Source organism: Pezoporus flaviventris, unplaced genomic scaffold (genome assembly GCF_033815535.1).
Source record: "Pezoporus flaviventris isolate CSIRO_AGI_PZ_B2104156 unplaced genomic scaffold, CSIRO_AGI_Pfla_v1 ptg000002l, whole genome shotgun sequence".
Lineage (NCBI taxonomy): Eukaryota > Metazoa > Chordata > Aves > Psittaciformes > Psittacidae > Pezoporus > Pezoporus flaviventris.
Window position 1 is genome coordinate 57,321,624 of NW_026892550.1, and position 222,273 is coordinate 57,543,896.

General features: G+C 40.5%; 1 protein-coding gene across 10 annotated transcripts; it reads left to right on the forward strand.

The window, feature by feature from the left end:
• Positions 1-5,966: 5,966 nt before the first annotated feature.
• On the forward strand, positions 5,967-186,383 carry ARHGAP24 (Rho GTPase activating protein 24). 10 transcript variants are annotated; one of them, XM_061479780.1, is made up of 10 exons: positions 5,967-5,983; positions 15,186-15,385; positions 55,519-55,606; positions 153,277-153,399; positions 165,815-166,022; positions 175,915-176,047; positions 178,328-178,401; positions 179,178-179,299; positions 183,076-184,144; positions 185,651-186,383. In XM_061479780.1, the coding sequence occupies exons 2-10, from the start codon at positions 15,206-15,208 to the stop codon at positions 185,892-185,894; spliced, it is 2,241 nt and encodes a 746-aa protein (XP_061335764.1). In that variant the 5' UTR covers positions 5,967-5,983; positions 15,186-15,205; the 3' UTR covers positions 185,895-186,383. The 10 variants fall into 10 exon arrangements, with proteins under 10 accessions (XP_061335764.1, XP_061335774.1, XP_061335801.1 ...); XM_061479790.1 differs by lacking the exons at positions 5,967-5,983; positions 15,186-15,385 and adding an exon at positions 31,976-32,134; XM_061479817.1 differs by lacking the exons at positions 5,967-5,983; positions 15,186-15,385; positions 55,519-55,606 and adding an exon at positions 108,250-108,630.
• The last annotated feature ends 35,890 nt before the right edge of the window (positions 186,384-222,273 follow it).

The following is a 222,273-nucleotide window of genomic DNA, read 5'->3' on the forward strand; positions in this document are numbered from 1 at the left end:
AAGGTTTATAAACCGGTCGCTGAGATTGAAGACTGGAAAAGCTTGTGCTTTCAATTTCTCTCTCAGTTAAATATCTTGTAGGCTTTGGTCTGTCTTGAGGGCGTTGGGAAAGTGATGGATTTAGTCCTTTGGTCTTGGGTTTCCTGGGGCTGACAGTACTGAGAGGTGTACATTCTTTCTCCTTTTGTCTAATTTCCTCCCTTTGAAGTGGAGATCAGGCTTCCATTGAAAGCAGAGGTTGTCCAGATACATGAGACTTGAACATCTGACTTTATTTGAGGGTACATGAAAGGCTTTTATTACTTTCTTTTAACATTTCTGTCTCGTAATATCATCCTAAATCACACTATGAAGTGAAATCATAGTAGTTACTCCCTCCCTTGATTCCCTGTGTGTTGTAGAAAGCTTAATGCTTTATGTACAGGATCTTTCAAGGCCTAGCTGAGATTTCAGCTGCATTGTCTACCATATGTTTGGAAAAAACCTTCATCATCTGCATCTAATTTAGCAGAAAGCTGGAATGCCGGAAACATAATTTTGTTCTTGTTGAACTGTAACTGCAAGTACTTTGTGAGCAAAAGCATCAAATTGGAGTTGTTCCTGTATTTATGTAAAGCGGAGATGATTTCCAAATTCTAGCTGCTTTTATCTATTTATAGGTTAGGGTCCATACCTCTTTGGTGTGGCCTGAGCTTAAAGGGCTGCAATGAGCCAGTGCTGAACTCATTAGGTTGGCTGTGGTTTGACACTAACTCTTGGTGTATGGTAGAGGAACCCTGCCACTGCTCAGGTCTTGTTGCATGAGTTTGTGTGATGACCTAAAGTCCTTAATGAGACAGCTAGTCCTGTAGGTTTCTTGCATATCCTAACAAAGTACAGTTGGTGATGTTTGACATCTTAGTATCTTACGCTTAAACTCTTCAGCTGGTCTTGATGCGGAAGGTAAGTAGATGATATCACTCCGTTACAATGCCTAGTCACAAATAGCAACCAAATGAACAATTTCATTTTTTATTTCACTGAAGCACATGGCAAATTTGTCATCTCAAGAGGCAATGTGCATTGGTGCTTCTAAGCATTGGTGTGTTTTGTATGTGTTTCATCCAGATTCCTGATTCCTTTACCAGCTTATTGTCAGGGAAGCTGAATGCCTTCCACAAAACCCGCAGGTTTGACAGCTGTTAGCTGTGCTCGATTCTTCTTCTCTCTGTTAATTCTGAAAATTTGATGTAGAAAGCTATTTTTTAGCTCTTTCAGGACATTTGACTGTTTTGTTAGAAAATACAAAGTCACGGAATTGTTTGAGTCTTAATATTTAACTGTTCTGAAACGGCACCAGCAGTCTCTGTCTTCTAAAAGACAAAGGCCTTAAGAATAATTGAAAGCAAACAAACAAAAAAAAAAGTGAAAAATTGGAAAAGCTTTTTCAGATCTACTGTAAAGAAAGAACTGGAGTCACAAGACAATAATCAGAGCATCTGTCCTGCAGACAGACTACAAAGTTCTCTGGGTTTTCTAGAAAACCCAGTTGCTGCTGCAATGTCATTCATTATTTACACTGGCTAACCTTTTATTTTTTTAAAAAGATTAACTGTATTTTCCATTTGTAAATGTTGAAATGGTCTTGAGAACCATCATATCTATTAGAAGATAATTTGAAAAATCTCACTCTGTCTGCATCTGTTCTAGTTAAACCTAAATTTAGGTAAGTGATGAATCAAGCTGATGTAAAACAGTCAATTTTGAGCAAAAATGACTTCCTATGGGGCTGATACCTAGAAATTTTACCTTCCAACTTAGAACAGGCGTAACAATCAAATCATTATCTTATCAAGAGTAGATAAAAAACATACAATTGTAGTTAGTGTTGTAGGTGCAAAGAGAAGTCAAGTGTAAAGTTACTAGAAGAGTAGATTAATTGCCTTATAGTGTCTTTTCTGCAGTGTTTGTTTTAGAGGTTTGTAATTCCTGATGAAAAATTATACGTAGCTGATAGTTTTAAAATAATAAAAGTTACAGTTACAACTTTTCCTGAGTACTTCTGCACTGGCTTGCATATGGAATAAACTCTGGTGCTGATTACTGTATTTCTATTAGCAGTCACCTTATGTAATTTATGCTTTCCAGAATGCACCTTATTCTGCAAAAATAAATCTTTGAACAGTCTGTGCTTAGGCAAGTAAGGAGCTGCTTGAATTTATGAGGCACTGATTTAAACTTCTGTTGTTGTCCTGCCCTGAAAAAACATGTTGCTTTTGAAATGCATGACGGTGTTGGCAGAGGTTATAGATAACCTGAAGGTTACAAGTGAGGAAAAAAAGGTGTCCTTAATTATAAAAATAAATACTTTTGAAATTACTATTCAAACGTGACAAAGACAGAGGGAAAAATTCTTATTCTATGAAAGGAATTTGATTTTTTTTGGTCCTGTTTTCCATAACCTGTAGCCACCAGAAAGAAGGGGAAGATAAGACTTACATATGCATTACTTAAGGCTCCTGAAACTTCTAGAAAAGCAAAACTGCAGGAACATGAGGATGAATTGGACCTTGAACAGAGCTTGAAACTGGATACGGTCACTACCATGTACAAGTTGTACAAGAAAGGAAATCAACAGTTCAACTAATAATAAGAGATTAATAATATGGGTAGGAATTTTTGTAAAATGTCACTTGAGAGTCTTGACATCTCTCTTCATGAGTGCAATAGTGTCTTGAAGATATACTTGATATGGAAGTGCAAGGGGCTACATTGCACTGTATTTCTGTTCTCCTTTTTGTCTATTCACGTTCTAGATTGGAGTATGAATTAGATCAGTGCAGTTCTATTTTTTTGTCCTTTTAAGGTAAAAATCCTTGTTCATACCATTTGATTGGGGATCAAGCTTCCTTGATTTTTATTGTTATGGGCATTGCTTAGGAAGTATGTCTCTCCCAGCTTTATATGGTGAATCTATTATGCTGGGAAGACCCTGTTCATTCTGATACTCTACATGTAGGAAGGCCCTTCTGTTTTATTTCCTTCTTTACTTTGTTGTTCTGTGTTGTTAACTGATGAACGCTGGTTGACTGATAGTATGTATCACAGAGGAGTTGTGATTTTTCTTCTCATGAGGATGATTTTTAAAAGACTGGTGTCAGCAAAGGGTTGAAGCTTAAAGAGCTAAAAGGATAGGTACTGAGAGAGGAATGACTGTTACTTTGCATGAAGCTGCTTTTCCTTTTGAAGTGCAAAAGGAAGAGCAGTCTGCATTGAGACCACGAATGTACATTTCTGCTGGTCAAGAACAAGCTAACTCCATGCTCCCACAGAATCAAGGACCTCAGCCAACAGCATTGCTAGAGACATGATAGCATTGCATGAGCACAGCAAAATGAGTAGATCAGCCTGTGGTCCTAGTCCTCAAACCATGCTTGCTTGGCAAGTCGGTGACTGTTGTCTGCTGTTAACTTGTATCTGTCACAGCCACATGCACACGGTTACTTTTTCTGTCCTGTGATTTATTGCTTCTGATGATGTGCTGCAAATGGGAATAAGTTTTATTCAGTCCTAATTGTGGATGTAGTTTGGAGGGAGGCAGAGGGTAGGGATGGGGATGAAACAGTGTTATTAGCTAGCTGAGCAAACTAATAGGTAACTTCCGGACACTGCCACGAAATTAAGAGTGCAATATTATCTAACTGGGTCTCCAAGCATCTTGATGTGTTAGCATGGTTTGTGGCTTTTGGCAACTCCCTAAGAAACTGGTATTGTTCAAGAGTTATCCTTATGTGTTTATTTCCCTGTTGATTTGTTACAGTCAGCAAATTTTTTGAGGTGGGAAGAAGAAAAGCTGAAGTGTGGTGAGTAACTTATATCATCACAAAATGCAAATGTGTGTCATGGAGATAAGCTGGCATTGTTTTCAAAGGTAGCGCTGACCCTACTTCAGAATTAAGCACAAGTGTTGTAAGTGTGATGAAAAGGGAGGGCACTGTTGGTGCAGAAGAAACATCCTTTGTTTAATATAGCGCTGTATCTTTCTGGTAGTGCTACGTATGACCTAGATCCAGGTCCATGTGTACTTTCAACTTTATGCTGTAAGGGATGAGCTTAGTTAAAATTAGTGGTAACATGGGTAACGCTGAAGTAAGTTCTGCACATCTGGGTTTCTAAAAAGAGAAGCCCAAACAATGAGTTGTTTTTTTAACCCTTTCACTCACAAATTAGAGGAAGCTGTTCATGGGATTCATTTTTCAAGGAGTAATTGTCCAAGGCAGTAGTTGCAGGCTTGTGAAATTACAGCTGTTTGTCGGGATAAATGGGGAGAGAAAGAAAAATCAAGAAAGCAACAGTGCAGTGCAATGATGTCCATACAGAAATGGACTGTTTTTGTGGGGAGGGCTGCAAGGCTTTTCTGTTGCTTTGACTACAGTAACGTGAAATAGGAAGGTCCTCTGAATGTAGGTGATAACTTCCTTTCCCTTGGGCATGCTGATATGCTGCTCTACAGATAGTGACTTAGGTAAGACACAGACTTTTCTTACTGTAAAGGGAGTTAACAAGAGAAGGTAGATCTTGCTGGTTTGTTCTTAACATTATTTTATGCTGTTGATGAGCACTGTCATTCATAGCAGAAGGCATTTATATTCTCAGGATACTTTGCCTCTCTTAAAGTAGACACTGAATAAACTGAACTATGTAAACACGAACATGCTTAGCACAGTTTCAAAGTGGCTGCAGCGTCAGGACCTGCCATCTTTGGGTTGTTTCTCTTCTGCTTTTGTGGCTGTTTCTCTGAAGTGTTAGTCCTAGTTAATGCATCTGCGTCTCTGGCCTACTGAAAACCTGGGGAGTGCCTGATGTTGCTTTTCTACTAGCTGGTGCTTTTTTAAAGTAAACAAACCAAGAAATCTTAAGTTTTGTGTAGGTAAGTAACATGTCCATATCTTCTGTTCCTGAATCATTTACTAAGTGAATAACTTAATTTGGTCTTCACTTTTGGATGGGGGAGAGCAATGCCAGAAAAAGATGTTTATATGGTTTTAGCTAACTTCCAGGTTGCTGAAGACGACTTGCTAACATGCTTTTGATTTTGAATTCTGCTTCTCATTCAATTCACATAGCAGACAAATATGAGGAGGAAGGCTACTCACTGTGGTAGCATGCAGTTATGTTCTATGTTGTGCAGATTTCACATGCATTTTATGCGTTGAACAAAAAGACATGAGTGAACACAGAATGCTATTACCTTTTAACTGTGGGATATAGTAATAAAATGAAGACTGTGGGTGCAATACGGTAGAGTTGCATCTTTGTCTTTAATGGTTCCTCCAGTACAAGCTGGAAAAGTAGCTGTTAGCATCCATGCACAAATTGACATTTTAAAGGATAAGGATCACATGTATTATACCATTCCTCCATATGAATTACTTTTACAGTCAAGGGGCAGTGTCTTGGTCCTAGCTTAGGAATTTGGGGGCAGAATTCACTTAGAGCTTCACTGGAAAGAGCAGTGCCAGGGTGGTTTTATTAGTGTAGTATAGTATAATTTTTCATTTACTAGAACAATTTAGATGGCATAACATACTCATTGCTGCTTTCTAAAATATATAGGAAGGATTGTGGACACTGTTTTCCTGATGCTAATTTTGCTTTTAAAAAGTAAAATGTTGATTCCATAAGCACAAAGGAATGCTTTTCCTGGGCAAAAGATTGGAGTGTCAATGACAAAGTAATGGTGCTTATTTTGAGCTGGCTTTTTCCATGTAAAGATACATATCTGCTTTTAAAAATGGTGACTATATTGTCTTCAGTAGTATAACATAGAAATTTATGTCAGCATGGTTAATGTTTTTAAGTAACAGAGGCAATTACCATTAATATAAAACATGTCTGAACAGCACTGAGACTATATTGATTTCAGTTTAAAAGTAGGTCTGTTTTAAATTTAGGTCCTGCTGGGGTTGGCATGCAGAGAGGAACACCTGTCTTGGCTCTGGTGGTGAGTTTAGTAGGAATGGAAGTGGATGCCCCATTGAGTATGCCGAGTTTAAGCTTTTGGTTCTGATGTGCCTGTGTTTATTTAATTTGGAAAGGTGCCAAGATGCTCTCTGAAGCTGAGTGGGTGCTCACTACCTGTGTACAGTATGTGCCTAGCTGTTTGCTATCCATATACTCTTTTTGGATGCATGCAATACATGTGTAACATGGACAAACATGCCATTACGGTTGCCCCTCGGTACTGCACTGTCTACGAGCCTCTGGAGTGGGTGAGAAATGAGCATGGTAATTCTGAATTTCAGTGCATGCAGATGCTGTAATTCTGTCAGTTCCTCTGAGACACTGGGGCAGGATGCTCCCAAGTGCACGTTCCAGTGATGCCATGGTACTTCAGGGGAACACATTTCCAAGTGTCAGATGTCTGCTTCAGAGGATCTCTCAGCCAGATACCAAATGCTGCTGCTGTTACTTGAACTTCTTTGATCTGAAAGGGAAACACATTACATTGTTCTTCACAAAGCAGAAGGAAGTAATTTTGCATGAAATGGTAATAGTAAATATGTCAAAAATAAGTCCACAGACTTCTGTTTATCAAATGTGAACTAATGCTTAGACTTAAAAGGTAATTATGGGGTGGGATGAATCTTCCTTTGTTTCCACTGAAGTTTCTATGAAGGCACCCAGAAATAAGGCTCCTCATGCTCTAAACATCTGTGGATCAGGGGAGATGTCATTAGCCAGTATTTGGTGTGCTAACTTCTTGTTGCCAGAATGAGGGCTTTGCTGGGGACTGTGTTTGCTCTGAGAAAGATGAATTTGAAGTGCAGGCCAGGCAGCAAATGTTCCTCTTCCTTCCTCCCACTTTCCAGAAACCACAAACCCTTTTTGCAGAACCTGTGTGTTCCTTTGATTAATAATTGCAGCAGGTTTGGGAGGAGACTTTTGCTGCTGTCAGCAAACCGGAATATATTTTGCCTGCCTACCAGCATACTTAGGGAATAGCTTGTAATATCTTAATTCTGTTGGTCAATTTTACAAGGAATGTGGAAGGCCTGAACTGCAGTAAATGCAGTGAACACAACATGGAAGGTCCTGTTGTGTTGGATAGAGCATGCAGCCTTATTGCATTCTCTGTGATTCACTGAGAGAGCTGCTGACATCCATACTCCCACTGCATTTTGCCATCAATCTTTGAAAACAAAGCATAGTGCCAGAGATTATTTTTATGCTTTGAGAGATCATCTTCTGAGATCATGTTTGGACATAACCCTTAATCAAGTCTTTTGTAAGTGAACCCAGTGAATACTGAAGTGTTCATCCACTCACATGTGGGAAATAAGTTACTGTTAAGCTGTCTTTACGATCACTTTCTCCATGTAAAGTATGAAGCTATAAACAGGGTTTGAGGGTTTTTAGTGTTTAGCTATTCAGATTCAGTATAACCCATTGGCTGTGAGAGACATGTGGGAGTTGGAGTATCTTTTTGCTGTTCCAGATGCTGCTTTTGACATGCTCCCTGACCTTTTTGCTGCTCAGTATTTCAGCTTGCAAGACTTGCCAACTGCTCTGCATTTCTTTGTCCATCTTTCATCACTTGACCCTTCAGCTACCAGAGGTTCTTTTCTGTCTTGTCTGTAGTTTTGTATGCTTCTCCAGATAGCTACAGCTGGTTTTCTTCTGTATGCAATTTGCCTCTAGCATTGCCAGTTTTACAGATTAAGACACCTGAAGTGGAAGCCAGGGCAGAAACCTGGAAGACGAGGGACTACTCCAATCTATCACACTTTCACTTTTCTGGTCACTTTGGTAGTTGTGTTGCAGCTGTGTGCTACCATGTGAGGAAACAGCTGGGGACATATGTGCATAATGGGTAACATACAAAAGTGTAACAGACAGTATTAACCTTGTAAGTTGCTCCTTAAGGCTTCGAAACTTTTTTTGTGGTGTGACATTTCATAATCACTGCTAAATCAGACATGGTGTATCTGCACTTCAGGAAAGACAGCCAGGCACATTGTACACATTTTATGTAAATGTGTGTCAGTTACACAAGTCTCCTACAGTGGGAGTCCGTCTTGACTCAGAAAAGGCAGTGGGATTAGGAAGCGATGAAGAGAACAAAGTGTCATTTCTGGTTGTCAGAAGACAGTCTGTAATGGGGAAAATGCTCTTAGCTGTGCAAATTCATTATGCTTCCTGCTTACACCAACAGTAATAGAAAGACAAGAAAGGGTTTGTCTAAATGTTGCTGCTGACAGATACAGGGGAAGCTTTGAAATACTCAGTTACCTAGCTATTTCTCCCAAAGCAGCCAATATGATTTTATTGCTCTATGAAAAGGAGTAGAGAAATTATGTGTTTAAAACTAACTTTGAGCTCCATTCAGTGCTGACTACAGAAGGGTCAAAGCAGAGGGAAGTGGTTCTGACTCTGTAGTCCCCCCATCTGTCAGCATTTTGTACCAAAGCCACTCTGAATATGGAGGCACTACTATTGATTATTGCTATTTCAAGAGCAACTGCAAAGCATCTGGCACACTTCAGCTTCCTGTCCACCAGCTTGGGTAAAGTGTTGTCCTGAACATAATAGGGCAGAAGTTTTTGGGGAGACTAGTCTGTTACGGGATTCCTAAAAGGTAGGTCTAATGCCTATCAGTTATCCTAGACAGTGGGCAGATTCACACTGTGACTAATGTAGCTGGTGCTGTGGGATTATGATATGGGGAAGTATCCAGACCTCATCTATAGGGTTTAAACTGTGCACAGTCATAACCACAGAAGAGAAATGCACATGCATAAAAGCTGATGTTTTCAAAGGTGTCTGACATAATTTGCTAACTAATTCCCATTGTAATTCACAAGAATTTGAATACATTCTTACGTTCTTCATAAATTCTTTGGTCCCATTTAATTTATAGCGGTGCTTGAATTCCTGTAAGCAAACAGTAGGCTTGCAAAAGTTTGGCTATTGTAGGATTATCTGTAGGATGGTTTTGGCGTTGAAATGCAGATCATGTACTAGAGAGTTATAATTGACCCACACCTCAGTTTTCTGGCAAAATTATTGGATCTTGGGTTTGCATCTGATTCCAAAATGCATTGAAAAGTAATGGCAGTTTTTCCCTTAGCTTCATTGGGCAGTGGATCAGGCCTTCTACAATCTGACTGCTGATAGTACCTCTCCCAATTTTTTATTGCCTAAGTAGTAATTATTTAGGCTTTGGAAGAGAAATTCTTTCAAACAAAATACCTTCAAGCTATCCCTGATAGGACCAAAATGAGACTGAGGAATGCAGAAGAGCCACCTGTATCTGTGATTAGGAGTGTTAACTGCCAGACGTGCAAAAGGTTTCTCAGATGTCTTGGAAAACCTTCGATATAGAAGTATAACGTCTCTTCTAAAGGCCTGTGAAGGAAAGCTACTGGCAAGTGCACTGCCACAGCTTTTGAAAAAGAGCAAGACAGGAATGCTTTAAAATCTTGCAGAGACAGAACTTGAGACATGCCTTGCAGTGTGCATCTTGTAAAATGGCTGCTAAGCACTAGCAGAAAGTCTACTCTCTTTTAAAGTACTTTTTTACATCTTTTACATGTTTTCTCCTTCCATGTGCAAAATCCTGTTGACACAATGGATGAGTAGCAACTTATTGGAAACATCCTGATGGTGACAAATAGGCCACTCTTTTGCTTCCTGCAGCAGTTTCTCACACACGCATGCCTGGTGTAGCAGAGATTCAGGTGTCTTGGAACATACTTCAAGTAAGATAAATGCAGACAATAATTTAACATATTAAATGGTTTTATGAATTTCTTACCTAGCCAGACTACACCAAGAAAAATCAAAAGGAAACTCATTGGTCAGAGACAGCACTCCATGCCAGAAAGATGCTAATAACCTTAAACTTAGGCATTTATATAGCTCATGGGAAATAAGTAGAAATGAACTCAGAATTAGACATCACTCGAAAAGTGAGTTCTATCTCTTCATGTAAGTGGTGCAGTACTGAAGTAATCTCATTTTATACAGACCCATTGTGTCACAGATTTTTATAAATTTCATATGTGTATATGTGGCTGCATATGTATTTGGCAGATACTCGGAATATTATAATCAGAATAGTTTGGGTTGGAAGGGACCTTAAAGCTAATTTAGTTCTAACCCCCCTGCCATGGTCAGGGACAGCTTCCACTAGACCAGGTTGCTCAAAGCCCTGCCCTTCCTGTCCTTGAACACTGCCAGGAATGGGGCAGCCGTAACTTCTCTGGGCAACCTGTGCGAGTGTTTCACCACTCTCACAGTAAAGAATTTCTTCCTTGTATCTAATGTAAACCTTCTGTTTCTCAGTTTAAATCCATTCCCACTTGTCCTGTCTCTTCATACCTTTGTAGAAAGTCCCTCCCCACATTTCTTGTTGTCCCCTTCAGGTACTGGAAAGTTGCTTGAATGTCTCCCCGGAGCCTTCTCTTCTGCAGGCTGAATAAGTCCAACTCTCTCAGCCTGTCTTCACAGGAGAGGTGCTCCAGCCTCTGGTCAACTTTGTGGTCTCCTCTGGACTTGCTCCAAAAGCTCCAGGTCCCTTTTGTGTTGGGTGCCCCAGAGCTGGGTGCAGTACTGCAGGTGGGGTCCCATGAGAGGAGAGTAGAGGGGCAGGATCACCTCCCTCATTTGGCCAACTGTTGCTGCAAAACTGCAGACCTTTACTGGCTATCTGTTGCGTTGATTACCCTTTTGGGGCTTGACCGTGCAACAGGCTCGAGGAGTATGGTGCTTAGATGCTTCTCATCTGTATTGTTTTTGTGCCAGGCTGACATTGGGCTGCAAAGGATCTGATAAGGCATCTGAGCAATGGCAAAGATGAAGAAAGGTTGCTGGAAGTGAACTCAGATGATGTTCTGCATGCTTAAAATGTGCTATCTTGGCCATGGGAAATTTCAGCGGGAATAAAAACATACTGCAAACCATCATAATTTCTTGCCAAATGGGTCATCGTGGTGCAATCCTGTGACTATTCATTGTAACTGGATTTGCTGTGCCTTAATGACTTTCTCTGACTATTTCCTGCCAAAGTGCTGGGATCTGGGGGTGCTGCCCAGTTCCATATTTCAGGTACTGAGTGGGTTGTAGTTGAGGAGAAACACATCCCTGCTTTTTGTGCGTGGCACCTTCCACATTGGCAAGGAGAACATACATGCAGTTATTTGCCTTCTAGACAGACTTATTGTGAGAGGCAGATGCCCTTATGGGAGCAGAAGGTGGTTGGATTGGGACCAGCAGCAGTAGATGGTGATGGGCTCTGTGGATTTTAAGATGTTGATGCACGGCCAGTGTGTCAGGGAACATTTCTCATTTTGTTTACTTTGCACTCCCAATGTCCAGACAAGCCCAGGAGAGTTAGCCCACAGCCAGCCCCAAACAAATAGACCGTGTAGCATTTGTTCAGTTCTGGTCATTACCAAAACTGGAGGTTGGCCAAGTCAGTAGAGTTGACTCTGGCAGCAAATACACATTATGTTTCCCGTTCAGAAGATGGGTTTGAGGAGTGCGCTCATTTAGTGCTTGAAAATGCATGGCTTTCTGCCTTGTTTTATGAGAGGACTTGCAGTATGTTGATGTAATTCCACACTTTGTCATGTGTTATTTACATAGTGTTTGCACCTCACTGTTCTCTGCATCAGTGCCAGCGCCCTGATATTTCTGCAATTTATTTTTATGATCTTGGTGTTGAAACAGCTGTAAAAACAACTAGTGAAAATGAGCCAGCTGCTGGAATTTCTGATTCTGAGTCTGGTTTGTAGTAGGCATTTTCTGAAAGGCAAAGAGGGATGCAAAATAACAAATAAACTTAATCTCATGACTAAATACAATTCCTTTTAGCAAAAACAAGTTAGGTGGCTAAATTTTGGCTGCTGAAGAGATTTAAATCACTAATAAATGAAATAATGCAACTGTTTTGCATAGAAAGTGTCCAAAGACGTACTACCGCTTCAAAGGAGATCTTATACTTGCCCGTGAGGACTTGGGAGCAGTTGAATGCCATCTTTCTTACACCTAATTTGTTTTAGTATTGCAGAAATACTTTAAGATACAAATTTTACCAGACAAAGAGATGTACATCAAGCCATTTCCCTGGCCAGCTAAAATCCACACGCTTAGTTTGTACACTGGTGTCAACCTCAGTGAAACAGGACTTTGAGGAATTAAATTAAAAATAGCCTTTCATCCAAGCAGTTAATTGCTTTTGACTTTGGTATTTAGATTCTTGTTTGTGGTCCAAGTGTAATGGGGACCTGGTGTCCTTAACACTGGAGTGATACAAGTAATTATTGTATTTGAACTCTTCCTTTGTTCCTGCCTTGAGTCTGGCCTATGTAGCAGAGATAAACTGATCAGGTTAGATGAGGCTGAGAGCTGTGATTGTGCAGCAAGGAGCAGGGGGTAGCCTAAGGGTAATGATTTTGTTCTTCACTTTTTTTTCAATTGCTATAACTTACCCGCTGTTTACAATGTATTTGCTCATTCACTTCCTAAGGATGTGAGTTGGAGGGCTGCTCCTTGGCATTTACTTTGGACTAGCCAAAACACAGCAGCATCCAAGAAATTTCTGCTCATATTAAAAAAAGTACTAATTATGAGTTGGGTGCATTTCCTTTTGGAGAGAATGATCTCACATAGCACAGATAAGTCTGTCCTCATTGGAAATGGTGCCACATTTTCACCATACATGGTGATGAGCAGAGGTAGGGTGCAAGTCAATTTCATAAAACCTGTTGTGTATGGATGAAGTAGATTCTTAGAGATTGTCTGACCATTGCTTACTGTAAGTTACTTTGCTTAACTTGTCTTCCTCCTCCTAAAGAGCTAAGGTAACAAATGAGAGAGCTTGTGCATCCAGGGATAAAGCTTTACAGTTTTCAGAGGCTGCTTGGCCACTGCTTTGTTGCATTCATAATTAATTATTACAGAGCAAAGTGAATTAAAAATATTATAAGAGTCCAGAAGTGTGGGCAGACATTTATGAAAAGGCACTGAGAAAGCAAGCTATTAATTTTTCTAGTGCTAGTAAAATCTCTGTTTGCAGCTCCAGATTGGAAGGAGGCAAGTTTCAGTTCAGAAACCTCACTGTAATATCTAACATACTCTGCAGCCCTAGAGCTGCAGTTTTCAGAGTTTGTACTCTGAAGATACATAACCCTCATAGAAACCTTCTGTCAGCGTGGTCTGAGGGTTTATCAGCTGGTGTGTTCTTGTTCAAATGAAATAGCAATCCTAGGCACAAAACTCCCAGTCTTTGCTCTCTTGAGAGCCAGACACATTTGTACGTTTTGCAAGGACACTCTGCTCAGGTAAATGCAACAGTGCAAGTGTTCTGGGTGACTCTAGGTAAATCCTAAAGGGGCAGGAGGAAGATGTTATTTTCTTTTTTTCTGAGAGGAGTATCACCAAGTGATTTAAGGTTTGATCCCACAACAGGTACTTGGCTGTGAAAACTCTGTGCTCATGTTGAGGCACGTTACCATCAGTGTGCACAGGGCAGTCAAGTTTTAATCACGGAGATCAGATTCCAGGATCCAGCCCAAAGCAGGGACACAACAACAGGCTGTGTGTGGGTGTTAAAAGCAAAAGGTATAAACGCATATCAGATATGGTAGGTGGAGAAGTTGTTCCAAAGGGAGCATAAGTGTGAATAGTAGGAAGAAAGAAGGCAAAGGAAAAAATGGGCTGAAACCTACTCCTGACTGGAGTCTATTGATCTATTTATTTCTTCTTGCTTGATTATTTTGCAGTTTATTTTGCAGTGATGCAGTACTATCCAAAGTGCCGTATTAATTGTCAGAGGGATGGCCTTGTCTCCTGAATGAATGTGTGTTTCTGTTTCTGGTCTACCTTAGAAGCTGAGCACATATCCTTGAAATGCTGATGTGTTTTACTATGATCAGGAACATACTGCTGTACAGGGGATCAGAGCTGGAGTGCCAGGCTTGGACTTGTCTCCCGCCTGCAGTGTTTAGAACGCTTTATTCTTTTCCCATCCTGATGTTTGGAACCAATAGATCATTGCTGATGAAGCTGTTTTTCTCAGGCTGTAACAGCTGTGCAAGTTCCTGACTAGGCAAGAAAGGCTTCCAGTGGTAGTCTACGAAGAAGAGAAACATGTTCTTCAAGCACTTAAGCACAGTGAAATTTCACTGTTAATTTTGCACACTGGTGTGTTTGTGGTTATAGTCATATTTTATTCTGTTTAGGTAAACACTGGTTGGCACATATATGTCTCAGTTTGATTTGTGTTTCAACTGAAAATATCAGAACTTGAAACTCAAAATCATGAGCTTGTTGAGCTTAACAGACTTATTAGTGGACTTTAATAGGGAAGCATGAAGAGCCTTTTGACCATGAAGGTTAAGCATGACTCATGATTGTGTGTACAAAATCCACCAGGAAGATCCATCTCTGTCCAGAGATAGTTAGAAAGTTTAGTTTTAACAAGGCTGAGCAGCCACATAAAACTTTGTCAAGTTTAATTCCACACTTCAGCTCTGATTTTGACACACTTCTTGCGCCTTGAGTTGACACACCAAAATTCTGCATGATTTGCAAAATGTCTGTAAAAAGAGTGGATTCACACTCACTTTGGTCAAGTGGTACTTGCATGAGGGAATATGCAGCTATTCTTGTATTTACTGCTACCATTCCATTAAATGGGCTTTAGTAAAACAAAACAAAAAAAGCCTGCTTGTCTGGTGGGGTATATTAAGCCCTGGAGAAGCAGAGGCTTCTTTAATATTTGCTTAAAACAGCAAACCTGTCAGGGAATACTAAATGGGGAGGTACGGTAGTGAGAAGCACACTGCTTTCCTTAGTCCAAAGGTGTTTTGTAAATTCATTCCTTGTTACTGCCTATAATCCAGGAGAGCTCATCTCAAGAAACAGCTGATGTCTTCCTCAGTGCTAGTTGAAATATCTTACACTGTACTTGAACAAATCTTTTGCTTCTTTCCTGCTTTTTAACAACTGAGTTTGTTATTGTTACTGTCTCAGCCGATGGGGTGCTTAAGAATAAGCAGACAGATGCTAAATGCTTTTCTAGCACACCTTTGTATCTGGGGCATATTTCTTTTCCAGCTGAGTTGAAAAGAGCAAGTTACTGCCTGGATAATAATCTAATTATTTACCTTTTCCTCTTTTGTTTTTTTTTTTGTCAGCAGGAGACTTGCCCAGTTCCAGCATGGAAGAACACAATGGCTCTGCAGAGACTCCCACACCGAGCCAAGGGCGGCACAGTGCCATTAAGTGCGGGTGGCTGCGGAAGCAAGGAGGCTTTGTCAAGACCTGGCACACACGTTGGTTTGTTCTCAAGGGTGACCAGCTTTACTATTTCAAAGATGAAGATGAAACCAAGCCCTTGGTGAGTGATGGGAGGTGAGAGAGGGAAATAAGTTAATGAAAACAGAGTTGTCTGGTGTTTAAAGAAACAAACCTTTTCATTTCTGTGACTGACTCAGTACGACTTGGGATTTTGATAACAGTGAATACAAAACTGAATCAGGCCTTGGCAGTTAGTGTGGTTTCCCCATTAGGCTTGTTTCTACAGCTTCCTTTTCCAGGTCAGGTTTATGATTGCATAATTTTAAATGGAGTGGAGTGTACATGAAGTTAAAGTAGCAAAAGAAAGTCAGACGGACTTGACTGAGGCAGATGAATAAGCTGTATTTGAAAAGGTACTGCTTATTTTTCTGCTTTTTAAAATGTGGAGTATCCCTACTTTGTATCTACCTAAATAGGAAATCCTGTAAGACTGCAGCCTGAATACTTTGCCATCTGTAATGTGGGACACCCTGCTTTCTGCTGTCTCTTTCTGTTGTGGTGATTTACTGCTTCTTAATGCTCATGTGTTTTCCTATTTATTTAGCTTTTTCACCAGCATGCCTTAGGCCGTTTATCTTGAGAGTGCCATAAGTGTAGAGTAAATAATGCTGCCCCTCAAGGTAGGGCAGGCCTGAGCCTCTGTGATAATAAATTAAGAGAGATCTTCTACTAGTACCTACAGGAGTATTATAATTCTATGTATTAATCACTTCCTAGATGCTTGTGACTTCAGAAAAAGCCCTGACATGTGTTACTTCTGTACAGATATTAAAATATAACCACGCTCGTATTTGTTATGCCTACTAAAGTTTTGATGGTGAACCTTTATGTGCAATTTAACAAGTTGTTCTCAGACATGTAAAGCCCATCTAATCTGTCTTCCTGTATGGAACAGGTCATGGCGTTTTGTCAAGCTTTACAGCTTGTATTGTGGTGCACATGTCAAGAAAACTATTCAGTCTTGAGGTATTGTTCCCAAAGAAGGTTCTTGTACTAGTTAATTTCTGAGTATCAATTTCACAGCCTTGGTAGCAGTTTGTCCTTAAAATTATCACAGATCATATAGGTTAATAACACACTGCATATTAACAATTAACATGTTTTTATGACTACTTTGAATATTAAACAGCTAATAATTTCTGGGAAATCAAATGTATCTTTCACTGTATCTATTGTGTTTATGAAGAAGGTAAAAGCAGCCATCAAAACAAAAATGTCTATGGGCCAGAGGCTGGGTTTCCAGAATACAGCTCTGCTTCCTAGAACTTGACATCTGCTAGTATGTTTGCATGCAAGGACTTCATTGCTTTTTGAGAGATGACACAATGCTGTATTGTGTGGAACTTTGTACAGCGCTATGGAGCCCAAATTACCATCTTGTCTGCCTACCACTGACCTGTAGGATGACTTCAGAAGATTCTATTGACTTCACTACTTACCTTTTGCAAAACAGAGGTTGTGAATTTGGTCTTCTCATACTTTTGATAGATAAGGTATAACTTGATTAAATAACTGAAAGTTTGTTTGAGTTTTCTGTTGAGAGATGCTGCAGGAAGAGGGGAGAAGTGCCAGCAGAAGTGTAACTTAAAATAAGCCAATAGGTTTGGAAAAGGAATGGCCTTTCCAGATTAGGATCAGTCAGTTTCTCATGTTGGTGTAGCTTTGAAATGTTTCTGAAACAAGCTGCACAACTGTCAGTTCCTAAAATACATCCTAGGTTCAATGCCATATACAGAAGTGTTTTTTTTTTTCCATTTAACTACACTGAAGGGTTTGCTGCATTAACTTAGATAAGAAAATCACTATGACCTTCTTGGAACCCTGTTGTTATTACTGTGGAGAGCTAAAGCAAAGAACTCCCCTGATACCATAAATTTTCAGTGCATAGGGATATCCTTAGGAAATAGTAAGCAGTACTTATTATTAGATTAGCCATGTAATATTTGGTCTGTATTTAGGATAAATACTGTTTATTCACTACTGGATTATACAGCGTGTATAATGTACAATTGTACAATGATTCTTTTAGACAATAATATAATTGAAGAGAGTTAATGAGGTTTGTTTTTTTTTCCCCAAATGGATTGTAGTTTTTATTCTGCTTACCAACTGGTTGTATTTGGAAAGAGGCAGAGAGTGGCGATTACTTGTCCTGAGGAATGCTCTAATTGCGCATTTTTTCTATGTACATTTACAGAAGGTGGAAGAAAGACAGCAGGAGGGGACACACAAGCCAGTGAGTTTGTGTTCACAGCCTTAATGCAAATTAGAGGAAAGCAAAATCCAGTTTCTGGTATGAAATCAGTAGGTGTCCTGCGCACCAATCCGCTTAACATTTGGGCTTGGATTCTGTCCAGTCTGCACCAGGAATTATGCCATGATATTTTTGTTTTTGGAAGTGATGGAGATGTGAATCAGATTGAATTACAGAAAAATTCTATTATCTGTCAGACTGTTCTGCAGGTGACTGTGTATGGTGGGATTAAAGAAAAGAATAACATTTGTGTCTAAACCATCAGTAAATGTTTGGAATTCCTGAAACATGCTCGTTTCCTGCTAGTAATACAGGTAGCTATCACATGCACTTTAGTCAATATGTATACTTCTTCTTGATGTTAGACTATTAAATTTAAAGGTCATTAACTATCAGTGTGAGTATGGGAAAATGTCTCTGCCAGCCTGTTTCAGATGCTTATAGGCATCCTGAGCTAGTGAAGAACAGCAGCAGAAAAATCAGCACACAGATGTTCATCTTATAGTCAAGGTCAGTGAATTGCCATTGATTCTTTAACATCATCAAACACAAGAATCTTTCCCTTGTAGTTTTACCAGTAAGAATAGCAGATACCTTTTGCTCTGATATCCTTGAAATGGCTTTGGGGACCTGGCAAAGATGGCATTTCTGTTTACTGAAGATGTGGGTATGGATAGCAAAACTCTAGTTAATTCCAGAAGACAGGAAACCTAACAAATAAATCAGCAAGGCATGTGAAGAAATAAATTATGATGTCTGATAATTCTGCGTAATTTTGACTATTTGGAAGTTATACTGGATATTGCCTTGTCAATCTTTTTACTGTCTTTGTAAGTCACCTTACTCCTGACAGCCGCATTGTGCTTTAGAAAGCTAGTATTATGCTAGATCTGAAGGTCAGCTATCCAAACTTGAAATGTGGGCAGCTGAAAGAAATTGGCATTTAACATTCCCCCTTTCACAGTACAGCTGTTGTTTAAAAGCAGACCACGAAAATGTATTTCTTGTTTTTTTCTCTGTCTGTGGTTGACTTCTCTATCTGTTTTTGGGTTGGCATGGTCTTAACTGAAGATGGGCAGAGGAAGTCAGCACCTTCTCAGTAAGACAGTATAATCTTTGTGTAGTTTCATAAGCAACAGGAGAGAGCTTCCAAGCATCATCTCCTTGCAGCTTTGCTGTTACACTCTCCTGGTGTTACTGAGGAAGTGTGTTTACGGAAGCAAAACCAGGTAACCTGTAGTGATGGAGCACCATCAGTATGAGGTTGTAAATGGGCAAGTTTATCCAGTCAAAGTAGTGTTTTAGTCTTAGGCACTTACTTTATGTCATTGCCACTCAACTTGGTTCATGGTCTTGAATTTGAGGTGTTTACAGTAGAGAGATCTTAAAGAACTATGAACTAGCTTTCAAGAAATACTTGATGTAGGCCTGAAAGCAGATGATGATCTGCTATTTCAGTTTATATCCCATTCTGAACATTTGCTGCACAGTTTTTATCCTCTAGATTCTAGTTCTTAACTGTTTGGTGTACGTAATGCTAAGCAGTATTCAGTGGCTCACAGCATCTTAGACAAACCCTGGGAAGGGACAGCAGATTTGAATGCTAAGGTGTGAATCTTAAATGTGGAATTTTAATTGGTCTTTGATTGAAACTGTAAGTAAGTGGCAGCTGGAATTGTAAATACAGCTGCAAACAGAATATTCTGAAGTATTGCTTTCTGGCAAAATATGCCTGCCTCTTTTAACTCAATTTATGTAAAAAATTCATTGACAGAAAAATCCATTTAATGGCATTAAAAGGAACATTACAGATTTCAGTTTCATTTTAAAATTAATATAAAGCTTCTAATGAATATGTTATATAGAAATTAATGTAACAATTACATAATTTGAAACTTAGCCTGTCGGTAGGGGAAATCTTCAGTATTAATATTGGACATGATAAGGATTGAGCATCATGCTTTTTTTACAAGTTAAAAGGGAATGGATAACATTTCTGGCTAGAGGAAAAAAACCTAACTGTATATGCACTTCAGAACTGCATCACAAGAAATCAACACCTCTCCTTCTTGCCTAGAGGATTTTTAGTAAGGGAGAGCAGAGTACTATTTGCTCTGGTCCTTGTCTTTGGAAAGCTACAAGAACCAGCTTTAGTGTGAGTACTGAAGAGCAGCATAGCAAGCAGAACAACTTCTCAATAGATACTGCCATGATGTGTAAGAGCAGGTCCCTTGCTCCTGTGTAGGAGAGGATGTGAAGCACCAAGTCACTGCATGCTTGCCTTTGTGGGCCAGGCTCAAAACTCTATGGAGCAAAGTAGGGGATTTGATGTGAAAACAGCAAGTGTCCAGAACACTAGTAATGTTTTTTTGATTTTTTGATTTTTTTTTTTATTTTTTTATTTTTAGGTACAACACTTGCTATTAGTCTAAGAAATAGAAATGGTCTTGGGATGGATGTGTGCTATGGGATGAATCCTTACCAGTGTAGGAGCAGCGAGCTTGGCGCACTTGTGGCTTGGTTGTTCTTGTTAACCCATGGTAATTCAGCAGTCTGGAGTGTGAGCTCTCCTTTATTTTCTTTCCCTTCATGGCTTATGACTTTGCATAAGCTCACTAAAGTAGGGTACTGCTTCTTCCAGTTTTGTACTTGTGCAAACTAGAAGCAGATTTTGGGTTAGCTGTATGTTCCTGGTGTAATGATATATCCTGTTTCTTGAAACACTTAGTTGAAGGAAGAGAAGCCTCTGTGTAACATACCTTGCTATTTATGACAAGGGCATTTTTTTCTTTTCTGATCTTTCTTGATCTACATCCACTGAACATAAGGTCTCTCAAGTTTTAAACTAAAAATTGACTTCTTAACTCTGTCACTGATTGACTTTCAGATGAGGCAGGAAGAGTTGTTTCCTGCCTAATGTGAATAGCAGAATCTCATGGTTTTTACTGTGTGAGACAGAAACAGATATGACCTGGCATGGCAACAGGCAGTCATCTAAAGCTTGGTCTCTCTCACGTGGTGAGCTGCTACCCGCACTGAGCAGTAGCTATTCAGTGTGAAGAGTGAAGTGGAAGCCCCAGACTGCTTTGGATCTTTTTTTGTGGATTTCACGGAATGTCTCCTCAAGTACATGAATATAAGCAGGCTTTTGTAACTGAAGCACTGAAACTTCTGGAGTATAGGGATGGTTATTGAAAGATAGGTATTAGCTTTTATGTACAGTAGAAGGTTCTGCTGTTTCTAATACCTGTATGCCTTTGTAAGTTTTTAAGTAATTTACTGCAGTAGGTTTCAGCAACTTATTCATAGTGACTTTTTTTTTTTTTTCCTGCAGTGATTTATGTGTTTTTAAAGGTGTAATACAGTTTTGTGGATAGATACCCATGGGAATTTTGTACTAAAAGGATTACTGTGGTAATGCTAAGTTTAATTGAAAATAGGGTGTTTCTTACAGCATTATTCTGTTGCTTGCAAAAGGTTTCTCAAATTCACAGGACTGAATTTCTGTCCTCAGCCTGAGATGAATAGCCACAAGATCAGTTACTGAGGTACTCAAGTTGGAGGCTTGAATTCCAACTTTAATCCCCTTTTTTTTTTGCATCTTTCAGACCAAAAATATGGCCTTGAATTTTCAGTGATTATTCTTTTGAAAAACTTAGGAGGCCTTGGGCTTAGCCCAGTAGAAGTCTTGAAAATTGTCACAGGAAGAAAAAAGGTTTCTCCTCCAGCATTAACTGCATGTTAATTACAGGAATGTCACCAAACACTGTGCAAGGTTATGGATTCTGTGCTAAAATCAGGCAATTCCCAGTGCTTTGCCCCAGATTATGCAGTTGGAAATTCAGTTTCCCCAAGAAGATGGTTTTTAAGTTTCAGTTCAATGCAAGGAGCAGTGTAGCAGTTGTGTCATTGTCTGTGACTGTACTGGTACCATCTACAAACTACTATCCTGCTTTTGTACTAATTAGTTTAGAATCTGTGCATACTTCATTCCTGAGGGCTTGTAGCTTTTACTTCTCTCTGAACTTCAGTGAATTTTCAAAACAGCTCTCAGGTGCAGTCTTTGTCCTTGCATTGCTGCTGTTCTCCCTGTTCTGATTGAGATCTGACCCCAGCTTCCACTGGGTTTTCTTTTGCTTCCAAACACATTGGCTGGCAAAATAACTTGCTCCCCTACCTCTCCCAGTATCTATACTATTCAGAAATGGCCAGATGTAAGGCTGTTGCTCTCTGACATGGTTCAGTGTGCCCAATCCCATTTCATGGCTTGAAAAATAGCAGATTAAATGGTTACCTCCTATTCCCCATGCCCTCAGCAGTTCCACTGGCTGCCTGAGTAGATCTTCAGTTTAAACTAAAACTAAAAGTTTGCATGTATTTTCCACAGCCTCTTCAATGCATTTTGACATCCACCTGCCCCAAAATATAAAACAGTGGGCCTAGATGCTGTGTAAATCTGAGAATGTGTCCATCTTATCTTAGGCTTCAGAAAACTAGTCCAGTGACTGAAGTTCAAAATTGCTTGAGTTGAGACAGTTTTGTAGGTGGGAAATATGAACCTTTCAAGGTATTTGGACTTGCATAGTCCACTGGGACTTTCTATTGTTATAACCATACTAGGAAAGTCAAGATGGTAAAGAAAAGATGATACCACCTGATTCTGCCTGCTTATGTGGCAGGCAGTACAGCCCTAGGACCTCTTGCAAAGCCATTTGGGAAAAACAAATGCATCTTTCCGTACTTCTCTGTCTTTCATTAATCCAAAATTGGAAATAAGTTCTAGTAAATATTTTTATAATAGAACAAAGCAAAAATACCTCATGGCATTGATCGAAAATGCTAGCACCACTGACCATGTGTGCATTCAGAGCTAAAGCTCTCAAGTGTGCTACTGTGAGTTGTATAAACTGTGTGTATAATTAGACTCAGACAACAGCTGCTGTTTGATGGGAAAAGATAGTTGTCCTAGTGAGATGTAAGCTAGCCAACAGCTTAATTTCAGTTCCTGGTGGCCAGTGCATCTGCTTAGTCCAAATGTTCAGAGAACTGCCCCCACCTTTTGCTTTGTGGGACTAGGAAACCAGCTTGTTTGTAATAGCTCACTAACTCTGAAGTAAAGTTAAACCCTTAGTATGCTTCACTGCATTTCATGGATGAGCAATACTCCCAGATGTTAAGAAGCCACTGCATGATACAAAACTGCTTTTCCATCGTGGTGGGGCTGCCAAGGCTGTATGTAACTGTCTTGAGTCTTGCATTTCTTTTGTATGCTTGCACCATCTTTCCTTCCCTTCTTCCTTCTCCATTTCTGGATCATGCCAGTTGACAGGATTTGGGGCATAGAGGAGAGAGGAGATACTCCCTGCTTTTCTCTGTTGCCTGCCAGACAAAAAGTTAGTTTCTGGTGAATGCTAGTGAATGTATATTTAACAGGCTAGTGAAGTTGTGTAGAGGAGTAAGGAGAGTGTCAGGCTGCTGTTGGTTACATTGTGGTGGTTATCATTGCTTGTTTCATTGTTACTACCTTCTTGTCTGAAAGCTGCTAAACTATAAATTCTTAGTCATGTGGGTGGTTTTGTATTATCAACTCTAGTGCAGTGCAGTGCCTTGTGTTATATTCAGTCAGGCAGCAGTGGTCCGCTCTACATGTTTCTGTCTAGCTTTCCTTGCTTAATAGCTGTTGTACCAGTAGCGTAAAGCAACTAATGTGAATTCTGCTATGCAGCACTTGTGAGGGTATGAGGTGAAATTCCGTGGAAATCAATCTCTAAATTCATCTTTAAGTAAACTGAATGCTTTCATTTTCAAGCATATGTGGAGCCTTAACCATTTTAAGGGTAAATGTTGTAGTTTATACCCAACTGGTAACTAAGTATCACGCAGCCGCTCACTCACCACCACCAGCACTCCCCACAGTGGGATGGGAAGGAGAACTGGAAAGTGAGTAAAAACCATGGCTTGAGATAAGAACAGTTTAATAATTGACATAAAGTACAACATAATATTGATATTAAAAATGGAAATAATAAAAGCAGAGAGATGAAACTAAAAACCCACCAACAAACAGTAGTGATGCACAATACAGTTGCTCACCCCCCCGTGGCTGATACCCAGGCTGACCCAAGCAGCGACCTGGCCTTCTGGGTAACTCCCCCCAGTTTATACACTGGGCATGACATGCTGTGGTATGGAATACCGCTTTGGGTAGTTTGGGTCAAGTGTCCTGCCATTGCTTCCTCCCAGCTTCTTGTGCCCCTCCTCACTGGCAGAGCTTGAGAGACTGAAAAGTCCTTGAGCGCTACCAAGCAACAACTAAAACATCAGTGTGTTATCAGCTTTGTTCTCAGACTGAAGCCAAAACACAGCTACTAGGAAGAAAATTTATTCTATCCTAACTGAAACCAGGACATTAAAGTTTTTCTTTTGCACTCCAATAATTTGCGTAGCAGAAGCTATGTGACAAGTTTGTCTTGTCTAAGGGCTAACAATTGAGATAATAGACATGGCTGTTGTAGTTTGGAACCTAACTGATCAAATTCAGTGACGTTTGATCAATTCATAAGCTGGCACTCCTGCGGGTACCACTATCTTAGTGTATGCTATGAAAAGAATGTTTGAAATGTTGAAAAGTTCAATTGGTGCTGTGTTGTCTTGTGTAGGCCATAGTTAACATCCCTATTTAAAGGAATCCTAGGTGTGCTTGATTATTTTCTTGCATATTGCTGAAGGACTTATTTAATGTTGCAGCTGTAGTAACTGAGGACTGAATCTAGCAACAATTTTTTTAGCAGCATTTGTCCAAGTCCACTGTTTTCAGCTTCATTCAGCGGGACTGCATAAATGCTCTTCTCTGTGAGCTCAGGTTCATCACATTAAATCCTGTGCAAGTTCAAATGCATCAAAATGTTGACAACAAGCTATGTAACATAGACACTGTGGGCGAAAAAAGCCTCTTGCTTGATGTCTTGGTTATTAGAGCTTTTGGGTTGACACGTCTCCCTGATCAAGCTGAGCCAGACATTTCAGATCCCTTCATACAGAACAAGTTTATGAGAATGGCCATCACAGGTTGTATTTGTGCTGGCAGCCTCAGAACAGAGGCCAAGGGTTGAATGGTAGCAGAAGCAGCTAAATTAACTTCTAATACTGGAGGGACATCCTTTTCAGCAGACTTGCAGCACAAACGTTGAGTTAACAAAAGCTTTCTCTGTTACTGCTTTGGCTGCAGAATAAACCCCATTAAAAGCATATGCAGCTGCACACAAAGAGCTCCTGCTCTGGGTGAGTAATCGCAGCATCTCCAAGAAAAAGCAAATGCTTTTAACTCTTGAATAATGACAAGGAGCAATTGAAGAGTTCCACAGACACAGAGATGTGTTTTGGAAACCTGTTGACATGAAATTAGTGTAATGATTTGGTAATGCAGGTGATAGAAAACAGACATGAGGCTGTGGTTTAAGTAATGAGCTGATACTTTAGTAAGCTCCTGTATGTGGATTTGCCAGAATACAGTGGGGATCTCACAAGAATCTTCTTGTATGATGGCCTTGCAGTATAGGCTTTCTTCACCTAATCCATAGGTGTCAGCTCTGTTTTAGGATTCCTTACCTGCTCCTTTTCCCTTTGTGTTTTCGTTATGTCTGTTGCTTCAAACTTAAGTTTTCATTTCTTCCCATAAGCAAAGGAAAAATGGGAGGTCTCCTTTACTTTGGAGGGATGACTGTTTCAACCTTGAAATAGTGGTGGATGTGTGAAGGATGGGGAGCAATGAAAAGCCTGCATGCCATGGTCCTGTATCTATTAGTAAATAGTGTGTTTCTATGCTTATGCTGAGAAGAGCATAGAGGCCACCCACCAGGCTGCCCATTTGGTCTTTGGTGGGGATCAGCTCCTTTTTTTGCTTTTTAATCATATCTTTAGTACCTTAAAAATACATTCTAAAAAGCACAAATACTCTAGCAAGATGCAAAAAGAAAAAGTAAAGGAACAGCTTGAAAAAGACATGGAAGTATTTAGATGTCTTGGAGTGAGAATGAGACACATTTGCAATTTTCGCTTGTTCCTTCTTTGCTTTTTCCTCACTTGGAAGCAAAAAAATGATATTCCATACCTGAAGAAGAGGTTTAGTATTTGTGGGGAGAAAGGATATTGTTAAAAACTTCTGTCTGTAATTCTTATGAAAGTTACTATTTGCCACATACTGCCTATTGTTAAGGTGCCAGATTTCCTCCCTGGGCTGAAAAGTGATACCTATCCCATTGTGTACCAGCAATTACTGAAACTCTTTAGCTTTTGCAAGCTGAAAGTATATTTAGCAAATTACTTATGTGCTGTGTTTCTTCTGATACTTTTTCTGCAAACAAAGTTGCTGCTCAGTACATTTTATATTAGAGTACATATTATAAATTATATATAAATAATACTTGTGTAATGATGTATTTAATTGTATATTTTTATATGTTTATAGATATAATTATATATAAATATCTAATATATATGATAAAATATATTATAAACCCTTTTATTTCTAATATGTAATTACTAACCATAAAGTGATTTATGGTTAAATAAAGCTGACAACGAGTCTCAGCTTTTCTTGCTATCTTTTGTTGAATGCAGTATTACCTTTTCATCTTCATACTTTTAAATTCAGTGTAATGATCTAGTTTCCCATGAGTGAAACAGACTTTGTGCTATATAAACATTGTGTTACAGAAATAATTCCTTTCAACAGGGAAAAGATTGCCTAGAGGAACTTATTGAGAAAACACCTCATGAGAAATGCTATAATGATTTGTATTAGTTACAACTCCTGTTAGCGCTTCCCAGAAAAGGAAAAAGACAGACTGAGACGAATCTGTTTGCACAGTTCCTTACATAAATGTTTAAGAGCAGAGAGGATGGCCAGGGATAGAGCTGGGATGAGATGTACAGTAGTGCTGGGAAAGAAAACGAGATGTAGCACTGTGAAGTTTACTGTGCTGTAACCTTCTTTGTGCTTCTTGAGAATGCCAGATCAGTCTCATGAACATCAAAACTACTTTGTTCCCTTTAAATGAAGGTGTGAAGTTCCATACAGTATTAAAACTCTTCTGTCCCCAAGTATCTTGCTATGATGGGCGTGAGGCTCAGCAAGACGTGCATAACAATGGACTCCTGGAGGTATGTTGTTTAGTATGAGAATTCACAGATTTGTCTGGAAGTCTAATATTAGACTTCATTCATAGTCCAGGCTGTAAAACATATATGTTGCATTTAACTAACTTCAAATCAACAGAAGATCTTTTTCCTTTTGTTTCCTTGGTTTGAGTGTTATTCCAGGTGTGTTTCTTAATTTTCTTTCTGTATTTATATAATGTCATTGATTTAGCCAACACGATCTGGGAAAAATAAGTACGATTCACAGCTGAAAAATAAAGCTTACAGAGCCTCTGTGTCAGCCTTTTTGATATACTGAAGTATTTGGCTTTCAATTTTCTGGCTAATTGCTTCATTTTTGAATAGGTTAACCTGAGCTGAAGTAGAGGGTACAGAGTAAAATGAATCTTCAGTATTTTATAATGTGACGGTAAGAAGAAATGCATAAAATAAATTTCTACCCTCTAGCTCTTACCAAGGTGAATAGGTGAATTGCCATTGGTGAATACCAGTCTAGCATTTTATGAGTAACCAAGCTGTTCTCAGCAGTTGCAGACAAGGATTCACATCTTATGTCAAAGAGGAAATGGTAAGCTTTTTTTTTTTTCTTAAAATAGTCTCCAACTTCTAACAAAGTACTTGTGCCAATATAATTAGTAAGTCTAGCAAACATCAGTGCTATCCCTGGTTCTTGTCAGCTGTGGAGCAGTCTTCACTGGAAAGAGCACTGGAAAGAGAAGGCCTGGTCGTTTTCCCTTCTGCTCTGCAAGCAGGAGCTTTACATTTTCCAAGGCATTTGTGACTTTGGAGCGTGAAAGCTCAGCCTTCACTCATGTGTGAAACTAGGATTTTAAGACCAATGCAGTGTGACTGTTGGTATTAGGTAATGTTTCCCACTAGACCTGTGGATGTGTTTGTGATTGCAAGAAACAGGTTATATTCACTTTTATAACCAAACAAGGGCATTTGTTTTAACCTCTGTAGTGTAATAGCTGGTCTAGCAAACAGGGTGATTATTTCAGTGTCCCTTTGCTACACTGGAAAGAAGTATCCAATTAACTGAGTGAAGAAAACATACCTACTGCTCTGAATGCACAAAAGGCTGATTAAATGTCTAAATGTGAGAGTATTTAACATTGTGAGTAAAGTTAATTAAGTTACTAAGACGCCATGAAAAAACACAAAGTAAAATCAGCATACCCACTCTTGGCTTGCATTCCAACACAGCTGTATTCTTGCACTTTTTTGATATGATGACTCACATATAAGCACAGTAGTATTTCTAATTAAATGTTTAATTAGAAGGAAGGTCTGCTAGGTTAAAATGCTACTTTTCTTGGTACCTCAGAAGATGACAGCACTGGGACTTCCATGGTTATTTATGGCCTGTCGAAAATCCTGATGTTCAGACACTGATGATACTGTTCATAATAGCTTATATGTGAGCTGTTCTTCGAATTATTGGAGAAATTTTATCCTAACAAAATGGAGTGTTGTGTGTGGAGCTGTACTACAACTGTGTCTCTCAATGTCTTTTCCATTGCTGGGGGTCCTGCTCAGTTTGCTGTCCCATTATCTTTCTGGGTAACACGGGGTCTCTGTTACAAAACCAGCAGTACTGCTGTTTAAATGCACCAGATTTCAGAAGTTGAAAGGGTTTAAATAGTCAAATAATGCATATTCATTGTATTTACAACAAAATTATTTTCTCTGAATGTTCCAATATTTCTCAAATACTTTCCTTCCTGAATATGTTTAAGTATCAGACATTTAGTGCAGCTCTCAAAAGCAGTGCATGGTAATTCAGTTGTTCTCTGTAATGGCAGACACGTGACTTGCATCCAGTGCAGTGATCAACAGTTGTATGTCTCCAGTATGCTACAGGACCTTAGAAATGCAGGATGCTTTCCAGACATTTTTTACTTCAAAAAACTTGAGTTCATATGGGTACCTAAGCAGATATTCCTTCATAAGCTTTCAGGTTACCCTGTTACCCAAAATAAAGTGTTTCCATTGAAGAAAAGAGCAAGCTTGCATATTTGACTTCGGTGGAGTCTGCCAGAAAGTGTCCTTTCTTTAGTTTGGTTTTAATTTATATTGTTTTCTCCACTGTAAATATCCACAGTGTTCTGCTCCTCTTCCTTGCTGTCCCACTGTGCTTTGGAGGAGAGGCAGAGTTGGGGAAGTAGGAGGAGAAAGGCAGGGGTGAAAGGCCCTTAAGTACTAATTACACTTGGTTTCCTCTAGCAGCATCCACGTATCAGGACTGAGACCATCTGCAGGGCATGGATGATGGATTTCCATCACCCCTGTCCTGCCATCTCTTTGCTGCTGGAATGGGTGTACTGGTGGAAAGACAACATGAGATGGACACTGCCCAGTAGTGGGATCCCAGTGAGAAAGTGCTTTGCGGATCTAGTTCAAATGTGAACTGGTCCAGCTGACTAGGTGGAGAGTGTGAATTTGATCTGGCAGCTTCAAGAGGGTGCAAGCAGGGGGAAATTCAGAGAGGGGTTAAATATATGCATGCAGAGCTGTATGGGGCTTGCACATGGTGCTGTGGGAGTTTGGATGCGAATGTAAGCATTTGACCTTGGGATGGGGAATGAAGTGTCAGCAGGGCCTGCATGAGAAAATTTAGCCGTGTTGTGTAGGCTCAAAGAATGTAATCTGAGATTGAGGGAAGAGCACATTAAATGAGTGGCTAGAGAACAGGACCAGGATTTCACTGCAGGTGTGGGGAGGAAGAGCAGGACTTCCAGAGCTGGTAAGACTTTCATTAATCTGTTAACCACCATTCTTTGCATTCTCAGTTTTCTTCAGAGGATAAGTATTTGCCTGCGTTATGCTGCTTGGCTCAACTTGTGAGACACAGTGTGCATCTGCAAATGGCATTAGCTTCAGTATTTGGCTTTTAGTGCTTTCTCATAAAAGACTTCAGCCACTATTGTTTTTAAAACCTTAGGCAGCTCACAGTAGAGCTCATGAAGGTATGCTGTGTGGATGATACAGGGACAAAGGGGCTTTTCTACAGAATGCCCTCTTAAGTTTCAGTGTGCAGACTCTTTTAAATTAACATTTGGCAATAGAATAATAATGTTAAACAAGCCAGACGGTAAAATGCCAAGGCATTTCTGAGATGCTAGAACAATACATAGGCTTCTCTCAAATTGGTGGTAATGTCAGCAATGGGACAAATGGCTGCTGAAGAATGAAACCAGCTAAAGGCATTCCCCCCCCACCTTCCTTATGCTGTGAACTGTGTCCAGCAGGTCCCCAGTGTGTTGTAAACTTTCAGGAACAGCATAAAAGCTTTTTATGTAGGGTGGCTGTGAATAATAGATATTTTCCAGAAAAGAATTCCTGCACATTGTGGAGTCTATTAATGCGTGTGTAATCAGTGAGAAGGTTGAATGACAGATTTTTCTATTAGCTGCTCGCACAGACAGCCAACAGTTTGGCTGCTGTGTGCCCAGCAGGAGTGAGGTGGTAGCAGGAAGGGTTGCTGAGCTCAGACTCGCCGTGGGTCAGGCTGGATTTGAGGGAGTGGTGGAGTTTTGCTGGGGAAGAGGCAAGAAGCTGTGCTTCTCTAAGAAAAGAACTAACAGAAGACTGTCTGAAAGGAAAATGCTAAAGGTAGTATTTGAATGGTAGAGTGTTGGAGATGAGTCTTTTGACTTCCTCTCTGAAGTGTAAGTGATCCTGCTTTGAAGCTCCAAGCTCATGTTACTTTCAAATAAATCCAGTGTCCTTCTTTGAGCTCTTTCTAAGAAAACCAGAATTTCTTGGACAAGGTAGGAATAGAAAATGTTTTAGGTTTTGTATCCAGCTTGTCTAACAAAGCATTTAAGTACTCTGAAAAGCATTGTCTGCACACAATACAAAGAAAATGCAGGTGCTGACAAAGGTGCTGAACCTGAAGTCCAGCATGTGAAAGCAGCCTCTATGTTTGCTATTAAAGTGACATGGTAGCTGTGTGTTTCTGAGTGGAGGTGTCACTTGGGGGCTTATGAATATGGTAGCAGTTCAGGAGTTAAATTTACTTCCACCCCACCCCCCGATACATAACATATTCTATCACTTTAATGACTCTTGGTTCAGTTTAATTGACTTAAACTTTGTTGCACAAATTTTCCAAAGGTATATAAATATTTTTATATTTATTTCATATCTGCTAAAACTGTTGTTTTTTTTTTTTTTTTTTCTTTGGGGTGGTGACATTTTTTCTTTTGCTGTCTTTTTTTGTTTAAGGCTTATTTAGGTTGTAACAGTGGAAGCAGTGTTAGTGGGCATGCTCTAAATCCTGCAATAAGAGCAGATCCTGGCTTTCTACTGTATTTATACATATATTAAAAAAAAACCATCCAAACCACCAAACAAAAAACAAGCCAACAAAGCCCCCCAAAACCAACAAAACAAACAAAACAACCATGCAAGCCAATAAACCCACTAAGGTTAGTAATAGATTAATAAACAATAACTGCTCTATGGACTCCTGACTGGCCTAAATGATTCAGAATAGACCTTGATGTTACCTGCCAGGAATGTCACACATGGGACTCCAAAATTTAGAAGGTGGCACTGAAATGGGTGCCTGGGCAAGTTTTCATTGGCATGAAAATGGAATAGAATCTTAAAAGAATCTTCCTTTATTTTTTCTTCTTCTTTTATTATTATGCTAGACAATAGCAGTTACAGCTGGAGGGATGAAAAAACAGATTGTGTAATGGTTGAGAGATGTTCCTGAGAGCAGTGTATGCCAGGCAGAGAGTCAATTATAGCTGGTTTTCTCTGGATTTCTGCAAATGCTTGTTTGAAAAACACAGTCATAGGAAGGCATGATTTTTGTCTAAATGATGTGGAGACACAAGTAAGAATAAGGAGAACGTCAAAACACATCATTACAGCTTTTTCTGCATATCAGAAAAGGGGCAGGGAGACAATTTGCTGGCATCTCAGAGAAGCAGCTTTGGGTGCAGGAGACATGACTGGGAATCTGCAATGTCAGGTGTGAGTTTATTGGCTTGCCAGGGATAATTATTTAGACAGTTAACTTTCTTCATCTGTGTGCTAGCAAGCTCCTTGTCCTGCATTGGATGAGAAATGCAGCACAGCCATTGTGCAATTTCTCTTAATGATTGGGTTATCAGACAGCATCTGTGTCTCCTAGGGCTGCTTAAGAGCATACTGTGGGCTATCCTTTGCTTAACTGCTGGTGGTACAGGTTTTACACGGGCTTTGATGTGCTCAAAAAGTCTGTAGTGACCAGTGTTCAGGCCTGGTCATTTCTCCCTTCAAAGAGAGAAACAGATTTGTTGTTACTCGTGTGTATATACCTCTTTCTGAATTAGCTTGGTAATGAAGGAGGAATACCCACTGAAAAAATGTATGCTTCAGGTGAGTGTGAAGAGAGTTGTGCTCCGTGTATGCCTGTGTTTCTCCTGAGTGGCAGAAACTTTAATGCCTTTGTCACTTACCTCTGGTGACAAGTCCCATTTTGCATCAGAAACTCTGATGCAAAGAATGCTTAGGATGCTGTTGTATTTTGACACAATAGTAGTGTTTGACACCTTAGTATTATTCCAGGTAACACCGTCCTTTCATATTCTTTACCCTTTGCATTGGTGGAGTGGAAGGATGAAATGTCAAAAAGACCTTGGGGGTGGGAGGGTGTTGGGAATGTTTGGAAATAACAAAGCTGAGGTTGGGGTCTTGGGGGAAGAGAAGGTTGTAGAGCTGTAAATTATAATCTGCCATACCTAGTGTGGCAGGTACCCAAATGAACAGTTTCTGAACTGTGATTTCAGAGAGTGTTACCTGTTCAGTGGCTTGTGAAATATATGAAGGCTTGTGCAGTCTTCTGTGGGCAGAAATTTAGTAGCCCAAAAGGAAAAGCCTAGGTTTATGGTTTTCATATATTTTCAATTATATTTTTATATATATATATATATATTTATATATATTATATATATAATATATATTATATATATTTATATATATATTTTTATATATATATTTATATAATTTATATATATTTTCAATATTTTCAATTATCCACTGTTAGTTTTAGTGTATGAATAATTTAATAAACACTTTTTAAGTTAAAAACATTGTGAAATGTGAGTGAAAGCATGTAGAGATAATATTTTAATAGGATTTGGAAAGAAAAAAACAATTGCATTTAATATTTTGAGAGTATACAGACCTTATTTTGTGGGGGGCTTTTAGCGTATTGAAAAAGGATCGACTTGATGGTCATTAGTTTAATCTGTGGATTAAGTCTACAATAGGGTGCACATTTTTGTGTGTGTCAATTTTTTGCCTAAGATGAAGCCATTGACTCTTCCTGAAGTGGCATGCAAGGATAATCTTAATTAAGGTAAGACCTTTTCAAAACTGTCAGCTGCATATATGGGAAGAGAAAACCCCAGGTAAATTATGTAATCGGTGTTATAATACTTGAGTCACTGATTTTTAACCTGGGTTGAGATTGTCATGGCAGGAGTAATTGCAAATGCTAGGCTCTGTCATTAGCAAGATGGACAAATAAATATCCTCTTTTCCTGGAATTACTTTTTTGTGTTGCTGTCTGCATCAGGCCTTCCTTTTAGTGGGAAACAGAGAAACATTCGTCCAGAAGAAGGACTGAAAAGTTTAATGCACTCAGCATTTGCATGCATGAGCAACCCAAGCAATCCTGTGAAAATGAGCAGAGGAATGAGATTTTCTGTTCACCTTGGTGAAACTACAAAGTTGTTTTCTAAAAGAAGAATGTTCTTTTAAACCCAGGGAGTATGTTTTGTAAGGGATAAAAAGGGTTGAGCTCCCTGTGGCTGCAGAGAATGGAGGCAGCGTGTGGTATAAAGACTTCATGAAAATGGCAACTATTCATTGAAGCCTGGCTCTTATTATTTAGGATCACAATGGTGGAAATGGCCTTTATAAACTTGCTTAAGAACACATGGATCCGAGTGTGTTTAGAGCTTGGATGCGCTTGGTTGAATTGCATAAATGCCTTGATGTTGCCCCTCAGTGTATTCTTAATGGGTTGAGGAAAGTGTGCCAAAGATAGGGAACACAAGTCGTGTGAGCTGGTGATTCAGGATAATACCCTTTTGTAATGCGTGGTGTCTGAAGGCTGTGGCATGGCTGCTGGTGTTGACAGTTCTGTGCCAGGCACCTGTGAGAAAAGTTGTAACTATTTTAAGGATTAATAAAATGCCTTTTGTATTTTCTCTAAATTATCAGCAAATTGAATGTAAGTGCAGCTGGCAGGAATCTGCATTTGAAATTTTGTAGTTCTTCTCTAGAAAATTTTCCTGTAAGATGGTCATTTCTTTGATCTGCATTGTGCGCTTCACTTAGCTGCAGGAGGGAGCCATAAGCTTTGTTTGGGGTAAACTGGAAACAAAACTTACTGTAATGCAGTAATTTTTAATTTCTCACAAGAGACAGTAGATGCCCTGTCTTGAAAAAATGAGTGAGGGCCCTGTACCCTCAACTATGAGGAAGTAAAAATGGCAGATCTTTTTATACCTTTCTACAAGTCTGTAAGTGTAATAGTAAAATACCATTACTGCAGAGTGTAATAGTAAAATACACTGGACCTTGCACACTGTATGGAGCTGGTGACAGAGGGAACTAGTCTCTATCAAGTGTTTACAAATGGGCAATTATCTTAAGTGTTCTCCTAAGAGATGACATCTGTAGGAATTGCATAGTAATACTGGGATTGATGCAGGCAGGCCTGGGTAGCTCCTTTCCACCTGCTCTGGTTTTGACTGATATTATCAGTGGGTGAGTGACTGACTAGTCCTAGCTTAGGCCATAAATGAAAAAGCATCTCTTCTCATGTGCATACTTTTATAGATATTAGCACTGTGATGTTAGGCGCTGGTTTGTGTTTATTTCCTATAGATATTCCCACGTAGGCAAGTACAGAGAATAATTAGCATTGCGCAAAGATGTCTTTCATGTTATTCTGAAGTAAAAGGGACATGGCTGTGGAATGTTAAGATGCTTCATGTAGGAACCTCCCCACTTCCTGTTTTCTTGAGTATTCTATTGAAATATAAATCGTGTAAAGATACTTTGTATCTTAACCAAGTAATTTTCCTGCTTTTTCTGGTGATGAGTCTTATTACTTGTTAATTATTTAATGTAAATAGGAGGCATAAGAAGGACCACCATGCTCTTTTGCTCTAATTGCTACCATTGTAAAACAGACCACATGAATGTTTGTTTTATATGATCTTGTAGGATGTTAGTGTCTACTTCTTTTTAAGGAGCAATTTTAAAGTCAAGCACTGTTAAGAGCCTAATATATATTTTTTTTGTTTGGTTTGTTTGTTTGGTTTTTTTTCCTTGCTACTAGATTTTTGATAGATTTTTAAGATATCTACAAGGGATTTTTAAACAATACTGTGTTGCACTTAGCACTTTTCATCACAGGACTGTCAGCTCTTGTATAGGCAATCACTGCTACTATGTTTTTTTATCAGATTGTGAAACCAAGGGACAGTTTCTGTTTAAAGAGGGGAACAAATGAGATTAACATTCAAATTTATTAACTGTTAATTCCAAACTTAAAATTCTTCATAACCTTTATGGAAATGTGTGTCACTTAAAATGAAAGAGTGGAACAGAAATATTATTGTTTTATACTTGAGATTTCTCTGAAATACTGAAAAGTTTAATGACCTTGAAACATTTCTCTAAGGAATATATCATCCCCTTTTGAATTCTACAGAATCATTTCATCAAACCATAGAGTGCTAACTCCCGCACGAACTTTCCAGAAAGCGTCTCCCCTGTCCCATGTCATTAAAACACAGAAGGTGAATGAGCACGGGTGACAGCTCCCAACAGTTTTGGATCAAGAGAGTAACAGTCCCAATAAATTAGAGATCATTGTCACCATCTATCAACTGTAGTAAAAAATAGAGCTTGTTGGAGTAGAATGCATGTCCTTGATTGTGGTGATGAGGCTTATGGCAGAATGCTTATGATAACATAGCTACAATGAGAAGGAAGTCTTAAAAGTGAGGGAAGCATTATGCTGTGCAGCCAGCTGCCCTGTGTGGAGGCAGTGTGGGTGGTTTTTCGGGTCAGATAACTTTTGATGAAATAGCCTAAGATAAGACCATGCTTTTCAGCCATTACAATCTGAGGAGTGACTGCTAGTGTTGCCAGATAAATTTCAGCAGGTAACTGCTGTGTTTTGTGAGGCAATTTTGATATAGCTTCTATTTCTACTGCACACCAGGAGTCAAGGTTTTCTCATTTCTAAAGATGTTTACTCTGACTTGTGAAAGAGCGACTCAGTAGCCTGGGCGTTTAGACTGGGAGTCAGACTGCCTTTTGCTAACTTAAAATTACTTACCTGAATGTGCAAATAAAACCCGAGATAAACTTGTGGAAGTGGAAGTGATGAATTCTCAGTGCTCAATTGGATACACTGACTCTATGAAAAATGAAGCTCCTTTCAGGGATGAGTTGAATGCACAAAACTGCAGTTTGCTGCTTTGTCATCTGATGCTGCTGCTGATAACACTGATGATACAGTGGATAATTAAAATAACACAAGAAAGCATTAATGAAGAAAAAATTAAAAATCAATATATTGGCTTAAAGAAAGCACATGACCATATGGCAATTATTCTATATTTTATCAAGGTTCTGTGAAACTGAACTATAAAATATTAAGTGTTTGCTGAGCTGCCTCACATGCTGGCTAGTGGACAGAAGAACTTGAGTTTTCAGCAATGGCTTGCATTTGGAGGAGAGCCTTTCAGATACTTAAATTTGCTTTTTATTTTTTTTCTTAATAAAATGCACATTTTTTGAAATGGTCAAAGTGTAGTAGTAATTTTAGCAATTGAGACCTAAGGACAGGCAGTGAATAGAATGTGGTCTCTTTTTTATTCCCCAGCTCCAGTAAGGGTAGCAAGCTTGACTGTGTGCAACATTTCCTAGGGAATTCACTTGTCTTTGCTTCTGGTTATCAACTCCTTCAGCTGGTCATTAATCTCCAGGAAATGTTCTGGAACATGAGCTTTATTACTTAAACAGAGAGTTCATCTTGTGGTTAGCTTTTCGTGCTTAAGATGTTGCTATTGAATGCTGAGTTTCTTAGTAAAGCTTCTTTGAGGGTGATTATTGTGAGGTACACTCTGAACGTAAAGAGTTCACATCTTCTGTTGAATGCATAGCTACAATGCTGTAATAGTCGTTTATTTTCAATACATGTTGCTCTACATATATGTGATAATACCTGCTTCATGAGTTGTGAATATCTAGTGAGAAGTTTGATTATGGGTATGTCTGTTTAATTAGAAGGAATGAGACAAAGCCTGACCCATGTCCAATGTTTATTATTCATTGGCATGTTCCCGATGTTAAATGGCAAAGAGGAAATGAGTAGAAAATAACAGCTACTTCAATCAAAAATATTGTGTTACAGGTAGCACGAGGAAGGGAACTTTGCTTTCAAACACCAGAAATAATTTTTTGTCCTGCAATGGTTAGCAGCCCCCTTATACATTTTAAGGCTTTTAAGGTGTGATTAGAAGCTTGTCCAGGCAGTTTTGGTTTGCCATAGAGGAAGATTAAGTGGGTAGCTTTCACAAGGACTCTTTCCCCAAAGTGAAGATGACAAGCTGATAATAGCGGTCCTCTTTCTTGTAATCTTACGTAATCTCTTAATCTTGTCAGAAGGCAGCTCTTGTGCATTAGACTAATCATGGTGGCCTGAGGAAACCAGCATTACAGGGTTTTCCATCCCATCCTCAGTCTAAATGCTACTGTAAAAATTTCCAAACAATTAGGGATGATAAGCAGTTACATGGTAATATTTTTTGTCTACAGCTTGACCCTTACGTGCTGCTCTATGTACTGTAATGGACTTTTTGAAGATCTTTCTCTTTTCCTGGTTAAAGAGAAGTTCTGCACCATAGGAGGTCTGTGTCTGTGCCTATTTTTTGTTTCCCTCCCTTCCTTTTATTTACTTAGATGTGGTACAAGTGCCACATGGTTCCTGAAGTAACAAGTGAATAGCTCACAAGAGACCCTCGTTAGTCTTTAAATGAAAATAATTGAGTTCTTTTAGCCTATTAGTGCTTAAGAATAGCCTTCTCTAAGTCTATTACCTCTGGGATAAAAGCCTTGAATAAGCAGTGTGTACAACATGACTTGTTGCTAGGGAAAGAGGCTTTCTTCCTTCTCTGCCAAGTGGAGTGGCTTGTGTAGCGAATAAAAACTGAATGACCTCAAACTGCAGTCTGGAAATCCTCTTTACTCTTCAGTTGGCAGTCTGGAAATATTTCCGTTGAGTGACTCTGGCTTTCTGGAGCTGTTCTTACTCCCTTTCAGGAAGTCAGCAACGTGGGAAAAGAAGCCTCTCCAGCCTGTCAGGGTCAGATCTATGAGGGCAGCACTCACTGCCGGTGCTGGTTTCATCCAAGTAAATGCCCGGAGGCTGGCCGCACACGGCTCCATCAAAGCCTGTGAGGTGTGGGCAGAATAGGCTGTGAAATTGGCTGTGAATTTTCTCATTGTCATCACTGAAGCAAAGGGACAACTTCTTTGTAATGCTGAAGGGGAAGGCAAAATGTTGGTAGCAAAACATGTAACGGTTGACTGCAGGAAGTAACATAATTTGGAGCACCTTTGTGAGTGCTTGGGTGTAGCCTTATATTAGACTTCGCAGTTGCTGGAGTCCTGAGCTACAGCTGGGAAGTATGCCTGTGGTGATGGTCCTAGATTTGAAGACTAACCCAGCAGTCTTGGGTTGTGATGGATTTTTATCGTTTTTAATTGTTGAATGCTGGTTTTGGTGGAGTCACTGATACTAGCCTCCATCAAAAATGGTCAGAGGGATGGAACACCTCTCCTATGAGGAAAGGCTGAGAGAGATGGGATTGTTCAGCCTGGAGAAGACTCCAGGGAGACCTTATTGCAGCCTTTCAGTAGTTAAAAGGAGCCTATATGAAAGATGGGAAGAGACTTTTTAGCAGGGCCTGTTGCGATAGGACAAGGGGTAACGGTGTTAAACTGAAAGAGGGGAGATTCGGCCTGGATGTGAAGAAGAAATGTTTTACAGTGAGGGTGGTGCAATATTAGAAGAGATTTCCCAGAGAGGTGGTGGATGCACCATCCCTGGGGACATCTAGGGCCAGGCTGGATGGAGTTCTGGGCAACCTGATCTAGTTGAAGATGCCCTTGCTCATTGCAGAGGGTTTGGACAAGATGAGCTTTGAGGGTCCCTTCCAACCCAAACTGTTCTATAGTTTTATGATTTTATGAGAATCATTCCAAGGTTGTTAAAATAGATCAGGCAGTGTAAAAGTGTGTTGAGAGGAGTCTTGCCAGAGTACAGGACATTTAAGTCTTTATTAGCAACAATGCACATAAAAATACTTTTTGCTCTTTAGCAGCTGATGCTTAAAACAACTGCACAGAACACAGTAGAGAAGAAGCTGAGACGGTACCATACTGATTAGCACAAGAGACTTCAATACAGCAGGTCTGCGGCAGTGTCTTTATTCAGCTTGGGTTAATCAAATGGATCCTTTCCCCCCTCTGCAAATGAGGGAAGTTCAGTTTTAGAACTCATACTTTTCCTTTAAGAATAGCAAGTTCCGGAGTTGATACCAAATTGGTAGCAAAAGGGTAATTAATAGTTTTTTAAATGTTTAAATGCCAAAAAAGGACTTGGTGCTTATTGCTCTGACATCCTCTGTCTTACTTTCAAATGTCTTTCTGCTGCAAGTCTTTGCACAGGACAACAGAGACCAGGACAGACTGCAATTTTCTTGATACTAGCATGATATATATAATAATGAGTGGCAGAAGCCCAAAATCCTGGCAATGTCTAAAATCTGAGGCTGCATCCTACTCACCCTTTGGATAGATGCTGTAGCTGTCTCAGTTTAATAATAGACACAAGAATCCCACGAGGCTGATTGTGGCTGTCATTTATTTGTCTGGCATGAATATTTAAAAGGCCTCTTTGCAAGAGCTATCTTAAGTCTTGAATATATGGTGTGAAACATCCATGTATCAGTTAAAATGCTCTGAAACTCAGTGATGAGGACTGTGCACTAAATATCACACAGGAGCATTTGCAATCTTCAGTACTTGCATTGGTTTTCCTAGATGATAAAGCCATTTGTATTAGAAAATGTTTTTCTTTATCCTAAAGTCTTCTGATCAAACTTTTGTCTAGTCCTTGTATAAATGGGAACAGAGGCCTTGATCTTATGCTCAGGAGGGGGGTCATTAAAGGGCTGTACAAATCTGTGATTCAAAATAAAAATCTATCTGTTGGAGTGGAATAATATCTCATCTGTTGATCTCTACTTTAAGGGGGGGGAGGGGGGTGCAGAGAAGACGGAGAAGTTGCCCTGGAGTGATCATTGATACAAACTCTTCTTAGGAGAAGGGAAGGAGGTAGTTTAGAGGTGGGGGGGTTTAATTCAGAATTGCGAAAAGTAGCCTTTTGTTCCCTAAGGCAAACACTGCTAAAAATAGTTGGATACTGTTGCTTCAAATGAACATGTTACTCTTTGTGTTTGCTTATCATCTTGCAATTCAAGGGAGCTCTCAGCCTGGAGAGCTTTTTTTGTTCTGTTTTGCTAAGCGTATTCCAGGGAGTCTCATTTCTTGATTGAGGCTCCAACAATGGATTGTAACAGTAGAAATGATGGTAACTTGCTTCATTCTGCATAGCTCCAAGCCTCTCTTTGGATGTCTCAGCTGACACAGGCAGAAAACGAGTTTGAACCCAAGTCTGTCTTTTAGATTTAGGCCATTAATCAGTGGCTCTTTCAGTTGGACTGTTTTTTGTTTTTTTTTTTTTTGTAGTATACATAATGAAGTGTTTTTCAGGCTAAATAGCAAGCATTTGTGAAAGGGTCCTACCTAGATGGATGGCATTCTGAGGCCCTGGTGTCTGCCTCTGCAGTGGAAAAGTTTAACCCCTTTGTTGATCCTGGGAGTTACGTGCACCAGTCTCACCTGACCTGTCCACAGGATGGACCTCTTTTTTGCGTGCTTGTTGGAAAAAGTGGGAACTGTGTCTGGCTTTTGTGCGTCTGGGTGCATATATGAATAACTGAGTTTCTGAGTAAATTGGGAAATCATAACAGTGTAATCCCTTTTCCTTTAGACAGGTGTTTCCCAGGACAGCTGTTCAGTTAAAAGCTTTGGAATGGCTGAAATCTTGCTTTTCCATAAAAGCAACATTTAATATCAACTCCTCATCCAACTCCAAAATGTGCCTTTGAGTCTAGATGTCTCTTCTTGGATTGCTATGGAGCCCGTGCAGGAGCAGTTCACCTACAACTCTCTGCTTCACTCGGGGTATCTGTCCAACTACATTTAATGAGTTAATGAGTTTGTGTTCAGTATTTCCTCGACAATTGTCTATTTAAAATGCAAAAAATACCAGAACTGGAATAGGAAACTAAAGAAGAGAGCTTTTTAATAATAAATGAGATATATAAGTCATAAATCAATATAAGGTGCTGTTTGTCAAAATCAATGCTAACATTTGTACAACACTATTTGATTCACGTAATGGTTAAAACGGCAGCCTTGACCAGGATGCTTTATTGGACAAGATAATTTATCTCGGCAAATGTGTTCACAGAAATATTTTAAAATGAAAACCATGATAAATCTGTCTAGAGCCTACACACAGCATGCCACCTGGTAAAGATTTTAATTAACTGTTCTTTATTTAACAGAAAAAGTTAAATTAGTGCTGTCACTTGCTGAGACTTCTCTTATCTCAATCACTCTGAGATGTCGTTGAGCAAATGCTTCTAAGTGGAGCAACTCCAATGTTTTAATTAGAATTACAGCAAATTGGTGAGGAATGCCATTAAATCTTAAATGCAGCTTTCATGCAACTCTGCGATGAGGATGGGCTTTTTATCAAAGCCACTTAGTGTTTTCTTAGGAGCCAAAGGACACCCAGTCTCATACCATGAGATTATCGGGAAATTATTTCCTCTGGATTTTCTAAATGGAACAGGATCTATTTCTCTGAGTAAACAAAAAATGTACTAGGATGTTATACATCTGTGTGTGAAAGAGCGAAAGCCTTTGAGTGAGCTAAGCCATGTAAGACAGGGCTTAGTGGAGGGTTTTTTTGCAGCAGTGAGAGAAGGGTTCAGCCATGTCTCCTTTCTGCAGCCTGTCTTTAGAGGGGAATTAAGAGATGTGGAGTATGTCAGACTTGAACCATCTGCATAAGGACAAATGCCATCCTCTGAGAGTCTGCAGGAAATTTATGTGCTGCTCTTTTTTTTTTTATTACCGATGAGTTAAGTGTGTTCCTTAAGGATTTTAGATTGGGCAATGGTTTAGGAGATTACAGTTTTGTAGGATCCTTCTTCCTATGTTTTTCAATGAATTACCACTCTCCCATCCAGGAGCATAGTGGATGCTTGTTATGTAGTTCCTTGATTGTCTTTCACCTACTGTGGATGTGGAAAACGTTTCTGGCTGAGTAAACAATACTCGGCTTCTGTTTAAGCTATGCAATGACCATACTGAAGCCCTCTGTTGTATAAGGGATGTAGAAGGAGGAAAGGTGCTAGAAAAAGTAAAAGCAGTAGGTAAGGAGGTAGAATAGCAAGGGAGAAAGCTGTGAGGAGATTTATGAGGTACACAGGCAAAGCAATGAGCATGATCAATAATAGTCATTGGTAGCAGCACAGCAGTTGTAAAACTAAAGCCTTAAAAAATAGTAAGAAAACCTCATTAATTACCTTCATTGTCTATCCTAACTTCAACAGGCTTTGAAGCAGCCTGTTGAAGTGGCCTTGAGCCAATGGCTCAAGTGTGAGATTAGAATTCAGAAGCTTTTCTGTTTTCCTTTTGGCTGAACTATGTTTTGTCCCACAAGACAAAATAATGTGACAAGCAACTCTAAATTTGAGGCACCCCCTTCCCTTTTTTGCAGTGTCCTAATCAGTACCTTGGTTTCCCATGATGATCCCAGCCTCCCAGCTGTAATCGGTATGCTCTGTAGCTGTGAGCATGCCAGAAAATGGGGCCACATCTGGTTAGGCTCCAAAGTAAACATTTTCAGTTGCAGATTGGTGGACTAACAGATTTGACATCTTTGCTCTGTGTTTTCACTTTGAAGAAAATAAATGTGCAACAGAAATAGATGTGCATCTAAAAATGCTTAAAACTTCAGAGCTCTCTTTCAAAAAAGCAGATTCCAGAGTATTGACAGCAGATGACTGGTATGAACTATTCTTTCTCGTTAGCTGGAGGAGAGGCCCCTTTTCAACAATAACTCCAGGCAGGGAGCAGTCTGCTGGCCAGAGTATTACTGTGTTTGCCAGAAAACCTGGAGTTCTGTTTGTGTTCACCTGCTGTGTGAACTTTGTCTTGGTTTCTCCTCTTGCATAAACTGCAGTTTGTCCTTTGCTTTTGTAGGGCTACTGCGGTCTCTCCTGCAGACCGTGAAGACCTTCATGGTCATTTATATTTTTGTAATTTATTAAAATAGCAGCATGGAATCTAAACTATTTATATTAATACAGTGTGGGACAGAGCAGCTGCTGCAGTGCAGTTAATAATGTTGGTCTCCAGTCACCCTGAATCCATTTTTACCCTAGACAGTCTGGCACTGTGCAAGTTACCCCACCCCTCCAAAGAGGTCTGCAGAAGGCATGTCATGCTGTCTTATGGAAAAGTGTATAAATGATGGTTTGGTACTTAGCTATGAAACCCCACAAAAACCTGTAAGGAAACCGAGAACACTCAGTTATTCTTGATATACCTTTACAGAATGTTGTAAAATACCTTCAGTATTATTAGAAGTGAGCAAAAAATCCAGATTAGAAAAGTCTTGTTTATTCTCACTGAAGTAAATCCTATTTTAAGACAACATAATCTTGCAAAATATTGGCTATTTTTAAAATGCATCTTTAATTCAAAAGGTCAGCCTCCCTGTGGTCCTTGGTAAGGTCCAAGAGCGAGTCCTTCTGGGGCCTTTTGGATATGGAGGGAGCAGCTGTATGGCTCAGCTTCATCAAGACTTTGGCTATGGTCTCCCATAGTGTACTTACAGCCAAACTGCTGGGATAAAGGTGAGAGAAGTGGATTTTTTTTGCATGGATACCTTTTAAGTATAGACTCTTCCAGTCTGTGTTATCCTATGACTGTGATTTTCATCATGCACCTTGTAAATTCCTCTTGGAGTAGCAAGCTGGCCTTCCTGTCCTGGCTGTCAAAGGTGGAATATAGGAAAGGAATACCCAAGGGAAAACAATAGATTCTTTCCCTTTTTCCCAGCACATAGGAAAGCATTAAAGCAAATTCAGCTATAGAACCATGCAGTAACTTCTGGGTAAAAATAACAAGTGTTTGATATATGTTTTCTCTCCAAAATTCTATCTGAAGTTGTGAAAGTATGTTTTAATTTATAGAATCATATGATATTTCACCCCCCCTGCCATGGGCAGGGACGCGACATCATAGACTGTGTTGCCCAAGGCTCTGTCCAACCTGGCTTTGAACACTGCCAGGGATGCCAAGCGTTCACCACTTCCTTGGGCAACCCATTCCAGTGCCTCACCACCCTCACAGTAAAGAACTTATTTCTTATATCTAACCTGAACTTCTCCTGTCAAAGTTTAAACCCATTACCCCTTTTCCTATCACAATATTTATGTAGGTGTTTATTTTGCCCAAAGGTCTAGTTTTTAGAACACCTTCATCTTGCCAAAAGCATCAGCTTTCCATGGCAAACTCGGTGTGTTTATAACCTGTATCAGTGTTTTGTGTATTTATATCTATCAGGTATCAAACAGTTCGGTTCCTAAGGCAGCTTTTAAACGGCTAGAATTCTCTGCTCAATATTTAGGTTGCATTATAAGAACATTTAAGGATACTTTTTTACACATTACTAATACTTTGATTAAAAACCAGCTAGTTCTCTTGCAAAAGCTATAAAAGTCTGTAATTCAGATCAGTTATAAAGATGAGAAACTACCCGATCTAAAATTAGAAACAGTATCCCAGGATGGAAGAAGCAGACTAATAAGCTGAATTGAAAGTAAAACCTGGAAAAAAATCTACTGTACACAAATAGTATTGCTTGAGAAGTCATTTGTAATCAGCGAATCAGTTTTCCAGGTGTTTTAATTGTTCAGATAGCACAGAAGATACAACCTCAGTCTCCCTAAAATCACTGCTTAATTAATATAATCCCTTAGTCAAAGACCAGTAGAGTATCTTACATTAGATGCCAGAAAGCTAAAGGAGCTATTTAGTTTGTATCAATGTGGTATTTGTAGCACAGTAGCATTTCTAAGCCATGCTCATATAACATTTACTATATGGAAAAAAGCTAAGCAGTGTTTAAAAGTTAAAGCAACAAGCAATATAGGCATTAAAAAAACTTGCAAAAGAAAGATAGCCCTTTCTTGATAAGCTCTATTTTTTTTTTCCATGTGAAACTAGACATTTTTTTCCTTCAATAAATAAATTGCAAGATTATAACTTGCATAGGACAGGCAAACTCTACTGTAATATTCTTGCTAGCTGAAAGCCAGCAAGAATATTTGCACAGGAAAAGGAAAACTGATTTCAGTGGAATTGTATGCCCCTTTCCATGTCTTTGTCACATTTCTTTATTTATGTTGTGAAAGTTGCACTTTATATGTAATTCTTAGGAAATCTGTAGCAACTTCAACTTTTACGATGTACTGTCCCGGAAATGAATTGTCCTCTGGTAGGATGCTTGGCCATGTATAGCTTTCCTGGAAAAAGTTGTATGTGTTTGGGTTGGAAAGGACTTTACATCTTAAAAGCAACACATCTGAAAAGCAATATGCAAGGCATAAACAAGAAAACAAAACCATGCAAACTGATTTGAATCATCTTTTTTCTCAGGTCAAACACAATGGTAATCATTCCTTATAAACATCCACCTTTACCTGTATTTGAAGTGCTTCAGAGCTGAAGAATTCAGTCTCTCAAGACTGTGATCTGTGCCTGTCTACTTGTTTGTTCTCCTGTTCACACTGGACCTAGTGAACAAACGTGGTTTTTGTATACTTAAAAATTGTTTCTCTTGATTGAATTTTTTTTTTTTTTCAGTCAGTTTAAGAAGCCTTTGTTCTTTTAGGAGGCTTTATAAGAACAGAAACAGGTTATTATAACGGACACTGTCACCATAAGCTGAGCCTATAAAAAATACTGAAGAAAACAGTTTGGGAAAGGAGGAAGGATGATGATCCTGTATGAGAAACTTTGAAAGATGTCTGCTATTTCTGATGGTCAGAAACAGTCTGATCTCCACCTGGGGTTTAGCTGACCATGATTTTAGCTACTGCTGGATTTTTTTTGACTGTGGGTGCTAGGGTAACTTTATTTAACTGATAGTAAAAGGATGATTTTCCTGGTGCTGTAGTGGAATAAGTGCAGGGTTCCTGCTGGTGTGTGTAGCAGGGTCTCCTGTGAACCTGCCTTAGATATCTGAGTAAGCTCCCTCCCCTCTAAAGGCCCCTCTGAGTATTTCCTGGGACTTAGAAATGGATAAATCTTATTTTTTAAATTATTTATTTATTTTGATTATTATTTGCATGGCATTATTCTTTTTTCTTTTAGTCCTTGTTGATGATCTTCAGAAAATTGTGGCAAGCCATGCACTGAAACACATGGTTATTCTGGAGCTAATTGCTTCAGCTCTTTTTAGCCCACTGACTAGCTTTTAGAGAGTTTGCATGTTATAGTGCTCTGATCACTTGTGTTGGTTTTCTTTTCCTTCTCTGTGCAGGGTCTGCATTCACCTTCCAGCACAGGGTTCCAGGCTGAGCCCACTGTTCTGGCCGAGGCTTTCAGTGTTTCAGTTTGGAGACAAACAGACAAGTTATTTGCTGCTCCATCATCTGTGCTCCAGGGAGATGTTTGCTTCTTTGTGTTGTGCTATCTATCACTTATTCATCTGTTAGCTGTTACAGTGGTCAGGTCTTGACAGTCTGCTCTGAAAGCCAGTCACCCAGCTGTATTTTTTTTTTCAGCAAGTATGCAGTGTTCATGTTTCCACAGACTGTTTTCCTGCTAAATTAATCCTCCTGCAATGTAAAAGCATAATTCAGAATGAGACCTACCAAAGCGCATCATTATCTATTCTGGTCACTCAAATGTTTTTCTTTCCACCATGGACTGGATCCTAATCCTTTTCCTCAGCAGTGGGAATTAGACCACAAATTGAGCATATAAATGATACCCACTTGATTCTTGGAGGTAAGGCAGCTGTGTGCAGTGAGCACTGGTTGCCACCTTTTCAAAATAAGAAACCCAGCTGGACTGGAAAGCTTTGTTTCAGGGCCTTTTTTCCTCTCTCTGAATCTTATCTTGAAAAATATTTAATTCGGTATTTAATGATTGACTTGATTTAACCTTCTCAATAATACATGCTGCATTCTTTCACAGTGTCACCTCTGTCACTCAAGACTGTCACTGGAGAGCTCTCTATCTAAATGAGAGGCCATACTTGGAATTTTGTACTGCCAGCTGTCATCCTTTTGGGGAATAATTGCATTGCTTTGGCTTAGACATTCCATGACTGAGAGTTGTAAATTTCCTTTTCAAAAGAGGTCTGTAAAGCAAGAGTTGGTACTCTGTGTTCTGGTGCCTTGTGCTTTATTTTTTTTTTTTCCCTTGGGAAAATAGTTTCATTTAATAATAAGCTAAATTTCTTATTTACCAGAGTTTTCATAGCTGCCTTTTTCCTGTAGTAATTCAGTAATGCCCAGTCCAATTATTATCTATTGATCATAATGTAATGATCATTACAAAGCCTAATTTTATCAAAACTTCCATGCATGCATCTAATAACGATCTTAGCTTGTGCGCATGAGTCCTTAAACTCAATGCAGTCCCAAAATTTATTTGTACATGTCTCCTTTGTCTTCAGAAAATACCAAGGGTCCTTTCTGTAAGCAGCATGGCAATTGCAGAATGAATTCCCCAGGAAGGCACCTTGTATTATATAGCTCCTGCAATTTCTTTTGGCCACTGAACCCTGTAACCTATTCTGTTAACTGAGCTCAGTCCCATTATATCTGTCTCCCTTCTCCCAAATCGCGTCCCAGTTACTCCTGCTGGAAGTGCTTGTGTGGGAGCAGAGGCACACCATGCCTTCATGTCTGAGATAACTCTCATGAGTGTTACTCATGAATTAGCTCACTCCCTGTAATGATATCCCAGCTCCTTATACCTGCTGTGCCAAACTTGGGGAAGAAAAGCAAAACCTCTGGAGGAAAAGCAGTGTTTCTCACAGAGGCTGGTGCCATATAATTGAATAAGCTCATTCATTAGGGAGGAGGCAGGAGAGGCTGGATAAAATAGGTGTTAAAGCTTCTCTAGATACCACAGAAAATCAGCTTTAGAAAGAAAAGCTGCTTCATACTAATCCAGGATCTGTCTGAAACTCTTTAAAATAGCAGGCAGAATTTAGAGGTAGGAAAAGAATGTGTTAAGTTTTACTTTCAGCTGTAAGGTAGAGGTTGGTGCTGGGAAACTGATTCAGAAAGTGAAAGAGCTTTTAATAATTTCAGACATTGTCTGAGACGTGGTTAGGAAATGGTCACTCTTCTCTCTTGTCCCTGCTATTGGAATGAAAACTAGAGGCATGCACTATGCCTGTGTCTAGCTACTGGTTTTAAGCAAACTTAGTTTTTTGTGGTGTTACAGCTTAAATTGGTATGAGCTTGCTTTCTCTTGTGGAACAAAAAAGGGAGTTTTTTTTTCTAGTGGCTGCTCAAGCCAAGATTGATTCATTCTTGAGGGGAAAAAAGTTTCTCTGGAGCACAAAAGGCACTCAACCATTAAGTGAGATGTGTGGTGGGAGAGAAAGATAGAAAAATCTTTAAAGAGGCTAATCACATCCTAGTAAAACTGCCAGCTCCTTCTCTCATGTTAGATTAATGTTTTGGTGCTCATTGCCAGGCAAACAGTACATGTAGTGGCAAGCACCACAGAGAGTTGAATTTACTTCTTGTTTGGAAAACTAACCTAAGGGGTAGTCTCGAACCTTTCCTTAGGTAAGGAAAGAATCTCCTTTATACTCCTGTTTGTGGAATTGCTGAGAACTAAATGACAGTACTTGTTCTTTAATGGAAACAAATTGGAGTAATGTGTTGACAAAGTGGGATGAGAAAATGTCAAATGCAATAGAATTTTTGCTAGAAAAATGTATGCTGTGCACTGACTGCATTTTACCTAATCAACCCTATTTCTTGTGTAATTTCTCTGTCTTTGTTCCTGGCATGTTACGTAACTTCCAAAATCTGAATAACCTCCTGTCACCCCCCAGATGCCTCAAATAGCACTTGTTCTTGCCCTGTGCATGCTGCAGTAACTGCAAGACAGACTACATCACCTCCTGCAGTAACTGTACTTCTTCTAGAGCTTTGGTTGCTTAAGTGGTATAAAAGTCCACTTTTATAATAACAATTTAAAAATCTCACTCTCTTAAAATAAAAAATATAACAGAACAGCTGTTTCCTTCATTCTCTTATAATAAGAGCTTGTATTAACTTCGTTGCCCCGCTACTGTAATGTCAGGTTTTCTAGCACATGTGATGGATATATAACAGTGACAATTCAGTAAAATCACTAAAATTTGTTTTCTTTATGCAGTGTTTACCAACAAGATTTAAAACCCATAACGAACATGAGAGTAAGATCTCTGGACAAAAATACTTCCTGCTTCAATTGTAGAACAGCAATTCTAGTCAGAGCATTACCCTGCTGTAGTCACAGTTGCAACCTTTTAGGCTTGCTTATGGTAACCCCTCTATAGATGTGTTGTGAAATAATCACACCAAATAACTTGATAGATCATAACTGTAGGGCAGCAACGGGAATGACACTGAAATGTATGAAATTGATCATTGTTACTTAACTGGGTAGAGAGGCCAGGGAATTTGAAGCAAAGAGCTGGCTTCTGGCAGAGGATGCTTCTTTTGCAGACTAAGGCTAAGCTTGCTTTCACAGTCATAGAATCACAGAATGGTTTGGGTTGGAACAGACTTTAAAGCTCATTCAGTTCCAACCCCCTGCCATGGGCAGGGTCACCTTCCACTAGACTAGGTTGCTCAAAGCTCCATCCAGCTTGGCATTGTGCAAGGGTGAGGGCAAAACAGGTGTTGCACTGGACAGGGCAAGCCAAGTCCCTTTCAGGCAGTGTGCTGTGAAGAGTGCTGGGTAATGCTGTACTGCGTGGCCCAGTGTGCTGGGATATGCTGCTGAGGCAGTTCTGTGCATCTGTTACAGCACTGGTCCGGTACTTGGAACCAGCTTGTTAACTCACCCTGGTCCCAGCTTGAAACACAGATACCTCTGTGCAGGTAGTCAAATTAAAGCGCTAGTTTCAGGATTGTTGTGCCTTTTGCAGCAAGTGATTTTACTGGCATCTTGAAAATACATTGTAATGGTGGAAATAAAATGGGATTTTTATGGTTACTGCAGTCAAATTGTGATTTTTTTTTTTTTTAATTTATTTTTTTTTAGTGAGCACAGTGCAGGTTTTGTTATTGACCTCAGTACAAGTGGATTTCTGCCTGTGCTATAAATTTGCCTCCTTGCCTCATGTCTGTAGGTTCCTGAAAGCACAAGGGGCTCGCTCAGACTTGAGATAATCTATTTTTGTGATAGTTTAGAGGCCAAACCAGTAGTTACGTAAGGAATGAGGATTTATAGATTTATAGTTAACTGATACCAGTCTTGCGTGTCCACTTTATCCTTCTTTGCTATGCATCACTTGTTTATGAATTCACAGTACATGTACATGTAGAAATATCAATATATGTATACATGTGCATGTGCATGCATATGCATATCAGGGATATTATTTACTCTGGATTCATTACAGGCTTTACTGTGAAATACAGTGGGCGCCTTTCAGGCTGTGACTTTGTAAATACTAGTGACATTAAAAGTATTATCCACCAAATGTAGTATTTTTAAGATACCATCCAAGTTGAAGTACATGGTTGTTCTTAATATGACACTCAAGAATTTCCAGATACAGCAACAAAAGAAACCATCCGAGCAGCACTTTTTTGCACGTGGCTGTGAATCATATAACCAACACATGGACCCAGAGTTCCTTTATGACTCTTAATCCTCCTATCAGTTGCCTCCTTCCTGGCTGATTACCTCCTTGCCTTTCTGAGAGCTGATTCTTTTTTAGCCCTTTCTATGGAGATGCTAGACTTCAGTATGGGGAATAGCAGTTGATTGCACACCACCTCAGCACTATTTCTGTGGACTTTTTGTCCTGAGAGATGCAGTTCAGCTTGCAGAGAAGCATGAGTCTGCATTTGTTCAGGAACTGCACTCTGGCAGAGATAAAGCCCTGGAAACTTTTGCTGCCAAACCAATGTGGCCACTTCTGCATTATTGTCGTTAACTGGTTAACCAACCTCTAGAAACAAAGAGGAAGAGACTATGTGAAGATCCTCAAAGTTAACTGAAACTGTACAAAAGTGCCAGGAAAAAATTCCTGGGAAGAGTTTCCCATGAAACAAGAAAAACAGATATGCAAATGCAGCACTTATCTTCAAAGCTGAAGTAAAATTCAGTGATCCTGATAAATCATCAAAGCTAGAAGGACAAGAAGAACATCTGATGTAACTGCTGATGTTGTAGATTTCTGAAGTGATGTTTTTAAGGGGTGACAGGACAAACTATGAGCAAGCAAATAAACCAGTTAAACTTTGGGGAACTGTATTTGAATAAATACAGATGACAATATTTTGGCAAGAAAGTAGTTAATTTCCTCACATGTCTATGTGCTTTTGGAGTAAAATCCACCCAGAGGCATTGAAAATAATCTATTTCCCTTTGTAGTTTCCAGTCAATGTCTTAAAGGCATGGGAATTCTTTGTATCATAAAGTTTCTTGGGGAAAGCCTGATATCTCTTGAACGTAAGTGGCAAGTCTGCTTTAGAAAATGAAGTCCAAACAAAGCTGGGGAAAGTGTACCTAGAGAAGAGTAATGAGAAGACAAAGAGGCACAGGGTTGCTTCAGTGTTCGTTACACAGAGTGTTTGAAACAGAAAAAAACTAGCTGTCAGCTGGTTGCCATGAATCACTTGTGTGATCGCCATCCTGTCTCCTCTTCCATTTTCCTCATGAAGTTCATCTGCCTAACAGTGCTGAAAGTGATGCAGGGGACCAGTGTGGGGTAAAACATCTCTTTGGGCAAGACTGTAATGCTGTGACTCTAATCCAAAGTAGGTTTATGTCAGTCTTGTTGCACTACAGTATTTTATCAGGCACTTTGTTAACTGATTAGTAATTTTTCTTCATTAAAGATTTTATATATGCACATTTTTAATGACAATATTTTTTTTCTGTTTCTGTGATCTTTGGTTTGAAGCAACAGTGTACAGTAGTAAAATCCATGTGTGTGGATTTTACTCCTTTGAAAGTGGGCTTGAGACTTGGTTAGGGAAAAGGCCAATGCTTCTTGAGCAACTCAGACTTCTGCATCCTGTAAGTCACCCTGAGCACTCTGTTAGAGAAGCAGAACTGCCCTGGTAAGGACACAAATATTGGAAATTGGAAAACAGCATGGGCTTACTCTCTGAAATGCTGCTGACCTGGTGGAGGCATAGCCTACAAACAAAATGGCAATGGGACCCAGAAGAGAATTGTGTCAGGGCCGCATTTGTCTCTCAGTCCCCCTTTTTTCTACATTTCTGTAGACTGTATGTCTTGTTCCCTGCTGGTACCATGGAATTGTCTTTCTTTTTTGAAAAAATATTGTCTAATCTGAAGTCTCAAGTTGAGGGTTTGTTTTAAACAGCTCTGAATGATTTGTTGAGTTTGATATGAAGCAATGTGAAGTTTTCTAATTATGGAACACTTACATGTGCTGATACCCATGGCAAAACATGTACTTCCTTCCTCTGGAAATCACCTTCATCTTTTATGTGCAAATTACTATCTTGTTAGGTGTCTTAAGACAGTGCAGTTGCATTTCCCCCTGAAGTTAGATAAATCAAGGGGAAAAAACAGAGCTTTAATTTGTTGAACCTCTCTGGTAGTCTGTACTCCTAGGATTATCCAAGCTGTAAGGATGGGACAGATGTAAGGAAGGGCACAGGCAGGCAACTGAGCAAGAGGACTGAGAGTTATGGGAGTACTGGGGTACCCCTGCTCATATCAAAAACTCAGCAGCCATATGGCTGTGCCACATGAGGGGCCACATGGGTTTTGTTACAGTACAGTGTGTTCCCTGGGTGTCAGTGTGCTGGTGTAAAATATATCACTAGCTGCTGAGATCTAAGCAAAGGGACAAAGACCAGATAGCCTTGGTACAGTTGTGTAGATAGCTACAAAACTCACTGAAGGGGAAGTGTTCCTATGTGGTGAGGCAGAAGATGGGTGTGAAAGCAGACAGAACGGGAAGTGAAAGAGCTGCAGTTACTCTCTTAGGCTTTCCCCACTAGTCTGAGGTGTGCAGGTGCATGTTGCACAAACAAAGCTATTTTCTTATTTAAAAAAAAACCTCCATAGGTATATTTTTTAATATTTCACGTGCACTGATATTTCCAATAATAGCCCTGAAAATAGACAGTAAAATAGAGTTAACTGCTTGAGAACATGTTTTCTTTTTCAGCCACCGCAGTGTTCTCTATGGTATTGCTCTCTGAATTCCCTTCATATTAACTTAGCTGTTATGTATGGCTTTAGGCTTCACGTTTTAGTAGATGAAATAGGCTTCATCTATGAAATGAAGATGCTGAGGTTATAAATAGTATGACTGTTTTGTTTTTATGTTCTCAAAGTTCTGTCATTAAGACAGCTCACTGTAAAGTAAATACTACAAGGGTTTTACATCACGGAATCAGAAAGTATCACATCATAATGAGACTGTAGCATGTCTGTGAGTTGCTAATGAGTTGACAGCAAAGCTGAATGCAGTTTTCATTTGCTGCCTTGTTTACAGAAGGCATATGTACTTTGGCTGCCTACACTGACACAAGGTCCTGAGCCAGTGAAATTTACTCCAGATGAGGACTGATCTGCCCATCCTGTGTGCTTGGCAGAGCTTTCCTTAGGTAAAGCTAGCTCAAGCTGAAAGATAAACTGGTCAAGAGAATTAGACTTGTCTTAATGGTCTATTGCATGTGACATAAAATACATGTAGTTGAAAATGTTTTTTAGATTCTTATTCCTGTTTTCCCATGATTCTCAGGCAAAATATATTCATAGAATCACAGAATGCTTTGTGTTGAAAGGGACCTTAAAGATCATCTGGTTCCAGCCCCCTGCCGTGGGCAGGGACACCTTCCACTAGAGCAGGTTGCTCAAATCCCGTCCAGCCTTATATGCTGTTTTTCTCTAGCACTTATATGAGAAGTTGAGCTATTTTGTGACTTATCTTTTACCATTCATATAATCATCTTTGCTTATGATACTATTCTTGTCTAATAAGGTATTTTACGAAGGTTTTGGAGTGTGACAGCTATTAACAGTTGCTGCTTATAGCAGGAACGAAGGGAAACAGTTTCACTAGAGCTGTTGGCCCAAGGGACTTAATGCTTATAATACATCTGTATATGCAGTGAGTAGGGAAAACACCTACAACTGCTAATTTGTGCTGCTACTACTGCCTCAGCAGAATACTGTCTATTTTATCTGTTTTCACTAGAAAGTAGCCTAGTATTTAATGGAGGTGATTTTTTTTTATGATCTGACAAAATATCTGTGCACCCTGTCTTTGGCTTCTCATGAGATACTGTACGTGCTGGTGAACAGCAGCCTTGTTATGCAGTAACTGGAGAGTATTGATGAGTAGGTTTTCTCTCCCATTAACAGTGATAGAGAGCTTGTACCTAATACAATTTCTAGGATGCAGCTCTGAAAATTTTGGGGCAGCCATCCCAAAATAATTTCATTAAGGAGTGCCTGCTGACTGAGGAGGAAATAATACTAGGAGAGCCTATAATATCTGAAAATGAAAAAGTTCTCAGAGGAAAGGGGTAGTATATTGAGTCTATCTGACAGCAGGGGCAAAGGGACATATGCAGAGCTAAAATTCCCCATCTGCCTTCTCAGGGTAGTGAAGTTGTGATAAAGGTGTTCGGAGCCCATCGTGGCTATTATCTGACATATCTGCCCGTAGCAAATGCATCTTTAAGCAGGGCTCTTGCTGTGCCTTTGAGAGATGCCTGTCTGCTGCTGTGAGATGCACTGGTGCTGCCAGTGGGTGGAAGTGAGATGTTTTTCATTGTATTTCTTCTCCAGGATGGTGTGGCAAAAAAGCACAGAGCAGGATCTGGGTATGCGCTCCCCAACTTGAGGTTACTCTTCTGTGCACATACTGTTTGGCTTTAGCCAGGAAACCTAGCTGGTAAATTAATCTGCCTCACACATGTAACTTAATAGCTTTTAACCAACAGGGTCAAACTAATCCTTTCTTTTAGTCCCAGATTTTTCCCTGCAGCACCGTGGAATTAGTACATGTGATAGGTACCAATATCTGCATGGTATCAAAAACCCAAGAGATGAAAAAAACCCTAAACCAGTTATTGAATGCTTCAGTTTTAATTAAGGAGACCTATGATGTTGGCTTTTGGTGTAATCTGTCCTCAGTCTCCCTTTGGGATTCAGTAGCCCAGGCGCAACACCAAAAATTCATATACACCCCAGTCCAAAAAGAAGGAGCGTTAATCTATCAGAAGCGTGGTAGCAGTTTTAATCCCATGTTTGTTGTTTTTTTTTTTCTTTAGGGCACCATTCTTCTGCCTGGCAACAGAGTAATTGAGCATCCCTGCAATGAAGAAAGCCCAGGAAAATTCCTTTTTGAAATTGTTCCAGGTAGGGTATTCTACTCCATGTAGAAAGTCGTAGCAGTTTTGTTCTTAGTGACAAATGACCGTGTCTGTTCTGCCAAAACAGAAGCTGAAAGTGATTAATGATTCCATTTAAGGGGAAAAAAGCCCTGGTTAGTTTGTTAATACTTTCAGATTTTTTTTTCATTCACCTCCAGGTAGCATAGGGAAAGGATGTGTTTTTTAATTGTCAGTTTAAAGCACAATTGTTCCCAGCAAGGGGTTGCACCACTGAGTGGCATAGCAACAATACAAGTGTATTTGGTAATTATTTTAGATTATACTAGGCGCTATGCAGTAGTGTCCCTGGTGGTAACAAAGGGATCCACAACCTAGCAGCAACAGCTTCCCAGTGTGGCATGTTGACTTGATAACATCAGTACTGTCACTGAAGAATGCTTCCTGGTCACTGTGGTTTGATAAACAGATTTTAACAACAGCAAGCAGTGCTGCCTTGAAACCCTGAACTTGGTTTTAGTTGGGTATTTTTCCCTTGGAGTAGATTTGTCTAAAGGATATTACACTGTCAACAGAGTGGTACTCCTGACTGTCAATTGCTTAAATGATTTGCTGACCTTTACTGCCGTGGACTTATGGTGGGCAGACTTTGTTTAGGAGACTGGTTGACAGAGACACTTGAGAGGCAAAGAAGTTCAGGAAGGCTGGACATCCTTCAAGAAGGAAATCTTATAGGCACAGGAGCAGTCTGTCCTTGAGTGCCGAAAAACAAGGTGGTGGGAAGACTACTGGCGTGGCTGCACAGAGAGCTCTGGCTGGAACTTGAGATGAAAAAAAGATTTTAAGTCTTTTGGCCTCTGTTTTTAATAGTAACACAAATTGTTCTCAAGGTACATAGCCCACTGAGCTGTAAGAGAGAGCAGATTGAAGCCCCCATGATCCGAGGAGAAGTGATTAGTGCCTTACTACACCACTTAGACACACACAAGTCTATGGGGCTGGATGGGATCCATCCAAGACTACCAGAGGGAGTCTGGGGCAACAACCTCAAGTTGCACCAGGGAGGGTTTAGGTTGGAAAAATTTCCACACCAAAAGGATTATCAAGCACTAGGACAGACTGCTCAGGGAAGTGGTCAAGTCACCATCCCTGGATGTATCTAAAAGACATAGACATAGTGCTTAGGGGACATTGTTTAGTGGCAGTTGTGAGGTTAATGGTTGGACTCTAAGGTCTTTTCCAACTTAATGGTTCACTGTTTCAGCATCTGGTTAGCCCACTGTTTATTCAATATATTCTTTTAATCCCTGTATTACTTTTCAATTTACTCCCACAATGGCTATTTATAAAGGGTAAATAGAGGATGTTTGTTAAAACTCATCACCTTGTTCTTACTTTTAAACCTTCTCTATGTCAAGGCATAAATGTAGTTGTCTTGACTGATATGCAGAGATTGTGGTATGTTGTACGTGTAAGAAATATGAAGTAGATTTCAAAGCTAAGGAGGATGGTCACTCACTGGAATTTGCAGATGCAGCTCAGTACAGTGCAGCTTAATTTTTTCTTTTTATACATGGCAAAGAATTTAATTATGAAAGCTGTGTGTAGTAAGGGATTAGTACGCAAAGAAAGCCAACATGGTGTCTGTGAGGTTTGCTCAACATTCACCCCAGCTTGAATCAATCACATTTTAAAAAGTTTCTCAATGTGGTCTGTATCTTTTTCATATGTTCTAAATATTGAAAGAAACCTATTATTAACATTGGAAGTCTGGGGTTGACTAAAATCTTGTTTTCATTCTTTTCATTTGAAGAAGTGCCTTCCTCTTACCCCTCCCCCCCCCCCCCCCAAACATGTGGAATGCTTTCTGACCTAAAATTTCCAGAAAAAATGAGGCTTCTGATCGGTCATTTCATAAATTAATCCTGTATTTCTTCTGGATGTTGTAGATGGCAAAGAAAGAAGCTGACCTTCTGTAGTTGTAGCAGTAGGGTCCATGCCCTATGGCAGGGGGTGTGGAGGGGCTAAGATCAGCAGAAAGGTACGCTGGCACTGATTTCAGGGATGGTGGTCTCCTTCTCACAGACATGACCATGGGAAAAGCAGCTTTAGTTTCTGCTGCGGGTTAAACTAGGAGGTGCTGCTGAGGAAGTGCGCAAAACAAGGGGGTTCTTATCTCAAAAGGGCTGGGATGCTGCCACATCACATGTGAAGACATTGATATAATAAATTTTGCCGAAGCTGGTGCTCTGTATGTGCTGATTCATGAAACACCTTAGTATGTCTGATAATGCTCACCCTGAGTGTGCTTATTATACTTCTGGTCTATGTGAATTTGGCATTGAGTGTGGCGTATTTAACCATAGGCCTGGGATTCGTGTGCGGTGCAGACATGAAAACCTTCCTATGCAAGCATGCAGGTGGCTATATGGCACCAGAGGGTCACTGCCTGCATAGGACCTGCCACAACTGAGCTGCAGAAAGCTCCCTCGGGTACTGCTTGTAATCTTCCCTAATTCTGACTGATAACAGGACAGTAGGAAATGGTGGTGGAATAAGGCTTGAATAGTCAAACGTTTATGTTACGAAGGCAGGACCTTCTGTCCGTGTCCAAGCACCTTCCTCAAAGATCATTCATTTTCTGTGTATGATGCTATGCCAAACATCACTGATGCCTGTAGGATGTGTACAGCACATTTGGAGAGATCAGACCACACTTGGCTGCAGAAACAGTACCTGGGTGTTGCCTAAATTTTGGAAAGCCTCCAGACAATGCAGTGTTTCACCTTGGTTTTGAGTTACCAGTGGACTGTCAAGTCTCAAACACCATCTGTGTTGCTTCTGCTCCCATATTTGGATTGCGTATTGCTGGTTTTCAAAGTGTCAGCACCTCTGACTCCATTTGCTTCTAGCCTGAGCCTTTATGTGCCAAGCCTGACTGGGGTCATCCTTCATGTCCAGGTTGAAAAGCCTAGGGTGGCATAGCTGGGAGTACCAGCTGGTGAACTGATGGGCAATGCTGATGGAAGAGCACGATCACTCTTGTGATTTCCAAAAATATTTGTGATGCTATCTTTCTGTACGCTCGAATTAAAAAAGTAGTTTGCAATTAGTGTTTGGGCTGCCTTCAGTGTTTATCTGGAGCCTTCCTGAGAATCAGGAAGGGTGCATTGTTTAGCTTATTCATGAATTCTGAGTATGGGGTTTTGAATGTGTGTAGGATAGCACTGGTGCATGCAGCTATAGTGACTTCATACTGGAATAATTTTCCTTTTGAGATGATTTGCTAAGGCTTCATGACAAAAAGAAGTTTTTGGGAAATCGGATAGGATGTTTCATGCCACAGCACTGGTCTTTGAGGGATGAAATTAAAACTGAGTCTCAGGCTGACAGGAGGTATGAGAGTACCTATAGAAGTGTTGTCAGCTGTATGTTAAGCAAAGATGAAGTGAGCTTTGCCAGCATCATGTTACTGTTGCTTCTCAAGACAAGTATTGTCAGCCTTTTTTAATGGAGCTGTTTGTCATCTGTATCCTCTTAGTGACTCAGTATAAAAGTTTTATAGGCTGACAGCCACAAAACTGAGCTCACTGAGTGCAATAGAGAAAAATTTATGCTTTGGGTGGGAAGGGACCTTTAAAGATAGTCTAGTAATTGTATATTGTGGCCAAGGTTCTGTTTAGCCTTTGTTAGCTTGCATATGAGAAAATAGCTATATAGCAAAGGATCTATTTGCAGGGGTTGTTTTTCATTTTGTCATTTTGAATGAACATTGTGTTAAATATATGGTACTGAAGCTCGTCCTGCTCTTTGATTCTGCTTTCCATGTATTAAAAATTGAAGTAACTTTAGTTATAATCAAAAAGGCAGTAGTGACAAGTCCTCTTTTTGTCTGTCAGGTCTGTAGGCGGCATGAAAGCTTGTGTGCGTTTGTTTATTGGTAATACATGCAAATTATTTTGGGAATGTACGTGGGAGTAGGTTTATACTATGAAACTAATTCTCTGTACGCAGCCATCTCTGAAGATGAATGAAAGAAATGTGTGGGGAGACAAGTATCTTGCAACTTTAATGTTGTAATTAAAATACAGATGCCTTTAATTTGCATTTTGAAAACATTCTGTTCATTCCTTAACTTGTGGCATGGTTTAATACTTAAAATTGTTCCTTTTCTCTTTTGCTGTGCTGACGAAGTTAAGTTACAGGAGTGAAACTGTCTTCTGTACACCGTGAGGCCCATGTCACACTTCTGTGCGGGAGTCTTTCTGTAGTGGAGTCAGTGTGACCATGAGGTGATGTCTATGGTTATTAACAGCTTCTCTTGCGCTCAGAGGCATTTTTTTGTACTCAACAGAAACCAAAAGAGAGTTTAAATAAATATCTTTTTTAATGAGGAATATGCACATACAGCAAAGTTTGTCAGTAGGTTTGTTCAAGTGACTGTTTTATTTGCTGACTGTTAACTAGTTTTATTTAGAAGATAAAATCTCATTCTATGAATTTGTTCTGTTCTAAAGGAAACATGATATTTTTATATTGATATGCAGGTGTAATGGAGGAGGATGCTTGTGTTCACACTGAACTAATGGGGTGACCTAGTTGTGTTTTTGTGACCTAAACATCACCTGTAGGAATAGAGGTGCAGAACAGAGGCATGTGAAAGCATTGTACTTTGCATGTGTGGTGGTTTGTAGATAGGGGACTTGATTCTTGCTTCAGTTGAGTTTCTTCATCTCATTTGCACCAGGAGGAGCTGAGCACAAAGATGGGGAAGCTCAGACTCATCCATTATTTTACACACAAGTCTTAAATGCCTTTTTGGAGTCCCTTGGACTTTCCAGGGATTGCTACATGAAGGTATTTTGGACAAAGGCAGTGTTGGAAGGAGAAGGCTGCAGCTTTCCCAAGGATGTCAGGATGCTTGTAGGGGCTCCCAGAATTTGAAACCTCATCTCCTGGTGCACTCAGGAAACACCATCAGATCAGAATAATCTGGGATTATGTAGGTAATTGCCTAGAAGAGATCATGGTTATTGAATGGGCAAGGGAATATTCTTCATAGTTGACTGGACTTTGATACTCGAAACTAAACTGTTCATACTGCTACCTCCCCATCTGCTGTTATTTGAGATTCTTATACAGTGCCTGATTTCCTGCTCTGTGAGAGTGATAAGTAATTTTATAGTTTGGCCTCATAGGTAAGAAGCCAGATCGCCACTCCAGTGGTGATCACATTCAGCACCTCAATGTTATTGAATCCTATATTATTTAGCCCTTGTGCTGTATTACATGCAGATTTCATAAGAAAATAGCACTGAAGGTGAGTTTACTTACAAGACCATGTTTGCGCAAATGATCTCTTTGCATGCTGTGTTCTAAGGCATGAGTTGTCCTAGAGATGGTGATGAAGATTACTCCTCCCCCCCCCGGTTTCTTGGAGTTGGTCGGTTGCATGAGTGTTCATATTTAGTTAATACTGTTTAAAATAAAACACACTTTTCCAAACGTTGATCTTTGACATTCCTTGTGGAATCTTTTGCTTGGAAGCGTTGTATATCTGTGCTGTACTTTTCACCGCCGGCAAAGTATCATAGCCTGGCATGTATATATGTCTGTGTGGGTGAATTTGTACTTCGGTAATACTGAGTTACCAGAGTCTGTTCTTCCCTCTAAAAGCATTCTTGGTGCAGCCTCATGTTATGTGTCTGCAGCTTAAGGCATGGTTTCATTCTTAGGGTTTATTCAGACCATTAAGAAGTAACGGTAATATTTCAGGGAAGTTACTTGTAGTCCCTGCTGCTGCTTTTCTCTGCACTTGTGTGTCTGATGATTTCTTGTGTTTATGGCTCCTGGGCTATCTCCCTTCCCATCAAGGAACATGAGATTGTTCTTGAGTAATGGATGGTGGATACTGCAGACAGCAGGAATTACCTTCAGCACTGTACACTTCCATTTGTTTAAGGTCCGTTTGTCAGGCCTGAGAGCTGAAGTCAGGAGAACAAAACCAAACATACTTCTGAGGAAAATCCCACCATTTTTGTTCTGGTTTAATGAGTGCTCTCTGTGCACGCTTGTTTTCTGTAAGTATATCTTTTCAGACAGCAGTTTCTCAGTGATGCTACTCAATGGAACTGTTGGTTCTTATTGTGGTACTAACTGAAATCAGGCCAAACGAATTGCTGCAGTGAGACAGCTTGCTTCTGCTTCTTCAAGTAGAAGTACAGGATATAAGTCAAAACATGACAGGTACTTAAAATACCTGAGCTAATTCTCAAATGCTTCAGCTGCAAAGGATATGAAACAAAAGCAGTTTCACTCGACTGCTGTGTACAAGCCTGTCTCAGGACTTAGTTTTGATACTCCAGCAGTCTTCTATGATACTGTTTGAACATTTGGCTGCCTTTGCATCACAGCTTTTCCTGTAATAATTATTTTCAGGGAATTTAGAAGCCTGCAGTAGGTTTTACAAATTGACATTAGAAAAATGATGCCCAGGGCTGTTGTGGAGTGTGCCCTGTGAAGTATTTTTATATTATATTGAAGGACTTGAGTTGTTGCTCTTCACAGCATGTTTGAATCTCATTTTTCTGGCATGAAATTCTGATGCTCTGCTCTCTCAGAGCAGTGGGCAATATTTCATCAGGTTTCTAGGTTGGCTTTTTGGACTTGTGAAGCCTTTGACTACACAACATTTCCCAACAGCCCATGGCTTTATTAGGGAATCTCTGCAATGCAGTGAAACATTAGTTCCCAGAACTTTGAAAATGTTAGAATTTTTTTTTTTTCATTTGGCAGGGAAAAAAAAAAGAAAAAGGTGTCCACTGGCTTTTTTTATTTCTTTGTGTCTTCATTTGCCGTACCATATGGCAAATAAAGTTTCCTACATATTAACTGAAATGAAAAATTTCCTATATATTAACTTCTGGTAGGAAGCAAGAGGCGGGTTTGAGGAAGGATAATAAAACTATTTTGTTTCTCCTGCTGCAATAGGCTTTCACTCCTCAAAGCTAAATTATATTTTTAGTTCCAAAGGTCAGTGTTATTTCATTTCTGCAGGATAGCTGTCTTATGTTTGAGTCAGCCTGGATTTGTTTATGTCTGTGTGCCTATGGCTGAGAGTCAGGAGGGATCTTTTTTGCATATATGTATGTCACACTGATTTCATTGTCAGTTAACAGGTTCTTTAGACTCCAAGCATGTAGTGAAGATATATGTCTGCTAGTGTGTTGTAAAGTTATTAAAAACTCTTCAGTTCCCTGTTGATACACAGTGCTTTAGCAGATTAAGCCCTTTGAGACTTCCACCGTCAGTTCTCAAATATCTGAAATAGGAAGGCCGCACTAGGTGATAATTCTTGTCACCTTCTCATTGGCAGTGATTTTAATTGAGGGTCCGTGAAAGCAAGGAAATGTGGATTTGGCAAGTTCACTTGCGTTTTTTCCCTAAGTGACACAAGTAAGACAAAACAGGAATTAGAGGTAAATCTTTTCTTTTGCGCAACAATTTTCTTTGTAGTGCTCCCATGTAGCTTAACAGGTTGGAGACTGGATACTTACTGTAACTTCTATTTCAATATTCTGCTGATAACAATACTTTGAGGTCCTAGAAGTCACATGACAGCAGGGCTTCTGTGGGATGGGGAAAGTTGGACTCTGCAGAGAGGCACCAAATGGGGCAGATGATTATGTGACATGTTTGTCTGTGACTGATGTAACTCAACACGATGTTTTGAGAATGGAAATGTTTCAGAAGGCTTTGAGCCCTGTTGTTTTGAAGTAGAACTGCTTGTTTTCTGTAAGGATGTAGCCTTATGAGAAATAAGGGCAAGAGTTCCCTGCTTTATCTTTTCAGGAGTAATTGCCGCGTCCAAGGTGAGGATACACCCACATGTACAGCAAGTAGCTTTCCCTGAAGTCTTAGCAGCATGTCAGGGACACAGTGCGCTAAACAAATTCACTTCTCGTGACTTCTGGAGAAAATTGTTTGTGTATTAAGAGGTTTCCTACCCTGCTGCAAAAAATGCCTTTCCATAGGGCACGTGCACACACGCCCAAGCATTGAGGTACTCTCTCCACCTTTGCTGTCATGCAGATGCTTGATGTTCCCTTCACTATGAGCATGGCTAGCACAAAATTGATTCCCTTTTCCCCCATGATCCAAACCCCAAAAACGAAGCATTAAAGCAGTCAGCTGCTTTGACTTGTTTCCTGTGCTGAATTCCTATCTCATCCTGGTGTGACCCTGGTGGATTTAATTGGTGCTGCCACAAAGATGAATGCCTCACCCTGTATGTGCTGACAGCCAGCAGTGCCTCTTCATTAGTTGTTAGGCGTACAGGACCTCAAGGGCGTTGCTGATACTGCCGACTGAACTAATTGTCCCTCTGATATCTTCTGGAGGGAGCAGGCAGGCTGTTTAATCAAACGGGCCCCAGCATTACTGTGCATAGGTATTGTATCTCTGTGTGATGGTGCATTGTGCTAATACAGCTTTGAGCGCTGTTCATTTCCTATTGAAGTTCTCCTGAACACACTGCCATCCTTATTAACAGAGTGATTTCTCAAAAATGTATTTGGTGGGGAGCCTTCTCTCTGCATGTAGACATATTGGCACACTTTGTCTTACTGTTGTCCTTCAAAGAAACTTGTAACAACTCTAAACTGCTTTCTTTTTAAGTGACCCTTGAAAATGCATGGACTCAGTGAGCCAGAGAAATGAAGCTGGCTGAAGCTGTGTTGCTTGTTTCTCACAAGGTTAATGGTGAGGGCTCAGTGGGAATGAAGTCTTTTCCATCTCGAGCAGCAGTTCTCATGATGCACAAATATTTGACATGCTCATAATAGGTTTGCCCCCTTCATAGATTTTAGAAAAACAAAACCCAAATCATTCCCAGTCTTAGATCCTGGTGCAATAAGATGGCAGGTCATGCCACCAAGCTGTTGTGCTGGCACCGTAACATTTGCTAATTTCAAGCTCAGTTCCTTTCAGGTCAGTGCATGCAATATCCCTCTTAAGCATGCCTTTTTTTTTTTTTTTTTCTTTCTGTGCCTTTGTTGTCTTGGCTACTGAGCAACACCTGGGAAAGGCACCAAGCTCAAGATACCTGCTTTGTGTTCCAGTTCCAGCAGCGTCTCCTTCCATGACATTGTACCAGATACTACCTCTCTGTGCCTTCATGTCCACATGTTTAATTGAGACAGCATCTGCATCCTTGTGAGAAGTACAAGCCTTGCATATTAATGATGCTAAGGAAATGTCAATCTTAACTAGTGATAGTCAGCAAGAAGTTTTTAAAACCTTTATACTGAGGGAATACACTGGAATTGTGACACACACCTGCAGTGATATGAGTAGTTTTGCCTCCTCTCTTTCATATGGAAGATACCCTCGTTATATCACATCTCTTTAAAGAGCAAGATTGGTATGACTCAGTCTTGGGCTACTAAAGAACTACCAGAAAATGTCCTGTGTATCCTGCAAGGGGAGATGGGCACCATTTCCCTTTCAGAAGATGCAGTCTCTTTTCTAGTAGAAGTCCAGCACTTCTATTTAACATACAAGAGCCTGTAATAGCTGTTTTAAACATAATTTCTTTATCTATGAATGTTTATATATTTTTTTTTATTATTAATCTGGTAGAAATTGCATCAGTTTAGGCCATCTGCTTTTAAAGATGGAGGAATTAAATCTAGATGCAAGCACTATTTAAAAGAAAAATTAAAAAAAGCCATTTCTAAGTATGTTCTCTGGGGTATGCAGCATGTGCTGGTAACTGAAGTCCTTTCTATCTTTGTGAAGGAGTGCAGATTACAGACCAGAAGTGAGTGTGTTTATATTAGATGTAATAGTGCTTGCTTTTTTGAACGCTATTTCCCAGTTATGATCTGTTTTGAAGAGAGGTGACAGATTAAGAACATCTGAAAACTCCTAAACCCATTTGTTTTCTGTAAAGGATGTAGCTTGTATAATGAAAAAGTTGGGGCATGGATTGTTCCCACCCTATTTTAAATGCCACCAGCTGTAATCATAACAGTGATGATTTTTTTTTCTTCACCTCAGCACTGGAGCTTGACTGTGTTGGCAAATGGCTTTAGTAGTGACAGACATGCAGAGATAGTTTCCACAAAGCCAGGTTACTGGAACAAGAGCTTGTTGCTCTGACAATTTTTGATAGTCATTTGGGGACTAAATGGTGTGGGAGGAGAAGCAATATTGGCTTTTTCCATTGGTCTGTTAAGCTGTGAGGAATTTTCTGACCTTTGATAGTGCAGACTGTGCTGAAAATAAATCGCACCAGCTACAGTAAGGTCTTCATGCATGTTTGTGTTTTACGCTTTAACTATGTGCTATGGACACACCATTTTGTTTGTCACTACGGAATCAGGCAGTTGATACGCTTGGCATTGTCTGGTGTATAAATACAAACTGTGTCTCAAAAAAGTAAAGTGCCTTTTATCTTCCTAACTACAATAGCACTTTGAATGGCATCCCTGACAATTACTGACTTCATGTGTGTCCCTCTAGTGGCGACATCAAGAAGTCCAATCAGGGCTTCAGTTCTTCATTTCACGCCAGCAGTATCCTTGGCATATCATGAAGCGCAGCTTGAAACTTCGATTCCCAAACGAGTTCTGTGAGGTGGGGAGACAGTACGAGGAAAAATCGGAAGCAGTGGTAATTCAAGCTTTTTGAGAAAAGATTTTCCTAAAAATCCATATTCATGGAATCATAAAATGGTTTGGGCTCAAAAGGACTTTAAGATCATCTAGTTCCAACCCCCCTGCCATGGGGTTGCTGTCATTATTTTGATGAATTGTGATAATGATTACTTTGCTGTCTGCCTCTGCTCACAAATTGGTGATCCATCATCTTTAGTCAACATGCAAAGTTTTACGATGTTTTCATTACAGTTTCCTGTGTGCACTTTGTGTATGTCAGTTGTTAAATGGTTATCTGTACTTGATTACAAGAAATAATGAAAATAGCATTGTAGGAAGAAGCGAGACAGAAATATTATGGAGGGATGCTGTGAAGTGTAGACATTCAAGATACTGTTATCCTTGGGGTGTTCTGTGGTACAGATGTCTGCCAGTCTTCTGCGATAATGAAATTTTAATTGTCAGCAGTAACCTCTGCAGGTGAGAAAAGTAAATCAATTAAAACACCTACTTCCTCTGTCAAATAACTGGTAGTATCCTACTTAAAATGGCAGGAAAGACAGAGAGTAGGCGACTTGCCTGAAGCTGTCTGGGAAGCTGGTGTCTGAGTCTGAAGGCAGATCTCACCTGCTTGGTGCACCAAAAAGCTGTGCCTTCAGTGTGGGAGGCCAAAATATGCAGCCCTGTGAAGCCCTCTCATCTCTGAAATAATGGGGAAATGTAAGGCCTATTTGGGTTGAAGGGTGGTTTAGCCAAGCATTCTCAAAATATGGTACTTCCTAGTTCCTAGGTCATCTGACTACAAATTGGATTGTTTTCCTAAGGTTTACAGATCTGAAGGCAGGATGTGCTTTGTTTTTTCTCATGTGCTTGGGTGTTGCTGCCTGACCTAATCGTGCACCCTGTGACTGTGGCAGTAAGAGGCTCAAAAGGCCTTTGCTCTTCACCCAGTCCTTCTGCAGGATCTTTCACCTTCTCTCTTTTCTGTTACTGGTGCTAGTAGGGGAACGTTGATTGTTATTTAAATAAAGTATCATCTTTCTCCTTTATTTTTTTTCAGCCATGCATTAGAGGAATGGGACAAAACATTTTAAGTTCATTGTGAGTGTAAGGACCTCGCTTGTCTTTGTTTCTTCAGCACAGGCAGGGGTCAAATTTAAGGCTGAAAAGCAGAATTTCTACCTCATTTCTGCCGGTTTCACAGTTATACCATGTACATGGTATTGATTCTATGATTCAACATGGTAAAAGCTGGGTTAGCCTGACTCCTTCCCTTTGACAGGAAAGGAAAACCTTTCTGTGTGATGTGAATGTCTTTGCCCAGGGAGACGTATCTCATCTCACGGAATTGTAGCTTTATTGCTGCCTCTGGAGATGGAAACCTCTGCTAATTGAATTGCATATCTTTTATAAAGCTAATGGGCATAACTGGTTATGAAATGTTGATCTTCTGTGCTGTGTTTCAGATGCCTGCTATATTCATAAATTTAGTGGCTATATTTATAATGTAGTGGCTAGTTGTTACTTTCTGGAAAAAATAACAGGGTAGCACGTGTGATTGATGTATGTTTGTGAAGAGATGGCTTCAAACTGCAAGTGCAAGGTTGACTGTCAGATATTAATGGAGCTGGTCTACAATTTCAGTGGTGATTAGTGAAGGAAAAATACCAAGGAGCAGTGCTTGATGTTCTGTTGGCTTCTGCTGCAGACCAAACAGTCTCCTCTGTGGCAGGAGAAGGGCTGCTGCTCTGGGTGGAAACAAGTTGCAAATCTGGCTCCATGGTGTGTGTTTCAGGTGGCACATAAATCCCAGAATCATAGAATAGTTAGGGTTGTGAAAGGACCTTAAGATCATCTAGTTCCAACCCCCCTGCCATCGGCAGGGGTGTCTCACACTAGACCGTGTCACACAAGGCCCCGTCTAGCCTAGCCTTGAACACTGCCAGGGATGGATCATTCACTCCTTTGGGAAACCCATTCCAGTGCCTCACCACTCTCACAGTAAAGAACTTCTTCCTTTATATCTAACCTGAACTTCGCCTGTTTAAGTTCACACCAATTCCCCCTTGTCCTGTTGCTACAATCCCTGATGAAGAGTCCCTCTTGAGCATCCCTATAGGCCCCCTTCAGATACTGGAAGGCTGCAATGAGGTCTTCACGCAGCCTTTTCTTCTCCAGGCTGAACAGCCCCAACTTTCTCAGCCTGTCTTCATACGGGAGGTGCTCCAGTCCCCTGATCATCCTTGTGGCCTCCTCTGGATTTGCTCCAATGGCTCCATGTCAACAGTTCCATGTCTGGGGGCAGCCTGCCCTTTTGTCCACGCATGGCTGTGTGCAGCCAAGGCTGGCAGGGGGATCCTCTCTGCAAAGGGCTTCTTGCAGGGCAACTATGGAAAATGTGACAGCCTTGTCAGCCAGTTTGCTGTATGCCAGTATGGAGGAGGGAGAAGGAATACACCCAGGAAAGGGTGATCTTTGCGGCTTGCCAACTGTAGTGTTGCAGCTATGGGGTCTGGGGGAAAGACGCCATCTGCTACCATTTGGCATGACTTGGCCGTGAGAGCACAAGAGGGCATCATTGTTCTCAGCCCTAGTGGAATGAGCTGGCAGCATGCCAGCTGGGCTGCTGTCTTCTGCAAGAGATGGGAGTGGGAGGGATGTGATGGTAAAACAGCAACTGTGTCTCTGCCTTGCATGTTGCAGTGGTGTGAATGCTGGGGGAGAGGGTCAAGGGCACCTTGGACACTGCATGCCTCTCTGCTTCTGTGTGGTGAAAGGGCATACTTCACCAGGGTGAGTGGGTCTAGCAAGGGGCTCCCGGACTGTGATGGAATAACGTGCCTGTCAAGGACAATAGCACTGTTAAAGTTCTTAGTAATGTTAGAGGGGTAATAACAGGGGGTTTACATAGGCTGATGAGAGAATGAGCTGGCTCAGTGGAGACCTCGCTGAGCTTGGATAAGCATCCCCAAACAAGATTAGCTATACTAGGGGCTGGTTTCCTTAAGAAGGGCAGGACACCTGCAGCTTTATGCCTTTCAGTTTGTATTGTGGCTTACTGTTACCTCTAAGTGTAGACCTCACTTTCTAGGGACAAAGATAGCAGGAGCTTCAGGAAAAACTTCAGATAAACTGCCTAAAGCACCATGTACAGAGAACAAAATACTAGCATTCAGCTATGGCAATAAAATAGCACAGAGGTGGGAGAGCACGCTTTTAGCAGCAGGCAAGACAAACAGTAAATCTGTAATTCTGTCATTAAGGTATGACAGGCAATAATAGTTGGAGCTAAGGAGAACGAATAATGGAATTAAACAGTGGGTTACCAAAAATTTATATAAAGGGGAGTGGTTTTGTGTCAGGGGAACATGAAATAATTTGGGTCAAGACCTTGTTATTCCCTTGTCAATAGAAAGTCAATTTAAGCTATGGTAAAGGCAAAAGAACAGTTGTACTATAACACTTGTTCATGCAAGGCACACATGCATGTGCATGCTGTCTGTCCATTTGCAGTATTGCAGAGGAGCACTTCCGAAATGGTGTAAGAGAATCCAAGCAGGGAGACCAGCCGGCCGTATGTAACGTGCCTGTGATGAATAAAAGCATGTTTAGCTTCCATCTGTTCTGTTTTGGATGATGCCGATAGAAGGGTCATGGTTTTGGCAGTGATGGATATTTGAAACCATTGCCATTTTTAGCTGTTCCCAAATTTTTCTCATTCTGTTTATTGGATCCCTATTTTCCTTTTTGACATGTATGGCCAGATACACTGCAGGTGGTGATTTGCTGCAAGTGTTTAGATAAAGTGAGTCCTTGCTGTGTCTCCTTCTACCACTGCTGCACTCAATACAAAAATCATAGGGAATGGGTATCATTAAGAATATGTTTTGGCATGTTCCAGATAACTATAATTTTGCTTTTCTGGACATATATGCATGATTGCTTTATAGTTTATGAAATATTACTAGGGTGTGAGTGTAGCTTAAAACTAATAACAAACTTAGATGTGCAACTACAGTGCAAGAAATGGATTACTTGCCAAGCACAGTATTTTATATGATTACTGAAATGTAAACTTTCTTTTTTCTAATTTTTTTTTTAATACACAATTAAAAAAAGGCATTGAGGAGTGTTTTTACATAATTCGGCTTTCATTAAAAATAGAAATGTGTTGTGGACTTGCAAAACGGTGCACCACACACAATTATAGCACTCAGTAGTTCTTCCGGGAAGATGGCAAGAGATCAGCAGCACAGACATAGGAGAGCCTGAGATGCTACTTTTGCAAGTTGTCATTATGGTGGGAGCTGGGCCCGTGGTCAGACATGCCCCTCCAGAGGTTTGTTCTGTCTCTAGAGGAGATCCATGTGGATTGAAGAGCAGTATTTTGCCATAAATGATTGCAAATCCATTTATTGTAGTTCCATATTATTAATCTTTGTGAATTTTTGTAATACCTAACCAGCCTTTATTTAAAATGCTGTAATTGCTTTGTTAGACTTCAGTGCACTAAAATCCATTTAAAGAATCCGCAAAGGCTTTTTACATGTCAGTCTTTTTAAAGCCACACAGATTTGCAGAGAAGTGGCCTTTCTTAATGGTGCTGTAGTAGGTCTGTGTTGATTTGTAGTGTTTCGAGTATAGCTTTGTCCATATATGCAGATGATGAGAGAAGAAAAATGTGAAAGTCATTTTCCACTTTAAAGTGCTTTTGTTCTCTTGGGACTCCTACACACCCCAGTGATAAATCCACAGTTCAGGTTATATTTAGCAGAGAGTGTTGACACTGGAGCTGGGATAACTGAAATTTATGTTTTTGGAGTACCATTATGTACTGCTGGATCTGCAGCTGTGTTTTTAATGCATCAGCTCGCTTTTAATTCCTCTTCTGTTTTAACAGCATAAGCTATGTATCCACATGTTATTTAAAATAAATAGACAGTGGTCCCCTAGAAATGCCCTGAAGATTCAGTCATGTTCGTAAGTTGCCCTGTGCCAGCAAAAGCTGGGGAAAAGTTTTAATAATGCTTTTATTCCATATTAATTAAATGTCTGACTGGTGGCACTGTTACTCAATAGATTCAATTACTGTGAAAAGATCTGTCATCCAGAGATGCCCATCAGTAATTACTAGTGCCAGATGGCACATGTGATGCCCCTTCAGTGTTAGCCATTGGTTGAATCCCTGTGTCTGAAATAGGCAGTAATGCATAATGTTTTTCCAAAGGTGTTTTGTGCATCTTGTTCTATATGTGAAATCGAGACAAGTCTAATGTTACCAAGTTACATGGATTTGAACTTAAAACTCATTTTAATTGCTTACCACCCTCATTCCTTGATGGTTTTTTGATTATTGTTTCAACATTAACATTGTTATTATTTTCTGAAACAGGTAATTCATGCAGTTCAGAGCCCAACTAAAATCTCTACCAAATCATTTTGACAATTTCAGCCTTGATGTAGCTGAGACCATCCTTGGAGGTTGGTTGTACTTAACCTGTTTCTGAAGAGAATAAGTAAAGGTTAAATACTGTGCTTAGCTCTTTATCTTACCCTTTCCTCCTTCAGTGGCATAACTTGCAGCAAAGAAATATAATCAAGGCCTTGTACAGCCCTGCTGCTCAGTTCAATTCATGTTCTCTCTATCAGTAATGTGAAAATTGCTTTTTGTGAATTGATGGTGAGATCAGTGTTACATGGAGTGTGTGGCAGTTCTTTTAGTGCTCTCTTTGCCAATTTATGTACTTAAGTGATGAATCTTGGCCAGCTCTTAAACAAAATGAGGTTTAAATCTAAGCTGGATTTTTGTGCGTCTGAGGCAGTGGTGCCTGACCTCTGACTGTGCTCCGCAGTGATATTTTGTTCTGCAGTATGACAAATAATCCCTCTCCTAATTTCTGATAATAAACAGGCATACTGAGTAGTTCGTCTATGCTTAAACTCACTCTAAATACAGATCAGCTTCTCCAAATCCATTTACTCCTCCTGCTGAGTTGGGTGATGAAGTAGTAAATGGAGACCTTTCAAACGTAAAGACCTTGTAAACAAGGTGAACTCTGCCCTGATACAGTGCCAGGCAATTAGCTGAGAGCACCACTTGTTTGCTGCTGCTTCCAATTTACTTTAGATTTTGTATCCTGTGGCAGCAAGCAGTGATATTGTAGCCAGGCCCTTGGCTGTTCCTGTACTCGGTGACTTTTTCTAGCTCTTTCTTTGTCCAGCTAAGGGAAAGAATTGCAATGCCCTTTTCATCCCTGATGAGCCTTTACTTCCTCTCTCCTACATCTTCCTGCCTTGGAGCTAGCTATGGTCCCTGAGAGCTGGCAGTGCCTGTCCTGTTCTTGTCACTCTATGTCCCTGTTACCCTTTGCAAACAACTCTGTTCTTACTGACCAAAGACGTCATGCAGACTCACAAAAAAAGCTTGATTCTGAAAGTCTCTTGCAATGGGGGCACATGGCAGAACTTTCATTGCCAGGGCCAGTTATAGTGTCAGCATGTGCAAAGCCTGATACCCTTAAGAGTCCATTAGTTTTCAGGGAGACCTTAATATCAAGGAAATTTTATGAGCCGTGCAACTATAAGGTTAATAAAGTTAATGTTTCATTGTTACTGCCTGTGATGTAGTGTACTGGGTAATGCAAGCAAAGTGTATGGCAGTGCTGCCCTCTGCAGCCTCCCGTTTATGGTGACCACAGCAGTCGTGGGGAGTTTTAAGGCAGCCCTCCCCAGGTAAGGTTGGAAAGCTACCTATGCCCTGCAAAGGCATATTAATGCTCCTTCTGCCCTCACCCTGCTAAAGTGCTTTTTGCCTGCAGGCTATTGCACACCCCCGTCAGCCATTGTTGCTAAGCAAGCCAGACTTTTCAAGTTTTCATGGGATGCTCTAAGCCTTAGCCTATGTTGATCATGCTCCCCAACATCAGTGTAGACATATGCAGCAGAGCTTGTGGGCTTGTGGAGTGACTTTGTGTGTGGTGGGTATGGTGAGTTGGTACTCTCACACACAGGCACAGCTGTGTTTTACTCCCTATTCATCTCCATCCAATTTGCACGTTTTGTGCCTGTTACCAGCTTTGGCATGTAAGAGAAGATCTATTGCCTTATAGATGGCATTTTTTGAAGAGTGGAGTTCTTTGCTTGGAAAAAAAAAGTATTTTGGGAAAATTAGAATGATATCCTTAGTAAAATTTGTTAATTTGTTTGGACTGTGCATTTGGATGATGTTTTGAAGAAGAGGTTGGATTTCTGTATGTTTTTCACAGCAGTAATTTTTAGTGGGCTGAAGATGAGTGGTTGGATCTGTTGAGATGTCTTCTGGATCTTTTCAAAGTTATTTTCCTGCTCTAGCTTTGTTTCTGGATTGCATAATCCAGTCTATTTAATTAATTCAATGTCTCGCATGAGCAAAGAACATGGTATTCTATTACCATATACTCTTGGTCACCTCGATTGTATTTGCTGGTGTGCATAGTTACAGTGCATGTTTGTCCTACTCAACTTAATCTACCTCATTCAGATACAGATGCTCTTCCTCAAAGTTGAAAGTTTTGTGGTTAGACTTACTTACAGTGTCTAAGTGAATTGAAGTCATCCTGTATTTTCTTCATTATAAGGAGAGAATTTGGCCTCAGTGTAATTCAATTTAAACTTATGCCACCAATGTAGTTAACTTCCTACCAAATTACGTGAAGTCCCGTGGTTGTGTGCATGATGGCTTGGAAGAACTGAGCCAAGCCTTGACTTTCAAGTTGGGGAATTCAGTTTTAACCCGTCTGGCAGCTCCTCACTGCATATTTCTCAGCAAAGCCCTATTCTTGACTTTATTATTGTCATTTTTTCCTGTGTGACTATTTTATGTCCAGAAATTAAACATGAGCAATGACTGTCTTTTTGGGAAGCCAGTAGGGAAACTCCAGAGATGTGTTAAATTTAGTAAGCTGAAATGATCAAGTTGTGGAGCTTGGAGAACCGACGCAGGATGCTGACTGTGATTTTTGATATTGATTTATTGTCTGATTTGTGAGCAATGCCAAGCTGGCAGAGGCAGAGAAACATGTCTTTTGTTAGCCAAAATAGAACCATGATGCTGTGTGCTGGAAAGAAAAAAGAGATTGATCCCATATATTATCAGTTGTGTAAAAAAAAAAAACAACTTGGTATGTCTTGGCTCTTCCAGTGGTTTACTTACCAAGGTGAATCATCCCATTAAGAAGTCTCCATTGAGTATGAAGGAGTCTGAACAGATGGAGGCTTTTTCATGGGCATCCTTAGATGTTGTATCAGGTCCTGGAAGCAAAACTGGCAAGAAAATAAAGGCAATGAGTGCTTAACAGAATTTCTCACTAGTATAATCTCAAAGCTGACAAGTTATGACAGGCAACAGGTGAAAGTATACTTGAGAATAGATTGTTTTGTTTCTCCCCTGACAGGCATATAAATCTGTCTTCAAATAATATATATATAAATTACAAGAAGAGAAAATAAATCTGTAAACAATTTCTTCAATTTGCATTGAAATTACAAATTACTTTCAATCCATGTATTTGTGCAAGCAAAATTTTCATATGTGAATGTAAGTTTTAGGTTTCAGTGTTCTGCTTGCTTTCTCCTTGCTTGATATATATATGTGTGTGTGTGTGTGTGTGTGTGTGTGTATATATATATATATATATATATATAAAATATTCCTGTCGCTTTCCTAGTAGGCATTTGTACTTCACAATGCTTTCTATGCTGTCTTGTAACTAAAAAGAACAGCTTAGTGATACCATGGTAATGATACCATAGGTGTCTTGTTCTCCAGGGTTACTTGAAAATTGGAGAGCATTTGAGGTAGTATAGGACCTGCTGGAACCATTTTATGTGAACAAATAGGGTTTAAAAAACACTCAGTTCTGGGTGCTAGACAGAAGTTTCTGTTTGGCAGGTGAGAGGTATAAGGACAAATTAATCGCTATGTACAAGAAAAAAATCAAGATAATCAGAAAAAGCCCACCTCTGTGGAAGGTGCCAGTAGTTCAGCCATATAGCAGATGGAAGTAGTTAACATAAATAAAAGAATTGGAAAACATAGAAGAAATTAGAGAATTAGATGGTATTAAAGTGGATTCTTGAAAATCATACATATAAGTGCTGTAAACCTGCTAAATTAATTGAAATTATTTTTCTATGTGCACATGTATTTATAGGCTGAACTGTCCTGTTGTATTGTGAACAGTAGTAAACCAGAAAATTAGGTATAGTCTTTACATTGTACTTTCATAAAGCACAATCATCCCTTGCATCTCTCTGAAAAGGAATTGTTGTTTCTAAAACTGGTTAGGCTATATCTCCTCTCTAGGAAACAGTCCGCTCGTGTCATTGAAGGTTCTCACATAACTGAAAATTAGCTTTAAAGCTGTGGTGTTAGAAAAATTAACCTGAAGTATGATATACTTCAGATTTTCTTTCATTGTGACGTGTTCTGATGAGCAATGTTTTCTCAAGGGGGTTGTCCTGTTTGTGCTGCTGCTCACCAGATTGTTTCCTGAAAATGCTCTCAGCCTCAATGTGCACTACTCCTGCCTCTCTCTACTTCGAGGAAGAGTGCGGAACAGCGTGGAGGCTTCCAAACTGTAACATAAGTACTGCTTCACTATTTCCATAAGAGCTTAGGCTGCTAATGACTAGCAGTGGGAATGAAACCAACACTGGATCATGCTGTGTGAGTTGCTGTGCCAAAACAGAGTGCCAAAACAGACTTTTGCATTACTTTCCACATTTGTGTCTTGTAGGATTTCTTACATCTAGGTCTCTCTAAGAGATCCTGGAGATAGGGTTTCTAAGCTCCCAGCCATGTCAGATCATCCATTCTGCTAACTATCTTCAGAAGAAAGGTCTGTGACAAATGCTAAATGCTCAAGCCTTCTGGTCCTCTGCTCAACACTAAAACATCTTGATTTTGGAGCTGGCAGTGTCCTGCTTGCTTCTGTGAGCCCGCATGGTACGGGCTAGCAAGCCAAGATGCAGTGGTGTCAGCAAGGGGCACAGCAATCATCTTCAAGCTTTTAAAAGGGTAAAGGGTAACTTTGAAATGGTATTTTTGACTGGATTAGAAATACCTACTCTCAGTCCTGAAACACTGCTTATAACCCATTGCCATAATCTTCCCTTTAATGCTGGAAAAAAGCTAGACTTCATGTTTTGCTCAGAAGCATGCATGCTTAAGAGAGATGCTGTACACTGTGGTTACGGCATTTATGTGACTGATTGTACTATGTGACTACAGATTTATTACCTAGGATGTGTGTGACACATGCAGCTATTTCAGAAAAGGCTTCTTGAATACCTGTGTATTACATTGTTAATAATATATAAGAATGAAATGTTCCAGCCTGTATTAATGTATTTCAAAATTGGCTTAGGTTGAAGAGGGATGATTCACTCTTCAAAGTGAAGTGCACCCATGCAGTTACTGAAGATTGCTGAATTTTAAGTGTCTGTAGTGGAACTTGACCTTAATCTCTGTGTAACTCTGGGAATACTTGGAAGTCTGGCCCCAAATGGCCTCTGGGCACCTAGGAAGTTGGTTTTGGTTTTTTTTCTTTTCCCATTCTGCTATTAAATGTTTAAATACTCAGTGGTTAGGGTACAATGTTCCAGACACTATGCTAACTAGTGTTTCACCTATGTGATGTAAGCAAAAGAGCCATAATTCTTAAGCCGAGGTTAATAATATTTTGCAGATGTTTTACAGGGGACAAGTTGTAGGTTTTGGTTTTGTTGTTTTCTGGTTTTAATGTTCAGGTTAATAATGCTTTCTCAGGAAATTTGGAGAATGAGGTATTTGGGCCTGTCTCTCACTGACCTCGTTGCACAGAGAAGCTCAATTTGTAGCAGAGAATCCAAAGCAGAAATGCAAAATGTGAGAATTTCCCTCCAGATACATAGAGGAGAGAGGAGAGTGTGCAGCTCCATGGGTGCAGACACAGGCTGGTCAGGAGAAGCTGTGCATGCTGATGGGCAGTACTTGATCCTGTGTTCAGCAGGATAGATGGGATTGGAGCCTACTTCAAACATACTACTAAAGAGTAATTAAAAATAAGCAGTGGGTAGTATTGCTGGAGGGGGAATGCTGGTTCAGCAGGGACTCCAAGGCACTGGGATCAGATTGGAGCCTGTGAATGCCAGGTCCAGCCCCAGTGTCAGCTGGAGCTGTCTTCTCATCCTCTGATGTATTTGCAATGTAAATAATACTGTGTGTTTAAAAACAAAGCGTGCACCGTACTGCCTGGGATAAAGAAATGTGCGCGCTCAGAATAAAAGGTGATCTTGACTTGAAATTTCCTGGTTGCCTCCAGTTTCAGGCTGTAGAGGGATAGGAATATAACTTGAATGACCGTGAGGACTGTGTTGTGACACCTTTCTGGTCTTCTGAACCGCTTGTCTTTATGTGTAGTTCCATCATAGTGGACAGATTCATAGGGGCTTGTTTTGGAAAGTCAGTATTTATCATCTGAGAAGCTGCAGCTGTGTTGGTCTGTGGTGTTACAACTCATCTTTCAAATACATCAGAATGTTTGGCAAAACTGACTTCTCGGGGAGATGGATCTACGTTTTTATCAGTACAACAAAGCTTCTGCATATTATTATTGAAATAAAATTGCCCCAGAAAGGAACAGAAACGTGTAACAGATCAGAATCCTCTCACAAAGACGTTTCCCTGCGTTAGCACCTTGTGAGAGAGTATATGGCCTGCAATGTTATAATTAAAACATACCCTTTCATTAATGTAAAGGGCACGTAATCTAGTCAAATGCTTATGTGTTGGTCCTACTTGTGAGTGGCTCACTAATTCCAGTAATGATTTGCAAGAAGCAAGCTCCCAAATACTGTAAAAATTTTATAACGTACTTTTCCTATTGTTGGTTCTATCGGAAACGTTTAATGACCTCTGTCTGTCATACTGCCACTTAGAACTTTGCAGCATTACATTTGTCTTCTGAGCTTGGTGGCAAAATTCCCAGTGACTTCAATATAAACAAGATTGCAGCCCAATTATGACAGGATATTATGGAAAATACCATAATAATTTGAAAAGGAAAAGGGGATTTTAGGCTGAAAACTGGTAAGTATCAAATTTGAATTTAGCTGAAATAGCTATGTTTAAACATCCTCTGTCTTCCATTCCCCCATGTAAATGTTGGGGGGGGGGGGGGGGGGGATAGATTCATTGTGAGGACTTGAATAACTGTATGTGGTCAGGAAGTCTGTTCCAGGTTGCATCCAAAAGCCTTATAAGATATACCACAGCTCTGCAGGTATGTTCTCAAGTAGAAAATCAAGCAATAACAGTGAAAATCAGTCTGCTGTTCTTTCTTGATCTTATTGCATTATAGAAATACATGAAAAGGATAAGAAGAAACTCAACAGCCATGTCCTCTCTAAAGTGCTCCTTGCCTATAATTTCTTACATTAAAAAAAAACCAACAACCCAGCAACTGTGAGGTGGAGTTACCTCTGAAATGCATTGAGCTTTATATAAGAACAGTATCTAAAATTTCACTTTTCCTGGTTAGGAATGGATTCTCTTAAATTGACTTAGAGCAGTGTTTGCAAAGATCAGGTCCTACTTTAGTGATAAGCAACCCAATTTTAATAATGAAAGCATCTGTGGGGTATGTTTATACTCAAGCAGAGGGATATGTGTGCTTAAATGCAAGTGTGTGTGTGTATACTTGGTATTGTTTATTTGCATACATGGTATGTTTAAAACCAAATAGCTTTCTGCTTTGTGAGGTCTGAATTTATGCCTAGTATTGATAAAATCCATGGTGATGGTTTTCAGAAACTTAAACTAACAGTGCAGCATTGGAACTTTTCCACTCCTGCCCGCATCTTCTATAGAGGCATCCTTCTGGGAAGCTCTTTTGCCTATATTTATATGTATACATACCAATTCAGTGTTGTGTGTAGTGTAAGATTCTTATTGCATACATAGGATTTTTTTTTCCCCTAAAAGATTTTTTTACTTGCTGCGTATTAGAAGAGTGACATATTTTAAAATGAAGAATCAAGTGTAGTTTCATCTTTATAAAGCTTTATCAGTTACAGAAGTGCCACTTCAAAGACAGCATGTAGCTATTCTTTTCCTTTTTTGCCTCTACCCAAATTTTTACAATATTCTGGGTTTGGGTGTGTTTGTTTTTTGGGGTTTGGGGGATGGTGAGGGGGGAATGCAGGTTTTCCCTTGATGCTTGTTCTGTCCTGTATGTAACCAGCCAGCATGCTTGGCATGTTTCACATTATGAAAACATGTTGGTATGTCCCATGAGGCTTGGCCAAAGATGAACTTTATATTCTTTTAATGGCAGGAAGCAAAATAAAAAGGAAGAGGGCATTCGTGTACAAACACTTCTTACCCTGAGCCGACTTTCTTTTTATTCTCTTCCCCCCAGATTATTTAGTGGTGTAGTTACTTAATGACTTCAAATAGCACTAAAATAAACAGCTTTTCCCAGTACTTTCTAGCTAAGATCTTGCTCATCTTCAGAAGCTGCTTTCTAGAGGGACCAAGTGAAGAAGACATTATTTCAACCAGGGAAGTGTCCTAGCAAATAAGGTCTAGCCATTTAAGGGAAGGCTTCAAGATCTTTCCTCTTCCTGATCTTCACTGCCTGGGAAACAAGATTGCTCAAGGTTTGGGAGAAAACTGGTAAAGAAATCTTTAGTAGGTGTGTGAATCTCATGAATGCTGGAGCCACTGCTTAGCTGGTGAAATGCTGATCCTGGAAACATACATTTGGGCCTTTAAATGACTGCTATTTGAAGTTAAATGGACAAAACTGGAAGTCAATAAACTGGTTATTATCTCTAGTTCCACAAGCAGGGAGGCCTCGTTCTCGCTGAGACCCATCAGCAGCATGGTGCTACGTTTTGGTTTCACTCTGTCAGTGTCCCCTGCTACCAGGGGTAGTGGTCCTGGAACAGTTGCTTGTCTTGGACTTCTTGCCCTTGCTCTGATTTTCTCTTTTTTTTTTTTTTTTTTTTTTTTTTGTGGGAACATCAATACAGCTGAACCATCACCACTGGTGGCTGTGCAGTGCTCAGCTGTTCTCCTGCAGTGTGTTTGATTGCCATGCATCTTGTTTAAAGTGCCTTTGTGCTGTCACTAAAACTTACTGTCAAGCAGCTACTCATTTGTGCAGCCTTTGTGGATCTATTTGCATTTTCAGACTTTCCTTGCTGAAGCACCTTGAATGTGCCAAGCAGTGAAAGGGACAGATGCCCACAGAGGACAGTTTACACAGTTGGTGGAGCACTACTGGAGACAGTATTGACAGGTTTAGACCTTTTTACCTCTTAGTAAGATAACCATTGCTGATACCATAAACCAGAGAAGGTTTGAGTTGCTCGCTGTTTCAGTGCTGTGGTATTAACCGGAGGTAAGAAGCAAAGTTACTGCAAATGCCAAGGTGTTGATATTTGCAGTTGACATAGCTTGCAACCATAGTGCTTCATCAGCAGCAGGTGAGGAGAACTGGAGGCTGTCCAGCTCCCCTTATCTGACTTGTGTTGGCCAAACACTGGTGCTTTCTTATGCTGAGTGGCTTTCCTGCAGCTGTGTTGGGAGCTCATGTCCCATTTCAGATTGTACAAGCTCTTAGGAAGCAAAAGCCAAATACGTTTCTCCTTCAGGAGTGGATGTTTGCTGGAGTGAAGTAGTATTGGCCAGATAAATGTGAGAAAAATTTTGGTTTCACTTGCAAGTTGTTGCTGCTGCTGCGGCTCTCCCCTCTGTGCTCATTGTCTCCTTTTTTTCCTTCCCCCCCCCCCCCCCCCCCTTCTTCCAAGTGCTTGGACCATGTCATTGCTTTCTTGGTGGTGGTGTAAAATGTGTGATGCTTATAGTGAATTTATGGCTTACAGTGGTTGTGGTTTAAGAGTTACACCTTCATGTTGAAGGTTAAAACATGCTTGTGATCTGTGGGAGCATAATTTATTAATTTAAGCCTCTAAAATGAAATAAGAGATTGGTGGATGAAAGGGAATTCTAAAACCAGAAAGTAAAATTTTTTCTAGTTTTACTTCCAGTTTTTAGGAAGCCCCTAGTTTTTCTGAACAGAGGAACAGTGCTGATTCTGCTTCATATGTGTTTTCTGGTATGTTTTGGAGCATGAAACTGGATGCAATTCTGCTCAACTTTGGTACTAAAAAGCACAAAGCATAACCAAAACATGCTGGAGTACCTGTGCATGGTGATTGCTGTCAGTGTTTCCTAGTGTACCACTGAGCTGTGGGACAAGCTCCCAGCAATGCTGCTTCAAGATGTCCATTGGTCATTTCATGTTGTGGAACTGTCATGGTCTTAAAATCTGATGGAAGAGGTTAGACAGAAAGAACCCCAGTGGATATTTTGTTGAATTAGCCAAATTTGAGTAGAGCTGTTTGCTTCACAATAGCACACAAGCAAAGCACAAGCTAATATATTTTTGTTGTGGCTATTAACAGTGAACTCAAATGCAAAGCACATACCAACAAGCTATGTCAAAGAGCGGGTTTCCAGTCTGACCTTGATGGCTGTTCACTTACTGCACTGTAGGAAATGCCATGACCTTATAAATAATTATTAGCCCAGTTATTCAGACCTGCAAAAACTGTATGACAGCAGCTAAAACCCCTCCACCTACAATACAGTCTATGTAGCATAATTATTGTTAGGGTCATTATCTGATTTTTAGATCCTTTCAACAGTGTCTGCTTGTTATTTCTCCCTAGGAGACAGATACAAACCAGTATTTTATTTCTGGAAGTAAGAATGTAGCCTAAAGATCTAGTATGGGGGAATGTATTTGTCTTCAATGCCACATAAACGTTAACTTGATCCTTCCTAAGACAAATAGTTCTTGACAAATGAAAGCTTTAATACAGAAGGTTTTCTTAAAGAAGTTCAGGTTTATGAAAAGATATACTGATTTCTAGGAGAGAATGTCCATATCTGCAAACTGTGGTACCAGGTGGACACTTGTATTTCCCCAAAGCCAAAATTTTTGGAGGCTACTTGACGGTTTTACATTAACTCGGAAAGTAAATAAAAGAGAAATTCAACTAGCAGCACTAGCTGGGAATTTAATTCCTTATGAACTTCATTGTCTGATAACTGTGAGCCAAGTTGCGTTCATGGGATATTGGCATTCATAACTGTGATATCTGATATATCTACAGGTAGTAATTTCAGGATACAGTCAGAAATTCAGACCTTTGTGTGACTGGTATTGCAGTCACACAAGTAAAACAAGCATCTGTGGCTTAGTCCTTCAATTTTTCATTAATGAAGTAAAAGCAGAACAGTGAAAAAGATTTTATGCAGGATAGATAACCCCAGTTTATGTTGCATTATTAAGATAATAAATACGGGGTTTTATAACTGGATTTATTAATACATTTTTCTTTTAAGGACTAAAAATTCTGAGGGATTTTTATCACACCATGTTTTTTCTATGCAGTGAAAGAGTCAAACTTGTGTTTCAAGGAAAGTAAGGTACACACCTCACAGCTGCCTTTCTGTAAGTCTGGAATTGTTCCTTTGAGGCCAGTAAGATTTGTATATGGATGTGTGTCCAGTTTTAGAGATTATTTCATAGGCTATTATGCACTGCATGAGTTTTGTTATCAAAACCACTGAAATATCTGTTAGAGCCATGTGGTATTTGTCACACATGAAGAAACAGGTGGACCCAGAATGTCTGAGTTCCCAGTGTAGCCTTGGCAGGGAGGTTGTTCTGTGCCCACCTTTGGAGAAAAGAGGTGTGCCTTTTCTATTAGTGCTTAAGAACTCAGTTCTATTGAACACAAAGGTCAGAGGGTGTTACCAGGCTAAAGTAGGGATAAATTGGTGAATTAAACCACTTTTTCTGGCTCTGAGTCATGCTTATTAGTTATTTTATAGCAGTGGTATATGCAGTGGCCAGCTAAGCTGGTTGTAAGCATGGAATTAAATGATCTGATCCGTATGTATTTCCCTTGCTTCTAGCCTGCATGCAGCAAGCCCTTCCTTTCTGACACAGTGCTTTCATTCTGCATAGCTGCATGGTAAGCATACAGTTTGTCCTAAGATCTTAGAATGTGAGCGCTACACAGAAGTCCTTAAGATTTGCATACATGTGTGGTGCCATGTGTAGTGAAGCCCTAGCATTAGTTAGGGCTTTAAGTACCCTTGAACAATAAAGGATTTGCCATAAGGTGTGGAAGAAAATAAATCACACTGTAATAGGATTTTCCAGTCTGCTGAGTGTTGTACTTCCAGACCTACTTATAAAGGGATTTATTATAAAAGAGCTAAAAACATTTATCAAAGGCCTATTAAAAGAGAGAAATACCCTTCAGAGACACTTACTCACTGCCTCTTCCCCTTCCCTCTCCTGATTTAAGGCACTGTTGTAAATAGAATCATCGAATTGTAGATTCATAGAATGGTTTGGGTTGGAAGAGACCTTAAAAGATCATCCAGTTCCAACTCCTCTGCCATGGGCAGGGACATCTTTCACTAGACCAGGCTGCTCAAAGCCCTGTCCAACCTGGCCTTGAACATTGCCAAGGATGGGGCAGCCACAGCTTCTCTGGACAACCTGTTCCAGTGCCTCACCACCCTCATAGTGAATAATTTTTTCCCAATATCTAGTTAAATCTCCCCTCTTTCACCTTAAAGCCTTATAAAATGTCCCTCTCCAAACAGCCAAGTGTACAATTGAGCAGTGGTTTAATGAAGCCCTTTATAGAGCCCAAAACTGTCTGGGCAGCCAATTTTTAAGGCTGGGATTATGAGATGCAGCAGGTTTCTGCAGAGAACAAGAATGTTGGGGTTCTTGGGTGCAGCATGACCTTTAATTTCCATCACAGTTGGGCCTTGCCCTGCAAAGGGTGTGACTGAGCCTGATGTGGATGACTGGTAGTTGGGCAGGATTTAGTTACAAAGCCTCAGGAGGGGGAAGCATTATAAAACATGCTTCTCCTGGAAAATAACTTGGATATGTTCACTTTTGTCTTTGCCAGCATGCAGAGAGCAAAAGAGAGATTATTATTTGTTGAGAAAAAGGTATGGCTTTATATGTAGAATGTGGGAACCCTCCAAAACTGTATGCATGTTAGCGCTGGGGAAACTACACAGTCACAAATCCTACCCTAGTATCCCTGGCCCTTCTTAAAGTAATTCTTGTGGTAACCTGCTTTAAATGGCAATTTTGTGTTACAGACACTATATATATATATATGTGTGTGTGTATATTAATGTTAATGTAGCCAGCTAAATTCTAGATGTTAAAGTAATTATATTCCTTGGGAGCTTTAGACAGGCTGAGATTTAGAGCTAGATAGGAAGAAAGGAGTGAGCTTGATCTAGTTTGGGGATGGGAATGGCAGTCTTGGAATTTCAGAATTCTGTGTTAAATAAGTGGAAATGTGAAGAAGTGTTGCCTACCTTGTATAACATTAGTCTTGGAAGATAGGCTGACCGTATGCGCTTGTCCCTTAATGCCATTTTAAACTGATAGGACAGCTTAGATATTGTTAGACTGCATACAGCACAGGAGACTGAAATCCCTGTCCCAGCCACAAGATGTGTTCTTGGAAGTATTTAGGGTATTGATCTTTACACTTAGGTTTTTTATGGATCTGTTACAGGATGCGTGGATGTGGTATTTGTATGCTTAAATCTTTGATACGTGTGAAGCGTGTATGCTCTTCCACCAGGTTGTGTGCCTGTTATTCCTACAGAAACATGTGCCTGAGCAGACACATACTCCAGACACCAGTTGGAGACTGAAAGACAACTAGAATAGAGTTAATAAATCTGGTGGAAAAAATCTGTTTGAGGAGGGCCAGCATGGAATGGGCACTTCATTCCAGAAGAAGCTAGTTAACTGCAAAAGCCAGGAAAAGCCCACTCTTGTAACTGAAGCCCTGGGACCTAAAACCTGGGAGGTAATGTAATTTGTAGCTTGCTGGAGAGCTCTGTCAACACAGAGCAAGCCAAGATGGGAGATTGAATTATCTATAAAACAGTGTGTGCAAAATTATTTGCTTTCTCCTTCCAAAAATGTAATAAACATGTTAAAAATACAATTTTTCTTTTATTCTTGAAACATCAGTGGCTGAAACAAATCACTTAAAAATTCTCAGTATTGGTGACACAGTATTGTCATGGGTCTGCTATTTCAATTAGTATTGAATGTGTTCTGTTCGAGAAAACAGTGAAGCCAGGAAGCTTGGAAAATAAATGGTAAGCCAGAATTCTCTTAGTTCCTGTTTAGAAAACTGGTTGCTCTTTTAGGCTATTAAAAAGTGTCCAAAGTATCAGCTGTGCATTTACTGTCTGAAGAGATTGGCAGTTAATGACTTGTGAGCTTGAACTTAGAGGAGGCAAAGAGATAAAGTTGTCCATGTGTGCTGATAGTGTTATGTCTTCACAGTTCATATTTCCTGTAGTGTGTGAGGGCAGTAGTTGTTCAGAGATATTTCTAAAGACATCAAAGTATGCATGCACTGGAATGCAAAAGATTATTAAAATATCACGGTTTGCTGCGTACTGTAACTCATGAATCCAGTCCATGCGTACTTCTGAATGCCTCACTGACTTTTATGGATTCCTTCTAATAAGGTTTTTAGTGAAAATGCTGAGATTGAGAGTAAATGTGAAATGTTTCACTAATGTACATTTTTCAAAGGTCAAGTCATCAGAAAGAGAATGATGTACTGTATTTCTTTGAAATACTGAGGGCTTTTAAAAATAATTTAATAGTGCCAATACCTTTGTTCTGTTAGTGCTTTCAGTGGAGGACAAGAATTTGATACTTCCTGTCTGTGCATCTTCTGTTACTTTGCCTGCTGAAACCCAAGAGGTGCTGTTTGTCTGCATTTCCTGGATGAATATTTAAGAAAAATAGTGTCTATCTGTTGTTTATGAAAAATTTGCATGGGAAAACGCTTGTTTACACATGGCCAGAGAATGGACAAACTGTTTTGCAAGGAACGTCAAAGAACAGCACACCCTTGGGTCTGCAGCTGCCCAAAGAAGCTTTACGCCCCGGCCAGTAGTAGCCAGCAGCCTGTTGATGTTTTGCTACTTGGCTGTTGCAATCCCTGCTGTTTGGTGGACAGCAGCACAAGTCAGTAGTGGGCCTGGGTGGGTGAATTGCTCAGATGTGCATGAAAATGTCAGTTTTTGCACGTTGGACCTTTTTGAGATACTGGCAAGGGCCCATGATTCTGTGTTTTGCTTGTCTTGACAGGACACACAGTACAACCTTGGTCTCTGGCAGAGAAGGTTTGCTGAAGAGTTGGCTATAACCTACAGTGCCTTAATTTTTTTCCAGCACTTTGCTTCCATGCCATTCAGTAAAGTGCAGTTATTTATGGTTGTTTTTTTTTTTCTTTTTTAATGCTTCACATGCACAGTCCAGGAGCATGCTACCAAGAAGCTTCAAACTCTTGTTATTGACACTAGAGCTTTGTGCCATCACTTGAACAGCAAAAAGTGATTCTTGGTTTCTGTGCGTATTGAAGTTAAATGGGAAGGTACTTTGTGCTTTAAAATTACAGACTACTTTTGTAATTTGTCATTAATCTCTCCTCCTCCTCTTCCTCTTCCACCTCCCCCACCCCTCCTTTTTGACCACTCTTTCCTTTGCTATTCAAGATGGTCAATCTGGGGCTGCCTAACAGCTGGAAGATGACAGTGCTCTGAGACTGATCATCTCCCCTGTTTGTGAAGGCTATGGAAAAGTCCTGGAAGCAGTGCTGACACACATTTGCATTCATTTTGCAAACTTAAAATTATCTGGGTGTACAGCATGCTTGTTATGCGTGGCTTGCACCAGGTGGCATGAAGAGATGCAATTCAATGAGCCTGTTCTGTGGAAAGGTCATAAAATCAGCATGCACTTTCACTGCATACTAAAGAAGCAGGAAAACCTGAAGCACTGCTAAGCTGTTGCCTGCGTGTACCCTTGGAACATGGTGGTATTGGTACTCTCATGTTCTTTAGATGTGGTTCTTGCTGGCATTTTTGTGGGTTCCGTATCTTAATGTACCTGTGTAAGGTTACAGTTTCACCAGAACCTCAAGCAAAAGTTCTCCATTTCTCTGAGCAGCTAGAAATCTGATGGAGCATAAGTTTGTCAATCCTTTTGCCTAAGCAGTTATCTTTGAAGGTACTACCTGTTGTCTCTTACTTTATGGGGATCGCATTTATGCTTAAGAAAATGCAGTTTCAAATTATTTGTAGCTTGATTTGATGTATTCCAAATGCACTATGGTGTCCTCTGCTTTTATATACAGTTGAAGGTGAAAAGCTGAAGTACTGTTTTCAAGTAACAGAATGAATTTTAAAGATGTATAGCATTTTGAGGAATTGGGAAATAACAGGGCATTATACAACAAGAAGCAGCAGAGATGCGGGTTATCTGTCACAACATTGTTCACATGAGACAAACTCTTTGAAATATTTTACATTAATTGTGGATGTTTTCCTGCTGCTTTTTGAAAGTGGATTGATACCACTTGAGGCAGTGCTGGTGTCTACTCAAGCCTGCTCAGAGGAACTGTACCAGAGTTCAGACAAAAATCCTTGCCTTTCCTCTGGTGCCAAGGGATTTCAACTAGTCATTTTAGCTTTTACAATATTTATCTAATATTGCACAACATAAAATCTCCTAAAGACTTGTGCTTCCTAGTGTGAGTGTACAACCAGCCTAGCTGGTGCTGGCTGAGTGAGCACAGTTTGAAGTCCACACAGGCATCACTTGTTCTGCTGGAGCTTCTGTGGAGCTCTGCATTTCTCACTTGAATTGGTGAATGTTGTCTGCATGAACAAATCCGTCTCTCCTTTTCCAGACCACGTCCTACTGGCATCCTGACAACAGAAAGCTAACAAAATGAAACATCATAGCTGCTTCCTTTTCTGTGTGCTCTGAGAGTTAGGGATTTTACACAAACTCCAGATTTATTTCCCAAACTCTTCTTGTAACAGAGAGACATAAGGCCAGATTTATGTCAAGGAATTCTGGCCCCCTGGAAAAAGATCTGATGCACATAGGGGCAAGCAGCTCAGCAGGCATTAGCTGAACAATTTTGGGCAAGGGAGGCTAACTGCAGTCCAGGCTGTGTTAGCAGCAGGGTGAGAGAAGGATGCATGGTCCAGTCTGGGCTGCCCAGCACAAGGAAGACCCTGATGTACTGAATTCTTAGGGGAGTGGCTGAGGCAGTGACAGAAGAGGAGAAGCTGAGGGGGGTGGCTCTTTTTTAGTCTTGAGATGATAAATGGGACCCCATGCTGCTGTCTGCAGCTACATGATTGAAGAGGGTATAGAGAAGGGAAGAGAGAGATACAGAAATACATCCCCCAAGTAAGCATTAGCATGTTGTTGACTGCTTTTACAGCAGACTTTTGTTTGCATACATAGTTGAATAAAAGTCTCGCATCACAGAGATAATGCAAAGGAGATGCACACGTTTTTTTCCACCAGTGTGATTGCTAGAGGTTTGTTTTGCTCCCTTCAATGTAAGGCATCCTAAATCCCACAGCATTGCAGCAGCTCAGCACATTTGTCCCATCTATTCTGACTTTCTCTTCCTATATAAGAGAGTTTCCAGCTTCAGTGCTTCCAGGGATCCTTCTGGGTATGTGCTGTGTCCCAGCTGGGGCTAGCTAGCAACACGCATTCATATGGGAGGAATTTATATTGTCTGAGAGGCCTGAACACTGAAGTACTGTAAATGGTGTTTTCACACTGCAGCTAATTCCCACAGTTTCCATTGCTTTAGGCTGTTGCTTCTGATGAAAAACAAACAGAGTGGTCTGGGAGCTGAGGAATGTAGTCTGAAGCACAGTCAGCACGAGGCCTCTGCTCCAGTGTACAATTGGAGTTTGAAAGGGAGATGTGTAGTACCTGTACAAAAAAGGAGAGTCCAGGCTCATGGTGTTCTGCGCTCCTCAGTGTCAAGGCCCCAGTTCTGAGAGGTTTTCAGAGCTTTCGGGACCCAGCAGGGTAACCAGCTGCAGTGGCTGGATGCTTTACCCTGTCAGCAAATTGAAGTGATTCCTTGAAGACATACTCAGAGCAAGTTTCAACACTGAACCTGCGGATTCAGTAAAGTTTTCCAGTCATGAGTGAGTAAATGGAAATATTCACTACTGGGAAAATTTCTTACCAAAGAGGAAAATAAACTCTGGTAGGGACAGTGACTTTTTGGAAGTACGCTGAGCAAGCACAGGGAGCCTATCTGTGGCTTTGTATCCTGTTAGGATGATCTCGTATGTAATGATGCTTCAGTTTCCTTTGTACTGCTGCCTGCCTTTTGCTCAGGCTCTTTATACCTGTTCTTTTCCTATAGTCTGTTGCTTGACTCCCCCTTGCAGTTTGCATGCTGTATTTTCCCATTAAGTGGAATGTATGGAAAAAAAAAGTCTCATTTGGAAACGGCTTAATAATTCTTCAAGTGACCGTGTCACGTGGTTCCAAAAGCTGATGTGGATAATTAGCATGTGTTTACCACAGCCACAGGTGATTCTCTGATTCTTACATTGGACAAACTCAGCCTTTTCTGAGGCTTTGCTTGCACAGCAAAATATCTTGCCATGTGCAGCATCTAGGGATTTTTCCTTGGCTAATTCTGTCAAACCTGAGGAATTGCCTTCTTTATTCTGCATCCTGTCAAACTGACTTACTGTGGTTTAACATAAAAGTATACTTGATTTTTATTTTTTTTTTCTCCATGAGCTGCTGGTGAACATCAATGAAGTCATTCTCACAGTATCCAGTCACCTGGTATGAAAAATTAACAGTAGGGTTTTTTTTAAGGAAACCTTTCATATTTTACTTATATATAAAAATTACTGTGTGCTAAGAGCTTGTTGCCAGTGCTACCAGGACCTTTCCATTCTCCCCTGTGTGAAAATGAAGGCAATCAAATGAAATTTTAAAAGGGCAAACTGCATTGTCAGTGGAACTTCAAGCACTGCACATCTGCCTTTGGCTATTTGAGTACTGGGAAATAAAGGTAAACCTGCCTTGTTACATAAAATACCACACAAGGGCACAATTTAGTTGGCAATGAGTTATCAAGGTTCAGTTGAGTTTTCATCAGGAAGGTTGGTTTTACCTTATTATCAGTAGCATCAGCTTTTTCAGGCCCACAGATGCCCAAAGGCTTGTAGACTCTTCCTGACAGATATTATTAATGTGCCTGAGCACTCTTGCTGGAGGCTGCTTGTAGGTAAATGCCACAGACTTGTGTGGTTCATACAACTTAGGCTGAGATGCATGAGTCAGCCCTGGGCCTGAGAAGAAAACCAGTTACTGGGTAATAATGGGATGAATTTTTCTGAGCTCTCTGGGAATGCCACAGCCAGCACTCTCCCTTCACTCCCTCTGGGAAATGCTCTGGGACATGCCATAGGGCTCAGGAGGAAGGAATATGTGCAGTTTTGACTGCTTTTCCTTCTCTTCACTGCATTCTGGGAAAAGAAGGGGGAATAGTTGAGTTGTATTAACCAGATGAGATGTCACAGTTTAGTATTACCACCAACACACAGACTCTGACTTTGTGAATTTGCTTTGGGAGTGACGTGAGCTCCCAGCAGCACTGCATGGGTTTGTATGACAAGGAATCCCTGGGGTCACAGAGTATTCATAAGTATGCTTAATGTGTTTAGGAGTATTTCCCTTGTGACCTGTAGCACTTCTCATTTTGGTCATGGTATTCAGAAACTTCATTTGAGGTCACAGAGGTTCCTGAGGGTTGTCAGCTTGGGACACTCGATTGTTCCAGGGTACAGCTGCCACGGCAATGAGCAACCTCTGTGCAGGGCTGGCTTTCTGTCCTCCTGTAGGGAAATACAGCAGAGCCAAAAAATGCGTTGCTCTGAGATGGGAAGCGTTTGTGCTTTATACTTCCCTGTCTCTGTATATGCATCTATAAAATCCCATTTTAATTTGGACCCGAGGAGGAATAAGAGGTTGAGTCAGTAATAATTACGCTTATGAAGTTGTTATTTTTTCAGTTTCCTTAGGAAAAGAGGATCAGGTTTCCAAGCCCTTTGTCAGTGTTTTTCTCTCCTCCTTGCAGCAGCCAGCTGACCTCCCTTGGTGTAAGTGACTGTAAACTTAGTATGTATATTGGGGGGGGAGTATCCACCCTGGAAATCTCTGCTGAGAAACCAGCTGGCTCCATCAATGTTGCAAAGTGCATGAACCTCTATTTGTGACGGCACCATCGAGCATGAGACTGAAAGTCAGTTACCAAAAGCTTGAGTGTATCTTGTGAGTGCATGAAAAGTTTTGTAGTTTTCTGATGTTAATGGAGACACAGAGCAGATCAGGGACAGTTGCATGCTTTTCCCTCTGGCATGTCTGTTCCCAGAACTGTTTCATCTCTGGAGTTGTCATGGAGGCAGCCATGGCAGGCCATACTGAACTGCTCAAAAAAAAAGGGGAAGCTATCCACTTGGAGACACATTTTTCCCATAAGCCCTAGACCTTTATCCTAATAACTGTAAACAAACCCTGACCTGGAAAAATCTTTTCATTTTCTTTTTTTCCCTTCAAGTGTGGGAAGAGAAGTCTCACTCCTTAACCTTTACACAACCACAATTAATCTAATTTCCTACTCATCATGACATGCAACTACTCTTAATTTGATTTTTCTTCCTATGTTTTTATGTTATGTTTTTATTGTTTCCCTTGTTTTTGTTTTTGGTTCACTGTTGGCTCATTAAACTTCAGTCATGAGTACCAGCTGGAGGGCACACAGCTTGTTGTCATTTCAGCTAATCAAACATTTGCAGATCAGAAGGGGCTATTGCATAGACACATGAAAACTAGAGCTCTCCTGTTGTTCCTTCCCCATTTTGGAGGTCTCAGCTGATCACAGTTTTCTCATTATGTTGGCCCACCAGGATACATACTCTTTAGAGACCTTAGCATATTAACACTCCTTTTTTCGTCAGTGGATTCAAAAAGCTGTGCCATCCTCTGTTTTCTGCTGCTACTGTTCTTGCACAGTATTTTGAAAGTTAACATGGGACTGCTAGCATGTTAGAAAGCGATTTATGTTTTGCTGTGTTTTCAGACAGCAGGTATAATCCGACTATTGCATCTGAGATAGCATGGATCTGCTGTCACTCTCCTAAGTCTTATTTTTTGTCTTTTATCAATTAAAAAAAAAAGATAGGATTAAACTGGTGTTAGAAGAAGATCATGTTTTGTATTCCTGCAAGAAATGCCCTAAGTTAATATGTCAGGCAAAATGGCAGTAGTTTGAGTGATCAGCAGCTGCCACTAGCTTTGCTTTAAAGCATTAGCAACAAGTGTTCAGATCTCAAGAGATGTTTTAATCTTCCCTTAGCAGAAATGTTCTGGGAAAAAGAGAAACTTATGCTGCTTTACATTAAGAAATAATAATAAATTGAGTTACGGATTATGATGGGCAGCTGACAAATACTATTTTTAGGGACAAAATCCCAGAGGCACACACCTCTCCAAAGAGCAAACAAGATTGCTTTTTTTTTTATTTCCTCAAATGCCTTCCATTTGCTAGAGGCTCCACAAAAAAAAAATGTTCATTTTAAGCATAATAGCAACAAGAATTTGATTAGCACAATACCTCGAACTCCCTTTCGCCACGTAGCATAACATCTTTTCCCATGCCTATGTTTAATTGCCGCAAATCCAGCAGTTCCCACGGCTTATTACAAATTCCTTCCACTAAAATTGCTGAATCTTGGAATTCAGGCTATCAAACATCACATCTGTGAAAGTAATGAATCCTACAGCATAATAAATCCTGAGTGATTTGAGATCGCTTCCTTAACTGTTTTGTATCTTCTACCTTCTCTTTCAAGGTTTCTGGTTTTGTTTAACCTTTTTTAGTGTTACTTAGAACTATCCCATCTGTGAGCAGTATTCTTTTTTTCTGAACACTTTATTGCTAAGATTGAAGGACAGTGTCATCTCAAGCACAGTTGGTATTTTCTTACTTTGCTTGCAAAAGAAAGGTGTGTTCTTCAAAACTCTGCACAAGTAAAAATATTTCTATGATTATCATAGTGGAATAATTTAGAAATACGAGATTCTCAAGACCAGTATGTGCAACTCAAGTGTGCTGACATCATGCTGTAAACGAGCAGACTGCTTTCACTAAGTTTCAATGGCTAAATTCAAAGAAAAGCAAGTGTAAGTGACAGTAGAAATTGTGAACAGGTAAATGATATTTCATTTGGGTATTTTTTAATCATACCAGACATTATTCTTAATGGAAAAGGTAACTTTGCTAGGAGTTATTTTAATAACATGATAAATGGTAATTTAGAGTCTCTCTTCACATTTACATTGCTGCATATAGATATATATACACTGAAAATTCAGTAGTCTAGTGACTCCCAAAGGATTTGACTGCATAATTAGATGACTTTACAGCTGAACACTCACTAAACCCCAAAGTTCAAGATGTCTTGCTCCTATTGGTGTGACTTCTTTCAGAGTAACGCAGTGGTTTGAGGATATGCTTGTCCTTTCTGTGAAGGAAAACAAGATGTCTCTGAGAGGTTGCTCTGTCCTGTATTGATATTCTCCCCCCTCCCCCCCCTTCCTTTTTTTATCTTCTCTTAAAGTAAACAAAATCAGCTTGAGCTTTCTAAAACTCTTATTGGAAATCTTTATCCCAGAGGTGAAGAAAGTGTTTGAATGAGCTTCCAATTAACAACAGCAACAAAAAAAAAAGCCCCTTACTAATATCAATTAGATAAATACTCTTTTGTTTTTTTTTTTTCACTACTTTAACAGGTAATAAGTCTATGAATGTATTGTATTTCCTTCCCTTGTCCAGCTCAAAGCAGATACTAGTTTAGATGTCTTGATAACTGGGAGGGATCCCAGATCAGTTAAGCACATTGAAAAGCAGAACTGGCTCAGTGGGTCACTCTGTGAGTAATGAGTTGCACAAGGTAACTGTGGAAGAGTAGCAACGGTGTATTGGCTAAGTGGGGATGGGTGGTGTTGGGGTACGTGGATTGCCACTGAAGTACCGCATTGCCCATTCTCCACTTGACAAAGTGTTTTTTATCTTCCACCTTTTGGGAGCAGAGCCCACAGCATCTGCTTGTGCATGCGTTTGCAGTACCTGCCCTTGCCTGGCTCCTTTGTAAGGCTCAGCCCTCCTTGGACCAACAGTGATGTGAGCATCTCTTGCAACCATGAGTGTTTTAGGGGAAGGTGCAGGTGGTTGTAGAGCTAATAGGGGTATGTTACAACCATTTCATAAGACATTTTCTTATCCTGTACAAGATCAAAACAGCACAGTGATCTGAGTTCATTTTACTTACCACCTATGTTTGAGGAGTGCAGTGTAACATACACTTCCCTACACTCACATCTTCTATTCCTCCCAGTTACGTACTCTATACAGCATCCAAGGAAATTACTGTTCAGCTATTTCCCAGCAAGGCTAATTCTTCTGTTAACAGACATTGATTCAGATGATCACCCCTACATCAAAGCTAGGACAACTGGATGCGCATCTACTTATCAGAATTATCTTTAATTCTGTTATTAAATTAGCAAATGAATAATATCTTTACAATGTTTTTGAAAAGACAGGGAGCAAAACTGGCTACCATGCCACTTTATGCAGATGCATAATGTTTCAAGTGATCCATCTGCCCTTAGTGCAAATAGATATCACATTAAAATGGAGGAAGATTAGATTTGTAATTGCTCAACATTTATCTTCTTGAAACATTTATGGTTCATGAAACATTTATACCCATTTATGCTAAGAAGCAAATAGAAAATAAGTGATTGCACAGGGTCTTAGTTTTCTGAGACAGAAGTACACAGTTGTGTTCACTAAACTTGAAAATGAAGGAATAATTTACCAGCTGTCTTAGATGTGGACATCTCAGCATTATGTCCTGTTCTGTAAAAAGATAATCTATCTTCTCTAAGAGCTGAGTACAGTTGGATTTTGCTATAAAGTAGCTAAGAATAAGTGCTTAATGAGAAAGGAATTACTGCAGCTGAAATTATAATAATTAAATAATTAGTCCCTAATTCATCAGGGAATTTACTCCATGTTCATTTTTTTATCTTGTCTCTCAGTACATTAGCTTTGGGCAGGAACAAGTTACTGTGCATATAAGGCACACTTAGGGATCCATGATGGCACAGTAACTAGTGGTCTGTGAATCCCCAGCCTCCATCTGGAGCACTGCCTGGCCTCCTTACAGTGACTGAGCAGGGTCAGACCACCCTTTTAGTCCTGCCCTTTTACATTTTAATCAATCCTCCTGTGAACTGCTCATCCCCATGCTCCTGCAAGATAAAAATCATTTCTGGGCTGAAAAGAAATCTTTTCTACTACCTGAAGACGTCCATTATGTGTTTCTCTGTATGAACTAATAGTTCGTTTCTTCCTTCCTTGTGCTGCAGGCGTGGCAGGACCCCACCTGCTGAAGTGAAGGGAGGCTATGGCCAAGCCAAGGCAGCTCTGATGTTAAGCAAAACCTTAAAACCCAAGTGCAAGAGAACATTCAGAAGGAGGCTGTTCATTTGGTAGTTCTGTATAAGTATGATTTGGTATATCATAGAATGGTTAGAGTGACCTTAAAGGTCATCTAGTTTCAACCCTCCTGCCATGGGGCAGGAACACCTTCCACTAGACCACACTGGTCAAAGCCCCATCCAGCCTGGCTTTGAATACTTCCAGGGATGGGGCAGCCACATCTTCTCTGGCCATCCACACTATCAGCTAAATGTGAGCAATGGGATGCACAAAGGTGGGTGTAAAAGGACAAAGAGAAGTTGTACAGTAATTTTTATAAATGGGTTTGGGGGGATCAATTATGTTAGAAGATGCTGAAGATCATTTCAGGTCCTTTTAAGGTTTTGTTCCTCTTTTTGCACCATCCCTACCACTATGAAGCATAACTTTACATTTACAGCTTGTGAATCACCTAAATGCAAACCCAGGTAGTTTTTCAGCCTCTTATCTTCTAATATTCACTTGAAATCAAGTGAGCCACTTACTGCCTAACTGCTTTGATTTTCATACCGATAAACTGAAGTGATAGTAACCAAATTTGAAAAGTTCTCTGAGCAATTCTTATGGAAGACAGGTAATATATCTGTTAACACTGCTTCCATAAACTATAGTTCTTAATGTCTCTGAGCATCTCTGATTCAAGAGCTTTTGCGTAGAACTACAAAAAAGATAAAATTTGCCTGAAATGGTCTTTGTTCAGACAGCAGGTCTCTGGTAAGAGAGGACGGCACTTCTGCACAGTGCCTTCTTTGCAACTTGACAGCCCTGTTTCTTTTGAAAGCTCCTTGCCCTTCTCCATTGTGTGTCTGACCCTGCAGCATTCCTGTGTGCCTCTGTCTCTTTGAACAGTATTTTGAGATAAAACTGCTCACTGTGATACATTGCATATTTTAGCTTTTTGAAGTGTAACTTGCCTAGCTAGAAAAGAAAATGTTACCGCATCAAAATGTAGTATTGTCTTAACACAAATTCAGATGCCCTCCATAAACAAGGGTGTAGGGTCACACTTCATTCAAAGAGTTGTGTTCCTTTGACATTGATAGCAATTAATTTTGCCTTCATTGGTAACTAAATTGCTTTTTGTAATGCAAATGTTTCAAAAATGTTTCATTCATGTGGTTCAGTCCCTGGGGCAAAAGCTTGCTGGCACTTCTCTGCCTTTCCTTGTGCAGATCTGCTCTGCACAGACGGGGTTGATCATGCATGGGTTACAGCTCTGGTTTGAACAGCAGGGTACACGGTGCAGATTTCATTGCACCTGCAGAGTTCACTTTGCTATGGATGCTCTTGATACCACCGAAATGTGAATTATGATACAGGCCTTTCCTTGTCTTAGCCAAACTGATCTCCGAGTTCTTTTTTCCAGTTTTAACTCGTGACTGCAGTTTTTCATGGGAACAGTTAAGATAAAAGAAAAAGCAGAGAAAGACCTATTTAAAATTAAGGCATGCTTTTCATGATTAAAGGTTTTTCTCCTGAAATCTTAAAAAAGGCTGCCTCTAATCATACGATGCTTTCTCAAAGCAAGTGACTTTCACCAAGGAACTTGGCTTACACTGTTCTGTAGAGCAGCCAATGGAGAAGTAATATTTACAAGAGTTGACATGAGAGGTCAGTGGGAATGTAAATAGTGTAGTCCTTCAAAAGACACTGTAGTCACAGCAATCGTCCTGCAGCTTTGACAAATTTATTAACATCTGCTTTGGTGCCATTTCTGCTGTACTGACTTGCCATTAACCACAGAGAGGGAAAGCGTTTAAATTAAATGAGCAGATTGACATGTTAAATTTTGATAAGATCTTGCCGTCTGGGTGCGTTATAATTGTAATTTTCTCCACAGCTTCTTAGATTTAGGGTATATTTCAGCAATGCCCCACTTATTCTCAGGAGGGTGCATGACCCTTGAGCACTGGGGTTAGTAAGCTGAAGTGTCAGGCTTTGAGTATTTGTAACAAGATGTATATTGCAGCATCTCATTTCTGAGCTGCATAATTCTTCTTTTACAACTTTGCATTTGCTATTGGGTCTTGTTTTGCTAACACATCGCTAACTACTTAGTGCTAGCCACAACTGCAGCTGTAGATTTTAGGTAGTACAAGGTGTATGAAAATTATTTATTTTCCATAATTAAACCTCAGTCAATATATAGTCAGTATGGGCTACAGATTAAGAAACATTTAAGATATGCCTTAGCCAGGCCACGTTGTTGATGCTGGGCTGGCGCACTGCTCCCATTTGTCAGGGTGGAAGAATGGTATGGCTGGTGGAGGAAGAAAAGTCTGATGCTAGGGAGCTACTGCCAACAAGAGAAAGCATTTTAACCGGGGGTGTAGTATGGAAGGTTCTGTAGGAGCTGCTGTTGCTGTGCACACAGATGATTATCCACTGGTACAGCCACTATTGGTGAGGGTTTTACATAGGCCAGAACAGCGATAGAAGGTAGAGGAGTAAAAAGTTACATTGTTCCTCTATTCCCTGCTAGCAATGTATTGCTGATTTAGTACCACATAGCTCAAGAGAAGATTGCTCTGAATTCGGATGGAAATTGGTAAGTAAAATTTTGCAGTGCTTTAAATGCATAAACATAGAATCACAGAGTTGGAAGGTACCTTCAAAGCTCATCTAGTCCAACCACCCTGCAATGAGCAGGGAGATCTTCAACTAGATCAGACTGCCCAGACCCACATCCAGTCTGGCCTGGAATGTCTTCAGGGGTGGGTGTCCACCACCTATCTGGGCAACCTGTGCCAGTGTTGTACCACCCTCATTGTAAAGCATTTCTTCTTCACATCCAGCCTGAATCTCCCCTCTTTTAGTTTAAAACCATCACCCCTCATCCTATCACAATAGGCCTGTATAAAAAGCCTCTTCCCATCTTTCTTACAGGCCCCTTTTAAGTATTGAAAGGCCACAATAATGTGCTGAGTGTATTCAGCTTATGCTTTAGTATTTGTTATCTTTTCAATTTGTAATAATTTAGAGCAGGGTGTTTCGTATGAGGAGATGCTGCTATAAGTAATAGGCTTTTATAGGTTTAGAGAAAATCATTATACAGTTTAATTGTGTAGACAGGTTCAATTCCCAGGGAGGCCAAGAAGGGCATGAATTGAAAATATTAATCCAGAATCAATATTATTTAAGTTTTTGAACTGTACTGATCCAACTTTTTAATGGAATGGTCTGTTTCTGCTGAAGTAGCAACTGCATTGTGGCTGGTGTATTACTTAAATTGGGCTCCCCCATACAGAGCTGTTGAACAGATGAATTGTTTGGGAAGCTGGTACTGCTATACTGGTATTGGACTGTTTAAGCTCAGGTAACTATTTACCTGCCTGCCCAGTCTGTGAGTGCGATCATCTTTATGTTGCAATATATGAGCTCAAACAAAGTACTGCCTGCTTCCTACCTTTTCAACTGCAGGATGGTGTCTCAAATGTTGCAGCAACCTAAAGGGAAAGGATTTGTCAGGACTTGAAGAGATATAAAGGTCTGAACAACTGCATAGGAGGGTATGGATAAATCTAGTAGTCTGGGTAGAGTGCAGGAAAATAGTTTCAGACTCTCAAAGTAACAACTTTTACTTTAGTTTTTATGTATCCAGTTTCTTCAAAATATAAGAACTAGGACCTAGATTCTATTTGGCCAGCTAGGCCACCTTTTATCCAAGAGGTAACAAACTTCCGGGCAAATGCCTATGATGCAATTGCACTGATTTTCTTCTCAGTTTTTCTGTAATCACTGTAACTGCAGGAATTTTTCAGCTGTTTCAGTTTGTATAAAGGATGTCAGCTAAGACAGGTTTGTTTGTAAATCTGATGATGCTGGACTGTAGCTCATCTAGTACATGGAAGGACACTGGGGTTTTATAAGTGCTGTTAATCTGGCTGTAATACCATGCCTGTGTACATGTTTTTCCTGGATAGGCTTTAAAGAGGAAGCAGTATGAGCATCATATGAAGAAGTGATGTGCTACTAGACATAGGTATAAAGCCAAGGAATGGAGCAGAAAAGAATACACAAAATTAAGGGAAATTTCTGATATTGAATGCACATCTGCAGTTTGGAAATGCTGTATTTGTAGTATTAATGAGAAATTCAGGTATGCTTTTGAAATACTCTTACTCCAGTTGAAATTATTTAAGGGATTTTTACAGGATGCAACATATCCTGTGTGTTGTACTGTTTCTGAAGGTTGCCTGTCACTGTACAGCTGCACTGGTTGAAAAAGTTTTCATTATTGATCCTTCAGAAAATAGTACTGGCTGTTTCCAAAGGTTATTAAACAGTTATGTCTCCTGGTGTGATAGTGTGTATGATATAGGCACATGTAGAACACCTAAGCCAAGGCTTTGTGGGTGTTTGTGGATTGTATGTGTGTCACATGGAGAGATTAATCCTCCTTAACCCAGAGCTGAGTTTGATTTTGCTTAGTTCCTCAAAGTTCTGAATATGCTTGTAATAGACACAAATGCACATAGGATATAGGAGCTTTCAGGCTGCCTCAGTCTTGGCACTTCATAAGGATTACATCTTCGGGGTGAAAGGGAAAAAGCACAATTGCTTTTCCCTTTTTCACCTTTTATCAATTGTCCTTGGAAAAGTGTGCAACTGAGGAAAGTATAGGAAAAGGTTATCCAAACAGAGACTGTGCTGAGCTTGGAAGTATATTGGATTGGTTAAAGGGTGATTACAGTACAAAAATTCACATTCTTGTTTCCCAAAGGAGGAAGCGAAACTGCATCTTGTGTTCATGTCCACAGATGTCAGGGTTGCAGTGAACCTGCTTGCAGAGGTCAGGGGAGCATAGCTTGGTGGAAGGCTCTAACCAGCCCTGTCAAAGTAAAAAGCCCATAAATATCATTTGAGCTGTGAATCTATGCCCAAGCCTCTGTTTGTGTGTAAAATTGATCCTTCACAGAGTGCTGGCAAGAAGCCGAGACGTTTTCTGACGGCTCAGTTCTCAGCACGTTTTGGTCCTGCCCTTTGAAGGATACTCATAACTTCTCTGGACTCACCAAGAGATGAAGGATTTTCTGAGTAGCTGCTAAAAGTTGTGCAGTGAGTGACAACAGAGCTCCAACAACAGCAAAAAAGGGCTGTTGGGGTAGGAGGCTCTTTGGAGTGATAAGTTCTGGGGATCCCTCAGGGATGCCCACCCCATACTGCAGCTCAGCAATTGGAAATAAGGTCATGGCTATACCCCATGTTCACTGCAGAACAGGGGTACATGCTGAGGGCCCCTCTACGCTGGGCAAAGCAAATACATAATTTATTTTAACCTACTTAGCAATGGAGCAGCAGTAGTGGAGTGAGTAGTGGCAGCGGCTAGGGAACAAATGCATTACATTTCTGTTCTTGGAGCTGCCTCTCTCAGGTCTGCTTTAGATATCATTGTTGCCTCATTGCATTCATTTTGCTGTCTGTGGAAGGGGGATAAAAATATTTACCTGCTTACTGCAGCCTACAGGAATTCTCTGTTTATGTTTATGTAATTCCTTTCTCAAACATATTTTATTAACATTAGGCATAGGAATAACTGTTCTCTTGTTTTAGTCCCTGGAAGACAGTGGTTACTGCCCAGTAGACCCCTATTATTCTAGTATTTACCTATGAAGGATATGGAAAATGAGTGTTCACTGCTGTTCTTATGTTTCTGCTTATACACTGCACAAAAGCACATCTGTGGACTGAAGTAAGGTTTCTGCCTGCTTTCTGTGTTTTCCCTTGTCCCTTTCTCAAAGGTAGAGCAATGCAAAGTACAGAAATTTAGCTTTACCTTCCAGCTTGCTGTTGAGTCCATGGTTTTGGGATAACCTACTGATCCTAGCTGTCAAGTTGCAGATGATGTGTCTGTGAGTTGGGAAATGGTGCACAGCTAATTATCCCCTTATTGCTGTTCTTCTCTCTTGGAAACTTTGGAATAAATATAAGCTTACATTATGTCCCCTAATGGGAAAGGAACAGTAGTTATCTCCTGGCAGAGACCAAGTTACACAGGATAAGACCGGTCTCTTCTGGCATCAGGTTCCATATGTGTGATCTATGTATTATTATAAATTAGCTGTAAGTCACAGTTTTCTGTAGGACCCTTGAAGGTCCCACAGAGGATGCAAAAAGGCACAGCACTTTTAAGGAAGCATGTTTCCACTGTCTTAGGAAAACGGTGGTTATCAGCATCTGATTTAGCATAGCTCAACAGAAATTACAGTATTGCCAAGTGTGTCTGAGAGTTGTTAGGTAACAGAAAACACACCCACAAGTTTTGAAAGAGCAGAGAGTCTGTCTCATCTCCTGTAAGCCCCTCTGTCCAGAACAAGAAGAAATCATAGGACAGAGTCCATCTACTACTTGTGCCCTGCCCTTGGCCTCTTTTATTGAGCTGAATATTAAGGTGTTACTGATTACAGTCATTTTTATGGTGATGCTTCTCCAGCAGCAATGGGGTGAACCACTGTCTCTTCTCATAAGAGCTGCTTCGCAGATGTCAGGCTATGGCAGCTTTCAGTTATTTCAGAACAGGTTTGTATTTGAACTGATGGCCCAGGAGGGAACATCTTTAAACAGTTGGATTCGTAACTGTGATATATGCAGATGAACTTTACCACCCTGGCGGCACATGTCACTGAGCTGTTGGACAAATTGCTGGGAAACAAACCCTTTGACTTGCAGGATGTGCTGTGTGTGTTTCCCAAAGCAAAGATTTTTCAGAAGTTTTGTTTCCCATGTAAGAGCAAGTAATGTTTTTCTGGCTCACTGAAGGGGTTATTTTTCATGGTCAAACCTAAAAACCATGTTCATTTTCAGAACCTCTGCTTATTTTCTGATTTCCTCTCTGGGTCTGAAACCAAGACAGTGCTGTCACAAGCATTTCACTGTGATGCAGAGGGAGACATGCATGGAACAAGCATATGCCCACTTCTTAGCGTATATGTTGACTCAGTTTTACTTTAGTACATGAGATACCAAAGTCCATACTTGGTTATGTCAGACAAGATGTTAATGGTATGTGTAAATGAAGTGCCAAGTTACTACTACAGAGAATATACTGGAGTATCCATCTTGTCTCATGTGCTCTCGAGTCGCAGTTGATGTGATTGTGTAATAAGTTTTGAATCCACATCTAAGCTTTATGAATTCCATATTTAATAAATTTTTGTTTACTCATTTTAAAACCAAGCAACAGCTGATATTTGCTTATATCAAGAAGACAGATGCAGCACACAAACACCATACTTTCCCAGCATCAAAACTGAATGTGACTTAATGTCTGAAGTATAATTTGTGTATATATTTGTGTTTATGAACCTGTGCATGTCAAATTTAACAAACAGATATAAGAGGTAGTCAGAAAAGATGTTGTCCTTATGGATTACAACAGCAAAATATTTTTTACTGATGTTTTCTTCCAGACCTGCTATGACATTTCTCATGTCTCTGTTCCCCTTTGGAGTAAGGTATTCAAAAAGCAGCATATTTTGGCAATACCTTCTTCTGACCTAGCTCCTAGAGAGGGTTTCTCTAAGCTGCAAGGCAGAAGAGCAGCCAGAAATGTAATTGGGCAAGTTAAATGGTTGTGCAGCTGAGAGCCCTTCACATGGTACAGCTGACAGAAGCTTCCAGGAGATCTCATCATGTTATATTTCGAGTTACTTGGGCATCCCTGTGGGCTGTGTTAATATAAGCAGCTTAAACCTCAAATGCACAAACAAGTGGAGAAAGGCTCATTTCTTATGTATCAGCTGAATTAGATGTGAACTGCAAGGAACTGGAAGGAACTGGAGGAAAGCACTCAGGAAGATTCACTTCTGTGTTAGAATATGCAAAACCAGATGCTGCATATGTTATCTCATAGGAAATATTTTTTTGTGCCTGATTCTCATTTTGTGTGACTGTAATCTCATTTCCCACTTGATACATCCTTTAGTTTGCAGTTATGGTTGTGACACCTCCCCAAGGAGCATGTATAGCACAGTTTTATCCAACCAAATTCAATTGAAAGAATAGTTAAGCTTCTCCTAAGAATGTCTAATAATGCTTATCACCATAGTGCTACTTTTAGTAACATTGAGGACCAAGCTGAAAGCTTTCCTTTCAATAGAGATTATTGACAAGGCTTGCTGATAATGTAGAGATTCAAATCTGGACTTCCTTCTAGGAGTTTTTAACAAAGAACTAAAAGTGTTCTTGTCAAACTAAATTCTCTAAGCAGTGGCGATTGATGGGTATCTTAAAGGTTCACTCAGAAGTATTCTGTAAGCACCTACACTGTCTTCCTTCAGGCCTCATTCTTTAATATATATGTGATCATATTATTCAACATATGTCATAAAACACAAGGGATATGCTGGACAGTTAAGTTTACATTAGTGTATGATCCTTACAATTCACATTTCTGGGTGTTGCTGCCTTTTTGCATGGGTGTAGCCCAGCTGGCACCTCTGAAAAAGTTCCTGCGTTAAACTACTAAAACTGAAGGAAGAGGCTTGAGTCCCATTTAAGTATGCACTGTGAAAAAAAAAAGCTTTCTGAAGTCACATGAAGTATTAAAAATAATCCCAGTGTGCTCAGTTACGGTCTCACAAGTAATAACGAAGGGATGTTGGAAACACGAAGCAAACACTTCAAGCGGCAGAATCCAGACCTTAGAGGCAGAGCAGAAATTACTAAACAGTCTGTTTCATGGGGTAAGAAATGTAATTCTGGTACCAGGAGAGAAAGCAAAATGTCCAGCAAAACAGCCTTCCCTTATCCCAGCCAGCTGGCAGGAGAGGAAAAGTTGCTAAAGAGTCTGGACACAGGGAGCCACAGTTGGCATCGTGACATTTGCAGGCAGCAAAGCTGGTAACTTTCCCATCTCCCTGTCCCTCCCCTTGTTCCCTGCCCACCTACACACACAGCTGTTCCCTGCCCAGGCAGGGTCAACTGATGTCCAAAAACTCCAGGAACGCAGCCTCACAGTGCCGTGACTGGTGCTGGGGCAGAACACAGGAACATGTGCTGTTTATGGAAGACTGCTCTAAATACTTCCTGGTGCAGCAGAGAGCAGAAGTGTAAGACAATAAAGGGAACGGGGAAGGATTTCTTACCTTTTCCATGAACTGCAGGAAAGGTAGAAGGCTATTTATTGTGTATTTTTTATTGAGGGAATTCAGAAGTTGAGAGCCTGATCTTTCATATAGTGCATCTTGTGAGGCTATTGACTTGTTTAGGTGAAATGTGTAATTCACCATTCACACACAGAAAGTGTTTATCTTCTTGACTTGCTGTGCTTGATCAGGAGCCAACTCCTGTGCTTTAGAAACTATTTTTAAAAAGCCCTAGCCTCCAAAAAGGATAAGGTGGCCCAAGTGTAACTCACTCTTTTGCCTTTTACACGATGTGAAGACTCAGAGTTGTGATTTGGACACTGAACAGGTTTTAAGCATTAGTTGTGCACTTGAGGGTTTTCTTGACTTACCAGACCAGTCCTTCAGAATATGGAATCATGTTCTGTATCATGCTTCAAACTGGCAACCTGTCACTAGTGGGGTCTCCCAGGGATCAATATTGGGTTCAGCACTGTTCACTGTCTGCATAAGTGATCTGGAAATGGGATCAGTTGTACCCTGATGAAGTTTGGTGATGATACCAAACTGACAGGGGAAATGGATACTTTGGAAGAGAGAGGATAGGCTGGAAGAGCGGGCTAACAGGAAACTGATGAAGTTCAACAAGGACAAGTGTAAGGTCTTGTACCTGGAAAACATAATCCAGGACTGCAGCACAGGCTGGGATCTACCTGGTTGGGGAGCAGCTCTGTGGAAAGGGACCTGGAGGTTCTGATGGACAAGCAGCTCAATGTGAGTAAGCTGCTGCGGCAAAGAAAGCCACCCGGATGCTGGGATGCATCAGCCTGGACATCACCAGCAGAAATAAAGATGTCATTATCCCACTGTACTCGGCTCTTTTCAGGCCACACCTGGAATGCTGTGTTCAGTTTTGGTCCCCACTATACAAAAAAGACATGGACAGGCTGGAGAGGATCCAGAGAAGGGCCACAAAGATGAGCCAAGGACCAAGAAGCCTGCCATGTGAGGAAAGGCTGAGAGAGCTGGTTTTGTTCAGCCTTGAGAAAAGAAGGCTTCAGGGAGACCTTATCACCATGTTCCAGTATTTACAGAGTGGCTGCAAAGATGGAGACTCCCTTTTTACAACGAGTCACATGGAAAAGATGAGAGTAATGGGTACAAGTTACTCGTGGTCCAATTGGACACGAAAAATTTTCACAATGAGACCAATCAGCCATTGGAATAATCTCCTCAGGAAGTGGTGAATTCCCCAACATTGGACATCTTTAATACTCATCTGGGCAGAGTGCTGGGACATTTTGTCTAGACTCTGCTTTTGCCAAGAAAGGTTGAACCAGATGGTCCTTGAGGTCCTTTCCAACCTGGTTTTCTATGATCATTCCATAGACAAACACACTGCAGGAGAAACAGCTGCAGAAAGCTGTCTGCTTAGGCCTGAGGGATGGGAAATGCCCCTGTGACTGGGTAGAGAGTTACAAATTATTGAGAAGAACAACATTGCATTATTGAGAAGAATAATATTGAGTGGGATATTTGGTCAACATGACTGCAAAAGGCTGTGACCCAGGGCTGCGTTCATACTGATGGCAGCATTCCCCTTGATTTCCATAGGGGAAGAAGCTCCTGCGTAGCATCAGAGTGTGATGTATTGGGAGGAGAATATTCTCCTCCTCTGGTGAGTTCATTGGGTGCAGCTGGTCCTCAAATGTGTTTTGAAGTAGTTTCTCATTAGGATGAACTCATGGGAAGTAACAGATGGCAAAGTGAGGCTAAATTAGTGGGAATTTTGTGCTCTGTTAATGCTCTTTCTCTCCATAAGGAATAGCTGGGAGTGGAGCAGGAATGAATATTGTTATGTTTGTGGCTACCTCTGCTGCTGTATAGATGTTATATGCTGCCTTGCAGCATGTTTTGTCAGCAATAGGAAGCAGTACGAGGACTTTCCTAGCCCTTTCACAAGGGCAAAAATATTGCAGTCCTATTGCAAAACAAAATCAAAGCAATGTTCAGAGATGTATGGGGGGAAACAAAAATGTAGCAGACAATTTTACATTAACAGCCAAACTGGCCACATAACCACCCTGGTCTGTTTGGTTTCCTACTCCTTTTATGAAAATCAGTGAAACAAACATAAGTCAGTGTTGCTTCTCTGATATTCCCAGTAACTCTTTGACTTTATAGTGTTTACTTCCATCCTAAAATCTTCCTTTAAAAAAAATTACATAGAGATTTCTCTCTCTCTCTGTATGTATATATGTAAATATGTGTGTATCTACAGTACTACTGTAGTCTTGAGAACTACTTCTGTAAAGCTTCTCTGGCAGTGGCAGCTTATTTGTTGAGGTGAAGGAATAATTTTCCTGCAAATTTACCCTGACTTGCAGTGTCATTAAGTATAGTCATATAGTGACTCTGCGTAGCACAGACTAAAGTTATAGATGCTGTCTGCTCACTGGTTTTATGTTATGTGATAGAGTCTGGATTTCTAGATGATGCAAAGTCATGTCTACTGACAGTAGTAAGACTTCACTCCCTGCAGTTCAGACATACTGGCTTGCTGTCAGGCATGCTCTGGTGACTGCCAGGAGAATGATTGCAGCTTTACCAGCCTTTTAAAATGCCACAAGCCGTTGCTGACAGCGATCACCTGCACATTCTTATTTCTTGGCCTATCTACCTGTGCCACAGAGTGAATATGAGAGTCTGGTGTGTGCTGAGTAGAAGTTTTGCATCTGAATCTGCTTCTGGGATCCAAGCATGGGCACTGGCAGCAGCACTGACACCTGTGTCTTGAATGACATTTTTTGCAACCTTTGTCTTCAGTGATTGTTTTTAGGCCACAGTAACAAAAAGCTTTGCAAAAATAATTCCCTCTGATTATTTTTTTCCCTTAGACTTGTTAGCCTACACCATAAACTTTCATATGCAGCATGGTTATGGGCCACTTTTGTACTCTTTTCCACAGACTTCATTAACAGCACTGCAGGACAGATGCTTCTGTTAATCATCCTCTTGATGGTGTTAACCAGTATGAAATGCTGCTCTGTTTCCCATGCTAGCATTAAGTTTGCTGTGGAATCGGGTGTTTAACTATTAAAACCAAACACCACAAAACTGAAAAATTCAGCTATCCTAGAATGATCAGAAGGAGCCTTAAAGATCATCTAGTTTCAACCCGCCTGCCATAGGCAGGGACACCTTCCACTAGACCAGGTTGCAATGTGAAGCTTTATTTTTTAGGGGGGGGCATATGGATCTCTAAACAGCTCTGAGACTACTAAGGAGATGCACTTCCTCCAGGGATCTTTTATTATAAAAGCAGCTTACGTGACTCACTCTTTCCCCAGGGATATTCTTGAAACAACTGCACTCATTTCATCTCCTAGCATTCAGAAACAGGAGTTATTTTGTGCTGCTTTAACAGGAAAAAAAAAAAAAAATCTTTTGAAGAAATTCAATGGCCATATTTCCAGGAGGATCTGGGCTATATTTAATATTAAAGGTCTGTACAGCTCGCTAATGCACAGGCTGACTGGCACTATGTTCACTCAAGCAAGTGCTTCAGCAAAAAATTCAGCGCTATTTTTAGTTCTCTTACAACAAACCACTTGATTGTAAGGCCTAGGGAACTGCGACATTGTGATCGTGAGGGGTCTGCTGTAAAAAAGCAGGAGAAGAAGGACGCACAGCAGCGTGCTAGCTACTCCGGGGACTCCCAGCTGATGCAGAGGAGCGCACATCATCACGAGCAGGTATTTTAAATCATCCTGTAAAATGAATCTGCTGGTCAGAGACAGGGCATGAAAGCGTTAGCTGGCTGGCTCTGTCTGCTCCTGCCCTTAAAGATTTCATTCCATAAATTCCTGTCCTGACCGTCAGCTTTTAAATTGTCTCTTCTCGTTTCCTAGCCTTTTCTGGGATTTTACAGGATCTTGGGACAGTTAGTAAATCACAATAGCAAACCAGAAATAAGTTTCCCAAAGCGAGGGCATTCTGCTCTTAAAGGAACACAGCCGTTGCAGTGCCGGGTGAGTAGCCTGTAACAAGTACTACAACCCAGTCCTCTCTCTCTGCTAACTCTGTTAACTTCTAAAAGATAGCCTGCCTTTACCCCGCCAGCCGGCTGAGGAGGAGCTGTTAAAATCCGACTAGGGGACGGAGGGATTGCTGTCTGCCTGTGTGTGTGTGTGTGTGTGTGTGTGTGTGCGTGTGCGTGTGTGCCCGATACCAGTCGGCTCTGCCCCAGTGCCGTGGTCTCCCGCGGTCCCCCTCCGGCAGCTCTCCTGACCTCCGTTTGTCCCCAGGTCGGTCCTACGCGATGGAAGCCAGTCCCGGAAGGTGCAGGGTCCGCTCCTGGCGCGTCTCGTCCCCCCGTTCGCGGCTCCCCCTTTCCCCCCGGCAGCACCGCGCCCCGAGGGGTGAGGTGCTTGCCATTCCTGGGTGATGGAGTCACTGGAGAGGCGGGAGCGCGGGCAGGGCTGGCGTTGGCCCCGGCGTCAGTGGCCGTCGCGCCCGAAGCGCCGGTGGTGGTTCTGGTGCCAGGCTGTGCTCCTGGCAGGGCAGAGCGCGGAGCTGCGGAGTGACTTCCTAGACGGACGCTAGTACGTGTTGTCTCGCAGCCCGCTGTGATGCTGCCAGGGAGCTGAGCTATCGGGTTTCGGCAGCATCCTGCCCGCCTCCTCATCGGTTCACACGGGTTGATGCTGTTGTAACAGCTCCTTAAAGTGTGCTTTATTTTAAGAGAGGATTTCACACGGGCGCTCCAGGCTTTCGCAGGGTGCTGGAGCAGCAGCTGGACTTTAGGCAAGGAAACTAGCATATTTAATGTGCCTTGGGTAGCTGAACAGTACTTTGCTCTCTTGCGTTTTCACCCTTTTGTTTTAACTCTTTAGTGCAGTGTTTGCAAATCCTTGCTTTCAGAGTCAGACCCAGACTTCAGGGTGAGCCTTGGTACAGTTTAGCTGCATTGCTGTGTTTTAAAATAACTACTTATATTTTGCCCTCAGTGATAGCATTATCTTAAAATAGCATGATGTGCTGCCTCTTCTGAGTTATTTGTTAGACAGTGCAAGGAAGGGAAACTGTTGAATTCCCATGAACTCTGTGTTAAAAGATCCTGCCTGGCTTTCAGCACGCTGAGCTGCTGCAGCCTCCTCTGTGTACTAGGAATTGGTATTACAGAAATCATAATATCAATTAGGCTGGAAAAAACCTTTTAAGATCATCAAGTCCAACCTTTACTGCTGCTCTCTGCACTGCTGTGATCATGTTCCCTGTCTCAGCTTTGGGTGCATTTGAAAAGACAGGTGAGGTGGCAGTTTCATGGTCAATTTTACAGCATATTCCTGCTAGATATGTGTGCTTGTACGTAAACAGTGCAGATGGTGCAAGCAGAATAGCTATGGCATGTGTTGACTTATGTTTGCATGAACTGAATTCAGATAATTAGCTAATCAGTCATGTTTATGTCAGATTAGATAATTAATGTTTTGGGACTTGTTAAAAACATATTCAAATACCCCGTGTTGGTCTCATTGATTCTGGCCAGTCTAGGTTTTTATCCTCCAGAAGCAGTCTTCAACACTGATTGGTGAATTGGCAGTCTTAACACTGGTTACTGAAATGAAGACAAGTGGAGTAGAGTCAGTTACCCCATGACCTGAATTTAGTAAACTGAGTCTGTGTGGTCAAGAATTCGTTATATTTTCTGAGTAATTAAGGTGAGTTAGTAGGGGTTTCTTCTGGAAAAAATATGGAAATGAATGCGATTTCATTAAGACTCCAATGACAAATGTTTTAGTGCTATGGCAAGTAGTGCTTCTCTGGGAGACACTGTACATATCCGTGTAGATTAAAGCTATATATCTATCTGCTTATGGTGATCAAATGCACAAACTTTACCAAATTGCTGGAAAGGTTGACTGGCTGCTTCTTAAGCAGCATTGTATTTTACTGTCTTCCTCCTCCTGTTATCCTGAGTATTTTATGGGCGAGCAAACCACTTCTGGAAATACTTACCAGTATGTCTTAGTACCATATTTGCATTTGCACAAAGGACACGTGTGCACAGTACAGTCCTGATACCTTTTAGGTAAATGATACTGTTCATGACTGGTATGTGCTACAGTCAGCCTGGCACAGGAGTCAGTCTGTGTGACTAACTGCATCATCTAATCTTGATATTCATGTATGTCTGTGTTGGAAAGACACAAAGCCCCCAAAGCAAAAGACAGACTCCATTACCTCAGAAATACTACAGTTATTCTCAACTACCTGCAGTTATTGTCAACTACCCAGCTAGAATTCAGCCCAAAATAGAAGCAGTTGAGTTGGTTTTTGGTAGTGTGGATTGTGCAATATGAAAGGTAAGAGGAACATAGTTGTAATGCTCCTGAGAGCTGCTATGAAGTGAGCATGTGCTTACACAGTATTTGGGTATAAAATCCCTTCTTTATCTTCCCTCAGACCCTTAAGCCTTTTAATTAGGTCAGTGGGCAAGATGCTGTGCTGCCGGTCACCTGTCACGCCCTGAGCACAGCCAGAGAAGGTGCTACCATGGAGTGTGTTGTAGCACCCCTATTCTGGAGCTGTTTATGGCTCTTGCAGAGCTCCCCTCTCCTGCTCTGCAGATGGCTTGCTGCTGCCTCTTGCCTTCTCTTCCCAAAATTGGGTTATACTTGTACTTTGATGTCTGTGCAGGCTCAGAGGTGGGGCAGAAATCTCAGATTGTTCCAGATGGGGTGAAAAAGTCATGGTTTTCACATAGCTCTGCACGTGGTATCTCTCACAGACTATAAACCCAATGATGCAGCTCAAAAGTAAGTTGTGAAGTCTGGGCTGAATTTGTAACTTAATTGTCAATTCAAAGAAATATTAGTTTCTGAGCTTATTGATGAAGATAAGTAGTTGTCAAATTCATTCTCTTTTCATGTCCTGTAAATGCAGAGCTCTAAATCACAGTTACATAGACTGGTTTAAAATTGCTTTCTGCGTTCTTTTTTTATTCTCTCCCCACCCTGGAAATTCATTAGCTAATTTTAACTAGAATTAATTAAACTTAATTTTCTAATGAATTCAGCTAATCCTTCTTAAGCCAAGTCTGATACAAAACCAAACTCATACTAATCCTTAAATCATTGAATGAACTCATTGACTTTTCTGTCTGTGAATGTCAGATGGTAGCAGATTACTGAAGTGCTTAACTTGAACATTATCCATAGACTGCAGCTCCCTCTTCTTCCAAGACATAGTTACGAAGTGCTTTAATACAGTGCATGTAAAATGTTGCAAGTTCTCCACATTCACTGCTGCTGGCACAAGAGCAGTTATAACTTGCTTTTGGGAAGAGATATTGTGAAAAATAGATTTTTGATTTAATGATGAAAGTAAGTGGCAGACTTTCAGAATGACCAGGAACATATTGGGGTCTTTCAGGTTTGTGACAGGAACTGCTCTGTCTGTGATACTTCTGACAGCCTTCCCCTTTTCCAGATATGCAGGTAGATTCTTAACTCCTTGTGAAAACCCAACCCCAGCTGTGGGAATAGCACTCTTGAAAACATAGCCATGAATTTTACTGTCCATGAGAAAGTAATGTAGTTCCCAGGCTCCCAGAGATTTTCCTGTCTGCTGGTTGGATGCCAGAGTTCTGGGGACTGAACTGTGGGTCTCCAGGCTGTTCCTCATCCAACCTCAGAAAAAGAAGAGAGCTCCTGACTTGAGGGTAGGAACAGCGCTACTACACTGGCTCAGAGCACAGCTCCTGCAGTGCTCACCAGTGGGATGCAGGTTTCCCAGTGCAAAGCTGTCCCCTATTGTAACAGCTCTGTGAACAGCCAGGACTAGGTTTGTCTCTGCAGGTAACATCATAACAACCTCAGGGGTCATGCACACAGTGCAGTCACTGGGAGGGCTGTCTGACTGAGAGACATTGCTTAAGGAGTTGGCATGGCAGTTCTGGGAATATGCAGGTGTACTCCAGTACTTTGGAATTTCACCACCAAGCAACTGCAAAACCCAGTCAGGTAACTTGTTCACTTACTCCCTCCCTTCCTTTCCCTCCCCCTACTCCTGGAGGGACGGAGAGGAGAATCAAAAAGAATGCAACTCCCACGGGTTGAGATAAGAACAGTTCAGTAACTAAGGTATAACACAGATCACTACTGCTACCACCAATAATAACAATGATAAAGGAAATAACAAAGGAAGAGAATACATCACCTCACCACCAGCTGACTGATAACTTGCCCCCCCCCCAGCCCGACCAAGCACCGACCCATACTTTCTCCAACCCCGCAGTGCCCCAGCCCTTCAGGCTAACTCCCAGTTACATCCTGGGCATGACGTGCTGTGGTATGGAATACCTCTTTGGCTAGCTTGGGTCAAGTGTCCTGTCTCTGCTTCCTCCCGGCTTCCCCTCCTCCCTGGCAGAGCATGAGGCTCACAAAGTCCTTGGCCAAACCAAAACATCCTTGTTACCATCTCTGTTCCCGAGCTGAAAGTCAAAACACAGCGCTGCACCAGCTACCAAGGAGGAGAAAAATGACTGCTACTGCTGAACCCAGGACATTAGGTTTGATAAGACTGCAGATCAATATTATTGGTAGCTTGTAAAGGTACCGAGCTGAGCTTGGAGATATTCGTGTTGTTACCTGCTTCCTGGAGCCCTCACTTGTACACAGAAAGCCCAGCTTCCATGGATGGGAAAGATACCAATGAGTATCTGAACCAACATTTTACACTTAGCAATAAATAAAAGGGAGGCAGCTAGAAGCAGCAAAGAATATTTGTTAAAAAAAAATATCATATGCTTGAGGATAGGGTAGGTTATTTCAGTTGGAAGAGGCCTACAATGATCATCCAGTCCAGCAGCCTGACCACTTCAGAGCTCTGGAGAACTGGATTATGACTTCATTGTTATATTTCACTTTTCTACATCGTATTTTCTTTCTTAGATCCACAAATAGCTCTTTCATCCTGGTTACTGCTGGCAAAAGCCTGTAAATCAGATTTTTGGATGCATATAAGTGAATCAGAAATGCTGTGGTTGGGAGTTTTGCAGTCATTAGAAGGAGGCGCTGAAACGATACAAGGTCAATTGGCCAGATTTAAGCAAACTCAAAGTTTTTTTCAGCAACAGCATGCTGGTGAGTTAGTGCCACTAACCTCACTGCCGAATCACATCATCTGTCTTTCTGCAGCTTGTGTAAGCTGTAGCACACACTCTCTGCAGAAATCAGGTTGTGCACCTTACCAGTGACGAGTATAGCCAGGAATTAATCTTGAACCACAAACTAGTGCATTTAAGTACTGGCATCCTGAGGGGAACAAATGAACTTGGGCTTATCTTTGCCTTTTTGTCTGCATCTCTAAAAGATGTGATGATAGACTGGGAAATACACAGCTCAGTTTTGCCTTTTCCCCAGGGTTCCTGGTACTTGGCAGAGCCTGTGGCTTGTTGATGGGAGAGCTGAGGGGCAGGCAGCTGCTCAAGGACAGGGGAAGCTATCAGGTGGAGCAATGGTAAGAAGATGCTGAGATCCTTCATCATAGAAGTCCTTACCTTAAGCAATCCCTATCTGGTCCTAAAAGGGTGTGAGGTCACTCTTGACATCTGCTTTGTAAAGGGCTTTGGATACCCTGAATAGCCTGTTGTTCACTAGGCAAAACGGGAAGGGTAGCTGCTTAAGTGCTTTGTCCTTACTCCTGTGTTCCTTCCAACCTTACAAAACCTGATGTAATGCCTCAAGATGCACACATGGTATAGGGAGGACTGTTAGGGGAAAGATACAGTGCTGTGGGGATTTGGAGCAGAAGAGGTGATGCATTAAATGAAGGTTTGGTAGCTTTAAGGGCACTGTCAAAAACATTTGCTGGGCCAGCAGGAGCACAGGTGCTCACTGTGGCTGTTGTTTACCAATGGAAGTATACATTACCCAGGCTTTCCTGGGAGGTTCATCCTCACCTGCCAGCCCTCCCTCTCTGGCCAAGTTGTGATCCTGACTATGTTTGCATCCTCCCATTTAGCAGAAGTGTCCTGAGGCAGCAGTGAGACTTTTGAAACAGTTCAGTCACTGCTGTGTAATTATTACATTAAGGACTGCAAGGTATTTTCCCTGATCCGTGACTTGTATTGTGATCCTGGCTGGTCTAGCTGGCAGCTGGCAGCTTTTTAAGCTGATGTATGGTACCTTGCTTTACAGTGGTATGTGTGAAATTCCCTGGGGGCAAAATATACTGCTAACCTCGCAGGTTGCTGAGGTAGAAGCAGCAGCATGTCCCCTGCCCTTGCACACACCTTCTCTTGACTATGTCTGCATGTTGTTCACTCTCCTTGCAGCTCAGGAGATCCTGTCCTTCAGCCCTGTAAGAACGCAGTCATTGGCAGCTTTCAGGTTCTGAAGTACTGAAAGGTGGTGATTTCTCTTTTTAACAACAAAACCTAAAGAGGCCTTAACTTAAAGCTAGTGACAAGTAGCTGTGAGAGGCATTTTTGCTTGTGCTTTTGTGGGCCCTCACACTTTTTACAGTTGAAAGCAGATAATACACCAACATTTATAGTTAGTAGTTTCTTCCAGGCATCCCTGACTGCAAATTGCCTTTAAATACATTCTTTTAAGTCCACCAAGTAGCTTGTGAAATTATGACCTCTCTGATGACGGTGGTGTGAAATTTCAGCTAAGGTACAGTGGGAAAGGCGGGTTGTAGTAATTTAGATAGCGACTTTTTCTTTAAATCTAAACGGGGTCCTTGTTTGACACACTTCATTTCAGATACGACCTTTGTGTCTCTGCTGGGTCATTTTCTGGGTTTACAACACACTTTACATTCCTATAAAGCCTTTCTCTGGCTGATCTTATAGTCTTTACAAGCCTTAATTAACTGAAGTGCTATGTCTCCCCTGTAGGGTCAGTAAATATTCTCAATTGCTTTTTGCAGAAAGAGGAAAACGTGGTGGAGAAATTTTAAAGGAATTCACCAGTGCTGGGCAAAACACTGCTGGGGAGGTAGGAGCAGAGGTCACGATTCCTGAACACCCTTTGATGTGCACCATTTCTCCTTATTACATAAGTATGCATGGGGAAAGATGTAACCCAGCGTAGTGAGGCAAGATGTAGGTCAGGTTTCCTTTGTCAGTACATCTTCTGCTGTTTGACCTGTAAGTTGCTGAAAGCAACAAAAGTCCACGGCTGAGGGGTTCTTTTCAAAACTGGTTAAAAAGCAACAAGCAAGCCCTGAAAGCCTCATTCCCTCTAAAGAGATATTTTTAGGAAGCTAAAGCAAAGAAGGATACCCAGGGGGTCTGTGCACAAAGTTTCTGTCTGGCTGCCTTTGGATAGCTGAAGTTTTAATGCACTTGTCAGGCTGTCGCCATTTGTCTCTTGTGAAAAGCAGGGACCAGACAGAGCAGACGGTGCTGATGGCACAACATAGCTGCTGTGTGGTGTACTGCCATGCAAGGAGGGGACGGATCCTTCTTTGAGGCTGCTGATGCAAAGCCAGCAAAGCTGGAGGTTTTGTGAAGAGGCAACATACAGTGTTAATGTGGATCTTGCTTCCATTTTGATCACAGGATGCTGCTGACTCTGTCCTGAGCAAAAGGGAAAAAAATATTTCAACTGCGCTGTTACTGACTATCAGAAAAATGGGAGTGTGTAGAGCATGAGCAGAAGGTACCATGTTTATTGATAACAAGGCTTGATACCCAGTTTTAAGGACCACCAAGGAAAGAGGCTTAAGGGGGCATCATTATTGTCCTTACACAGCTGTGAAAATCAGTCATGTGTGTCACCTCAACCACATTCCATCCCACTTGGGAATTCTTTTTTACCCTTGGATACCTGGGTGTTTACTTTTCCTGAATGTAGAATGACTAATGTTGGAAGGACTTCGAGGCTTTATTCTGCATTTGAATGTCCTGACTGCAGGATGTGGTCTCCTGATACAGGGGGACAACACAAGCTTCTCTGTTGTTGAGAGAAAAGGAAAAGAAGTACTCGCAATGGTGTAAGAGTCGCAGTGAGTAGAAGTGCCGTGTGAAGGCAGTCCTTCCTGCTGGTGCTCTGAAACACTTCAGCCAGAGCTGAAGCACTGGCTTTATACCAAACAGGCTCTTGACTGTGAAAGTCGCAAAGAAGCAGAGAGCAGCTGGGCAAGGAAGGCAAAACCTTCATTTACTGAAGTCCTTGGCAGTGGTTGTACCATTTTCTTTTACCCAGCACATGATAAGTAGATATAATAGTAAGTGCAGTCATGCAGCAGCAAAATTGGATGAGCTGATTTAGGTGAAATGAGAATCAATGAGGAGTTAACTCTAAGGTATTATTGCTATGACGTTTGCAGCTCACATACTTTCCTCCTCTCCTATTCTTCCTAGAAAATAACCCCCTTTTTTATACAAGGACGCTAGAAGGAAAGCTTAGGCACAACTGATTTCAGCTCGACTAATCAGTAATAAATGCATGTCTCTCTCCTGAGAGCAGAGTTGCTCCCTCCCACTCCCCCCCCAAAACCTTATTAAAGCAGAGAAGGCTGGAGGCATTACAGCGACAGATTCCTGTGGCCTTGAACTGTGCTGTCACCGGATAGTTACTCTGGTTTGAAACAGCAGTTGTCATTTTAGAATTGCTTTGAATTCTTGCCTTGAGACTTTAATTGGGGAGTTGTTACAGAATTGGCTGATAAAGAATTATAATACATCAAGTGAGTTAAGAACTAAAACAAGAGCAGGTGATGGTAATACTCATTTAAAACCAGACAAAAATAGAATCAAAATTAAGAGCAGCAGACCCACAATCAGGTCTGTAAAGGCTAGGAACCAATTTATTAGCAAACAGACCAACCCAGTCAGCCATTCCAACTGAAGAGAAGTTTGAGGGGGGAATGTATTACTTAAGGCATGGGAAGATACTGCAAGGTGAAGCTGTCAGCCTCTCAATTCACAAGCACCAACACAGGACATAGGGTTGTTGGGCATTGTTCTGAATAATGAACTGGAGTTGTGATTTTGCATTAAGGTCTCTTTGCCTTGCGTCCAGTGGTTATTTCTGTTAAGTCTGGAATGTAAGAGTGATTCAGGTGGTTAAATGAAACTTAAACTGATAGAGCTGAAGTGACTTTTTGTCTGCTGCAAGATTTTGCATCCATAGTTATCTCATGATTTGTAAATCCAAAAGATCGGTTTGCAGCATTTTAGGGACATTTTGCTCGATACTTTGGACTCCTAGGTAAGTTCACTGCTGTGTTCAGTGTTTAAAACTAGTTAGTACCCCATAATAAATACCAGACAGCAGCCCTGTCTTAATGAATCTGCATTTACATTTGATGCCCATTGCAAAAACTTTGTTTGCTGACACGATGCACTCTAAGGATGCAGATGCCTAACAGCAGCCTGGTACGGCAGCATAGTACTTCTCATTGTGTGGCAGGGAGCTGTGTGTGGTGGTGTCACTGCTACTGCCCACCCTCCCGATCAAAGCAAACCTAAGAGGAGGTCCTGCTGCAGCCAGGAAATGAAACAAGACATTGCGAACTGGGACCTCACACCTGGCAATGACTTCGTTGCATGTTAAGCCTATAGGAAATAATTTATTGTTAGCAAGCTAAAAGCTTGGGTATTTTTGCAGATAATTCAAGGTACGAACTGTTTTGAAAATACTAAAATGTTTGAAATTCCCTTAATCATAATTATGAGCAGAAAACTAATACTGGCAGGGGACTTCAGTCCGACTTAGAAAAGCTTGCTTCCTTTTGGGGGGGGGGGGGGGAAGAAGAAAGCTACACAAACCCTCTGCTTCTTACCCTTTTTCCCGATGTCTGCCTGTGTCGTGTTTGCTATGTCAGAAGGTGGAACCAATGTTTCTCCTGCTTCATTTTGAACTAGCATAAGTCTGTTCACTTAAACAGGCAGGCAAAGGGTCAGGAGGACAGAGTGGACCTGACGTTCACTTTTTGACAGCCTGTCTTCGGAGTTCATGGTAGGATTCCCAGTGGTGAGCAGCTACATAGGAAAGAGAATCTTATGTTTTTCTCTAACGTGACTGAAATCATCTAGCATCTGCAGTCTGGATCAGGAAGTGCTTCTTGGCGATAAGCAGGCACGATGCTGTACTGCATAGCTGATAAATTATCAGATCTGGAAGAGGAAATTCTGGGATGCCACTGCTTAAAATGTTCTTTGGTGGTCCCCAAGCTTCCAGTTTGGAGAAAACTGACAGGCTTGAGGATGAAAATGTAGCCTTAGTCTTGAAAATGTAATGTACTGAATTCCTGAGCATTTGAAGTCTGATATCCATGCATCACACGCATGTTCTTTTTCATCGACACGGATCGATGTCACTTGTCATCATTGTAAAATCACTACCATGCTGTCCATTCTTTTTTTTAAGCACTCCTTTGGTTTTTGTCGCTATTTGATCTACTTCAGCATGTCCCAGCTCATTGATGTGTTTGATCAATATTTTGACTGATTTGGTGTATTGTCTACATTCAGAGCACCCAAAATATTCCTCTAGTGCAGCTGAAACCATGCTTTGATCTGAATTGTGTGACTATGCTGAAATACTCCCCTTAGATAAATTTTTTTGCACAAGGTTGTTGTGTACTTATATAGTGTAGAAAAAGTGAGTATATTTGTACCTGTATAACATGGTGGATTTAAGTAGCCCTGTCTCTTCTTCCTCTTCACCACCACCACCCTTGTAGGCAGCTTTTACATCTGTTTAAGAGGCCTTAAACAGTAGTCCCAAAGGAAAGCTTGTTCTCAGGTGGTTGGCAGCCAGCTGACTTGTAGGCAGCCGCATCTCTCACCCCCTGCCTTCAGGTCACAGGGTTGCACAGAGCAGCTTCATGCTGCTACAGGCATGACAGGCATTAACAAGAAATGGCTCTCCCATGTAGAAACCGCTGTGGCAGCGTAATCTTTGTCTGGGGCTGTTTGGGCAGCAGACTGAGCTGCCCTAATGGGAGTAGAACATACATTGTACAAGCCGTGGAGAGCTGCACGGATACGGCCTGTTACCAGCTGAAGGTGGGGCTGTGCTGGGATAAACCACCATATCTCGCTATCCTGGAAAACTGGAAAAGAGGCTGGGAGTTGAAAGGAGTGGCAGCAGTAAGGAGCAGAGGCACTCTGTGTGCTTTTTGGTGTTGTACTGGTGAGTAAAAGGAGCAATGGAGGTTAAAGGGGCATTGTGTTTGTGGTGGACAAGTCCTTTCCTCAGAATATTTTACTGAAGCCTACAAGTTGTCCCGGGGTAAATATCATCATATGTTTGTTGCATTTCTGGTTTAATGTGTTTGCCAACACTGCAACCTGTAATGGCATGAAGACATTTACATCAGTGCAGTGTGTACTGGAATCTGTTTGCAAAAGCCTACATCCGCTGAAACTTTTCTGTAATGTGGAAATTCCAATTTATGTCAGTTCCTCAGAATGAGGTTGTAGGAGCTGTGGCTGTAATGCACCTCCAGGTGGAATGCAGAGCTGTGCTTCCTGATGACAGATTTCCATTGAGTCTGTGCTAGAAAAGCCTGTGTATAAGTTGGCATGTGCTAATTCTCAGCACCTCTTGATAGAAGTCTTGTTTAGGAGCTTCAAAATTTCTAGATAGTAGAAATACAATTTGTTGTTCTTTCCTGGAGAGAATCATTTTAGGAAGTCCTACAATTGCAAGGCAAGATTATTTGGGGGTGGGGTGGGTTGTTTTGGTTCTTCTTTTTTTCTCTATTAAAAATGAATCACAAGACTAAGGGAAAAAACCTCTGGGCTTCTCAAAATAAGATCAGAATTAGAACAAATAAGAATATGTTAAATTTCTGCTGCAGCTGTGCCAGCTGTATAATGGTAGCTGTTGCATACCACAGTGACATAACATTGCGGTAATGTGGAATGTTGTGAGCAAACAGCAACATTAGTGTAACTCTCACACTTCATATGTAATGGCAGTATCTTGTGTCAGAGACTTCAAAATAAATCACTACTTTTTTAACATAGGCCTGCTATAAGAGAGTTTTTGGATGCAGCAGAAATAGAGATGCTCAGATTAAAATGAAGTGAAAAAGAATTATAGGGTAAAGTGTTCTTGTAAATCTGCAGGGGAAATACCATACTAAAATGTGTAAGTACTCAAGGATATTCTGAAACACAGCTCTGAGGAAAAAATCTGGATTTGTTGTGATTGTCTTTCAGTGGATGACCTGTGGAGTACTGGAAGGTTTATTTGTGGCATATCTTCCTTACAGTGCTATACTTCAGCTGTCAACCTTTATATCTGAATAGAGCAGTTGGTGAGATGGGAGCTGTTAGGAGGAAGCACAGGAGAATAGCATGGAAGGAATGGCTGCATCTGTATCACCTCTGTACCCTGGCTGAACCAAAGGCCAGGAGAGGTTGGTTGAACTGGCTGCAGGAGTTGCTGAAAGCAGAGCTCTGAGGGGAGGCTGGGGAGGAGCTGCAAGTGACAGCCTACTTTGTGGAGATTACAGATGTGGTATTTTGTGTCATTTCAACAAAATCTGCAAGCTGCAGGCAGGCTGAAGTTGGAGGTAGTACTCCTTCAGTTATAGGTGGTAATTTCAGATCTGGATAGAAAAGACTTCCTACTGTGGACAAATTAATTATTTTTTTCCCCTCCCAATTTTCAGTCTTCCTTTTGCTTGCTTTGGTATTCAGCTGCATGTAAGCTGGTTTTCATCCTCTTTGCTACCGCCGGGTTGGAAGGAACTGGCTCCTTCTGTTTGTTCACCCAACTGTGCTCATAAAGGACTTTGCTTCTAACCCAGATGCTGAGGAAAGCAGTTTTGCTCATGGGTCAGCTCTCTCAACACACTAGTCTACTGGACTTGCCTGCGTATCTCATGCTTCAGCTGTCTCTCATTTTCAGGGGCTGGGATCATATCAATGTATTCAGAGAAAAGGTGGTAGCATCTCACACACACCCTCTCCTTCACGCTGTTTGCCCCATCTGCATTGAACTTACACAGTGTGAACTCTAAAATGGTATCTGGATCAGCTGAGGCCAGTCCCTCTGAAGAAAGCAGGATCCCAAGGTGTGTGAAAGCTGTGCAAGCACAGATAACCCAGATGCTCATCTTGCTGTTAGCGCAGGTTTCTGCTCTTTGCTACTAGTGTAACTCAGTTTCAAAGTTTAGATCACCAGTTCTGCTGAGAGCTAGAGGGACTTCCCCAAGGTAGTTGTGTCTTAGGCTACCTAAAGGATGTGGTCTAAAGAATTCCAGAACTATTTGAGGTTCAGCTTAAAGATACATGGTGTAGGAGCAACAAATGTCTGCTTTGCTCTCAAAAATGTGCTTCCCTTGCCACTTATTAGGCCTTTCAAGCCTTGGTATTATATAAACTACATGTCCATCATATCTGTTCATTAAAGTCTTGGAAATACTAATGGCTCATTTTTGTCATAGCTTGATAGCACAGTCAGGGAGCATATGGAATGCCTGAGACAGGCAAGGTCCTTTGTAACACCTGCACATTGTACTTTCCTGCTCCTTTCCCCACACCTGGAGTTTTATATTCCTTAGGTCATGTTTGTTTGACTGTGAGCAGTGGCTCGTATGCAGAAACTTGCTGTTCAGCATGGCTTTCCAGGAGAAATGTGAACTTGATGAGTGTTCCTGACCTTGCTGCCCTTGGCTGTAAAGATCTTTCCATTGTATGCAGCTGCATGTACGGCAGGTTTGTGTTTGCCTCCTTGAAACATGACAGGGATTAACCTTTCACAAAAGCAAATTACAGAGAAATTTGCCTGCCAGTACAGACTGCCCCTTGCCATCTCTCTCCTTACTGGGGCATACATTTGCCCTTGGCCTGGGACTCCATTTGGTTTTCTGCAAACGAAAACATCTGCCTCGCCCAATGAAAAGAGCATTTTAATGAGGTTTTGGAGACCTTCTGCACTTTCCCTTGAAATCGAAATTTACCCAGGGACAGAGATTATTTTGGAAGAGCAGGAGCAAGAAAATGATGCCTTTGTTGTGAAGAGTGAGAAAGCGGTCTGCCGGTTGTGTTAAAATGCCTGAACCTTTAATTAATATTGACTGAGACTTCTCAGAAGAGAATGGTTATATTATGTGCTGTGGCTGAGCGGATGTTGAAATACAGGCAGGAGTTACCAGGCAGGTTTCAATCAGGGCTGTCATCGCTCTTGTGTTTCTCATTGGGTTTTAGTTTCTTTCCCTGTTCGTTAGAAGAGCGATTCACAGAACAGCTTTCCTTGTGGAAGACTGTTTTGTAGACCTAGGATCTGACTTTTAGGTCTTAGCTGAAGAACTCAGGGAAAATACAAAGAGATGGAAGACTGCAAGAATAACAAAGTGTAAATGAGTTGGAAATAAACATTTTGCAGTATGTTAAATACTGTCCATGGACTAGGATATAGTATTCTTGTGGTGCATTCCTGAGAAAATGGGATGAGGTTCCTGTGGAGAATGGCAGGAGAGAGGGAGAGGAGAAATGAGGCCAGGAGAAGCTGTTACTGCCAGAAGGTGCCTCAGAAGGGCAAGTGCGAATGATAAGGAAGAGCAGAAGGAAAGGGGATCTGCTGTGGATTGTCTGCCTGAGCTCTGGAGGTCAGCTCTGAAGGCCAGAATTGAGGGCCTGGGTGCTGCAGTTTTGGCTCTTACGGCTGAAGGTGACCCGCAGAAAAGGCTCCACCCAGACAAACAGCATGGTAATGCTGGCTCCTGGAGCTCAGCTACCAAGAATGCCAAAGTAAAGGCTAGAGGAAGGGAATTATGGTTTTTTTTGCTAAGTTAACAAATTGTCATTTTTATGTCTTTTCTGTATAGCTTCTTAAGCAAGACTAACTTGGCCCACAAAGTGTGACAAGCAGACATGCTTTGTATTTCCTCGCAACATATAAGGAAGCGAATGCATTACAGTATGTGTAGTATTTTATATGATATGCTATTGTTTTCTAAATGTTTTTCCTGAATGTGGCAATGAAACGTCATGGTTGAAAGGTGACTGCAATTGGGTAACAACTAAGGGGTAAGCACTACCTTAGAAGTATCCTAGTATAAGACTTTCAACCAGAAGTCACCATTTTGAAACATTAAACAATAGTTTGCAATTGTGAATTTTCCAGTATGCATTGCTTTTCAGTGTGGCTATTGATCAAAGCTGTGAGGGCAGAAACATTTGTTTGCATTATGAACAAAAAGCCTAAATCATCATTTGGGAACACTGAGAATTGAGAGCAGCTTTCATGCTGACAGTTAGCTGCTTGACCCAGGCAAAGAAACTGAGCTGCATTTCATGGGCTTCAACCCAAGCTGGACTTGCCGCCCCAGGGAGCCACCCCCTTTCTTGGTACTGGGGTTCTTCTCTTCAACCAGACATCACAAACACATCTGCCTGGATCTGTGCATTGACAGACCAAAGACATTGCTCGTGCTCTTTGTGCCTGTTATTTAATTCCCCATATTATATATCTGATTGCCCATCTTAAAGGCTCGTTACTAGAATTACAAAATGCTAGCGTGTTTGCAGAATACTGCAGTTGGCCAGCAGGTCCCAGGTAATATGTTGCCATGGTATCAAACCGAGCTGGCAATGATCAGTGTGCCTGTGGACAAGTTATCAGTGTGATAGTGAATGTTTATACTCATTTTACTCCAGTCAATGAGACCAGCGTAGGTGGAGGAGAGCAGAGGGGAACTGAACAGATGGGTGGCTGGAGCCAGTGCTTGGTGCCACAGGGAGCTGTGCCCAGGTTGAGTGCTGTCTGCAGCTACAGTCTTGGCTGTTGCCTGTGACTGCACAGTCACTGCAAGTAGTATTTTATTTATTCAAGACAAAATTTATGATGCTAGTAAGGGAGGAAAAAGTATTTTATGTTAACCGATGCTTGGGTGCCATGGTAAAAGAGGGCTAGAAAATTTGCCTTTGCCCCTGAGCAGAGTTGTTGGTCAACTGAAGCTATAGGTGAAGTTGAATTCACCAAATGCACCAGGTAAAAAGTATGAGTAGATTTAGAGCAACACTTTGTAGAGGTGTTTCTCAGGTGAAAGGGAGGTGATTGGGAAGTGATAGAGGAGCAGTAAGGTTTTGGCTTAAGATCTGATTTACAATGAGAGTGGTAAAATATTGGAACAGGTTGCCCAGAGAGGTGGAGGATTTGCCATACCTGGAGACATTTAAGGCCAGGCTAGATGTGGTTCTGAGCAACCTGATCTAGTTGAAGATGACCCTGCTTATTGCAGGGGGGTTGGGCTAGATGACCCTTGAAGGTTCCTTCCAACCAAAACCATTCTATGATTCTATATTTTCAACAAATTGTGGTTTTGGAAATGTTTTTCCTATTGAAAGCACTTCATCTTGCTTTTAAAATTGCCAAGATTGCTATAGAATTATGGCATAAAATGAACAAACTACTTGCATACTGGATTACCTTTTTTTTTCTTTTTTTATTGCATGAGCATTTTCAGATTTGTTTTACCAAGGATTCCAAAAAGCTTGCCATTTTGAGTCAGTGAAGTGACTGGTTTTCTTTGTCTAGCACTCCATGAACTCACGTATTCACATAGCTATAAATAAGGATATCTTAATATTTTCATATCAACACAAGGAAAGTTCAGGTTAGATATAAGGAAGAAGTTCTTTACTGTGAGGGTGGTGAGGCACTGGAATGGGTTGCCCAAGGAAGTTGTGAATGCTCCATCCCTGGCTGTGTTCAAGGCCAAGTTGGACAGAGCCTTGGGTGGCATAGTCTAGTGTGAAGTGTCCCTGCCCGTGGCAGAGGAGTTGGTACTAGATGATCTTAAGGTCCCTTTAACCCAAACCATTCTATGATTCTCTGACACATTTTGATTTATAGCAGCAGCAGCTAAAGAAAATAAGTGCTTTCCCGGTCTACAGAAATCTGCTGAAAAATATGTTCTCCTATGTGTCTTTTCCTTTCTTAACTGAGTTATACACATGACAGAAGATCCCGGTGATATTAAAACATATGTTCTCTTAGGGCCACAGCCCTTGACAGATACGCAAAAAAAGATTTCTGGTGAGGACTAAAGGTATTTGTTGAGAGGCATTTGCATAAACAACAGCAAGAAAAGCACAAGTCCCTCCAACTTTGCAGTGACACAGAGCAGACTGAATCCTAAATTTTGGGGTGAATTAAGAAAATATGGACTTTCCTACACTCAGTCTCTTCCCCAGCTAAGAGCAGCTTCAATTAGAAGCAAACCTGGTTGCTACAGCTATTAATTTTCCTGTCTGAACCCTGTTTTCCTTCACCGTTCCTCTCCTTGCCATGCAAGTTTGTATGTGTGAGGGCACAGAGCCTGAGGAACTGGAAATGTTTCCTCTCCTAAAGGCCTATATTGCTTTCCAGTGCCGGGTGTTTCAGTAGTCTCAGTGACTGTGTTTACCCTTCTGCCTCACAGCCTCAGTGAAGGAGCCTGTTGCCTTTTCTTGGCTGGACTGGAAATGCATTTAAAAAAACAAAATAATAATTTTATGCATCACAGGTCACATCTTTCCTGTGGAGACTTAATTCAGAGAGCCTGGGGCAGGCTGTTGACACCAGGCTGGAGAGAAGATGGCAAAAAGGCATGCCTGTGCTGCTAAATGTAATCAATAGAGCAGAGGGCTTTGCTTGGGATGGAGCCATTTGTTTTCTTTCTGATTTTTTTAGGGAAGCAGAGGGTTGTTTCTTGTCTCCTGAAGCAGCAGATGACACTGTTTGATGAAAATGAAGTGGCAGTGTTTCAAGGACAGCACAGATGTGATATATTCTTTCAATCTTTGCAGCTCTGAAGGGAATGAACAATTACCTGGCTGGGTGTAAGGCTGTCTGGGCAGCATTGCAGTGAGGCAAAAGCTTCTGCCAGTCCGAAATAGCTGAGCTGCTTCTGGTGCATTCTTTCTTGTTGTTCTAAGAAAGCCAGCCCCAATAGCATCTGCTGAGGCTATTTGGTGGTCATGCCCTGGTTCTGATTTCATCTTTGTGGGGTCATTAGCAAGTTGGCATCTGCTAGTAGCTAGGGTCCTCACCTTCTCATGACTGGCTTTTATTATCCTTCCACAGCTATAATGGCCTCTTGTAAAGGGAAGCTCCACATGTGCATTACCAAAAGGCATAGTTGTGAGCCAAAGCTATACTGAGAGAGGAGCTGTTGGCACCCTAAGAGCTAACTCTTGCATTCTCTTCTCCTCTGTGACGCTTGCAACTCAAGTCTAATACCAAGTGTTACATGAAAAATAGCATGGACTTGGCACAAAGTCCCAGTTCACATCTCAGATGTACCAGAGTGCTTATAGGGGAAGGGGTTCAGATGCTGCATTCTGGTCCAGGGCAATCACTAATGAAAATGCTTCTCTTGAATAGTTACTGCGTTTCTGTCTCTGTGATTTTGTCTGTCTTGATGCTTTGTTGTTATCCTTGTTGCTACGGCTGTGCCAGTATGAGGCCAGCATGAAGCCAGCTCTCCATCAGGAAATCATGAAAAGAAAGGGCTACTTTTCTCCTCTCTTATTAAAATATACCATGGGTGCTCAGCAACCTGGAAAGGCTGTGTTTTTTAATAGATCAATGGCTGTAGTAGCCAGTTGTTCAGCATCTCTCCATGCCAGTTTGCTGTAATAGTGTGGTGTTCATTAATGCCTTTTGCCAGTGCTGAGATTAGAGTAGAGCTGCTGCTGTTCAGCAGCTCATCAGAAGTAATTCCTGTGTGAGGCAGCCTTGGCTATTTAACCTGCTTTAGGGGTCCTAATTTAGGAATAAAATCTCCAGTGAAAGCCCATCAAGCTGCAGAAAACAGTGGTGCTGCGGGCAGCAGCAGTCTGCCTGCTTCACTTGTGACCAAAAGCATTTCCTTGGGGTATCACCAGGAGTACAAGGTGCCATTATAACTGATGATTTTATGGAGAGATGAGAATGTCTGCTTCCTACAAAAACTGTTGCCATAGCAGCTATGTGCTTTAAGAATGGCTTCTTAATACAGTCCTGGTATTTAAGGTATGCCTTAAGGGTTAAATGCAGTACAAAACAATTAGTTAAAGAGCCAATATGCTAAATGACGAGCATACCTGGAATCAAGTCTTTGGGTCTAATTCTCCTTATCCAAGCATCTCCAACACATTAGCAGTAGGCATGTCATATTCAGAATTAGTTGTTGTAGGCTGCCTTATTTACCTGTGTTAAAATAATACCACGGGTTATGTATACTGCAGCTTAGGAGAGTATGAGAGTCTGCACGCATTTCCATGACCAGGCAAATTTTAACCATAACGAGAACTTTAAAAGTTCTAATGATGCAACTAGACCAAGTGTAAGAGGCTCAGGTGGCTCAGTGGAAATCATGGTACGAGAAATAGGGCTGAGGAAGCCAAGACAGGAGCTGGTTTGCATGTTTTTGCTCTGCACACGTATGAAAAGACATACTTGGACTAAAAGGAGGTTCGGGTTGCAAATATCAGGCTGCAGGATGGTTAACTTCCCAACTGACTGTTTTGGGGTTTGGTTTTTTTTTGTGCTATATCATATCCAATACCTACCTACTGAGAGAAGGAATTTCAGTGTAAATTGTATTTTCATTCTGCTTTTGCCACATCAGCATGGAAAATGGTAAAATGTCTTTTGTTTGTATCAATATTTTACATTCTCATTCTTCATGCATATTGTCTAAACAAATAAAAAATCCTCAGGATTGCAATAGCCTAATTTTACTAAGGTCCTTTTGTGAATCTATAACAAAAGGTTAAGTAAGCAGAGAGTTTTTTCAGATGCCTGCAGCTGTAGACGTAAGCCACAAAATAGAAGCTCAGTACCATAAATGCCGCTGTACCCGTACTGCATTTGGAGTTCAGGGGTTGGGCGCAGTGCAGGGTTACATTCTGAGTAGAAATGTCATCTGTAGCTGATTAATGGGGCAGAGTGCTCCTTTGTGCTCCTGGTCCAGCTTTGGGCGGGGGACCACACGCACTGTCTCCTGTTAGCCATAGTTGTCATGGACAAGACCAAACATCACCCAGCATGTGCCCAGGTTTCTAGACTGGTTGCTTTCTTCCCCTGGTTTCTGTGCTGTAGCCAGTAGGTTTTGGAGACTTTTTTCAGTAATGAGCTGAGACCATTGAAGCACTAATAGCTGAAACAGGACCAGGTCAGAAATGCGCCATAATGGGCTGTTTGTGGAGGTTCTCTGATGCCTATACAGCAGGGCAGGCAGATGGCTTTCTGTGACCCTGTTCAGAGCAGATGTTCTCTCACCAGAGCCAAGTAATAAGCAAAGTGTTCGTTTAGACCTGAAACAGGTTCCTGCCCACTATCTGCATTGAGCCACAACCTGCTACTGCACCATAGCTCTGTTTTCAGGAGACCCATCTGCAATAACTATGGCTGCACATATTTATTTGTATAGTTTAAAGCACCTGGTAGAAATTGCAGCTGCCAGTTGATGTTTGTCTGCAATATCCTGAATATAGAAAACTAAGGAAACACTCTTATCCTTTAGTCTCCTTCCTCTCCCTACCGTTAATCTTAGTTTGGCAGGTAAATACATCATGTTCAGCACCTATGCAAAGTGCCGGAGGAGTTGGTGCACGTGGGCCTACCTGCTGTCCTGCAGTGGTCAGCACTGAATAGACTGCTTTGTCACCATGGCCATTGGGTGACTTGGAGCCAGAGGAGTCACTGCATGCCTCTGTAGCCTGTCTGCTTCAGCTCAGTTTGCACAGACCACTTGCGGCTTTGGACTAGGAGCTGCGAGATGATGTAAGTTATTCCCTTGTCAGCCCCAGGCTCACAGTCTCTACTACCTTCACCTGACAATCTGCCAACTATAGTCTTCCAAATATGTCAGAGTAAATTAAATTTGTAATTCCATCTCATTTTTCTTTAGTAATTTTATCACTGTATGCTCAATGTTATCTGTTACCAAGTCCAGCTCTTGAATTACAGACACAGTATGTCGAGTTGGAAATATCATCCTCGATAGGTATTGCAGTCACTGTGCAATAATAATATACCTGTCGCATCAATATGTAGGTGTTTAAAGTGTGTTCTTTTACTGTGTTCTTTCTGCCAGAACTTAGTGTAGCAATTACATGAATCAAAACTAAGGTAAAATATCTGTTAATGTAAAGCCTCGAAGGCAGCTGCATTCCATCGTGAAACGCCATGCTGGTATGTTTTAACATGTGCTTTAGGTGGACTGAAGACCTGGAACTGTATCTGAAAGAATGAGCTCTGAATGAGTGCAAAAGGAAAGCTAATTTTTAATAAACCATAACCTAAATTCTGCTTCCTTCCCATCAGGGCTGTGGATGTCAGTGGTATCTTCATAGCTGAATCCCTGCTGCCCTCTAGGAATATTTATAATGAAATATTGTCAGAAATATCACTGTATGTGTATTGCAAGAAGTGGATTCCTTTATTAATGTTCAGTCATAATGTTATTGAAAATACTTCACATTTCTACAGGGATTGCTGTATTATCATATCTTATTTTTGAGAAGACTTCTGGGAGTTCTGCAAAGCCTCTCCATTACTGCCGAGTTCTTTAGGGCACTGGCAGAGACAGTAGAAAGTTACTTGTAATTTAAGTAAATTAAGAATTAAATCAGCTTTTCATTTGAGCTTACCTTTGCCTGTCAGCAGAATAAAGGTTGTGGCATTGAACAATGCTGAGTTTAAGATTCCTAATAGAGAGATGTTATGCAGTGAATCTAATAGAAATTACATTTCTATCAATAGAAAGGTTTTCTACTCTACATAGTCCTTAGCAGGATACTTAGCAGGCAGTGAGCATACCAGCTCCATATGTTGTAATGAGAGGTACATCTAAGCAAATCCCACACTGCGAAGAAAGCTTTATTGCAACTGACATTTTGTAACTCTGACAATTAAGATCAATACTGATGCCTCATCATCCTTTCTTTTGCATCTCCCCTCACAGGAGAGAAAAAATGGTATGACAACATGATGTGGGATGTGTCCTCTGTTATGAAAATAGTGGATTAAGTAATTGTCTGTGGTTAATGAATGCCACTTGATAGGCAGGATTAGTCCAGAGATAAATGCAATGGAAATGCCTAACCCATGGCAACTGGGTATCATGTAAGGTCCTTAAGGGATTACAAACTTCAGTTTAAATTAATAAATGTTTGAAAATGTTTCAGGATAGATATTCAATGGGTTATTTAGGAAAATATTTTAATTAATATTTAGCAAGTGGGAGAAACTGCACCATACACTGTTGACATGTAGCACTTAAAAGCATCAAAGGTAAGACTGAGTGCCCTGAATTCCCTACACAGAAACTGTGTGTTGACAGCAAAGCAGAGCCTGGCTGTTGGCAAGGCCTGTCACATCACTATGTCCAGGCTTGTCAATGGCAGTGGGAGACAGCGGTGGGATCAGAAGGTTGATTTTGTGCAGTGCAAAGCTCAGAAATGAATCAGTTGCCTGATTTCCAGGCCAGCTTTTCCACTGCACTGAAATAAGCTCAATGATAGGCAGGTGCTTCACGGTGGTGAGGGTTTTCTGGAGCACATCTCTCCATGGTGTGTATGTGCAGTGTAACTGCAGGAGCTGGCTGCTGTGATGCTGGTGGCTGCTGGGCTCATTTTCATGGCCTGTTAGGTAATGTGGGCTTTGCAGAGAGAAAGAAAAATCTTCTGACTGCTGTGTTGAAATGGTATAACAGAAGAGTATCTGTCCTGTCTTATTCCTAATGATGTCACTGAACTGTGTTCAGTGGGCTGTTACACATTTTTTGGAGAGATGAGTTTCCCTGATCAAGTTAGTTTGAGGGCATAATTACGTAGTAAAATTAATGTTTACAGCTGATTAAAAAAAATAGATCTTTTTTTATGAAAGCTAAATGAGAAAGACTGCAGTGTTTTCCATAAAATTGAAAATTAAACATTTTTGGAGTAATGCTTTTGGCTCCAATATATTCAGATATGCATTCTTCCATGACGTGATTACCATTGATATCAACAGGTGTTTGAGAAAGAAAAAGGAGAGAAATTTACATTTTTTATTTCCAGTTAAAAGATCAGCTTGCAAAAGCCTGCAGCTGATGTGTTTGGGCCAGTTTAATACTGTTGTTCTCAGTGGAAATATTCCCAATTTGCACCTTGTATTGGGGTTAGAATTATCTGGTTTCTTGTGTGTGATACAGAAAAAGTGTTGATGCAGAAACGTGTGTTTCTACTTACATGTTGCAGTCAATGAAATTGTGATGGCTGAGGTGAAATAAGCAACTTAAAGTCAAGGTTGGCGGAAGCTAATACAAATCCCTGTAGTGAAATTAGAGACTTAATTTGCTATAGACTGATTTACACAAGGAAAAATAGTATCCCCTACCCAGAGCTGGTAAAACACATAATGAATATATGCTTATTGCTGTTAATGGATGTCCCCAAAAAGCTGTTTGTCTTGCATCTGATTTGTCAGCTGGTGCAGTGTGGCATGTGAGGTTGTTACAGAGAGGGAATTTGTTGAGCAGGTTAATCCCCAGCAACCTTTTGAGCAGCTGAGCCAAATTCTCCACTAGTCCTGAGTCAGAGGAGCAGCCTGGGCATCCTCCAGGGGCAGAGCGTGGTATGGAGAATGCATTGCAGCATCACTACAGCCACTGACCCTCCTGTAGCAGTAAGGTCTGTAGCCCACTGGTTAGGGGTGTTGTTTCTGCATAATACATAGGGATTTTCACCCCTGACTCACTCCATTGCAGGGTAGCATCTCTACAGTCTCTGTTTTCTGGGGTTGTGGATAGGTTTGAGCGCACGTCTGCAGTAACTGCAGAAGTGTGTTGTCGAGTTGGGTTTGGTTGGGTGGGTGGGGGGTTGTTTGTTTTGTGTCAGTGGGGTTAGTTTGGGGATTTTTTGTTTTAGATAACTCCAGTACACAGCTCAGTGGTTCTCAGACCAGAGAGGTTTTCTGTAGCCGCCTTTCTGTTTTCAAAGGCTTACCATGCTAATATCATGTGGGACCTACTCTTTTACTGTGTCTGAGGCTTGTGTGTGGTGATACCATGACACACTCATGATCAGTGATTTTGAAAATCTCGGGTGCCTGCCTCCTGGGCTCTCACACTGCTGTGTTTCAGTCATGTTTGTGCTTTCAAGGTGGGTGCAGGGACCATTTTCTAGGTCTGGTTAAGAGAGAGGAAGCAAGTCTCAGCCCATTGCTGCTAGGCAGGTACAGCTTGCTTGAGTTCTCAAGTATGTCCTTCAAGAAGCACTGGGGTCTAAATACCATTTATTCCCAGTGCAGAAGGAGCCAGATGCTTATCTTTTTGTTGACCGTACCTGAGGCTTTTGTTCTCCTAGAAGTTAGTGCCACTTCTGGTAACTGGTGTTTCCCCCCGGTTGTGTGGCTGATACACTTCACCAGTCAGGGAGAAGGCAGGAGGGCATAAAGGGCATATGGCTTGCTTGCTGTTGATTCAGAAGTGTCAGTTTTCCTGTTGAAACTGGATCCTGAAACTCAAAATGGTTTGGAGGATCCCTGTGAGCAACTGAGCTTGAAATGCCTACACCGTAAACAGCAAGGCTTGGTTCAGCAGGCTTGGGAAGACGTTGAGAGCTGCTGAGTCAGTTCCTTGGGTGATTTGTAAAGATTTTTATGACTCTAATTGCATTAATTTCTCTGATGGGGAAGTTATGCTTTGGGTCTACTTGGGGTTTCTGTTGTTGGTTGGGAAATTTTATTTCTGTTTTTATGAATCAAATTCTTGTTTTTTTTATGTTTAAATTCAAGTACAGACTGTGTACTGTGTGTTTACAGTATTTGCAGCAGAGGTTTTAGGCTGAGATTAACTCCATGACTGCTTTCAATACATGGTCTATTCAAATGTCAACTTTGTCATGTCAATAACTTTCATATCAAGTATCATATGTGCCTTGAAAACTGGTGTGTCAGTGAATTTCTGTTCTTGTGATAGGCCAGTGCAAAGTCTGGGCTTACTTGATAGGGCTAAATTCTGCTTGTAACCTCACAGACCACTCATAGAGCTTACTTTAATCAGGAGTTGAGGTAGCCCCTTTTTCTCTGTGTCATCACAAACACTGAAAAATTCACAGAGACCTCTTAATTAAATATTTCTTATTATCTTTGACTGTTTTCAGATCACATGATAGAAAAAGCCACTGAAATTCTGTGCAGCAGTAGATAAAGGTCTCGCCATCAGCCTGTGTTGCAGTCTCCTTGTTTTTACAGTACATTGAACTTTCAGTGATGCCACTGAGGGGGACTGTACTGCATGCAGCAGTGTATTCAGCATGTGGGGTACAGAAAGGAGAACATATTTTGTACCCAAATGTCATCACCTAGTATACAGGATTGTGACACATTTGCTATCCATTTCTTACTGTTTCCAAGTACGTTGTCATCTGCAATATTATTAATCCAAGTACGTTGTCATCTGCAATATTATTAATCTAATTTTCTGTGTTTTGATGAGTCTCTTGTAGATTTCTAATATGGTATAGCTTCCAGGTCCTTGCCTTCACAAATAAACAAATAAATTACTGATTCCCAGAACCTGGCTGTAAGACTTAGCAATTTCTGCAGTATCTCTGTCAAAAGTGGCTTTCTGAATGTTATTTGCCTGATGGAGTCCATCGTCAGGATCAGCAACTCCTTTATCAGTTAACAGCTTGGGGACTAAATACAGAGGAAATGAGTTAGCCTGTAGGAAATATGTTTGGCTAATTTATTTCTTTCTTTTTTAAAATAAAGCCTCTCTACACTTGCCCAGGTTAGAAAATGCAGTGTTTTATTTCAGAACTTGAGCCAGTATATACATTCTTCCTCCCTTATCCAAATGCAGCCTGGGAACAATTTCAGTGTGGTTTGTCCCGTGTGTCCCTCAACTTGCGCCTTCTTACAGTAGGATATTTGGCTTCAATGGGAGTTCATTATATACCTGATACTGCACACATTGGGGTAACTTACATGGGTAGCATTTAATTTCTTTAAACAAACCATATGCACATACAAACAAAATACCTAGCAAATACGTTTTAGATGACAGCGATGTTTTGGTTCCCAGACCTGCATCTTAACCTCAAAATGGAGTTCATTTCACTCAGCTAGCTGGTCTGCTTCACCTAACCCTTTGCTACAGAGAAACTGTTTGACCTGTATAGTCTGTGATGCAAATGACATGAACCTCCCAATTTCTTTTCTAACCCTGTCTATTGGATAGTATTAGCAGCTTATCCCAAGTATGACCTACCAGTCTTACTCTTCTATAATGGAATTGCATATTGCAATTTGTGGGGGGGAATTTGTCCCCCCACTTTACCTTCCAGTGTGGCTCCTGCACCTCCATGCACAAGTCAGAAAACTCCTTTCATGCTTCAGAAATATCTTCAACCATCCCATCCTTCCTCATCCTTGTCCAAGCAATAATTGCATTTTCAAGGCTAACAATACCTTTACAAACAATTTATACACAAGGACACTGAACTCTAAGGCTGGAATGGCAAGTGGCCTAATCCCTACTGATAGGATGGCATTAACAGAGCTGACTTTAAGTACCCAGCCACCTCCTTTCATAAAGTAACTGTTCTGAATTTGCTGTTGTAAATTTATGGTTGGGTTGGTTTGTTGTATGCAGGCAAGATTTTCCGGTGTGTAGTGATGCTACTTCTTTCTCATCATGTTAACTGTGCTTCTGGCTAATCAAATGCCCGTGCTAGGAATGAGATAAGATATAATTTTGTTTTGACTGCTTCCAAGGTGAGAGTTGTTGTTTGCATGCCTTCAAGCAGATTTGCTATGCTGCTGATATCCTTGTTTGTTGTCTTTTGATTGTAAGCCTCTGTTGCCCCTTGCAAAGAGGGGAGATGGAGAGGCAAACTGTGAAGAAATGTATTTTGGAGCTGCAGGTGAATTCTGTGGATATCAGAGCAAAAAGCTGTAGAGCTAGTTAAAAGGTTGCTTATGACCCGAGATACAGGCAGCATACAGTATTAGCACATTTCAAACAGCATTTCCATTGTCTCACTTGTAAAATAGTCAGTGTCTCTGTGAGAACCACACAACTAGATTTGACAAGAACAAAGGCCAAGGTGAGCTGGTTTGCAAGGTGTGCAAAGCTTCTAATGTTGTTCTGGGGCTTTAGTAAACTGTGCTGTGGTGGTGATGGGAGCAGTCCATCAACTGGACAGAGAAAATCCAGTTAGGAGCCCATAGCTACAACTCCTGGTACATGACAACAGGGAATCTGTTCTGTTACTGAAGCTACGACAGGTGACATGTACCTCTGGCTTCTACAATAGTGTGGGTAGCAGTGTAACAGTTGGACTTGATTATCTTAAAGGTCTTTTCCAACCTACTTGATTCTGTGATTCAGTGAAGGGTTCTCTTGGTTTGTACGAGTAAACAAAGGACTGTATTAACTGAGGTGGGTGTGTATAGCCTGTTCTAGGATGGCTCTGAAGTGCAGTTGGAGAAATGTGCAAAACTTCCTTTTCAGCGCTTTTAGAGAGCTCACTGGCATGAAAGCTGAGAATTCCATCTACTGAAGGTATGAACCTGGCGTCTTCCTACAGTAGCATCTGAAGGAAGTGCAGCTGTCACTGGCCTCTGACACAACAGGCTTGGTGCTTAGCTGTGGTTTTTCCCCAGCTGTGGTTCTCTTGCCATCTCTGAAAGAAAATGGACATGCTGTCTGGGAAATTCAGTTTTGTTTGTTAGTATCCCAAAGAAATTTAGTCTGTTTTGCAAACAAACTATTGTTCATAGGTCTCACTGAGGCAGCTTGCAGCTGCTTCAATAGGTTTGAAGCATTATTGCGCAGTTTAGCAAAAGAAAATAAATGTACCTATTTGTCATATATGTCAGTGTCACAGCTGTCTCACACCAGCAGACAGTGAAATGGAAGATTTCATGCAGTATACATACAATCCTGGCCTTTGGATAACCATTTTGTACCTGTGCCCATGTAAGATGGGTTAGGAGAGGTGGTGGGGTAATGAAATGGTGGGATCCTGGGATTAATGCATTGGAGCTGACACTGTCCAAAATGTAGAGAAAAGAGCAGGGGAATACGGTGTCTGAGATTACTTCCATCTGCACCTCATTAGAATATAACCATTTTCTATTGCACTATTTACCAAATTCATTCAACACCTCATTACTTCAGGAGTGGATTACTATAATGAGCTCTGCATGGTGTTATATCTTCAAACCACTTATAAACTGGAAATGGTGCAGATTGCCATGATGATTTGCTTGTTCAGTGGAGTTGGATGGGGCTAACTTGACCATAATACTATTGGATGTTCAGTAGCAGTGTGCTGGTATGCAGGTAATAGCATTACACCTTTTACAGCTATGGTGGTAGTTAACTGATGAGCAGATCTCTTCCTGTGCAGATCTGTTTCATGGAGCTGTAAGGGAGGTCTTCTGTGCTGCTGCCAGGAGGAGATGTTCTCCTCCAGTTGCCTCTCTTCTGATGCAGCATGGCTGGGCCATGTGGATCTGGTGGTCCTTGTGTGAGACGTCATTTTTCATCGTGTGATGGGAGGATGAGCGAAGCTATTCCATGTGTTATTAGATTTCAGTGTGCTTGTTTTAGCCTGGAAAAATAATTAGCAAAGGTAATTTAAGTATTTGATGGTGTACCTGGGATAAAGCAAGTAATGGAGAAAAGCCAGCTATTCAGTATTGGTTGGCTGTTCACAAAAGTACATGAATGGGGAGTGTTGATCCGGAGTCATACCGAGGGCCAAGTTTGCTGGATGGGGAATCCAGGTACTTCGGATGTCTGGAGCCTAAATAGAAAGAGCCCAGGCTCTGCTCTCACCCAGTAACTCCTCTTCCAAGCACAAACTTGCACCCATTATCTGGTCCCCAGAGGTCACTTCTGGGAGCCTATCTTAGCACAAACACAGCCTTTTGTGGGCTCTCTCCACAGGTGATAGCCTTGCAATTTATGGGTTACTTCTTTAGACCCATGAGGTCAGGAGTATTGCTTACGTTTCAACAAACAAGCAAAAAAAAAGAGCGGCTAGACCTTGTGTGGAGTTACTAAACACACAATTGTGTTGACTTAGGGATAAAGCACAAGAGATTGGAAATAATCTGAAATCAGCAGCATTCCTAAACGTATTGGGGTTTGTTTGGTCTGTCCTTTGCATACAAACTCTCTGAAAAAAAGTCTGGGAAGGCACGAAGGCAGGCTGTTCATGCTGAACCTGCTCCGCTTCTAACAGAGGCGAGAGCTGCTCACTGCTGTACGGGAATGTGTGCCCTGCCTGCACCACTTGCCCTCTCACCTGAAGGTATATTCCTACATCTCTGTCTGACACTTTCTGACACCATCTCTCCTGAAACCTTCCTTTGTCACTCACTCGTCTTTGTCACATAGATGTAGCTTTTCCTTCTTTATTTTTGCACACTCTCCCTTCTCAAGGGTGGGAAATTCTTCTTGCTTGAGCAAATAGGTAGTCTAAGGAAATTCCTAAAGAAACAGCAGCTGCTGAATGTAATGACTCATGTAATGAATATAATGGCTCATGATCATTTCTCATCTGGCATGGATGGGTACCAATCTTGGCATCTCTGGTGGATGCACAAATGGAATCATTTGATGAGAAAACAGCTTTCAGACTAGCTATTCATATTCCCATATAGATTTCAGAAAGTCCACCAGCAGATTTCACGGATCATAACTGTGAGTGCATACAGTGTGGACCTGCTCCCGAGAATCAAAACAAGGCAGGATGATGGATAGAAAACACAGGAATGAAGGATCAGGGCTATATGGCTTGGAACACTGAAGCACACGGAACAAGTAGGAAGAAAATAGAGAGTTAGATGGAAGGTGAAATGAGAATTTGGTTATGTTTATCTGCCATTAGATTAACATTGTTTAATAAGCCCCAGCTATTTTCTTAGCTTCTTATTGATGCAAGTGCTAATTGGTCAGTCTTGTTTGGTTGTTTGGGTTTTTCTAGAACAATTTGCAAACTGAACTGCAGCAAGTTGGTATTTCATGAATATTTCATTTTCAACACTGTCAGTGTGTATGTAAATACTAAATTAAAACAAATAAAACCTCTGCTTTATTTCCTCATCATCTAGCATTTCCTCATCATCTAGCATTCCTTGGCAGAGGTTTAGGACTCCCTTTGTGCTGTAAACTGAGACACCCCTTTGCTTGCAGCAGAGGATTGCACACAAGGACAGACTGCTGTGCTACCTAACATGAAATCTGAGACCCCCAAACTGAGATGGAGTAGAGACTTGATAATTCCAAGGAGATCCCCAAGCTTACTGTTCTTCTGAGATGTGTGTCAGGATGCCATGTAGCTGTATCGCCAAAGGAACCTTCTCATGCTTTATTACTTGATGTCTATGGAAAATATATGGGGGGAGGGAGCAGGAAATGCCCCATCTTCTCCAAAAAGTTGTTTGGATTCAAAGAAATAAGTGTTTTATAGCTAAAAAAACTCCTCTAAACCTGGCAATATTGGCTCCCATTTTAGCTAGGAGTTTTATTTTTTTTCATGAGGATTTAGGCTTCAGGAGCACAAAGAATGCGGTAGGAGACTTTTCCTTATTTCTGGGAATCTTTGCTTTGGAAGCCTCAAATTTTGATTCCTGGATGGGTCTGTTGGGATTTCAGCCCACAAATAGGGTTTCATTCCTACCACACATTCATGTGTAAACAAACACCTTTGTTTTATGACTGCTACTGGAGCAGAGCTATTAGACATCATACCCGAGTCTTGCTGAGAAGCAGTTACTGAAAGAATTCACCTTTCAGTGGCTCAGCCTGTGTGGTGGCAAGTCTGTTTCCCTGACCTAGGAGACCTAGTAATGGAAGTTGCTCTAGAAGGTTGAGAGTAGAGATCTGGGAGCTTAGTTACATGGCCAAGCAAAATCTATGTTAGGGAGAAAAGCTATTAAACTGCAGAAATCTTATTAGCAGTCCTTGAATGCTAAACTTTGCTATTAGTTTTTCAAATTGCAGTCTTGGTGCATTTGAGCTCTTCAGAGTTATTCAAGGCATTCTTCTGAGAATTATGCATACGCTGTAAGAATGCATAGTGACATTTAGTTTAATATAGTGATTCATTACCTCTAGATTTGTTTACCGTTCTAATTGTATCATTTTATTTCTACCATCGTTTTAAATTAACCTATACTCTCCCCTCAGATCCCGCTGCCTTTTTAATTTTCTCTTCCATGGGATGTTGTCTCATCTATAATTATTTTACCAGCTTTTAAACAGTGTTTAATCTCAAAATAATGAGCAGAGTAAGGCAGAAGGCATTTGTCCCCATTTTGCTAACGGAGTGGAAAACAAGAGATTGTTCTTTCTCCTTGCCTGTGCCCAACTCTTGGAAAACTGGCATGGTGACATGGGTATACACAGCATAACTACTATACTAACTGGCTAGTGGGGAAAAGGACCAACCTGGTCACTGGGGTACAGGTCTGGATCTGTGGGCCTTTGGGTCAGTGCTCATCCATTTGTTGATCTGCCAGCATACTGCTGTCTGGAACAGAAGTTCTTGTAGAAGTATCTGTAGTAGTCAGGCTCCCTAAGAAGGAAGGGTTGCAGATCACTGCTGCCAGACACCTTTCAAGGCATTGAGAGCTAATCCTTCATAGGAGGAGAAATCATCAAGTTCTTTTGTATAAAATAAGTTTATTTACTCTGTGTATACCAGTTAGAGAACAGAGTAATCTGAATATCAGACAGTATGTTTCCCCTCTCAGAAGTCTCTATCCAAGGACTAAAAACTAATTCTGTGTGAGTGTTGTCCCTGAAGTATCACATAGGTTTACTCAGGTGTGGCTAGCAGCCTGGCCACAGCCAGCACAGATCTCAGTACAGCCTGGTTCTATATCCTGCTGCTCTGGTGAGGATTTTTAGCCTGGTTTGAGTTGCTTCCTCTCATTGCCAGGTCACTTCTTTCTCCATCTGTGAGTACTGTAGCAGCTCCAGATGGACAAGTAATGTGGCTTCTTGTCTTTTTAGCAGGGTGTCTTTTGGTCATTCAGCTCACTTCTTGTGCCATTCATTTTGAGCAAGTCTTTTCTGCTCATAGAAATCCTAGCTACTTGGCAGTCAAGCATTATTCTCTCCACTTCAGTGCTGTCACAGTCATTTGTGACGCTGGGCATCAGCTGACATTGTATTTAATATATGAGGAACATGGTGAGATTAACTGGGTATTGACCATCTGTCCATGGCAAGAAGATGTCTTATACAGACAAGCAAAAATTAAGTTGTAGTAAGTTTTAGTCTCTTTCCCCATTTAATTAGCCACAATCAACTTAAGTTTTTCTTCCCTTTGTGTGATTTTTTTTTTTTTCCAGAATTAAGAGTTACTGTGTAGTTCTACCAGAAATATTTGTGTTTACAACTTAAAAGTGTAGCATGTGTGATGGGAACGGTATTCCTCTTCACCTTATGATCAACACGTGTTTTAACAACAGAATACTCTTGGAAAGAAACACAAAGAATATAAGGAACTTGCTTAAAAGCCTGAATATTCAGAGTTTGTATCCAACTTATTTTCTTGCTAGATCAGAAAGTGTCAGTGGAAGTGTGCTTCCTGTGCAAGCACAGCCCTAGAGATTAAGTCCTGCTGCTTTTTCCAGAGCTGTACAATAGATTTTTTTTTTTTTCTTGTAAAGCATTGAATGAATTATTTACCTTTGGGTGCTTTTATTATTTTATTTGTAATCTAAAGGTGCTATATTACTGATCTTGGAGGTGTTTTGAAGGTGAATTCTTTGAAAGGAAGTTAAAACTGGGCTGTAAGTGTAACACACAGTTGGATGTCATCTAAATATTGTCTTTGATGTATTTTCATTTACTCTGTTCCATTTTTCATTTTGAAAGCCTAAGCAGACGCATGTAGGAAAGCACTTCTGCATCTCCCAGCATTGGCTGAGCAGCTCTTAAGAGAAGGGTTCAATGACACTGCTTGCTCTTGATCTCCATGTAGAAGCAGGGAGACCCCCAAACTGGAGTCATTCCCATAGACTCCTCTAAGGCTGCTGTACTTATTGCCTGCTGTTCCTGGCTTTGGGCTAAATATCTGCAATTTAGCTCTGTTTAAGTGTATAAAACAATGCTAAACTGAATGCTTCATTTTGAAGAGAAAATTGCAAGGGAATTAATTTAGACTCGGGGCTAATCATGTTTGTGTCTGAAAGATTGACCACAGCATCCAGTAAAGCCTGAGGCTGTTTCATGGCACATGGGAGAAGCCACTTGACTTTCATTATGATAGCGAACTTCTCTTTGCCTGGCAGCTGCTGGCTATACCATAAAATCATTGAATCATAGAATGGTTTGGGTTGAAGGGACCTTAAAGATCATCTCATTCCAACCCTCTGCCATGGGCAGGGACATCATCCACTAGACTGGGTTGCTCAAAGCCCTGTCCAGCCTGGCCTTGAACACTGCCAGGGAAGGGGCAGCCACAACTTCCTTGGACAACCTGTGCCAATGTCTCACTACCCTCCTAGTGAAGAACTTATTCCCAAAGTCTAATCTAAATCTCCCTTTTTTTAGTTTAAAGTCATTCCCTGTTGTCCTGTCCTTACATGCCCTTGTAAGAAGTCACCTCTCCAGATTTCAGAGTGAGTGTGGTGACCCAATGCCAAGTGTGCCTGCATGAACAGCTTAGAAGAGAACTTGTATCTCTACAGTGTGATTCATCTCATCTCATCTCAGAGGAGGCTCCAAAGATAGCTCCAATGAGTGGCAGTTCTTCCCTGCCATGAATAGAGTGTACAGTGACTGGCTCAGATTTAACTATGTAACTGCTTCCTTACTAGTTTATTGTAGGAGCACATCTGTGAGTTGTTCTTAGATTGAATGAGCATCTGAGAGGCAAAACCACTAGTATGAGGAGCTAGAGCTGGATGTTAACAGTGGCCTTGAAGCCACTTAAGCCAATGACTAGCTGAGCCTAAAATCTTTGATAGGCTTTCTCTGACTAGCCCACTGAAGCACTTGTGAGTGAGAAGAGACAATGAACAATTTTCCTTTAATTTCCAAACAGCTACTGTTGGAGTTGATGAATCATACTATCCCTGCTTGCCACATCTGACTGATGGAGGGCATTGATGTCTGCTGTTTCCTTACTCATATAGATGGCATCATCCTCAAGTGTTGTTTAATTTTTTGAGACTGAAGAATTCCTGGCTCTTCTCCTAAGAAGGAGTGAACCCATGATGAGCACTTCCATGATGAACATGATGTGTATGCTGCTGCCAAACAGTTTTTGAGTTTGTTATTGTGTCAGGGCTTCTGTGGATTTCTTCTTTGTGGGAAGTTGACTTGGGTGTGAGCATAGAGGGCAGAAGGGGCCATCTTTATGTGTCAGAGGTAGGGCTGTGGCTGGCAGGAGTCTCATCTCCTTCATGGTCCTCCTCCAGTGTTTCAAAGAAATGGCAAATGGACACAAGAAACTCTTTTCTTTGTACAAGATCTATAAATGTATGTATATTATCCATTTTACAATTTTTCTGTACCATGAACAGAGTTATTATTTCATTCCATGCAATGTCCTTTAAAAAGCAATACTTCAAAATACACTGGGTTTCTCCTTGCAAGTACTTTCTGTTAGTCTACACTGCCAGAAATGAGACCTAAGTGATCTTTGGCTAAAAAGAGCATCCTGTGGTATGTAGACTCCAACTGTCAATGTGAAAGTATAGACCTAGGCAAATTAGAAGTAAGTGCACTCTGGGATTATTAGAATCATAGAATAGTTAGGGTTGGAAAGGATCTTAAGATCATCAAGTTCCAACCCCCCGCCATGGGCAAGGACACCTCACACTAAACCGTGTCACCCAAGGCTCTGTCCAACCTGGCCTTCAGCACCACCAGGGATGGAGCATTCATAACTTCCTTGGGTAACTCATTCCGGTGCCTCACCACCCTCACAGTAAAGAATTGCTCCTTATATCCAATTTAAACTTCCCCTGTTTAAGTTTTAACCCTTTACCCCTTGTCCTATCACTACAGTCCCTAGTGAAGAGTCCCTCCCCAGCATCCTTATAGGCCCCCTTCAGATACTGGAAGGCTGCTATGAGGTCTCCACGCAGCCTTCTCTTCTCCAGGCTGAACAGCCCCAACTTTCTCAGCCCGTCTTGATACGGGAGGTGCTCCAGTCCCCTGATTATCCTCATGGCCCTCCTCTGGACTTGTTCCAACAGTTCCATGCCCTTTTGATGTTGAGGACACCAGAACTGCACACAGTGCTCCAAGTGAGGTCCCACAAAAGCAGAGTAGAGGGGCAGGATCACCTCCTTCGACCTGCTCTTCACGCTCCTCTTGATGCAGCCCAGGATACGGTTGGCTTTCTGGGCTGCGAGAGCACACTGAAGCTGGCTCATGTTCAGTTTCTCATCGACCAACACCCTCAAATCCTTCTCCACAGGGCTGCTCTGAATCTCTTCTCTGCCCAACCTGTAGCTGTGCCTGGGATTGCTCTGACCCAGGTGTAGGACCTTGCACTTGGCATGGTTAAACTTCATGAGGTTGGCATCAGCCCACCTCACAAGCATGTCAAGGTCCCTCTGGATGTATTCCTTCCCTACAGGGTACCAACTGAACCACACAGCTTGGTGTCATCAGCAAACTTGCTGAGGGCGCACTCAATCCCACTGTCCATGTCAGTGACGAAAATGTTAAACAAGACTGGTCCCAACACCGATCCCTGAGGGACACCACTCGTTACTGGTCTCCAGCTGGACATTGAGCCGTTGACCACAACTCTTTATCCAGCGAGTGGTCCATCCATCAAATTGATGTTTCTCCAATTTAGAGACAAGGATGTCATGTGCGACAGTGTCGAACGCTTTGCACAAGTCCAGGTAGACGACATCAACTGCTCTGCCCCTGTCCATCAATTCCATAGTCCCATCATAGAAGGCCACCAAATTGGTCAGGCAGGATTTCCCCTTAGTGAAGCCATGCAGGCTGTCACCAAGCACCTTGTTGATTTTCATGTGCCTTAGCATGCCTTCCAGGAGAATCTGCTCCAAGATTTTGGCAGGCACAGAGGTGAGACTGACTGGCCTGTAATTCCCTGGGTCATCCATTTTCCCCCTCTTGAAAAAGGGGGGGTTATATTTCCCTTTTTGCAGTCATCGGGAACTTCACCTGACTGCCCTGATTTTTCAAATACGATGGCCAGTGGCTTAGCAACTTCATTTGCCAGCTCCTTCAGGCCCTGCTCATGAATGAGAAGGAGAAATGTGGACTGTATTATCAACATGTGTCTGGGGCATACATATAACAAAAACCAAAATTGAAATGAGGTTTCTGTTCATTCTGCTCTGTTCAAGGTGGAGATTTACAGAGCTGTACACTGTCTATGCTCTGCAGGTAACTGGTGTTTGGTGGCTCTTTCTTGAGGAAAGCTGCCACTTGAATTAGACATTTCAGAGACATTTAAAGGACTGGAGAGTTGAGCTGTTAATTCATTAAATGGCACGTTTCTGTCTTGAATTAATATTGAGCTGATAGCCCAGAATGGTGCAAAGAGGCACAGTGTTCCTGGAGATGACTGATCTCAGATGAGCTGTGTAACAAATGTCCTGAACTGATGATTAAAATCTCCTGCTACTTGAGATAAGCAAGGTCATCTTCCACTGAAACTTAACTCTGTATTATGTAATTGTCTTCTGCATATGTCAATTAGCCCATGTTTTATTGAGTAACTTATTCTTGATTTTCTGAATCGCTAAAATGACTTTGTGTTATTAAACAAGTGATATTATAATGAAATTATGCGTATGCATAATATATACTTGCTCAGTTAGAATGTTTGCATCCTTTTGGTGATGTATCTATGCCACAAAGAGCTATTATTTTTATCTGTGATCAAATTTGAAGTCAGATAGCAGCTTAAATAACTGGTTGTTCTCTTGAGAAATGAAGTATTTCTATGTTTGGGCATAATTCAGTACAGACTGGAAAATACCGTGTCCAGAAGTGGGGAGAGTATGGTCAGTTTCTTCTGGAGAAGGGAAAAGGCTTTTCTTGAAATCTGTTGGAAACACTGCAACTTTTCTGTCTATTTACAAAATAATTGTCTGTAAAATTAGAAGACAGACAACATTTTCTGTGTTTAGCAGGTCAGTTTTATTGCATAAGAATTAATAAATAGCACTGTCTGCTTGTCTGTATGAAGGAATGACCATAGGCCACTGTATGAGACAGAATTTCAAAGACTGGCTCAAGTTATGGCTTAGCCACAATTCACTGCCTGGGCTACCGGATGGTTATCTCCTGATCAAAGCTGCTCTTTTTGACTGGCCTCCTTCTAAAGGAGCATCACAAGAATTTAGCAGTTCAGCTTTGGTTTTGTACTGAGTTAATTCTCTCCCCCTTGTGTTGTGCACACAAGAGCATGTTTAGACTGGTAAAAGAGCATCTTTATTTGTACCTGCTGAAGGCTCAGGATACTCCATATTCATCAACATCTGAGAGCTTAATGAGTAGATGCTGAGAGCTGAAGTGAGCACGTGCTTTGAATGTTGTTACAGTCTGAGGACAGTCTAGGTCTGGCATCTTAGTATGCTGGCTTTGCAGCCTGAAGTTCATGTACCAGTGTGTATAGGTAAGTTCTCCTAGTCCCTGTGTTAATTTATGTGTGAGGACTTCACGTATTGATCCTTCCTTACCTAAAATCATCAGAAGTTTTAATTTCCTGCTAGGTCAAATGACGTACAAATACGTGCTGTGGAACTGACCTTTCAAAGTAATCCATTGCAAGTTGAGTCTTTGCACTTCAATGAAATTTAATGATGTGAGGCTGAAAAGAAAGGAGGCATTTGATAGCACAGGGCAGCTGTCTTTCTAGCAACAACAGCTCCAGGATCTTGCTTTTTGCCAGAACAGAGTCCTCGCAGTCAATTACTTCTGAAGCATCTTTCTATATTGTTGACTATATCTAAATCAGCAAATGCATGGGGCTTTTTCTTCTCTCTCCTTAGAAGTAAAGATGGATATATGTTCACAGAGACTTCCTCTAAAAGAGATCAACCAATTTCAAGTAACATGGTGGCCATTTTGTGTGTCCAACTTGAGACACTTCAAAGAAGGTTCTTGCTGTCAAATGACAGGAGAACAGAAATTTATCTCTAAGGTGTGTCACTCAGAACAGAGAAAATAAGTTTGCTGTAATAATATGTATTTATGCTTTTCTCTTAGAATCAGTTACGACAGGTAACAATGAAGTCATCTACTAAGTCTTGTATCACCACTAATGTTTGACATTGTAATCCTCACACTTCTTGCCAACTACGTAATTATATTGATTCCCTCTTGGCAAGTCATGAGGCAAGTCATATTTTCCACAGATTTTAACTGTTATTGGAAGAAGCAAGTAAAATAGTAATTTCAGAAGGTAAGAACTGTTAAATTTGAGAAATCATCTGTAGACACTGCAGCAATATTCCAAAAATTAGATGGCAAACTGTTAAAGCAGTTAAATATGGAGCCATTTCTGTAGTTCTGCTGCCCCCCATTTCTAATGAATACACAAAACAGTGTTTGAGAAAGGTTTCAATTACTAATGAATCCTTGCTATTCAAGTCAAGAGGTCTTCTCAGTGGAACTCCTCAGTGCTGAGGACATTTGACATCTGATTGATTAATGTCTGTTTTGCCTGTCTTCTGCATTCCTCCTTAAAAATCACCCATCCTGTAGATGTATCGTCAGATACAACCACGTGCAGTCAGCGGCGGGGTAAAATGCTGTGCCAGAGCTGAGTCCTGGCTCCAACCATTCTCTTCTCTCTCGGTTATTGCAATTCAGATCTACAAATGACATAGCCTGATGTGAAGATAGTAGAAATAAAGCATAGTAGAAATAAAACATTTGAGCACCACAGGTAATTTTTTTCCTCTGGGTTTTTTTGTTTATTGATATTTCTCATATCTTCCTCACGTTCCCCAATCCATCTGCTTTTGTAAGTTCATTGCCAGTCGTCACTATACAGGTAGAAGAAGGTGATTTCATCTCAGTTAGTACGGCTGAAAAAAAAATGTAGAAAAATACTTTTTTTGCTGTTGTGTATGGTTTCACAGAACTTCAGCATAATAAGAAAGCAGAATCATCATTACTAGCAACTCTGAAAACAGCTGAAAGTCACAATAGAACAGCAAACATGACAGTTCAGACTGCATTTTGTATCATAACAATGCTGACAACACTGAAAAATTCTGGAAAGCTGAAAACCATGAACAGCAGTGCAAAAGACACATTCCCCTAACTTCCACATGTTACTGATTAACTCAGAAGGCAGCAATGTGTGCTGCTGCTCAGGAGCTGGTGAATTGTAGAACTCTGATGGGTCTACACAGCTTGATTCCCTATTAATGCAACCTGTGAACAAAATGTTTTGGGTGGTGTGTCTTGAGCAAGGAGATGAGATTTTTTTCAAGTGGGAATGGCACTGGGGAAGGGTAAAATAGAGCAGTTAACTGTGCTGACACCAGCGTCTGAATAACAGGGAAGTCGAGGAGTAACAGACTATATGAAACAGGAACTATTTGGATTTGTATGTGAGGATGAGGTGTGTCACTGTGAAATCCATTTGAAGTACAGTGGAAGTTTGAACTAGGAATAAAGGAAGGTCAGAAGAAGTGGGGGAGAGGAAGAATGAGACATGCCTGAAAAGATTATGCTCTGAAAAAAATCAGAGCTCTTATATTTGAATTCACATCTCTTGTTTTCCTCATTAATAAGATCTTTTAACATAATTGTAACTGCTGATGAGCAGGCATTACAGTTTTTGCTTCGGTATTTAAGCCATAATTGTTATGAGAAATACTTGGTAGCTGTGTAATGCACAAAATTGCTTTTATTGTGCAAGACACTGAACTTAGTCTTGAAGACAGTTGTAGACCTGCAGCCCAGAAAAAGTTACCTGTGCAAGAGTGTTCATTGTGTTACATGTAAGGAATACATTTCCTGAGCCTGATTTCAGGTATCCAAACAGGAGCTGGTTCAAAGCTTCATTAAAACAACTCTGTCTATTGAAAAAGCCCTGCTGTCTTCCAGGCTTTTTTTCAAGTGGGGCAATTGTGGTGGAGCATGATGCCCACCAGGGAATGTACTTGTGTTAGAGGTCCTTTGCCCTTTAGCACTTAAATTACGCTGCAGTCTTTATGTTGAAAAGTTAGTATGCCCAAAAGACAATGCACCCTTAGTGTGGAAAACTGTGGTTCAAGATTATAAATGCAAAAGCATGGCTTGGGTAGCAGCAGAAAATTATATTTGTGCTGAAGGATTTAAAAAGCAAAATCTTCATTACTGACTTGTTTACAGTTACTTAATTCCCCTCTTGAGGAAACTGTGTTAGTTCTTTATGAAGAGAGAAATTAAATGGAGCACCTGATACCGTTTGGTAGTAAAACAATGATGAGTTTGAGAATTCTGTATTTCAGAACTGAGGTTTCTCACTGGTGGTAGTGTAAGTCACTTAAAAGTGTGTCTTCTGGCCATCTCTGTGTTGTTTCAGATGACAGAACAGTATTGAGCCAAGAAGAATAGAGGATGTAATGGGACAGTCCAGGGTAAAATAATTGAAAATGTAATTTGTATAACTTGCTCAACCCAGCCTATTACCTGTCATCGAGGCGTTAGGAATAATGCAACTATGTAGTGTAAGTGAAAATAATGAACTGGGGGCCTGTGTGTACTCCAGTGTGGTTCAACAAGGCCAAGTGCAAGGTCCTGCACCTGGGCTGGGCAATCCCAAGCACAGATACAGGAGGACAGAGAATGGATTCAGAGCAGCCCTGAGTGAGAAGGACTTGGGGGTGCTGGTCGATGAGCAGCTCAACATGAGCTGGCTTCAGTGTGCTCTTGCAGCCCAGAAACCAGCTGTGTGCTGGGCTGCATCAAAAGGAGTGTGACCAGCAGGTCAACAGATGTGATTCTTTCACTGTTGTGCTCTTTTGAGACCCCACCTGCAGTACTCTGTTCAGCTCTGGAGCCCTCAACACATACCAGGGACTGGGACCTGCTAGAGCATGACCAGAGGAGACCACAAACATGATCATAGGGCTGGAGCACCTCTCCTGTGAACACAGTCTGAGAGAGTTGGGCTTGTTCAGCCTGGAGAAGAGAGGGCTTTTGGGAGGTCTTTTAGCAGCCTCCCAGTACCTAAATGGGGCCTATAGGAAATCTGGAGAGGGACTTTTTACAAGGACATGTAGGGACAGGACAAGGGGGAATGACTTTAAGCTGAAAGAGGGTAGATTCATATTAGATATTAGGAAGAAGTTCACTGTGAGGGTGCTGAGGCGCTGGCACAGGTTGCTCAAATTTGTGGATGCCCCATCCCTGGCAGTGTTCAAGGCCATGTTGGATGGGGCTTTGAGCAGCCTGGTCTAGTGGAAGGTGTCCCTGCCCATGGCAGCAGGGTTGGAACTAGATGATGTTTAAGTTCCCTTCCAACCCAAACCTTTCTATGATTCCATGGATGTACTCAGTCTGAACTCTGAAATATTTGCTCATCCTTTTAACAGCATCTTGGATTTCTTGAAAACCGTAGTTCCAGCATTCTTGAGAATGGAATGCAAAAGGATTAAATTCATACCAACTGTTTAAAAGAGAATTTTCTCCCAAAGGAACATCAGAAACTAGGATTAATCTGATTTTTCCAAGCTGAGAATATCATGTCCAACTTCAAAAGAATATTTACATTCCACCAAAAAAAACTGGGGCCAATTTGGAAGTGAAACAGTTCCCTACTCCCTTGTACGTTTATCTTGGCCACAGTTTCAGAAACCCTTACTCAGCTTGGAAACTGAAAGATGGTGAAAGGCAGACTGGCATTACAGCATAACCACTGTGTTTCCTTTATAAATATCCTCCTGCCTGGATGCTTCACATTTGTCTCCTTTATTTTTTATTTTTCAAGAAAATGCTAAATGGTAAAATTTTAGCATTTTAATGTTTCAGGTGAACACACTAAATGCACCTCCATATGGTATTCAAATAGTATCAGAAAGGAACTCCTGCCTGCTCATCACCTCAGAAAAATAATCAAGCCATAATACTTACAAAAAGATTTAGAGCTAATATTCAGACATTAATTTCTGAAAATCTTGCCTGAGGAGTCCTTTGTTTTGTTTCTACTGCACCCTATTTTCACTTTATTTTCAAAGTTTTTAGCTTTTCTTTCAAATATTTCTCTTTGCTATATCGTCTGGATTTCACTTCCAGCTACTACTGTCCATCATCATGGTTCTGCATACATATACTAAACAACGCTTTCCTCTTCTCTCACATATCCCTGTATCACCCAAAGCCTCATCATTATACCAGCCCGTAAGGTAGAAGAGCTGATCTTTGTGCAACTGCTATTCCCTACAAATTGATTGCAACTCAGAAATGCATCCATCTGTGCTTTGCATAAATCTTCCAATTGTAGCTTGATGTAGAACTAAGTGCTATCCCCATGTGCAATGAAGCAGTCATGCTCTTCTGTGTTCAGACGTATAAGAAGACTGTGTAATTTGTAGTTCCTGATCAGGACTCCAGTTAGTATTTTTTTCACAAGTAAAAGACCAATAATTACAATAGAATTCATGGCTCTTCCGCTATACTTTGTGTTCTTAAGTTTTCTCCTATATAGTAAATGAACTGCACATTAAGTGGCATACTTAATCAATCTCTCTGGAAAAACCCACCTGCATTTCCTCCATCAGCTTTCATTTTACAGCATTTCCAGCATTTCCAGCATTTGTATTGCATTAATCCTAAACATAAATAATCTCTCTAAGTGGTAAAGGATACTAGGATATCAGAGACCAAGATGAATGTCCTTACTCTCTTTTCTTTTTTCCCAATGAAACTCCTTGTTTAAGAACAAAACAGAAATTTTGATTACCCAACTTTTATATTAACACTAATCACTGGTGATTTAAGCCTAGAAGTCTGAGGACATACTGATGAGACACTAAAAGACAGTGTAAATCCATTTGTGTCTGTTTTCCATATATTGCCACTGGCAGGGTTGATGTGGAGTACTACTATTTGGGATGCTAATGCTTCCCATTCACCATAACTGCATCCTCCACTTCTTGAAAGGTAAAAATGATGGAACATAGCACAGAAGTGGCTGCGTTTTGACTGTAGAAAGCAAGAGTCTCTCTTTACTTCCAAGTTCAAATTTAAGTTTTGAATAGCGATGTAAACCTTAAGAACAAGTCTTCAGTAGAATCTGCCCATGTCTGGGAAAATATGGCTATTTTGTTTGCCAAATTTTGCTTAGGTTCTTTTTACAGTTGTGTGTCCTAATTCTGTGAAGTGTGCGCTGTACAAGCGGGTTCATTCAGAATGAATGCTAGGAAGTGCTAGGAAGCTGTGGTTGTATTTGCTAGCCCTTAAGAAATTTCTCTTTAGAAACCTGTCTGTTGCAGAGGCAAGCAGTGGTCATGACACTCTTCAGAAGACCTCCCAGAAGCAGTATTCCAGCTGTAATGAACAGAGACAGTTGCTTTAGATATGACTAGAAGCAATAATAGGATGGAAGAAGCTGGAAAGAACTGAACGCAGAACCCGCAGGATTAATAAGTCATCATGTTTGTGTGTGGCGTGTATATACATACATGCCCTTGGTTCAGTGAAAGGGCTTCAGAATGTCTGGCACTATCTTTCTGGAAGGGTTTGCTCCTTCTGCAGTGCTAGAAAGATGGTTTGAATCCCCATGTGCTCTTGCACTGATATCATATCCATTAGCATGGAGGTGTGGCAGTACCGCAAGTGTGATAAACCTGGAACTGTGGCAAGCCAGGTTCTGGTTTTGACCTTTTTAGTGTTGGCCCATCCTTTAAATAAAGGATAATAGAGCAGTGTGTTCCCTCTTAATCTAATCCCTATTAGAGCCGTCCAAGGCAGTGAGTTGTACCATGTCAGCTGCTAGAGTTGGGTGCCTTCTCCTTAGAGATTCACAGCAACACTTGGATGTATCAAATATCATTGCCATGAATGTGACAGATTGTGTTCCTGAAGATAAAAATGGAGTCATCCCCACTTGTTCAAAGTGCGCTTATCTTTCTCTGCATTTATTCTTCCAGTCAGGGTACAATAACTGCTGCAAAATTTCCAGTGTGTATATCAAGTTACAGATTAATGCAGGCTCCCGTGGTTCTTGGAACAGCATGGGGCTGTTTTTGTTTACTGATGACATTTATCCTCTCATTTCCTTTTGGAAGCATGACAGCTTCTTTCTGTCTGATGGGGAATGTACTTACAGGACCTTCTTTTCGTGCCATGTCTGACGATAAACACTCCACTGCATAGTATCCATGTCTGCTTGCTATGGAGCTGCTATTACCGCTTTCAGCAGTCAGTCTGGCAGGAACTTGGCTGGGCAGGAAAGCAAAAGGGTTTCTAAGTGCAATTATCTTCTCTTGCAGGAGGAGACCGAGAGCGGATGACAGCTAATCATGAAACGTACCTTCTTATGGCAAGCACACAGAATGACATGGAGGATTGGGTGAAATCCATTCGCAGGGTTATATGGGCACCATTTGGAGGAGGTGAGTCAGTGAGGGAACATGCAAGGCTCCCAGACGCATAAAGACACATAAGGGTTCTGCCGTCTTTCTATTACAGACAGAGTTTTGAGGTGGAGGAGAAAGGTCTAGGTCTTTCAGAAAAAGTGGAGTAAACCCTTTGTTTTCACTTGCAGTGCAGGTATCAGGCATGTTCCCGTGCAGAGGACTCAATTAAAATGCTTTAAGCTGTCTGAAACCACTTCCGTTGATGAGGATAGCACATGATAGTGCATTACCAAGGCAAGGGGGAATTTTCACACAAGGTTGGTCTTCTATGAGATCAGCTTTCCCACAGGAAGAGATGGGATAATTCCTTTGGTCACTAGCTAAAATACTGTCCATGGGCTTCATCAGTGCCTGTTACAAGAAGTTGTCAGTGCTTCTCTTGCAAGGGACAGCTAAGACCAGCATTAAATAAAGCTATGCACTCCAGTATAAACTTTAGATTCTTTTTCCTGTGATTGGCATACTTAATAATTTCAGTAGTACTGGACCAAAATTTGTGTCAAATGTGTAGTTGTCTTTTTAAAAAGCCCTCTTAAATTGAATGGGCTGAAAATTATTATCAACATTATTATTATGGTGATAATGTCTGTATTATTATAATGTGAGTATGACTGATATGTTTGCACAAAATGTTAATACATTAATCAGTCTGTTCCTAGAGCTCTAAAATATCTAAGTTTGAGGGCAGAAATGTTTTTCCACTGTGAAAGAGCACCCATTTTGTATCAGATGGTTTGGTCTTGTCTGCAGGTTGCTGGAAAAGTAAGTCAGGCAGGGTTGTCTGTGCTGTTTCATGATTAAGAAGTGCAGTTATCACTGAAAACTCTGATTGCTTACTGCAAATGTTATTTTTCTCAACTTCCAGGTAGACCACAGCAGAGAGGATTGGTGGGACTGAAGGAAACTAGCATCCTAAACTAAACTTTTCTTGTAAGCCACCCATCTTCCCTTGTGCTTCATTCAGGTCACACAGGTCTTAGGAGAAGGCTTTGGCCTCACTGGTGGGTTGTGCTGAGGGAATCGGTCAGCTAGGGCTTGCCTGACACCTCTTCAAACATGTCTTCTCTTTGGCTCCTCCTGGGGAAATGTGCCCTGGAAAGGTGGTGTTAAGCAGTCATCTCACTGGGATCTGGCCCTACACATTAATAAGCTGGTCCAGTCCTGGATCTGGGTGTGTAGATCTTGCAGGCGGATGCTTAAAAAAACAACCAACCAAAACCCAAAAACCACAAAGTGAAAGGTTTGTCTTAAAAAGTGGAAGCTTCTACAGGAAGTTGGTTTGGGAGAGAGCAGGTAGAGTCTTCTACTATTAGGCTGGGTAAGGAATATGCTTGTTTAAGTAGCACAAAGATTACTCATCCCCAACTTTCTCTTTGTAAAGCAGGCCTCATGATGAGCTCCTCAATGTTCTCTTACTTCAGTCTAGTACAAACATAAGCTACTGAAGCAACAATAAATTTTAGGGCATAATAGAACTGGATTTTTCAGAGAGTATCTTTGATTTTTGCACTTGGCTTCTAGCACCACAGTGTCTTCCTGGGGCAAATAATGAAAGGTAATGAGGAAAGGCAGGCTTGCAGTTCTTCTGCAGTGGAGAAGTGTTTACAGGCAGGGAGCTGAGATTAGGTGAAACTCCGTTTCTAGCCCACAGCTACAAATAGAAACCAAATCTCCCGAGTCCTGACCCTATGCTTTCTTCACCAGCCTCTCATTTGCTTTTATAGGGCAAGAGCTATTTCTGGGTACAGCTGGGAATCCTTCCAGCCACCATGAAAATTCTCAGGACACCATCGTTGTAGGAGTGTTTAATCCTCATTACTGAGGGAAGTATCTCACTGAAGACTTTGCCTGCTGATTTGCATAAAACAAGAGATGGGTGCAATTCTTGAATTACTGTTTAAATTCATTGCAGTTAAAACACTTCTAAGCATGAGGGTTTTTTTTTGTTCTTCCTATTGGATTTCTTGAACAAATACACTGACTTGGGTTATTTGTATTGGGAAACAAATAGTTAACTCCTTGGAAAACATGAGAATAGATAGAACATGATTTTAGGTTTAGTGTTCACTGAGAAGGTTTGACTGTGATAACAAGACAAAAGCACTATCATGGGATGTGTCACCATTAAGAACTGTGTTTCTAGTATGTCCCCTATTTTATTAACTGTTACTGAACTTGATAGTCTGAGTTATCTTAATCAATCTTAATAAGCCCTGTTAAGCGTTCAGTAATTATGTGTCACTGAACAGTACTTTTATTATCCCTTGCTACATGGATGTTGCTACAGCTGCTGTGGCAGTCTGGCCCTTCTATAGAAGGGCTCTTCTGGCTTAAGTTGTCCAAGAGCCTGACTTCACAAGCTGTAGCCCCTGAAGTTAAAAATCTTTTATCTATTACATTAGCTATAAACAAGATGTAGAAAAGTTGTAGTCACATGATGATGACCAGTCAGTAACAAGTACTTGCAACACAAATTATTTTGAACAGCTGATTAGTCAAAACGCATGTTTCATATCGGCTTCCTACATTTCAGTACTAGATGGTGAAACACAGTAGCCTGGTGTCATACAAGTCAAGAGCTACTTTGAGTAATATTTGAATTTTCTGATACTTGTAAGCATTGTAAGCAAGCTCTGTGTGTGTGTGTGTGTGCACATGCAGTTGGTATGCCTGAGCCTTGGTGAGCCACTGGTACTTGGAATTTGTCTGGCAGTGGGAAAGGACTCCTGGTACCAGACCAAGGAGCACTGTAAATGATTAACCATATCGCTAAACTGTTATTTGTTAACCTGTGCTAGAAAGAGAACACAGGAGGGAGGCAGGTGGGAATCTGCTAAGGGGATCAGAAACAGGTTGGGGTTTTGCACTAAAAGAATAAGGTGAGTGTGGAAAAGATTCTCGATGGAAACAGAAATGTAAATGAGCCAGGGCACGCAGTGCCTGTTTGCAGATGAAATTCCCTTCCTGATTAGATTAAAAAGGCAATTTTTTTTACAGGAGGGAAGGCCTGAGCTTGAATGGCAGAGCTTGCAGCTAAGGGGGAGGGAGGAGAAGGAGCATGAGCACTGTAGCAGGGTAGTAGTGTAAGGTCTGGCACCTCCCGCAGGAGCCGGGCACAGCCTGTTCGCTTCTCAAGCTGCCGCACACGGCAGCCGCCTGAAGTCACCTCTGCGTCTCCCGGAGGAGCAGTCAAACCTGCGCTGCGGCGGATTCTCGTTTCCCTGCACCTGCGGCAGGAGCGGGGCTGGCGCAGGCGGCAGCGGCCCCGGCTGCCATCGCCAGGCGTGGGACCGGGAGGGAGCGCGGCAGCAGAGCATCCCCCCGGGAGGCACGTATTCCTCAGCAGCTCCCCAGCATCCTGCCGCAGAGATGCACTGCTGCCGCATCTGACGCACCTCTCCCGTGAGAGCTTCTGGTAGTTCGAAGGCAATAAAACAAGCGAGAGCCCATGCGAACATCATACAGGGAGCTGGGTATATAAAAGGCCATTTGAATCTGTTATGGACAGAAAGTCTTTCGGGCGGAGGGACTGTTGGTTTTGCTTCTCAATTGCAGTGATAAAGGGAGCCAGCAAGGAGTATTGTATCCCTGAGGATTCTTCAGTGGCCTTTTTGGTATTGTTCTCTTTCCCCTTGCACACTGCAAAACACTGACCTTTTCTTGTGGAATTGGAGTCTCTGCCACTCAACCCCCTGTTCCAGCTGGAAGGAAGAGGTCTTTCTCCCCCTCCGTCTGTGCAGGCACTTCTGTTTGAATGGAAGATACATCTTTTTGGTGAAACTCTTTTGTTGTGCCATTGCATACTAGACAGTTGTCTCGCCGCAGGAAATAAAAGAAATGAAAGGAAATAGAGAGACGGAAGGAAACTGTTCCCCAAAGCAAAATTGAAGCAGGGAAGAGAACATTAAAATCACTTCAAGCTCTACCCAAGATCTAGAAGACCACAAATCTCCTAACTCCAGGGGAAGATACACTATTGTAAAAACTCCTCAGCAGTCAGTAACGATGAGCAGCCGTGGTGTTTTGTCTGGATGCAGCTGGTAAAAGGAAGCTTTGGAGGGAAGTGTGGGCTCTGGCCTGTATGATGCCTGAAGACAGAAATGCTGGAGTCCGCAGCCCAGGTGCCTTAGCAGCAGCTCCTTTTATTCCTAAAACTACTTATAGGAGAATTAAGCGATGTTTTAGTTTCCGTAAAGGTAGGTTCATTCTGTCGCTGTGTTCTGCTTGCTAGTGAAGCCATGGTTTCTGAGGAGTCGAGGGGACTGTGTGTGCAGGGGCAGATGAGAGTACCGAAACAAAAGGTATTAAACAATGCAGATGCCAACATTCCACAAATGATTTATTTACTTCTTTGTTCATTTGTTTGTAGCTAGCCAGCTGATATGTCTCCTCTACATAATAACCCATGAATGGGATGCCTGAATGAGGTGGCTTGAGACAAGATTATTGCAGAGCCTCTGAGCAAAAATCAGCGAGAGCAGTGGGGGAATCAGATCTGTGGTTTGGCATAACATCAGGGATAAGAGTTTGGGCTTGCATTTTGTCTGTGTGGGAGGAGGGGGAGAAGAGAGGGAGCGAAGCAACATGAAGCAGCATGATAAATGCAGCATCTGTGCTGAAGACCAAGTCCTTGGATTCAGAGATTTCTGATGAAGTGTAGCCCTACAGTGCACTGTCCTGTTGCAAATGCTGCATTGCCACTTCATCCTGCTTCCCTGAAGCTTGCATTTGCCTTTCCACCTGCTGCATACAGATATTTAAAGCCAATTTTCTTCTACATTGCACATGCTCCTGTTGAAGCAGAGCATGGCAGTACTGGTGAGAGAAGGGCAAAGAGGGTGCTAGCTTTCAAAATATGTCTGCTGGAAACACATGTCTAAGAGAGATGACAAGTGATGATAAGCTGCCACTGTGCTTGGGATGGGTGGGGAGAAATTATCTCTATGATGAGGACAAAAACTTTGTGTGAGGGAAGAAGATAATATTGGTGCTGCCTTAAAAACTATGCTGGACAGAGAAATCCAAGTTTAAAGGGCTAAATTTTCATGTTATTCTGAAGGGTGAGAAATGCTCTTACACAGTTCTTTTGAAATACAATTGTCTTCATCTCCTCCTCTTCCCTAAACTGTTCCTCCATGCTGCCATTTGTCCTTTTGCAAGACCATGCAGCTCTTTGCTCACAAGACACAGTAGTGCTGTGCTGGTGTCATTGCTTTTTGGGGTTGTCTGTGCAGACAGTCAGGGGCAATGCCTTGAAACGAGAATCATAGTGATTCTGTAGTTCTGCAGAACTACAGCAGAGATCAGCTATTGCCTGCAGCTGAGAGCCTTGAAAGCCTTTTGCCCCCTGTATCCCTCCCTTCCACCCTGAGGCCGGCATTTCCCTTGGTTGCCAGAGTTCAGTCCATCTGGAGACTGGCCAGGAGGATGTGGATGTGTCTGTTTGAAGTATTCTAGTGCATTTCAAGGTGTTGGTGTGAATTAGAGCTGTCTGTACCCTGTTTATACACTTAACTCTTTGGGAAATATTTGGAAGTTGAATAAAGGATTACCTGATAATTTTGCAGACAGCTGCTTTTGTGCCTGACTGCAGCCTTAGCTCCAGGAAGAGCTGCAGCTGTTGATTCTGTCCCCGTATGTACTGACACATAAACTCTTCATGTGAAAAAGCCCAAGTGAAGCTGCAACACTTGAGGCAGAGGGCAGAGTGATGGAGGCCATGCTGCTAATTTGCTTTACCCTACATGTTGTTCCAGTTACTTTCTCGTACATGATTTCTGTCAAGAGCGTGGTCACAAGGCCCCTAAATCAGAGCTGTAGAATTCTGGGTGTGCATGTTTAACTAGGTCCATGTCCCACTGAAGACAACAGAAATATGAACATTTATTGGTCTTTCAGTCAAGCTTTTACTATGGTTGTAAAGACAAATAAAGCTAACTACAATCGTCTTATTAATTGGATGAATTCTTACTTGTAGATTGTCTACCTAAGTATGAAAACCCCAAAACCAACATTCTGCAAACCTAGCTCATACTTGCATAAGGCAAATCAGTTAGTTTTCAGCTGTGCAACACGATGCAGAAAATAAACAACAACAACAAAAAAAAACATTGTCTTTGGAAGAACTACAAGGCAATCATGACACTGTGTGTTTAGGCAGAGATACATCATCATCTTCACCAATAATACAAGGTGCAGAACCCTTCCTGGAAATTCAGATCAAAACTGTATTGTGATAAGCATCAAAAAATTAAATGTCAGGCCTGTTTGGAAGTTATGTCATAGAAGTCAGTGCTCAGTGGCAGCATCTGAACAGAGACAGATCCAAGCATCTTTAAAATCCAATTTGGAGAAGATGCCCTCTGTTGAAATACCAGCAGAGTAACCTCCTGAGGGCACAAGCAGGGTAAGCAGAGAAAGCAGTAGCTGAGGGTAACTTTGCTGGCATGCAGTGGTGAGAACATTGAACAGCATGTTGAATTTGGGTGAGCAGAGTTTTGGTGGTGGAGGTAGCATTGGTCACAGCCAAAGAAATGGTGCAGGCCCTGATGTGATTGCCTGTGGTAAGTTCTCAGTGATGTTTTTTAAAATTGCCTCTCTTCCTTTCCAGCCTGTAGCTAGTTCTGCTCTTACTTAGATTTGTCTTTTCTAGGCAGTAACCTCCAGTGTTAGGAGGGCAGGAGTTTTATCTTATCTCCTGCTGGCATCCTACTGACTGTGGGGTAGGAGAAGGCTTGAAGGAAAGAGAATGAGTCAGGGAACAAAATTCTGCCTCTGCTAATTTTGGTGGGATTTTTCCTCTCCTGGATGTTACAAAATCCTGTAAAGAAGAAGAATAAGAATATACTCCCTGCCTTTGACCTTCTGAGAAGAGCACTTAGTGCTGGGGAACACTGGAGAAAACTGAGAAGAAATAATAATTAGACCCCCTATATTAAGAATTCTGTGGCCGTGACAGCCACTTCTCTGTGTTACTCCAGGATCTTTGTTCTCAGCCCTGCTGTAGAAAGGCATTCACCTGATCTGTTATTTTCACTGTCAATGAATTACTGATGTAGAATTGAGAGAGAATAGAAATTCCCATTCACATCCTAAGCTGAGATCGGTTCCTTTCACCTTAACTGACCCTTTCTGATCAGTATAGCCTATAACTCAGAACATGTTTTGGAAGGGCTGCACATGGAGAGAATACATGTACAGGCGTGGGCCCTCTGTTGAAAGCATCAGCGGTCTGTGCTTTATGCTCTCTGAAAATCATGCTGTCATCTGAATTGCTGTGAGGTGGCTTGGGAGAGCACAAACCTGGCTCACTTAATGCACGTGCTGTGGTAGACCTAGAGCATTTTCTAGCATTTTCAAGCTGTTCATTATAGAGCAAGGAGACAACTGCCTAAATCCTTCTCCTTTATTCTTAATCAGAAGTGTGGAGTCAATAGACCTGCAGTGTGACCCCTGCCTATGCTCAGCAGCTAAGGAAATCATTGACTAATAGCATTCTTAGATTTTAAAAACACACTCTAACTGTGAACACTGAAATTACCACGTTTTCTCAACTCTTTAGACAAATGCAGAATTTGGGTATAGCACTGTAGTGTCTTCCATAAGCTTTATAGGTATCTGTTAGGCTTGGAAACCTAGTTTCTCAAAATGTTTACAAAACTTCTGCTGCAGGAATGTTCTAGTTAATGAATAACCACTCGGCATGCCCTTTACTAGCATGTGATTTTCCTCTTTGATGTTATGCATGATCTTGGCTTAATTGGATATAGCTTTAAAGACATACAAGGGCCTCTCTGAAAAAGCAGTTCTGCTGATTAAATCTAATGACCGGCCAGAGCTGGAATTCTGTACGTTTTCCTGTTGCCTGCTTTTAGGAAGCCAAGCTGCTGCCATCCTGAATCTCAAGGTTTCCTGTTGGTTTTGTTTGTTTGTTTCCCCTCTGGCACCTTATCCCAAGGATAAACCAAACCACAGGTCAGCTTGTCATCTCTGCATTTCCAGATTTTGGAGATGCTGAGATTTAGGAGAACTTGGGTTTGGATTATAACATGAGTTATGAGGGCTCTCATTTATTTCGTTCACAGAGCTGTTATTGTTTAGTTACTGTAGTGGAAATTTACTTGTGAAATTATCTCTGGTTTTGGTTATACTGTAGTCTCCAGAACTTGGACTGTCTTTGCTTCTCTGTAAAGGAGATGCTAATAGTGAGCAGGTATAGCTAATAGCGTTCACTCTTGTCTGCCTCTGGCAATCACTAAAGTAGCTGTATGTTTGCAACCACAGTTCTTCACAGCATTACCTTTATTTTGTAATAGCCAACATCTTACTCTTTGTAACCTATTAATCTGCAGTAACTCTGTAGTTGAAACATAAGAGGGGGTAAAAGCATTAGAAAGGGACAGTGAGAGAAGGTGCACCTCGCAGGGCAGTGATCATGGCTTTTATTCCAAAACAGTAAAAAGCCCAACAGATACCAGAAAGATAAGGCAGAAGTTATGACAACATGGTGTGGAAACAAAGTTGTCATGTTTCCACCACTTCTGCCCCTGGCACCAGAGTATTTTTTCCATAAGGCATCAGCAAGTCTGTAACTTCAAGTCAGTATTTATGCAGGCTTATCATGACTGATCCCTTTCAGGGCCAAGTGCTGCCTGGTGCAGTGTTGTGCACGTGCTAGCTGGAGGAAACGCTTCCTTTGGAGAAGTTCAGCATAGACTTTAAAACCAAACCAAGCCTGCCTGAGATGAATTCCAATGCCAAACAAATGGAGGATGCGGAGTGTAGTAAATGGTGACTTCAGAAGCACCACACATGGAAAAAAACATGGTGTTTTTCCATGAGATTAAGTTTTAACTCCAGGTTACTACATGGCTGTCAACATTTTTACACTAGCTATGAGCTTTGCAAAGCTGAGTGTGGTATGATATTATCATGGTATTATGACCATTTATCTAGATGTGGAGCCAAGTCTCTTATGCTTTATCTGACATGTGAAGATGGGGGCTCATACACGTACCCTTACAGCCATGAAGTATATATGGAACCAGACTTGATGCAGCTGTGTTCTGAAGATTGTGTAGGATCTGAATCCAACCTGTCAAATCTGAGACAAGCGGTGTAGTTTTTCTGTCTCTCCTTTAGGCATTGCTAGCTATGTGTATTTTAAGTGTTTCAATACAAGTCCCTTAATTTACAATGTACTTTATTGAAGTCAGTAATAGAAACGGTGCAATGTTTACACTTATGGGACCAGATCTGGTAAATGATAGGCTCCAATTTGGATTACTTGTTTTTTTTTCCTTTGTCACTCTCCATTATACCAGGTTTTATTTTTCCTCAGATACAGGTTTGGGTGTTTTTTTTTTTTAAGATTTTCTTCATTCAGTACTTGTGATTTGCTGGTACAACACAGAACCAAGTTTGTCATATCTGTTAATATATGCCAGCTTTTATGTGTGAATCACTTGTTACTTTCTACTTGTCTTAAAAAATACTCTTTGACACTAGTTTCAGCCAACTTAATGCTTTATGGTTGCATTAACAATTTATGATTGGCACATGTTTTCAATACATTTTGTGTTTATGTAAATACAAGAACAGGTTTTGCTCCCACCTGTGCAAAACCCTCTTATTCTGATTTTGTTATCTGCTAGATACGATAACAAAATTAAAGGGGGGGGGAGGGAGGGAGGGGAGGCAGCATACCAAAAAATGTATTACTATGAAGTGATTTGTTTTGACTGCAGTGTCATTACTAATAGGAGTTTCAGAGCAGTCTGGTAGGTTTGACAACTTAGTCTTTCCTCTGCAAGTGTAAGCTCCAATATGCACGTGAATGATTAAAGAATGTTAGCATAGACAGAAGAAAGTATAGCCAGTAGGACAAAGCTAATTTATACTAATCGTACTGCCAGTGGGCGTGAGTTGTACATCATATAAGTGGAATATCCTATCTTATACTGATTAATTTTGTTTGGAAAGAGGCAAAACCTCTTGTGTTTAAAACCAAGAGATCTCATGGGCTGTTGAAGGGAAGCTCAGACTGTATGTTCATAAGACAAATTGGAGGAGGATGGCCAAGTCCTATAGCTAAAAAGGAATAACCCCAGGGAAACAGCTCTGCAGAAGGAACCTGGGTACCCTGTGAGACAGTAAAGTGGATGTGAGCCAGCAGCGGACCTAGCAGCAAGGAAGGTTTGTCGGCAGTCTGGAGGAGAGCCAGCAGAGAGAGGGAAGTGATTAATCCCCTCTGCTCAGCATTTTTAGATCATATTCCAAATATTGTATACATTAAATAAAAGGGTGTATGTGTATGTGAGTTGGGAGATCAATCTGAGGAAGTTGAATAAAGAAGTAAAGGGTCACCAAGATGGTTATGCCTTTTGAGGAGAGGCAGAGGAAATGGGGCTTGTTTGGCCAGAAGGGAGGGAACTGAGCAGCAGCCTTCTTGGATAAGGACTTTGAAAATCCTTAAACTCCCATAATCACACAGATTCCTTAACTGACTTTCAGTGGACCTTCCTCCTTATTTTAGCAAATGGAGTGACTTGAGGATTTCCTCCATGTCGACCAGCAACAATCTTTACCTCATGCGTTTAATATTCCTGCCATCCCCACAGGCAGTTTAGGGGGGTTAGGGATTTTTAATTCTTAATTCAAAGAAAAAGTATTTTATGTAAGAATTAAAAAAACATACTTTAACTTTTCTGCCAGCATGAAGAGGCTGAACTTTATGGACATCAAGTATTCCACATTGGGCGGTATTCTTCTAAGCTTGACTTGGTCTGAAATTTCACAAATTCTTTCTTTACTTGCTAACTTTTGGGCTTTGTACAACATGAAAAAAAATGAGCCAATAAAGAGTGACTGTGGGATGTGGATATTCCTTACCTAGTCCTGGTTTTGGCATCTGTAGTGGGGGTACCATAGAAATCATAAAACATGCTGCTCTGCATCTCAGAATGCTTTCTGGGTATCTTAACTGGACATCAGTTTCTGTTTCCGGTTATTTCCTGTGCTACAGTAAAAATAATTGCGCTGAAATACAAACCCCAAACCTTCAGTATGGTAACTAGCAGCTTACTGCCTGCTTGCCATAACATCCTGGAACATATGCAAGGCAACTTTGCCCTGAGGTGTGAGTTACCTTTCTTTGTTGGAGGAAAAATGTGGACATTGAAGGTTATACTGAAGGATGCTTCAATTTGAATGCTACCTTAGCTTGTGGTTACTTGTTCATGTAATTGTAATTTATTGGTGAATAAATTTTTTGGGCCAAATCAAAAGCTGACTAGCACAACTTTGGGCTTTCTTTAGAAAAAGCAAACCAAAACAACTCTATTCTCCTTGTTGGATCTTTTTAAACCAGTGTATGCTCAGTGAAGGGCACAATTTGACTTACTGCCTTACCACTCACACGCTTTATAATGTGCGTAATTGGAAAAGAAGCCTTCCAAGCATAGGTAGTTATTTGGTCTTTAGTTTCTGATCATGACTGTCTTAGAACTATTCATTGTCTTGTTATTATCTAGAAATTGAATTGCCTCACTTCAGCCACAATATTATTCAACAAATGGTGGTCTCAAGTGAGAGCTTCCATCACAGGTGGCATGGCTGAACGTTACTGTGATGTTGTCTATGATGGCTGGCTCTGCTGTTTGAAAGGCAAAATAAGTTATGACGAGTATTTGTCTTTCCAGTGGTATCAATGATACCCTCAGAAGTTGAAGTTAATTCTGTCAAGAAAAAAAAATAAATCCATGTTCTTTTGAGGTTAAATACAAATGCAGCTTCCCTGCAGTTTCTCTGATGTATTTCAACCTTTATGTCAGTATTTTACTTCATGCATAAAATTTATTGTTGCTAAAGCAGACAGAGATAATGCAATTGGTAATATGTTACAGGAATGTAATCTTTGTTTATGTGAGAAACCCAAGTAAGTTGGTTTAGTAAGAACAAAATCCTGAGTTATATTTATAAATCTTTTGCTCTCCGTGTGTAAAGGTAATGTTTGTATGCCATTGAAACTGGTACAGGAACTAGGGTTCTTTTAATAGGCGTGAACCAAGGAAAATGGAGATACCACTTGATTCAGAATGTTTGTGATGGAAAATCCTGCTTGTTTTACTTCTTGTTTTTTTGTGTTTATGATCTGAAAAGTCATTTACAGTATTATATTTTAAATAATTATTTCAAGCCTTGCTGTAAAATATGTCAGCATTGTATTTCCATGAGAATATAAAGGCAGAATCTAGCATTTTATTCTTAAGAAGGGAGACTTATACATGCATTTAAACGACCGGTAAATTGTATGGGTTGTAATAGAAAACATTGGCTCCTCAAATGTTTTTTAATGGATCTCAATCAAGTCACAGCTCTCTTTTTCATGCAGGTATTTTTGGCCAGAAGCTGGAAGATACTGTCCGATATGAAAAGCGCTATGGGAACCGCCTGGCTCCGATGTTGGTGGAACAGTGTGTGGATTTTATTCGACAACGGGGGCTGAAGGAAGAAGGCCTTTTTCGACTGCCTGGGCAGGCTAATCTTGTCAAGGAGTTACAGGATGCATTTGACTGTGGAGAGAAGCCTTCTTTTGACAGGTAAAATCCTCCATCTCTCACAACCCCCTGAAGCCTAGACAGGACACAATCTGTTCTACTGACTGACCCACAGGACTGTAAAACACGTGGCAGCAACAGACAGAATGACATGGTCTTGCAGGTTTTTATATATGTTTCCTATTATGGCAGTAAAGTGTCTTCTTTTATTTCTGGCTTTGATGTCCGATTTCAAAGCGATTTCTGGAGAATTTCCATTTGCGAAAAGCTGGTTAAGAAAAGTATTGCTAATGGTTTGGCTCAATCAAAAATATCTGGATTGCCTTGATCTTGGTATCGTTTGAAACACAGTGGTGATGCTGGCATTTAGTCAGTTCCACAAAAGAAGAATTTCTCTTATCACCAAGTTCAAGATGTTTTCTTACCTATAAAACTGACTGGAAGGCAAGTCTACTTTTATGTATTCCTTTATAATTTTGGGCCTTTGGTCTTTAAAATAAAAGACCATAATAACAAACCTACATGGTTTTGAGGGTCCAGGTCCAATTTGTATTCCAAAATTTGTACAGTCTTGCAAAAACTAATGAGGATTTTCTGGGCCAAGGAAGAACCCAGTCCTCTCTACACAGCTGTAGCTTTTAGCTTTAGCCTTCTGTAAGATTAATTTTTGTGCAGTAGTCAACATATTCAGAGTGTGCAATTAGAGAAAGAGAACCAGTGGATTATGAATGCCGCATAGACTTTTTAACTTGGATTGGAGTTAATATGGTAGTAATGAAATTCCATTTCCCAAGGCTGTTAGACAGTGGTTGTCCTCAGCATGTGCCCTAAGTGACATCTGTAATAAGCCTCCAAATTGGAATCCGGGTACTTCACTCCAATTCGGTGGGTCTAATGTGGGTTAGGAGAAAGGTTGCATTTATTTTGTGGGACCTTTGAATGGTAGCAATGCAAGTAACAGGAAGGAGAGCATACTTGATGTTTTAGTGCAAAAACATGGCATGATATGGACCTGATTGCTGGAAATCCTTTACCTCTCTCCCTTCCCTATTCCTATGAAGTGAGCAAATCTGTTACACATGGCGGTATGTGTATTATAGGTGCACAGAAAGCAAACATCTGCAATGCTGTTGTTATCTCCAGCAGTTTCCTCAGTCCTGACCCTCACTTTAAGAAATGTCAAGAGATTCATAATGCTCTGGAAAAGTCAATTGTCTTCCTGTGAGGCTTATTAGTTTCTCATTGGAAGGTGAAAGTTAGGATAATTGACCAGAAAATAGCTTTAAGGAGCTAGAGGACTATAAGAAATGACAGTGTTAGCTGATAAATATTTGTAGTATACTCCGTGACTGCTCAAATACTGTGTAACTTATTTAAAAATGGTAAAGAAGCATCCATTGGGTATGTGCTGTGGTTTAAGCCATGGGTAAGGAAAATGGATTCTGAAACCAGGACAGTATGTTTTTCTTACTTGGACATTAAAATAGATATTACTGGTCATATCTACCAGTGATACAAGTAGGCAAATGGCAGAAACAGAAGGTTATTATTTTCTATGTCTTTGAGCCAAATAATTGTGGAGGAAATGCTTCAGAAAACAAGTAATCCCCAGCTCCAGGAAGATAATGTACTGAACACCCACTGAGAGGTACAGCTTGAAAGGGGTGCGCAAATTCTATCTACTTGAAACAAATGAGACCAGGCCTTAGCCACGAAAAAATTTTTTGCAAGGTTATGTAGCAACATCTGTAGCACGCACTAATGAGCCCAGGAACAGGCATGCTAGCTGAGCTTTAGTAGATGAAAAGGAGAAGATATTTTACATGCTACTGCTGTGAAGAACGCACATAATTTCTACTATAGCAATTAGAAACATCAGCAGGAGTTGCCTATAAATTGCTAGTCCTGCAGTTCTGCTTCTGAAGCTGAAAATTTATAGAACACTGACCTTGTATGTCTGTGTGTCTCATTGTGAAGGGTACTTTTGCTGTTTACTTTCTTACATTTAAGTTTGGAGCAGTTTGACTTAGGTGTAGCAATGGCCCAGAAGTCAAGCAGGCATAAATTCTGTCTCTCTGCCATTGTTTCCATTGTGCATCTACTTTGTTCTCCAACCTTTTGCTCTTTCATAAGCTTTTGAGGTGAGATTCATTTCACAGTGTTTATAATGCCTATGTGATTACCTTGTTTTGGGGTAGCTTGTCATTGTGTTGAACAGCAGTGTGGTATCTAGGTTTGATGCAACCTATTTGGCAAGTCGAGCTCTTGGAAAGTGGCCACAATATGAAACATTGCTCAAGACTAAAGAAAAAAACATATACATTAGGGGCTCATGCTTGCTTTCCATCATGAATCTCAAGATCACTGTTTAATCTGTAATTGTATGGTATTATTAGTTAAAAATCCAGTAGTGCAAGATCTGCCTAGCTTCTGTTTATTAATTTACATTTTACCTGTTCTGAAACATCAGTAAAGATTTTTGCAATTAGAGCTGAGCTGATGGTTCTATTGATGGCGTGAAACAATGGAATCCAGGTCACACTTCTCTAGTGGTGCTGGGTCACTGGCTCTGGGAAAAAAAGCTAGCTGCTGTCATCTGTGTTGGAACTAATACAAAGAGCTGATGTTTGAGGAGTTTGCCAGTTTTCATACTGACATTTTTTCTGTGTATAAGTGCATGTAAGTCAAACAAAGACTTTAGAACAAGTGAAGAGGCTTTCATACATGTGTAGGCTTCTATATATAATCCTTGTTCTTTTATGCTTTCTTAGCTAGTTCAGTAAAATACATGACCTCTAGAATTAAAAGCAAAAACAAAGGTAAGATCATCCAGCCATGATTAGTACTGCTTTGAAATGTCATCTCTGACATCATGACCTTACATCCACTGGGGGATGGAGTCCAAAGGCACAGATCTTCTCTTCTGCAGAGTTCATCTGCTGTCCATGGTAATGTGGAGACGTTGCCCATATATAGATGACAGAATGGTTTTGGTTGGAAGGGACCTTAAAGATTATCTTAGTTCCAACCCCCCTGCATTGAGCAGGGACACCTTCCATGAGACCAGGTTGATCAAAGCCCCATCCAACCTGGTCTGGCCTTGAAATTTTATAAAACAGTTCTTCATTCATGGAAGCCAATCTTTACTTGAACTGTCACTTCTTTACAGTAAGCTGTCACCATGACTAAACAATATAGGCTGCCTCTTGCATTCCTGTCTGCAGCCTTTTGGCAAAGAGGACCACAGAACAAGTGCAGTAGAAGTAGTAAACTCAGTAGTAGAAGTAGTAAACCAGCTTTGCTTAAAGGAAAATGCAGCCATGTTTTGAAACATGAAATGTGTTTGACAAGTGGTAGCTCTCACATGAGTTAGCAGTTGGATGTTCTGATTCTGAAGTCATTTATAACGTGCAAAGTGAGTCCAGGACAGGACAAGTTGGAGAGTGGCAAAACCCTTAATGTATTAATTTGATCTTGATCTCATAGTTCGATGAGGTGTTGCTGAAGAATCATGAGCTGTGTGTATGTGGAACCAGTGTGTGAAACTCAAAATGAGAAGACCCACACTGACCTGAAACATCCAACATCCCAGGCCCTTTAGTATGAAAACTGGACCATCAGTATTTTTCACAGTCATAGAAAGCGGAGGTACAGCTGCTACAACTGGGAAAATTCTTAGTTTGCTTCTGCCTGTTCCAGGCTTCCTTCCCTGATCCTCACAGTCTGCTCATCAGTTGTGCCTCTGGAGCCTCTTCTACATCCTTTCTAATTCCAGCCGTTTTTCTAACTAGCTAGCAGAAATAACCTCTGCATATGGCACAACTTAAAGATCTAGTCTAGCAATTAAATATACATTAGGAGACACATTTCTAATGTGATGCAAGGGTCATTAAATCAGTTTAATTGGTATCCTGCTGTAGGGGAGTGTGTTTTTAGTTATTGGCAGTGAATGAACATTTGTAGTTGCTTTGCATAAATTTCAGTTTCAGAAATGGAGTTGGTGTGTCAGCTGTGATTAAAGAAAAGAAAAAAAGCAGCCAGGTATTTCCCTTGTCAGTGACAAATGACTTCTTAGATGGCCATGGTCACCTTTAAGAAAGCATGACGTTTTGTTACTATGTGGAAGGTCTGACTGGGTTTTTTAAAGCATCCTTTCTTAGGGTTGCAAGATCTGTGGCTTTCTCTTCCAGTAGGCAAGAACAGGTAGCGTATTTGTGGTGATTTTCCATGTTTTATATATACTTATAATCCCTGCAAAATCTTGCAGAACCTTAACAGTCTTTCTGGACAACCTAGCAGTATATTCACTGGAGCTGGTGGATTTTTTTTTGTTTCTTAGGCCTCTCTGCCTACCTTTCTTAAAAGAGTACATTGTCCCTCTTTAAGGATCTAAATTTTTCTAAGCAAATTTTAATATTCTTCCATATAGTTTGTCTTTTCACTTGTCTGTTCTGTATTGCTGTCATCATTGTTGCTTTTAAAGCATCACTTTTTAGCCCAAATGAAATTAGCTGCTAATTATTGAAGTGGATATCTAACTTGGAAATAGAGTCTGCTGATCTTCAGAATTGCTTGTGGTACTTAGCTCCCTGAATAACTCATTCCTGGCCATCCCTGGAGACACTCAAGGCTAGGTTGGATGTGGTTCTGAGCAGCCCGATCTAGTTGAGGGTGTCTCTGCTCATTGCAAGGGGGTTAGACTAGACGACCTTTGAAAGTCCCTTCTGACTGAAACTATTCTATGATTCTAGGGTAGCATAGATTGTAAACATCATAAGCACAAGGACAAAGGAGCAGAATATGCATTCTTTTTTTTTTTCTCTCAGTCTAAGCAGTAAAACAAGAATTGATATAATTGTTAATGTAAGGTAGAGCCAGGCTCTTGCAGCAGCAAGGAGAAGAGGACAGGCAGCTCAGGGCTTAAAATGGGAAATGCTTTCATATGTTTCACAAGTTGTAGGCAAAATTTCATCTGATACGTAGGTTAGGCACAGTACACTGCTTGTGCTAGATACACATTATATAGGAAAATTATATACAGAGTAATGCTTATAGAATAAATCATATAGGACAATCAAATGTTATGCATTTTACCTGACCTTTGAGTTTCTGGACCAAAGCTTGACTTCCAAAATCAGTTTAACCATTTCTGATTCACTATAACATTATTGAACACGAACTTTGCCCTCCTAGCCTCTGGGTACTGGCTTCTCAGCAGTAACGGTACTCTGATTCTCTCTACATGTAGTTATGCACATTTGTAATATTCCCTTGATGTTGCTTACTCTGTGTTTCATCACTGGTTTATCATGGGCTCTACCATCTCCTTTAAGCTGTCTGCAGACTGGCATTAAAGGTATACACTGGGCAGCCAGTTAGGAACTCATCCTGCCATGTCAGGAAAACATCTATACTCGTCTGAGAGCTACTCTATAGACATGGATGCACCTAAGCAGGGACACAGTCAGCCGATGTTGCAGTGGGTACAGCGTATGTTGGTGAGGGAGACTGTTTCCAGGATTGTGATCTGTGACACATCTGAAATGATGGAGCTGTAATTCCAGTAATACCAGGAGGTACCGATTCACAGACTGTTTGAACTGTACTGTTCTTGATGTATTATTACCAGAACTCCTAAATTGAATTATAGCCTCGCAGCTTGTTGTTCCCTACTGTTTGTTCTTTATGCAGACTGTTTATGTGTCATCATGATCTAGAGCTATTTTTGGCACAGCATTAATCTTTTTGTAATGTGGCCTTGTTCTGTTAGTATTTCCTTTGTGAGAGTTTATGAGGGGCTTGTTGGCTTTGTGCTCTGAAGCGCTGACTGCAGCTCACTGAACATGCTGTCTGCTTGTCCATGTGTGAGGGTTATGACTGGATTTCTGGTGGCCTGGTGGGCTTCAGTAGTTTTTGTTCATGGCAGAGAGGGTGAAAATCTCCAGGCAGTGTAATCGGTTTGACAGCCACTTCCACAGTGTCTGTGGTATCACAAAGGAAAGTGCTGTCAAAACAGCAATGCCATGAGGGATATTGATGACAAAGTTCAGATGAATGGGGCTTTGAATACGTGTGGTGTGATGAGTGATGCATTTGCATTTGGAATGCCTTTGTATGGACAGTGGTGGAGTGGGGGATGCTCCTTTGGAAACCTATCAACAGTAAAGCAGTATTAACGTTTTGGTGGGGTGAGTAATCTTTCTCAAACTTTCCACCATGTTGTGCCAAAGTAGGCTGTTTCTCAGCTTGCTGATGCTTTTTGTATTGAATTCAGTTTTCTGCTTTGTGCTTTGTTCTTCCCATTTCAAGTGTAGAATTGTTCATTGTGCACTTGGAGAAAGTCCACCTCAATTAATGAGGGTTGTTCCAATTTAGATAACAGAGGATTTTCTGCTGGAATTTGACATGCTCTATTTTAATACTTGTTAATGAACACTTGTAATCATGTTAATTATGAATGTGTTATCATGGAACACTTTGATATTACACTGTCAGATATCAAAAGAAATACCAAGATGGGTATAATCATTAAGTTTCTGTAGTTGTAATGGCCCTAGAATATAAGCAAGGCCAGGTTTGAAGGGAGAAATACCTCCTTGTCTGAAACTGATCAGTTGTAGCTGGACAAAGTCTAGAAAAAAGTCCTCTACTGGCCCTGGGAAGATCCATGTCTTACAAACTACACAAATGCCCTCAAGGCAGATATATAAATGCTGCTGGTTGACTTAAACTGTGGATAGAACACTGCAGGTTGGAAAGGGAATAAATGCTCCTGATCCTCAAGAGAGCTTGCAGTGCCGCACTCCTTTGAAACAGCTGTCCTCTGTGTCTGAAATGCACTTAATGGGATTTGTGGATTGAAACACCTAAAATACAGGTGGATTAAAACTAAAGTCTGCCATTTTTAAGTTGCCCACTGTATTGTAAAACAAACCAGGGAAAAAGTGCTGCTAGACTCCCAAGGTCTAATCAGGCCTCAGTGTATGTGAAGCATTCTTTTAGTTCCATTATTTGGAAAAGTATTGGCATCTTCATACCAATAGTTACTTTAAAAGTAGAAAGTTTGTGGCTTTTGTCTAACTGTTGCTAAATAGAATTAAAAATTTCAAAGAGCTTTGCAGGCAGTGTGTGTGCGTACACATATGTTTGTTTATGCTGCCAAAATCCATATGGTAATTTCTGTATAGAAAGATGAAGTCCTAAGCAGTGTTCCAGTACAGTTTAGGGGAAAAAAAATAAAGGTAACAAAACACGTTTTCCAAAATATTATCTTTCAATTCCACCATCTTGTGGCAATCTGCAGTATTGCCCTCGCGTTTGGTCAGCAGAAGCAAGTATTCCACTTCACACTGAGGGACTAGGGTAAAATTATTCTGCACAAAGCATGATCCTGGCAGTACAAAGGAGGGAAGATGATATTCCTTAACCCCCTCACTGGGAGCTCAGTGTGCTAACTTTTAATGTTCTCAGTAATTTCTCTCAATCCACCTGTTTGAATCTTTTATGTTTTGGAAAGGCCGCTCTTTTATGCAAATAGTCTCTGGCAAGATATTATTCAGTTCTTCAGCAAGACATGACGATAATAAAATAGTAATAATAAAATCTTCATAAAGGCCATCAGTGCCCAGCAATCAGAGTAAAATTCTCTGCAGATCGATGTCTGTTCTCGCTTTCCTGTTGCAGTGTCCTAAGGTTGCTAGTTCACATCTGGTTTCTCTGGCTGCTGCTGTACTTCAGAATCTGGCTAGCTAAAGTCTTTCCCTCTGTATTTGTTTTTTGCTTTCCTGAAGCACCGACAACTTAGGAAACTGAAGATCTCTGTCTAAAATTTGCTTCTTGGATAAGGCTGAATAGTGGCAACTGCCAGGTCATGCATGCCATGGTTGTGCTCTAAAATATAGCTCCAATGGCAACAAGACATGCAAGCAGCTACCTATGAAATTACCGGGCTCTGGGTTTTAAACCTTTGGGTGGTAAAAACAGTTTTGTTAGCAAGGATGTCAGTGCACTTCCTTTGCATCTGGACTGGGGGTTAGGTAGAAGTCAAGGTTAGAGCCCAACTCTGAGCTAGGATTTGAAATCTCATCACATAGCACAACTATATCTAGTTTCATGTGTAGTATTGACTATGAAACATCCTTACGTAAGTTGTGCATGCATCCAAGAAGCAGGGTGGGGTAAACACTGTTTACCCCATTCCTGTTTTTAATCCAAGCCAGTCTACAAGTAGAGGGCTGCAATCAGGGGATTAGAATTTGTACCTTCCTTAAAAATGTGGATTTGCACTAGTGCTTTCCTTGTAGAGCTTTTTGGAATTTTGGCTGGGAATTATTCATGACTGAAACAGAAATGTTCTCTGGGAATTTATTTTGAGGAGGGGGGTGGTGGATAACATTTAAATATATACAGATCTTTATTGTTTCTCTTCTTCTATTTTGACTTAGATTGCTCTTACCATACCACATTAATGTAAGGTTGTTCCCATCATTCTTGTTAAGATTTAACTTAGTAAAAGACATTATTGTTTTAACAAAGATCATTCCAAAATAATGATTAACATACCTCTAGCAAAGCCTAAGTGCGTCAAATACCAGTGGTTCCCTTTGAGGGACTGTGAGTTTAAAAAATGTTCCTTTAAAAATGTTTAAAAAGGAAAAAAATCCACAGTGATGTGCATTGTAGAAATATCTGTGCATTTTCTGTTTCTTATGAATGAAATTAGCATAATTTAGAATCCATGATCTTGATTTTTTTCAGAGGTCAGAGGAGAAGGCATCAGCTTGCAGTAGAACTCTTTATCTAAACAAGGGAAAAAGCATTGTAGAACATTCCAGTAAGGGTTTGAATAAATGCCTGAATGGCTAAACCCAGACATGGAGTCAGAAGTAACTTGAGCATTTTTTTCATGATAACTTGTAGTTTTTATCTATTTCTATTTATTTCTTTTCGCAGAAGTACTCCTAAGTTACCACAGTGTAATTGACACACCACAGAAACATGCAAGTTTTATTGCATATTCTGAACTTGTGATTTTGATCTTTCTCCCAGTCATCTTACTTTTAGTATGCATGATAAGCAGCCTAGGCTCCTACTAGGTGTATCCAAAGAAAACTAAAGTTTCTGCAAATGTAATGATGAGAAAGCATTTGTCATACCAGGTCTTTGACTGTCAGCCCTATAATGTTACCTGTTGTGTTAGCATTCAGGCATTTTCTATTTGATGACTTGCAATGCCTTAGCTCACTCAGTACAGGATAGAGCTAAAACTCATTTCCCATAAATTTATGGTTCTGTGTGTAAAGTATATCCAGGTTTTTGGTTTAATGGTACAGCTAAACGGCACGCTAGTCATTCTGTGGGAGCCCATAGGAAAAAGAAGCGTGTCAGGGAAAGAACTGCAGGGAATTTTCAACTCCTGTGGTATACATGGTATCCCTTAAAAGTTGCTTACTTACTATGGATACCAGAGCAGATGGTGATACAGTGGAATTGCAACATACTGGGTATGTTTTGGGAGCTGGGCCCATCTCTTGTAGGACAATAATCCCCACTGTATAAATGGAATGCCTGGTTGCTGGCTCAGGTGAAAATGAAAAGTGTCAGTTAAGATGGATTTTGCATGCCTGATGTGAGATGTCTGTCAGGATCTTCTCAATGCCTATGCCTGCAAATAATGCCGTATATGTAATTATCCATAGTAATAAATCAGCAGAAGTGACAGACTTGCTTGTAGGTATCCTATGTTCTTTATAGAACAACACCCCACACCCCAATAATCAAAACAAAACAGACTACAGATGTGATCTATACATGCATATACTACCAAAGAGTAAAATCTGGAGTGACAGTGGAAAAGTTATGTGGCAGTTTTTCACCTGTCAGTCTCACAGTATTATTCTGATTCACAGTAACAACTTGTATTCCAACCCAACAGCAACACGGATGTGCACACGGTGGCATCACTGCTTAAGCTGTACCTAAGGGAACTCCCAGAACCAGTCATACCATACGCAAAATACGAAGATTTTCTTTCCTGTGCCAAAATGCTGAGCAAGGATGAGGAAATGGTGAGTTGGCAACTTGAGTAAAGTGAAATAAAAGGCTGGCATGTTAAAACCTGTTCTGATTTTGAGGAGGAAAGAACCTAGTGATTGCCAGTCTTAATTTAAGGTGTGCATCTATTAATTGAGGCTGGTTTTATATGAAAATTGTTGCCACCTAGGTAATTTGGAAGTCTAAATAAAGACCCATAGCATAAACTTGGCTGTATTTATTGCACACTGCTGAATTCAGTTCAAGTAGACATTATTGTGGTCAATAGCTTCCATTTTGCATGGAAGAGGCTTATATTTTTATGCATTATCGTTCTGAACTTCCAGTGGCCAGAACTGTAAAAGGAAGGGACATGGTAGATGCTGGGGTCATTTTCTTCTAAGCGTCAGGATTTTACTTTTACTTTTAGCCAACTTTTACTGACTTTTAATTGAAGGCCAACGGACTCTATTCATTGCTTGTAGTTGAATCAGAAGGCCTCAAAAAGATGGAAGTGGGCCACCTTCCAGACTCCTCTAAACCAACAAAACACAAATAATCAAAATAAGAGATCTGAGTGATAATATGTGTCCTGCAGTTGCATGGGCCTACAATGTGTTAGTCTGAAGACAAAAAAAACTTAAGTGCTTGTTTTTACATTGTTCTGTGTGCTTACGGGTAATGAGGTCAAACCTGCTTTTTTCTTTTCAAAGTCAATACAAATAGGCTTATTCTGTTTCAGTGTACTCCCCTTACTTTCCAAGTTGTGTATTCCTTTCTGACATTTTAAATTTGGCTGGAACTGGAACCTCTCCTACCTCATCTTCTAATTAATTAAGATGAGTAGGAGACCCTCTTTTCTAACTGAGAGACCATCTTCTTTCTGAGCCTTCATCTGATGACTACCAACAGCAGAGGTGGTAGTTGTTCCCGTCTGATGGAAAGGAGGGTGGGGAAAGATCTGTGGCAAAGTGGCTTCTATGGTTATAATCTCTTTCACCCACCAAAATCAGACTGGTTTGTTGTTTTTTTTGCTGCTCTTCACAGCTTGCTACAGGGAGCAAATTTTTGTCAGCTGCTTGCAAAAGGTGGGAGTGGGCTGTTCAGCTGGTTTAATTTGAGCTTCTCTTTGCACAAGTTATGGCAGGGGATCCTCACAGCTAAAGTTGCAGCTATTTGCTTGTGTGTGTTGCGAATGTCTCTGATGCTGTATGGCTCCAAGACAAAGGCACCTGACAGCTCTTCAGTTAGACATCATGCAGTTGATATTTGCAGAGATACTAATTTTCAGATTAAATTTGTAGTAATTTTATATCAACTTCATCCACCATGTATTTATGTAGATCCTCAGCAATTAGGCCACGAACACTTTATTAAATTCATTTTGAAAGCATGTTCAAGTTACAGTGGCCTTTTGGTGCTGGGGTTGGTACTGGCAGTTTGTGGACCCTAATTATTCTATGATTATATGATTCTGTCATTACTGTAGGTGGTGAGCCACTTCAGTTCTCTTTATGTTGGTTTAGCAGTATCACTGTAAGGCTGTCTGACTAGATTTTCAGTTGACCTTCCACCATGCAGAAGTTAAAAGTGCAGTCACTGAAAGAGCTGTGCATCTTGGGGTTTTTCTTAGCAGAGAGAGCAAACTTGTGCACTATCATGATCCACATATCTTGATTTGCATTTTTTTGGTATCGTATTGTAATCAAAACTTTGCTGATGGTGGAAAAGTACCAAAAAAAACCCCCATGCTGAAAAAGAGTCTAAAGGCACTGGTTGATAAGGAGTTCAGCCAGGGTCTGTTTCCACAGGGCACAGAAATTAGTGTGTGATATTCTGCTTGTCCCATTCCCAGGTGGGTGCACACTGAAATAACTGTTTATTGGCCTGACTCTAGAATGGGACAGAACTGGGTAATATACCCAAATAGGTTCTCATATGAAAACACCAATTATTTCAAAAAAGAATAGTTCCTGGGAGCCTCAGCCTTGCTATCATCAGGGGGAATGGGGCTGCTTTTCAGAAAAGAAGAGTGAAGGAGAAGGGAAAGACAGGATGAAACCAAGTTATTTATTTACTTGTTTATTTTTATCCAGAGTCACTCCTTGTTAGCCGAATACAGCTTTCCCTATCCAAAATGGATTCTACAAGCTATTTCTGATGATAACCTGTATATAGCATTTAATGCTGCAGTCTCAGTGGTGTGTTTATTGCCTTGTAATTGGAATTACTGACTTTTTTTTAGTCTCTGGTAAAATACTAAGAAACTGTGCCTCCCCACTTTTGTTTGTTTTTTTTTCTTAAACCACTTAAAGGGCCTGATAGAACTGGTGAAACAAGTGAAGAGCCTGCCAGCTGTCAATTATAATCTGCTGAAATATATCTGTAGGTAAGTGCTCTTGCAAGAATATCACTATGGTATTTATAACTGTGAGCTCACAGGCAAACCTGTCTGTGTATGTGCCCTGAAGGGAAAGCATTACTCAGAGTTGGAGGATTAGTGAACTTCAGTGAATGCACTAAAATTATGGGTTTACTGCATGACTAATTACTAATTTGCCCTATCAAGGTGCACAAGTTATGACTTCCCTCTTGTCAGGAGTGCAAGCTGCACTCCACAAGAGACGCAAGAAGGTAGAAATTTATATATTCTGTCTTCTTTATAGGACCCCTGATTCCATTTCTAACTGCAGTTACTTCCCTGGCTGTACACTCCTGAAGCACGGTATCCTTGAAAACTGTGTATATCTTGTAGTATATAGAGTAATTTCATGGATATATCTAAGATTGTAAAAATCACATCTTGCGCAGTTGCAATTTGTGAACTTACAGGGAGTTTTCAGCATTAAAAAAATCAACTTTTTTAAAATTGACAGTTTGCATTTTGGCCATATTCTATGAGGCAAGTAGATGATGAGTTACATTGGAGAAAGTTCCAGTCTTCAGCAGAGTTGTCTTGTAGTCAGTCCAGATTGAGATTTAGACTTTGTTACCAATGTATCATTTTGAAGAAAATCTGAAGAAGTTGAGGAGTATAGCCTCGAGGTTTCAAGGTGTTCCATGAGGATTTGGAATGGAAGAATTGAACTATGTTAAGAAAGCATCATGTGCTTTGACTTCTTTTCCTTTTTACACCCTCCTTAAAGGCCTCTTTCTTCCCCACAGATTCCTTGATGAAGTCCAGTCTTACTCAGGCATAAACAAAATGAGTGTGCAAAATCTGGCTACTGTTTTTGGTCCCAACATTCTTCGCCCCAAAGTGGAAGATCCTCTGACTATCATGGAAGGTAAACTTGTAATAGAAATAATGAATGTCTTTAGGTTTATTAACAGTGCATAACAGTCCGTGTAATATGTGCAGTAATTTCCATCTATCTGTTTTATAGACACAGAATTCTTCAACCTAAATGAACTTCTGTATTAAATCTTGCAGATTAATATAAAAGTGACTGAAATGTGAGCATTGCAAACAGACTTTGTATAAGAGAGTGCTGTTGCCTGACAGCTTCACTAAAAATGCACATTTTTTCTCAAAACTTGCTGCAAATATGGCGTGTTTTCATTCAGCATGTGTGGTTGGAGTGCAGTTAGTATTTTACCTGTGGTTCTTCAGGGTGAGAAAAAGTTGGTACAGGTTCATGCTGCAGTGATCCCTGTTGAATCCCCCACAGAGCAGTGGTATATATTGCATCCCTCTGTCACTCCAGTGATCAAATTGTCAGCTGTATTCTATTATTTACAACAATGTTCAGCTGTAACATTTTGCTATATTAAGACAAAAATATGGCCATGCCGATCTCCTCCTATAATAAATTGTGACTTTAATTCTCCATAAAGTACATGATGCTTTTTCTCCCTTCAGACACTTTTTGCTTAATATTTGAGATTTACTTATCATTTTCAGAAATTACGGCTGTACACAGACTCTACACTGAAAATGTTACCAAAACTCAAAAATATAGTGTCCATAGCTTATTTGAGAGCGTGTTGTTTTCTTCTTTTTCTGTGAGTATGGTGATTTTCCCTTCCCAGATACAATTTTCCATACACTTTGTTAATCTGCTTGTTCTCCTGAAGACTTATGTTTCCTCCTTCTTCCTTTTAATTCTTAGAACTATGCAGCTATGAACAGAAACATGGTGTTTCTAAATCATGTATGAAAGCAGTGAATAGTCAGGGTTAGCTTTTTGAACAGTAGTTCAGAGAAGCCAAAAAATCTCACGTGGAAAGGGTTTTTAAATATGGACTCAGAGAATGGTTTGGTTTGGAAGGGATCTTAAAGATGATCCAGTTCCAACCCCCCTGCCAAGGGCAGGGACACCTTCCACTAGACCAGGTTGCTCCAAGTGCTATCCAACTGCCTTGAACACTGCCAGGGATGAGGCAGCCACAACTTCTCTGGGCACCCTGTGCCAGGGTCTCACCACCCTCGTAATGAAGAATTTCTTCTGGCTATCGAATCTAAATCTACCTTCTTTCAGTTTAATGCCATTCACCCTTGTCCTGTCACTACATGCCTGTGTAAAAAGCTTTCTTGTAGACCTCCTGTATGTAATGGAAGCTGTTCAAAGGTCTCCCTGGAGCCCTCTCTTGCCCAGACTGAACAAGCCCAGCTCTCTGACTCTCCTCAAAGGAGAGGCGCTTCAGCCTCTGATCATCTTTGTGGCCTCCTCTGTGCTTGCCTGACAGGTTCACATACTTCTTGTGTTGGGGGGCCCAGAGCTGGATGCAGTACTGCAAGTGGGGTCTCATGAGAGCAGAGTAGAGGGGGCAGGATCACCTCCCTCGAGCCTGCTGGCCATACTTCTCATCTTAATCACACTTCACATTTAATCATCATGTTCACTTGAATGCCTGGATTCTTATTGTCACAGGGAATTGTTTGATCATGCGTTTGACTTAAAATGGTTTGCAAGAGCAGGTGTCCAATGTATGTGCATGTTTATTGACTGTACATGAGCATCATCAAGCCTCTGCAGCTCCAAATGCTCTTAAATCAACTTTTGTGGCTTCCCCCTGGTTTCTCTACATAACTTGTCTCAAATGCACGGTGACTATCAGATGTGCAGGGGTGCAGAGATAAGCTTCACTGTGTCATTGCAGTTGTATTTTACATCTCTTATATCATCTCTCATGGTATTTAGAAAAGAGAAACTGTAAGAGAGTTTCCTGCTTTTTTTCCTTCTCTTCCGCTGTCTTGCCATATCTCTCAGGAGTTACATTTGTGTGTGTGTGTGTGTGTGTGTGTGTGTGTGTTTGCTCCCTACCACTTCAATTTTAACCTATTTCTGCATCTTCAGAACTGACAGACTGTCTGGAATAATAGTTTCTCTTACCCTGCCACTGCTGTAGATTTTAGCAGCCTGGTAGATAACTGCTGTGAATGTTTTTCTAGGTCAGGCAGCAAACTGTCCCTTTTTTTTCCAAGCTTTTGCATTAAATAATAGAAAAAGTACTTCAAATTGTTTAGTAGACTGGAATTAGTGAGAGATGTCACGGAGCTGATTTATACCATTGGAGTCAGTGAGAATGGTATCTCACAGGATGACGTTTACTGATGGGATACAATACATCTTCAGCTCACTGGGACAGTCTAGACAAACCAAGAATTGGGGTAGGGAGAGAGGAGTTAGCCATTCCTAAATAAAATCGAACGGAAATTTTTTTAACTAATGAGAAACAGGTTTGATGAAGGAGGTTTATGACTCCACTTCAAGAGTAACTTCAAGATTTGACATGGGACAATGCTGATTTGCAATTGGGCTATGCATAGTTAAATGTATAGGAACAAAGACTGTGCATCAGTTGGAGCTCATGGCCACTCTGTTCTTTGCTTTTTGGAAGATAGATACAAAGTGCTTTTCTTGCACAAAGTCAAACATGCAGCTATGGGTAACCATGCTTGTATAATGGGGATGAGGACTTGGTTGTGTTTGGTTCAAGAGAGATTTTCCAGAATTCCAATCATGAAGCAATCTTTTCCTGACCAATGCAGTAGTAAAAGTACTGAGTACAGTGCAATGTTTGTGCAAAATTCTGCGCATAACAGCTAATGTTCCCAGAAGGAATACAACTAAATGTGCTAAGTAAATTTTCCATTAGAAATGCATAGTTCTAATGTGTGAATTTTCCTTAGCAAATAAACAAACAGGAACACTAAAAAAGATGTTGTCAGGTACCTACATTGAATTTCCTCTTAGTAGTTGTATTTTTAAACGGTGGGGTATACAGAGCTAGAATACTGCAAAGGAGTTGTATGTGAAATGATATTGCACAATGGGAAGTTGTGGACTAGAAGGGCACAATGTACATCTGAAGACTCTCTGGGAGCTGGAAAATGGGTGGTTATTTTGACTACCTTGACCTTGTTCCTGAAATATTCTTAATAATCCTTAATGAGGGTCTGCTTGACAAAATAAAGTTTTACGTCTTTATTACCCCAAGTCCAGTTGTAAATGCCAGTGTGTAAATTACAGTGCAGTCAAGTAGTGTGCACACCAAGGGGTGGCTCCTTAAGAGGAAAGGTGGCCATTTATTGCAGCAAGTAGCAAACTGTGCTTTGCATTAGTTCCATGCTGTGCTATAATGTGGCATAGTTTCAGCAGCTGCAAATCCCTTGCCTGCCTGTTTTCTGTTAAACTACTAAATAAAAGTGCTGTGCCAGAATAAGACTTTGATTTTAAAAATGATTACCACGTTGAGTTAAAACACATCATTTGCGATGGTGTTATCCCATTTACAATGATGTTATCTATTGTCTCCTTCTGTGGTCTGCCTGAGATGCAGTTACTCTCACGGTAATAGCTTTTTCACAAAAGTTCCTGTTCTTAAAGGTCTGTGAGTCTTGCCGACTTGGTTTGATGGAAGGAAAAGGTGGTGCTGATCTGGCCCAGTTGTCAGAGGCACTTCAAGTGTTTTAAATGCTCAGGGTGTTACACAGGTGGATGAAATGTTTGTATAAGTGATTTTTTACTGTATATTTGTGGAATCTGATGGATAAAATATATTAATGCCTTAAATAAAACAGGCCAGTAATGACCATGTGCTTGGTATTGCCTTTCAGGTACAGTAGTAGTCCAGCAGCTAATGTCAGTGATGATCAGCAAACACGAAGAGCTGTTTCCCAAGGATGCAGACCCTCAAATGGGACCCGAGGTATGCAACAACAACAATGAATTGCCAAAGAAAGCAATTGCAGGGCAGCTGCAGAACAAAGAGAACACCACCACCAAGGAGACAGCAGTGAGGCGCTGCTCTTGGGACAAACCTGAGTCTCCCCAAAAGGGAAGCATGGACAATGAGTCCCCAACTGCTCTGCCAGGCAGCAAGACAAGCAGTCCCAGGAACAGCATCCAAAAACTAGATGTAACCAGAAGCCCACCACTCATGGTGAAAAAAAATCCTGCTTTCAATAAAGGCAGTGGCATTGTCACCAATGGGTCCTTCAGCAGCTCTGTGGAAGGCCCTGAGAAGAGCCAGACCTTACCAAACTGTACCCTGCAAGCCAGGAGAACATCATCCCTGAAAGGACCAGTGACTAAGATGGGCACACACAGCGTGCAGAACGGGGGTGTGCGGATGGGAGTTTCCAGTACCGATGGGCACAGCAACACCCTCAACAGTCGGACCCCGGGCTGGGTGCCCAATGGCTATGTCACACTGAGGGATAACAAGCAGAAGGAGTCAGTGAGTGAGTCAGTCCAACACAACCGGCTTTCCACCTATGACAATGTCCACCAGCAGTTCTCTATAGTGAACTCTGAGGACAAACAGAGTGTGGACAGTGCCACCTGGTCAACATCCTCTTGTGAAATATCCCTCCCTGAGCACTCCAACTCCTGTCGTTCATCCACCACCACCTGCCCTGAACAGGACTTTTATGCGGGTAACTTTGAAGACTCTGTGCTGGATGGACCACCACATGAAGACCTCTCAAACTCGGGTGACTATGAGAACAAAAGTGACAGGAGGAGTGTGGGGGGCCACAGCAGCCGAGCTACCAGCAGCAGTGATAACAGTGAGACATTTGTGGCCAACAGTACTAACAATCACAGTGCTTTGCACAGCCTGGTGTCCAGCTTGAAGCAAGAGATGGCCAAGCAAAAACTAGAGTATGAAACAAGGATAAAAAGGTAAGACAGTTTGGCTCTCCCATCTCACTGTCTTCTACAGAGCAAGCAGTTTTCCCTCTTGTGGCTCACTAGCAATCTGCACTAGCTGCAGTCACTAAGTGCTCGCCACCGAGTTTCCCATCTTTCAGTGTTGACATATTCTGACATTGCATTTGTGATACAATGCATTTGTGATACAAAGGAGTTTGTTTCAAAGCAATTGATTGCCATGGTTGTGACATGCTATCCTATTGTTGTCAACAGCAAAGCCACAACCATGTGGGTTTCTGTATAATATCCCAAAATCAGTAGGCTCTCAGAGTGTTTTCATTAGTTTGATACCTGTTCTCGAGAAGTGAGAACAGTAACTCAGTTCTGGGGTAACTGATACCAGGTACTCCAGAAGAGTAACTGGGCATCACCTTTTGGTGAAAGCAGTGAATGCCTTAATCCATCTGTAGTTTTGAGGACTGGAAAACTGCTGGAGCCCCTTTCTAGTGTCCTCATTCCTCTTGAGACACCACAGCATCTGGGAGTTACCTCTGCTCACTGTCCTATCTCTGTGCTGCTGCTTTACCTTTCCTTCACAGCTCAGACCTGTTAAAGAAGGAAAGGAAGAGCCACATCTTTGTCTACAGATAGTGTGGGCTCTTCTCACATACAATGAGGTTACCAGGATGGATGGCTGTAATAATCAGCAAATAACCTTAAAGTGTGGATTTAGTATTAACTACTGCACACAGCAGTGCAGAGCTGAATGCACTCTTTGTAATAAACGTCCTTCCATAAAGCTGTTCAGGACTTGTCTCACCTGTGTTGCACTGCAGCTCTTTGTATCGGTACCTCTGGCACTGCAAGTCATAGCTGGATCACAGTATGTGAGAGCTACTGGCAACAGTAGCTGCAAGTGAATGTGCAGCATACAGAATATTGCAGTCTTTCACCCACATAGCTATTTTCAGTGCAGTATATAGTATAATGGAGCCTTTCTTAGAATGTTTACTATGCGTGATGATTGTGTGTTTAGTACTACTAGGATTTCTAATGCTTTCCATTGGAAAGCTGGATCTGAAATAAGATTGTTATTTTTGAAGTTGTCGATCCCGTGTTTGCAAATAGATGTAGAAGATAAATCAGATGAAGAAAGGAGATTAGCAGTGAAACAAGGCATTCAGGGCATTAGCCTGACTTTGTAAGTGACAGTAGCACAATTGCAGCAGGACCTGGGTGTGAACACTTCCAGAAGAAAAAGGAATATTTAGCCTGTTCTTGGAGAATTAGATGGAGTCACTTGCTACTGTGCACCTTGCCAGTGGTTGTTATTAGGCATTTTCTAAATGAGCTACCAGAGAGATTGCCTTATAAGAATGGTTCATTGATGAAGCCATGGTTTGTAGCTACACCTCTCAAAAATTCAGTCTAAGCTTTGTAAATGATAAAAATATGAATTTGTTGTTGGTGTGCATTTCTGCTTGAGCAAGTAAGGAGTGCTGCTCAGGAGCTGTCTGCTTTTATTTCATTTTGCAGCTTGGAGCAGAGAAATCTCACCCTAGAGACAGAAATGATGGCCCTGCATGAAGAACTGGATCAAGAGCGAAAGAAGTTCACAATGGTAGAAATCAAAATGCGCAATGCAGAACGAGCCAAGGAAGATGCAGAGAAGAGAAATGACATGTTGCAGAAGGAAATGGAGCAGTTTTTCTCCACTTTCGGAGAACTGACAGTGGAGTCTCGCAGACCAGAAAGAGGCAACACCATCTGGATCCAGTGAGAACTGGAAGTGTTGACTGTGGGACTTTGGGGAAGGGCTTGGGGGTTATTATACTGTATCAGGTGGCTGGTCACCTGTCTGAGGCTAGAACTCAACATAATGTTATAAACCCTTGAAGGAAGAGGTCATACAGACATTAACCACTCATATCTACAGTGTGTACTTATCAAGTTATACTCTTTGAATGCTTCATGAGACTACTGTCAAGTGTTAAACTGGATATGTGTATATATAAATTTAAAAAAAAAATCACCTTAGAGAGCAAGAAATATTTTAATGCAAGTCTTGTATTTAAACTGGTAAATTGAAATGTTGTTGCAATCAAGCTTTATATCAAGGCTTTTCTCCCTTGCACTTAACATATAAGCTATTTTTGGCATTGTGTTACCATCAGCTTATTTTGTATATCAAATGTTTTTTGGTTTTTTTTTTTTTTTTTTTTGTTACCCCTCTTGCTGGGGAGTGGAGATAAACAGATATGTTACAGTATATGTGCTAGTGGTTAACCCTGATTTGCGTCGCTTCTGAAAAGACAGTAGGATGAGAAACAGCAGCCCACTATGGGCAAAATGAAGCAGTATGAACTTAACACAATTGTTGGCCAGGGTAGAAAGTACCAGGGCAGCTATATCATAAAAGCTAAATGAAGATACCAAGTCCGCAAAATTGCAGACGGTGGTGGAAGTGGTAAACATCTACTTGTTTGGGAGCAAACGTGGATGGCAGAGTAAGAAGTTGGGGGAGAGAGGAAAGGGGAACTTTAGGGGAAGTCAACCAGAGCTTTTTGGGGTACCCTAAAGAAGCCCTATGCCTGATTACTGCAGCTCAGAGCAGGAATACAGACCAGTTGTTCTGACCATATTTGCATCTGACTTACCTCCATACTGTGTTTGAAAGTGAGTCCTTTTTATAATGCTGGTGAAGGGGCACACGGGGGGGGGGGGATGAACTGGGTGCATCATGATGGGTACTGAAAAAAATAACAAAATAATTATGTCCAGAGTAGAAATTACTGGAGCAACTGTGCAACAAAGAGCAATCAAGGAAGAAAGCACACTAACACAGTCACCACCCGTATTCACAGTGTATATTAGCAAGTTATCATACTGTCTCAATGCTTCATGAGATTACTGTCAAGTGATATAACTGTGAAAGTTTCCAGGCTGTCAGCATCACCAAACAAAGACCTGGAGGGGATAGCATGGAGCCTAACAGCATGCAGAGTGCCACTGAAAAAGAAACAGCAAATCCGTGCTATAAAACAATAATTTGTTTAGCAACTTTTCATATAGTAAGTATAACTGGTATTTTTTATACTACGTTAAGGATGTTTTGGTTTTATTTTTGCCTTTAGAACTGCAAGCTGTATTATTAGAGTGGGCTATTGAGATGTCTTTGCTTCCCTCTAGTGTCTCTTGCATATATTGCAATTATTTTTTAATACCAATTGAGAAAGAATAATGAATGGAGCATCAAAGAACATTCTTCATTATAGCATGTATATTAGACAAGTATTAATTAGATGTGGGAATTATACTGGGAAGTAAACATGAGGTTTACATTTCAGAGAAATGTTAACTTACAATGCAGCATTACACATGGTGCTTATGGATGCGTTGTGTTCGGTGAGATCGAGAGTCCCAGCCAGCGTGCTTATTGTACTGCTTACTGTGAACATGTATAGTGCACATCCAGTCTGTGTGTAAATCAGAAAAAGTCAGACAGGGAGATCTCAAGGTAGTAGGAAAGGGCACGTTGCAAACCTCATGAAGTTCAACAAGGCCAAGAGCAAGGTCTCGCACCTGAGTCAGGGCAATCCCAAGCACAGATACTGGATGGGCAGAGAATGGATTGAGAGCAGCCTGAGGAGAAGCACTTGGGGGTGTTGGTTGATGAGAAACTTAAAATGAGCTGGCTTCAGTGTGCACTCGTAGCCTAGAACCTTCCAACCCAAACCATTCTATGATTCTATGTTTTATATCAGCAGCAAGCAAAATATGTCCTCATAATGGTAAGAGAAAGAAACAGATTACTATGTTAATTCTTGTTTTTAAATAGAATGAGCAAGACCTTGATATCTGATGCAGTAGGCCTTAAAGTCGACTGACAATTTAAGCAGTATCTGACATCTGTTGACGTGACAGCAAAGACTCTGAGATAAGTATTTTCTTAATTGGAATTAATTTTTCCTACACTAGATGTGTACAGTAGTCCCTGAGGTGGAGAAAGTTCTGTTTTCTTACAAGTAATGCAGTTTTCTTATTTTTATTTCCTCTAGCAGTCCCTATGTCATTCAAGCTCTGTTGCTCTCTTAAAATGTAAAGGAGTACACAATTCCTAAGACTCGTTCAAGGACCTAACGTTTAGTCACAGGGGCATGGCAAAATGTTGCCAGCAAAGCAGTAGGGAAAGGTACAGCTCCAACGTTATCCATTGATATGCTGGCAAAAATGACAGCTACTTGATAAAATTTTATTTCTGATAGTTGCTCAAAATTGACAAGGAGTAGGAATTTCATTTCACATTCCCATCTGCCTCCAATACCCTAGGCTTTGAAATACTCATGGAAAAAGGGAAGGTATTTATAGTCCATATACTTAGCATTCTGTGTTCAATTTCAATTATCCTTAGTCTTCACAGGAAGTGACTGGAGGCTTTTGGTGATTTGTTTGTGCTGCATGCTTTCCTAATTTGTTTGAACAGGCTTCTTTGTACATACCTGTTTCTGAACTTAGATTATTTGGTCAGTGATTGCCTTTTGAGGGTTAGTTCTTGGTCTGCCCCCAGGTCTTTGTACAGGCTACAAGAATGCAGTTTGGAGTGTTTTTTTGCTTATCTTCAACTCCTTTCATTCACCATACCTGAGATGGTTTATAAGACAAACTGTTTCAGTGAAAAATCTTCATTTTTGGTGCATATAGTTCCTTCACATTTTTATATCTTTTTTTTTTTTTTTTGAGGATTGCGGTCAAACACTCTTGACTCAGACTGAATGATGCTACTGCAGTGATTTCTTCAGTCGTGATCCTTGAAAAAAACATTCTTTTATTTCTGGAGGGGCTCTGAGAAGCTGGTTCTCCATGTGGATTTAATGTAGGGCTTAGGCTGGACTAGACTTGGCTCCTTCTCGTTGATGCCAGGCTAAAACCCCAGAATTTCTGTTTTGTTTATCAGAGGGATTTTGACCCCCTTTGAAATTAGGACTTAGTCTTGGAAAACATTATAAACCATCCACAGAACTACAGATGTTAAAACTTGGTAGCATTTTTTAGTTGTCTGGATGCAGAAGAGAAATTCCTTAAATATCTTCTAGGAAAGTGGGAACAGAGACTCCAGGAGCAGAGCAGAAGCTCAGGTTTCTGTCCATTTGTCCCAGCTCATTTTGGCTGATTCCTTGATGGATTTAAAGCTCTTCTTGGTGCTGTTGTTACCTTCCAGGTTTCTATTCCTGTACAGTACTTCTCAGTGCTCTTGTCACTCAGCTTATCCCACTGTGGTCCATTTCCTGGAGATGAACCTGCCACAAAGCTGTTCTTTGGCTTAGCTTTCTTGGTGGTTGAAGTCTTGGTGCTGGCTCAATAAGATATCAGACAAGTTCTCTGTAGCTGTGCCATTTGGAGTCAGCTTAAACAGTCTGACTCCAAATGGCGTCTGACTCCAGCAGTATGGGATCATACTGTTGCTTTTTTGGAAGCTCTTGTAGGGCGGGATTTGTCTGATTGTTTGAAGCTTCTCTTCACATTTGTAAAAGTATCCCAGTCAGTTCTTCAAAGAGTGCTCAAATTCCATTTTTATGGCTAAGTGCTGATATTCCAAATGCCTTGCTTTGCAGTCCAGGACAAGACTTCACCTCATTGTCTCTGCAGAAATCATCTAGACATACTGGAAAACTTGAACAGACACAGTGAACTTAGAAAATACTAACAGTGTATGTCCACTCTTACCACGATCCATCCAGAGTGCCCACTCCTCCCTTGAGGCTTCATCAGCATTTAGACTGTGGTGATGAAGTCTGTGTCCTTAATAGTCATCTTCAAGCTCAAAATTCTTGGTATTACTTACATTCAGAAGTAAGTAACAAAATGCTATTTCTTCTAACATCTGTAACTTCTCACCTCTATGATACCATTTCCACATGGTCCATGACTGATTTCATAGAATCATAGAATTTGCTGCATTGTTCCCTTTTGCATGTCCAGCCTATGTGTGAATTGACCTGGTTGGCAGAAGCAATGCTGGGGAGGCATGCCGATGCATCTCAGTAGCCAAAGGTTGAAACCATGCTCCCTCTGATGCAGTAGAGTGGAAAGCAGCAAGAGGAAATTAAGGTCAAAGCAGACTGAGCCTGAAGGCTCTGAAAAAATCTATGAGGATTTCATGTAACATATCTGTTGATCATGGGTTATCTCATTAAGACAGTGTTTTCAGGGATCTTAACTGTTAAGGTGTTGAATTAAACCAAAGCTTTAGCGGAGACAACTGGGTTTATCACCAGCTGGTGTAATGGAATGAGTCATGTTGTAAAGCCAACTGTTACCTTCTATGAGAGGACGCTAAGAGAGTTTCAATTATCAATTAAAAAAGATGTAATAATAAATTTGCTTTCACCTCTTTCTCACAGGTGTTTCTGTGAACTCCCAACATTAGTTATCTGTTGTAGGAGTGCACATGCCAACTCCAAGCTGAGAATGGCAGTTAACAGCTCATTGCTAACTCATTGCTAGCACATTGTCACTGCCTTGTGCACATCATACAAGAGACAATGCTTTTACAACTTATCAATACAGATGGCAGAAAAAATCCTCATAGAGCTAAAAATGCTCTGGTCCAGTCACAGGGTATGATTATATTATATTACATTACATTCAGAAATGCAATTTCAAGACAGCACACATGTTTAAAAGCAGGCTCCCAGCATGGTACATTTGGGGGTTAGACAGTAAGAGAGGGGAAGCATGCTTACCACTGTTAATCACATCTCCAGCTACATCATCGTGTCACTGTGGTAAATGATAGTGCCCTATGTGCCTTTTCACGGTAGACTGGAATAGTGGCAGACATTCACTGTAACTTTTAAATGTTAGATTCTGATGTTTTGCTCAGAAAAACTTCTATTTTCCTTTCTGTTTGTGAGAATCCTGCTATGCATTTGGAGTGTACTTTGGTGCAGCAGAATAATTAAGCTTGCTACAATTTGAGACAAGGAGGCACAAAATCACAAAATGGAATATAGAAACCTTTAGAATTAGTTTTAAGTAATGTTAAGTTTGATGGCTTTGTAACAGTAGCAATGGAAAATTACTGAGGTGCAGGATACATAGAAAAAAAAATAGAGTACAGCTAGAGAACATACTGAGAATTCTCACAAGATAAATCGTTATAGTTGTGGCATAGCTTAAGAAAAACAGTCTAAAAGAACAGGACACAGGGATAAGGAGTATCTGGGAACCGCAGGTGTCCAGGATGGGCTACAGTTGAACTAACTGATAAGTAGGAGGATAGGAGGATTATTATGTCCCTGGTGCTAACGAACCAATTAAACTGGTATGAGCGTCTACTGGGCGTGCTTCAAAGGCTGACAGAAGTGATGAAGATTGTTGGAAGAAGTAAACGACCCTCAGAGACCACCACCACAATTCTGTACGCATGCAGGAAACTTTCTGGAAAATTATGTAATCCATACTTAGCCTCATGAATGTGTATGTATGCCCAGTGGCTATAAAAGGACGGCTTGTGTGGCAATTGAGGGACACACATGTTAGGAGGAGCTATCCCCTGTGTCTCCCAGCGCTGCAATAAAGAATACTTGCTTGTCAGCTTGAAAACTTTGGTGGCAAGTTTGTTCCTGGAGTTTTCTCCAAATCAACTTCTATGCTACATGTTTTTCTTCCTGCATCTCACAGAGCAAGTTTCCAAAATATAAAAATTAACAAATAAAATGTTATGTTAAATGATGTGCAAAACTGGTATCATAGGTTTTGATTTGTAGCATCTATCAAGAACTCACCAACAAAGTTTAAGTTCACAAGCAGGTATTCCATGTTGCGGAGCCAGGAGACACGGGGCATAGCTCCTCCAAGTGTGTCCCGCTCAAACACCAAACAGCCTGTGATTATATAACCATTAAATATACATATTCATTACATTACATGTATATTCATGAAGTTACTTATGCATTACATCGTATCTCTAGAAAATTCTTCCTGCATGTGCACAGGAATGTTGTAGTGGTCTTTGGGACCCCTGGTGTTCGTTTCTTTGTCGTCCTTTTCATCATTTCATCCTTTGGCTGAACTTTGGAGTTGGCCAGCCTCATTGTCTGTTTGCCAGCTCCTTAGTTGGTTCTAACTGTTTTCCCTAAACATTGACTGAAGAGTTCTCTTCCTTATCATTGTTAGACTCCACCTGGAGTCCAGGTCGCTTAGTTATAAGCAAAAGGTTTGTTCTATATACAATGAACTATCCTTCAATCTGTCTTTCTTGTTCTTTCCTTATCTCAGTTTTTGTAAGAATGAGGAGGAAAGGAGCTTGCTAAGATTACCACTCTAAGGTCTTTAAGCAGTACTTGATCCACTAAAGTGATGGTCCAAAACTTTTTGAGAAAGATCTAATTTGCTAAAGAGAATGAATATTTAATATTTCATATTATTGTATAGCATCCACACTGAATAAACAGGTACTTTGATTTGCATGTTTGGACAACCCAGTCAAAACCGTGAGTTGCCTTTGGCTGCTATGCACTTGAACCCTTCCTGGCTGAGTGAAACTCTTAATTAATTTCCTTTCTTACTCTGAATTCCCTCTGGAGTTTGTCCATTGAAGAGGAGAGTGTTTCCAGACTCTCTGTGCCCCTGGCGAATCTGCAAGAAAACAGGGAAGTGGAGATGGGAGAAAAGAAATTAACAGGTATTTGTGATGTGGGCATGCAAAAATAGAGAAAACAGATGGGAGAGATGAGAACAAGGAAGTGAATATACCTGAAATTGCAATGTGTAGGTGGTAGTAATTTGCCCTCAGTTAAGCCATTCTTTGTGAAAGCTTTTCTCTACAAAAAGATTACTGCAGTTAATGTTGAACTGTCTTTCAGAGGTTTTTCCAGCTCTAAATCACTTCCTGGGCCAACACCTCTAGCTAGGCCTAGTGTTTCACAGCAAGTTCCTTGCTTTTATTAGTCCTATGTGCTAACAGGAGGAAAACAGTGGAGAAACACCCAGCAAAGCTGTTGCTGTAAGAGCTGAATGCAAAGCAGGGAGCCCCAGAAGGTCAGACAGTTCACTGTGGATTACCAGCAGTCACTGTGGGAACTGATAATGCCCCCAGACTGTTGACTGTTCAGCATCTCTAGAGCAGTGCTTCTCAGGCAATAAAATTATATATGGCAGATGCCCTGCCAATAGAAATTGCTGTAGCTGTAGAGAGCAGTGAGAGAGCTAAGGAGTTTTCCTAGTAGGCTTTTAGAAGCTGTCATAATGTGTGTATTTACAATTATCATTGGTGGTCTAGTTTTGCTGGACAAATGCTTGTCAGCAATAAAACAAGTTTCTTTAGTATGCCAATAATAATGGAGAGTGCAATAAATTTCTGAGGCAGGAAAAATGAGTGTGATGCAAATATATTCCTCCCTTTTTCCCTAAGGATAATTTCCTCCAGGATCATGAGCTTTATATGAAGTGCAATTGCATTTCTCAATTTCCTAAATGCAAGCATGGAAAATCCTTTCTACCTTTATGTGTATTATTCTCATCGTGCAAAAGAGGTTTAAAATGATTCATGTTCAGCAGGACTTTATCATGATGTTTAAAATACTATGATGAGCTGTTTAAAGTACTATTATGAGCATGGCTGTAATTTTTTAAAACTGTATAGTATTTAGGAGGAGACTTGGCTTGAGACCAAAAGAAGTAGTTTCAAGCACCAATATTTTCTCTGTTGTTCAAGTCACAAATGCTCACTCTTTATTTTCTGACCTTAGCAGTTAACCTTAACAATTGCTGAAATACGGTTAGTTCAAAATGATTGTGATTGTTGCCTGTAGCACTACTTGCAAATCAGTTCCCCACACTTTGTAACAGAGAGTTCTCTCCAGGTGTTCATCACTGCTAAACTATGCCAGTAGCTGGTGTTTTTAATTGCTGGGTTGAACAACAGCACCTGGATTTTGGTAGAGAGGGATGACTGATGTAGTACTACCTCTTCCCACTTTTAACCTCAGCTGAGCACTCTGGTGAGGTTTTGCTTAATTCACTCTTCCAGATGTGAGCTTTGTGCGATAGTGAGATCTTATTCAGGGAGTTGTGTGGGAAAAGTTACAAATTCACACCTACCTAATTGCATAATAGCTCCGATGTGCAGACATGCCCCAATACTAATAGTGGATGTAGATAATGGAAATACTTGTATAATTTAGTATTAATAGTGTGTGTATTACAATTGGCTTAATAGATATTATTCTGTCTGACTGGGGGGACCTATGTCAAAGGAGCCTATAATGGAAAGTAAGCAGGATATGAACCATAACAGAAATGAAACATTTCTGAAGGCAGTTCTGAAGGCCATTAAGGGAACAGTTCATGAACTATTAATCTATATGCAGCTAGTCAGGCCTTTTTTTCCCAAGGCCAGACCCTAAGATCAAAAGCACACTAAGCTATTAAAAAACTTGTCTAACAAGGAAAGAGGTGGAGAGCTGTTAGTATCATCTCAGGAGGACATGCTGAGTAAAGATGGACAGCTTTCGATGTCCTGGAGCCAGCAGAGACTGAGTATATTTCTAGTAATTTGCCAGACCAAGCATACTTACCAGCTTAGGTTCTCAGTCCATTCAGTGTTCCTGTAGTGCTGCAGTTCAGCCAATATGCCATGTGGCAAAGCAGCCTTTATTGGCTTGGGCGTGCAGCAGCATGCAAGTGTACAAGTATAGTTATAAAATCATAGGATGTATTCCTATGTACAAGTATAGTTATAAAAACTAGGATGAAAAGTCCTTTCAGATCATTGACTCCAACTGTTACCTCAGGACTGCCAAGTCAACACTAAAAAAGGTCATTAAGGGCATCTACACAGGTTTTGAGCGCTTCCACAGATGGTGATTCCATCACTTCCCTAGGCAGCCTGTTCCAAAGCCTGACTATTCTTTTGGTGCAGTCAGGTCAGTACATATGCTAATTCATTTCTGGAGGTAGCTCGGTCCATGCAGAGCCAACTCCTGGCATCACCAAGCTCCTCAGCATTTCAAGTTCTAATGTCTTTTCATTCACGCTTAGACATCCACCAAGCTGTATAGCTACAGCCCAAGTGCTTTTCCTCCTCTATGTCTCTCCTTGGCTCTGCAGTTGCAGAAGAAAAGTGGAGGCAGGTGGGCGGGAGTGTCTTGGAAGAGGTGGTAGGTGGAGAAGGGAGCAATCCACCTACAGGTAAATGAAATTTGGAAGACAGAGGTTTATGTAGCTGCATCAGTTGCTTACCATGTGCACTGAAAGATGAGTCCCTGGCAGTTCCCAGCTATAGTAGGGCCTGCTGTATTACTGCAATTGGAAAAGACTGTCAACTCCCAACCTTGGGATCCATGCTAACAGCTGCAGCTTCAGGTTTCACTCAGGCAATAATGAGAATGCCTTCCCTGTGACTGTGTAGCAGGTGAGAACAGGTTTGTGGTACGTTGACAGACCCATTTAGTTCTGTGTTGGGAAATATTTACTGAGAGCAGGTCCTTTGGGAAGTGTGCCCACAAGGGAGAGTGGGAGAAAGAGATCATTGGTTAGGTTCACTTCTGAGCTATAATGACACTATGGCCTGTAACTGAAGCAAGAGGGAAAGCGATTGTGGAAGTCAGCTACAAGTTGTACATGTACGTAGACTGGTAGAAACATGAAACAAACTACAAGCAAATATAATATTGAGAACAGAGCTTTTGCTATTGAAGTTTGCATTTTGAGCCTGAATCTTACTTTGATGAAAGGAATTGTGTGGCAGATCTAAAGATGTGTCTTCTGTTTGTTAGGCAATGAATACATGGTGTGTGGTAGTCATAAAACTACTCCCTGGGCAGCACAGCAGTGTATTTGAATCTTTTCTGGAACCTCTGCAGATAAAAGTGGCAATGTTCATTCCGCCCACACAGCCATAATTTCAGTCAATTGAGTGGATGTTCTCAGTCACACAGCTGTGCCTGATGCCCGAGTCAAGACGGTGCGGTACCTGGTGGATCATTTTCAGCTTTTTTTTTAGCTGCTGTTTAATTTGAGCATGTGCTGTGCAGATGAAACAGTAAAAAGTATTGTTCAGGATTATCAAGTTACTTGTTCTTTCTGAAACCTTTAGAGTTCTCTAAAAGAACTGAGACCTGAGGGTTCATTTTAAAAATACGGGGCTTAATCATCTTAATATTGAAGTCAAAGCATTTTTTTTTGCCATCACAGTAGGCAGAAGGACAAGGCTGGGTCAAAATAAGGTACATGAGAATTGTAACTGTATTGCTACCATTGGTCAGAAATTATTGTTGCTGTTACAATAGGGGAACTGAGAAGAAATACTTCTCAATTTTTTTACTATACAGCTTTTTAGAAGAACACCTTGTCAGAAGAGCTTAAATCTTGATTGCATACACGTTAGAGGTAAGTAGTGCATGGTGTTGTGAATTTATGATGCGACAGGTTTTTGTTTTCTGATGTAGTTTCTGAGTGATTTTAAAGAACATTTAAGTAAATTACTGATATTCTACTTCTCTGTTATTCAAGTACTGTTGAAGTAAACAGGAAAAAAGGTGGAGGTGAAAAGAAAACCCTAGCTACAGTTTCTTTGTTTAAACCTTATCGTCTTAGTGGGCCTATATATACTCTATTCCTTGTAAACTTGTAATTCCAATACACTATATTAGTACCATAATTACACACTGAAGCATACCTCAGGCAAGCCATTCTTTCTGATACTTTAATCATGCTTTGCAATACTGTTTTTAATTATTGCTGTGGGGAGCCAAAATACACTGCGACTCAGCAAAGACAATAAAAAAATGGTAAGCTGGAAGAAGGTTAATGTCCATGTTGATAAAGATTAACATACTTGTTGCAAATGTTGATTTTCTACTTTAAAAAATCAGGAAAGAATCAGTTGTGATCATTAGGTATAATTTTTGCATTGATTTTAAAATAAAATACTCATCTACACAAGAGGAGTAGATAGTAATTAGGTGTGTACTGAACACGATAAAACAAATCAGTAGAATGACTTTGATTTGGACTGAGAAGCTGAAGTCAAAGCAGTAACCCTTCAAGGGCAGCAATAATGTATCATGTTCATATGATGAATTGAGCGTGGTAATGTTTTACTGGGATTCTGTGATGCTACAGCATCCGTATTTCTCAAAAACAAAGTTACAAAATTTCTTACAAATACTGTTTGGAGTTAAAAATTTCAAGGGGTCAGTAAAAAAGTGCTATACCATCCAGAACAAAAATAGCCAAAAAGGTTGAAATCCACATGATAGCCAAAACAGCCATTCAGATCTGAACAGCCAGCCATGAGCAGCTGCTGACCAGATGGTAATGAAACTAGCCCAGAAAATAGAGTTAATTTTCTTTCCTTTTTTGACTTCCAAATCCCTCACTGCTTTTAAAGATTGTTCAGCGCAGCATGGCCACTGTAAAGTGGCCTTCCTGTAATTGTTCAGCTTGTATTTGCAGAGTTTTGAGGATCCTTAGCTCCTGTACTGTAACCACAAGCTGTAGGGATATGTGCTGTGAGTTTGATCACAGGAAAGAGCAGTGATACAAACACAGGAACGCTTCCTCCATATAACACTAGGAGCCTATGAAACCAGTGTGGCAGATACTGCTCCCAGTAATGTGGGGACCTCCACTGAAAGAAACAAAGGTGCACTTAATTATCATCCTGGGCCAATTTTTTTCTTGTTTTACTAAATTTTATGTCTGGTAGAGTTGTGTAGTATTAAGTGACTGCAATATAGCATACAGATATTCAGAGACACTTCTGACAATTAGTCCAGGTATGGCAGCAAGAAGCTTAGCACAGTCTATTTTAGTATACTCTCGGAATGGTAATCTATCTTTTGGCCTTCCAAAGCTGAAAAACAGCACTGAAAAGCTGAGAAGAATAAGAGAAGCAACAGGCAAAGTGTGACAACACATGGGAAGTGTGAGATGGGGAAACAGTAATAAGTCAAGAGAGGTGTTGTCCTGATAGAAGCAATGTAGGAATGAAACCCTATTCTTAGTGCTGCAAAGGCTTTCAGGTGGATTATCTGTGCATTCTGTGTACAGACATACTGTCACAACTGTGACAGTGCTGTGCAGACAGCATGTCTTATTTTTCACAGACCATTCAGTGCTGAATAGGCTAGTGTGGTTATGCAGGAAGTGCCAATGCATCACAGGATACAGGGCTTGTAGCTCGAATAGTCCGAATAAGAGCTCACTAATTCAGAGGGGGATTTTCTTAGGAATATAGACTTAAGCGGTAAACACTTTTTACTAACAGTTCATACAGTGCCTGGCCTAACTCCCCCTAGGGAGCAGAGAGGTAGAGAATACATAGAGAACAGAACTGAAAGTTCTGTACTGAATACTCAAGGGAACTTTGCTATAGACATTGTTCCCGGTGCTTTGTTGTAGTTTTGTGTATGTTTTTATTAAGCTACCTGGAACTTGTGTAGACATGCTCATATTGTGGAAATAAATCCAAAGAAAACGTATACCTTCTTTCAAACAAGAAATCTTGATAAAGCTCACAGAAAATTAAAAGGTTGAGAGAGACACTTTCCTTGCAAATATCAAACATGCTTCCAGTTTCAACAGCAGGGTATGACCTTCTTGCTCCACTGATGAAACCCCTGCCCCCAACTAGTATTTATTATGTGCCTCAGTGTATTTAATTAATTTCTAAAATACAGCATAGTGCTCAGAGATGAGCAGACATGTTTTTCAAGTGGCCATCTGCTTATCAATTCTGCAGTCTCCCATACAGCAGCCTTAATTGTTTGCATTACTTGAAAGATTAAGGTAATTTAGAAGACTTACTACATCATAAACCTAACTATTTAATTGGTTTAAGTGTCTTTCTTTGATAAATACATGCTCATAGGGGTGGCAGCTGTACAGAAAATACAGAATATTTCTCCCTACCTTTCAGCATATCCTTTCTCCCTATCCTTTCAGCATATGTTCTACTAGTCATTGTAATCCAAATCATCAGGAATGAAAATACACCCTCAAGCCTTCTACACTATGAAACTAAATCCATTTTCTGCTTCCTTTGGAACATAAACAAGAAACCTCCTAGATGTTTTATGTCTAAATATATAGGAAAAGAGTTAGTTATGAAAAAAAAAAAAACAAAGAAAATGCCAGCTTGTGCTTTGTAACCAGGCTTGAGTGTCTAAGATGACACCGAATTAGGAAATTTCTGTGTACTGAGTAGCTATTCCAGTCATAGGTGCATGCGCATGGTATTGACCAGAACATGGAGGCTTTTTCATATGTGTATAAATTTTAACAAGAATTGACCTACCCTATTGAAATTTAAACCAAACCAAACCAAAACAAAAAAGCAAACAACCAAACCAAACCACAACAAAAAGGACACAAAACCAAACCCACATCTATCTTTTAAATGTTTTCTCACATGTTTTCCAGTGTTTGAGGCTAACACTGAATGCCATTACTTGACACACAAAGCTTGTTAAATGTGTGAATTTCTACATTTTTAAACTGATGTAGTGGAAGGAAAGGAGGAAAAGCTGGTCTCACCATCTTCAATCTCAGTGAGAATCATGCTTTCAAAATAACTATGAAGGACTGAAAAGGTTTCAAGCTTCACAGATTATTTTTAGAAGAGTAATAACTAAATACACAATGATATGAAAAGAGAGAACACTCCATCTGTATCTGAAAAGATAAATGAATCTTCCTCAGAGCTGTATAACAAGACACTGTATTCTTTCCTTTTTGTCTTCAGTAACCACAGTGGGTTTTTTACTGGAACTATCCTTACTCAGTAGCAAATGTTAGATGTAGCGGCCACAGTAACATATAAAGATACAACCTGCGAAGCTTGGTGGTTTTCCAGAGCAAAACCCAACAGCTTAGTAAAATAGCTTATGTAAAAAAGAATGAGGTTCGAGGAAATATGTGCATCTTACCATGGGCTCTGTGCCTCTTACTCCAAGTCTTGCATCAGTGCTTACACACCTGTTCTTAGGGTGCTTGTTGGTCCTTTTAGACTAACATTGTGTAAATATAGAATGTTATATATATCTGAAGATACTGTAGTCTGTAAATACTCAAATGTCTGCTGCAAGTGTTATGAATGTAAGACTTGTGTTGCAATAATGGCAATTATTTTTCAATCAAAAATGAGGACTTTCAAGAGACACTTAAGAGCACTGAAGTATTAGATATATAACAAGCAAAAAATCTTAATAAGAAGGAAAATAACTGTGATAACTCTGCAAATATCCTCCCTCTGCACCAGAATCTCATTAAATCTGAAACTTCTCCAAAAAAAAAAAATAAATAAAGAGGCAAAAATATTCCATTCTATAGTGTTTTGTGAAATGTGGTTCATTAGTTCTTCCCCGATGTACACACCGCTGTGTGTTCATAGAAAGGGGTATTGCATACATAGAATCATAGAACAGTTTGGGTTGGAAGGGACCTTCAAAGGTCATGATTCTTGCAATCTATTTGAAAAGCAAGGCAGCTCTCCTCTGTGTGCTTCTACTCAAGGGGGGTGTGTGGGGAGGTTAAGAGGTGGAGCCATGTGTAAGGATTTTCACTGCCTAAGACCTGATCCATGCATTCACTCCTGAAAAATCTAGCCTTACATTGTCAACCTATCTTACCTAGGTTTTAATTGCCTGATTACCTTATTCTTAACTTTCTTAGGTCTCCTTGTGCCTTCCAGCCATTAGGAGAACTGGGATTCAGTCTTACTCCTGCCTTATCATCTGTGCCAAAAGGTTTTCTTCACCAGTGCTTTTGTAAGAGGTGTGGGATTTTTCTCTGGAGAGTTCTTCCTAGAAAAATCTGGTTGTAGAAACTGATAAGACTGACCTAATGACTGATCTGAAGACATTGTACATCAAGGTTCTATTGATCCACAAAACAGTGAACATACAGGCTTATGCTGTTCTGCACATATAGCTTAGCAAGTGCTGGAGCTTGTCTTTCCTCCTGGAGATTTTGGATGTGTAAAGCCACACAATAAGGAAATGTCACTTAAATTGTTTCTGCAACCCATACAACCAGGCACAGTCCACAGGCTTCTAACAGAAGCTAGACTGGTTGTTGGGTTGATATCCCTTAACCTGTTTGTAGTGTTTCCCAGAGTCACAAAAATGTTTTGGTCAGCCATGGCTTTGTGTAGCAGTCTTGACAGCCCTCAAGGATGGAGGTTTCCCAATGGCATAGATAACCCTCCACTGATGTGCTGCCTTCCTAATAAATCATTGTCTCCTATTATCTAACCTCAACATCCTTTTCTATACACCATGCTACTAACTCTCTTTACAAAGTCTCATTGGCACTGAAGGAAAAAGGCAATGACAAGGAGAAGAGCTGGAGGGTTGCCCCACAGGATTCATGATTCAGGGAAAGACAAAGGAAGTCTGAAGTATGTGAGTGAAGGAGCTAAACAAAACAACCTCAACTTAACTACCGGTCTCTGAAACATCAAACAATACATTCATCAAATAAAGCTCTATCCTTCAAAACTAGGATGTTAGAAAAAACCTGCAACTACATGTAACTACAGAGCCTTAGCTTCCTGGAAGTGGACTGTAGGAATTTGGGATGACACTAGAATACAGGCTCAGCCTTGTTTGGAGAGTAATTAAGATATTAATATTTTCATCTGGGATACAATAATTTCTGGTAACTGCAGGTGAAGCAGAAACATATAAAGGAAAGATGGATTATAGTAAAAGGAGATGGATTACAGTAAAAAACCAAACCAAAATAAAACAGAACTCAGACTTCTCTTACAAAGTTTTCATTTTGCCAAAGGAAAGATGATCATGCAAAGAAAATGAGTCATGAAGTTGTAGACAGATCTATAATGTGTTTTGATATTTTAAATCATGACTGGCTTTAGTCTTCCTGTTCAAGATTAGCAAATAGTAATGAATGGAGGAGATCGAAGATCTGTAAAGCACATGTGGAAGCTTGAACACAGAGCCGTCAGACAACACGATCATTAAAGCTTTTTTATATCTGTATCAATCCCCTACTGTCAGAGTTCAAAAAAAGTGTGTGTAATTAAGTAAGAGTAAATCTGAGGATGAAATATGAAGCAAGTCAGGTGGGTTCAATTCTGTTAGTAACAAATATTATAAAAGATGCCTATGCATAAGATGTCTGACATCAACGAGCTCCAGAGTAAAAAGTTTGATTCAGCTCCTCTACCCCTGAGTAATCACACTGGTTTCCAAATCAGGAGACTGAAACCAACCCTTGTTAAAATCAGGTTTCTATACTGGGGGATGGGGAGCCGTTTCATTAAGCTCTGTGAGTCATTAAAGATGGTCTTTAATTTTTGCACACATGCTCAGGATACAGATTCCACTTACTCTAGTCTCTCTTCTAAGTTAAGGGTTTTGACTCATGCTTGCCATTATTGAATTCACCTGAATTACTTTTACTGCAGCTGTGGCATTTCCCACGCTCCTCTTCCCTGAGTCTTAATGGTCTGGTGGAGCAGCTGCTAGTTTACAGGCTGAAGGAAACTAAGGAAGTCAAGGAATGGGATTAGAGAATTAGTACAACAGGTAAATGGTCTTGAGCTGATACAGTGTTTGTTTTTTTCTTATCTCCTGTGACACTGTGTTTTGTTATGTCCTAAGATTAATTCAGTAGTGTGAAATTAGGAATATATGTGCTTTATAAAGTCAGACAGAGCAAAAGACTATCTTAACTCTTTGCAAGAGTACTTGCTGCAAGGTTTAAAATGCTGTGACTCATGAACCTTCCAGAACTGAATCCTGCAAGTAGGATTAAACAAAAAAAAAAAAAAAATCCAGAGTGTTTCCTGGCATTTGGGAAAGATGCAGTAAATGTTTGACAAGGATTCTCAGACCACTGGAATTAGAATTTAGGATGTTGTGGTTTTTCATGAGAAAACTTTATTTTCCATTCAGAGTGAAGGCTCAGCATCTAGAGGAGGAAAGGCTGTAGTCTGAGTGGGAATTCATGCCTTTCTGGTTGTGGAAAGGCCAGTGTAGGCTGAAGAGAGATACAGAATGGAGTACATACCGGTTTTTGCTGAAGAAGAGCAGATTAATGGTCCAGTGGCACTACATGCAGAGGCACGTGTACCTTGGTGCAGGACTCCTGTTCTTCAGAGCTTTTAAAAGTGGTTAGTGCTTCAAGGGGTACTATAGGAGGGAGTTACAGTTAGTTCTTAAAAGCTTTGACAGTATACTGTTTGAAAGATATCATAGCTTGAGGGTGGGTGGGGTCAAAAGTATACGTAAGACTGAGAATTTCATCTCCAGTGAAGTAATATTACTTGAAAGCAGACACTAAATTAAAAAAGCTAGTCCAGATAGAAGAATCTGAGGTCAAGGCTGCAGATGAGCTACTTTATCCTTGCAGATAATGGAGTGTGGATATAAGAAAGCTGAACTGATTGGGATACGAATAAAGTTGTTTATTTTTTTGCTTTTGAAATCAAGATGTAAACCTCACTCAAGTAACTGAGAATATTTCAAGGAGCTGAAGTTTAAAATTCAGATGTATTTCTAAAAGTTGTGCATTGCTTCTCATTACTTCTATGCTAATAGAGAAAAATTTGTCAAGTACGCATTTTTTTCCTGACCTTTTAAACAAAGATTCTCTGAAGAATGGAAGTGTGGTTTTGCTATGATCACAGAATCATAGAATGCTTTTGGTTGGAAGGGAACCTTAAAGATCGCCTAGTTCCAACCTCACTACCATGGGCAGGGACACCTTCCACTAGATCACGCAACTTGATCTTGAACACTTGCAGGTATGGGGCATCTGCAATCTCTATTATTTGCTATAGAATTATATTTTATAGTAGTTGCAAGCTCATCCTCATTTAAAATTTGTAGGGGAATGAAAAATATGAAGGACTTGTTCCTAACTTATCATTAGTTTTCAGTAAGCTCTGCATGTATTGCAAGCCAAATTAATATTCTCTAGCTTTCTTATAATGAATTTTAAGTGTGCTAGAAGAAATATGTACACCTTGGCACTAATGCATTATATGCTGTGAACAGCAAATGAATATCAGTAAGAACTGAGGTTAAAGAGGTTAATCAGGTTCAGGGATAAGTCCTAATATCCTTTTTTTCTAAAAATCCTATTGATTTACCTGGGATCTTGCATTAATTGCTCAAGGAGTGAGCCTTATAGGATTGTATACCATTGTCTTTCAAACCAAATAATAAATAAACTAAGGAAGTAAAGTGATCCTGAGATGCAATGCAGAAAATCCAGCAGCTGCAATTTATGGCTGAATGTAACAGCAATACCACATTCAGCTGTGGAACGAATATAAGGTTTCAAAGTTATGTTCACTGTTTCTCTTGATGGAACTAAAAGAATCTTTAACTGAGTCCCAACTTATAAACTGCACTCATAAGAGAGGTCAGACCATTCTCCTGAAACTAACTAAATATATTAAAAGATTAAGCATTTGTTTTATCTACATACGAGATGTTTTGGACATGTTTCCTCCTCCAGATTATAGAAACTATTAAGACAGTGAGCTACTACATCATCCCTGAAGTGCCACAGGATGGCAGCCTTTCAGAGTAGTTATTCTGTGGGTGATCTTGCATATTTTCTGTCTGAGAACTAAAGAGCATGTTATCTTTGTAGCTTACTTCTTTAGTACCAGAACTATTGCCCTGTTACAGCATCTTGTATTTTATCTGGTTGGTCCCAAAGCTTGAAAAGCTGTTCTTTGTGAAGCAGTCTGTATTTTAAGCCTGAAGCTGGGATTATACAACAAGGGCAATCAAATATGCAATCAAATATGGTTGAGGAGTGCTAGTTCTGGCTTAACCTACACTATGCTTTCTGGGGTCTGCAGGGTTAACCTCTTTTGCATGTGGTCAGTTAGTTTTGTCATGCTGTCTCATGCCACCCCCCTATTTCCATCCATCCATCCATCCATCCATCCATCCATCCATCCATCCATCCACTGTGACATGTCCCCCTGTCCCCAAACTTCCATGTACTTTCAATGAAATTTTGTTTAAGTAGGGATTAAAACTTTAACAAATACTTTGAATATGGAAGGGCATTATTACTGTTGGGATATGTAAAGCAGTTATCACTGTTGGCTGTTGCAAAAGGGATACATAAACTGTGGAAGTCTCTAAGATTACCATAGACAGTGAAGGAATTGTGTTCAGGTAGAGCTGACTGCCTACCTAAACTGTGCAGAACGACTGTGTGAACTCAAAATTAATGCAAGCTTTATACGTATGGAAGGAATTAATTTGATCAGTTCCACAAAAGTTTGCATTTATCTTCACAGGATAAAAGCTGCAAATAAAAGATTTCTTAAGAGCAGGATAAAAAAAAAGATTCTTTAATAAGATTGTGATCTAAAACAACAACTTTGAGGCTACATGGGAGTTGATGATTGTATTAATTGTGAAAACTCGGTCCTTACAAAATGAAAACAGTAAATACTTCCATGCAAACCAGCTGATGTTACTTGATTGCTTGCTGTGTATTCTTGGTTCCCCTGGAAAACCTCTGCTGACATACAGAAGGTATGCTGGTTTACAACTAGCACAGTCCCATTAAAGGTACGCGATTATAAAGCTCCCAAGATAAGCCCTGCAGCTACGCAGGCATGTGCAGGTGGCTTTCATCTCAATCTGACCAGTAGGTGACAGCTTCCTTCCAAATTTGTTTTATTCTTGGTTACCTTGAGGATCACCAGAAACAGACCTGCACAATGTTGGAAATACTGTATTCGGATGCTCTGTCAATCATTCAAGCTATAATGAAGTCTTTTTGAAAGTAAAGGGTTAACTTAAGGTGCAGTACTGTGACTGCAGTATTTTTAAAGATCCCTCAGTCTTATTCCATGTAGCCTGATGTCACTTGTGGAGGGTGAGAGCAAAGTGAATGCTAAGAAAGAGAGGCCAGACGCATCATCAGAGAAAACATCCCAAATCCCAAGAGTTGTCAATTGACTAAGACATAAAAATACAAATAATGAGACTAAAGGAAGGAAGCAGGGAGAGCTTTCAAAATGATTTGTACAAATGAATGCACAAACTTAGTTTAAAAAAGCTGCAATTCTTTCTTTGATCTTCTGTTGAACTATTAAGTTACAATTTCAACAATTTAACAATAGATACCAATGTGGAAGTCAAAGCGGCTACCAAGGCTGAAAATCATGCCCTTGAGTGTTTGTGTACAAACACAGCATGGGCAAAGCCTTTACAATATACATCATTTGGGAAAAAAAAAAAAGTCATAATTCATGCTACTGAAGTCACCATTGCTGTAATGCAGTTGCATGAAAAGGTTTTTCCTTCTATTATTTCCGGCGGTGAGTGAACATAATGAACTTCTCAGGTGTTTTGTACTCAGACATAAATTATACTTGTTTTATTTGCAGGCTGAAATTACTTTGTGAAAGATGGGCATGCATACACAACATTTTCCCAATTTTTCCATTAAGGGAGGGATACCACTGCCATGCCACTGCATCCCCCCCAGCTCTGTGCATCCTTTTTGGGCAACAGCAGCCAGACATGCACCCAGATTTCGCTATTTTAAGCAGCAAAAGGGCTGAAAGGGCCCAGTGCCCAGTGTCTTTGTGGAGTTTTGCAAGGTACAATGTTGGTGTCTGAGCCCAAAACCAGCACAGGCGCCAGGGATAGGTGAGGAGGAGAAGTGAGGAGATTTGACCTCCATACATTTTTGGTTTTTTTTTAGCTTGCTAAATGCCCCTTATAGTAAGTGACTTGAAGAAGCACATGTTATTTTGACCCAGCATTAAAATCCAAGCCCTCAGAAAAGGGCCTGAGGAGGCAGGGCAGGCAACGGCTGCCATTACCAAGGGACCTTGATGCTATCTGTGAGGAGAGGGACCTTAGTCCCCACAGAACTGCTGGAGCCTGTCAGGGATGACCCTGTCAAAGAGCCAGCTCCAGCACTGGCGAAACATGGGGACAGGTAGAGGGGAGGGGATGATCTTTAAGGTCACTTCCAACCCAGACCATTCTGTGGTGGTTGGTTCTGTGGTTCTATGCATTAACTTTTCTGCCCCTTCAATCTGTGAATTTAGGAATAGTAAATCTATACCAGCAAGTTACAAGAAACAAAAAGGTTATGTGTGCCGAGTTGTGCAATTTGTACAGTTCAGCTCTAAGCACAAAGCAGGTTATACATGTCCATAGCATAGACCAGCAGCAAAAGATGTCTGAATGTGGACCAGATACTCCCAGAAATCCTAACAGTATTAATTCAGGCTGTCTGCTCACAAAATAAGTAGCATCCATTGGGACTCTGCTCCAAACACTGTGAAAATTGCCTGGCACACTAATTTGAAAACCAGTGATGACAAGATGTTAATTATACATTCCCTTTTACCCAGTAAGAAAAAATCCAGGACATGCATGCCCCTACTGATGCTTGATGGCATACAATGTGTACAGCAGAAAGAAGTTGACTAAAGCAGCAGCAGAAGATACAAGCAAAGAGCAAAACAAATGAAAAAGACCTTCAACAGGGGAAAGTCCTCTTTTCCTATGCCTGTGACTTATGCTGGCTGCCCAACACCTCTAGAATATCCCAGCGGAACTGGCTTGGCTGGACCCAGGCCAAGACTACCTTACTTCAGGGTAGCAGACACACCAGTCTTGTCTGTCTTTCCCAGAATCATCTTGTATATATGAGGTCTACTTAATACATAACACAGGGTCACCTTAGAAACAAACCCAGACTTCCCCCTCCCGTTATAGGCCATGACAGAACATTGCCAGCTGCTTACATTTGTTCAAGAAGGGCATCATCCTATTTAGTCTAGCTTTTTTCAGAAGCCCATCTTGAGCACTTCAGCATAAGTATGCAGGAAAATATATTTAATGTGTGTATATTCAGAAAGAACTTGTTGCCCACAGGAAACTCCTCTGTGGTGGAACCTGTTTGATGCCTATTCTAAAATAAAGCAATTGTTTATATTAATAAGGATCAAAGGCGAAATGATGCCAAATGCACCACTAATATAGTATGTTTTCATGGGCTTCATAGGATATTTTTTTTATTGAGCTAGTCTAACCGCAATTTTTTGGCCAAATTCTCATTCTGGTTTCTTGCACCAAGGGGTGCCTGCTTGTAACGTGAACACTCTGCAAGCTTAGACTTGCAGTCATAAACTAAATTTCTAGGTTCACAAAAAACAACCAAAGTTTTATTAAAATAAGGACATAAGCATTTAAATAATCTTGTAATTTCTCCCATTATTAACATTTTCTGTGAAGAATTTCTCAAAATGAGAAGACTCCTTTTATTCTTTGCCAACTCAGTTATGCTAGTTTTTAGAAGTAATTTCTGATTGTCGTGACTGCTGTTTGTATTAATTAAGATGTGTTTCTTTCCATACATTACTTTGTGATTTATTTTTTCAAAAGGTCTGCAATTTGAATAGAAAATACAGTGGCACATCCATTGGCAGCATTGGAAGTAGGGCAGCATGCAGTGACATGCCATACCAGCACATCTTTTGTTTTGCAATTCTTGAGTTTTGAGGGGAGACTATCACCACAGCTGGGCAGAAGGTGCTTCACCTGGAAGTCTCTAAGACTACAAGACCCTAAGAAGTTTCAGCCCTTAAGTGAAATAGGATTAAGCCTATGCTTCAGCAAAGTTTTGTGATCCTATGGCTTCTGCTGCACAGAAAAGCAGGACCTTTTAAAATGCAAGGCTGCTGCTCTGCCTCCTCTGTCCTGCTGACTTTCAAGCTCCCTAGCACACCTACCACCCAGGTAGGAAGACAGTTCACAATTTGTGTGTTACACCTCAATTAGCAACAAACTATAAGCCTTTCTCAGCTTCCGAGGCCCAGTGTATGTCTTAGGCACGCTCCTGTTTGCATAGTTGCGTGAGCCTCTCTTGTGTGCCCTGGTTTCTGCATATGCTGGAACAAGTGCCAAATGCACATTAATTGCTTTCAGAATGCACTCTGGGTCAGCTGGGAGCTAACTATAAAGGCAGGATTTCCTACCTCCCAGCTTCCTAAAACCAGAAAGGGCTCTTTTTTTTTTTTCAGATGAGGAATACTCTCTCTGAGAGCGATGGCTGTTTCTGGCCCCCACATTCCCCAATTAATACCCTTAAACCCAGATACTGCATTCACTTTGACCACTGACTATGTGATAGGAATAGTATCATTCTTAATATAACTGAATTTGTTCTTTCTAAGTACTTTAAACAGATTATGAAGAACTGGTTCTGTACTTGGCTTACATGATCAAGAAGAGGAGAAAATGAAACACTTTCTGCTGTCCTAATGGTAGCATAGATATTATGCTCTGTGGTTAGAGAAATGAAAAAGAGGAGGGATAGAAGAATTTCATAATGTGAGGGAGTTTAAAGAGAGCATATGAGAAAAAGCCAGAAAGATGCTGTCAGAGTCACTGCTTTACTTTCCTATTGCTAAAGAATTTCCATGTAATGATGGGTGACACCGTCTATCCTAAAAGTTAATACTGAGTTATTGACATTTTTTTCCTCCAATAAGTGATAATATAATACCTCGGTGCATTCTTTCCCAGATTCTCAGAAAAAGCAGAGTAAGTGGACATTTGATTACTTGGAGGGATATCCTGGTATGTCTGTTGAAAGAAGCCTGAATAAGAGATTGGAGATTGAATGCTCCAAGGGGTTAGATAAATGTTATTGATGTTAATCCAATTTAGGCTTATTAAAGAAAAAAAAGATAACATATTTCTTATTTGTATTAAGGAAATGTCTTGTATAAGTAGATCAGTAAATAGCTCTGTGTTTCTTTATTAATGGATTTCATGTGTTTGTTTTCAGAGCATTTTGCTCAAAGCTTTAATTCCTCACAGGGCAGCAGTTTGCTCTCACTCTCTCTCTTTCTTGGAATTGCAAGGAGATGCTAGTGTCTGATATGGGCTCAAGTTGTTGACACTAGAGAGCTATGATTCCTAAATAACATAGTTTTACCTGGTGGCTGGAAATTGGACAACCTAACATATTTCCTGTGAGATTTGTAACTTGGTAGACAAAAAGGTGCCCAGTTGCAGCCTTTATGCTATGAAGAGGTGATCCACAGCATTACAGGCATATTGTGTCTAGAATATAATTGACCAGTTGAAATAATTTTGGAGGACAAATACATGCAAATATGCAATCATGCATTTAAGCAAAGTTTAAGTTAATGAAAAATATTCTGCACAAGAATATCACCTTCAAAACTTCTTAATAGGCCAATAGTTTGCTTATTATAAGCTGGATTTTCGCCATATGTGTGAACAAACGAGTACCAATTCTGTTCTTGGGCATGACAGTCAACAGCTTCACTGTCATTAACCATAGTGCTTCTGATCTGGTACAATCTCTCTTTCCTCCATTGCTCACCTTCTGCTCACCATTCCAGCTTCTGTTCCCCTCTCTCATTTCAGTCATGTTACAACCCACGTTCTTATCTAGCCCTCAAAAATAACAGGGTCAATTTAAAAAATGAATTTTGTAGTTTTACGTATAGGAGTGAAATCGTATTTTGGAGCTGTATGGAAATACATGCTTTGGCTTTACTGGTCTGCTCAGCATGTGCTATATTACTTGGTTTCAAGTAACGAAACTAGCAAAGACTGTGTAGGTTTTTGTTTTGGTTTGGTTTTGTTTTGTTTTTTTCCTTTCTGTTCAGATTTGTGCTTAAGAAAAAAAAAATAAAAAGCCATAACACTTCAATTGACAGTGGAGAATTTGCCTACATCTGTCACTGACTGACTTTATTACTCCCAGAAACTATGGGTAATGGTAAGTAATGGGTACAGAAATAAGGTGTTAACCTGAGAAAAATATGAAAGGGGCATCTTGAAAACATGACTGTGATGTTCTAAAGTTTTGCTGCTTTATAGTTAAGGTAGAAATTTAAACAAGTATACCGATCCATTGTAATCTAGAGATGGAGACCCTTTGGCTTAGATTTGCACTGTGAAACCATGATTTGTATAACGTAGTTTTGTTCTCTCCTGTATGACTGGTCCTGGAATTTGTGAGGCTGTGTTCTGTTTTCACTTTAAAAAAATGTTTCCTCGAAGAGTACCTGGTCTTTAACATCAAATAACAGAAAATATCAAATGTCATGTACAAGCAAAATTCACCAAGAATCTTGCATCTCTGTTATTTCAAGAGAAACAGGTCTGTAAACACTACTCTCTTTTCAGTTACGATACTTTTCAGGATAATGTAAGTTGGATAAAAGATTACTCTTTCGACAGTATGTATTTGCCTTTTATCTGCATTAGGAACTAAATGTGACTACTTGGCATCATATCAGTAATTACTTGTTTTCACTTACGTTGCATGAATTATGTACACTTATCAGATGAAAATGCAGCCTTCTGCAGTGTCTGTAACACCTGGAAGCTTTGGTTTTGAGGCTGACTTCTCTGAAATGGGGTGGTTATGAATGTATGGTTAAATACTGCTCTTCAATGATTTCATGTTTGGCACATTGCGGGCAAGTCAGACAGAGCTTCCCCTTGCTGTCAAGTTCCTAGAGGCTGTCAAATTGTGCAGCTATGTGGTAGGGCTGAATGCAGTGACACCCATGTCATCCTCATATGTTGAGATTTGACAGTTCTATGCCTTTCCCCAGACTGGCGTGTGAGGCATTCTGCTGCTCCTACAAGAATGCTGATTCATACGTAGGTTGTACATATAAATAGGCTGTAAATCCTTTCTGGCAAAAATGAATTTTAGCAGAGTTGAAGAATTCATCCTTTGTTGATAATGCTTTTACTAAAAGTTTATCTTAACAGTTCATTCAAATAATTCGCGTTGAACATGAAGAGTAAACCAAGAAAAATGTTTGCTGTTCACCCATGAAACAACGAATTTTAATTCAAAGTTCTCAGCAGATCCGGTTCTATTGGCTGTACTCCCTGTTCCCTGCACAAGGCTTTTGCACTCAAAAAATGGAAATGGCAATGTGCCATATACCACATATTCAAATTACACTGTTATAAAAGCAAGGGGAAAAGCACTTTGCAGTGCTTTCACTTATCATTCAGTGCCAGATGGCAGCTGTGGGATTGGAAAGGCTGTTGGTTAGTCTTTTGTATTTGGTCTTGGTTACTGAGTAATAAATAATGGGTCTATCTTCCCTGGCAGCTTTTATCCCAGGATCTTGAACTGTTTCAACTCTGCCTGTGGTTGGGAAGGGTTTAATTAAATAAGCCAGCTGCATCTGTTGTGAGCAGGGTTGTGTGATACTGTTTCTTTACATGACTGTGCTGACACCCACACAGGTGTTGATGCCAGTGAATGTGTGGAACGCTGCTTGAAGTCTTTACCCCAATCTGTTGATCGTAAAATGAAATGAAAAGGTAAAACTTCACTTGCCCTAGGAATTCAGACCCCAGCCTGTGTGAGGGGAGGGATTTTTTTTAAAATAGCTCAAAATCTTTAAACAGATGCCTTGGTATTTTAATCACATTCAAGAACTGCCTATACATCATCTTTCTGTCTTAATTCTTCATGCTATTGTAGCTGTAGGCTGTGATCATAATTAGGATTCTATTGTACTTACACAAACATGAGCAAGTGTTATTTCTTCTGTGAATGCCCAGTCTAAGACAACCATTAATTTGGGTCAGGAAGAGGGGGGAAATTTAAAAACATCTCCCTCTGCATTTATTTGTTAGAATCTTAACTGTTGATTTGGATACATTTTGGTGTAGTTACTGAGGTTTTTTAACTCTCACCTACCCTTTTTTTATCTGATTAATTTCTGTAGCTATTGTTCTTCTTGTTTCTTCTTCTCACAGAAAGGCAGCAAGTTTAAAATACTCTGTCACATCTTTAAAGATGCAGTAAGAATGAAGAGCAATTTTATTTTATAAAGCACAGATTTTCACAACACTTGACAAATGGTCTGCCTAAAGGCTTGAAGTGTTACTGCTGAATTCAGTGGCAGGGTTTTCATTATTTTCGTGTGTTCCAGAGCTGACCCTAAGTACCTAAGTACAGACAGTGGTGGGATAGGAAGGCGTGCATGGGCTCAAAAATCTTGTATAGTGAGAACAAGAGGTATGTGGGAGTACAGAGGTGATGACAGCAGTAGTACAAAGTTTTCTAACTTATCTAGGTGACTTCAGAATCATGATGCAGATTAATACCAGCTTGCTTCTGACATGTATGGCTACCACTGAAGCATATGCATGTTTCCATTTTCCAATCATATGCATATTGATTTAATTACCAAAAATTGTTGACCATGGTACACCTAAGAACCATATTGGTGTTTTTTCTTATCTGCATTGAGCAATAGGATATTCCTCACAAGTCACCGGGGAGATTGTGTTTTTTGAAAAGCAGTATGGAAAAACCCACCTGTTAGGGAGCTCATGGATTGTGTTTCTACAAGCATAGACAAATGTGGAATAAACCTTTTCTGTAAGACGCCACTGGGCTGCCTGACTGTATGCTTACAGTTCTGAGACATACAGTGCTGGTATTTTCTGGCTTTTCTCCTTCATTGTGTAACATCTTTGTGTATATAAGTGTATATATATACGAAATCATGGAGTGTGTGTGTATGGAAAGAGATCAGAGACATTTGAGATTTTGTGTTGAAACAGCACTATATTCCATGCTGCACTGGGGTAAAAGGAGGTGATCAGTGATGCAGGCCAAGGGAGAAGTCCTTTTAATACTACATGTGATGGTGTCTATAACCTGCTATGTGGAAACAAAACCATAATGGAGTATCTCTGAGCTCTTTCAGTGCTGCCAGGTGATTGTGGGCATCCAGCCCGAAGCTGATGTGCACTCATAATAATTCTGGAATACCTGGGGCAAAATGGGAAACCTGAAGTAGTGTCTTCCTCTCTTCCCACAACTGGAAGCAAAATTATATTATATTCAGCTGTAAAGAAACTTATTTCTAAACTGTATAGGGATCAGAAAAGCTCTAAAGCATGTGTATAAGGAGATCATTGGAATATAAATATGGCTTAATAATGACAGTCAATTCATTGAAATCCTGCTTGGGTATATCAATAATTTGAAACTTGGAAGAGGAAGGATCATATATTCTATCTACTTCACTGGAAGCTTTGCTGACTTGAGCACTGCAGGGAGAAAAGACTTTCTCATAAAGAGTAGATACAATGATTTTGTAATAAATAGGACTGTGTTTACCTATCTGGAAAATGCATGCCTGCAAAGAACTTGGAAATAGAAAAGTTCAATTCTAAACATTGGTTTCCATGGTTCTGTGGAAATTGACCATAAAACTTGTACGACATGACCAAATAAAAATAGTTTTTTTTCCTAGCTTTTATATATTATTAGTATCTATGTAAAAGAGCTCCTATCTATATATAGATATGTTTGTATATATGATTAAAAAAAGATTATATTAGGAAAATTAGCCATGTTTCTCTACACATTTTCTGAGAAAGTTAAAAAAATATTATTATTGTTTGGTTTTATTTAGGTCTAGCTGTCTTTTCAAGAAGAGATACAATAACATAAAGAAGACTTGCTGTCTGCACTTTGTCTTTTCTGTGAAGATGTAAAATTGAACCAATTAGTCCTGTGGTAGGTTATTACTGGCAAAAAACAAACAAGAACAGTAAGCGTTGCAGAGTAAAAATAACATCTCTTGTTAAAGAAATGTTAGATGTTGCAGAAAGTGACTTTTGGAATCTGCATTCTCAGCATTTTCTTTTAGGCACAGAGATTTCAGTCTTGTTAGGTTTAGCACTTCTGTGGCCTGGAAATGACTGGAGAATTTTACAATGGTTTTGTTTACAAGAAATCTCTCAAGACACCAAGGTAACTACTCTAAAATTGCATTTATTCAGCTTATCATGTCAGAACAGGTCTATTCTGATGAACTTTTGGATTACTTTCAAGGAACATAAACCTGGCTGTTAACTGTTTTATTAAGATAAATGCATAAATATTAAAGTAGATATAAAAAATAAAATTATTCTTTTATTAATAGTAAATAAAGCAAACCATTGGAGTGAAAGCTTGCCTTTATCTGTTTGCTGGTACTGCTATCCAAGGGTCTGGCTGTTATTCTTTTACATCCCGAAACACTTGAATCATCCTCTTGGCTTGTTTAAGATGAACTGCTTCAATATTGCAGCTAATAGGCTGTAGCTGTTGTGGTCAGTCCTGTAACTATTGTTGGTTTATTTGCTAGTTTCAATAAACATTTCACTTAAAGGTCTTCCTTTCTTCCTTTCATAATATTTAAAAATAAAAAGACAAGCCGAGTTTGCAGCGATAATAAAATTTTAAAGGTTCTCTTCTTTCAGAAGTAATGAAGGTTCTAGGTGAAGGAAGCAAGCAAAAAGCAGGAGAGAAGAAAAACTGAAAACACTACAGAAGGGAGCTGTAGGATGAAGACATGTGAATGATTTTATTATTACTTTTATTGTGCTCAGACATAGCTCAAGACTGTGTTTGCTAGGGCAGGAAGTAAATTATTTGGTAGTATCTGCTAGCTGGTATAGTAAAACACTTATATAAAAATCATAATAAAACTAGGAAAATGGTATCCTGTCTGGCATCTGGCCTGGAAATAGGTTATACCTATCTGAATAGGCTGGAGTGGGGTGGCACACAGGACGTAACATGTGTGTGGGTGAGCCAGAATAAGCCATTTTTCAGCAGTGTGTAGCAGCAGTAATCTGTTGGACCAGACTAGTCTTGACCTCTGGAAAGCTGTATATAAACACTAGTGATGATCTTGGGGAAGAGAGAAGCAGCCTATTTTGATTGCAACTTCCTCTTGTTGAAAAGCTCCTTAGCCTTGATCTACCTTGAAGACTAAAAAGCATCAAATAATGGGGAGCCACCCATAGAGCACTGACTTATAGTATTATGCATCTAATATTTTTGACAAATGATTCATCGTCAGGTGTGTGTAGGGATTGAGAAATAGGGAAGAGCTGTAACTAACTATTGTAAAGCTGAAAACACCCATATTGGTTAAATTGTGCTCTTTATGAATGCAGCTGTGACTACTTTGTTTAGAAAAGGCAGCCAGAGAGAGAAAGATGTGAAGGGTAGTGCCTGCTGTCTTAGTGGCTTTGCAGCTTAAGCACAGGAATGGGTTATTTTTGATATTCAAAAAACTGCTTCTGCTTGAACAGTTGTAGGAACAAACCAAGAATACTGTTTTCCCTTTTGAGAAACTACACAAGTGATGATTTATTTCTCCCTTGCTTTCTGTTTCTGACTTTTGATTTTGCATTAACAGTGAATCCAGGCCTGTCACTGCCTGAAGAGGTGTTAATGCCACTGAACTGTTATCTAAAAGTGACAGTACTTTTTCCAGCTGTGCTACAAAAATAACCAGATAAACAGCAGTCCTTCTCTGGCAGTTCATAGAACAATTGAAGGCACCAGGATTGTAAGAGGACATTTGGAGTATCCATGCTCTAGACAGAGCAAGGAGTTCAAATACCCTGTGGTGGCAACTGTTCCCTCTGAGATAAGTGGCTGTCATCCTTCATGCCTGCAGCTTTGGATAAGCTTTTCTTGAATGCCTGTTGCTCCCCAGATGTTGTATTGGAAACTGGTACACAACTTTTAGATGTGGATTCTACCCAGGCAACCACAGGCCTGAAAGTCAGGAGTGTCAATGTGCCATTCCTGGGTATCAGGGTTTCTTAGTGTCAAAAGAAGATCTATAGTAAAGTCTGGTTTTGGTGAAGTGATCTGGGACAGCTTCCAAGTGGCTATTTAAAGCAAACAGTTTGTTAAGTACAGTCCTCAGTGAAGGTTTCATTGCATAGCATTTTGTCCATCTGTTCTGTGATGTTTCTGTGGGTTTTTAAAATTATTTTTATAATAGGAAAGAAGCTAAAATTACTTTAGAATTTGTTCCTATTCCTCGCTGCTTGTCTAAGGAGAAAAGTGAAGTGAAACTTCATTAATAGGGATTTCATGGATTGTCATGCTTTCTTTTCCAGTTAGCATCTGAAGAATTGGTTTGTTTGTTTGGGTTTTTTCTCATGTCTTCTTTCCAATCCTTACAATGTCAATTGAGAGCAAAGGTTTTTATTATAAACATTTGCTGGGTAACCACAAAAATTAAAGAAACTGCTTGTATTTAGCAGCAAAGTCTATGTGTTGCTGCTGACAGTAATTGTAACTGTTTCAACTTGCTTTTATTTTTCATGCTTTTTTAGACAAAACCTTTGAACTTTGCCGGTATCTCTAAATGCCATACTGCATGCAAATGAAAGCTCCAGAAGAGCTGTTTTGCTATTCATCTTGTCTGCTGTGGGTATTTCTGGTTTATTTGTCCAGATAAGAGTTTCTGTGTTAAATATGTTTTGTGCTATGTAGAAAGTCAGGGAAAGGTGTTCTCATATTAAACACGAACGTAATCACTTGTGAGATGAAGACTTATAGGGGACTTTATTTCGCAAGTGCAAAGCAGTTTACTTTTATGTTTAGATTTCTCAGAGGCAAAGATAACAGGGTGTGATAGAACAGAATTCCTGTTTTTCCCCAGAACTGGAATGATGCTTCAGTGTATTGGTTGAGATATATTAACACAGATTGACTGGGGTATCTGGTGCTTTGTTTTGGGAGGAAAAGTGCTCTGCTTGAAAGGAATCCATGTCAAGATTTCATCTAGAGTCTGTGACCAAAAGAAGAACCACATGGGCATCCTCCAAGTCATAGCTGCATGTTGCAATCTTGCCTTATGTGTCTGTGATAGCAACGGAAGATAAACTGGGGAGTATCATAACTTACAGCTTGACTTGGAGATGACAATAGGCAGCCGGTTAGTGTAGTGTTGCTATACCGGGACATTAGGGGCCTGATTCAGTTGCATAAACATGGGTATCAGTGTGATGTGAAATGTCACAGAGAATGTTGTCCATTATCTAGCTGCTGATTCAAAAGGGGCATGGTTCTCCTAAATTTCCAGTGACTTATTTCCCAAGTCTGTGTAGATTATCTTGCACTTCATAGTATATCTCAAATAGCATGAGGTGCTTATGATGAGATGGCAAACTTGTGTCCCATAAGAAGCTGCAAGAAGTACTGCTCACCCAAGAGCGTTATTTGGATAAAATTAGTATGATTTCCATCCTGTGTTTCTTTTGCTTGAGTCCAGAAGAAGAAGACAAGTTATTGAGGGAAAGATGTAAGTGATAAACCTGCCAGGTAGGTGTCAATAAGTAGCATTCTCTGTTTTTTTTCCTGGATTTCTGCTTAAGTAAAGTAAACATGGGGTATTGTGGAAGTTTGCAATGGCCCTCAACAAAAATCGTTTTAGACACATCTGTCACCGCAGTATTTTAATTCTTGGAACTCATATATAGAGATCCAGTGCTATTTTCCTCTTTAAAATGGCCAGTAACTAAATTATGCCTTAGAACCTCTCTTTCTCTCTTGAAGGCAGATCACAAAATTTTCTGCAGATCCTGACTTTGACTTCAGTTTTTCCTTTCCATAAGTCAATTATCCATTTTAGTAGTTATTAATCCTTAACTTTTGAACTTTTTTTGGACTTAACAAGCAGGAATAATACTTTTTTTCCTGAAGTACTTTATTCTTCTCTCCTCATGAAAACAGTATAATGGTGCAGTCCCTCTTCAGTGAATTACACCAGTTACAAGATCAATCTTTGAAATTGGCCTCTGCAAACTATTCTCAGTCAATAGAACTGTTTTGTGAAGGAGTGGTTCTTTTAAGCATTTATTTTTATTTGGGCAGGTTAGGGTCTTGACTTTCCTGGCAACAGAAATAACGCAATGTTAAATTGATTTGTGTAATGTGCTTTTGGCATAACTTACAGAACTTGTTTTTATTGAATTTTCTAGCTTTGTGTAGATTCATATTCAAATTGTTGGCTGTAGATTTGCCCTGATTTACTAGATTATGCATGTGTCTAGATCAGATACTTTTTTCCAATATAGGTACTAACAGACACAGATCACACCATCTCTCAATTTGTTGTTTTCAGTGAGGTAAACAGATTAGGGTCCTTATGTTTCTTAGAAAGGATTTTTGTATGTCTCTTTTTATTTCTGCCTTTTTTTTTTTCCTGTTTCTATGACAGCCTTTGCAATATAGCAGGATGAAATGAAAAAGAAGTATGCTGAGACAGTGAAGAGAGGGAAGGGCTAGAAGCACAGGCAGTGTCTAAATTCATGGAATAAGAATTCCAGGAAAATGTGAGTTTTGTTGTATCTGAGCTATTACTTCAATTCTGAAATTAAATAATGTTGGCGTGGAATTACACTATTTTCACATCATTGTTCTGTACCTTTGGGAGATTTATGGACCTGTTGAGCTTGGCCAGTTTGCACATCATCCTCACTTAGTTGTTGTTTCATTCTAGAATCAATATTAAAATATGGTGCTTAAAAATGTTGCTCTGCCAGGTGTGGAAAATGTTGTATGATAGAAGCAGCTGACAATCCTGAAAGTAACGACTCCAAGAGTTTTATGCTGTTTGTCTTAGACCATATCTGCTGCTTGTCTTGACAAACTCTATTTGAGTGTGACACTGAATTACAGTTGTATTCAGTCTTGCAGTGTTCACTAAGAGACTTTGGATTGTGTTTGGAGTTGTGGAAGGAAGAGAAAACAGTTTTTTTCAGGTGCTTCTTACGTTTCCTGACCCTGTGCCAGCCAGAATGACATGAACTGAGAGATGCAGGCCCTGCTAAGATGAAGCGGGCAAAGCTCGCTTTGATGAGTGGTGTCTCAGGTAGGGAGGGTCCATGCTGATGCTGGTAAACTGCCACACATAGTATGCATACTTCCGTTCTTGCGCAGCATTTGAGAGCGTTGCAACAGTTCCTTAGGCATCGAGTGCAGAAAGCAGGGGTGGAGGAGAGAATTTTTATGCACTTTGAGAACACGCTTTCCATATACAGTGCACTGGGTAATTAACATACCTATCTTACTGTATTTTGCTGTGAGTGAATTTTCTGTGAATCAAATGAAGATCTAGCTGTTCTACTTCATTTTAATTTGCAGGCAGTGCTAGAGTCCTCAGTGTTAGTTTCTGTCTTTATGAACTGCAGCCTTCATAACTGCCAAGTTTAAGCAAAACCCTTATGACTTATTTCTTGGGTCAGGACTGAGATAAAATATTCAAAAATGCTTTTTCTTTGTGATCATTCTGCTCCCAGAGTGGAACAAAGTATTCAGAAGAAATACCTGGGGGAACCAAATGCATGGGGGCAGTCAACCCAGTTGCATTAAAATAGATGTATCATGTACTGCTATTGCTGACATTCTACAATCCCTGTATTATTTGGAGCTGTTAGGCTTCCTCATGGGAGCAGAGACTTGTTCATATGAAAGAAATGTGGAATCAGGACTTAGCAATTGCAAACCATCACCTGCTGAGCTTGAGAAAAAGTGGATGGGTTGTTATCCAATAGTTAATTTTAAGAAAATAAAACAACTTGCAAAAAAGTAATGTGTGGAGAGCTTTTGTAGTTACTCAGGAAGCAGAGTTCAGTAACAGAGGAGGTTTAGCTACCTGTCAGCAGGGTGCTGAACTCAATGTATTTCCCCAAATCTAGACATTCATTTTTTTCCTGTCTCAGTAAGTGTGTGCAACTTTGAATACAGCAGTGTTTAGCCAATAAAATTATTTGGCCCAACTCTTCTAAGTCCTACCTTAGGGAAAATATTATTGCTGTGGTAACATGATTGCAGCTTTTACTGTTAGTTAAGCTCAAGATAGAAATTATATTCTTTCAAAACATATATTTGGAGCAGAACTTATTAAAATAATCACTATTTATTCTGCAGATAATATCTTCAGACAGGCTGGACACCATCTGTCACAGTCTGATTTAATTTTATGGTTGTAGAAAAGTGAACTGACAGAGTAGAAATTTTCACAGAAGTCAGCTGGAAGTATGTCATGGTTTTCAGGAAAACCTGTGATATATTGTAAATGGTGGTTGTGTATTCATGTTATGTAAAAGGAGAAAGTACTCATTTGGGGGATGTGTTGATTTCTGTTTGCATCCTGAAACAAGTTTTAGTTCTGTTTAGTGCTCTATTGTACTGGAATAATTTATAATTGAATCCTTGATACATGCCTTATGTATCTCTGCAGGGAAAACTGAGCATGAAATCATTTGCTCTGGAAGAATTATTGAATACAGGAAATGGCAGTTTTTAAAATTAAATAAGACTGGAGCAGGTTTTGCATTTACCTTCAGTTGGTGATTTAAAATTACAGTTGTTTTCTTTTCCATAGTGAACATTCAGTTTATGGCACCTTTTAGCATTTTATGTAGTGTTTTATGTTATTAGGATAATAAAACACTTGTGACAAATTTATTCAAAATTAAATTAGTGCATTTTAGGATATATTTATTTGCTAGAGTGCATAAAGCTCTTGACAGTAGACAGACCACTGAGGGTGTTTCAAAACTAGCATTAGTATTGTGTGCTGAAATCACTTTCTTGATATGTGTGTCATCGAATAAGTAAGTACTAAAGCTGCAGATGAAGTAGTTTCATGAGCAGTAAGAAGGTCCCATTTCTCTAACAGTTGTATGTATTAAGCTCATTCTCTTTGTTGAAGCAAGCACTTAGCAGTCCAGTCTTTCACATCTAATTCGCTGCCTAATGAAGTACTTGTGCATCTTTCTATTTGATATATTTATGGCCTTTGGATCAGGATTTCCTTTTTCTAATTAGGATGAATGCAAATGCTTGAACCCTTCTAATTGATGTATTCATATGCATGCGTGCATGTGTATATTGCTCCTGTGTTTATGACTATCTTATTGCTGCTTAATGTATATCTGCTAAGATTTGTTTTCCCTTATACAAGACCTTGATTTAGAAATGTATGGGTAATGAATAGCCCTCTTGAAGAGACTTCTTTTTTTCAGAAACCACTCCTTTCCTCTACCACATATAAACCAAGTTTTCAATTTCTAAAGCATACATTTCTGTAAAAAAAATACCAGAGTAGTTTTCTGCTTTTGCAGTTGTCTGACAAGCAGCTGATCAGTATAACCCCTTAGGTTACTGTTAATCAGTCTGTCTTTTGTGAATTCTTATGATTCATCTGTTATGCTGATTCACTGTCTCTTTTGCTTAAAAGCCTTCTTGTAAAAAAACAAATCAAGGGAACTTGTTCAACAGCCATGGCC

What these genes read in the sequence shown, in the direction of transcription:
- ARHGAP24 (XM_061479780.1), top strand. Translation starts at nt 15,206, where the DNA reads ATGGAAGAACACAATGGCTCTGCAGAGACTCCCACACCGAGCCAAGGG. An exon ending in CCTTTTTGAAATTGTTCCAG is followed by an intron (nt 55,607 to 153,276) that starts GTAGGGTATTCT and finishes CTTCTCTTGCAG; the next exon opens with GAGGAGACCGAGAGCGGATG. An exon ending in TGAGCAAGGATGAGGAAATG is followed by an intron (nt 176,048 to 178,327) that starts GTGAGTTGGCAA and finishes AACCACTTAAAG; the next exon opens with GGCCTGATAGAACTGGTGAA.